We start from the raw sequence: 288,358 nt of genomic DNA, 5'->3' as shown, positions 1-288,358 counted from the left end.
ACAATCTCCTAATTTTAAAGAGTGATCCAGATTCACATGCAAAAATGCAATGCCTTTCTCCTTCACACTGGTTTCACCTTTCTATTAAATTCCATGAAATTCAGCTTGGCAGTTTTTGTATAATCTTGATAAACATACAAATGACACAGAGATTATCTGCACCTGGTGAAGGGAGCAGATAATCTCTACAGACAGGTACACATAAAAGTGATTAATCTCAGTTAGTTCAACAATCTAGATGTTTTTTTTTCCTCGTATTTTTTTTTATGTTGGAGGATTTGATCCCTCTGTGTTCAGGAGACACACTCATCCAGTGTGTTATAGCATGTTCCAGGTTGGTACAGAGGTTGAAGATCGGAGGAGGCAGTGTTTCCTTGTATTTCCAAAGTTGTTCTAGTTTTATCTAGTTTTAGTCTTCACAGCTAACTCGTTACATCACAGCATCTTATTTTATCTCCCCTTGTCTTAACTACAGATTACATGTGTTCTTTTTCATTAATCTTTCAGTTACAAATGTAATCTGATATGATCAATATGTAACGCAAAACTAATTACAAATTTGAATGAACATTTCTACCATTATTTTACGCATTTAAAAAATCTAACTTCTTATCTTATTTAGTAACATTTGATGAAGGATTTTATTAATTTTCTTTGATTAATTCAACCTGATGTCAGTGCTGTGAAATATGAGATAAATAAGCCCATTCAACTACAGACACGTACATTTTCAATAACACTAATCCTTGCTTTGGCAAAACTTTATTGTTCAGTCTGAATGAATTGAAATGCTTTTTTTCTGAAACTTGATGCATGACAAATGACGTGAAAACAAATTTCTGTCTCTGTAAAACAGGACCTTCCAAATTAGAAAAACATATTATTGTAGTTTACATGATGCTTTGTCAAGTTGCGTGATAATATGGTGCATCGGCTGTAGCTCAGGAGGAAGAGCAGTCGCCCACCAATCGGAAGGTCGGTGGTTCGACTCTGGCTTCCCCAGGATACATGTCGAAGCGTCCTTGGGCAAGACACTGAACCCCACTTTGCTCCCCCAGTGTATCATTGGGGCTATGAATGTGTGTAGTTATATCCTAAGACGTGCTGTATGAATGTGTGTGAGTGGGTGGGGTGAATGCGGCGTGTAGTGAAGCGCTTTGAGTGGTCAGCTAGACTAGAAAAGCGCTATACAAGTACAAGACCATTTACCATTGTTTTTTGTGTGTCACTATACAATATGCTGTCACATGATAACAGCCTGCCTTGTTCTTTTGCCCTAATCCTAACCATTCTGTTTTGTGTACTACTTGAAATGACATGCAAAAAGCCTATATATTTAAAACATCTAACACGTGACTGAGCTGGTCATGAGATCATACAGACTTTTAGAACCCTGTACAATAGTTTGAATGGTGAAAAGCCTGTAGATGCTTGTGGCACCTCCCGATAGGCGAACAACAGGTAAGGCAGTCACTGGTCCCAGATGTAAAAGGCTGTCTGCTACTTGTCTAGCTTTGACCGACCGGAGAGGGAATGCTTTAGGATATCGAGTTGTGTAGTCGCAAACAACTAGCATGTAACGGTGACCTGAGGAACTTCTTTCTAATGGTCCTACTATGTCCATGCCTATTCTCTCTGAGTATACATTCCTGGCCAGACAAACTGATGTCCAATTCTTTGCAGAGTCTTTTGGAGTGCCATATGCCCTGCCCATGGAACTGAATGGTCCAATTCCATTTCCCTATATCGTAACTGTTATGGAAGTGCTAACGCCTCCATTTACCCTTTCTGCTGATACAGAAGATCCTTCTTTCACCAGATAGGTGGCATCATCTAGGCAGCTTGGGCTCTTCTGCTTAACCCCTTTAACCTCTGTCACCTTTGCAAACAATGGTTTTAATGTTACATCCTGCTTTTGCAGTGTCCCTAAATCTGGGGGAAACTCAAGGTCTAATGACTCTGGTAATGGGCAAGAGTCTTCCATGTTTCCATTCCATTCTCTGAACCCTTGACTTGCAAGATTTTACTGGCCCTGCCTCCCAGTCAACCTCAAAGAAAGGCAGTCCCCTGAGGACTTCCTGTGCTCTCGTTGTAATAATACATGTGTTACTAGCAACGTGAGTGAATGTAACTCGACTGGCTTTAGTGGCTCCTTGCAATCAGCCTATGACCTGACACCACTGCTCGTATCCCCCTCACCCCCTGCCTGTCGCATAAGGTGATACAGCATGGGGACATCATTTCCTAGAATGATTGCATTTGTAAAGTTGGAGCTAACGCTACAGACAAAAAAAATGTCTGGCCTCGTACTGTTAAATAGACCTCAGCTGATGCTCATCCCCCACTTTTCTCTAGGGACTAAACTGGACCGCACTACTGTTTGAAAACATGCCGAATCCAGCAAAGCTACCTCTCACTGACCATTGATTAAAAGTGGGACTGTATGGCCTGTTTCGCTAACTATGCCTTCTCTGATTAGCCTTGGAGATGAACACAAAAGAGATTGCACGGCATGATTGAGGGTTGGGTAGTATTGCTTGGTGTGGCCTAAACCATTACAGTGACAGCCCTTAACCTCCTGTCTGGGAACTCTAGGTACAGGCTTTATTGTGTGCTTTGGTGCTTGGGGAGTAAACTGCCTACTGCTACCAGAATCTCTATTCTGAAGCTGACCACACCCTACCTCACCCCCAGTGGTATTAGCTGAATGGATTTGGTGGTTCTCCCAGCTGAAGTTGGCATTCCAGCTCCCTTTCCTGGATGATGTGAAGACCTCTGCTAGACATCTTGCTTCCTTGGCTGTCTTAGGATCATGCTCTCTGATCCAGATCTGCAGCTCTTGGTGAACCATTCTGAGGAACTGTTCCAGAATTAAAATTTTTTTCGGCTTGACCCATTTAGAGAACAGGTCCTTCAGCCAAACATAGGGCTCTTGTGGCATCTCACCAGCCTCAATCTTCAGGGACCGGTGGGTTCTTTGGTATGTTTCAGGTGTAATTTCATATTTTGCCAAAATCGCTTTGACTTAATCATAATTTTCTGAGTCTTTCACGTCCATCATTTTGTATGCACTACGGGCCTTACCTGTGAAAGGGGGATAAGGCGCACAGCCCAACCATCCTTCGGCCAGTGACATACCTGTGCCATCCTCTCAAACGTTGTCAGGAAATGTTCAATGTCGTCCTCTGGAGCTAATGGCAACAACTTGGGTTCACTGTAGGCAAGGGACTCCCTCTGAGGTCTGAATCCCTGGCTGGTCATCTCCCCACGATCATTTTTTCATCATCATCATCGTCATTCTGCTGGGGCTAGCCTTCCTTGTGACTATCACCTTCTGCTCTGCAACCATCTCTAATCATGTTTACTTGCTGTTGTATTTGTAAAAATTGATGCTGCATCTGTCTCCATCGCTGCTCTTGCCGAGAGGCCTCTTTCTCCATTTGCTGGTCTCTAACTGCCTGAGATCGAATTAAGCATTTCACCAGGGCTGTTAGCTCTTCCAGCTTTTCTTCTGCTTTAGCCTCTGTCCCTGTACCTGGATCTGCAGATGAGCAAGCTCCCTCATCTGGTTGCTTCTGCCCATTCTTCTTCCCCTGTCTCGTCATCATTTTGCTGCAGCATGAATCCCACTTTTGCTTTACATTTCTGTTGTAACCACAACAAACAACTGCTGTCAAATACTCAATAAAAAGCAATAAATAAACTAATAGATATTACTATTGATATGTGCAAATGTATAATTTATTTAGTTCTGTGCAAACATTGCTAATAAAGTGCAAGGTGCTATTATTCATGTGCGTTGTCATTTCTTAAAGTGCAATTAAGTAAAGTGCAAATCATGCCCACAACCAGTGGAAAAATCAGTATATACAGGAAAAGCACCCTTAATTGTCACAGCCTTGCATTCCCCACAACCCACTCTTTCCACCTTTCACTGTCTTCTCCTGCCTGTCACCTTATCAGGACTTTGGCAGACACTCTGATCATGTCTAGTCTATGCAGTCCATGTGCTTGTTTGCTCCTTATCCCACCTTGTGGTGTGGCATGCAGCATAGAGTGCCTGAAGCCCCTGAACAGACCCTGCATGGAGGACTGAGATAAAACAAAATAAAAAAAAAGACATTTTTAAGAAATGCCATGATGACTGCACACAGAGAAGAGGCTGTCATCACTAGAAAAATGTCCTTCCCTTTAGAGAAGAGAGGAGGGTAATTGTCTCTTTTAAGGATAAAATTGGCTCAATTTTACTCACTTCCTTTATGTAGATAGTATCCAATGCCTGTATATTTTTGTGTATGTGCATGGACATACAAACCTGTGGGAACAGAATGCAAAACTGTCAGCATATTTTTTAATCTGTGCACTGTTTGTAAACCAAAAGTGCAGCTTTCCAACATGGATTTTTTTTTTTTGTCAGCTCCTTAGTCACAGAGCCAGTTCAGAGCCAGTTATAGGTTTCCACAGTCAACATGAACAGTCACAGCTTAGCTTTGGCCATTTAACTGAACCACCATCCTTGTCCTAGTATTTGTCAATGGGTGCAAAACAGCCAAATTCACTGCAAAGATGTTGTCGTTAATGTACTTGAATGATCTAGTTTTCCAGATAACACTGAGGTTATAAAATCGGGATTTATTAGTGCAGAGGTACAGTCTGGAAATGCTTTAAGCAACCATATGTCTTAATGTGCAGATTTATGGTCACAATTTCTTAGTTTAGCCATCTTGACAAAATTACGAGAAAAATATGTGAATGAGAGCAGCTCTGTTGGGAATTTGGCTTTATTAATACATTCCTGGGCTTGACTGTTTTCATAAAATGCAGCAAAGAGTAGGAACTGCAGTATGTGTGGAGCACTTGGGCCAGTTGAGGAGTGGTTTGATTCCCAGCTGCATTTCATGGGTGTGTTAGTCCATCTTTGAGAAGTTTATTTTCTATAATTTTGGCTGAACTAAAGCATTCTAAATGTCTGGTTTGGTTGATCTAACACAATATATACATATTGTGTATATATTATGTACATATATAATATGTATGTATATATATATTCACATTTGATATTTGTTTAAATACAGATATACATTGCAAATGAAAGCTGTTTTTACAGTTCGCTGTTTCAAGCTGCTTCCCTTTGACAACCAACTAATGCTATCTACAATGGAGATAAATTACTTTTAGCAGTAGAAAATGGAACAGATAAAAGTACCTGATACGAAAATAAAGTAGAGCTGATTTGAGATGAGCCACACCTTGCTTTGGAAAACATCTAGTAGACATCTAAGCTGTCACAAACAAATTTAACTCAAGTCTGCAACTGATGCTGTTGTTATAGGTCTGCCAGTTCATTCCCTGGACGCTTTAAGTGGTTGACTGGCTGCCAAAAACAATGCATCAAAACTAGTATCTTTTGACAGTATAACATTTTGCACAATGATTTCCTTGTGATTGCTCTTTATTGACTTATCTTACTTTTTATTATTTCTTATTACTGTAATACTTTTTCAGAAGGCTTTATGGTTTAAATGACCATTCTAAAACTGTGCTTCAGGAAGCATTACTGACAAAATAATCTTTTGATTATTTAATTTCACAAGGCTTTATAGTTTAAATGACCATTTTAAAACTGTTCTTCAGGAAGCATTACTGACAAAATAATCTTTTGATTACTTAATTGGTTTAGTTTTGAGTGTGAAGTTATCCAAAATTACTCAGCTAAACACCTTTTTTCAGATTTCTATTTGTCCAACGTCTTCAGAAAATGTTGCTACTCGAGTTTCAGCAAAATATTGATTTTCTTCTTTAAAACTTATTTCTATGCCTTTTACGGTTTTTAGATGAAGTTAGACCTGGGTAAGAGAGGATGGTGTCATGAAGAAAGAGGCCTGTTAGGTTAGAATTGGACCTTGGTGACTAGGTTAAAGACTCAGGTTGCTAATGTGCAAACACTCTACCAGGTGAGCTACCAGGGTGCCCCTGCAAAGATCTCTCTTGAGCAAAAACAGAAGTCTTCTTGCAAGGTTCAGATTAATCAACAGAATTGCTTGAGACAATCTGACTTTATTGCAGTGAAGTGTGTCTTTGTATTAACTGCTTCGTGCGTACTTTACTGTCAGAGGCTAAATCAAGACTTTTTACCAACTACTCCATTCAGACTTGCTTGGCAACTCTGCCCGCAGTAGCAGTCCTGCTTTCGATCAAAAGCTCCTCCTCACTTGAATTTTGTTGTTTGTTTTTTACTTTTTAACACCATGTCAACACAACACAGTTAGAAAAGAAGGCCATTTGTAGTGAAGTAACAGACTCGGTTCTTCGTGTGTATGACAGGATGAGTTCAGGCAGAGCGCAGAGTGAGAATCACTTGCATTTTACACAGAGTCCAACACAAATCACTTTGGCTACTTGTGTAAAATTTCATAAGTAAATGCGTCGAGTTTCTTTTACTCAGTTAAAGTGGGTGTGAAATATGAGACATCATACAACAAAGCCAGCCTGATCAATTACGTATATCTGTCCAATATGTAATACGTATGATTGAAAATGACCATTTCCTGTTGAGAGCAGTCTGTTATAGCCATGTAAATCCACTCTCTGTAGTTCATACCTCTTGGCAGGCTAATACATGTCCAGAACTTTATGTCATAGTGAAGGTCAGAAGCAGAGACAGGACAAAAAGGTATACAGCAAAGAGACAACCATTAAAAGAGGGCAAGATAGGCACAGCCAAACAGAGAAACAGAAAGACGAAGAGATGAGAGACAGCAATGTGCCCTGTGGAGGGAGAGGAGGAGGCAGTGAGTAAATAGTCAGCGCCTCTAATAGGAATATCAAGCTAGTGAAAGGTAAACAGGCTTCTCCAGGCAGATACAAAGGGAATGTGGCGGCTTTGAGAGCGCTGGAGTGCCGGCATGCCACTGTGGCACAGCGATAACGGCCCCAGGCCTGCCTGCATCCTAGAGATAAGGCCAAGCACTGGCATGTGTCGCCCCTGATCCCAATTTCACAGTCAATATTCATCCAGCCTGACAAACAAGCAACATTTAAGATAAAAAATAAATATAGAGTCCTTCTGCTATTACCTCCTGTTTATTAATCTGCACACACCACCCACTGCCTTTTAAATAGTGGTAAACACCCAGCCTTCGCCACCGCATCCCTTCCTTCCCTCCCTTCCCTCCCTCCTTCCCTCCCTCCATCAGACTCCCCCCTCCCCTTCTTCCAGGCACTCCACTTCCACTCCCAATCCTCTCTTCCTCATTCCCCCCCCTGTCTTCTTGCACATCTGGGGATTTGCAAGGCTTCACTTATTCTTTTGAGATTGCCGCAGGGATGAGTTTCTGTGTGTCTTTGCATTTGTGTGTCAGTCTTGTTAGCTGAGCACACCTGTGCACGCATGTGCACATTGTTTATAGATATCTGTCAGATTTGAACATGCCAACACGTGCGTGTGCAACTATTTGCTTTGATTGCTGAAGTAGTGAGGTAAGTTGGTGTATGATTGTGTGTTAAAGCACTTTTGCATGCAGTGATTTTGTACTTGGGTGTTAACATATGGAGTCAGGCCCCAGCTGTAGGTTTGATTCTCTCAGTGTTTTCATCTTAACATGCTCCTTCCCACAGCTGGCCCTAAACCAAAAGAAAAAGTCAGTCTAACAAGTCTTTAGCGCTGAAATGCAGCCAGACATTCTCCTTAAGGAGGTGAGGAGTTTTATAGCAAAAAAATCACTTTTTTTTCAACTTGGACAGAAAATTAAAAGGTACAAAATTCATAAAAACAAAGCAAAATCCAGATGAATAAAATTACCTTATACACCTGGAACTTTTCCAGCCATAAATAAGGTCAAATACTAGATTAAATTACTTGCTAAGATTGATATTATTCTCATTTCGGCAGTCATCTCACCATCTGGGTTCTGCTTACCATCTGTAATAATCACAGAAAGGAGCAAACCAAGAGCAAAGCAATGCAACTTGGCTTACAGCTTGTTTTATTTCTTTTGCTGGACTAAGCAGAGAGACCTTTCCTCAATTAACTTAATTAATGTTATGACACTTAGCTGTAAGGAAAGGCAACAGTGCAGAGAAATATAGCCTTACATCACCCAGTATTGACACAGATACATGTCAGTCACATTACTGCATCTGGCCCTGTAGTTTTCATTGTTTAAGCTATAGACATTACATTGAACCAGTTCCATTATTTGCTGGCAGCTGGACCATAATCATTCTTACCAGAGGTCTTTATTGCTCCCTGACCACCGATCCTCAGCTCCCCTATCATTCTCGCCATTACACCTGACCTGCTTCATCACAGCCCATTCACTCATCCTCTCCTCCCTTCCAACATGGCCTTCTCCTGCCCTTCCCTTCTCTCTGTGGTACAGACCTGTCCATGCCTGGCCAGCTGGCAATATCCCTTTAAATCTGGCCTGAGCTGAGCTGCTGTCTCCTGGAGATTACTGCACACTCTCCTAGGCTCCACAGATGGGATAGACAGGCTGCCAGCTGGCACAGGGACACCCACTATCCCCACTGGAAATTGGCCAACAGTCTTGCCTCTGTGCTCCACACTCTGTCCATTCACAGTCTTCGTAGCCAGGACTCAGACTCCCTGCTCTGGATTTCTCCATGTGATTTACTCTCTCTTTTTTTGCCACATTCTCTTGTCCTTTTTCTCGACCAGGGCTGCAAGTTGGCTTATTTATCACCATAGTAATAGTAAGGCGCTGTATGCATCTTACAAAAGAGGCTGTTCTGTTTCAGATATTTATGATTTGTTAGTGACTTTCATATCAAACTTCAAGAATAGATTCATTAATAAAGTCCTCAAAAGGTGGGACTATCTTGCAATAAATGACCATCAAAAAAGTTTAATGCATGTCAGGTTCATTGGCGATTCCAATTGTCCAATAGAGTGAATGTGCAAGTTAGTTTGTCTTGTTTGTGTCTGTGTGGGTCTGTGACCAAATACATCACGTTTAATTCAAGTAAAGTTGAATTAAGTATTTTGGAGTGTTTTACAGTGGCACTGGGGTTTTACTTGAAAAAGGATATAAAAACATCTTCCTGTAAACAAGCCAGCAGGCTACTTAGTATCTAAGCCACTTGATGTGGAGGAACACCCACAAGAGATTTTATTGAGCAGGAAAAATGTGTGAGCAAATATCTCCAAAGTACACTTGAGTTATACTGAAAAGACTGGGATTCATATCTAATGAGGGACCAAAATTGCTACACTTTCACTTTAATCTATGTTTTTAATTGTTTGTGTTTAAATATACCCTTTGACAATGTTAACCACAAATCAAAAGTTACACTTCTTTCTTTTCTAACAAGCTTTTCCTCAAAAGCAATGAGCTCCATCACAGATACAACAACAGAGAACATCAGCAGATGGTTCAAAAACTGAGATGAAGTGGAATAGACTGAGTTAAAACAGCAAAAATGCTGCACAAGCCAGAACATTTTTGTATGGTCTCAGAGCATCAAGCATTGAAGGATTTCAAAGCATTGAAGTCTACTGAAGACTACTCTACATGTTGAAAACTTATATTGGAGATGTACTCTGTGCAAAGAAATCCAATGCTGACATATTCTGAAAAAAGGGTTTATTGTATGTAATGGACTGGGAGTGGGAATGGGTTGCATGAGCACTTCTCTATTTTTACTAATACGATAAGGTATGTGATTAAATGTTGTTTTCTTTAATTTACTATATTCTTCTAAATGACCGTTGGTCTTGGATTCAGGTAGCTAGAGAAAAATTTAGTGAAAAGCACAACAGAGAAAAAGCTTAAGTTGTATGACCTCATGTAGACATGAGAAATAGGCAGAACCTGCAATTATTTTGTGGGCAAATCCAGTTTAAATGGCTTTATTGCTGTTACATTTTCTTACTCTGATTAAGACATGGTGTGTCATGATGTCAGCTACTTCATCCAAGCAAATAATGAAACTGTAACTGTGTGCTTCATACTGCATTTAGCCATTGTTTAGTTGGCTGATATGTAGATTCCCTTATCAAGAGGAACATTTCTTTATGGAGTAGAATGTCCCGGAGAATGGAAATATTCAAGTAGGCACTTAGATTCTCGTTTTTGTCCTCTAACTGCTACACACACACATGCACAGCAAATTTACTCTTTATCTCTCTGGTCCCTATTTTGGAGAGTAGTGAAAGGAGGGAACTGATGCTTATTGAAAGGTGTCACATGTGCAAATGCGATAAGGGTGCCAGGTAGAGATAACCAAGAAACTTCATCACTATGTAACAACACAGAGACTAGGTTAAAACAGAACACACACACACAGTCACATGTATTTAATGTTCCAGGATAGGACAAGTTCATTATCCCTGTGTGTGGTGGCTTGATAAGGCCTAGATCTCCTGAAATAGCTATAATATTGAGCTAAAGTCTTCCACTGCTGAATAAAAAAAAGAAAATATATATATATCACTATCCTCTCTGTTCCATCACAGGATAAAAAGGTTGCTTCATCCCAGAAGCAACCGCTATCAGGGTATATATCTTATAATGTCATGAGAACACACTGGTACTTGGTGGTGTTGATGTCGCTGTCTCCGCTTACATGCACATTGTGCTGATTTTTCTTGGCCGGCTGAAATTTCCTTGTGCAACTTATAAGGAATGTCTCAACTCCCCACAAATTTGAATTAAGTTGGCTTTCTACTTTAAGTAGTTGCACATGGCATGGTGACAGTACATGTTTAATTTAACTGTTCATACAGTTCTACTAAGCAAAAAGACCTTAGCTAACAAAAAACAAGCTAAAACTTTTCTCCCCAACCTTCTGCTGCACCACCTGCTGAGCACTGAGATGATTACAGTGTGAGATTGCTGTGCCAGATTACTGCGACCCCAAGGACCCCTCCAGATGGACACACACACACACACAGACTCTACACACACAAAAACACCTGGCATCTCATTTTAGAGGACTCTTGCAAACATAGCTGAGTGTGTTGACTACACAAGCATTGCATACAGTACATGCCCACAAATGCTCATGACCCATCACCCTGTGTATGAACAGAGGGCAGTATCTTGGCACGAAGCAACCTTACAAGAACTAATGCCTTTGGGTCCACAAAGTAAAAGGATGAATTAAGGAAAGATGTGTGTGACTCTGTGGTGTCTGGTGGTAGTCGGGTAGATCAAGTTTGAGGTAAGTTGGTTTGTACTGCACAGAAGTTTGGCTGACATGTTCTCTTTTAAAAAGAATGTCACACCAATCTGTTACTCTTTCATCACATTTTTGGTCAGTTTGACCTGAATACTTTTTGTAACCCAATTTAGAATTAACTTTGAAAGTGCAAGACAGTCAGTTACAACTCAGTTGAAGACCCTCAGCAGGCAACAGCCAATTAGTCTCTACTAGTGATGTCATTGTCCTGGAACATGTCACCAAGGAAACCCAGAAAGTGGAGAATGAGCTTGTTGCAAGACTGCCAAGTGTGCCTTTTAGCGTGGTTAATATTGTTAGAGAATCAGGTGAAATTACCATGACCTGTTTCATGCTGAATTACATAGTGGTAGCACATAATGCGTTTAAACACTTTGCTGGTACCACAGAAACAAAGCTGATGAAATCAATGAGCATCTTGGTCATGGTTAACAAACAACTGGCCTTGTTTTGCCAGAAACAGGGAATCCCTGTGGAGCAATTAAAAAAAGCAACAAAAAAAAAAAAAGCAATTAAAAAAGTATGGAACCAAAAAAGTCCATATTTGAGAATAGTAGACAGAAGCAGACTGGCAAATATATTATACTTAAACATGAGACCCTTGTTTCATTCTTGAATGGAACCCATTGAAGTAATCTTTATTTTTCTTAGTTACTTTTGCTTTCAGTCACTATTTGGTGAGGTTTAGGCAAAAAAAATGTTTAGGTTTAATCATCAAACTTCCTTGTTTAGATTAAGAAATATATACGGTATGCACAGCCAGATGTTACCTGGAAAATGACAACAAAACTCAAATTCTGTACTCCAAGAATTAAATTAATCAATCAACTTAAAACTAACCAAATGATGTCTGAAAAGGAGCAAATGTAAAGCCCAAGTGAGACATTTATTTTCCTACATGGTCTTAAAAATCCAGTCATGGGACATGAATTCGAGTCTCCTGTCTGATTTTTTTTTTTTAATCCTCTAACAGCAGCCTTTGTTCGTCAGCAAGACGAACATGTAAACCACAGCCCTACAAGTTGTAAAATAACACTAAAAAGATTTCCAGTATGTTTGAAATTGAGAGCTAAGGTCAGAAGGTGGTAAGTTAGGAGTGAGAATATGTTCTTTACTATCCTTTCCCTTTTTCACTTTCTGAAAGTCATGGAAGTAACATTTCCAGTGTTACATACCAGTAACGGTAACAATGACTCATTCTTGTTAAACACACACTGTGCAGTAGCAGCGATTGTTATTGCCATTTACACCTGGGCCTTTCCAACTGTGCAACTGCAACTGTGACATATCAATAGACAATGTGTGAGTGCAATGTTGCGTTCAATGATCAAGGCATGAGCAAAACTAAAAACCTTCTAAAAACAACGGTCAGTGGCTTGGAGAGTTCCTTTTTTTCTTTATATAGAATAAGCCAATCAGCACAGATATTAGACTGTTGTAATCAGCCTGATCTCTTGACATAACGTGAAATATCTACATTGATCAGCAATACAAAACATTGCAGTCTAACTACAGAGGCTAAAAACAACTAATACAAAATTTTCCACACTCTGTATCAGACACAAACACAGTTTAAGATTCGATGAATCAACACATCGACTTCTCTCATCTAAACATGGGATTCTTTCTGATGATGTCTTCTTTCCATGTCTTGCTAGTGATTACTTTGCCACTAATGGTTACAAGGAGTGGATGGCTGAAAGGCAATAATCTGTGGACCTTCATGACCCTCTTTTTTTCACAGTCATTGCACATTTCTACTCTCCTCCCTGTCATATTTCCTTACTCTTTTACTGTGCGCAAACTTCCATTTAATCAGAGTTCGGGTGAAAAGTACATGGTCTGGGTTAGAATTATTATGTCTCTACATGTTACAAAATACATAAGATTAGACAGTTAGAATTGTGTTGCAGCTGGTCGAGGCGGATGGCCGCACTCCCTGAGTCTAGTTCTGGTTTCTTCATGTTAAAAGGGAGTCGTGTCTCTCCACAGTCTCCTCATGCATGCTCAGGACGGGGGGATTGGACTGAAGAGAAATTTCGGTGAAAATGTTTTTGAATTGACTCTGTATGTATGAATTGGACTCATTCTGAATTTAACAGATTGGATTTGCTTGGATTATGATTATGATTACAATGAATTGGACTCTAATTGGTTTGAATTGGACAGTATCATTGAAGTTCCTCAAGATGACATTTGTTGTGATTTGACACTATATACATAAACTGAACTGAATTGAATAATAAAAAGATGGGAGCACCAACAGTGTTAGCAAACTCTATTACAAAACAAAAGCAAATCTCCAACAGAGTCAACACCAAAGTAAGATGGAACTGATAAGAGGGAGAGGTCTGTGTTAACTGACGTGACGGTGCGTCACTTTGCATCACATGTGATGGACTGTCATTATGCTTCACATTCAACTGCACATCTCTCTTTACCATACTGTGGACGTCATATGATATCAATGAAATGGAGAAGTTAACTTGAGGCACTATGCCTGCGCCTCCTCTCTCTCTCTATATATGCTTCTTCTCCACCCCTCTCTTTTATTTCAGCCTCACCTCCCCTTCTTTCCTGCCATGTTTGCAAGAGCGAGGGCTTTGGAGGGTGGCACTCTGATGGCGTGAAGCCAGATGGCAGCCACAAGGCAGGCGACGTGGCGCAGAGCGACGAGGGGTGCACACGCACTCACACACACACATACACAATCACTCACTCACTCACACTTTCTCTCCTTAATGAACTGCCATGAATTATTCATCACACACACACGCGTCTCTCGCAGGGCACATACACAGCTCCTGTCAGCAACAGAAGGCTCTGCGACTTCTCTCTATTTTATTATCATTTCTCTAGGCATTTTCCTTGGTTGTAAAGGAATACCAGGTGGTGCTCGACCCCTCAAACTATCAACTCCTCCTCTTTCCTCCCTCCCATTTCCTCCTCATTGCACCTTGTCCCTCTCTCTGTCTTCATCCTCTATTAGTCTGTTTTTCAGCTTTTCTCTGCACAAACTCTTAAACTGGCTTCCCCTCTCTTCAGCTCCCTATGGATGGAGTATATTACAGGTCCACACACAGAGGGAAAAGAACACACAAACCAGGAAGACAACTTGGAGGACAATATTACAAGATGTCTAAGAATGATTGATATGGTAAAATATCTGCCAAAAATTGCCTAACTTTCAATTGGACCAACTCCCGTGAGCACCAAGTGATGTTCCCTGTCCTAAGGGACAGGGAGAGAGGGATAGAAATGTAAGGTCAGAGCCTGACAGATTTTAGAAAGTATTACTTCACAGGATACATGATATCTCTGTGTGGGCATAATATTGTTAACTGCACATGTTCCATTTGTCTAATTTTATTTATCCCTTCTTTACTAGAGATATGCGAATAGACAGAAAGCCATTTACATGGATTTCTGAAGATGACAAACCTGCAATGACATTTAACTACTACCAAAGAGGCAAAACCATGAACCTGAAACTAAATCGTCTTAACTTCTTTGCTTTAGAGCATTTAATACCTTGTGAATTTTTGAAAACGTTTTTCATCAATGCTGAAACAAAGTCACATGTAAAGAAATCCTATCATTCAGAATTATTCAGAAACATGGTAAGATATATAGAGGCTACTCTAATCTTTGGGTATCTTCAACTGAAATGACCTTTTAAACAAAAAAGAAATTGCTTTGTCCCTCTTTTTTTTGCAACATTTATACATAGCTCTTATAGAACCTCCTTGAATTAGGTTGAATAGTAGCTTGAACATACTGCATTTTATCAGAGCTGGATTTTGTTATGTTGTTGTAATGACTCACTTTTATATAAAAAGCTTTATTCCCTCCTAAAATAATTAGTGCACATGTTAAACTGACTAACTAGACATGTTTGCTCAACATAAATATATTGAGTTTAGGGATTGTTAAACACAATAAATGTATGTTAACAAACCTTCACCTCAGTACATTTATGTTGAGCAAACATATTTCTATTTAGCCAATCTGACGTTCTCCTGCAACCCCGGATTTCACCGACATACACAGATATCAGCTGTGCTGATGGGGGTGCTATGAAATGGAAGGCGATGAGACACTTTGAAGGATCCAACAAAAATGCAAATTCCGTAAAGCGTCTCAAAACAGAATGTCTATGGTGACTTGTTTGATGGCCTGATATTTAGTCATTCAGCTTCACCTTTTCATAAAAAAGAGAAAGCAGGGGGAAGTGGGTGTAAAGTGACAGTGACAGATATGGCAGATTGATGGAAGAAAAGTTGCCCTTGCTTGTCAGGTGGTTCAAGGTATGAAAGAGAAATGTGAAGTGGAGGGGGTATATTTTTCGTGGAACAGAGGGAGGAGCAGAGATCTCAGGGGAGAGAGGAGGATGAGGAGGCCTGATAAGGTGCACAGTACGTGGATGAGAGTGAGAAGAGAGGGAAAGCTGTAGAGTGACAGAAGGAAAGGGACAGGCTGTGCTGCAGTGGTAAAGGTCATCAGCTTCCCCTGTGAGGTTGAGTGGTATTTGAACCTGACTTCTGTGGTTACAATGTATATTCACAGCTGTGTGTGTATGTGTGTGTGTAGGTTTGTGCAACAGTGCTTGTTTGTCTGGCAGGGGACTCAGACAGCACTGGGTTTAATTGTCTGTAACAAAGACCTGACTCTTTTTGGATCCATGGCTATACTGAGCGTCATTTGGGAGACCACAAAAGAACACACCACACACATTTCACACAGTACAACACAAGGTGCTTGGAGACCTGGGAGCTTAGTGAGTAAGTGAGAAAGGCTGGGGATTACACAGACAAAGTGACAGAGAGGTATAGGACTGAAAAGGGCAAAAGATTCAGTTGAAAAAAATCTCAGCAGAATACATTGCTACCTTTCTTTCAAAAATCCATCCATCCATCCATCCATCCATCATCTACCGCTTATCCAGGGGTCGGGTCACGGGGGCAGCAGCTTTAACAGAGAAACCCAAACATCCCTGTCCCCGGCCACTTCCTCCAACTCTTCCGGGGGGACCCGAAGCGTTCCCAGGCCAGCCGAGAGACATAGTCTCTCCAACATGTCCTGGGTCTTCCCCGGGGTCTCCTCCCAGTGGGACGTGCTCAGAACACCTCACCAGGGAGGCGTCCAGGGGGCATCCTAACCAGATGCCCGAGCCACCTCATCTGAGAATATCCCAATTCTGAACTCAAAACTGGCTGTAGTTGGTAATCGGGGCCTGGGTCATAGTGAAACCAATTAAACGTGATATCGTTAGCACACTTTCCCATGTCACATGTTCCATCCTTTACTCTGCAATCTTAAAAATGTACGCTACAGGGCACACTTGTTTTGTATTTGGTTTGAACATGACTCTCTGTTCAGATGACCCTGCTTTATACCCCAATGGTGATGCCAAACACAATGAATGAAACTAATGATTCTAAGAAATAACCAGTTGGTGTACTGAATGTCACAAATCTATAACCAACAGCTATGTCACACTTGTGTATTATTTATCCCATAATATTTGGTGGACAGCATACAAGTAGATCAGTCATTTCATCATCTCACTGTGTGAGCTCTATTTCAGACACATTTGTTACATTTGTGACACTAGTCAATAAATCAGTCTAATAGATAATATGGAAGATCTTTAACTTGCATGATTGTTAATTCATAATCTAAGTCAAAGACAAAAAAGAGGGCAAAATATTTGCCCCCTTCTGTGAGGATTGTCATCTTTTGGGTCTTTGGGACTTGGTTTGCTAGTTGGACAAAACAAAAGCTTTTTGAAGATAGCCCATTGGGCTTTGATAAAGTCAGTAGTTGCCTGTTTTTTAGAGACTGAATTATCAACAAATTAACACAAGTAATACATTTTTATTTGTTAGAAATCATAATTGGTGGCATTTAATGTATAATGTTTTATGTATTTTAACCCAAAATGAGTTCCCCATAGCATTTCTATTCAAAAACTTTACTGATGAATTGTTTTTTCCCCCTGTATCCTCTTGCTTTAATAACATCATGCTGTGACCTTCATTAATATATAAGCACGTTTCATATTCTTTTAACAGAAAAGGGGGAGTACAAAGAGACAGCTCAAGTTCTGTTGATTTACTTGTGGCTTTTTTATAAGCAGACTGATCTAGCAAACAGATGACAGATACAAGTAAAGGCTTTACTACAAAAAAAGAAGAAATGAACAGCGACCAAAATGTCAGTTAATATTAATAAAGTCTCTGTCTGTGGGTTATTGTTTAATATCAATGTGTTTTTCATCTGAAAATCTGAAAAATGATATCAACCAGCAAAGTTTGCAAGTCTGTTAAATCCCTCCTGGATCCTTTAAGAGACAGGAAAAGTCTTTGTTATTCTGGGCTTTGGTTTTTAATTTGTACCTTTATTTTAATTCCTGACTTTCTGATTGAGATCATGATGTGAAAACACAACAACCTTGTTATAGAGGAAGACAGCACCATTGTTCTTGATGCTTTATTTCTGTGAAAATAAGTGTGGCTAATTTTGAGAGACGTGAATAGGGTGGCTTGTGCATGTGCATGAGTGCCTGTGTGTTTATTTTAGACAGAGAGACAGAGTGTGAAAGCAGCAGGAGGCCTGGAGAAGATGTTTAAGGACAATGGGATCGAGATGAAGCAAGGCAAGGAAAGAGGGCAGAAAAGGCTACAATCTTTGTCGTGGGGCTTATGGATTCCTTCTGCATACAACTCAACACCTCATTTTCTTACCCCGCTAATCAATACATCCCTGGTCTGATTGGTCATGATTGAGTCCTCAAGAGGAGGAGGCAGCTTTGAATATACTGATGACCTCCTTGATTCATCTATAGACCTCACAGCAAAATGTCCCCACCCCCACCTTTGTACTCATATGAATATGCATGTCGAGAACAAATACAGGCTGATGTTTATGTGCAAGAAAATATTTTTCTCGGTTTTAAGAGTGCCAGTTAAGTAAGTAAGGAAGTAAGTAACAATCATAAAGTGCTTCACTTGCTATATGAATAGCAAAACATGAAAAAACAAAAAAAAACAACGAAAGACAATAAAATGTAGTAAAGTGAAAACAAGTCAAATCAATAAAACCCCACATTTTAGATCGGATCTGGGGAACAGCCAATGATCTATGATTACATGACCTGAGAGTTGTAGTAGTAGAGTACAGTTTCAAGAAATCAGGAATATATTGAGGAGCTTGAACATGCATAGCCCTAAAAGTTATTACCACAATTTTAAATGAAACCACTGAAAAATACAAATCTGTAAAACTTCTTAAAAGACACCTCAAACTGCAAGCATGCCAATAATCTCTCCTTCCCTCAGGAATTCCATGTCAATAACAATTAATATACACTGTTGCTTAAATGTTTCCAGGATCTAAGCTGTTTTATTGAAGCACATTATAACCATCAGAAGATATCAGTACTAAATAAATCACTAAAAAGCAGAAAAAGAGGTGGGGATTTTTACAATCTACATCATATAAGTGAAGATATTCACAATATAAGCCCCTCTTGTTGTCATTTGAACAGAGAGACGCAGTGGTTCCTGGACAAAATGACACAGACAACATAGATTGTTTTCTGACTGAGTCTCATCAGTCGCTATGTGTCCTTCCCTGTTTCGTCATGCCCCTTGTGACATGTCTATCACAACTTGGCAACCCCTTTCAGGCAAGTTTGAAGAATATTTCTGAAATGGCACTAAATCACCTGTAGATACTTGCATGTTTTGTATTTTACAAAAGAAAATGTTTTCGTCTTGCTGTGTCTTTTCCTCTAACAAGTGTACTGCAGGCAGTGTGGTTTAAGCTGATGGCTGTAAAGCTGAAGGCACTGGTTTAAGAGATTTAAGGGGTTGGGGGCCTCCCTCCCTCCATGTCTGTCCTAAATGGCTATGTAATTGTAGGGCTGCTGGTCGTGAGTTCCCTGCTGTGTGGAGACTGCTTCAATCCTGACCCCTTGATCCCGCCTCTCTTTCAGTCTTTTTCACTCTTTCTCTCCTGCTTTTTCTGTCTATTGCCTCATAATTTGTGGCCCTTTCACTCTGCCTTTCTCCTTGTGTCTCTCATACAAACACAGTGAAACATAGCCCGCTGACCGCACAGATACATTTCTGTCTATGGTAAATAATCAAATGTTCAGCCCAGTAGGGGGACGGACCCATGCAGGGCTGCGGCTGGTCGATCAGGTTTGTTAGCTCACTGGAGTTTGGGGGCATAGCAGGTGCCACCTTTAAAGCCTTAACAGTGGCATGAGATAAAGAGAGAGGCAAACATAAACAGCAGACCAAAATCATTGTTACTACATGGTGAGCCTCTATCAGCAAATGCAGAGCATGACTTATTGTGAACAGTTCAATGGCTTTATCCAAAAAAAAAAATAATAATAATGATCGGTTTTACATGACAACTAGATCATTAGAATTTACTCATCTGTCTTTCTATCTGGGCTAGTGTGATCTTTTAGTTCAGTTAAGGACATAAATTTTGTCTAGATTTTTATTTGTCAACATGCAGAACCAATGCTGTCGGTTTATGACATTGAAGCGCAAGATACTTTGTTTATTTTTCCCTGTTTAACAAAAAAATATCCTTGTAAGCTTGCAACAGAAATATCGTTTTTCTCTGCAAAGTTCAGAGGGATTTAAAAGAAAACGCCATTAAAATTCATGTGTGCAGCTTGGCTTCACAGCAGCTGTTGACATAATTACGGAGAGAAAAAAAGTGTGAAATTAATTTCAAATTTAATGTAAATTATAGTGATTGGCAGAGCTGCGCTAATCGCCATTCATGTACAAAGAAAATATGCATGCCTCGAGGTTATGCGACAACACAGGGAGCAGCTTAGATAAATAGGCCATTGCAAAATGGACAGATACAGACATGCACGAAGACGAATGTAAAATGCACAAACATAACTCCTTCAGTAATGCTGCATCAAAGTGGCCATGATATTTTTAACAACAGAATATGTTACCACATTATAAATAAGTTATATGCAAATATTGATTTAATTATTAACAGCGCATATTTTTCAAATTATGCACTGACCCAGACAGACAGCAACTCAGAACAGCTGTCATTAAAAATACAAACACGATATATACTCAAGTGAATGTACACAAGATAAGTTTATACTGTTCATCAACATATCATGAAGAGGAAGTACAAAAACATCATACTATTGAACTGCCACATGCAATGCAGGTAAAAACACATAATGCAATATATCAGAACATTTGCATCCGAGTATGTCTGCCTCCAATACTTTAGAATTTGACCGAATGAATTTAGTTAGAGTGGCTTTGTGAGATTGGATTGGTTTTGCAGCTGATTACAAGCAGACAGAGACAAATGCATTTTTCTATGTATCAGTTGAGGCTTTAGAGATTAATAGAAAAGTTCATTCTTGGGAGCAAAAACAATGACCTCTTGTACTCTTCAGAGGGATGTAGAGTATTAATTGGTGATTCTAAGATTGGCTGCAGAAGTGAGCATAATATGGTTGTTTGTCTGGTTTGTCTCTGTGGTGGCCCTGTGGTAGACTGACAACCTGTCTTGGGTGCACCCTGCCCTTGCAGCTAGGGCAGGATTCAAGGTTTTGAGTAAAAGATATTGAGTAAAAGTGTATACATTTTTTAGAGATAATAAATGGGAGGAATTGAAATGAGCAAAAGTGGAGTAAAAGTAGAAAAGCAGAAATAAATATGTGTTCTGTGTTAAAAGAGAAACATGTTATTAACCACTCATCCAAGAATGAATGAATAACTAAAACAAGTATAGAAAATGAAGTGTGCAGTGTTCTGCCTCTGGTCTGAGAGGCTGGGCTTGTGTCTGATGAGTATGCCAGCTGACAAATCCAAACTAAGAGTATAAAGTGGAGTTCGAATCAAACTGCTCAGTTTGCAAATTAACAAGGGCACTGTAAAGATACTGAATATTTCAGTAATTTTCCAGCTGAAGACTAAGCTATCAATGTTGTTAAAGTGTGTAAATTACATTCAACATGGCAAGCATAACCTGCCGATGTAGCTGATATGTCGGCTGAAGTGAATTCTGTAGCTCAGTCCTGAGTATAGTAGCTGGCGAGGGGAGTGTAAATCCAGCTATGGCAAACTGTGGCAGCGGTGCATCTATAAATCCAAGCTGTCTTTGGGGAAAGCTTCCTGCTGAAAAATGAGGCATTAAAAAGGATCAACTCTACAAAGAATCAATTCACCAAGTGTCCTCTTACTCCTGTAGACCTCTAACTTTAGTGGTACACTGTTGGATCTTCACGAAATCAATCCATGTAATGTTGTCATTCAGTCCTGTGAAAGCATTGAGCAGTTTCAGGTACGCTGGGATTATAATAAATCAGAAAAGTTTTCATCATACCACATGAGCTGTTTTTTTTAATCATTTATCAAATACAGAAAGTGCGGGAATCCCTCAAGTTGTGTGCGCTGTACAGTAACACTTCCCCTCCACCTGTGGTTGGTGTCAGCAGTCAGTTGCTCATGACAGCTGAAGGAGATGAACACCCCAGAATTTTCCCCGTTGAAAGAGACAAGGTTTGTTCTTTATTAATTTTTTCAAGTATAGAAAAACACAGACTGCTATGGATTCAGGGAGGAAAGTGATTGCTAATGGCTGCAAGAAGAAACAATGCTTGAAATATAATTTCACATCAGTAGGCGCGCCACTTGTTACTATTTGTCGAATTCGACATTATTTTCAAAGGAACATTTGCAATCGTCTATGAAAATGAGCATTTTTAGCATTTGTGAAATAATTAGCATGCGTTCTCCTGTGGAAGATAGCATGACTAATTAACTAGCTAACATAAACCATTATTTATCGTCCTAACAGTACTGCACAGAACAAAGAATCAAATGACAAATATCTTTTCAGTGTAAAAAAGCTTAGTAATGATCAGGAAAACTTTGAAGGATTATTTATCAATTAATTGATCATTAAAAAATTATTTGAGAATTATAAAGAAGACAGGTATCACATTTCTGTGAAATAAGTACTTTTACTTTAGAACTATAGTTTTCCACACATTTAAGTCTTCAACCATTGTGTACATCTGTTCTAAATCACATTTGAAAAAAAACAAACAGCTGGCTCTGGTGTTTTTTTTGTTTTGTTTTTTTATGCCAGTGTGTTGTACACAAGTGTGTGTGCATCTGTTTATGTGTGTAAAATAAGAACACAAATTAACACACTCACAGTCTTTCTCTCTTCTTACATCTATGTGTTCGTCAACAGTGAAAATACAGAATCACTATCATAACATAACCTTAATTGCATTAGGCTTGTATAGGAAATGGATGGATATTAAAACTTTTTTGGATTATCATTCTCAGGAGTAGTAGCAGTAGTCATCATTGTGGCAGCAGTGTTTACATATATATATATTTAGATTTAGATAATCATTCAGATCATAATATATTCTTTAAAGGTACATGTAATTCAGGGCTATAAAAACTGTGAATGTTCAAAAAATCATTTTATGTTAATAAAAGAATCTATTGTGTTTAATTAATGCAAGCTGTTTTTCATTCTAATAATATAAAAAACACATTTTGGGGCAGTGTTCACAATAGATTACTGTTTCACAGTATGAAGAACTGTTTCAGTTCAGAAGAACACTGATCTCAATTATTTGAGAGGGTTTTAGAAACTATTGTCTTGTACAAATGACATGTTTTCTTGAAATTCTCAAAATTTTCTTGACTCTGCCTTTGAACTGTTACCCTTGGAAACTTTTTACAATGTTATTATTTTGTAGCCCTATTGTAGTTCTTTCTGTCAAATATTCTGTATTCTCTGATGCACATATCGTAGCAGCAGAAAAACTGTTTTGTAGGTCTATAGTAGAGAAGTGGACCATTTTGCCCTTTTTTCCAGTCTTTATATGTACTTGATTTAATTGACAGTAAAAATGTTAATAAAGATGTAATGAACAAATGTCTTTGGAATATTTTCAAAACATCTGCAGACACATTTTGTGCGGACATCTGTTACAATTGCAGATAAAGCCAACATATTCTGCCTTCTTGAGCAGGTCCGACTCATTGCACACATCAAACAGCATCATCCTGTTTAGATGGTGATATTAAAAAGCAGTTCACACAACTGTTGTGACAACTGTTGATTAAGTTCCTGCTGGAAAACATTTGCAGAGCGCTTTTGAACGAACACTGAAATGAAAACATGATCTACACCAGTTTTTAGTAAAAGGAGCAGCAGTTAGATACATACTTAATGCTCAATGCTAATGTCATTAAAGCATCCTCCACATTAACACGAATATTTTGCAAAACAAACTTTTTCTTCTGTGTTTGCTACTCACTGACAAGCAAATGGCATTTTTGATCAGAAAAGTGGATGATTTTTGAATTTGTTCTCGGTGCATGCATGTGCACATGAGAAACAGAGGTTTTAGGCATGCCAGCATGTTGCCTATTATTGCTATATACTAGTATGTGGTATGGTCCAAGTCTAAATCGAAAGGAGTTGGATCATTTAGGTATATGATCAAATGTTGGATATCTATGCATAAACCCTGGAAATATTAAGATTTAATGTATGGATACCATCACCTGGATCCCCCATGTCCTGTAGCCACATCAAGAGTCCATGCTGCTTGTTGTTTTTCACAGTTCCATGTGTGTGGTCCATAAACACTTGGGATGAGTATAATTAGTACCTGTGAATGACGGTCAGGTCAGAGGGTAAGTAGCTAAAGCTGCTATGTGTGTGTGGTCCAGGTTTTACTTGCTTTGGGGGTCTATATCTGTTTACACTGTCAGATTACAGGGAAGTGCAACAACATTTGACAAAACAATAGAATTTGTCAAAACAGATTTAAGATTTCAGAGATTAAATTTGAGAAGGTATAGCATTGCTTTATTTGTTTATATTTTTCATTTAAAATACTGTTGTGTCATCTATTTTGTTATCTGAAATATATTAGACATACCTTCTGTACACAATCAGTCAAGTGCTTTTCAGGTAAAGACAGTTGCTAGGAAAGGTTAAGGATTAGGTTAGGGTATGGGTTAGCATTAGGCAAGCAGTAGTTATGGTTGAGGTTTGACCGAGTCAACAGGAAATCAATGTCATGTCCTCCAAATTCACAAATACACGACTGGAATGTAGAGGCCTTTGACAGTTTGCCAAGAAAGGAATTATTATTTACTGATAATACTATACAATACTGATGGTACTATATTATTCTCTACTTCATAAATTAGCTGGTTTGTAAACTTTTAGCTTGTCAGTTCCTTGGGAATACTTATCATGGAAAAAGTCATGAATCTGCAGTCATTGTTATCAAGTGATACGGAAACCTACACCAGCAAAGCTAAGCCTTTATGGAGAGCAGTGATGCTTGCAAAAAAGTGGTGACAACACCTGATGGTAAAAAATCTGGTGCGTGCAAGCAGATCTAATCTTATGCACTTATGCAGGGTTGGGAAATATCTTTGCCAGAAAAGGTTGCAGAAAAAAAAACAAAAAACATGATTAGTTGGTGCCTCAGTAGACGTTGCATAGCTCAACTGGTACCCCATTTACAGAGTTGTACAAAGTTGGTACCCCATGTACAGAGGCTGTAGTTCCTTTCAAATAGGGGTTTATGTTGTTGTTGTTTTTTTTTCATATTTTTAAAGAAAAAAATAGGTCTGTTGACAAGACGTTTAAAATAGAAAAAAAAAGTAAGCTAACAGACTCCTTTAGCCCACTCCACATCTCTGCTCAGGTTTGGGGCTACATTAGACTTTACCAACGTCAATACACCCAAATCGCTCTCCGAAGTGCTTCACGTAAAGTTGCATTGTTGGTCATTTTAGTGATAGAAAGGCAGAGAGTGTAGAGAAAAAAAAAGAGTTTTTTCGTGCTGTATAAATTCTGATCATTTTTTAAACTTTCCACGAGTCCAACACTATGGCTGTGATACTAAATCACCAAAGTGCTTCTTAAATTCTGCTTCCCAATAAATTATGACTCAATTAAGCTCAACCCACGCAAATGCAGGCTATACACAGCAGAATATTTACAGAAACATTCTTTAACATGAAATCATGTTCACACTGCAAGAATGTATCACATCAATATTTTTCACTGAGACATCTCAAGAGTTGAAAGAAAAAAACACACACACACAGACATTTTTTTGTTAAGATATGAACACAGAGATGTATGCTGCTCAGGAATGCTGGAAGCCTGTCACTCAGCACGTCATCCCGGCATCTGGAGTATATCCACCTCCATCCAAATTAAAAAAAGACATTTTCCAATTCGGCAGATGTGAGTCATTTCATCTTGTGATTCAAATGAGTTTAGTGTTTTGTGAGAACAGATGTCCATACCCCGCCTCCTTTATCAACATTAGCTGATTGGGTTTTAGCATGCAGCTTGCCGTGCCTCTGCCTCACAGGTACTAACACACTAATCTGTCTCTGCACAGCTGTGCAGCGCAGTGGAGGAGGGAGGAGAGGTGGAAAAAAAGGAGAGCAAGGGCAGAATGGAGAGCTGGAGAAGGGCTGGGAGGGATGAGGAAAGAGATAAAGAGGAGAGATAGAAGGAAGGATGGTGAGAGGGAGAGCCAGAGGGCAGCTAGAAAAGAGGATGTTAGTGAGACAAAAACAGTAGATTGGAGAAAAACAGATGCTCGTCTAAAAAAGAATGAATGAGAAAGTGGGAAACAAAGAAGAGGAGGAGAGAAGAATTTAAACAAAAAGAATAATTAAGATAGCTTTGAAGTACCATGATCTTTCATGCAGGAATACTGAAGGAACAAAGTTTGCGTGTGTAGAGTGAGGGCAGCAGCTCTCAGATAATCCCTCAGCAGTTTCTTGGCCTTTAGCAGTTCACACAGAGAGCACCTGCAGGACGGCAAGGGTCACACTGTGGCGACACTTTTCACTCTGTATTTGCAGGTGTGTGTTGCTTCATCATCATAATGCTGCTTTGTGTGTTCCCCCTCCCAACTATCTTAAACTCAACTCTGCTCTTCTACTCCTGTGAACTGAGATGTTAGAAATCTGGGAGTGTGTATGTGATCCTGTGAATCTGTGTGTGCCTGGAAGTGTGTAACCATACAATGTGGCATGGACCTCTGGTGCGTTTGTTTACCCAGCCGCCATGCCACAACAACGGGACTCTTTCTGTCTGTGCACCTGTTCAGCAGCCCTGACATCAGCAGCACTCAGAGCACAAAGACCACCTCTGCACCTCAGAGGGGAGCATCAGGAGGGGAAACTGGAGGGAAGGAAAGTGCATCCACTGAGTGTGGTAAGAATGAATGAGAGACGGTGACGAGATGTTAAAAGCCTGGATGAGAGTCAAAGGGAAGCAGGATGAGAAAGGGGTAGGGGAAGCTTGGCTGCTTTTGTCTGAAGAGGAAGATACACAGTATGTTTTCAACATATGTTGATGGTACAGTCGAGAGGGGAAAGGTAGGTGGTGACCATGAGGTACGGTGACTTGTTCCTGTGTCCCTTGCGTCATTCACTTCTATCCTGGGAGTTAATCGGGTGCACTCAGCTTGTGAGCTCATTAAAAAAGCCCCCATTATCCCGACATTTGCACACATTGCATGCAAAACTAATTTACTTGTAAGAAATTAAAAGTTCATTTTAATTGAGCTCACGCTGCAGTATGCAAATTAGGAATACATAATGTACATTGATGCGGAGCAGACAACACACTGAAAATGGACTTAACCCTTTCGCAACAATATAAGGATTCCTTGGGTCATGAATATGAACAAAGGAAACTCCAAACTAACCTAACACTGTTCAACAGAGATAATCTGTATTTCTTTAGAGACTTACATGTTTCCATGTGTTTATGTTGATAACGTAGCAGAAATATTTGATTTGGATCATTTCAAAAAGCTTTTTTTGTTCTCAAGTCAAAGCCACTGTTTAACACTTATCTCTAAAATATGTACGCTAGATTCAGGTGTGAATGTACACTGCCGAATGTACAGGTTTGTCTGTACTTGTGAAAGAGTTTGAGAGGAGTTTCTACAGCTAAATAAGTCAGTGAAGCTGTGAGGATCTATATGCTTATTCCCATGCTGTAGGTCAGAGGTGAGAGCTAAAGATCATGGTCAAGCAGTAGATGAGATGGAATGGTACCTTTATTTTTTCTGTGTTTTTTTTCTCACAAAGTGCCAACTTAACCTGAACCCTGTGCTCTGACCTTCGTGCTCCAGCCCCCACTCTGTTGATAACCAATAAAGTGTCAATGATATGGCAAAGACACATGGAGAGTTCTATGAGAAAAGGGGGGCTGAAGTAAATCATTTTTGAATGACATGTAGGATGGTGTTTTGGTGTTGTGCCTGCACTTATGCTTCTTTTTCACACCAAAACAATAAGCTTTTTGAAAACCTCTTTCACAACGCCATGGTTCAGCGTGAACAGTAAAGGTTCTACACCAAGTCAAATTCCTTGTAAGTGCAAACCTACTTGGCAATAAACTTGTTTCTGATTCTGATTCTGATTGTGTGTCTGACAAAAATGGCATGAGTGGCAATTATGTGATCACTTCAAGCTCTCTCTCCTCCAAAGGTAATTTATGTTAGCACTAAAGCATTCACATGGTTTGTAAATTGTTAACTCAAATATGACAAAGAGATTCACACTCCTTCCCGTTCTTTGAGCGTTTCAGTGTGGAGTGAAAACTTTCTAAATATAGCACGAAACCATGCAAGTAAAGTCTCACCACATTTTCTGTCATGAATAACCCTTTAAACAGCTTTGAGCATACACTTGAGTGTACACAAGAGGACAAGAATGTGAAGTAAAGTGGACAAGAGAGATGGGCTGATTGGGAAAGTTGTTTGATGGGTTGAGTTTTGGGTGGGACTGCCTATGGTAAACTTCTGTAATACGTAAAGGAGCTACAGATAATATTTGTACAGAGCAGGAATGGTAAGCTTTTGTGAATTATGCATGGATGTTTGTTGGACAATAATTAAAAGGGAATTATTTGGGAATATATGGGAAACATAGAAAGATGGTAGCAGGATGCATCATTATACTACAGTGTTCCTAAAAACTGGAATTCAAGCAGCAGACTTCACAAACTTGCTCTTTTTTGAGTCCCCAGCAATAAACTGGCCAGATTTGAAATAAATCAGCTGAATTGTTGTTAAGACAGGTGAAGCGCATGTAGACATGCAGATAGTAACAAACTGATTAATCTCTTTCATGTATTTGACAGTAGAATGTTGTGATTAATAATCCAAAGCTTGCATTCGATAATACGGTAGGCAGTTTGTGATTGGACTTTTCCATTCTCAATTATTTGCTACACAGAGCACAAAAAAAGTGAAGCAAAATTCTATATTCTAAAATATGCTGAATCAGCACTGACTCTGCAGTGTCTCCCCAGGCTGCTGTGCTAACCCAGTGACGACAGGTGAGTCTGGCAGTCACAGGACATGGCTGCTTGGCACAGAGGGTCGGTTACAGAGCTGCGTGGAAGGCGGGCGCGTTGTTAGCTGGCGTGTGCAGGCCCTTAATGAGCAAAGTGTTGATTTGGCGCTGATCCTAATAGGATCAAAGCTGTCATTTGGCTCCCCTGATGGCTGACAGGAGGCCAGGCCTGGCACACAACCAAGAAGGAAGAGAGACGTCGTCACTTTCACAGCTTACATAAACAGAGTAAAACTCATCGTCTCGCCTATTTACTTTGTCGCTTTTGATCTCCATCCTTTTCTGTGTCTCCCCTCTCTCATCTCTTTTATAGACACATATACTCACTCCACATATACATATGCAAACATACAAAAGAGCTAATGGAGCTCCAGTTCATTATGTGAATGTAATGCAGGAATATGATATACTCTGATGCATGTTCATTTTTGTTTGAATGTGGACTACTCCTACTGGAAAAGCCTCAAGGCCATTATTTCTTACAAACTGAGAATCACCCACAGTGAGGACAATAGGAGCAATATTTATTGAATGTAGCTAGATTATATTGTAATGCACTAAGGGGTGTCTCAGCTGGCTTCAGCTCATTGAGAGGAATGATTTATTGTGCAGCAGTAAGTGGGGTTTATTTTGGCTTGGGAGTGCTGCATGCCCTAAGGGCTGGTGATGGATTCACTTGCACACATGCATGCATTGTCATCTGGAAATAGTCAGAGAGGACCAGGAACAGCATAAAGGCAGCTGTAGTCACATCAGAATACAGTGAATCCGTATACAAAATAAAATAAGTTATTGTATCGCAAATCCAGATATCATGAAGAGAGCGAGGGCAAAAGAAAGGCGACAAAGACAAAGAAAAAATCATGATATGAAAAATTTCCCTCCCTCTCATTCCAAATTAAAATGCAAATGTTTTTTTCTTTTTTTTTGTTATCATTACTTGCCTTATCCTCTTCATCCCACATGCCATCCCCCACCCTTTCGCCCTCAAACCCCACCCCCATCCTCTCGTCTCCTCCATCCTTTTGTCTCAAAATTAGTGAAGCAGAGTGCTCGGGCGGCTAATTATGTATTCAAATGAAAGAGGCTCGTTAATGTTGCACTGGGGAGAGGCAAGATGATTGGGAAAGGGTGATGGAATTGAAATGAGTGGTGGGGTGTCGTTTCCTTGCTCACTCGCTCGGGTGGCGGCGGCTGCGGCGGTGGTGGAAGAGGCGGTGGTGCATCTGGAACCAGCCGAGCGCATCCCGGCAGATGTCACCTCCCGGGGGGTGATTGGAAGGCAGAGAGGGAGAGAGAGAGAGGGTGTTTGCTTGGGGAGCAAGGGGGTTGGGGTATAAAGTAGGAGGGCGATGGTTGAGAGGGCTGTAGAGGGAGAAGTGGTGTGGGGGGTAAGGAGAGGGGGAGTACGGTCAGACAGGAGACGCACACTTTACAATGACAGGATGGGAGTTGGGAGGGGAAACGAGGCTTGGAGGGAGGAAGGGGTGTGTAGGGAGGGGGGCATGGCTTTGTTTCTGCAGAGGACACACAAAGAAGAGAAATGGGATGGTTAATTTAGCTCAGCAGAGAAAGAGAGAAAAAAACTGAAATGAGCTAATGAGCACGTTGTTGTTCTTGTCGTCACTCTATATGGCGACTCTACTGTCTGACCTGCTGCAGCACATGTCTGTGAGGAGGAGGAGGATAACTATGAAATTGATTCTACCAAACAGAATTCTGAAATTATGCTTGCTCTCAAAGATACAAAACTTTTCATCCAAGCACACATATGTGCACATATGAAAGGGCGTGAAATTTGAAGCGAAAACATTGTGCACAGTGTAGAACAGCCTCTGTGTGTGTTAACTCTAGGTTTAAAGAGCTGCGGGATGTTAAAGTAAGTAAGAGGTGAGATACGTTCAGTGATTCTTATAAGAAAAACTCCAGGCTGACTGATGCACAGAGGCAGCGAGAAGAGGTGAGGTGTTCACACAGCTCAAACCAGCCATCTGCTCTCTGTGTCCTTCATCTGACATACCTCTCAACCATATTTGCCCACACAAAAACACATAGACACATTTGACCTGTACATTACACTGACTCACACACACACACACATACAAACCCAGGCGCACACAGTTGGCTCAACTCTTATGCTGTATTCATGAGGGCTGTTCTGCCTGCTCGGTACCCTGAGGCCCCTGGCCCTGTGGCCTGCAGCTATCATTAGAGAGAGCCTGTACTCTCATTATTGATCCCCTGCCTAATAATCAAATGCATTCTCCATCCCTAGGGGGCACCACTGGGACCAGTGGCCCCCCCATGCCTTGCACCTCTGTTATAAAGGTGTTCCATCAAACAGCACATCAGTAAACATATTCATACGCACACATATATATATATATATATATATATATATATATATATATATATATATATATATATATATATAGAGAGAGAGAGAGAGAGAGAGAGAGAGAGAGAGAGACTTTACAACTATCTATCTATCTATCTATCTATCTATCTATCTATCTATCTATCTATCTATCTATCTATCTTATGTCTATGTTTCACTCTCTTTCTGTCTTTTTCTCTTTCCTCCCATCCCCTCCCTAATTTTTTTTCTTGTGAATCTCTGACGGTGATGCATGGTGTTTCTAATTTGGCATGCAGACATTAATTCCAGCACAGCTGCTGCCTCCTCCTCCTCCCTCCATCCTCTCCCCACCTCCCTCCGCCACCCTCAACCCCACATCTCCTCCTCCCTCACTCTCTCCCTGAAGGCTTCTCTCTAATGTGCAGCTTCAGAGAGGCGCGGCAAATTAACACCATTTGTTCTGTGGAGCATGCCTTCTTCTCAACACTACAAGCATATCTTATGAGGTTTGTCTAAATGTAAGAGCGAACAGGAAAGAGGAATCCACATAAATGTTACATTGTTGTTTCTTTCTCTCTTTTCAAATCCACACCAGAAACAAGCACAAAACAAATCTCAAAGTATGTTTTTTTCTCTTTTTTACAGAAGAGACTGCAAACCTTGTTACTTCTTTTTTATCTCAGCACAGTTGTGCCTTCAATCATTTGCCTCTACTCACCACCACTGACAGAGATCAAAATGTATAAACTGTCTCTGGTACAACAGCAAACATCTGTGCTGCCAACTACAATTGGGAACCTTAGTCAAAATACTGCACTATTATCACATTCCATGATACATGAAAACAAAGGTCTTACTCAAACTCAAACCCTTCCATTAGGAACAAATACCAATTTTGTCAAAAAAAATAGCAGGTGAAATGGTGGACCATATGTGTGAGAAGAGCAAAGGGAGCAAAGGAGGAGAGGTAGAGGGGTAGGAGGGTGTGGAGAGGCAGGAGCATCTGGATACTCCCAGACAGGTTGTTTTGGTATTCTAAGTCTGAGCTGACAGGAATATTGAATATGGCAGACCTACCTTTGCATTTGCACACAAAGGAATACAGCCACATGCACAGATACACTCAGACAAACACAGCCCTCCAGACTTCCACCTGCCCCCTGCATAGACCCAGCAGGACTTTCTCTCTGTGGGCACAGCTCCTTTTGAACCACGAGCTAATTCCCTCCTGCCCCCACTCCTTGTCCTCCCTCCCTCTAAACCTCTCTTCTTCCTCCTCTTTTATTTACTTTCATTTTATCTTTGCACTCTTAAGCCTCTCTGTCTTACTCCACATCTTCACTCTCCTTGCTTCCCTCTCTTTTCCCCCTCCTTCTCCACCTTGCCTCTGAGATAACAGCATTATTAACTGCCCTAGTTGACCTATACTCCTGATAAACTCATCCTGCTGAGGGTCCCTGCTTTTCTCTCCCTGCTGCTGCGTGGGGATTACTATCTTCTGGACCAGAGGAAACCGTAAACACTGAGTGATCAGAAGAAAGCCAGCATGGGAAGAGATGGTGGGTATAGATACGTACAGTCACATAAACAGAGAGAAAATCAAAAGTGAGGGATAGAAAGGACATTCAGCATACTATTCATAGCCAAATATTTAAAATGAAATGTTTTTAGAAGCTAATAATTGTAAAATTCCATTAGCTTCTCATTAGCTGATTATTTTAAAGCAGTTTGATTAGCTAGAGTGGAAATCATGCAGGATGTGGGCCAGAGAGTAGTCAGCTGTGCCTCAGCTGGGAGAGAGCTGAATAACCTCTTTACTACAGGTGCATGCTGGGATGCTGCAAAGGAATCGGTCTGAAAATGGTTGGCATGAACAGAGTTTATTTCATAACCAAACATTTCTTGTTTCAATTTTCACTGGATATGGAAGTTGAAGGGACAGTATAAAGATAAATAGTGTGATATTAAAGCAGAAAAACTGCTGAGAGCAGACAGAAGAGTGAGACATTCAGAAAGAGATGGAGCAGAGAAAAATAAAAAGAGTGAGAAGAAGAAGATGGGGATAGAAAAAGAGGGAGGAGGGATGAAGTGTTGCTGCACTTGGAAAGCTGCCTCCACATCTGCTCGTCCATGATGTCTGCGCCATAGCCGTCAGCTGTCATTTTGGACCGCAGTCAAGTGGAGCAGAGGTACTGCCTGGCATCTTGCCTCCTATTCCACTCAGAAAGCTGGTTTGTATTTCCGCTACTTCAAAATCTGGCTCTTTTCCCTTCTTTTAGCCCTCCTCTCACTTTATGCTCTTGACCTTGACTTTCTCAATAAGAAATTTGTTTGTGTTTTCATGGGGAGAAATTAAACATCTCCAAGCATTCTTTGGGTTTCTCGCACTTCAATTTGGGGTTACAACAATGATGCAGATTGTAGATGATTCTAGGGATTACATTGCTAAATAATGGCCCCCAAGTTTTAGTCCAAACAACAATCATTGAAAACATACCACTAACAGCCTAACAGGATACATTACTGTAGAGCATTTAGCCCAATTATCATCACCAAACAAAGAATTTAAGTGTCCTAATGCATTAGCCAGGGTTGTAAATAATGGCATTGTTTTTAAGCACCACCATTAGGATTCATAGACAAACATCAGTTATTCACACTCTCTTCATTCCCCACCCATCTGCCAAATAAAAGTGATGAAGAGAGAGGAAGGGTGCAAGAGCAGGAGAGAAAAGGGGTAAGAAACGGGTCCATCTAAGCACCAACAGATATGGAGAAACATGTGTTTATGTATCCAGGGGAATCATAGGAATAAAAAGATAGACTATAAAGGGCAAATTATGTGGTAAGGCAAGAAGATACTCATATATGGCAAACTGTTGTGCATTAGACAGCCAGGCTGCAGGGTGAGGAAATAAATAAATAAATGAATGGTCTCTTGTCTGTGTGGTGCTTTGCTGTGCTGTGGTGCCTGGTTGCCCATGAATATTCCATGAGGCAGAGAGTGGGGAAGTGTGCTGCCTGGAACATCTGGTCTAGTCCACAGGGACCCTCGTGGCGAGAAAGCTGCAACTTCAGGAGGAAAGAAGGGAAGGAGGGCTAAAATGCCAATAAATTGTAGGAGGGGGGAAAATAGCAGCAATCATCAAGCCTGCGCATCAAATGGTTGATTTGTTTTGCTAATTTGATTTTAAGATCAGCAGTCCCACATAGTACAAAACAAACTGAATGAATGATTTCAGTACACAAAATAAACAACATCATCAAGGTCATCGTCTTTCAGCTTCAGCTTTGTGCATGATCAAATATGTATTCCATGCTGCACGTTATATGAAGGACATGTTTGCATACTGATGATTTATCATTAAAATTCTCATGGCCCAAGATAGTTAGGCGTTATTAGCCAGTCAGAGTTGTAAAATTTTGCCCTTCATTCACTTAGAAAGCACTATGATTGTGTTGCATGTGAGATTGTATTAGTTCTCATGTGACATAAAGCGTAGCAAAGTGGCACAATGACTGTGGCCTTGTGGCTACAACATTAGATTATGCATGGCAAAGTGTTCCCTTTGCTAAAAACTTTAAAATATTATCTTTGAGAATCCATTTTGTACATCTGATGCTGTATTTGGAAAAAAAAAGTTTGAAGTCTGAAGTTTGATACTCAGATTTGCTGTGCGCTTATCAAGCGTTCATACAAACATGAGATGATATTGAACTTTATTGTCCCCGAAAGGAAATTCGGCTTGGACAGCAGTGCCAAAAAAAAACATCTCTGTTTTATGCTATTATGTTATTATGACAGAAATGATCTTTTCCATTGTCAGAGGTCCCAAAATTCCAATTGTGTAATACACTTTTTGTAAAAAAATTTATTTCTTCAATAAATTCCCATAGATTGCTGTTGCATTATTTCCAGTGAGCTGGCAGCCATAACTAATCTTTCACACATTGTCCATTATGACTCCAGTTTTCACAAGAACAGTATTACATGTGATTGATGTAGAAATATAGCCAATATCCTTAGCTTTAGATTATCATCTTATTTTAGACTATAGGAGCTTCCCTGATGTGTCCACGGGCTTCAATAGCCAACGAGAGTCTGTGTTTCAAGAAAGTGCACATTGAGCCAGCTGTAGTGAGCTTGACTTGAGAACTTGCACATCATATAGCTACTAAAATTTTGAAAAGGAGAATATACCACTTACACGGGTAACTTAAAATGTCCAACCAGGAAAGCCCTACGTATAACAAAATGGCTGCAGCGAGATACACTTGTGTATCTTGTGTCCACTCAGCTGCCTGAGAAGCGTAAAAAGGATTTTGGAGTTTGTGAGGTTAAATTATGGCACCACTGACAGCAAAACTAAATCTACATTTGAAGACATAGTGGACACGGGCTCACTGTGACAGTGACAAATCTAGGCAGAAAATATCAGCTGAAGAGAGCAACATTTCTGTAGACCATGTGAAGCCTGGTTTGAAGAACACCTGGACGTACCTTTAGAAAAAAGTCTGTTTTTTGGTGCTATTGTTATTCAATTTGATCTTGGACTTGATAGAGCATCAGGCTGATTGTGTTTACCAGCTGCTGACAAAAAAAAATAGTATGCTGAATGTCCTTTCTATCCCTCACTTTTGATTTTCTCTCTGTTCCTCTGCCACAGGAACATGTGAATTTGACATGCTTTTAGTGCAAACAGTCACAAAATGTGGGCTGCATAAGGATGTCTGTGGAGGAGTCTGTGCAGACCCTCAGACACTTTGACAGAAGACATAAATTACATTATACAGATCCTTGTGGACATGTGGACACAACACCCCTGATAAGTGTTAATGAAGGAATGCATAATCTCAATGTTTCCACAGCAAACATGCAAGTGGATGTGTTTAATCAACCATATAACCAACAAATGGTCGTGTAAGTCATTTGTTCATTTCCCCTACAGCTCTTAATGGTATCAAGACTTTCATCTAAGAATCCACAAAGTCCTCATAAGTTTGAAGGAAGAGCAGGGCTGGAGAAGCTAAGCACTGCACTTTCAACCATGGGCCTTGTGTGTGAAATGAGATGGAGATCAACAAATTTTCTGTCGATAAATCAGCAACACTTTACTAAAACACATTCATAACTTGCTGGTTGGATTTAGATAAAATCATTACTTAGTTTGGGTTCATAATCACAACCATCACCCTCATGGAGGAAATTCTGCTGGTTGCCGTATTGACATGTAAACACATGTTACAACAAAACTTTATAATTTTCTTGTTGCATTTAGAAAATAATGTTACTTGGTTAGTGATAGAAATCAAAACTACTTTCTGGGGTTAGGAAAAAAATCATGGTTAGGGAAAATAAACAGCAAGCCAGCATAAGAGAATGCAGCTGCATGGTAGGAGCCTGTTCTGCTATGCCGACTTTCCCTTAGACACATACAGAACATTTAGCCTCTGCGATTACTTTCCTTGCTGGCTCAGAAGTACATAAGCAGTGAAATAACTTTGACCTCCCTTTGCCACCTCTGTATTTTCACACGTGAAAACACATTTAAAAAGATTGCACAGATTCATACAGTGTGTGCATATGCTGTGAATGTTCTTAAAAGTTCCTCTTCACCACAGTACTGTAATTGCAGTCATTTTTTTTTTCTTTTCAAAGAGAATACAGTGAATCGTGAATAATTCCTAACTTTCTGATTGGAAGAGAATGCTCTGATTGGTATAATGAAGTTCTTTGACACTGAAACACCTCAAGGTTTTCTACTTTAGAAATCATCTGACATTTCCATTTCAGAACAAGACTATCAAACCTTTATCCAATACAGTAGTTGCAAGGTGAGTTTTGAAACCTTGCAAAGAATGTTTGTGCATTGAAAATGACTTTCCAAGAAGATAGCAAGGTTGAAATTAATTAATTCGTCATTGTTATTCCACCTGGGGCTTTAAATGAAAGTGAAAAATGGTTGTTTTCATGTTTTGTAAATCTGTCCCTTTATTTTGTGAATGCTTTCATGTTTTGCTTTCTAAGTCACTCTTTAGTTTACCGTTCAGACAGCAAGGCACCTGGAGCCAATGCAGCAATCCCATACACATTTAACCTTTTGCTCTGAGTGCTGCATGTCAGTTATTGCATATTTGTTGTTGTCTGCATTTTGATCATAATTCCTCACTCATCCTGTACTGCATATGGGATGTAGACTATTCATTAAGTGCGCCACATGCACTGTTGCTAGTTTTGATAAAGCAAACACGATGTGATGTTTTAGTGAGAGCATGACTGTAAGCTTTTTACATTTCAAAACATTTTTTTCTACTCCTGAATGCCAGGTAACAGACAGTAAACAGATTGGTATTTTATTTTGTCTAGAATGAATGGTTATGACACATTGACAGGAAAAAAAAAAATCACTTGAATGCCTAGACTAATTTTTTCTGACATACAAACTTTTACAAAATGGTAATAAACTTTTTGATTAATTTCAATAAGGTGCCATACAGCCAACTACCATGCATTTAACAAACACTACCTTAAATCACCATCAAACTCTACAGCATATTTTGCCCTTAAGAGATAATTTGGGGTACAGTAAGGTCAACAACTTGAGTATATGTCCTTAATTTTCATTCTGTAGAGGCAAGGCATAACCACAGCTGATGCCCAAAGCTTGAAAGACTGCAAAATCAGGGTCAGGGTATCCTGTCCTGGATACTGGATCATGGAGATCCTCTCATTAGGCAGAGCCAAGTCTGTGATGATTGGCCTGCAACACCCAGCACCTGAGCACAGCTCCCCGACTCTCCTCTAACAATAATGCTGCTGGTTCTATTCTGTCTCTCAGAAGACTTCATTACCACCGGCAGCTGTTCAGCATTTACAAGTTTGTTTGATGCAGGTAGGCTGTATAAAAATGAATGAAGGAAAAAAATAAACAGTATTGTTTAACAATTATGACTCCAAATATCCTCAAAAAAGTTTATGATTTCTAAAAATTAAATATAGAAAGTGTGGGATTTGATTTAGAATCCAAAGCCAAACAAATAAAGGAAAAATATAATGCGCTTTAAATTTTATTAATTTCCTTGTCTAATCTTATATTCTTGAGATATAGTTACATACATATACATGGAAACATGTAGACACAACAAAATATTTCACTGGTGCACTTTAAATGTATTAGGAGACTGGAGCAGCTCTTTTAATGAGCATCATTCAACTATTTTTTGTTTTGGCCCTGAGACTCCAAACTTATTAGGACAACGATAACTGAGGCAACTGATCAAGTAAAAAGTTATATTATTATCTGAAATCATTTTAAATGGACTGATTTTTTTTAACCACAGTAGTCACCATTGGATATAAATTGCATTTAAACTTCATAATTGAATTTTGAATTTATGTCCATCTTTCATATAATCTATGTGTTCATATTGTCAGCAGTAGGACGCCGTACACCTACCCTCAATTGTTAACCTTTTAGGGATAATAGAAGAAAAGGGAGCCTCAACCAATCAGGTAGGTTAAGGACAAGAGGTTGTTTTTGTGAATGATGGCTAGCTAGGTAACAGTGGCATATTTGTATTAGGCATTGCTACATATGTTGTGTTGTTTGGCGTTCATTTGGGTTCAAATTTTCCCTTAATCGTAGCAGCCTGTTAGACGTCTCTTGTAAATGCTTGCTAAACAATGAGGGTAAATGTTGCAGCTGTCATTCCTGTTTGGTGCACAACTTGCTGTGTTTAATTTGAGACGGCTCTACCCTGTCACAGCTCACACACTATGCTTGTTGAGAGTTTACAGTGTGCTACATGTAAGTATAACAACAGAAGTATCTGAAATAGGACACAACATATATGCCTTGTTATTACTTCAATTTCAAATTTGCAGCAGAAATTGCATCATGTGCAATTTGACTTTTTTTGGATGGTAATGAAAAATGCTTCTTTACTTTTACCTGAAACTGCTTTGACTTTTACTCTTTTAATTTTATTGTGAACCAAGATTTTCTGAGATGACGAGGAATATTGAACAGGAATATTGTATTGTATTGTTTGGCAGAGCATATTGCTCAGTGCTGGCTAATTAAAATATTTGCTAAATGTAGATTTGAATCTTGCCATAAATTATATTATAAGAACTTCACCTGGCATTTGCATTCTATGTATGTTGTAGAAATGAAAGGTTTTTAAAATGCAGTTTTTAGGAGTGCATGTACAGCGCATGCACGTCGTCTTTGCTGTGCTTAGGACTGATAGGAGTAGAGGAATCCACTGATGGATTGTCTGTTTGACCATAATATCTTTGGTGAGAAACCACATGAGCACCCCTCATCCATCACACACGCACTCACACACACATACAAATTCAACTTACCATCACTTCAACCCACATATTTCGTTTTCCACCTGAGACCATCACATCGATAAAAAAACACATTCACACGCACACATTTGTCCCTGACCCCTCCTCCACAGCAGACATGACCTTTCCATCTTTACCTCTCCCCTTTTTACTCCCACACACAGCAGGGTAGGGAGAATGGTGCCGCACCCAGACCCCTCTGCCTTTCTTTATCAGTATTTCATAAAAGTGGGACGCAAGTGCAGTTTCAAAAATGTAACCTAAAGATATTTACATCTGCTCTAATTGTTAAAACCTGTAAAAGATAAGTTTGTGAATTTGAGTTAAAAGCCATTAAAGCCACATTGATTGGGCATTTTCTAAAAATCCCTCCACTGCTGTAACCTTTGACACTACTGTTCATACTTCACAGCATCTGAAATTAGAGATACCCAACATTAGCTTATCAGTCCATTTACGACTTCGAGCCAAGTATGTGTGTATGAATAGTCTTTCAGATGCAGTTAAATATCTGCTCTCAATTTACTCCCAAAAATTGTTGTCGTGAATTTGGTATTTGGCAAGTTCTCAAAAAAAGGATGACATTCATTACCAAAATGTAATTTTGCTAAAATTATGTTTAAATAAAGTTTTACTGTACCATTTAGGCCTATATCAAATTTGATTAATAAAATATGCTCTGTTGTAAAAGGGCAGCTGATTAAGTCCAAGTGGAAACCGCTGAGGGAGCAAAATAATGTCAACTCCAGAGTACTAAAAGGTACAGTTCCTTGAATGGCCTCTTGAGGCTGTGTCTAAAAGTGAGTCCATTTCCAAAGATCTCATAGTTGGCAGTGGCAAATGCCTTGGCTCCGGAAAAGGAAAGCCACAAACTAATCACTGATGTCACAGTGGCTTTTTCCACTTCTTGTACACAGTCTGTGTTTAAGACACACAACAAATTATTCTTTGTTTGAGAGGGGAATAAAAACTAAAGAATAACAAAAGAAAATAAGTCATTATTTTCTTCTTCCAATTCAACTTACTGTTATTTTCAGTGCATTAAAGGGTTAATATACAACTTTACAACTTAGGTGTTGTGCTTAAGTGGCAGCAACTCAGGCCGAAACAGAGCCAAAACCAACAGTAAAACTAAGAGTGTATCAGTTACTATACCATTTCAGACTGTCAGTACTGTATCAATTGAACAGTCGAGTCACCATATCAACAGAGTATCAGCGAACCCACAGCAGGCCACATGCCCCTTGCAGATCTACAGATGAAAGTTCCTTTTACAGATAAAAACAAGTACAATGTGTCTGGTGACTGATTAACTGACATTGCTGAACATGTAGCTAAGTCGCCGTAAAGTATTGAGCTCTACGCTCTAAGTGTTGCTGTGTCCCACATCATGTCCACTTGCAACATTTTATAAAATCTACGTATTTTAAACTGAACCTTCGCTGAAGGAGGAGGTAATCAATGTCCCTTTCACTCATGGTTTGTCACTTTTCTACTTCATTCTCATGTATGAGTGGTTAGGGTTAGGAGTTCAGAATACATGCTTATGGTTAGAAAAATATATATGGTTACAGCAAACAATTTCATCTTATCTTTTATGTTACATGAATGTTGCCCCACAGAAAACAAAGGCTTGATACATTTTCATCTCATAATTTTTTACCAAGGATTGTTCAATCAGTAATGTGGAAATAGCTGTTACACATTTTCTGGGGTGTGTGCATAGATTTATATATACATACACATTATATTGCCAAAAGTATTCGCTTGGCACAATGCAGTCAGACAAGTACCATTCTCCTGGCAACTGCCAAACTCAGACTCGTCCATCAGATTGCATATATAGATATAGATATACATTATATCTATATCTGTATATATAGATATACAGTATATGCATATCTATATCTATCTAATAGATAGATAGATAGATAGATAGATAGATAGATAGATAGATAGATAGATAGATAGATAGATAGATAGATAGATAGATAGATAGATAGATATGTAAATAAGCAAATACGCAAATATAATATGATACATTTGCTTATTTGTGTGTATCTAAAAAAAAAGCTACAGAGTTGCATCCAACAGTATATACACATTGGTTTGTAGACAAAGGGCACTACGTAAGTCATCTTTGCGTTAAAATCAGAAATCTATCTTTTACTGCATGTATAACATGTATTACACACATTATGTGCACAGTGCAGTACAGTGTACACTCCCTCCATCAAATCAGTAATTTAGATAGGATGTTGGTCTGCTTTCACAGCAGACGCAAGGAGTAAATTAAAAGCAGTGGCTGACAGCGAACCATATGGTACCACTCTCTGCAAGAGAAAAAACACACCAAAGATTAATTGATAATAGCTGGCACTTCCACCACCTCCATCAGGGGATATTAGTGTGCGCGTGTGTGTGTGTTTATGTGAGTGTACGTGAAGACGCTGTGTAAATGCATGCAGTACATGTGTGTATGCATCTGATTGCAAACAGCATGCTTATACTGAAAGGCCCAGGAGGGGGGACCTGTCAGACAAGATGGTTTGTATTGTTTGTAGCATCAACATGCCTACATTTTTAAATCTGCTATCTTGTAAGAGATGCCAAAGACTTAAACAAGCAACACATTACTCATGGATGAGAGCTTTCAGGGCGATGCCAGATTAATTTTTTTTATTTTGACTGCACTGTTAGTCTGTGACTGTGTGTTAGTTACAGTCTATTCATTGTAAAAACTGCTGCTTTCTCAATCAGTTCCTTTTGCAGGAGTGAAAAGATTACATTAAGAAAACTACCAAGCATGATGAAAGGGAGTCTATATTTATCTGCATTTCCCATTTTGTAGTCTAATGGTCAGTGACCCCTCCAACTTGACTGGAATTAAATCTGAATGTCAGACGGGTGAGGCGCCCTGCAGAGTTGGAAAGGGTTTGAGGGAGAAGTAAAGGAAGGTAGAGAAGGGAGGTTTTCTTTGATTGGATGGGCTGATCAAGAGAAATGTTGAGAAAGAAAAAAGAGCAAGAGAAAGAGGGAGAAAGACCACTCAGGGGAAATCAGCTCTCTCCACTCATAAACAAATTCATCATCAGCACTGACAAACCACAAGCCGCATAACGATGAGCTTAAGTGCACAGAGCCAGAGGAAGGGAGGATGAGAGACAGGAAAAGACAAGGGACAGATAGCAGGAAAAACAGGAGGAGTATGTACACTGAACAGTGGCAATCACTGTACTTTATCCTTAATTTTCCATAATTCCTGCTTGAAAAAAAAATTCAAACCTTTTGGATCTGATGAACTGATTTTCAGAGCATGTATCCTCCTTCAGATAATTGAAACTAAAATTCTGATGATAATATATGACTTTACACATTGGTACATGTGGTATAAAGTGACTACATATATGGTGATAGATACACATTTGACTGAACTTTGTGACTATAGAAATTACATCATGTCATCATTGCATTTAATTCTTATTCTTGTTTTTAAATTGGAGTCAGTGAGAAATATTTTGGATTGATCTGGCACACTAAAAAGCATGTCGACACAGATATCACAGAAATATGTGAAAAGTGATAGCATTAAGTGATGGCAGTCTGGGTGTGGTGCAGCGGAGGGAAGGACATGGACTCATGAGATGGGTGAGCAGAGGGGGTGCCAGGGAGTGGACTGACAGCCCATAATTACGGCTCATTTTCAGTCATTAAGCCATGGAGTGTGAGCAGTGCTAACACTAAGGAAAGGGTCCTGATTAATCATGAAGCCCCCCACCCCTTCCCTCCCTCTGACTCACACAGTCACAAATATGCAGTTCATCCCACAATTATTTATACTCACAACAAATTTTGTTTTATTTGTGGCTTCCTATCTAGTCGATAGGTTTCTTTTTGCTGGTAATTACATAAATAAGTGAAAAATGACTGTAACACATTTTGGACCACTCCTTTTCTGCAACAATACACCCAATACATCTCAAAGGGTTTCATATTCAAACCAGTTCTTGACCAGTGCTGTTCCAATGCTGCTCAAGGCCAAGTTGGCTGACCACTCCCACCCAAAGGCAGGCTTTATGTTTCCTGTCTTGCCTTCTTCGCAGGGGTGTCTGCCTTAAGATGTTGATACAACAGTTGCACATGATTCTTGGAAAAAGCTACATGTTGAAAAACCTTGGCAAAATGGGACCATCCAACAAGAAAGTGATCCAAAAAAGCAAAATGAACATTTTGGAGCATCCCAGACTCTAACCCTGGATTTCATCTAGAATCTGAGGAGAGAACCAGAGACAAAGCGATGGCAAGAAAAGCCATTCAGCATCAGGCTTCTAGAGACTGTCTCTGAAGAGGAGTGGACCACAATCCAAAATGAGAAATATAAATGTTTTAAAGATCATTTAAAAAGTTTGAACACTGCGCTTGCAAATAAATGCCAAGCACTGATTACTGAGAAAGTTCATGAATGATTCTGGACATGGAATCTTTTCTAGCAAAAATGTAAGAAAAAAAACAAAAAAAACCCAGAAAAAGATGAAAGATTGCATTAAGTTTACATTGGCTTCTCTAACAACATGTCTCACCATTGTTTGTTACTTGTTTATGTAATTTCCAACTAGAAGAAGCCTTTCTGTCAAATAAAAGATTTTTGGCATGAATTTGAATATTTTTTGTCTTAACTGAACATGAACAGAAATTTCAAGACAGGTCTGCACGTGTATTCATTAAATTATGTTAATAAATCTTTACTGTTATAATGATTGATTATTGGTGTTTTGCTTTCATTCTACCAACAATGAAATAGTTATATATGTGTGGAAATAAATCAAAGTTGATTTGAAATCTTTTGAAAAAAACTCCACAAATTGTTGTTTTCCACTGTTCTGAAGACTAAAGGAGCTGTCCAGGAAATTGGCGGTACTGAATCTAAACTGAGCAGTGCCTCCCTCTCTTACTCCCCCTTCACTTTTTTTCTCTTCCTGTTTCCTACTCCTGTCTTACCCCAGTTTCTCCCTCTCCACCCCCTCCTCCTCCACTCTACTCTGGCTTGCTGTCAGAGGACCCACCACCTCCTTTGAACTCCTACACCAGCACCCTGCTACGTTCAAACTTTGAGCTGATCCCTGCCATGAAATATTTACCACACAGAAGGGAAATATTCAGTCAGTGTTGGCTAAGAGCCTTGAACAAAGGTGTAACATGAAAGATATAGAGAATATGAAAGAAGGTGAGAGGCAGTTTGAAGCTGAAACCTTGAAAATGAAAAGTAACATGATTACTCTGTTAGCATTTAATGTTTTAATATTTTGGCAAAGGATAAATAATACATATTTTATCCACAAAAGGAAGGAATATAGGAGGGATACACATATATATAATAAGAAAAAGTTCTCACTCTCATCCAAACAAGGTTCAGTCTTTCACTTTGTAACTTTGAATTAGAATCTACTTCACACTTTTTAAGACTACAGTATTTGCTTGGTCCTACAGTGCAGAGATGGTGCTTTGAGCCTTTGTTATAAAAAATGTACGTAAACATAAGTTCTAAATCTTGATACTGCAACTGCTGCCTTGTATCGTGAAAAGTGTCAACTCAAACATATAGTCAGAGAACAAAAACATGACAAATTCACATGCTGTTGCAGAACAACCATAGGCAGTGTGAGTACCCAACGCTGCCACCTCATCACTGTTATTTGCAGGTGTCACTATCTCCACCACACATGTACAGTTGACACACAACCCCACCCACACCAGCAGCACCAGCACAGAGAAGGATGGGACAGAGCTGGCTGGTCCCAGCTGGTCCTTGCTAACACATTCCACTGCACCCTAATGACAGCGGGCCCCCCAGCCTCTGTGACCCTGGCCCTAACACCCCTTCATGGGCCCCCAGGGATCCAGTAGGGCCAGGAGGGGTGAGGAAGAGGAAGGATGGGGGAGGAGGAGGGGGAGGAGTGACACAGATGAGGGAGGACACTCCAGGTGGTGGGACAGCTCTGAGGGAATTGGAAGTCATGAATATATTAACTGACAGGAGGGGGAGTAATGAATTCAAATTAAATTATATGTGCTGAGCACCGTACGAACACGGGCGAACACGCCAGGGATATTTCAAGGGGGCCGACATAATTACACCTTTCAGAAGATTTGATAAAAAGGAAATATGTGTAAGACAATCAGAGATGCAAAACACAGCTGCCAAGCTAGTGCTACACTTTTAGAAAGTTAGATATTATTGAAATAAGTTTTGTGGAGTATTGATAGTATAGTTTTTTTCTGATTGTATAATATCTTTACCTTAATAATCTTTTCATTGTTTATTTTCTACCCATTTAGACTTAATTGTTATTGTCTTTGCAGTCAATAATATCCTAATTTTTCTTTATCAGCTAATGATCTTACTGGACTGCTGTCCCATGCGCTTTTCTGAACATACATGGCTCTGTGGTTGTAGAATGACAAAATGTTGGTCCGATGTTGGTCATGTTCTAAGACAAGGATTTTGTCCTTGTGGCAGTAGTAACAGGGCTGACCCCTCCCCACAAGCCAGGAGGTGAGAGGGACTCCAGCTGTCTCCAAAGGCTGGAACTGACTGCGATGGCCTTGTAACCCCCAACCCATCCCCAGCCTGGCCCCCTCCAGTTTGTCCCTCAGACTGTCTTTGCTTTGCCAGGGGCAAAACTGTCAACCCAAAATCCCCTCTGTTGTGGTGTGGAGCCAGGTGACCAGGGGGCAAGTAGTGCTGGAGGAGGATTGGTCCACAACAACAATCAGAACAAGCAGGCGCTGAAATTGTCCCTCACTACAGTGGAGAAGGGGACAGAGTTGGGAGGGGGGGTGCCAAAGGACAAGAATAGAGGGTAAAAGGAGGGAGAGGTCAAGATGGAGAGAAGTGTTGGTTTGAAGAAGTGTATGGAGAGAAGTGGGGAGAGCAGTCCTCTACAGTGCCTGAGGCAAAATAGAGTTAGAGAGAGAAGAGAGCTCCCTTGCTTATTGTTCAGCTGATCCTTTAAACAATATCCCAATCCTTGTGATCTGTTGAGTATTAACCAGTCCATACAGGCCCTACTGTTTAATGGCAAGACAAATGGGCCAAAAGTAAACCAGTTATACTTTTAAAACCCCTCCTGATTTAACCTTAATAGAGTTCACGGATATTCACCTTACATTTTGTTGTTTCTACTTATATGAAACAGATTCTAGGCTGGTCATGTCATCAGACAAGTGGCCAAGTAAACCAAGTTTGTATCTAGAATAGATACAACTTTCAGAAATTTCCTCAGTGTGAAAATGTGAGATTAGTCTGCAAATAACAATAGGGAGTTTCTTGTCTGCACGTGAAAGAAACTGTGTTAATTATGGATTCAGAAGACCAATTAAAACTCACAATCACACAGGGCTTTGTTTCAAGGTTTCTATTATTCGTAAGACAGCAAGATGGGGAAGATACAGCGAGAGGCAGACAGAGATAAACAGTAAGTGAGATGACGCAGGGATAGCCGGTTATCTCAGCTTTCACATGCCTTCAGCTTTGTCCTTCCTTTACCCTCGTTCCTGCTCTCACTATCTTTGCTTTTTTATCGCTTTTGGATCTCTCACAAGTAATCCGGTTTTCTTCAAACCTTTGTCCGTTTGTCTTGATTCAGTATAACATGCTTATTGGTATGTTGCATCTAATACCCATATCTCACTTTATCATCATGCCTCCTGTCTATGCAGGGTATGTATAATGTAGTTTTTCATTCCTTATCCTCTCTTGTGTTCCTCAATGCCTTCCTCATCTCCCATTTTATTCTTGCTGAGCTCTTTCTGTGCCTCACCTGGAAGAAAATCATCCACACGAATTAATAAAAATGAAGACAGATCTTATGCTATGCACATTCAAATCATAATTAAGGATTTAAAGAAACATATTGCTGGAGTAAATATTATGTAGGACAGAACGATGACACCAGCATTTATCTTGAGTGTGTGTGTGTGTGCCTGTGTGTGTGTTCACTATGTTGCAGATTAGGAGGTGCGAGACAGCAGATGGGTATGTCTAAAAAAGCCCCAAGCTCCCAACACCAATCAGGGTTTGCAGGTTTGGATTGATGTTTATGTGGCAAATGATTTCATTAGTGCAGATAAAAGCCTATTACAATATATCTAAATCATAACACAGATGAGTAAAATATTTTTTTCATTAAAGATTTCTTTAACCTTTTTTGAAGAATTATTGTCTTGTTTGGAACAAAATAGTTCATAAACAGGCTGAAGCCTTTGTTCGCCATTGTTCAGAGCATTTATATACTTTAATAAGACAACTGCTCATTCAACCTCATCTTTCCCTCATAAATAAGTGTATGATCATATCTCGCTATGTCAGTCCCACATCCGTGTGTGTTTGTGTGTGACAGATGAACATGGACTAGTGTATGTGCACAGTGGCTGATGACAATGACAGGACTTGATGAGCAGAGATAGCCCGCTGCTGATGCCCTGACCATATGGATGGGTATTGTTGTGCCTCCCCCTCAACACCACAGATGGTGCCCACAGCAACACAACAGAAAAAAAAAATAAGCCATTGTTTTACCAGTAGCAGTCCTAATGAGGAGAAGAAGGGAGAAAGACGGGAAAAATAATTACTTCTGCAGCCAGGAAAAATCTGTCCTTCTTCAGAACTGGTGTCCAGAAGGGCAGATTCCTGAGAGAAAGCAGCCAGAGTGGTTGTTGGTAATTGACTGATATGGTAATGAATGCCTAATTATACCCGGTACACGAGCGCAGAGGGCCGCCTCCACAGTGACTGCACCGTGACCCGCTTTCTGACAAACTGTCACTTCATCTTGCCACATCACTCAAGGGCTTATCAAATATGACCCCAAAATAGACAAGCGATAATATACACATATGCACATACACACACACACACACACACACACACACACACACACACACTGACATGCACGCACAAATGTGTACAGTGCACTTGCAGGCTTGGTACACTCCCAGACATATGCTTGCGCACTCTAACATTTAAGTGACACATGGACGGCTTCAGAAGCAGTCAGGGGGCGCAGTCAGGAACCTCAAAGTCAGGACAAACTCAACAGAGCTCTGAGACAAACACCTTTTTTGTGTTGTATGTAAACCAAAGTATACAAAATCATTTTTAGCTGTGTAACATCAGGCCTGTTTGCAAATCAGAATCTTTAGTTGTATTAAAGCTGTGACACTTTGTACCTTCTGACAGCTGCATAATCTGACTTTCTGTGCTGGACTACAGAGATGCAAACTGATAGAACTGCACTTGCCATCTCTGCTGTAATAAATCAAAATATGTATGCCACATAATTACAAATCTATCACATATTAAAGCACTCTTTACATGTGCACAGTGGTTGCGCCACTTCTCTTTGAAACCTTAATAAAACGTTAGGTGGAAAAGAAACGATTAGCCATGGCAATTTTCTACATCAATTCAAACACATTCTATTGTTCACAAGCTATTCGTGTAGCTTTACATCTGGTTTTACTTTTGACAGTGATATGAATGGTGTTTAAACTTACACAGCAGGGACTCCCAGTCATAATCCCTCTTGACCAAAATAATTTTTTTACCAAACTGAACCTCAACAAAATTAGCAATGTGAGCTGAATTGATAAATTAGCGATTTTAGTTCATTCTTTCAGGATGTAAATAGAAAAACTGAACATAAGGAGTAACAAAAAAATTAAATTGTCATTAAGGATAAAACTGAATATGAAAACTAAATATGCATATTATCTGCAATATACTATTTGTCTATTCAGATTTAGGCTCATACATATTCAGACTGAAGCATCTTTAGGGTTTTTACATCACAAGAAATGCAGATAATATGGAGATAAAAATGGTCCTTGTAACCTTATAATAAAGCAGAAGCAACTGCTTTGCACTCTGCCAGCTTTTAGTAAATTAACAGTCTGACCTATCAGAGTACAATGAGCATTAGTGCAGCATCCTCTGTCTGAAGTACTCTTGAAAGCCCTTCCCTTCAGAGCCAGAACAGGGGCTAAAACTGTTTCAGAATATAAGGTCTACACTACTGTTCAGTGAAATTTGTGAAATGTAAATTTAAAGCCAAGTGCTGTAAATACAAATAATATGTTCACAACTATGACAATAACATGTAGACAAGTACAAGTGAGGCAGCACCAGTCTTACACTTTAAAGTCCCTGCACTCCACCTACCAAAACATCTCTATAAAGCACACGGTACAAAAAAGTTTACAACTGCACCAGCAGCTGCTGTCTGATTACTTCAGCATTTATCAATGTATCCATTGATACAGCAACAGTCCCAACCATTCATGTTGTTGCCCTGCCTCTTTGTACTTCTCACTAAGTGTTCAGTGCTGTGATTGTGTAAAACTAACCTTTGGTAGATGGGAGTTACAGATGTCGCTTTTTTTTAACAGTTGTTGCAATAAATAACTATTTCTGGCTTCACGTTTGCCACCACTTGAATTAAATATGTAGCCACTGCAGCTAATAATCGTAAAGAAACTTTGTAGTAGTAGGTGAGTCATTATAACACAATTATTTATCCGTTAACAACTCATGCCTAACTGGTAAGTAATTGCAGCAAGCAAACGTTACAAGAATAGTATATGAAGTATATTATCGTACATTCAGTCAATTACAGGCAGAAGCAGCAAATTCAGCTGACCACACAGCAGCTGACGTAGTCATGAAAAGGTCAGCATGGGCTATGTGTCTGATGTTTCCCCTTTAACTTTATGTCTGAATGATCATTTTACATTTTGTGACACCATGCTGCAGTCAACAAGAAAAGCAGAGGCTTGGACTTGGATTGAAAGTGACAGATGGTTAACATGAAATTTCTTTTCACCGCTTTTCATTTTTAGCTTGCAGAAATTGCTGAAATCTTTTTTCTTTTCTTTTTTGCAGTTAAGGTGTCACAATCGCTGAGGATTCAGTACACAAAAGGAGTCAGAAGGACAAAAGTCAAAGTGGAGAAAGGAAAACACATAAATGTGCAGACAGAGATAGAGACGGAGAAAAGAACGAGTACTGGACGTTCAGCACGTTTCCTGTCATGTGGTGTGATCACGTATCATTGGTCAGCATGCTGGGTCAGACCTTTGCAGTATCAGTCCAGAGAGAGACGGCCCATCCTCCAGATGGCCTCAGTCCAACAGGTGGTCCCAAAGTGGGGGTGGGGCTGAGAGGTCTGACATCTGCCATTCTCACTTAACCGCTCACATGATAAGCACACATGCAGACACACACGAACACACACACAGAGTAGCACTGGGTAGTTTGTAGCAACACATTTTCCACACCACTCTGCATATCTGCTGTGGTGAGATCTCGGAGCCCTGGGGCTCAGACTCCTACTGTCTGTCTGTTTCTTCTATCAGATTTCACACTCATCTCACACATTTCGGCTCAGTGTGAGCTCTGCTGCACGGTTCGGCTTCAAACAGCTCATTAGCATGTATCGTACAATACTGGATTGGCATGAAAAAAAGAATATGGTTTCTGTGTGCAGGGTTTTAGTTTTATTTTGTTCATAATCTTTGCTGTGGCTGTGCTCTCCTAGACCTATATTGTGTAAAGCCTTTTACTCGATGCTACACAGAAGACATGACTGACTTTTTGATTGACCAGCACTTAAGGAACGGCAACGTGAAGGGGATTTAGGGAGCCTGTACATAAAATGTGGAGAAAACAAACGATAAAAGAGAGTTTGCTTTCTCTCAGGGTACTCAAACCTGTGAGCCATATAGGATATAGTAGTACTTGTTTTGTTGGCCCCATTAACATTAAATGCAAATTTAGTGCAAAATTTCTCTCTGTCATCGGGGAACTGATTTGTTGTTGTCTGCCTGACACTGAGAATGCAAAGCTAAGAGTAAGTGAAACATTTCAGTCCAGTAGATTTGTTTGGTAGCTTTTAAATATGTACTTTGCTTTCAATGCATTTTTGTGCAAAGGTCAGTGTATCATTACAACTTATAGCAGAGATCATTTTAATGATCCACTGTGGAATGCTGTAGGGTTCTGGTTGACCAAGTTAATAAAATCAATAACATGTTTGTATAAATATATTCCCTAAATATGCACCAATGCTGATATAGAGTTTGTACTTCTGCTGAACAAAATCAAAGCCTTTATTTTCAGCCCTACTTGTATCATTTAACATGTGAACTTTAATCTCTGAAACTTCACAGGTCAAAATGCCAAACATTTTTGAATGTGTGGAATGAGAGTTTCTGAATGCTTTATAGGCTTATAACTAACTCCTGTCGAGTTGCATCGAAATGTTTGTGAAAATTGTACTTGTGTAAAAATGTTGATTAGTTAGAGCACAATATGGTCATTTCAATTCAGAAGTGTGTTTCCAAATATGTCTCAATCAACATGTGACTTTTAAAAAAGAATGTTGCAGGAAGAGGAAAATGCATATTCTTTATGACACCAAGTCTGCAGAAAGAATGTGCTATGCTGTATAATCAGAAGAAGAAAAAATAGTCCAAGAATAGAGTGACGTCAAAAAGATGTCAGATGCAGTGAGCTCACTGTTAAAGTTCAGGTGAACTTGCGGCAAAAGTTGAATTATTCATCAGACATTGTCATTCTTTTCTACTGTCAACTGAGGTGCGTCTAAAAGTCCATATGGCATGTGTGCCTTGATACACACACAGAAACACAACCAGGAAAAACTAGGTGCTTGGCGCTGAGAACAGATGATTGGTACAATATCATGGGTGTATGTGTACGTGTCTGTGGGTACACAGGATAGAGATCTAGCACCACAAGTGTATGGCAAAATTAGTGTATTTTTCTTATTGGACAGTAATGCGAATAACATACACTTAATTGGTAACACTTTATTTGCATATTTGAAATATCGATTTGGGTAAATTGGCAATTAGAAAAGAAAATTTAATGCAAGTGTTCAGCTAAGGGGGTTTCATGGGGATTGTCTATTTGAAAGTAAATTGTTGTTACTAATGAATAGTTTTGAAGTGATTTTACAACCAATAGTTTTCTCAAAATGAGTTCTGTCCCAAAGTCTGAGCCAGAGCACATAATTTCAGTCGCAGTTACGCTCACCAGACTTAAATGTTTTGTTTTAATCTGTTTTCTGATCATTTTTACAGAGGTGTTTACAGATAAATACATCACCTTTGTCAAAAATGCAAAGCCTAATAGTTCCGCAATACTAATTAGATTACATTCTCTGGAAATGATTAATTGGAATTTTTGGCAACATTTCAGAAACCTTTTAATACAAAACTATTTGTTTTGATGCAAATAATCATCTGGGAAGACTTATGGCAAAACATTTAGCCATTTTGAAATTACTAAACAAGTGTTAAACAGTGTGAAGATTTTTTAGGAGGATATTAACTATACTATCAATATAACTTTTTCTTTGGGAGAAATTAAAAAAAAAATTCTCATAATGTATGTATGCTCTCTAAAGTAACAATGGTTGCTCGGTAATTGGTAAATAGCACATTTTGACTTTTTCAAGATTCTACAAAGTACTTTACTATGCGTTTCTCACTCATCCATTCCCACAAACACTCATCCAGCATTTACTTGTATACGAGCATGCTATCTACATATGCAGTGCTTTTTTTCTTTAAAATTAAACACCCATGAGCAGCATGTTCAATGTTGGGCTGAGTGTGTTTCCCAAGGACACTCGTGTGTGGAGGGTCAGGAGATTAAACTAACAGTCTTCAAACTGGAAGACAACCTAACAAACACAACCACTAACAACTGTTCCCTGAATTTTCATGTAAAAACGAATTAGATAAACTGCTGCATTTTACAGTTTCTCTTTACAAAACAATGCATTTTTAGTCACAGTTTCAGTAATTCTTACATCTATCTGTCCTCTGGCTTCAGACCACTGCTGCTTCTGACCTAAACTGCGCCCTCTCTCCATTTTTCCTTGAACCATAAATTGCTGTATCTTTTTGTTAATGTCTTTAACGTCTCTTCTCCCTGTCTACTCATTAACTAAAATGTTATGCCCTGCCATGTTTCCCTCCCTCTTCCACATGTTTTGCAATACTCTTAACAAAGAGGAGCAGGGCAGAGCAAATGGACTAGAATGAAAATGGACAATGGACCACAGAAGTAAAAGGCTAAAAGGTCACTTTGGTCATGACCCTTGTAGTCAGTTGGCATTATTGTGCATGGTGCTGCTGCCACCTAAGCAGCCTGTTATATCTGGTCAACTCTGTCTATCCTCTCACAGCAGGCTTACAAATGGTCAAATTTTATAGTTAAGACATGTTAAAACTTGTCTGAATGCCAGAATAATAATTACTTTTCTTGTATCTTGTTATTCTATACTACTTTTCTTTTTTGCTGCCTTCGTTATCGCTCCACTTTTGCTAATTGACATGTTGCGACCTCCCTCCAGCATGCAAGCTGCCTCCCAGAGCTTTCAGAGACCTTCACAATATCGCTTTTGAGCAAGGTCCAATAAACAAACAATTACAAGACAGGAAGATGTATTGGGCTGATTTGCCTCACGACAGCAAAGCGTTTAATTTCTGATTTCACAGTCCTTTGGAAGACGGGGACGGGGGGGCAAACTAAACAGCAGTCATTTTCCCAGAGACACACACAATACCTCTTTTTCTCTCTCTCTCTCTCCCACACACAAACAAAGTTATTTACATGCCCTGTTGTTTTTGAAAAGCCCATGGTTATGGCTAAATGTCATGGCTCCCATTTTCAATTTAATGTATGGATGTAATGCATTGTGGCCTGAGGAAAACATTCATCCCTATCTGTTTTTTTTATGTCCACTTCATAACTGAATTGCAGTTTGAATAATTCAATTTGTATCCATATGTAATCATTGCACATTGTGGAGAGTGACCACAGTTTCAATATTCACTTAATGGATTGATTCAGTTATAAGAGTGGGTTGGTGTAAGTAGTTTTCCTAAAGGCTTGTCTAACCACAATGTAGTCATAAAGACCAACATTAAGCTTCACACAGATCAATATGTAACACTGAAAGGCGAGTATCCGAGGTAAGACCTTGATTAAGCCCTTCCTCAGTGAAAGTTAAATGTTCTCCCCATAAAAAGAATCTTTTAACTCCTTTTCCTTTTGTTTTAGTTAGATTCATGTTACTAACTACAGCAGCAGTCAGGTTCCCAAAGAAGTAAAAATCCATTTTTTTCTTTCTTTAAGAATTGTTGTAATTAAAATCTGAGGAAGAAAAGTCACTTTTTGATTGCTTACAAGTTCCGATTACTTCATTGTGTGCTTTAGCAGCAACTAAATGGTGGAATAGGCCGCCATCTCTCCTCTACATGATAAAAAGTCGCAGCACCGCAATGTTTAAATAAATAATCCATGAAAAACTCCTGCATTCAAACTCTATTTGAGAGAAAGTAAAGATGCATTAGCCGCAGATTTTTAGTAATGTGCTCGAATGACTTATTCGAATAACTGGATCCTCCTAAGTTGTTAAATATTAATGTTTTAATAAGTGAATAGCATTGTGATGGTGTACCTCGTCCAGCTGCTGCTTCTTCTGTTGAATAGATGTCATTTTGTAGGAAGCCTTAAAAGTAACAGGTAAACAAAACCTCTTTAAACGGTGGTACAAATGAATATACATTCTTATGTTCTTACTTTTTTTTCTTTACTTTATCCCAGCACTGCCCTATTACTGTTACTTTTTTTCTGAATTTTTACAACTGTTACAGCATACTGAACTGGTTAAAAACCCGGGCATGATGTAACTAAATGTAATTAAAGGCAGTTAGTGATACCAAAATATGAAAATATGGTTTCTAATTAAGAAAATTCAGACATTTGGAGTTAAAGTTAATACTAATTACTGCATACTACAGAAGCAGTAAAACAAACTTAAAATACAACAGTACGTGCTGACGCAGTCATTTTTACTGATTTATGAATACTCGCACTCTCCCTCTATATATATATATATATATTTCCCCCCTTTCTGCACACATGTGCATATGTACATAGTATTTGCCTGTTTCTGTTGCTCCCATAGATCTCAGTAGCTTTGTGTGTATCAACCACTTCCTGTACATCTGCCAGCCCTGATCTATTGTCCAGCAGCGTGCCACGCAACCAGGCATCAATTAGGCAAGCTGTCCCTTTCTGTAGCAACATGAGTGTTTTGGCCTGGTCTCCACAGCAGCACCTGTCTTAGTCATGCTGGAGTCCTTTGATAGGCCGTAACTTAACCCCTGTTCAAATTAAACCGGGGTGAAAATGGCATGTGTCACACAGGTCATGTTCAGCTAATGAGTAGTTCAGTTAAGATCTCTTGACTGTACAAATTATTACTGACATAGTGTGCATGTTCCACTTTTCACTCAGGTTGCTGTCATACACCTCTATTTACACAGACATTGCTACTGTTTTCAGGTGCTTTTTAGTAAAAGGCCAACTCCTGTTGAACTGGCTTGACTTGATAAAGACTGGTAATAGCTATCACACCACAATTTAATAATACAGGAAGACCATTCTCTCGTAGCAGGCTAATATTATCCCAGACTTAAATAAAATAAAAAACTATCATTCATTTGCTAATTCATCTAAGCACAGAAGATATATGGAGTAAGTAAAAGGAGAATAAAAGAGGAAAGAAAATTATTTTTATCTAATAATTTAATCCATTACTTCAGTGCAGCTACTATGATAAAAAAAAGACCATGTTCTTTGTGTGTGTGATTTTATCTACAAGACAATGTTCATAGTATGTAATCAAATAGAAAAGAAGAAATTTTACTCATGCCCACCTATTGGAAATAATATAGTAATCTAATAATATAGTTTAGATTCAGTATCTCTGCTTTTTACAAATGTTTAGATGACATTTTCTTTTATCAGGACTTTATGAATATTTGAAGCATTTACTGAGAAGCCTCCAGTGGTGAGATGACAGTAAATTAGGAGGTGTGTGGGAGGGATACTCAGAGCAGGATATTGCAATTCATGGTCAGCGCCTTCAACCCTCAGGGGGCAGTACATTTCTCTGCAGAATTTAACGGGGCTATTGTTTACTTTTGTTGCTTGTAATTAAGTAAAATCTCAGTGAAGTGACAACTCTTTCACTTGAGTAGTAGTCCAAGCTTTTTCTTTATTTGTTTTTTCAACATTCAGTGCAACTTGGAAATTCTTATATTTCATTTGTTACTCCCATGCTTGCATCATGTTTGTGCCTTCTGCACATGAGCAGGACTCATCACCTCGCAAACAAGATTTCTAACATTGTGGGAGGGTTCATTTTTCATCTGTTTTTCTAAATCTGTGTTTAAGTGTTTAAACCAAATGAAACAGTCAGAGGAACCAGATATGAAATTTGAAGTGTGAGCGTGTGTACAAGCATTGACTCAGACGGAAGATGAACTCAGTTCTTCTGGATGACTATCAAGTGTGTGGCGGTTCGATTCCCACTCTCACCACTCAAATGATGAAACTTACAGTTGGAGGGGTGTCAGTCCACCTCCTTGCCAAAAAGATGTCCGAGGTGCCCTTGAGCAAGGCACCGTACCCCCATGTTCCCCGGGCGCTGTGATTGGCTGCCCACTGCTCCAGTGTATGGCATCTGTCTCTATGAGTGTGTTAGCCTGTGCATGTGTGTGTTCAACAGGTTCCAACTTGGATGGGTTAAAAGAGGAGGACAAATTTTAGGTATTTCCTGTAAATGACAAATAAATCTGATCTTAATCTTAATCTTCACACCCTCCAGCTTTCAAATATGAACTAATTTTCTTGTTGTAACTGTAAACTGCACAGAAACTGCATACTTTAGGAATTTTTTTTTGTGTTCATACAGACAAAAACAGAGAAAATTGTACCCAAGGACATAAATCAATAGAAACATAATTCGGAACAATTTGGCAGACTGCAATGAGCCTGTGTTGTGAGATGTGGATTTTACACGAGTGAGCTGTCTTCAACACTCACTGCAGTCCTGCAGTCATAACCAGACAGAGTTGTATGGCAGTTCACAGACGTCTGACTCATTCCAGACTGGACATCATCCAGAATTTTTCCCCAGTGTAAAGTGCAAGTAATGTTCAATGGGGTCTATGAAACAGTTGTCATCCGAGTGTGTGTTTAAAACCCACTGTGTACCTGGCCATTTGTTGGGACCAGTAGTTGTGCAAGCACAGCTTACTGTACCTCTTCTTGGAGATACTGCTCAACAGGAATGTGGTCATAAATGTGGAAACTATATTAGGATCCTAGCATAACTGGCCTGTTTCACTGACAATCTCTTTTTGTTTAATATGCGCAAGAAAGTTCAAATGCAGACAATGTCCAGGTCTAATTCCTAGAACATTATATGGAGTTCATGTGTGTAAATGACTGTGCTGTCAGCAGTCAGTTTTATTCACCGCAGTCTGAAAAATATTAATGCTAACATTTTGTTTTGTTGACAAATATCAGCTATAAAGATCTGAATATTGGCACAAATTTTTGAGCAGAAGACAATTATCAAACTATTACAAGTAAACCTACAGAAACTGTAGAGCTGTGATTAAACTATGAAAGCAAGAGCAGGCTGCTGCAAGGAGCAAGTACTCCTGGAGAGAATTGAGACAGCACACACCGTATGTACCTCTCATATGTACACATTAAACAGTTTCAATTACAATACACTTAATTAATGCTATTTTTCATTAATACTTAAAGTCACAGTGCTCATAACAAGGTTTCAAGGAGGATGATTATTATTACATTAGGGTAACATCCCCTCAGCTTTCTTTTAAACTCCTCTGATCAGAGGTCAATACCGAAACCATCAATGCATCTTGTGAATAAAGAATATTATTGAGGTGTTGAATATTATTCAAATTAATTCATAAGTACATGAGTCTACTTATGCCAAATCCTTATTTTCATAGGGAATTAATGATAATAAAAGTAACATAATAAACTAACTGTGAATACATGAATTCATCTTTCAATCAATTCCAGATTCAAATTGAATGCAAATCCATACTGAGTTATGGAAACATGAAACGTATTCATTCACAGCAGCATAGCAGAAGTTAGTGTTATAGTGAAACAGAAGCAAATACACATTTGACTGACAGCATTATTAACCAAAGTGTGTCTGTACATGTGCTTTAAAGAAGTACCAGTACAAAATTAAATAAGCATTTTTAAGCAGCTTCTTCCAGTATGCATTTCAAACATATCAAAAGTAAATATCATCTTGTATACAAAAAGATACTGTTAATCTGTTCTCAAACTTCACGGTTTAAAAGAACCACAGCTAATTAACCGCACACCAAAACAGGAATACATTTTCATATTGATCCCCTAACATCCCTGGTGCATTGTCTGTGTGCGTATGTGTGTGTGTGTGAGTGTGAGTGCAGGCAAGAGTATGATTATGAATATTTTAAGAGCGCATTTAACATGGTGAAGCCAGAGCAGCCTCAGTGAGGGATTTGCGCCTACTCTTCAGCTAATGACCCCAGGCAATTCCAGCAAAGCTTCTTCATATTTTAAAGAAAGTCGATAGAGCTGCAGCCCAGTCAGCAGCATTAAGATTCATACAGACGCCACAGGGACCCTGAAAAAATTAATAACACGCGTGTCTAACAATCCTTCCTGCGATTTAGTGGAGCACCCAAGCTCTCTGCCTAAAATGCAAAGTAGTAATGAACACACAGATAAGATACATTCTAAACACGCGCCCTCTACCCCTCAAGTCATTGCAAAAACACACTCTTACACCCACTTTTCCCCTTTTAAACAAATACGCCTATCACCAGCCTGCTCTCTGGTCCCAATGTATCCAAACTCTGCACTCCAAGACTTGAATGTTTCTCCTGTCAGTCTCATTTCTATTCTGAAAGAGAAGAAAGCACAAATCGAGTGGCTTCAGAAGACCCAACATGGCACGACTGAACAAAGACTTTTTCAGAACTGTCAAGACTTCTCAAGTGCAGACATGCAGAGGCATTGGCAAGGCCTTTCAATGTAAGGTTAGTTATTGTCTAGAAATCCATTTTAGTGACTTTTTACCTGTTTGCCTGAAGAGTTGATATTGCACAGCTTGCGGCACTTTCTATTGTCAATGAAAACAGGGCTACCGGGAGCCATGTGAATAGATTTTTTGTGTTTGCTTCTTTCTTAAAAAAGAAAATAAAAAACGTAAGGGGCACTGGATTCTGGTGATTTGTTTTAAATGATGTTAACTCAAGTACTGTGTACACGAAATTCTGCTGTTTTGGGAAAGCCTCTGGGGTCTCTGAGATATGCACAAGTTAACCTTTGGCTTTCGTGGCCTGAAGCATCGGTAACAAACAATACTTGATGCTGTATGAAAATGCTTTTATATTGTTCTAGATTATTTTAGCTCTGAAAAAATAAAATGGTTCTCGAAATGGATACGGAGGAGATGAGGCAAAAGGGAAAGGTCCTTGATTCATGAGTTTTGGAACGGTGTGGGACAGTTATTTTTCCCATTGTTTGGTATCATCACTCACATTTAGCCTTTAGCTTCATTCAGTGTTTTACTTCTGTTTTATTGGGTTTGACAACTAAAAGTACTTGGTTATGTTTAGGGAAAGGTGGTTGTTAGGGTTACGATACATCACTTCACATTGATAACTTGGCAAGTTAGGTAATGACTTGTTAATACACCCTTTGACTGGTGCAGGAAACTAATGCTGAAGGTCTTCTTCTGCATTGATTTGAGATGTCAAAAAGTCCTAACCAAACTCTTTTTTTTTTTATCAGTGAAAAGTTTTGGTGACATCATTGGACATTTATAAATTTAAAATCAGTTACTTACACAAATTGCAGATGAATGCAATAGGTTAAGTTTCAGGACTAACTGTAGGTGAGGTGTTTTACTGCTGTGGGTATCCCTGAGAGTCAGGACAACACTACAGCAGCAGGCTCTGTCCTCCTTGTGAAGCTAGACAGCATATGGCACCGTCTCCCAGAGAACAACACACCACCCAAGCAGCCTGGCAGCATCAGAGCGAGTGTGTGTGTGTTTTGTGTGTGTCTATGTATGTGTGTAGGCTAAGGGTAAGGGAGTGTGTGTGTGTGTGTGTGTGCGGCTGACTGTGCTGCATGTTCAAGTTTGTAGAAGATGGACTAAAACAGATGGCAGGCAAGCCAAAAATAAATTGAGAAAAATCTTTAAAGAAAAGATTATTGGGAAATGGAAATTTATTTTCTTGCTCAGTCTTTTAACTTAAACATTTGCATTTATCTCCTGAAATAAATTGTATCTATTTCCAATTCAACATCACCATGGACGTAATTTAAACAAATATGAAAGCTGTACTTCTATTCAAATCTGAATGTAATGATACAATCATAGAAAATGTTCTCATGTTTGTGTCAATGCTTGAATGAGATGCATTCATGCTCAATATTCAGAGACAGCATTTTGTTGAGGAGGCAAAACAGAGTCACTTAGATGACTTTGAAAGGGGGGGTGGAAGTTCCGAATGTCTATCTAGCAGAGTAATTTCCACTCCTGTGTGTGGAAATTATAAGGGAAAGAGAAGAATCGATAAGTCCTTAGTGGAAAAGCATTAAAAAAAAAGTCTTGAGTGATCTACGTTCCTCACAGCTAATACGTCAGAAGGTTGGATGTAATAGATTGAGTTACCATGTGAGGACAGTTGAATAAACTTTATTTAACCCCAGTTATTCAGAGAACCAGTTAATTTCAATAAGTAGCTGGTATTCTCATAACCTTATTTTAAACATTGCATCTCCACAATAGATTAACACATCTTGTAAAACTGTATAGGGAGAACATCTACATAGCTGCTCTCTGGGCAACATTAATTGAAGATCTGGTGCCAGTCCAGACAATGCAGATCAACAGCCCCTTCAAATCCTCTGGTAAAGACATCTCTCTCTTCGACTATGATGAGAGGCTCATATAAGCAGCTCATCAGCAGCCTGTTTGCCCATATGTGCCTCACACCCCTGGGTCCCAAGTGAGTCCCAGCTCTGTGCAATGAAACCATCTCATCTGCCAACATGGACCACTTGGAAAATACCCCAATTTTCCTCTAACGGGCCAACTCTGCCCTTACTGGCTTGTGTTATGATCTTCATAGACAGTGAGGCCAGTTTGTCCATCAAGTCAGATACCAAAAGCAGGGCTGGCTAGTAGAAACAGAGGAACTACGGGTGCATATTTGTGAGGAAAGATTAAGCAATGTTTGAGATGCAGACTCATGATGACAGCTAAATTCAGCAAGGAGGAAGTAAGGGTGAGCTTATAAAAAAATTATAAAATTATAAAACACATAATTCAATTCATAATTCAAAACACATAATTCAATCTTTACAATTCAGTTATCTTCAATCGGATCTCATTTTCAACGCTTGACATGCTCTAATTAATAAACAAGGAGAAACGGTAGAAGAAGTAATGACATATGATGTGGGAAGCAAACAGACAGGAAGGCAGGGTCCAGTGTCATATCTGTAGTGTGTGTCTGCAGGTCCCGCACGGCGATGGTTCACTTATCCCCCTGCCACCCCACATATGTTTGGGACATGGAACAGTTGGACGTGGCCGAGGGCTAAAATGGGTCAGACTGACACAGATGGAGAAAAAACTCCCACTGGGTCACTGTCAGATGACTAACACCCACAGAAAAAAGGTGAGAATGTGCGTGTGTGTGTGTGTGTGTGTGTGTGTGTGTGTGTGTATGCATATGTGGTCAAGTGAGAGATGTATTCAGATTTTGACAGATTTCAACAGCTTGCCTTTCTCTAGAAACAGGCTGAAAAAAAACACAAACAAGTTTTGAGTTCAAACTGGGTCAGACAGTTCTTAAGGAACCGACATTTACAGACAGCAAGACTATCTCAAGAATATAGAATATTTCCTTTGACTTCTCTTGTTCTTGTATCAACAAATTACTAGAGTCAGGGTCCATACTCAACAGTTCTGCTATCAATCTTGGACAGTATAAGAGTTAACATCTGGAAGGGTTTGTGCCTTGAGAATGTTCCATGTAAGGGTAGCTGCACGGGAAAAACTAAGAGTGCAACGAGAAGAGTGTGTAAAAGCCTGGACAGGCCGAGAGAAGTTGGCATTTAATGCATCCCAGAGATTTATCTGAATCATCCGAACCAGAACAAAGCATCATCACATGATACTGTCTGTCATCTTAGACTTTCAAAGCAAGATGTAACAAATTAAATCCATGAGAGAAATCCTCACGAAAATGCCAAAAGCAATTTTCCTTTCAAAGTGGAGGTAATCTTCAAACAGACCTGTTCACCATTCCATTGTGTCACAGCTGAGATGTATTCAAAATGCTTCAGACAAATGCCCCTGGTTGTCAGAAACTCCATTAGAAATGGAATGTCAGGGGATAATTGAACAGTTAAAAGGTTGCATATACATTTGTTCATTATAAAAATGAGAGGGAGATTCCTTCCAGTATAATATTGGTTTTTGAGCTGACTGTCAGTGCAGTTTGTCAGCCTTCTCAACTGTATGCTTTTGTTGATTTGAGACTTTAGAATCACTATTTTAAGCAATAAACATCTAGTTGTTCATGGATAATTTCTCTGCAGCCCACTTTCAAAACATGAGAAGTCATCATAGGGCAGATCTTTCACCTCAAACGAATCATTCCATCACATGAGGTTAAGGTCCCTCTGCGGAGAACTCTAGCCGTGTTATCATCCGTGCATTAGTATGTGGGTGGCATGTGTTCTGTGAGGCACTCATATGTTTATAGTGAATCTCTTGGATGAAAGTCAAGTTTGCAGCTGCAGCCTCGGAATAATTCATCGCTCGCCTTTTTACCCAGGAGGAGCCACAGGTAGTTGATGAAGTGGCAGTGCCAAGACTCCCAACTGGCGAAGACGAAGCGCAGCTGCCAGGAGTCAGCGTGGCCAGATGCCGCTGCTGATGTACCATGTGTTCCAAGCAGGGCAACAGTGTGTTTGTGTGTGAGCTGAGGTGGGAGGGGAGAGAACGGAGCGCTTGCCAAGACTTTCTCACATCGATGCCAACCTGACACATGCTTGGGTACTCCCCATGGTTTGCGTTACCCTATCAGCCGCTCTCACAGATCTGTGGGGGGTCCGCTTTTTCTCTTTTTCTCAAATGTAGTCCGATGCCAAGATGGGAGTTGGCGCCTGCTTGCGGCCATCCTGCCCATCAGTGGCGACACTGTTTCGGGTAGTATTTTCCGAGCACTGCGCTGGCAACACGCCATTGCAGCAGAATGTCGGTTTCTGCTTACTTTCTCTTGTTACCATCTTTTTGCTATGATAGTAACTGTAGTTCCTGATGAGAGCTCTCCCTTCTCCTCTCATGACATACAAACATGTATGTGATGCTCTTATTGTTTTGATCCTCTACTCTTCATCCATCCCTGCATGAGTGTAAATAAGTCTCCCACTGGCTCAGATTCCAGTCCGAACACAAAACATGTAATAAAAAAAAACATGGCCAACTTCCAGGAAACAAAAATCCATAAACATGAGATGTCTGTGCCTCTTTTGTCACATCCGAGATGACATTCGGTCACTCTTTGGTTGAATCCGCAGAAAACATGGCAGATCTATCTGCATCAAAAAGGGCCAAAAACAATGTAAATGCCCCACAAATAAAAGAGTTTGTAAAAATTATATAGCTGCAAGGGCAGCAATAGCATTCCCTCAAATAGCGTTTTTCCTACGAATAGGAACGAATGGTCTTTGACGATACTATTCCTGTGAGTGGAGGGGAGTCCTCTGAAACAAAGGCTCAAATTTCGTTAGGAACATGCCATCCTCATCTGTAGTGTAGGGGGTTTGGGGAGGGAAGTGAAAACTTTTTGAACGTGTGCCATGTCTGTACCATTCTCTTATCTAAGGCCCGCGACTGCCAGCTGGCGGTTGAATGTGCCCACTTCCACTGTGATGATGGAGCCAGCGGAGCTAGTTGGCACACTGAATGGAGGGACTGGCACATAATCTGAAGCCAAACACAGCACTGTGTGTGGTAGCTGCATATATGCTGCATTGCCACCCCACCCCCCACCCCACCCACTCCCATCCGCATTTCTCCTGAGCAGTATCTCCACGGGATCTCCAGGTATTCAAAAATCATCAGATGCACAAGATGACAGACCACAGCACAACTCAAGCTAGCAAATCTGTAATGAATTAAACAATAAACTGCGCCAAGCTGTCTTAGGTCCTGTAATGAAACTCACAGAGATTTGAAATTGCTTTTTTTTTCCAGAAGTTTTTTTGGGAAAATAAAAAAATGTATATTTTTTACAATAACACATTATATACAACTTTCAAACCCTTCCACCTTAAACATTATCTGTTACAAAACTAGGTCATCACTGCTACAAAAAAAATTAACGCACCTTTTTTTTTTAGCTTTAAGAATTCCTCTTTTATTGTTGAACATATAATTTACTCTGTAGTTTACCATTTAGATTCTTTCTTTGTTCTTTTTTTTTTTGCTGTAATTTTTCAAACATCTCTCTAACCTGGTCAAAAAGAGACTTGTTTGACCCAAATGTGTGTCCATAATGCGAAAAAAATGTTAATTTTGATCATACAGCTATGCAACTCTAGAAGAATAAAATTAAGATTAAGACTATATTATCATGTAGATACAGGAAATACATGAAATTACTCCTCTGCATTTAACCCATCCAGGTTGGGTCACACACTCATGGAGACAGATGCCATATACACTGGAGCGGTGGGCAGCCATTCACAGCACAGGTTATGGTACCTTGCTCAAGGGCACGTGGCAGGGAGGTGAACTGGGAGGTGAACTGCCACCTCTCCTGTTGTCAGTTCACCTCATCTTTGAGCAGTGAGAGTGGGAATCAAACTGCCAACACTCAGGTTATTGGACGATCCACTTTAACCAAAAGAGAAAGAGATCAAATTACTTTAGACTTAAAGCTATACAGATCATAATTTCAACTTCTATATAGTTTTTAGAATAACGATATCAAAATGACTAAAGGAACTGTACATCTAAAGTCTCCTTCCCGCAGAAGAATTAATTCCGTGCACTTAAAAGGTAGGAACCTTTTATCCAGCTCGTGTTTCCTATCGGTTGATTAATGCCGCTGCACTGTCCTTCACCAAAACCGGCACTTGTTATAGGTAAGGTGAATGTAAAGTACTGAAGGATACAAGGAGAAGTTTAAGAAGATTTTTGTTCAGCTAAACACGAGTGTTACTAAAGAATATTCTTTTTTTTTGTGCGTGTTATGGAAGGAGGTTTTTATTTTTAGGTTTTAACTGTGGTCCGGTCAGTTGTGTTAATGGCGTCAGTTACAGAAATAAAGTCAAATGTTCAATGTGTTGGTTCACATCATCTGCACCGATCTCAGCAGATTTATTGGCAATAAAAAGAGCAGCGATCCTCATCCACAGTCCTGCATCTAATTACAAGCTGTCGGACGTTGTCTGATACCGCTATAAGACGACTTAATAACACAAGGGCTGTGATTGGTTTACAATTATATTCAGCGCTGACGCGACTGTGAAAAAGTACGTCAAAATGTGGTTTTGGAGGTAATTTATTTTTTAAAAGGTCGTTCTCTTTTGTTGAAATGCAAAACTACCTCAAGTGTGGAGTTGAGACTTCAATATGGGATGTTTTATAGATCAAAGTATGAACAACAGATCGATAAAACGAGTGATTAGCTGTGTGAAAGCAGTTGTAAATGTTTTCACACATGTTTTCTATGTTGGAGTGTCTAAACCACATTAGAGGCAGTTTACAGATGCCCCAGAGCCCTGGAATTTCGTAGTTACCTGTATAAAAGGACCTGTATATGAGAACACACAACAGAATCAGTTAAATATATAGTATTTTATATATAAGTTGCATCCCTTTTTCTTAAGAAATGCGAGCAGAGAATTCTTTTGTCCATGTTTGTGTAAGCACACATGGCCAATAAAACTGATTCTGGGCCTGAGTCCCATAATATAATTGTTGATAGCTTGTATTGAGCTACTGTTTTGTTGAATTATGTTAAATTATATTTATCAAAGTATTAAACAAACAATACAATTAAGCCACATATAGTTAGTAGGGGATTAAGGGAGTGTATAGAATGGAGTAACGGTTGGTCAAACTGAGGCTTACATAAGTCAGGAGGCTTTCAGGTTTTTCATTTTGATGACCATCTTTGAATTCTGCTTTATAAAACTAAGCTCAGCTTTGTTTTGCTTTATCTCAACACAGAGATACTATTTGGCATGAGCAGATGGAGGAGACTGAGGTTGGAGCCATCTCGGGATTCTAACACTGGAGGATAATGACCAGCTAAGTGTCAAACATGCTGTCAGGACTTGTTGCCTCTGCCAGCCACTCTCCTAAGTGGACTTTTCCACACTGGAAAGTCATTCTTAACAGAGCATTTTGCCCATCACATGCTGGGCAGTGGCTACTGGCAGCTATGGTTCAAAGAAGAGCTCACAGATGGACTATAACACCATCCTCGAGGATAAACCAGAACCCTGTGTTTACTAGAGCTCCAGAATTTGGAGAAAAACTTGCAATCATAGACTGCAGTGGCAGACACAGCTACAAGCAGCTGTACTGCAGCAGCTTAGGTCTTGCCAGTAGAATCAGTGCAGCTCTTAACTCTGACTTTGGGGGTCTGGATGGAAAACGAGTCTCCTTCCTGTGTGCAAACGATGCTTCCTACACAGTGGCACAATGGGCAGCTTGGATGAGTGGAGGGACCGCAGTACCACTCTATGGAAAACACCCCACTTCTGAACTGGAGTACATTATCTCAGATTCCCAGAGTTCACTGCTGGTAGCATCACATCCCTATGCTGAGACACTGGAGCCACTGGCACAGAAATTGGGACTGCCATGCCTGACCCTGCCCCCTACTTCTAACCTGGAGGCTTTAGATGGGATAGAGAAGAACACTACTATCGCAGACTGGGCTGATCGACCAGCTATGATTATCTACACCAGTGGTACCACGGGGCGACCCAAAGGGGTTCTGCATACCCACGGCAGCATCCAGGCCATGGTAAGTGATCACTTTTAAACTACTGTATAGTTAGATTTGAGATGAGAGAAATTATATTTCTATTTGCTTTTGTCATAGGCTCACAGACCTTTTGTCTGACAGCATTAGATGTTTATAGTGAAAAAAGGTTTCATCTTTGATATACAGTTCTGGCCTTGGATCATTAGTAAAGATATAAAAACAGCTTCATGAATAAATGCAAATCAACCCATTTTCTCAAATCCAAATATTTTGATGAAATGTATAATAAAGTTAATCAACGATAACAACAAGGCTTTTTTATGGTGAAATAAAAGATACAGAAAAGTGCAGAATGCAGCCGGTACACCATCTTCGGTGCAGCTCCAGCAAAATATACAAAATATAAGATTCCCTTGTAATGGCTAAGATGAACTACTGGGTAATAGTTTTATTGCATTAAAAAGGATTTTTATTTCACAATTTTTCACAGTGCCGAAGATAAGAGAACAATCTGAAAGCATCGCTGATGCCATCGTTAAAAAATAACCAAACACTTCCAGGAGTTACAAGGCGATCGTGAAATAAGAGTTTTTTGTCATTTCATAAAGTTAGTTATAAAACTGTGACTCTTCTGAGACGAGCCACTTAAGGAAAAAAAAATAAAAAACACACACAATGAAAGATCTCAAGGTTGAACAATCTTGAGTCGTGAAGCCAACGAGTGCTGTACATTCCACATTGAATCAAGCAGAGATTCTCTGGGTGCAGACCAAGAGAGATACTGCTATTCAAAGAGATGTGTGGGAAAAAAAACCAAACCTGAATAGAAAGCCACAGTGTTGCTGCGATGATATTTTGTGAACGGGGGAAAAAAGTCAGAATCTGTTTAGCAAGGCAAAATTTATCGAGCGAAGTGTGTTAGTTTCAGAAAAGAAGAACTTAAGCAAATGAGATAAGGTTGAAAAATAAAGTCGTTGTCATTGCATTAATAAAGTTGCAAAGGAAACTTTTGGACACGCACTACAAAGGAAACTCAAAAGAGCTTCAATATGTAACTCTGGAAAAATATCAGGAACTACTTGCATAGTTATGAACTGGAAACTTTCCGATTACAAGAAACGTTTAGATTGTCATCCTTTCCAAAGGTTCTGCAGCCAGATATCAGATTTTGTGTCTGCATTTTCATTGCATGAAAGTCTTTTTGTTGCAGCTTACGGATGCAGCAGCTGGTTGTCTCGTTTCTGGTTCTATCTCCTTTATTTTCCCCTCACTGTCCCTCTTTCGTTCGTTCCCCCTTTTAATTAAAATTCAAATGGAAAAAGAAAAAAGATTTTTTTTTTAAATTTGCGATGTGCCTCAGTGCTGCTCAGTCTTTCTGCTGGATGTGTTCAGTGAGGGCCGTTATTGTGTATTGTCTGTCCAAATATAGACAGAATATGTGCATGCCTCTGAATTAAATGCATGTTACCGTGCCTGCACATTTTTGACACCCTTATCAGCATCATTAATTTCTATTTACCATCGCAGACCCGCTTGAAGATTTTTCTGAATATTTTCAAGTGAAATTGACCTACATGTCCAACAGCGTGGAAAATGAAATCACTTTGAAATGAAGCACAGCTTTAATTTTCTCTAAATGGACCAGAGAACTGAGTGATTTTAGGCATCTATGATTTAGTGAGTGAAAAAAAAAAATGAGCATCAGATTGTCAGAGCTCTTGTAAACTGCTGCTGTCAAGTCGATTTAAATGAAGATGTATCAGTTTTAGTGTTGGTATTGTGGGTGTCAGGATCCCTGATGGCAATGCTGTAACGTTTCCAAGTGGACAGCAAAAACATGCATACCGATTACCCAACTTCTTTACTGAGACGCTGTGGCCACGTTATTGTGCATGGTGTTGCTTAGATATGGAAACATCATCAAAATGGCAACTGAGGCAGTGAAAGTAATGCCTGACCACTCCACCCTGACTGGGATACAAGTAGTTCATGCTGTGATTTCAAATACAGACTCTCAGAAACAAAAGCATGAGTTCTGATCTCTGCGTGCTTCTGTGTTGCCACACTTCGATGTGTGTTAGATTTTTGTTCTGTATCTTTGCGCAAATGGAGGGCAAGAACACACCCACCATGTAATTCAATACAACTCTAATGTACAAATCTCATAGCTTTTCTCACACAGCCCTGAATTGAACGCGATCGATAATCCTCTATATTCCTACATAATGTCACATTCACAGCTATAACTAGAAGTTTTGGCAGCTCAGTTCCTCAGTTTCCCGGCAAATGTATCAGCAGTGGCAAACGCGAGGGTCCGGCGCTTTCCAGGCACCCGGTCATCAACGAATCAAATGTTGTCAACTAGATTAAGCTTAACTGAGAAATTAGAAAAATGTTGGGCGTTTTAACTCTTCTGAAACTTGTGATTTTTAGCCATACAAATAAAACTGACTTTACTTGCCTCGCCTAGAATAAATTAACTTTCAAGTTCCCTATTCCTGAAATTGAGGTATTGATTTTCATATGAAACACACCCCTAATCCACCATGTACAATTCAGGACTTGAACAGCACGAGCCCACTTGTAATTTGGTATTGATTAATAACTGTTGTTATCAAGCCATAGAGCAGCAACACTCCAGTGAAGCCCTTGAAAACACACTGCTGTCAAACTGTTTTTGATGATGTAACTTGTTTTAGAGCGCCTTCTATTTCGCTTTCTTCTGTTACGATTGAAATTTGATGTTGAAGTGCACAGATTTAAGACCTCTTTTAAGGCATCGACAATTTATTTTTTAAAACGCAATGGAGGAATTTTTCAAATTTAGCATTCTGTGAACACTAGATTACACAGTGAATAATAGGCGGAGCAGTCCAGACTCTGCAGAAAATGTTTGATATGTATGTTTGTCAGCTTGTGTAATACATAGCAGCGCCACAATCCATGGTTATAAATGAGATAACATGTCCCGAGACTGTTGTTTTATGTTGGGCATCGTTTGTGTGATGTTCACAGAGCATGAGTTTATATATGTGTATATGTGTGTGTGAACCATAACCATGTTTTGTAAGTGCTAAGCTATGTGTTTTGTAATACGTTGATTTTAACTATGTACATTAATTCCAACCCCACGGTAGAAAAGTCAAAGAGTTGAAAGTAGAAAGGTACAATGACTGATGAAGACATTTAGCAAAACGATCTCTTGCACAAAACCTTGTGGAGTTGCCTCTCCTTCCATCCCCTCCTTATTCAGTACAAGTTCTTCTGTTTAAGTGTTTTTGTCAAATATTAGCAAGACATGGAAAGTGGGCGTCATCCCACAGGAGCATGTTAGGAGACGTAGGATGATGATACGCTGACAATGAATGTCAACACAGTGACAAATCGAAAGTTAAGTTACATCTGTGTTGGAAACAGTTATGAAAACGTTGTAATTTGAGCTTTCATTGAGAAATGCAAAGTCTTGTGCTGTGGGCCGATGTGGCTGTGTTCCCTCTCTCATGGGAGCGGGTTGAGAGCAAATGTGTGCAGACGTGGGTAGAAGTGATTAGTTCAAATACATTATTACACGCTGACCTGTTCCTTCCCCCTGTTCTATCCGTCCTTTCCTTTTAGGTCCAGTGTTTGGTTTCAGAGTGGGCGTGGTCCAAGGATGATGTCATTCTCCATACCTTGCCGCTCCACCATGTGCATGGCATCGTTAACAAGCTGCTGTGCCCGCTCTCGGTGGGCGCCACCTGCGTCATGCTTCCTGAATTCCAGCCTCATAAGGTCTGAAATTCAGTCTGCCTCCTTCTTTTGCTTTTTCTCTCAGTCCACTCTTTTATTAACATCCCTAAACCAAAGAGGCTCTTTGCAGCAGGATGGCTCCAAAGGCAGCTAAGCTGACAAAGAGAATAAGAAGTATTTCAGACTCGGAGGTCTTGTATAGACAAGGTGCTGCTGGGTTGAAAAAGACCCTCAGCTGTTTGCACATCAATCCCTTTTTCTCTGTAACTCTCAGCTTTTCCTCCAGCTCTTTTCCTCTTCCTCTCTTCTACTCACTTCATCTCCTCTTTCTCTCGTCCTCTATCAGCCTCTCCTTCCCCCTTCAAGACTGTCAAACTAAGTGTTTGGGGCTCAGTGATGAATTGCCCTGTGTGGCTTTGTATCTGACCAGTGCCGACTCACGGCAGGGGCTTAAGCAGCAGATCAATCGATGAGCTGACATTGAAGGATGATAGTGGTTGTTTGGCCCTGGAAAAGGGCGGGAGTGGGGGCCATGGGGCTCTAGTTATGTGTAGGTGTGGCTTCAAAAGAGTGTAGATGCCCCTTTTGCAGTGTATGTGTTTTTCTTTAGAAGTCAGGAGCTCAGTGAAGGTAGACACAAAAGCAGAGGTCCTTAAAGGACAGATGAGTCTGCCAACATGGGTATTGTTACACAATTATAGATATCTGTTTTCTACTGCTATCCCTAACCTTGTGTACCAAACAACTAAGCCCATTCTCTCAAATAAAAAAAGCCTTTATTCTCCTTCTGAAGTTACAGTACATTGATGAAGTGATCGATAGTCTGTCTTTTCTATCCCATAAGATCTCTGAAGGGTAGTCTATGCAGCAGAGGCCGCCATTGATTTTTGCCTGATTTTGCCTGGAGATAGTAACAAAAATTTTCACTATAGGAGTTGTTATCCAGTAAATCACAGAACAGTCTATCAGTGTACTGCTGTACACTGACGGTATACGATTCTCTACAAATGTTTAGAAAAAGCTGGTCAGACTTAATCAACTTGAATCTCGACTGACTAGTTAATCACAGCAACTGCTCAAATTTGATACAACATTCTTCGCTGATATATTTCTTAACAGGCAGAGATGAGATGTCAGTTTAATGTATTCTGGGAAGCAAAGGCATTTGATTAAAGTTGCAGGGTGTAACAACAGTAAAGATCGATGAGAAAAACATGCTTCTTGAGTATATAATCATTTTGCAAATTCAGTTGTTTTTCTTACCCTAAAATTAACATTGGATATGTGTTTGTGCTTTGAGTCCTTCCAGATGGGAAATACCTATATAAAAGGCACGTAAAAGAAAAGCATTGTTCAGAAGGTGAGAAAAAATGTAGAAGATAGAGGGATGAGTTAATGTAGATGGAGTTTGTAACTAGATGGATTGTGGATGGCATTTGAGATGGTTGCTGTGTCCACTTTGACAGCACGATGTTTGGAATTGTTACACACTGTTAGTCCAAGCAGCCTCGATAAAGGATTGATGTTGACTCTGCTTGGAAGCACTCAACTGCCTGTTTATATTTCACAAATATTTCATAGACCAGTTCTTGAAGTTGAATTGTTGATGGAACATTTGGGTATGTGACGTAATGACAGTATTTTCAGTAAGTTTGGTTTTTTTCTGCTGATGCGCATTGCGTGCAAATCTTTTAGCAGCTACTCAGGGAATTTTAGCAGAGAATTGGTCATCTCCTTACTTAGCCTCTTGTGTCTACTACCTCCTTAGGCAAGACCCCCTTACGCTACCTGCCTACCTGGCATAAGTGTAAGTCGCCTTTGATAAAAGCGTCTGCTCAATGCATAAAAATAAACATAAGTCTAACTTTTTTTAAAACCATTTGCTTTGGTGTTGGATTTAATTTCTACCCAACCCACTGTGCAATAACTTTTTAAACTGAATCAAATCAGAGCATGTGAAGGATTATTGCAGCTTTCCAAGGAATGAGGAAAAGGAACTTCAAGTGAACTTTTCAGTTTTCACTTGGAGTCCCATGGTGATTGCAGGGCTGAGCACTTCATGAAGTTGTTTAGGATGCAGGCTATTGCTCTGGGCTCTCACCACATCTTGTCCCCTAGGTGGAGAACAGCTCTTTGACAGACATAAATTGCCTTCCTCTCCCCTCCAGAGTGAACTTGGTGGAAGCGCTCCACTGCACTTGATAGACACCACCCAGAGTGGTCAGGGCACAGTTAGTTAATAATGCTTCTGTCTTATTTTGTATTCTTACAGGTGATCTCGAGATGCCAGACAGTTTTGAGATATGTCATGGTGGGATCCGAGTAGACTGTTAGCACATCTTCATCATCTTACTTTTATTGTTCTATTTATTTCAGTTTTGTTTGTTTACGAGAGGCAGAGGAAGTTCGAGGAAGACAGTTTAGTTGATAATAAATTAGGTTATTCAAGGATGAGGCCAAGCGAAGGAGAAATGGAAGGATGAGTTTAGAAATTGCAGTTACATTGAGAAAGGATGCTTTCTTTCTAAAGGTGGGAGTGATGATGGGAGAAACAGCATTTTTCTGTGTGCGAGTATGTACCAGGGTGTGTGTGTGTGTGTGTGTGCAGGCGAGAGACTGCAGAGGCAGCGAAGCAAGAAATTGCAAAATGGAGAGAGAAGGTAAGTGAATGTGAGATGGGGAGAGATGAAAGGGAGGGGAAAGATGAAGGACAGATACGGGGTCAGAGATGAGAGTAGAAAACGCAAGAGAAGGTGTTTGGGGGAAAAAGGTAGACTGAACAAAGTAGACGGGAAGATAAGTCGACTGAAAGGGGAGACGACAGAGGAGAAGGATTTTGTCATCGCTGGAGGGGGACAGGTCTTAGAGAAGCAGTCATTCACCTTCACTTAATTCACGCTGTCCTGCCATCATCTACTGCTGTGCACCCAGACCATGTGTGTCCCTGTGTCTGTTTGAGAAATGATGTGCAGTGGGTGGGGCGGGTTGTGCCAAATGGTTTTGTCCTTGAACAAGTGAGTTTATGTGATATTCAAAAGGCATTTTATATGTGCGTGTACTTCACAAGCATGTTTACTTTCCTTGCTCAGTGTGATAATCTGAGTTTTGTGGCTATCTCTAAAATAACTGATGTCAGGCGTGGAAACGAATATAGATAGAAAATCCAAAGGGTGTGTGCCCTCTGTGGGAAAGTGATTAATTTATTTCATTTGATCATGTCGCAGTGTGGCACGCAAACCTCATACAAAGAACAAACAGCGCAGTTCTTGGTTTGAAACAATGATACCAATCCATTGTTTTGAAACTGCACTTAAGTGGCAGACAAATGTACAGTACTGTGAAAAGTCTGGAGTCCATCCCTCTTTCCTTTATTTATTTATTTATTTATTTATTTATTTATTTATTTATTTATATATATATATATATTCCTAGGAACATAGGAGCAGCAATTTATTGAAATGCGCAAACATAAACAGAAATAAAGTACATAAAGCAAAATAAAATTGTACAATTCTAACCAGCTGGAAAGTCAATGTTTGTTATGACCTTCTTCATTCTTCAACTCAGTCTGAACCCGATAAGACAAGCTTTTTTGTAATTTCTTTAAGTAGTCTTCAGGGGTAGCTCTCCAGGCTGCTTCAAGGACATTTCAAAGCTCTACTTTGGATGTCGGCTGCCTTTTGTTCGGTTCTCTGTTAAGATGATCCCACACTGCTTCAATAATGTTGAGGTCCGGGCTCTGGGAGGATTCATCCCTCCATAAGACCTGTTGCCACTGATTTTCAGTCCAGTTCTTGTGCCATTTGGCACACCTCAGCCTTTTCTCCCTCAATGGCTTCTTGACAGTCATCCTTCAACGGAGACCATTTCTGATGAGGCTTCAGTGAACAGGAGCCGGATCAGCTGAAGGTCCAGATGCATCTCTCAGGTCCTTGTGTCAAGTCTTTGCTGGATTTGAACTATTTCTTAAGAGCATCACATTCGGGCACTGTTTATTTGCTGTGGGTAGTCGTTTTAGGCATGATATATCTTAATTTCTTTTAAGTAAATACTGCACACCATGTCAACCTGCTGTGTGATAAGCTTACATGCTTTTCAAGAAATAAAAATTCTCAAGATGTCAGTTAATTAAAAAAAAAAGTGAAACTCAATTTAAATTGGTCGTTTAATCCAAAGAACTTTTTTCAATTAAACCATAGAGTACACAACAATGATCTGTCAGGTCTACTAAATTCACATAGTTAATCATAATACAGCACCGTGTTACATGTTTCAATTCAATCACCCAATGTGTGGCAGGACTTTAACAATAACCTAAAAAAAACCCACCCACCCCAGGTTTGAAATACATCATAAAGATAATGATGGTTGATGTACGCTGTGACCAAATGGCTTTGCTTTTAATAGGCATATTTTACAGTTATCGACTGGGCCCGACGTCATTCTGCAGCCATTCATGTAAAATAATATGCTGCATAGTTTTTTTCCATCCCTTTGGCCTATTTATCTTGTTGACATAAATAATCCTCATTGCATTAAAATACATTTGTGATAATAGCCATGTTTGATGCACTAAATTTGAGGAAATTAGCAGCTCCTTCTGTGACACCGTTACAGTTCTGCCCTACAGCAGTCGGCTGTTTTTCTCCTCCTGACCTTTACGAATCTTTATTTTTTTTGGTGTTGTGTTGACAGATTTAATATGAGGCTTTGCATGTCACTTTGCCATTTACATCAAATAAAAGAAGAAAATGTAATTTTCTGTTGCACTAATGGAGTGAATCTGGATGTTGTCATTTAGTTTTCAGTGCTCCTCTGTTAAGGAAGGCTGCTTCTGGCTTTAACCCTTCCTTATCTCATCCCTCCTGCAGTTATGTGTTGTGCTTATCTCTTCTTGTGTTTCCTAGGTGTGGGAGATGCTGTTGAGCTCCAAGGCTCCAATGGTTAATGTGTTCATGGCCGTGCCAACTATTTACTCCAAGCTGATCCAGTACTATGATCAGCACTTCACACAGCCGCATGTGAAGGACTTTGTCAAAGCTGTCTGCAAAGAGAGAATCAGGTACTGGTACTTTTCAAGTGTTAAAAATTTGATGTCAACAATGGTCCAAAGAAGACAGCTGCCTTTCTGAATCACGTTTATTTTATGTGGGGTTTTTTCTCTCTCTTTTGATACAACAGTGTCTTAACCTTTGTGGATGCAGTGAATAACTGTTTTTTTTTTTTTTTTAGAATTGTTTCCAAGCCCATGCAATGATTTCCTCTACAGAATGATTAGTGTCCTTTGTACAGTGCCTCGTGAGGGGTATGGAGATCATGTACAGTCAATATTAGGTTCAGCCCTGTGTGTTGCAGGCAGACATTTCTCTGACCCGTTAAATCCATGATTGATATTTTATACTTTCTGTAATGAAATCCTTTGCAATTTCATTTTGAAAACCTCGTTCTGAAATTACTATCTGAAAGTATTTGTTCTTGCAGTCTCAGAGTGTTGAGTGCCTCCCTATATTTGCCTCTGAAAGCCTCTCTTAAAGGATCTTTTTACTGGTTACTGACCTGTGACCAATGTAGAGGTTAATTAAAAATTCCAATTTTTCCCAACGTTTTTGAAACGTGTTTCTGATATTAAAGCATATTCTTTTCAATTTTCAACTCAGTATGTTTGTTTTCTAAGATATTCAGCTGAATATAGGATTTTTAAGTCATCGCCCCTGTCTTTTATTTACATTCTACACGGTGTTGTGGCGTTTTATGCGGCGCGGTGCAAAGGTCTTGAGCAACCGTGCAGTTCTTAATATGTTGCAAAAAAAAGGGAAAATATGTTGAACGATTTCATGAAACTTGCAAATCTGAATACAAAATAAAGTATATAAGGCTCCGTAAAACCCACTGATTTTCCGTCCAAATCTTGTGTATTTTGGCATACGTCAGCCTTTTTTTTTTCTTTATCCTTTTCCCTTCCTTAAGAATCTTAAGAAGACTCTTTTTGACAGCCACCCTTTTTCTGGAGACCATTTTTGATAGGGCGTGATGTCAGGGCTTGAAACGTATTACAAACTGCACACCGTGCTGAGATATGGCAATTGAACTATAAACTAAAGAGGGTGGCTCAAGACTTTCCCACAGTGACGTGGATACATTTGAGTACCTGCTGACTGGTAGGAAAGTTACTGCAAAATTGTTAATAAATATTTAAAGACATTTTTTACGACGTTTTCATGCAGAACTCAAGTCCCAGGGTTAGATTTAGTATATGGTACTTGATCTGAGGTTTCTTTAGAGCTTAATCAAAACGCAACATAGGAAGAGTTTATGTTAATGCAGTTTGTAATATTTACACCTGTTTGCACCAGGACTGAAGCACTTTCAAGTAGATTGTGCTTTTTCTTTCATTTCTAATCACAGAGCACATATTTTACTCCTCACAGTTTTCAGTTTTTGTTTACTGTTTCATGAATGGTGGTGCTTTCTGCAGGTTTCTTATTATACCGGCTTCTTTGTTTGCAGTGTTTTATTCCATTTTTTTTTTTTTTGCATGAAAAAAAAACAATGGTATTAGAGAGCGCTACAAATGCAGTCTTACTTATTGATTCTCACAAAGCGCCAGTATCGCATATGAACGCATTTGTGTCAGAGGATGCAAGGAAATAACATTCCTAATATTCAGGCAGCTTTGATGTGTTTCATGTAAGATTTATTGACATGATTAAGAAAAAAAGACTTGACGGGTTTTCATTGGAGTGTTTTACTGACGTCTTTCCATTTCTTCTCAGGCTGATGGTTTCAGGCTCAGCAGCTCTCCCTATTCCCACTCTGCAGAGATGGAAAGAGATTACAGGACACACACTGCTGGAACGCTACGGAATGACTGAGATCGGCATGGCTCTGTCCAACCCTCTCAAGGGCTCACGAATCCCAGGTCATACTCACAACAGTAATGTTTCGGTGTTGTTTCTTTTAAGCCTTTCACCCTGATGGATAACTATAGATTATGCAGCCTCTGATGTCACAAACCCCTCTATGAGAGAATAAGACTCTCTATCTGCTTCTATGCAAATTGTGGTGAAGAAACAAGCTGGCTGCAGATCAACATCAGGAAATTAAGCCTTGAGAAAAGAGCAAAAAAGACAGCTTTAAAATTTGATTATCAGCAGTTGCTAAAGTTTGAAAACCCATTTTCAGCCAATCAAAACAAGGGTAACATTTTCTCATCTGCTTTTATGGACACCACACAAGCTAATTGTGTGCTGTGAGTCCTTTGGTACCAGATTACCAAAAATATGTCTGTTTTCTTGGGAAATGCTTTCAGATTATAAAAGACACAGCTGTCATTAGTGTATTGATGAGTCCCAGTTCCACCAGTGATGAAACTTTGGGTAATTTGTAAACCCATCTGGAGGTATAAAGCACTCAAGGTAACTTAATTAAATGTGGAAGTTTACTGTCAAAATACTGTTGTGAAAGCCCGCAGCAGAAAAAAAAATGACATCAACATGTCCTCCTTTTTTCTGTTGCAGTTGTGCAGTAATTAAGCCTTACATGTAGTTGGCAGGAAACGTGTGCAGAAAGTATGGAAGGCTTCAGTTGAGATGGCTGAAACTGAAAGTATCTCAGTGGAGCAGATGCTTGGGTTTTTGCTCTCTGTTATTTTCCAAAGATGCAGTGTCTTGTAGAGCAGCTGATGATAGCGCAGCCCATTAAGGTGGTCCTGCTGATTTAGGGAAATCAGCTTGCGGTTTTATCAAACTGGGCCAGATTTGACGAGAAGCTCTTCATCTGGACAGAATAATCATTATCTCAACATAAAGCAGTTTTGTTCGCTGTACCTTTGTCTTTAGCACAATTGAATGTATCTAGGACATACTTCTCAGCAGTGCTACAGAAGTGCTAAAAAAACCAGTCAATTTTGGCTTACATTAAAACCCAAGTTTACAGCAAGGAGCATACCACTGATTTGATAACCTTTAGGCCCATACAGCTTACGTGGCTGGAGTGAAAATGGATGGAACCACCCATGGGGCCACACATTTAGTTATTTAGTCCACACAATCACAAGTTTTAGCCTCTTGAAACATCTTTCTTGGCGATATTGATACCCAAATCTATCTATCAGTTTTGTCAACATTGTTCTCTTCTCCGTTGTGTTTCTACTATTTAAGAGGAAATGCATGTTTCTTGTTACTCAAGTTCTCAAAGTTTTGATGACTGAGTGGAAATTTAACGGCCGTGTTTGACTGAGGACACATCAGACAGTCCTCGTGCTACTGAGTTGATCAGGTTCAACCTTACGCGTGTCCTCTTGTCGTAGGATTTATTAGTCTCATAATGGTCTTTAATTTCTTTTCTTTTAATTTCAACATAGAGTCCACCTGATTGGAGATGAAGTAGATCACCTTTTCTGCCCCATTAAGACTAACAATGAGTCAGAGAAGTGTTAAGGTGGCTGTTTCGTGTTCGTCTTGTGTCTGTTGAAGAAATGGTGGCCTATAGGAGTCATTTTGTGCTGATATGTACTTTAACCATTACTAATGAGGCAGTTGCACCCCTTGATGCCGCCTGTATATCAATTATTTCAAGAATGTTTCCTGCAGCTGTGACAACAACGTCGATCCTCTGGAGAACATTAAATGGCCACATTAAATGTTATCAGCTCTGAAATTTTAATGATCGTACCACCCTCACCGGTTTGATTGAGGGCTTCTGCTTTGTGTGTTGTGTTTATTGTAAACAGTTTTCTCTGTTGTCATGTCAGGTAAAACCCCACAATCCCATGATCACCTCCCTCACACACACAGAAACAAAGGCAAGGTCTGGAAATGAGGTCAGACCTCTGGTGCTTACTTTCTTCTCCTGTCTTCTTCTGTCATCCATGCCTCTGTCTCCTCACTGCCTCCATCCCCAGTCAACACTTCCTTGTACAGGTGAATCTAATTAGCCTGCAAGTGGATTGGATAATCCTCAGTCTGCTGCCTTGTCGAGGTATTGTTTTGTTTTGTTTGTTTGTCAGGGAGTGTTTGGCAAAAACTGAGCAGGCTGTGTTTGATTCCTCTCAGGTGATTATTAGGATTGGCTTCAAGAGGTCTTTGGTTTTATTGATGTTTCCTGTGCAGCACTCGTAGAAGATGTGTGCATATACATGTGTGTGTGTCTAGACACGAGCTTGTGCCTGTTTGAGTCGGTGTGTTTCTGTCTTTAAGTAGGTTAAAATAGATCAATAACAACCGCAGGAAGCACTCTCAGAAGAGGAGTGTGGTGGAGTTGTCCTCCACCTACTTCTCACTCCCATCCACCGTTTAAATAGAAGGCAGCTACACTGTATTGACAATGACTTTATTAATGAATTTCAATCTATTTAGAGCATCTAGCTGGCCTAATTTTTTGCATATTAACAGCAGTGGTAGCTTTCTAGGTCATATAGCTCTTGCTGAAATGTAAACGTGGGATTAGACCATGCTGGTTCTACTCATCTTCCATAACATCTCAATCTGCTGCGCCTTTCTTTTTCTTTTTTACCTTTTTTTTTATTATTATTATTATTCTTTGCCCTACTTACACATTTCAGCCCCCCTTTTTTTTTGTCTTTTCAGAGGACAGATACAGTGTTGCAATATTCCCTCTTTAACTTGTTTTAAAAAAGGGAATTGTTTGAGATTCCTTTTGGACCTCTGCACTCCCCACAGATTCTCCCATACAGCATTTGCCCGCTATAACCTGCCTGAATTCATCAAAGCGGCACTTGATCTTCCTGAATCATAGACAACAGAATTGTCGAGAAATCAAAATATCTCAAGCCACTGATGTGGTGAAAGGGAAAAGATTACCGAGGCTGGCCAAGAGAGATAGAGGTTCCAGGAGAAGTGAAAAAGCATTTGAGGGACATTAATGGAGAGGAGACTGTTTCACAAAATAACAAAAGCAAAGTTTTTTGCTCAGTGGGGTGAAAAAAAAAATCAAGGAGAACTCTGTCTGTGCCTCTTCACTAAAATCAAAGGTGAATATAGAAAAGAGGCCAAAAGATGGAGCTTTTTTATTGGTTTCTGTAATCTCTAATGTAGCAGGTTTGTTCTCAAGAAAAATTCAGCTTTTCTAGACCTTGAATGTTGTTATTTTGTTAATATCATTCATTGTTGTTTATTACATAATGTTCCAGTTGCACATACAGGAATGTGGCGTTACTCTTAGCTCCTTTACACCTTGTCTGATTGTCTGACCATCTGCTTTTGTTGTCCATTAGGCGTTGCAGTGTCACAATATTCCAAGTTTTCATCATTCAATTCCTTAACCAGCATCGTTTCCATTTTGCAATTTTGGAGAAAGCAATCAACATCCGCACCTGCTCTAACTCTCAGTTTTGGGTAATTCAGCTGACTAGTTCATGCATGATTTTGATGAACGGATGAACAAACAGCAATTATCTCATATGTGAGGACACAACTGGAGTGATTAAAGTGCTTAATTGTGACCATTTTTACAGTCTTGGCTGTCTTTATCTGAAGGAGACTCCAGTCATGTGACCCATATTTAAGAGGATCACGCTAGAAAGGAACTCGTTTGAATAATGTTTCCATGAGCTGTAGTTAAAAAAGAAAATAAAAATAACAACCAGAGCCACCTAACCGTTTGGTACCATGTTAACCTTCCTCATTGCTGCAGTGCAGGATGTACCGTAGTTATCGCTAAAACCCAACAAAATTCAGCCTTTTGACCTTTATGACTCAAACTTGTTCGTGACCACCGTATATAGCGGTCCATTGTGAAGTAGTGTAGTTATTTACATGGTCAGTCGGTTCTCATATTGATCTGTTCAACTCCAGCGCCCCAATCATATTGATTAGATCAATATGAAGTGAGACTCTCGTTCTTCCATCAGGACTTGACCTGCTCTTCATTTGGAAAGCATTAGTCTGTGAAATGACATAGTACCCTTAAGGCAGGGACACACACAGCAGCCTGCACACATGCACAGAGAAGACCACTGAGACCTTTTTTGTGCATCCCTTGTGCACTCTTGCAATAATTATTCAACCTAGGAGGTCATGCTTGCACACACACAAAGATGGTGACTGCAGGTGAAGGCAGAGCATGTGGGGAATTTTCAACTTGAGACGGACTTTTAACACGTTTCTTATTAATAGCTTTATTTAAACATTGCTGTGACTCACAGTTGTGAGCACTCCATTTTTGACACGAGTTCTTATTGAAATTGGTAACTTGTCAACTCAGAACATTATTATGCAGCTTTACTAAAAGCCTGTCGAGCACTCAGCAGTAGTAAAAGCTGAAAGATCTAAATGTGCTTTACAGTCAGTCACTTCCTTTTTAAGAGGTTCCATGAAACAAGTGCAGACCAGGTCAAATGCCCATACGTAAAGTTCAGTTGTATAAAGTTTACTTTATGTTGGTGGAAAAATATAAAAAAAGAGGCTGCATCAGGTGTTGTCCAGAAATCCCTGCCAATTCCCAAGTTAGCTGGCCTGTATTGACTGAGACAAATTGCTTTCCGTTTAGTGTTTTACATGCTCAGCAAACCATTAAGTGACCAGTTATGCCCTGCAGATAGAGGTTAATGCCATCTTAGAGCAGGGAACTTCCAATTCTAGGAGAAATGCTTAAATCGCATTAATTGTTCATTATGATTCCTGTTCTGAGAGGATCAAAAACCCAAAACTCAATAAAGTCCCACTTTCTTTTTGCTCTAACAAATATTTTTCTTCTTTCTTTTTTTGTGTTTAATGTTGACAGGGGCTGTAGGGTTGCCTCTTCCAGGTGTGGAGGTTCGAATTGTCATGAATAACACAACCAACACCATAATTGTGGAGGGCACTCACAAAGAAACACAGGTAATCAATGAATGAGCTGCAAAGGGTGGCTGCACTGAATGTTCTTTTGTGCAAGTTGGCATGATTGCTTTAGCTTTTGTCGCTGCTTATCTAGTGCTTGCTTCGTATCAGACATAGTTTTCACTGTCGTTACACACAGTTTCCAGCTTCAGTTTATCATTGCCTTTACTTGTCATTCCCTTTCCAATAGCAGACTGACACAGAGCCTGTCAATTCCACCGCGGCCCCATCACTGCTCGTTGCCTGACATGCACAATACTCACAAATGTAACTACACATCGCGCCACTACCGGCCACAAATACTTTGACTAGTTTACTTGTCTAGGCCAGATAGCATAGTGCTTTGCTCAAAGAAAATGTTAAAATGAATTTTTGAAAAGTTCTCCTCTTTTATGCATGGTCTCCTTTTAACATCTTCCCTCTTTTCTGTGTTAAGTGACAGTTGTTAAAAAGTAATTAGAACCTTTGTTTTCAGTTGCCATTTTTGTATAAGCAGCTTTCAGACACAATGCTGCCAACAAGGGCTTTGTGGGTCTAAACTGCAGACTGTAAGCAGTGCCTGTTTAAGATATGCTGGCACACAGCTTGACAGCACGCAAAAACTAGCTTGACAACAGTGTTAGCCCCACCCATGACACTGATTAGCTAAGATCTCCCATGGTGCTCATTGGGCTGATTTGTGTTTTCAGTTTAACCATTGTTCAGTACCAGACAAATCAGTCAGCTCATTCTCAGCCAGTTGACTTTATCTTGGGTAATTTTTATTGTGCTCACGTCCTTTCCATTCAGGTCTGATCCATCCAGTCTCTTCTCTCTTTGAATATGCTGCAGGTACGTCCGGGTCTTGAGGGAAAAGAAGGGGAGCTTATGGTTCGAGGCCGATCAGTCTTTAAAGAATACTGGAACAAACCTCAGGAGACCGGAGAGTCTTTCACTGATGATGGCTGGTTCAAAACGGGTACCAAACCTTCCTCTTCTTCTCCTCTCTGTTTTATAACTCACTGCTCAGCACCGAACATGCACACACATTCGCACACTTCCTGGAACGGGAGTGAACACTGCTAATAATTCCAGCTACATGATTGGGGCTGTGAGAGCCATTTTGCAGGAGGAGAGAAGATGTCGTGGAATTCTTCACCTTTGTTGCAGACTGCACTTTTGAGACAGGACTTTTTTAACACTTAAAACCCCCAGAGTGCAGTCCAGGTCATCACCACTCCCCCGAACACATACACATGTTGAGTACTGAATTGTGTGCACACATTTTGGTGGACTGATAAATGGACTGTGTGTTTTTTTTGGTGCTGCAGGGCATTTTTTACTCCTAAGTGGTTGTGACTGCTCTGGGTCCTCTGGAACCAAGTAGTGCTTTCTCCCTCTGCCTCCCTCTTTTTTGTTGGAATGTGTGTGTGTGTGTGTGTGTGTGTGGTAGCACAGAGGGAAGCTGTCATCAGAGGCTTTCACTCCCTGCAGCCCAGCACTTCTCTCTTTGACCCCTCAAAGGAACCATGCTTTATTGTGAAGCCACTTGGAGACAGGCATTAAGTTGGCGTGGGGGAGGCTGAGGTGTGCAGGAGGGAGGGCAGACATGATGAAATAAGAGCCAGAAGCAAAAGAGTGAGGCCGTTTTGAGCTTTGAGATGTGGTGCTGGAGGGGTTAGAAAGAGACAGCTACAAAAGTAGAGGATGGAGTCAGACAAGGTAGGGATGGAAAGCTTGTGCAAGTGCTGGAGTGGTGGGCCCAGCGAGGCAGGTTCGAGTGATGGAGAGCAAAGCAGTGGGAGGCAGGGCAGTGTGTGTTTAATTGGCTTTGCAGGCTGGAAGGATAGAGATCCAGAGCACAGCACGTTGCTGTCACACTCCATTACAGCCACTGGCCACATAATGAGAGCCCATGCAATCAGCTCCCTACAGACCGGTCCCTCAAGCCACACACACATACATGGACACATGGACCCCTCTGTAGGAAGTTATCAAACGTCTTCCTTGCCCACCCAGCTGCCAGGGCTCCCTCATGCCAGTTTTAACACAACCGTACACAGTTGTAAAGTGGGAGGAGTTTTTAGTTATTCAAGGTCTAGAAGTAACAGATAAAGGCAAATGGCTGTTGAAGCATTTTTGCCTACATTTACTGTAGGCACCATTTCAGGACAAGAATTAAGAAAGTGTAAAATAATGAATGTGATATCTCTGGTTCTGTTGCGTTGACAAAGACCGATACTGTTCACAAATCTGAACTGAAGAAAAAGAAACGTGAAGAAGGTCCAAAGATCATGTACCTGAAAGAGAACAGAAGCAGAAGATTTTTGCTTTGACAGTTGGTTAAAAAATATTTAGCACTTTAAAGGTTTGTTTGAGACTTAAAAGGAATCTTCCCATTGTTGTGGAGTTGGTAAAGAACCAACAGAGATGTCTGGATGTTGCTGTCTAAAGTGAAACAGACCACATAACTCTCCATTCAAAAAGCACAACTTGTACTTTTTAATCTTCTGGTTTTCATATAAATTAAACAAATTAGACGCAACATTTAATTCCCGAGCTATTTGCTATGTTTCTCTTTTTATTGAGGGAGCCATTTTACTTTTATTTTTAACCACCATATGTTGGGAAAAGGTGAGTAAGTGCACTTGCAAAAATTCTGAGACTACTACCTTTAAGTCAGTTTAATGTCATAAATGTATTGGTTCGTATTGGATTAAAATGCTAAACATTACCTTTAATGTCGAAACATTCATTTATTTGACTGGCTTCTTTTTCTTTTGCATCTGAGACTCGCGATTATGAAACTATTTGGAGCCATCTGCCACACACCAAAGCAGCCACCTAGAAAATTAAATGTAATTATTTACAGCGATGACTGCAACATTAACATCTAGCGCAGTTACATTGTCATTTGTGCTTTTGTTTAGGTACATTGAGAATATCATTAAATTAAAAAAAGACACTTTGAAATGTTATTTCACGGTGGGAAAAAAAGAGATTAATTCACTTGCTGTGATGTGTTGTGCCACACTCTAGAACTGCCTTTTCCACACAAACTCTCTCGGTGTGGAAATCTGAGGGGTGATACGTCTTTGACGGACTTTGGATCGTCTTTTTAGCCTCCTAACTCCCTTTTGCCCTCACACCTCCTCCTTGTTTCACACTGCACCTTTCTGGCTAACACCCTGTCTTATTGACACACTGTCTGTTCGACTTGCCAACTCCTGCTTGATCTCTTTTCACCTTTATGTGGAGCTTTATCGTTTTTCATACACCCTCTGCCATTTTACCATCAGGTCAGTAAGGAAGGATGAATACTGCTTTTCAGGTTTCTGACTTAGTTGCACTTTCTTTAACTGTCACAATTGAAACGTTAAAGAGGACATGAGATGCTTTTTTCTTTAAAGGTCTCCTTTGGTATGTTAAAGATATACGTTCTCTGTAAAGTAATTGGCAAAGTTACAATGCCACACCAAACAGATCATTCCTCCCCCCAGAAGTCACTGCTTTTGAACTGCCTGAAACACCTTTTTATTTTCTAGCCTTTTTTTTTTCGTTACTTAACAAATGACAATGGAAACCATTCTATCTAAACTGGTATGCCTCAAACAAAGAAATGGTCTCTTCCATTTTTGGACCAACAGCGCCACATAAACACAGTGTAAGGAGGTATATACAAGTGAACAATCTGTACATTTTGAACTACGACTGTCTGTACATGTTTATTTATCACACTGCATTCGTACATATCTCATTTTTCTCTCATTTTTATATTGTACTTTTGCTCATTAATGTTTTAAGGTGTGTGTACTTTGAATGGTGTCTCAAAGGGCAAAGTAAGTATTTGAATACTTGTTTTTTCTTTGAAGTCATACACAGGAAACACTGGGGGGGAGGGGACGGACAAATCTCTATGGGCTGAAACCTGTTAATAAAGGTTAAAGGTGTGGGTTATACATAGCACGGCTTTTATAGATACACTTTGTAAATATTCTCTTTTTGCTGAGAATTCTCACACTAGTCCATTTTTAAACAAATTTAGCACAAAGGTTATCAAATTTCCCCCAAATCAGCCAAAGAATGTGCATTTTGATAGGTGTTATCATCCACTGCTGTTATGCTGCTATCAGGAGTTGTTCAGCTATGGATCCACTGTTGGTGGTGTGTGCGATGAGTAATTAACAGTGTGCCAGTCAAATCCCAAATCATTTTTTTTTTCTGGTTGATTTAAGGAAATCTGTATTCTTCAATTTTTGTGTGGCTCCAAACAGGTCATGACAATCCTCATTTTTTGTGTTAACTCTCCAATTAATTTCTTTTAATTAATTTCAGATATTGTTTATATCTGTAAACTAACTTCTTACTACAGTATTTATCTGTATCTCTTTCCTTTTCACTCACATATTTGTGCACAAATCAAAGATGTGCTATACACAAATGGATTAAATGCCTTTATTGCTTCAGAAATCTTCCTCCTCGATCAGATGAATATATTAATGACCTAAAACTAGAAGATGAAATCTGACAAGAAAATACAGCTAATGGGAAGGCTGACAGGTGAACAAGAAGAGGAGGCAGATGAGACAGCCAAAGAAAAGTGTGGAAGGAGTGTGAGAGTTTAAATCAATAAGTTCTCAGCTGGTCAGAGGTGTCTTCTCTAGAGTCAGCAAGTGCCGTGTAGCATGATTGGCAGCTCTATGGGGAAGCTGTCACCTGAGAGCTCTCATTCCACTCATCTTCACAAACGTCTCTGAGACCATTGATCCCTTCTTGCTTTTTTTAACTCACCTTTTGTGCTCTGCAGTAGTCTGTCCACTGTCCAGGGCTAAAATGAGTGTTCAATTGGTGTCGATGAGACGGTGGAAGCTTTTTTTTTGTAGGATTTGATGTACACATGTTAATACAACAAGGCAAGAGCAACAGAGGTGGAACAATCCAGAAGTGCTGCTTGCATTCTGTTGATGTCTACCAACCATGAGAGATCAGTATTCCTTTCAGGAATGATTCTGATCTTGCAAGATTCCTTTAGTAAGGATTTGTGAGAAGAGAGAGAATTTTAGACATGAGCAATTTCCAAAATTTGCATTTTAGTGATGAATAAGGAACATTGGTTGAAGGAGACAGCTTGGGGGCTGACTATTAGCCAGACCTTATCTGTGGTCTCATTTAATTAACTAGGAGAGACTCCAGCTCATGGGTAGAAATGTTAACAAGAGGTTTAATCTTTGACACTTTACCTCAGTTTCACACTCGTAATGGCTTATCCCCACAGAACCTATTAATCTGAGCCATCTCAATCCTTAAAGGGCTAGAATTAAAAAGAAATTGGACAAAATATATCTTGTTTTGCTATGATTGTGAGCATATTGTCTGATGATGCAGAGGTTTCTATTTTCTTAAAGGTTAGGTTGATTTTGACACTGCATGAGCGTAAACTAATTAAATTTAGAGTGCATGCGAGTAAATGCGTCTCTTTGTCTGCTTCAGTGTCACACAGAGAGACGTAACCCTAGTTATAAAGGTGAGTGTCGGGTCTGCAGGGTACATGCTCTGCAGACAGACTGGCAGAAGTGTGGCTTTTGTCCTGCAGAGCCATCACTAGTCATTTGTGCATTGTACTTTTTGCTCCCAGCTGTGCTCTTCCCTTCCCGCCTTCATCCTTCTCTATTCTCCCAATGTCATATTTCACCTCAAGTCACATTGTGTCTTCCTAACTCCAATGTCAGAGCTCCCAGTGGGATTCTTTCAACATCCAACACCCCCCCCCCCCCCCTTCCCCCCAAGGACTTTGCTCAAATCAGCCCTCCCTATAACATTTACTGCCGAGATGTCAGCACACGTTGGTCCTTGTTTTATCACCACCACTTGCAGGTAAATCTGGTTAAATGCTGCTTTGTGTGAGCCACATAGAAACTCTGTACTCTGTTGCTTTTTTTTTTGGCCAGTTTTCTTTGCTGAATGCATTTTTGACGCACTTCTCCTGTCTTTTATTCATCTGTTCTGGTCCAAAGCAAAGGGACAAAAATGTCCTGTGATTTAAAAGAAAAAGAGAAGTAAGTTTTCAAATCTAACTTCTCAGTACTCCGACGTCATCTCTTGATTGAGATCAGATTTATGTTATTGAGTGCAGAGTCCGTGCTTGCAAATGGTAGTTGAAAAGTTTCCTCGACGAACATGGCAGATCTGAGACAGACATCAATCCTCGAGTTCAGTCTGTTATCTGCTGTCGGAACGGCAACCCAGCAACGAGTATAATCAGAAACATTAACATAAAGCAATTCAAGCTCCTTTAATTGCATTATATTAAACAAATTAGATCAGTCATCCAAGTGCAAAGTGCCTTCTTGTACGATATTAATTACTAAAAAAAGAGCTGTGACAAAAGTTAAGGATGATAAATAGTGTCAGTGCTGAGATTTCACTGCTTGGCTGTCTGTTATTTATCCTCATTAACACTTTCATCTAGGCATCGAGGCTTTAATGTGGAACATTAATATTCATATATGCTAAGTGTTTACAGTCACTCTGAAAAGAGGCATGATTCACATTTAGACCTCCTCTCATCTTTGCTCAGATAAGGCTGGCGTTGCCACAGTGATGGAGAGCGCTCAAATTTGAACCCGCAGTGTGAGAGGTTAGGTTGTGCTGAATCTGATGAGAGACTGCGACCCCACTTGTACCTTCATGCAGAGAGTAGCATCTCCTGAACAAGCTCACAATCAACACTTGAGCGATGCTAGTGTAGAGGCATGTATAAACACTGCAGATCTGTCAGATAGCACCTCTGTGATATATAATCTTTCGTTGTTTTTTTTTTAAAAGGTTTATATTGACCTACTGAAGTTTATACATGCGCACACCTCTGTGTACAAGGTGATATACAGGAGACAACAGCTTTTGGACACCAATTTAAAAGTTAACAGATTTATGTACAGCAAGTTGAATTTCCCTCGGATCGCAATCACATGATTTTTAATTGGTATACTTGGATCACCTAAAAGAATTAGATTAGATCCTGGTTTTACAGCAGTTATATTATAGGAGCCTAAATGTAATTACATCTTAGCTCGTATATGTTCTGAGAGATTGAGCCTGGTTAAAAAAAAATGATTGCATACCTGAACCTGTAAAACCCTGTGTGTAATATTCTGCTCTAAAGACAATATTGACCCGGCTTCTAAATTGTCAGGTGTATCCATGGCAACACCTTGACACTGAAGTGGCTGAAAAGAATTTTCAGTCAGGTTGGTAAACCTTCAAATACTCTTGAAAGAAAACAGGATTTCATGAGGATTTCACATTGTATAACAGAATTCATCATGAAAGAAACTGCAAAGGGTCCTCAGTATTTGTAAAAATTAATCATGTGTTTGTTTTCTTTGGATGTTAATAAATTAAGATGGCTTAAAACTGATAGATCTTTTTCACGTAGTTTTTCACTAGTTAAAGTGAGAGTTTCGGAGGCACATGTGTCCACATGCATTTATATACTTTATTGTATTGCATATGTTGTATTGGCGCATGTTTTGTTTAATCTAAAATATTGATACGTCTGCCTGAGCTTGCATTAAAGCTTTAATGTGTAGAAAGTGGTGAAGTTGAAGTGGTTGCTTTTGTTTCTGTTTAATAACCTTGAGATCCTGAAGACTCCAAATCATTACGTACACTGGATTGTGTCTCAGTACTGACTCAAAGGATACAACCAGCTTAATAAGCTTTTGTCTGTATTGTTTCAGAGCAGAAGGACAGATATGCAGTCCTCCAAAAAGCCACAGCTCTTAGGCTTCAGAGGTGAAGAGAAACCTTTTTTTACCTATTTTTTTGGTTGTAGAATTTTAGTTTAATGTCTCCTCTCTCAACCCCTCTTCCAGTGACGCTAGCAGCAGCAGCAGGCTGGAATATTTTGGTTATGTTGCCCTTTGCCACATGCCACACTTTGCTCTTATCTTTAACAAGTTGTTTGACAAAAGCAACATGTCCAGACTGTCTGTCTGCCTGTGTGTTGTTTTAGGCAGGTGGGATGTACGGATGGTTTTTATGACAGCACTTAATAATTTATGAAAAGCTTTAAAAAAAATAGCCTATATCTTGTTTTGAATCTTGTGAAATCATCCATCACATTTTCAGAGGTAACAAAAATGGTACCATCAGTGTGGAGCCCCTGCTCTGCTTCCCTGCCAGCTCTGAGTGTCTGTTGAGTGGGTACTCAGGGAGAGAGGCAAACAGTTTATTTGATGGGAAAGAGCTGACAGCTTGGTGCCACCAGGAGGATCTTACCTGTCTGAAGCTCTAACCAGAGTGCTTTGCATTTAGAATTGTGACTAAATATTTAAAAGATTTTGTATGTTCCAACATCTGTTGAACTTTTTTTTGTTTTGGTGTTTAGCCGAAGTTGAGCATTGTTGTTCAAAGCTACATTCTAGTTACCATAAGGAATGAGTCAATTCAAGTCGCCTGTATTTATTCCCAGTCATGTGAAAAAGAATGTCTTTTTTTTTTTAATCTATTTTACAAAAACTAAACAAAAGTGGAGAAATATTGTGTAAAAAAAAACAACTTAGTAGGCGTTACTCTTTCCATGGAAGTAAAGAGGGTAAGTAGCAGCCAAATGCTGTTAATCAAATGTTCTTGATTAATCGATCATCAACTAGCGTGAACAACTCTGTAAAAAGCTGAAGTTTATCAGTTCGCTGGTCTGGAGCATTCAGGTGTGTGTTAACGCAGTGCCAAGGAGGTATTGCATCAGCAGGGATCTTAGAGAAGCGATTGTTGCTGCCCATCTGTCTGGGAAGGGTTTTTAGGCCATTTCCACACAATTTGGAGTCATTCTGCGGTGAGAAAGATTATTCACAATTAGAAATCAGTCAGACACTTGCCAATCTTCTCATGACTGGATGTCCCCACAACTTCACCCCAAGGTCAGAAGCTGCAAAAAAAAAACATGAGCTACATGTGATACTTTACAGGCCTCAGTGAGCATCCTAAGCGGAAAGAACATGGCAGCACAGCTTAGGTTAGCAAAGTTGCATCTGAACAAAACCACAAGACCTCTCGTCAATGTCTGTTGGACAGATGAGACCAAAGTGAAGGTTTTTTGCCAGTATGCACAGCACCACGTTTCCACCACTGTAAACCACAGTGGTGGAAGGGGGATGATTTAGGAAATGACTCAAAGCAAGAAAGCAGCAGATCTACAACACAAAAAGAAAAGAACCAAGGTGTTGCAATGACCCAGTCAAAGTCCAGACTTCAACCTGATTGAAATTCTGATTGAAATTACCTTAAGAGCAATTTGCATAAATTAATTCCTGCAAACCACAATGAGCTGAAGCAACCTTGTAAAGAAGAGTGAGCCAAAAATGATGTGAGACTGATAGCATCATAGAGAAAATTATTACTTAAAGGTAATGCTGCTAAGGCTGTGGCTATACAAGTTATTGAATTATGGGGTGTACTTAGATTTTCACACACTGCTTCTGCATTTTAGCTTAATTTAAAAAAAATGATAATAAACCAATATACCATATACCAAACGTTAAGACCTGGTAAGGACCAGGGGATTTTAAAAATGATTTCCTCTTACGTAAAGCCTTAAAATTGAAATGAGGTTTGTTTCTTATTAAAGTAACTCAGTAAAAGTTCTTCAGAAGTCAGAAGTACTTCAAAGAAACTCTCCATACATGGCAATAAAAGACAATATTATGGTTTCTCAGCCTCTGTCTGAGCAGAGAATTCATATTTCTTCTATTTTGTCCTTCGGTTTAGTCAATATATTTTGGCTGCTTAAGCACAGAACATTTCAAGAATGCCACTAACACAGTCAACTTTGATTTTTCACAAAATACGAATGTAGGCACGAAGGTCATTCATTTTGTTAAAAAGTCAATCCTTGCAACTGCTGATAACACACACACTTACACAGTATTGTTATACCTGGTTATGGAATGATGATTTACAGCTCAAAAAGATTTTGTATAGATCTGCTGCTGTTTCAGTATAACTGGAAACCGAGGATGTGCTCTGCAGAGCCAACTGTCATTTTTCTGTTTTCTGAAAGACGTCACAAAGTTTTATCTGACCCTCCACCCTCAGTTAAATTCTTGACCTGTTTTTATTTCTTTATTTTCTCCACACTGTGTGCCTTCACTTTCGTTAATGCCTCAGAATGAGATGAAAGCCCAGTGCAATTAGGCTTCTTATCGTTTTAATTAGGAAAGCCATTCGGCCATATCTGCCTCAGCCGCCATAACACATAATGGCAGAGTCTCTGATGCCTGAAGTACTGATTGTGTGTGAGTACATACAGTACATGTGCGAGTGTGTGTACAAACTTGTGTGCGTCCTAGTAACACAGTTCCCAACAATCTCTCTCCCGCCCTTCTTTCCTCTTTTATCAGCCCATGTTCTCCAATCGCTATTCCCACTTGTGCATCTCTCCAAACATACTGTTCCATCCCTCGTTATATCCTTCTCCTCAAAGAGAGAAGGTCAAAGAGTCCTGTACAAATACTTCAAACTCTGTTCAACTATGTTGTCTAAGTGCTTTTTTTTTTTTTTCTATCCTTTTGTCAAAGATTGCTCTATTAATGTCGTTTCCTCCCTTTATGCTAAAATGTTTGTAGCCAGATGGGGGGATTTTATGTTGTTTTTTTTCTTCCTTTTTTTCAGCTCACGTGTACGCACACAGGACATACAAACAGCCTATCAATGTGCATGTAAACTGCTCATTTCTCCATATCCATTTGCATAATATGAGAGAGCTACATGGCTGTAACCAATTTATTTCTGTAATTTTTTTCTCTTACCCCTCGTCCAAATAAGGAGGCAACTGTAACCTCCCTGATAGTAGTATTAACACCCTACTGGCTCCCCTGCTCTCTCCCCCTCTCCCTCCATCCTCCCTCTCCCCTGTTACCCTGGCCTATCAGTGCAGAGCAGTGGTCTGTGAAGAAATTCCCAATATCTAAATTTACACACTGTATCAATCTTGTTTAATAGACTGGAAAGCTTATAGCCGCCGTGGCAAGCCGGCAGAGAGGGCAGCGGTGATAAATTGTCGGTGTGCAGGCGACAGCCGCCCGTGATGTATAATGAAATATTTATGATTTATCCCAGCTAATAAACTGAAATGAAGTGCATGATGTATGGGAACAGATGGGCCCTCTATTGATGCTGGGGAAGAGCGGCAAGAGGGGGAAGAGGAGACAGGAAGATGGGTGGAGAGAAGGAAACAGGAGATGTGATGAGAGATGTTTGAGGGGTAGAGAGGAAAAATGAAGGGTAAGGATGAGAGTAAGAGAATAAGAAAAACTGTTTTTTGCGTTAGGTTGACGCTGGTGCAGGAAATACTGAAAATGCGAAGGAATGAGTAAGATGGATGGAGGAATATGGGGTTAGAGAACAAATGGGCTTAAATGATGGAATGAAGGACAAATGTAAGATGGCACTTAAAACAGACTACCATTAAAATACAATCCCTCTCCTGTTTGCTTCATCGTGTTGATTCTAGGTAAGGCAGGTGCAGTTACTTTCTTTTATCGACCCCATATTTCAGCACTACTTTTTACAAATATGTACATCTAAACCTTCCAAAGGGAGCTGTACCTGGTATTTTAAGACTGGAGAGATGACTAGTGCCCCCGACACCCACCCCCCACCCCCTCGTGCAATAACCTCTCCTTAGATATAAAGAGTAGTCCAATATCATCTAAATTATAGATATTACCTCTCTTGTTAAGAGCAGGATGAAATATTCAATATCAGTGAGAACACTTTGGCAGAAAGTATATTTGCTGTTTCTTACCTTTTGTAGGGTTTTGGTGGCTACCTTGTGCATCTTGCTTTTGTTTGGCATTGTTTGTGCACATCCTCTGTAATTAATGCTATGCATACATGAGATGCAATATGGAGGTGACCAGTTGAGGCAGTCTTGAGGCAAATGTAAGTAGATGTCTGATGTCCTTGAATACATTTTCTCGAATGTCAGCTACAATCTCGCTGCTGTTGCTTTTCGTGGAGTGAACACCAACTAAGTAAGCAACCTCCTCTATTGCTACTCTGGTCATGTTCGCGCTTTCCCAATCCTCCCAGTTATACAATATTGGTTCCCTGAATTATCATTTGGTTTCTGCTAAACCAGTATAACTGTAAGGTGTATTGGTGCATTCAATTTGAACTTGGAAGTTGGAGTTTACATTTTCAATGTCCCTCAAAGTTGTATTTCCGTCTTGGAAAGTCAGAGTACCCTCACTAGCCCCTACGTCAAAATCCAACATAACGTCCCTGCACATAAAAAGTGTTCATTGCTGCAATCATAAACAGTTTATTAGATTTTCTGTCAGTTTGTGTCTCATTAAATCAGTTACAGATCTAGTACTAAACAACCTCTATCAGTAAACTTGGATCTGCTGTGTCTGTATGTGCAACGCACAGCGTAATTTGTTGTTCTTAGCTTGTATTGCTAATAATATCTAACCTGCTCAGTGAGGAAATCCTGCTTTTTTCCAAATTGCAAATAGAACGCAACACAGCAGTAATGTATAAGTCAGTAGTATGTGTAATCTGAGTGTAAGGATAGTTATTTTTAGTGTTACCACAGAGACAGAGGGGAATAGGTTGGGAAGGGGGAAACAGTCGAGTTGTCTTTTATGCACTTTGTACACTGCTCAGACCCGAGGTTCATGCAAATAAACCTCTAAACATCACTTTCCAGTAACATGCATGGAAGAAAAATACCATACCAAGATATATAGGTACACACAGAATGGAGGAATATCACAATGAATGTGTAAGAAGTAGTAGATTTATACAAATTAGCCTGATTTCTAACATCACAAATAGCTGTTACAATTAAGAGCATACTGTGTCAATTTGTCTGAACAACTCTTCACTTCATTAAACCCACAACATTTCCTGGCACATTGCAGATTAATTGCTTTTCTTTCCCTCTACCTCTGTATTACTGGAGCTGCAGCCTTGACCCATGTTGCCTCAGTCCAGCCTTCAAACCCCAGCTATGACACCCTGCTTAACTTCATCACAGTGTTTCGCACATATCCATCCTGCTGGTACCAGCTGGGGTGAACGCACCACCTGTAATAATCCAAAAGGACATCTTCCTGTTCTTTCTGTTTTTTTTCTTCTCCTCCTCTGTCCATTTTTCTCTCCACTCATCCATACTGACCTATTTCCTCCGTTCGTCATCCCCAGGCCCAGCTGCGCCCCTCATCCCGCATACTGTACTCATCCTCCCCCCACACCTGTCCCCCTGACACCTATGTGTGTGTGCTTGGAGTGGGGGGGTGTGTGTGGAGGATGTTGGGGGATCTTAAACACTCATCCATCCACTGAACTCACGCCTTTACCTGCTCTACATTTCTTGTATTTAACCAAAAAAAGTGGATGTTATTTATATGTGCTTTGTTTCATTTAATTGAGTTTCATCAAGATTTGTTTCCCCCAAATCCCAAATGCACGTGTGTTTTATGTGCAAGAAGGAAATGATGGCTGGTCACAATAATGCAGTCGTCTTGATGTAAGCACAGCTCAGAATGTGCTTCGTGTAAGAGGGCGAAGTCCATAAATGTGGAGCAAATGCAAACTGGCTGCTGATTTTGCGCCATGAGTGTACTTTAGTTTATTTTAAACAAAAACACAGGCATGTCCACAACTTGGACGTCATCATCCATCTCCTGCTGTCCTATAAACAGAAATGATGGGCCATAAAAATTTGTTTTGACAGCCTCCCCTTCTTTCTCCTTGTACGAACATGATCTCTCTTAGGAGACACAGCAGTCTATAAAGATGGTGTGTATTGGATCATGGGCCGCAGCAGTGTCGACATCATTAAGAGCGGTGGCTACAAGATCAGTGCACTCGAAGTGGAGCGTCACCTGCTTGCTCATCCAGACATCATTGGTGAGAATACTACTGAATGGTCATTTGGACAGAGGTTTTTGTTTGTTTGAGTATGTAGCACTTACTGTGTTTGAATTGTGAAATGACTTTGAGGTTAAATTAACATTTCTTTTATGACGACACTGTAATGTTGTATGCAGTTACGTTTTTTGTTTTTTTTACACTGTGTCCCTTAGTTCAGAGATGTTAAGGTGGGACAATTATCCCATATGTATAGACCTTGTAAAAAATGTTTTTATGTTCATATAAACACCATCTAATTTAAGAACAGGCAGTACTTAAACCACAAGGTCTCTGTTTATTTCCAAAACCAGTGGGCTGAAGAACAGAGCCCACATGAAACTAAATATTTCACTGCTAAATTAAAAGATCTAGTTAGTTGAATTTTGACATGGGTGAGTCATCCTATGCTAACACCCCTAACCCTACCAGTTAATGTCCTTTTGTTAAAAAAAACAAAACAAACTCTGCTATGTTCATGGGATATTGTTAAATCTTAAAGCTCTACTCCAAATCCTTTTCTTTTTTCCTGTCATAAAATTTAGTTTGACCCTTAGAGTGAACTTTTAACCTTTTTCAAAATTCTCTCCAAGCCTAATTGTTGGACTGGACAGAGTTTAAATGTGTTCTGAACGTGAACAAAACCCCGAGGATCATTTGCAGTCAACTGTTAACATGAACTGCAGTTCATGTTCGGCAAGAGGAATGACGAATAATACCCGAACAAAAAATAATATCAGACAATTAGTATTAAGCTTTTAGATTCTGACAACTAGATTCTATTTATGTGTGGTATGAATATAGTTCTGTCATGTCTGGAAATTATTTGGTCCTGGATAAAAGAAAACTCTCTCCATCATTTATCGATTTTATTTGATTTGACTTCTACTTTTCCTTGTTTAGATGTGGCAGTGATTGGGGCCCCAGATGCCACATGGGGTCAGAAAGTGACTGCAGTGGTGCAGCTGAGGAAGGGGCAGAGTATGACCCTGCCGAAACTGAAGACCTGGGCAAGGTACTGTGACTTCAGGCTAGATGTGCTGTTAGACTCCAGTTTTTTTTTTTGCTTGTAAACTCTACACAAGAAAAGGTGCTTTCAAACTTTTGGGTGAAAAGATCTGTGTATGTCAGGATAAATAAAAAAATATATACAAAAGTGCAAAGAAATGAAAGGTTTTTTTAATTTGGGAATTTAATTTGGGAATTTTTGTTTAACAAAGTCAAATCATACTGACAAATTGCCCTTTAAATGTAAAGACCTCAAGGCTGGAATGATGCTCCCTTGCAGGCATGCAGACGGGGAGCTGCGGACGCCACCAATGCATGATTCAGCTGTTTTTTTCTCAGAGCAGTTTGTTTTCATGGTTGTCTCAGCCACAATAAATCAACACCACATAGACATACTCAAAGAGCCTCTCACGCTCTATCCAGTGATTAAATTATATAATTCGGACCCCAGCGTACTCATGCAATAGAAATGCTGGTGTAAGGTGTTGTTGACATATACACCGGAAGAATAAAACATATACCCTGTCGTTATAGTAATAAGATAGTTTGTGTTGCTGGTAAAAGCAGAATTATTACAGTATTGAGGCTTACTTCAGTATAAATATTTGAATTTTGTTATTAACTTTTTAAGAGAGATGAGGGTTATAAATGTCTTTATCGACAAAAAAAAATGGCTGTGCAATTTTTTTTTTGTCTTATAATAAGGTATAAATCTCATGGATATTTTACTCTTAACTGGTGTTTTTTTTCTTTAATATTATTCAATCACCTTATTAGCACGTTGTCAGTTTTAAAGACATTTTTGTGTCATTTTTGTGCTGAACAACCAGAGAGGGAAAGAGGACTAACCTCTGGATCACTTGCCACCTTAAAAAGTGCTTTGTGGCCGCAGGTGGACTCCAAATCTGTACCGCCGGAGGAGACTGTCACCTGAATAACTTAAACCAATCCATCATTCGGAGGTGACAAAAAGGAGCATTATTCCCCATTTTTGCAGAAGACCGTTTGACCTGCCTTGGTTAAATTTCATCATGCTGATTCAAGACGACAAAGTTTTTTTGACCTGTTGTAAACACATGGATCCAACTAATTCGCAGCCTGTGGTGCACTGAGCTGTGCAGCTCACATATCCCCTGTGACCCGCATTTAAGTCCTCAGATCAATTGGAAAGGATTTGAGAGGAAGAGGGTCTAGAGATGGACTAATGAGAGGAACGGAAGGAAAGACAGGAGATTGAAAAAGGAAGATGTGGAGGAAGGCAGACAAATAATTGCTATAGAGAGCTTTGTCCTACCAGTTAACATTTTTTCCCTTCTTTTTTCAAAATGTCAGTGGAGTTTCCTCAGTCTGCAACACACGATACCTGGTGACATGCAACCCTCCACACTGCAATGACACAAACATCAGCCTTTTTTAGCCTTTTTTGGGGAATTTACTCTCACTTATTTTGCCACCCTTTTCCTCACCATCTGTTTTTGTCCTGCACACCCTCCTCACTACAACCCACCAGTGTCACATCTCTGAATTCTGTACAAGAGCCGTTTGTGTGTGCAAGTTTGTGTGCACATCAAGGATGACACCTCCATATGGAGTGTGGATGTTAGATCCTGCTGCTCTGTCCTGCTGGTCCAGCATGGTAGATTACTACCGCTGCATGTGACCCAGGTTAACACACAAATGCACACACAAACGCATAGTGTTAGCAGCCAGGAGTCCTGCCAGCGGACAGGCTGCGCCAACACACGGCGCACTGCTGAGGCCAGAGTGAAGGGGAGACAGAGGGAGATAAAATGAGACATAAGCAAGGAGATGAATGCTCACTCTTCAGTGCCCCGGCTTCAGCTGTCAGTCTGAATCTCTATCAGACCCTCTGCGCGCCACGCTGCCATGAACACACACTCACACATATACAAGCATGCTGCCCCAGAGAAATTGGTGACACGAGCAAACCCTGTTACAGAGACATGTATGTATGCACATATACTCATGCTGTACTCACTGAGTCAGAGAGGCAAAGACATCTGCTGAAAGGAGTGTTTGATGGCAACCGTATGAGTCATTATCCTCACTCGCACAACAGGAATACACACAGGAACACACACACTAACGCACAAACAAACAAACTAGGTTAGAAAATAATCAAAAAAGCTCCAGGCTTCAAGACTTGATGCCACTGAAAACTGAAAAAAATAAAACACTTTTAATTATCGCAGCCTTCTGTTTCGCTTTATTATTTGATTTATTTATTTATTTTCATCTCGCAGTGATTAGGCCTATATTGTTTTGCATGAAGGGAATTGTCTGTGTCTGGAAGCGAATTGGGGATATTAGGGAGGAGAGCTGCAAAGTGTATGAAGGACATTTCTTTCCTTATCTCAACGACTCTGCTACAGGGCGTGCCTTTGTATTGCAATTGTTTTTTGTTTTCTTTTGTGTGAGCGTGCATGTGTGTGAGCGTGCATGTGTGAGTGCGCATGTGTGTGCTCCCGTCCATGTTGGTGCATTTGTCACTATTATGCATGTCCTTGTACATGTTTATCTCTGTTTGCTCCTTGTCTATCTCCTTTCTAAACAGTCTGCGGTGTATAAATATTAGTGTTTATTGCAGGGAGCACATGGCGCCCTACACCATACCTACAGGCCTGGTGCTGGTGGATGAGATGCCGAGGAATCAGATGGGCAAAGTCAACAAGAAGGACCTCCTGCGACACTTCTTTCCATGACTGGACAACTGCGATTCATGTGACAACACAGGGTCAGAAAACTGCAAATTTGCATCAGTTCCTGGATGTGGCAGTTTGGTCCTTCAAGATCAAGAAAACATTACACTCAGTTAAAGAGAGAAAGCAAAATAACGGATGAATACCTCGTGAAGTATGACCTCAAGAATGTGAGGTAGCCTAATCACACCTGCAATTCTAAGCACCAATTATCCCCAGATTAGTCTCATTGATTACTGTGTAAAAGACTTCAGCAAATCATCACTTTTGTGTTTGAATCAGTACAAAACAGTTCGGTTTCATCGAGAGGACAGAAACCGTGTCCCCAACTGAACTGCAAGAGAAATTATTTAAAGAAAGTCCAAATCAGCTGTAAGACATGAAGGCACTCAGCAGAATGTAGGATCCACTGATCAGATGAAACAATGAATTTTAGCTCTGGATAAAAACATGGAAAAGCCACGACATTAAAAGTACTGACGGGTGAAGTGATCTGTCAGTGCAGTGTTGTGCTGTGAAAGCATCCTGGCATTCATGTGGATGTTCACATGCCACCTAAACATTGGCTATGTCCGCATACAACACAATATCCCGATTATATCCGAATAAGACACTGGCATGTAAACGGTATTTTCTGATCACATTAACCCAAACAAGCTCATATGTGGAGTAAGCAAAAACCACACTGAACTATCTGGAGTGTGCCAGTCTTACTCACATTATGTAGACATGTACACACCGTTGTTGCAATATTTGTGTCACTGGAATTTTTTTAATCATCTGGTGACATACCGCTGTTTTACAATGCGAGGCAGAGTTGCCAGGTTAATTTATTATAAGTGACTTTAGGTTTGTTTTGTTGTTGTTTTGTCTCCTTTTTTTTTTTTTTTTGGTTGGGCTGCTTGCTTTTCACGAGAATTAGACACACCGGCGTCAGTGGGGTTTAGAGCAGAGCCCAAAAGCTGCAGGAAGAAAAACAACGCATTTTTAGTGTGAGGTAGAAACCGGAGTGGGATAATGGTTGATGTTTTGAAAGATATGGATCAAATAAAAGCTTTGTATGGGTGCAAACATTCAGTTGCATGAGGGAGGGTAATGTGGGCGTGAATCATTAACTGGAGTATGCTCTGTAACATGTTGATAGAATCATATGAGCAGAATATCTTAAGTGCAACTCATGTAAACCCGATAATTGGAATATTGTCTTATTTAGATAAAGCTCAATAGATGAAAAATTGCTGTGCGTGTGTACATAGCCATTGTTTCAGACTGAGCACATGGCAAAAGTTCTCTGTACACAAGACAAGACGTTGACCGGGCCTGTGATCTCAACGTGTCCAAACCTCTGACAGTTGCAGCTGGATCAAGTCAGATTCATTGATGCCACGACCTGCAGGACGTGAAAGATCTTCTATCAGCTCTATTATTGGTTAAAGTCTAGTTTAGATATTGAAATTGGAACGCTGATGTTTTATTGATAAAATAGGTGTGATCAGAGAATACATGACTGTTTTAGTAGTATTGTAGTGTTATCACAATCAAAGATAATGTACAGCTGCACCTAAAAGAAATAAAAGATAATGTCATAGTAAAGAAGAAGAATGATTCAGTTAAATGAAATGTGACAGCACTGTTGACGTGTATCGGGCCCTAAGCTGTGAATGCACATTGATGCTCTTCAAAAAACGGTGTTATCTAAAAATTAAAATTCAGGGGAAAACAACAAAGTTTGTCCGAGTTATTTTTTGTTCTCCACTTTTCCATAAACCATAGTGCTGATACACTTGTTTCCTCTGTGACTATGTGTGTGTGTTTGTGTGTGTGCAGCTGTGGTTGCACAGGTGTGAAGAAGGCGGATTCTCCAACAAGGCACAACACCACAGCTGGATGCCCCGCACTTCATCTGAGTAACCCTCTCACCCGCTCGCTCTTCTCACCTCTCATTCTTTCTCATCTCAATTTCTCCAGTACTTCACCTTCCATATCTTCATTTCGAGTCACAACAGATTGCAGCGACAGCCAGACCAACTCGACTGCCAGATTCCTTTTAAATGAGCCCTGGCAAGCTGCCATAATAGACAGAGTGCGTGAGGAGAGGAAAGAAAAGGAGAAAAAAATATAAAGCAGGACTGTCAGAGAGAGCCTTTACGAGAGCTGCCTCGAGAAAGTGGATGGAAGAGAAGGGGATGAAAGACGTGAAGATGCATAGGGTTTTGAGTAAGTGATGTACTCTGATTGTGGTGATAAAGAGGAACACAAAGACATAGCGCACTAAAATCTGGTTGAGATAAACAATCATGATGAACAGCTAGAGAACTGAGGATGGAAAGACATACAAGAGCAAAGCCCAGGCGATACCACTTTCTGTCCACACACACACACACACACACACACACACACACACACACACTCACACTCACACTCACACTCACACTCACACTCACACTCACACTCACACTCATCCGCCCACAGTCACCAGAGACCTGATTAAGAGAGCAGTGCTATCGATCTGTGGGCTGGCAGGCTACGATGGATGAGCAGGCAGGGCTAGAGGAGCACCAGAGGACAGCTTCAGTGCCCCCAAATCCCATCACCGCCCCACCCAAACACCCACACCGGGGCTGGGAGCTGGCCAGGGCCACTGGCAAGAAGGCCGGGGCTGCCACACCGAGGCTGCAGACAGCAGCAGAGGGTCCAAATGAAAGCTGAAGAGTATGGAGCTGGTGTGTGGTAATAGGTTCACTTGACTAAAGGTGTGTATGTTTAGGGGTGGTGTTCAGCAGGGCTCGCACGGGGGAGGGTAAACTGGTGGATATTCCCTGAACTCAAAGTGATGGAGTACTCGTGCCCTTGAACCGTCTCCACCTCCCCTTTTTGTCTCTGTCTCGAACACACACGTTCAAACGCCCTCCGCCCATGTTTGCTGGAGCGTGGTGGAGGAGGTTGTCTACAGATGGCTGCTTATTGGGCCCCAAGGTCCTGGAGGGTGGGTCTTGGGGGAAACCAATGAGGTTGTTTGGGATAGAGAGAGTTTCACTGGAGTGGCAAAACATTTTAAAAGCAGGTGATGTGACAGAGATGTAAGGAGAGTATATGTTGTTAGGGGTCACAGTTTTACTTTTAATGTCAACCAGCCTGCGAGGTGATATTTATTTTTGTAGTTGAATTCAGCTTCCCGTTTAGATGACAGACATATTAAGTGTAAACAGGAACCAGGTGGCATCACAGGCTCACAAAGAATTGAATAAGTACGGCACTCAAAGAGTTTTCTTTTATCACATCAGACACTGATCAGATCCCACTTCATTCAATCACTGATTCATTTTTCTTGAACTGCTTTACAGAATCAAAAGTACACCTGGCTGAAGGCAAGCAGACTGCAGCTACGTTTCTGGGTGGAGAGATCAATGAGCAGCCAGGAAAGTTTTAACAAATAGAACAAAGTGCACAAGAGTGACAACACTCTCCTGAATAAAACCACTCAAGTGGTCCAATCTCTCATTATGCAGAAGTGATGTAGAAGACATGAAACACATGAAGTCATATGAAGTTATTTTTCAAGAAAACCGGACAAGCCAGAATGCAGCTCAGGCAGAACGCCACCATTTAAAGCTGATTTAGAATTATTTTGACATTCTTGTGACGAATTTGATGAGGAGGTTGGTACTGCTCCCCATGTCTGTGCATACATGAGGCCTTCAGTTTGTGCCCCCAAAGAGTTCCACTTCACAGTCACAAGTTGACGTTTTTAAACTTTTGTGCTGACAAGGCAGCATAATACAGCATGCCAGAGATGTTGGCAGGCAGGGATTTGCTGTCATCAGTTTTCTTGTCTACCATTTAAAAAAAAAAATACGTTGAGTATGTTTCCAATAAAATAGAAATGAATAACATTTAAGAAAGAAAAGGCATTATAAACAAATTTTCTAATGTTTGCTTTTCATATCAGTTAAATTGGATGCTCAGTATACACTATCAAAGTTTTTTTACTTGTGAATTTCAGCAAATATACAACTCAACTTTATCAACATATTGGTAAATCTTGACATTTTTATTTCTGGGCCCTCTTTTTCCATATTTTCGGGTCGAAGTAAATGATGGGGCAAAAATGTATCATTCAAATAGTGACTGTAATTCAAGGAGCAATTGCTAGTGGTGAAAAAATATTTTTTGTCATTATCACTCAGTTTTCAATACACTCTGTGTCTGTTTAGCATAACATTTTGACATTTGGAAACCGATCTACTGCTTCATCTTCTCAGGTGTGCCGTGATAGCCGATGCCCTGGCTGCGCCCGTATTAAACATTGATGGCAAACCCTGCAAATGTCATTCTATATTGCTCACTTAGTAGTAACAAAGTCCTCATAAGGAAGTCAGAGAGGGGATGGAGGAGAAATAAATGACCTTCAAACTTGAGACTAGTAATCAAGGTGCAAAAACAAACACTTTGCCAGTGAGATACACAGTAATGTTAAGCACTTTTATGACAATACTTTCCCGTTTCACCATTTGAACCCTTAAATGTGGGAAAATATGGTCTAAAATGCTGGGGTTAACCCTTTTTAAAGTTAGGATGTGGATCCAAATCTAATAAATACTTGCTTGTCAGTTGAGAATTGTATGGTCATTTTAAAATGCTCCCAAGGGCTTCAGCATGTATAATGCCTGATTCACAATGCAGCCAATGCAGCCGATGCAGAGAGGTCGACACTGTAGTAATATGCTCTCTGAGGATTTGGACGTGTGCATAGTTTGTTATTTTGACACCCATCCTCTCACTGTGACTCCACAGAGGTCTCAAGCTGTCACTCTTCTCTGAACATGAAAGCCATCCATCATGAATGATTCTGGAGGAGAAAGAAGTTCCTCCCTCCTCTCTTTGAGCTGCATATTAAACAGGTCAGACTGAAGTAGTGAGACAAACAAACACTTCTAAATTCATGGCAAAGCATTTATACGCTGCTGCTCTGTTGTATATTCCAGACACAAACAGAAAATGGGGCTATAATTATACAGTCAAACATTTACATGCACACTTTTGACTATCACAAAAGGCTCAGAGCCTACAGCTACTTGATCAATATGACAGGCTTTATGAATGTAAGTGGGCAGAGAGACGAGTGATGGGAGGATGACAGGCAAGGCTCTTCGGCCCCAGGGACACCCAAATGTACAGTGAACACACATACAAACACACTGGATTCAGAATGCCAACAGGCCTGTTTGGGTGCGTAACTGATGCTTGTAGTGGCAGGTTGTTGTTTACATGGAGCTCATGTTTATTCTAAAGCTACACCTCACTGACTTGGCCCCGGGCTTCGTTCCTGTAAAACTCCTGCTGACTCGCTCTCTATTTTCTTTTCTTTCTTTTTGCCTAAGTTGACATTTTTCCCTTTTTCCTTGTTCTATTACTGTCTCGTGTTTGTTTTCCTCTCTGCCCCTCTATTACTGTCATTGTAATGTTCTGCAACATGTTTTCAGCCATGCTGGCAGCATTGCTCGATGGCATTGTACTTCTATTTAGACTAAATTTGATGAATTGTCAGAAAATTTCATACACACCTTTGTGGTCATGAACGATTAAATTATATTGACATTAGGGAATTCCTGACCTCACAATCATTTCCAGATAGTGACTCCTACAGGCATTATCATAAACTTGAAATTTGCTGGTTATTTTATTTTCGGGCTGTCGTGTCCACTGACCCTTTGTCGTGTTCTCTGTTTGGCTGTAGCTTTTTACTGACAACCCAGCCACAACCTCTTCCCCTCTTACTCCTTGAAAATATCCATCCAAATTGATGACGATGATGATCAAACTGCCAATTTTTGCTTCAGATCTTTTGGCTTTTGTCCGTGACGTCCAGCAGTTATCTGTGACATGAAAAGGGCCTAAAAAGTTGTCCCTCAGGGTGATTTTCAAATAATTGTGATTTCACACTAGAATATAGAAATAGTTTTATGGCCAAATGGACTGTACTTGTATAGCACTTTTCTAGTCTAGCTGACCATTCAAAGCACTTCTAACACTACATACCACATTCACCCATACTCACACAGCATGTCTTAAGTCTATACATAACTATGTGCTTTCTAACCATTCCTACACACATTCATACACTGGTAGGCAACATGGGGTCTTGCCCAAGAACACTTTGACATGTAGCCCAGGGAAGCAAGAGTTAAACCACCAACCTTCCAATTAGTGGACAACTGCTCTTCCTCCTGAGCTACAGCCGCCCAGTGGAAAATACTAGCAGATAAGTTACATTTGCACAGTACTTTGAGTTTGTTTTAGTTCTTCTCAAAAACAACACTCAGAAAGCAGTCCGACGCAAAGACCAAGCCCTAAATGAGCTTCGAGTTTCCTTAGAATTGAGTTACATATAGTGGTGAAACTGTATGTGACGCCCAACTTAAAACAGCTAGCTTCTCTCTTTCCATCTGATTGGGTTAAACAACAATGTCTGCTTAAAATGACTTAACATTAGCACATAAGCATGAGGTTGTTAGCAGTTCAAGATATTGTGCATGTCTTTAGACAATTTGTTCCACCACTGTTGTGTTTATACAATTGAATACAACTTTAAAAGTTTCTGGGGAAAAAAAACTGAATCAATAGTGAATTATCATGTTCTAGCCCTCATAACTCGGCCTACTCAACAATGGAGAGAGACAAGGTCATGAGAGAATAAATAGCAGGCAGACTAGCTAATGATCTATCATTCTGGACAAGCGGCTGCACCCAAGAGCGGGCTGGCTGACAAGATCATTAATAAAAGCTGCTGGGAGAGTGATCGATCGGCTTGATGGATGATCAGAGCCACAAATACTATAAAACACCTGGATGTCAAGCCTCATCTCTTTTGAGAGGAGGGAGCCTTAAAAATCCACACCCCAACAGGGAGTCATCAGAGGGGCTCAAACCTTGACACACAACTTCTCTACTGCGCCGGAAAATTAATTCATAGTTGCAGCCGTATGTGTGATTTCATGCATGTATCAGTGCAGCATTGTGTATCTGTTATGTGTCTGCAGTTGCTGCAGTCAGTGTGTGCGTCGTGGTGCAGAGACGCTCAGTGTGAAAGCATCAGTATAAGTTCAGGTAGATCAGGGAGTCAGCAGGTGTTGTGCTGTACAGACTGCTGCAGCAGTCCATCGTGCTGTAATAGGAGGTATTTATTATTGACGTGCTCTCTTCACACTATTACAGAGCTCTGTGGTGGTAATCTGTGTCTCCTCTATGTAGCTCCACTCCCTTCTTCCCTCCATTCTCTCTATCTACAGTATCAGCCAGCATGCTACGGTGTCTCTTTTGTCATCTACACGCACACTCACACACCTTACTCAGCAGCTCATCTCGATTCCTAATCTTTTCAGAGAGAGGGAGAATGAGTTCAGAAGGAGCAAACTCTCCTCGCATGGCTGCGTGTATCAATATCTGTATATTGATCTGGCCTTGCCTCTACCGTCCTATTCATCCAGATATAGATTGGTTTTCCCAGCAGGTATCTGTGCCTATAATCTGACTGATGGGCAGAGTGTGTAAGGGAGGGTATATTGAACCGGGGTGTCCCACATGCCACTAGAATGTGTTAGACTGCTGAGCAAAAAGAACTAGGAGAAGACACTTGTTCCCAGTGTCAGACACTGTGTAGAGATACTCTTATCAGTTTGTGAATCATTGCGGCGGCAAAGGTTAAGGGTTGTAGGTCTCATCTTTATCATCAATTAAACTAGTTTCTAGATGTACTGATTTTACTGATGAGAAATGAACAGCAAACAAACTTAAATAAGTTACAGTAGTCAAATTTCACAACATATGCACATGCCTAAACTTTTTAATAGGAAAAAAGACACATTATCCACAGTGTTTTTAAAGGGATAGCTTGAGTTCCTGTTAGTGGGGTTTTAGAATGTACTTACCTATGGTGAGTTTTTTTTTTCTTTTTACCTACAATAGATGGATGCTAGCACCACCCCAGCCTGGAGAAGCACATACAGTGCCAAAGTAGAGGCTAAACAATGCTGTGACTCGAGAGAGTGGCAAAACATAGCATTCTAAAAAAGCCTGCATAAAAGACATCAGTTAACACATTATTTTGAATATCTTCAGTGCTTTGTCTCACCATCACACCCTCAGAAAGGTGAGAAATGATAACTCTCTGCAGAGTAACCACACCTCTTTGATCAAAACACGAGTTTGACCTCAGGCTAGATAATATTACTAGTCTGTTGCTGTAGAACTCAGAGTATATTTATTGTTGTGTGGCTTTGATGTTTAATCACGTGCGTTCAAACTACTATGTTAAAACTCTGAAGGCAGAGCAGTACTAGAAAAAAAATATTCCTTAATGCATTTTGTCCCGGGAAAATCATCTGTAGATTTACTGTTCTCGTAATTTTGTTTCGTGTCAATGCCTGAAAACATAAACTTAACCAATTCTATTTAGTAAATAAAAAGGAATCTAATATGAGTTAGGTTTGGATTGTGTGAGTGTGGAAGGGATGTGAACGTATTTTGCCTGCATCTATTTGTGCTGTTGCCATCAGTGCCTGACCATAAATCAGAGGCCCTCAGGCCGCGGGGTTGCCCAGCTCGTGGCTCCATGTGTAATTACAAAGCTGACATTTAAACAGCAGCTACCATATTTCACTCTGCGCTGGACGCAGAGTGGTCTACGGATGGAGTAAAACTTTTCAAACCGAAAAAATAATCATAGGAGGAAAGGACAGGAAAAAATCAATAAGAGATAGAATGCATTCTAATGTCATGTTAATGGACCCACATATTAATTATTCAACAGTGGCCATTTTGTCTGCTCATTAAAGTGGCAGCTAAGAGGAGAAATGTGCAGCATTACTCTTACCCTGCTCTGCTCTGGCAGCATTATTACCACTTTGTCTTCTTCTCACAACGCTGGATACACAACACGTATCTTTGTGTGTTTGGGTTGCACATTCTTTTGTAACACTTGTTTTTGTTGGTTTCCATATCAGTAAGGTTTCCATTTATGCGGTATACTGTTTCTATTAGAAATGTTATTCCCCACATGCACAAAGGTAGAAATTTTAGAAGATGACTGAATGCATTTTATAATGTCATCTGCTCTGTAACTGTTTATTTCACCTCAGGTATGGCCATGCTTTTTTTCTTTTAATTCTTATTATGTATTCTAAATTGTGATAATATTTTTGCCACCCACATCTGTTGCAACTATGATTTTGTCTTGGATGCATTTTGCAGTTATATTTCTCATGCATTCCATTCTGAAAAAGGCAAGTTTACACATTTTTATGGTATCAGATGCTATTTTACTGCATTACTATGCTTTCACTGAATGATATCAAGGTTGATGAGGCCGCTTAAGGAAAGTGAGAACATCAGGGCTGTAATTGCTCATATCACTCCATCACCAGATTACACGCTTTCTTTACCATGTCTCAATCCAGTCTCCAAGTTTTACATTTTCTTTTCAAGTAGACATAGTTGTATTTCTTTTTAGAAGCAAGATAATCTGCATATACAGTGGGAATCTTATCTTAGTATCAAGTAACCTTTTTAACATTTTTCTGAACAAGCATACTGAACACTGTCCCAGAACCCAAATTTGAAATACATTATGAAAGAAGAAAAGGAGACTTCAAGCAACTTAAAAGTAAGCTATATAAAAACACCATAAAGATAACAAAAAAAGATAAATTAACAAAGTATTCTGCAAAATGTAAATGGAAAAATGTCCCAAATGAGACCCAGTGGTCTAAACATGTAGGCAAAGAGATCAAAATGAGAGATACAACAACTATGAAGATATTCAAAATGATTCATAATATAAAGCGACCTAACTGAGACAAATACTAAAATTAGATGCAGACTCAACCATATAAGAGCCAAAAACTATCAAAATGTCACAAAAAAAGAGAGAATAAAAATGTGATGCACACTGGCAATGAGCAAAAAGACACAACCAGAATGTGACTCGGAATGAACTAAATTAGACTGAATAAGACGCAGAATAACAACAAATAACAAACATAAATCATATCTTTGTGGGGGGGGTGGTTAATTATGTATATACCTATCTTATTGTGTCTCTTTCAGTCTGGCTTTCATAGTCGTCCATAAAACGAGTGGGGGGGCCTTTTACATGTCCGTGTCCAGGGGCCTTTTGTTTCATAATATGTCCATGCATGAAATGGATTACATGATGTAATCTGTCAATATTTTACAATCATTGATCCAGAATCTGTGTGTGAAATACGTCTGGTGGGATTTTTGAGTGAAATATATTTCAAGTGGGTTTACTGCAGGAAAGGCTCCTGGTTGTAGATGAGTTTCAAGGCCACTATTGGCAGCCACTAGTTAGGAAATGTTTGCGAGGTGGGAATTGTGAGACAGGGGGTAAAATTAAAATTCCTCTTTGGCCTGCTGTCAACCTGCGCCTGCTGACTGCTGAGACGAGCTGCTGCGTGACGAGATTCCTAATGACACTGCAGCAGACATTGCCACGAATTGCTTTGACTTGATTTATTTCTCCTTTTACAGCCCCCCTTTCACCACGCTCACCACCCACCCACTGCTGCTCCTTCTCCTTCCCCCCTATATTGCCATTCAAGCATTCGGTTTCTCCTTCTGTCTTCCTCTCTCTCTGTCCTCAAAGACACATATACTGTGTGCAAATGGGATCCAAGCTCTTCTTCAGCACCATGCCAGTGGCAGGGAACATCTGTCTCTAGGTCCCCCTGACACACAGTGTTAGAGTCAGGCGAGGTCGCTCACTCCACTGGCCAGTCTGGAAAGGCCTGTGGGCAGAGTAGTGCAGAACTGGCAGAGATGTGAGGGCGACCAGCCGGAAACTTGTCCCCAGGTCTATCCTGCTTTGCCTGCCTCGTGTCATTTGTATGTTTGCATGCAACATTTTGCAGGCGTAGACAGGGATTTTGTAGGTCAGAGTGCACCAAGGCATCAAAAAAACATCTAAGGGCTGCTTCTGTGTGCCCTCTCTGTTCTTTTTCATACTGTTTATGATGCCCATGTCTATTTGTTTGACTTTCAGCAATATATCCCATTCCCAACCTTACATGTACGGTGCCCATTCTTGCAGGACTGCGTTACCAGCTTGGACCAATCCCTGTGCTCAGTCACTGTTTGACCAGTTTTAATCTCCTTACATTTATGCTGTTTAAATTGTCTCAGTTCAGTTAAGTTTCTATTTACCTAACCAAAGTGGAATACTATCAGAGGCAGCAGGCAGCAGTCTGCCACTCACACAGCAGATAGCTCCCTCATGCAGCGACAGCTCAGATAAGGGGGAAAAGTACTGTTTAATCAAACAGTGGAGGGAATGGGGAATGAGCACGGGGAACCTGGAATGGATTGCTGCAGCTATCCATGAATCCATCACTGTGTTTGTGCTTACACTAAATGCCTTCTTAATTTATTTCTGGCAAGATCAAATTCATTGATTTACTTCACTGGTTTCCACCTTTAACACCCTAAAAAATTTATGAAATATAGATGAAAATACAGTATATAAAAGAATATATGTCAAACCTAGCAGAATGCATAAAGTTTGGAGTGAAAGAGCTAATATCAGATTACGCAAATGTATCAGCGGTATTCTGACTGACATATTTTGTTATTTTCCCAGTTTACTAGCATTTGAAATAATGTTTTTATCAAATGTCAGGCCACTTATGTCAACCAAATGTCATACTGCTTAAATATGTAGAAGGTTAGGTCAGAGCACTCTGAAGTGTAGTCAGTAAAATACAAATTGCTTGCCAGTTTTTTTCTCATTTTATAACTTTCTTCTAACTTGATTTACTCTTAGGAGAAATCCACATCAAACTTTGTAAATATTTCACCCTAAACCAAAAGAAAAGAAAAAGAAAAAACTTATAAATTATAGAATTATAACAAGACCAAATGCATTTCAGCATTTACAGTTGTTCAAGTCAAATGGCCTTCAAAACAGACAATGGCAAAAACTACCTAAGCACATAAGTGTAACAAGAATTAGTTTTTCTTCCATTGGCAATGTATGTTAAGAAGGAATAAAATTATATTCTCCAAAGATCATCATTAAAAATAAGGTTTTTAGTTTAGTGGGAAATAAAAAAGAGAGCTTTTTTCATATACGCAGGAACATATTAATCATTTAGAATTATCCTTTCAAAAAGTACATCATAAATGTTCTCAGCTGTGTTTATGTTGAGTTTTTGTACCATCTTCTGAAATTTTGAGAAAAAATAACCAAATAATAACTAAAAATAATCATTAAAAATGAGCTAATGTAATAGCCCTTCAACCTAATCTGGATAGTTACAGTTACTTAATGCATAATCTGATGACAGGACATGCAGTATGTTACTACCCAGTGCTGTTTAGGTAACAGTGTAGTGTCTTCAGGACCAGTTTGGTGTGGTCTCCGCTGAGTAAACATTTATTGATTACTTTCTCTGGTTGGACTGTATGAAGAGCAGGTGCAGCTATCTCCTGGTGTGGGTATCTTGGTTCTGTTTTCTTTGCTCATTTTCTCCTCTTCAGTTTCCTTCATCCTCAATTTTTCTCATTTTTCTTCTTTAACTCTATTACTTTTCCTCCCTCAGTCACTCCATTTTGATATCTGTAACTGTCTCTCTCTTTCCGTATCCATCCATCTTTTTCCCTGGCCTTTTCAGGGGGTGCTGTATTTATCATCTTTACACCTGGAGGTTTGAGGGGCGTGCATTGGCCTGATAGATGGGCCAGCCACTGATGTGCAACCACCTCAGGAGACACAAACCAGACAGCTATTTAGTAGCTGAACAAGACACATTGCTTTTCTTGTATTGTTTTCAAACTGCAAGGATGTGTGTGTGTGTATGAGGGTGGAGAGGGGGAGGTTTAAGAGGAGGAGGAGGAAGGAAAGAGACAAAGCAAAACACAACAGATGCTCCTTGGCTGTCCAGAAAAATGCAGCGATTTTGCACAAGATGGGCCATTATCCCTCTACAGTGTATCACTGTGTTGTTGACAAATCAATGGCTATGTCGCTGATGGCTCTGTGTTACAGCAAGCATAAAGCACACAGACTCCCCGCCTGCTATGGAGACTGCAGCAAGGGAGCGCTCAGGGCAAGGGTACTCATAGCCGGGAGGCATGTGCGTGTGTGTGTGTGTGTGCGTGTGTGTGTGAGCGCTTACATATGTTTGTATTAGTGTTGGCAGAAAGAGTTCTTGTGTAGCCTGTTTATGTTTTCTATGCTCGCATGCAAGTGTGGATGTGTAAATTTGATGTATTTGATGCACAGGAGTTCCTCATGAAAACTTCATGCCATTGATCAATTTGAATGAATCTTGTATATAACTGCGAAGGCAAAAATATTTCATTAATTGGAAATATCTCTCAGGATGAGCCAGACTTTTTCCTGGTTTCTTGAAGCACTGAGGGAAGCATATGACTCGCATTTAGATTTTAAATCCTTCTTTTTTTACTAGGAGAGACTTTAATGTGAGATTTCACCTACTCCTGGTTAAAGCTGCTCCACATTATTATCCTACAGAGGAGACATCTATGGACTAAGGTTGTAGTCCACACATGTCTAAGGTTGTAACACAGCTTAACAAGGAACTGCGGATGATCTTAACTTTGCAAATAATCTAGTTTTTGGAGGAATCAAAATGTTTTTTTCATCAAACAAATTGGAAGAAGCATTGTCCAAGCTTTTCAGTTCCACATGACCAAAGATAAGACACGACTGTTTGTGATACAGTATAATTCTCGGTGGACAAAGGCCATATCTTAGTAGGTGAGTTATTTTGTGAACAGAAGACAATATGGCGAAGAATAAAGGAGACACAACACACGATCTCAAGTTAGAACTTTCTCAATCAAATCAAGGAAATTAAGAATAAAAACAGGATGCAATGACAAGCCATGTATCCTGGCAATCACTTGCACAACTAATCATGTAATTACATGTGGTCAAGTAAGTTTGTGGACAGAACTGTGAATCAGACCATGGACTGCGATTCTTCCCCAAAAAGTCTGGCAGATTTTTGGCAGATTTTGACCTAGAACGGCTTCCCTATCTGAATGTGTAATAGTCAATAAGCCATTCAGATATACAGTACAGGGAGTTGTGGTTAACATGCAACATGCACGTTGTGACAGTGATACACTCCAGTGGGTATATATAGAGATATTATCTTTTGTGGAAACTGGGTGTCTGAATGTAATGAGTTAGCCAAGACTTGCATCATGAGTCCTAAGACAGAGTGTTCCAGGATGGGGGGGGGGGGGGGGGGGGGGGTTGGTGGCTAGGTTTGATTGACAGGCTGTCTCAAAGCCCCCTGTGGCAAGTGCCAGGGGCAGGTCAGTGGGGCGAGCGCGCTGTTACCCATACAGATATAAACGCCTGACTGCTGTTTTCTTATGGCCTCTCACTGCTCCAGAGCTAAATGTATTTCTCATCGGGATAACAAAGAGAGAATTCCAGAGTGGACTGATGGGGCTTTAACTTTTTTTTCAGATACAAAAAGTGTTCAGGTGATAATGGGTTTATTTGAAACTCAGCTTATAATAGGAAGCAGGAAACAAAGAAGAACACAGCAGTAAAAGGTGTGCAGAGTTCTAAGAAAGAACTAATTCGTTAAAATTCCCAGGAAGAATCATGTTGTTGTTTTGTCAAAGCCTGTGGTATCTCATCTGTGTGCAAAACATGTTTTGCTGTGGTGCAGAGCTGTGATGTCAGTGTGGGGTATTGAATTTCAAACAAGCAACATTTTTTAGCGAGTAGGTTAGGGGAGTGGTGGAGTACAAATCTGCAGGACTTTGGATTTTTCTCACTTTGTTTTGTTCTGTTTGCTGTCCTTTTCACTTGCTGTTTACTTTCATGCAGTCTCGCACCAGAACATGTGATAGTTGTTCCGCAGCGCACAAAAAGGACAAAAAAATTGTAAAATTGACAACTCTTTCTGGCTCACAAATAGTTCCATGCCTACATACGCTTTCAGAAATGGCAATATGCTTACTTTTTGTGTTCAACGAAACCGTCACACAGGAACCAAATTCACGTCCCATCCGACTCAGCTGTCAGTCGTGGTTGGTTATGATCAGGGATAAATAATACATAGTTGGGTAAATATCAATGAAGACAAGGTGACAGGTCTGCAAATGTTGCCTATACAAAACAAAAGGCAAACAAAAACATTAGATTTGTAAACAAATGTAAACAAAGCACTGAAAACCAAAGGCAAAGATGGAAACATTTGGATTTTCCCAACACAGAGGATTGTTTAATGCTACTTCCACAGAACAATATCTCTGCAGGACATAAATCCCCATAATGGATATACCACCCTGCTGCCCAAATGTATTGTGTTGTCAACTTGGCAGAAAGCAGCAGGGAGATGTAAAAGTCCTGGGACTGTAATTTTTGATTCATTCAGTGTTATCAAAGCTCAGACTGAAAGTGGTGAGCAGCAGAGAGGGAGGACGTAGGGAGCTGAAGGGGTTAAAAGGGAACAACGTCAAGAAGAGAAGTGTCAAGAGCGACAGGAAAAAGACGGAGGCTGCCCGTGTGCCTATGTCTCCTCCCCCTCAACCCCCTACACTCTCCCCACCCTTCCCCCAGACAAGCATATGTAGGCTGACAACATGACATTGCCTGTGAAGAGAGGGAGGAAGAGGGAGGACCTCGGGTAGGCCTGACATCCAGAACGCTGACAGCTGATAGAAGCTCACGGATGCACGCACGCGCGCACACACACACACACACACACACACACACACTTCTACCCTCACCTCATGCAGAAACCTTCCTCAACTCCTTCCCATCCATTCTCTGCTTCTTCTCCTCTCACCATATCTGCTCTTCCTCTCCTGAGCTCCTAAACTTTCCTCCATTTACTCTTTTCGAGCATGCAAGAGTACACGAAGAGAAGCACTCACTCTAACACTTATTTCAGTTGAGAAAATAAGTGAGAATTACAGATTTAGAACTGGGGAGGGGGGAGGGGGGGTCATATGGTTCACAGAACTTTGATGCTTTAAATTGATGTTTTTGCTTAGCCAGCTATGGCCCAGCTGTATTAATGTCCAAGCTCTAAGAGCCAAACCAAGAAGTCAGAAGCAGGTATGTTCAGTCCTGACAACTGAGAGCAAATTCTCAGAGGTTGTCTGCCTAATACTGTGCACAACATATAAGCATAAGGGTAATACTTTTGATACCATGACTCGGGTGCCCTCACACAGCACAAATGCTCCCAATGAGGTTTGCAAGACGTTTGAACACAACTAGCATTAATGCAACTTTGATGTGCATTGAGGTCTTTTGAAGAAGAGTCTTAAATCATCATGGATAAAAGAGTCTTCATTTGTTTTTATTGGTTGGAATACATTGCTCTTTCTCAAAAAATATTGAAAAAGAATAGTGAGAAAAAGAAGAGTAACATTGATAATAAACTGTTATAAACTGAACGTTGCCATGTTACTCTCTGACATATAAGAAAAGGGAAAGAGAAGAAAGTGTGCATATGTGTGTTGCTTGTATGTGTACAGTGGGGCACACATCCACCCTGGGATAGTATGTCATCGATTGAGCTGCAGCAAGAGGCCTATTATCTCCAGCCATGGTTCAAGCGGGGGAGTCAAGTGTGTCATATGTGTTGGCTCTAATTGGCATCCCATCCTGGTGGAGGCTGACTGGAGGTGAAGGCAGAGCCACAGTAACCCATCCACCCCCTGCTCTCACACACTCACCTCCTTAAGAAGTGTTTGGTTATGTAGTTTGAGGGTTTCGGATCATTATTTTTACCTGGCATGGCACGGAAGTTGCAGATGTGTAAATAAATGTAGTGCAGAGATTTTCAGAGCATCTCCACAAACGAGGTGACTATCTGACTTCGGTGCAGGGATCATGTTAGAGTGCTGATGTGTGGTAACACTTTTTATTAAGCTTTTTTGTCTGATTGTGGTATTATCATTAGGAGTCTGTACTTTTCTGTCAAATGAATGCATTATGAGCCTACTGTTTTCTTTTTTGGGGGGGATTTTTTTTGTTTTGTTTTTTTGCCCATTAATTATCTTGATGACCCACCGTCTGGGTCATTATTTGTTCTGCTCTTCAAATGGAAATGAAGTCATTAAAGTTCCTCTCTGTCGCTGCTTCAGTTTAGTGCTAATGTGGTCTACTACTGCCCTCTGCAGGAGCACCAATTCCAAACATTTAGTGCACAAAGTGTACAAAGAGAAAAAAATAGCCGTCAAAATAAAACAAAAAATGCTTTTGGCTTATCAATACTATCTGTAGGTGTTTATTCTAAGGTACAACCAGCATAAAAAGTCTTATTCAGCCAAACATGGTCCATGCAGAAGTATATATGATTTAATTTTCATATTTCACTGAATTTCAAATTTGTACTTAACATCTGCAAAAGTGTAAAGACAGTCTACAGCTATAGAGATGTTGCCAAAGGTTTTATGATAAACCCATTGATACAACAAATCATTTTCCCCCAGAATGAACAACTATACATACATAGATATCCTATGTAGACTCTATGAAAATATAATGTCACAATCATTAAAACAATGTGGGTTTTTTTCAGGTTACTTTGAGTTTCAGTTAGCCTTGTCTCAGTTCAGTTTTGTCCTTGTTCCAACCTTCCTCCAGTAGATTTCCTCAGTTTCCCTGTTCTGGTCATTAGCTCCACTGCCACACCTGTGTTCGATGTTCCCAGCTGCACTCATTCACCCATAACTTTCCCCGCAGTATTTAGTCTCCCTGGATTTTCACAGACTTTGTCACATCCATGTTCTGGTCAGTTTTCTCTCTTCTTGTTTTGTCAGTATTTTGGTTTGTGTGTATTTTTCAGCCCTGCCCCGTTTTCTGTTAGAGTTTTGAAAATAAATCAAGTTTTATTTCCCCTACTACCTCCGGTCATCAGTTGGTCTGCATTTGGGTCCCACATCATCACATTCTCTCTCAAACCGTAACAGGTTTTTAATTTTTTTTGTTCTCAAAGAAAATCAATGACATGAACAAAGATAGTTACATGAGTCTTTGGGCGGTGCATGGGCTTTATTGTCCTAATTGTTTTAATTGGTTTTACCTTTAAAAAGGGGGCTTGAATTCAAAGTTAAATGCTTTTTTCTGTTTTATACTGTTTTATACACGACTTATACAAGATTTCAACTTCAATTACTTTTTAAGTTGAATAAAACCTTCATTTTTATTAACTCTGTGCTCAGTTCTTTGAGTTTTTGGATCAATGACACGCATTGAAAATTGTGTGTCTACTGCTACATTATACATGCAGGAATTTATTATTGCTTTGCAATGCACTTTAATATTTGTAAGGGTTTTGGCCTAATTGACTGCTTACTAAGAGGCTGTTATACTTAGTTGCTTTTGGAATTGACTTCCTGTCGAGATGGAAAGCAAGCCAAAATGAGCCCTGCTATGACCTTAACCTCAAGAAGTCTGGTGTTATAGCTATCTTGTAAAAAGCGTTTATGTTTCAACTAAACAAAATGTGCAACGTACCATTCAATTATGGATTAACAAAGCAAAGACGAAGATCAAGAGGCACAAGCTATAGCAGCTTCAAAGTGGAGTAAAACAGGGTTGAGTGTCTATGTTGTAAAAATAGAAGTAAACCTTAAATAAAAAATTATATTAGCTTTTGTTATTTGATTAACCTATGACACGACTACCACAAAATAATGCAAACAACTTTAAAGGTATCCTCCCAGATGTTTCAGCGCTGTACCTGTCGCAGACTACTGTGATGTAGAGTGAAAACCAGGTACAGGTTTTCTCTGCCTCCTTCCACCATTTGTCATTAATAGTGTTACAGCCTGCCTGGTGAGCCAGACAGCTACCAGGTTGGATTCTTATTTCCCAGTCAGTGGGGCTTCCATGCAGCCACCTGTGTTCAGAGGAGTTTTGTATCATGACCTGACTTCAGCTTTCACAGCGCTGCAGGTCTTTTACTCTATTATCCCCTCTGAGCGACTGTGCACGAACAAGCCTTTGAAACTCGTAATGTCATCTAATTGTTTTTCTGCTCAGACTGATATTATTCAGTATTACAAAATCGATAAACATCTGCTGTCCATGAATGATGTATTTACCTGTCTACTGCATGTTTCTGAAGATCACATGCTGCTTGTTATGTCTATAGATATATAATAACATTATAAATGTCCAAACCTGGTGAGAAAAACATATTTCTGATATTGAGGTAGCTTTCCATAACTGTGAACCAACATAATGCTCAAGTCTGGCACTAATTTAATTTGCTTATCAACTTAAACTGTAGCGTAGGACTCTGAGTATATACTATACAAGTATAGTGAGATGAGGGGACTGCAGCAATCCAGGTCAAATTTAAAATCAAATGTGTCTGCAGACTCATCAAAGAGTGAAGTTTAAAGAAAAGTGTGACACACTCACGGAGAAAATCAATACCTAACCCCACAGTTCTACTCAGCATCTTTCACAGTATATTAAGAAAAAAATCTGGGGGCTGCTGGGTAGCTCAACTAGTTACACAGGTGCACTATTCCTTTTTGGAGAAAAAGGAAAGGGAAGAAATGAATGTAGATGGAAACAAAATAAGCAAACTGAACTTATAATGAAATGAGCATCGTTGGTTTATTCCACAGTAAGTAGGAATATGATAGCAGCCTGTTCTAATAAGTTCATTTATCAAAAGAAAATAACAAAGTAGGCGTAGAAAAGTTAGAAATAACTGTACATTTCTCAAAGCTGTTTGAATTAAATACTAGAATATTTAAGAGTAAAAAAAGAAAATATTTCACACATAATCCCACAGCGCCATGATGAAGAAACGACTGAATTTAGGAGGATTCACTACAAGATGCAAACTCCAAAAAGGACCTCATCTCTCAATCAGCTTTGACATGTGTGGCAGCAAAACAAATTGGCCAAATGTCTTTGTTTTGATGATTTCACTGAACACAGAAGCAACGGCATAAATGCAAAGACATCCAGGAGCATTATCCGTGTTCAGATTCAGCCTGAGGGAAGAACACTTTAGCCAATCAGTAAAATCGAAAACAATCTCACTGCAGTTGGTGAATCTGTCGTGATTTTCTCTGTTTTCTCTTTTCTCTTTTCTTTTGATGGATATAAACATGAGACTGGATTTTATGAAACAGTCACAAAAATATTTTGCTAATTTTTTCATTTCTCCATCCCTTTATTGTTTAAACCTCGCCTTTGCTTTTACTCCCTATTTGTTGCAGTTAAGACTTGAAAAACAGTTTCTTTTTTTAGGAAACCGTCATGGCTTGCCTTGCAGTAGACAGAACATCTACTGCACATTTGACATCTCCTGTTTCTTAACTTAATAGGTGACAGGCTTTAAATCTCCATTTCATGATTTCTGAAAGTAGTTTTCATCAAAGATGCACCCTTTTTAAATTGTGCAAAGGAACCATTCAAGTTAACTTGCTTCCATCTCTTTACTTGTCACATCATTGTTTTCATACAGCTAATGTGAATGTGACTTTAGTGTGGGCAGTTATTTCTGCCAACAGTGGGCAGCAGAGTGCTGTCTCCTAGACTTCAAAAGTTTCGAGCAAACTTTAACTTTAGCACCAAGTCTGGGTTTGTTTTAACATGAGTAACTCACTTTAACCATCTAGACTTTAAGTTCTACATGAAATGAATGTATGCGCTCTCATGAGCGCCTGTTTTAAATCTGTGCGGGGGATGAAGGAAGTGAAAAATCAGGGTGGCTGCTGCCAACTGCCTCTCACTCAAATGACAGAGACAGGTGCTGTAAAATCAGTCCTTTGTACTAGAACTCACACACACACACACACATTTATACACGCTGACACATGAAAGCATTCAGACACCCACTCATTACCCACAGTCACCCTGCCAACATGCCGGGGTTCTTTTTTACTGCTCGTTTTTGCTGCACTGGAGTTGTGGAGCTGCAATCAGCAGCAATACTGTCTGTTACTGTAACTCTAAATTTGAAACAAAATATGAAGATTTTTTTTACCGTGAGTAGGTGCCCAGTAAGAGTCTTCAGATGACTTAAAATGATTTGTTTACTTTCTAAAGGTCTGCAAAGAGCTTTGACCTGCAAGTAGACTTGAAAATAAAGTGTTGTGAGAGTAAAAGATGACATAAAGAGATTGGGACTACATTTTCTCCGTCTATTCATCCCATAACACACAACAGAGTCTTTTCACCCCCATCTAGCTTGGACAATAACAACCACTTCCTGCAGAAGATGTGGTTTCACAGCACACTTGGGCTACATCGATCACGGTAGTCTTTCAGTCAAATTTCAAGCATCACTGAAATGGCAGTCTATGCTTTGACATCCCCTGTAGAGCACCATAGATCTTCATCTTCTGTTTTGACAGAGTGTTCAAAATAGCATGAGATGAAAGAGTTCTGGCTGAATGTCATGAATGTGTGAGGGCATGACACACACACGCGGTAGATGGAGAGGTTACATATGCAGCGTGAAGCCCAAGCTGGACCACCTTTAAAGAGGCGTGTGCTAAAATTGTTTTACCTGTTCCTGCTGGTGTCAAAGTAACAAAGAAATTGAAATGAAGTTTGGGGAACGTGTGGAGGATTTGATGGTTTTGCTATGTCATTTACATTTGCACGTCTTCATCTTTTTGCAGATATTTAGACGAGAACATAGATCCCAAATTCTCGTCCGCCTGTTCATCGTAAGGATACAGTCCATTTGGAAAAAAAACTCTTTACACAGACAGAGGAACAGTCTTTGTGGACCAGACTGAATAACGTGTTATTGCTTTCACATAAAATATGGTCAATAAGCACATTTTCTGAAACCATTTAACTTTTTATTCATTCCGATCTCACCATCTGCATGGCACTGTATTTTCAAACCATTTTTCAAGTACTAAAATATTTATTTCATAACTCTAAGAACACCTAATAAGAAAATTGATGTAATTTATATGCAGTTCCAAAATATCTTACTAATACCATTACTCTATTTACAAAATCTTAGCCAATTACTTACAGGGTATCAAAAGAAACAACGATAACCATTCAAAGGTGATTACAATGAAAATGAAAGTGTCATGTCCTAAGTTTTGTTACCATACAGAAAATGGGGCTCCTCAACGATTTTAGGAAAAGAAGGAATGAAGAAAGATGGGAAGGTTTGGAAAGAAGACTGGCATGAGGAAGGGGAAGATATAAGATGTGATGTCCATTACAGCTTGTGGCCCATTGCAGGGCGGAAGCAGAACTAGACCCTTAACAGTACTGTACTATGTAAAAGATTAGTTTTTTTTCTAATATCCTAATTCAAAATTCTATACTCAAGGAAATGTAGTATCAAGCCAGGATGTGTAAGAGCTACTTAGGTCCACAGTACAAAATGTAGAAGTTTCACCATTATAGCCTCAAAATCTGTCAAATGACACACTTATTACACTTTCTAGATTCAAAAGCATTAAATGTTAACATTTTCTTTTTCAAATTGTAACATGCGTACGTTTAGCAATATGTAAAACTGTCTCAAATTCAGAAATTGCACAAGTACGACAAACGTACCGTTCAAATGCACCTATAAGGATGGAGGAGGCGCTGGATAGTGGTGTTACACAGTGGACCATCACACAAGAGAACTACTTAAGTTTGAGTTCCATCTGAGCCAATACTGTTGGAAAACTTTTCACTTTTCTGCTTTGCTGTCAGTAGCTGATATTTGGATTCAGGCAAAAAACAACAACATATGATTAGGGTTAGAAATTATAAATACATTTATATATGTTTTCAGCATCAATTCGCCTGAATGCTGCTCTAAACAATATAACACTTAACAAGAAATTTTGTCATCTCGCAACTTTTGCATCTGTATTGTGACACCATCACATTTTGAAATGTGGACAAACATATGTGTTGCATATTTTCTTGGCGACTAGTCTGTTCAAAGATGTTTGAATAAGAATAGTGCAGCAAAATGGCAAAAAGGGTTCAGCATTAATGGTGCCCCCAGAGATGTGATAGGCGCCTGTGCCATGTGCCTCAATGCACACCCATATCATCACAGATGCTGATTTTTGAACTGTGTGCTGATTAGTCAAATGGATCCTCGCATTTTTAACCAGGAGGATGTAGATTTCTAAAAATAAGAATCTCAAATTATGTTTTTCATCTCACTTCAGTAAATCTTAATGAGTTCTGGTCCACAGACAGAGGCTGCATTTCTTGATCTTGTTTGTGTATAAGTTGTTTGGTTTTGTTTGCGTAGTAGAGTTTTAACTTACATTTGTGGGTGAAGCAGTGAACATTCATGGAGTGATTTCCACCAGAGCATTATGGTGTTTATTACACAGTGCTGCCTGATGGCTTCATTATTATGATTAATGAGCTGAGATTTCTTTGGACTGTCAAAATTTTCTCACAGTTTTTGGAACAAATGTTGAGACACTGAGAATTGCCATTGTCTATTTTCAAGGATCTGGGTTAATCTGCCTTGTATAAAAGGGATGTAACATCTCATAAAAAATGGCCTATGCATTTAAGTAGTTGAACTGATACAACATGATGTTTTGTGAGCTTTAGAGTTGTTGCATATTTAAGACTTTGGGGCATTTCCAGACTTTCTGTTTTCTTGTTTTAACTTTTTTAAAAACTGAAACTGCTTATAGACTACAGAAATACATCAACCACATAGCTTTATTATAAGCTATGTATTGATCTCCACATCTAAGTCTAGTTGAGAAACTGAATTAGCTTTTTTCCTCAAATCCTGAACTACTTTTACATCTTTTGATGTATTTGTAAGTAGGAGAATAGACTTGTGATTTCAAAAAGTTTCTGTCCTCGTTACTGTTTCTGTCCACCAGCAGCTGTGCTGCTTCTCTCTTTATCTCTCTCCCTCTTCCATTGGACTTGTGAGTGACAGCACATGTGCTGGGGTTCATAGGAGGCCTGTTGCTGAAATTCTAACCCCTTTTACCCCACGACTGTGAGACATACCCCAGCTATGGACAAGGCGGAGCTGTGAGAGACAGATGCTGGGAGAGGAAAGGAGGGAGAGACACGAACAGGGAGAGACTGCAGAAGGATAGAGAGAAGGAGACAGGAAAAGGTTTGCAAGTTGGAGCGTTTGGGCTTTTTGCATAAAAAAGCCACTGAGGAGCCTCAGATCTTCCAGTGGTCAGAGATCTGTCCAGACTGAGTTTAAGAGTGCAGATAACGAGGATGGGGGTGCGGATGTTGCTGGTGTGTGCGCTGTGTACTCTGTTTTGTCAGGTAAGAAAAATCATTGTCCCTTCATAGCTGCTGTTGACTAAAAAACTACAGTAATTTATTCAAGCTATCAATGTTTGTTTTTATATGTTATAGCCAGTGTATGCCATCTTTTACACTCAAAAAAGTTCATATAACCAAGTTGTGTCTACAATTCTGTCTATAACTTAGAGTATAGGTGTCTGAACCAATGAAAGAGGCATATCCTGCAGCACTTTGAAATGTCAGCAACAAATAGAGAACATACGCAGTAAACTGGCTGCTGTAAAGATACTCCACTTGCACTTGAGCTGGACCATGTGATACTTCTGCCCTCCCCTCCTTTAAATTTCAGCCTTGCTGCTTCCTGCAGAGTGTGATCTTGTTTAGAAAAGGACCTTTAGCTGCCCCCACTTCAAATATACAATTTATATTCTTTACCTGAGTGATAACCTTAATCAAACCTCTACTAACTTTCATCAGTGGAGGTCAGAGCTTGTGGTTGATCCAAACATTTCATCCCTGTTGGAGAGAGGATGATGAAGTATTATAAGGAGGACAAGGCTCCAGATGTGCTCAGGGTATCATTAGTAGCCTATGACAGCAGACGCCATCATGAGATCTACAATGGATGACAATATAAACTGAGTTATTACTAACAGTACTTCCAAATATCATCAGTCTTTCTCTCTCTGTTTAGAGTGGTAATGCAGCCCAGGTTGGGCAGATGACTGACTTTGCCCGATGATGTTGTAAAGAACTACCTTGTAACTAACACTACATGTCAGATGTGGTCTATAGCTTTGGAAACTAATAATTGTTCATCTCTTCAGTTGGTGAAGTTCCTCTTTCCTCTAATTGTTAAATGTTTCAGAAATGTAAGTGTCTGTGTGGTTGAAAGTCTTTTCAGTGAACCATGATGATTTTGTGGTTTTCTTTCATTATTAAATGGTTCACAGATTGTGGGAAAAAGTCACACTTTAACTGACACAAACACAGGAAAAATTTGTTTGGTGTGGTGGGGCCTCAACCCCTGTGATATTTCTTCCAAACCCTCATAAATATGGCCTTTAATGTAAACATAAATAAATAATCCTCTCAATGATTTGAAAACCTGGTAAACTTGGAATCGTGACCTTTAAGGTGCAGGATCCAGGTCCCCAGGACTCATGCAGATATAGGACAACTTAAGCTCTGTGTGGCGAGGCTGAAATGAGGTTACATTCTTCCTTCAAATGCCGGAGGCGTTACAAGTTAAAGTCTGTCTCACTTTGCCTAGCGTGTAGTGATTTTGAAGAAAACGTACACATTTAAAGAAATTTTCCACCAAAGTCAACATTCATTTGCACGTACATAAGTATGTCCAACAAATTGTTCAAATTGTTGTTACCATCCGATATGAACCAAACTACAGTTACTGAAACAAGTTATTAGACACTTTCCTGTTTGGAAACAAGTGGAACTTCTCAATAAGTAAAAATAACTCACAGGACTTTTACCCAGGAGTCAAGTGTTCAAGTCTCATGTTCTCGTGATATAAATTCTTACCTTATGTCTGCAAGCGAACCATAGAAATATTTTCATCTGCAATGTTGAACAACTGCACTGCTTCCTTTCAAATGTATGTCTCCAAAATAAAACAAATAGATTTTTTGGGGATATCTAGTAATGAAATTATAATGATGAAATTCATTTAGCCATTAACAGCTGACAGTCCAGCCAAAGCTTTCATCAGTGTCACCCGATAGCTTTCAGTTGTGCTCCTTTGATTTTCTATGTTTAAACTGAAGTGTTCAGGCCAGTTGGGTGTATGTTGTGGTGATGAGTGGGCAGCAGCCACAGCTGTTCCCAGATGCATACGTGATGCCATTTGTCCTGCTCTGTAATCCCCCTTTGCAGAAAGAGGAGTGGGTCCTGGACCGTGAAATCAAGTACAAATCAAGAGTGTGTTGCAGCGGCCAGCTGGCGCTGAGGTCTCACTCATCGGAAACAATCAGTCAGAGGAGTTAAAGTCTGAATAACAGCTCCTGCTTGGTGTGGGTACCTGCAGGCTGTTTTAAACTGACTTGAGTTTCAGAGAGAGCGAAGGGTAGAAAGGCAACTTCCAGGTCATAAAAAAGTCAGGTGAACAGTGAAGTCAATTTCCCCTCCTCCCTGTTGCCTCATTATTTTTTATAGACTGAGACCATTTATAGATGGAGGACCATCCGGTGACAGTTGTTGATTTAGAGATCCTACTTAAGGGTTGAGGTCCTACTTAAGAGTAAACCAGCATCACTATGATGAAGTGTTTGGCATTTGTGCCACTGTTTTATACATGTAATGAAAGCAGATTTTAGAAAATGTGTTTTCATTTCAACTGTCTCCCATGTTTTCTCTCATCTCTCATGTTTTCCTCTTGGAAATGTCCTAATAGTTTCCATAAAGCTATTATAACCCCACTGTGTGAAATATTCAAACAATACTTGAGAGCTTTCCACAAATAAACAGATGAAATCTCAGTTTCATGTTGTTGATGTTTCCCAAAATGTTGAAATCAGAAATTTTACTGAGCAGGGTTTAGAAAATGTTTCCTTGACAGTTTAAATTTGCAGAGATGCCTAGAGTGAGTCTTTGTTAAGGGTTTAAAGAGGCTGTAAAAATGCCTTGTAGCACCTGTTAATATAATACTGTTTGTCTGACATTTCTTTCTTTCACATTGAGAAGATTGCTCTGGCAGCGGTATTAGATGAAAAATATTTGGTTATTGATTGTCAAACTAATCTGCGTCAAAGTTGTCTGGCTACACTGTGTTTTCTTTTTTTTCTTTTTTTTTCTGGAAATCCATATTTATGTCGCTATTAAGTCTTTCTTTAAGCTCAAAGCCATATCCTGCCTCAACATTCCAAAAACTCAGACATCCGCTCAAAGGAGGAGACATGCTTGTTGTTTCACCATAAATAGTGTCCATCCCAATGCCAGGCAGTCATGACTTAGCAAAGAGCCAGGGGCATGGGACCATTACTGCAGATGACTAACTGGTAGAATGTCCGTGCCTGAGGAACAGTAACAGAAGTGACCACGGAGGCACCTGTGCGACCTCTGCCCTGTGGCTGAAGGGACTGTCTGGCATGCTACACTGGTTACTTGCTGCTCCGTTTTTTTGTTGAACTATTTGTATGACTGTTGCACTGACACACACTGAGTGAAAATAGCAAACCAAGGTAAATAGGTCACAGCAAACCTTACAAACCAAGAGAGCTTCTTTTTTTTTCAATCTTACATTACTTTATTTTAGATTTTTCCTCTTTTGTAGTACGAAGGAAACCTTACCCACATCTAAAGCCATTTCTTGGGTTTCCAAACAACACAGAAAATATCAAATGACATTTTTGCAACGGACAATTGCATTTCCTTATTAAAAATAGGGTAGTTTATAGGCAGGCAGGGAAGAACTGTCAAGGTTCATGAACGTGTGTCAAAGAAATAATGCATTTGTGCCAGTGGCCATACAAGGAAGATGAACGCTCTGACGACTTTGCAAAGGAATGTCTAAAACTGAATGCATTAGCAACAGTGGCAAACCATGGAGAGCAATTTCATAGTTACAATATTACACATGTTTGAGCATAGCTGATATTTAAACCCTACACATCTCATCTCTTATTAACTTTGAAACGTATCAGGCAGGTTATTGCCACCACAAATTACTGTGTTTCCTATCATGGTACGTAATGTGCTGTTCTCAAATATGTTAGCTTTAGTTTGTTGTTGGCAACTAGTATTTGCATCTATTTCTTAAACCTATTTCACTCAATTTAACACAGTTATTGCTTTGAGGACTTTTCATCCTCAAACAAGCTGTGGACATTTCTGTGAGTGTGTGAGGTGAAAGGCCAAGCTGTAAAAGTATCTGGGAAAAACCTCTAAAACAGTTCATCTATGTGTGGTGTCATCGCCCAGCCTGCCAGAGAAGGCCCTCACTGGTCTAATTGGTAATGTGACACTTTGGTGTTACTGCATCTTGGTCTGGTAAAAACATTATAACAGTGTGCAGATACTCAGTGGAGCCACTGTCCATAACACAGTGTCATGTTAGGTGATGTAAAGTCTGCGAAAAGGAAGTGTGCAAATTTACAAACTGTCTGTTTTGTACAGTCTGGTGCTCGTAAGCTTTGTTAAACTGCCTCTCTATGAGTCATATGCCGGAAAAGCTGTAGCTGTCGTGAATAACAGAGAAGTTACTTTGTTGCATAAAACTTGGATCAACTTAGAAAGCCTTATTCTTAAACATTTTCAGCGTTCATGCACTCATTGGAGTGTTGTCTGAGCTTGTTTGCAACACTGTGGGGTTGCTTTTTACAATGTGTATAGTTCACTTATCATTTGTGTCATCTTTAGAGCTATTTGGACTTACTCAAAATAGCATTAATTTAATCTAACTATGATACATAGTTTTTACATACACCTCATAGCCAGAATATTCAAGGTTCAAACCTACTTGTCAGCAGCCTTTCTGTGTTGAGTTTTCATGTTCTTCCTGTGACCATGTAGGTTTTCTCCTCTTTCACAGTTCATTTAAGTAAAGTGGCTCTATGGCTGACAACACTGGTCTGTATGTTGTTGCTTTTGACTTTGATGACTTTTGGCGGGCTTAAGATTAAATTTGGCGCAAACATTCATAAACCCCAGGGGATAAACTGCAGCCTTCCCTTCAGTGTCTTTTGGGATTTGTATTTAGTTTAGAATTAAATGTCTCAACTAAAAACTGTTTTCACACATGTACCGTAGCTCGGAAAATTTCAAGACATTACCCAGGGGGCCTGCATGTGAGAAAGCAAGTGTCAAAGTCAGTCAGATCACGCATAGTTCAGAGTTTACCCTGCCATCTCCCTGGTATAGAATTCAGGTGATGTATGAATGAGCCCGTGTGTGAATAAAGCAGGTAATTGTTTAGAGAATCCACTGTGAGCAAGTGATGTCGCTTGCTGCTTCACACTCTTTTCTGTTTGCTTGTATTACTTTGCGCTCGTTCGTCAATTTCACAGATACGTACATATTTCTGCATAATGTTTTGCCTTCAGACACAAACGATCTCTATTCTTTAGTCCATGTCCTAAAAGGCAGTTGTGGACAATGTCCAGTATTTGCAGATGAAAACAACTTCCAGAATTTAATCCACGCATTTTGTCAGTTGTTTTCTTCACCTTAGAACTAAATTGGATGATCCTTTAACCTGTCTAGCACCATTATCAGGTTTCATAGTGTAGTATCTTAGTTTATGATAAAATAGATGCAAAACTGAAATGCTAACAGCCTGAACTAGTTGTTAAGGTGCTAGCATGGAGCAAATTCTGAATGCTTCAGCCTCTTTTTCGCCAAATGATCTGTTCCAAAAGAAAAAAAAAGACTCAAGTCTCTTTCATCTTTTTTACATTTATGTATCTATTAACTACAAAACCAGCCTGTGGCTCCTCTTAACCAAATTCACTGTTGTTTGTTTGGTGAACGGTGCCATGAAGAAGAGTGACACATCTCTTTTTTTAAGTCTGGTTAACTTACTCTGACACTCCCTGCTCCGCAACTTGCTGTGTGTGCATTCTCAAAGTGGGACAAATGTGCTCATACAAGCTTGAATGTGCACAATTCAGGCAAACTTACAAGGTGCTACATTTAGAAATAGGACTGTGACACAGCTGTTATTGACCTTAAGGCCAAGTAGCAATCCAGAATATGTGCCATGCCAGCGCAGGTTTGAGAGCTCATAAATGTAAAAGTGTTAGATAAGAAGTAGAGAAATATTAGGAAGAATCTATGAAGGTGATATCAACTGTTCGAATGTGAGTGTAAACATCCGTGTGGATAGTGATGGTGACAAAAGTTAAATAGGTGGTCGTCAAGAATATACAACAGTCTAAGATTAGCATGCCCTCTGACTTGGCCTACAGATTCCAGCAATGGTTGCCATTCCTCCCTTTACTGTCCAGCAGCATGCCAGAGGGTCAGTACAGCAGATTCTCCACTGCAGAAACAGGGCTGGATCAGGGATCACAGGCCATTCACAACATATATAAATCAGATATACAGTACTGTGAAGAAGTCTTGAGCCTTGAGCTATTTTTTGCTTTCGAAGGAGCCAGACTTTCTTTTAAAATCTTTTAAAATGGTCTTGATCAGTAGCTTGTTCCCCAGTCTTTCTGAAGGCCTTTCAAAGTTTTTCTTTAGACACAGGCTGCTGTTTTGTTTTGTATTGTTAAACTACTTAACGCTGACCTATGTACAATCCAAGCATTAAAAAAAAGCACCTAATTCAAGTGATGAACCAGTGTTGTGTCAAGCAAAGAACCAATTTAAATTGTATTTTGAGGCACTTTGTTACTGGCAGTCTGTTGCCAAGACAAATGATTTGTTATAATTTCTTTACTTTCATCTATGAAAATGCCAACGATAACACAGTTTGACAGACAAAAAAAATCATATTTTTGCACCAATAAGTTGGTTCACAAAGAGCTTCTAGTCAAAAACTAGGCATATCAGCATGATGGGGAGTGCATCCTAATAGATCCGAGGAAACTGAATAAGTGGTGGGCTAAAGAAGAAGCGGCAGGTCTAAAAAACATCTAGAGCAGATTAACTGTAATTGAAAGCGATGTCTTTAAAAAATAACAATAAAGCCAAGCAAAGCCCTAACACAGGACCTGAGAGATGCATCTTCAGTTAATCCATTAACTGTTCACTGAAACCTCATCGGAAATGGTCCCCATGGAAGGGTGGCTGTCAAGAAGCCATACTTAAGGAGGGGAAACAGGGAGAAAGGGCTGAGGTATGCCAAATGACACAAGAACTGGAGTGAAAATCAGTGAGAACAGGTTTTATGGAGTGATGTATCCTCCCCAGAGCCCTGGCCTCAACATTACTGAAGCAGTGTGGGATCATCTTGAGCAAAAGGAAGCCAACATCCAAAGAAGAGCTTTGGGATGTTCTTCAAGAAGCCTGGAGAACTATTCCTGAAATTACACAAAAGTTTGTCGAAGAGGCTTGAGTTGAGATTGTGGTGATGCATAAAGGGGCTCATGCCAAATATTGACTTTCAAGCTTGTTACAATTGTACAATCCCTATTTTTGGCTTAAATTAACTGATTTTCTCTGCATATTTGCTTTTTCTGGAAACATACAAATAAATTAAGGGTGGCTCAAAACTTTTGCACATTTAATGAGATGGGTTAATCATCGAAATTCAATAACATGTGAGTGAAAACACATAGACGAATAAATCATTCTGGCTCTGTGGATTATGCTATTGAGCTGTTAAACATATGAAAAGTAATGCAGACTCCAGTGAAATCCCATAGAAGAGCAGGAAGCAACCAAAGGAAATGTGTATGTAAGCCTATGCGTGGGTGTGTGTTTTGCGATTCACATGCATATATGAGAGCCTGTGTTTAGTGTGTGAGAAAATGTGCGTGTGAATGTGTTTACGGAATTTCTACAGCAGTGCAGATCCGTAAGGTGACCCCAAACTCCCAGTCAGGTGCAGAGCTGAGCATAAAGGGGAATTTGTGAGTGTGAGAGGGAACGCGGGGTGGGAAAGCACAGGATCTAAATCCATAGTCGACAGCTGTTGTGTGAGTGTGTTTCTCACATGTGATCTCACATGTGTGGAAGTGTATTTGTGTGAACGCATTCAAGACAGCTAAGTGATGACAGAGGCCTTGTGAAATCAGCATGAGTGTTTGCGTTTCCTCATCCTGAGATGAATTTGCACTTTGATCAAAGGCAGCTGACAAAGACACTTATTAGTGAGTGAAACCTGAAGCTGCCAATTCTGCCCTGAACAGCTCCATAGACTCCACATTAGTTAGCCTCAGTTAGTTAGCCTCAGTGCTACAGTTAGTGCATAGCCGTTCCAGCAGGCCCAAAGGGAATGTTAAAGCACTGAGGGACACCAGACAGCTGCAAATACATGTAATGGTATAATGTTTGTCTTCCACGAGGGTGACTTACTGGAGTTTAAAAATGCATTTCATGGGATCTGAAGGACTGCCAAACATTTTTCCCCCAGGCATGGAGCTCTGCAGAACCTCACGTCACTGAGGTAGAGTTGCACCCTCTGTTCCTGTACCCCTGGAGAAATCAAGGCAAAGGGGTGGTCAGAGTGAAGAGAGACTGGATCATCCCTCCAATCAGAGTGTTGGAGAATAGCAAGCAGGTTCCTGAAGACCTTGTCCAGGTAAAAATGTCCAATCATAGCATTTCAACAGCAAAAGTTTTAATCAGTTCAGTTATAAACTGATGACTATTGCAGATATATGTTCGCATAGCTTCACATTTTTTTCTAGTCTGACATTAAACAGTGTCCTGCAGTGCACTGGAACAGACTTGTCTTGCTGTAACCATTCCTCTTGTTCCAAGTTAAATTTCATCATGTAAGAAGATGCATTTGTTGAACAAAGGTAGAATGATTAGCAAACCTGATGTTAGATGTACACCTTGATGGTATTGTTAGCTAGTAGCAAATAAACACAAGATTTTACATATATTTGTGTTTGTGGGATGGGGGTTATGTGCATCATAGAGCCATAGAGCCTAGATTTCCAGCCCACAATGAAAACACCTTAACACAAAGTTAAATTAAAAACTCTTTGATGGTCTAAGTTCACAATTCAGCACATAATAGCCTAGTTTTATCAAATTTCACATTTTCAGGTGAATTTTTTCTCAAACTTGTACCCGTTTTTATATCGAGTTTTAAATATAAAGATATCTGAATGTTTCAGAAATTAAACGTCCTGTCCATACCATTGGTCCCAAAGGCTCATTGGTTTTGTAGCAGCCAGATTCGTCTGCCCTGCCAAACTGACAGACAAAGCATGACATCTACCACTTAGACTGATGGAGGAGTTACATTATGCGAAAGAGTGCTGTGCTTCTGTACTGACTGACACTAAGCATTTTATGTAAAAATTAAAAAAGAATATGTAACAGAATCAGCACACCCTTCCACCTCACAACTGTATTTAGAAGCAAAAGGAAATCTTATGTAATAAACATTTTGCCAAATCAATAAAATGCAAAATAATTGAAATGATAATGATGGTTATCTGTCAGCGGGCTGAGTTTAACATTTGACTGCTTTTTGAGAAGGCTCAGATATTTCTGAAGACTGAGTCCTCATAATGTAAAGGCTTTAATGAGGTGATGTCTGACATGTATTTTATACTTTACTCTTGGACAGACCGCAGTGTTTAAAGGACATGTGAAATATAAATATTATGTTGAAGTTGTTAAAGCCTCCCAGTAAGTGTGAAAATCCATTTGTGCGAGAAAAACCACTGAACTACTTTCTGTAAAGTGATGTTCATGTTAAACAAGCAATATGTCAAAGAAAGTGGGAATAAAATACTGAAAACACTCGCTATTATTAGTTCAGATTCTCAGAGGCCTCTCTGAGTTTAAACTTTCAGGACTCGAGGACCCTATATTCACATCTGGTGTTAAAACATATGTTTTACAAGCATTCCCCCATCGTTCCTCAAGGTTTATAACTTCTTCTCGTCTGTCTTCTCAGATCAAATCAGATAAAATCTTCTTGGGTGAGGTGATCTACAAGCTAGAGGGGCCGGGGGTTGACCAAGAGCCTAAAAACCTGTTTGAAATTGATGATAAAACAGGAGTAATCAGGAGCAAGCGGCCACTGGACAGAGAGAAACACAGCAGCTTCACGGTAAGACGTCATTAAAGAACAATCAAGCAGAGGTACTCACCACAAGCAACAGTGCATGCAGTAAGAGCTTGCACATGTTTCAAAGCAAAGCTCCGTGTTTCTGTCTTAAATCATATATCACGGTGTCACACACTAGAACAATCGGCCAGAGGTCAATGTTCCAGAGCCTTTATGGGCGACTTGGGAGAGACGTCAAAGAGCTTCATGGATGAACATAAGGCTCTTTTCTTTCTGCCAGCATATGTTGTGTACATATATATCATGTATAGCTGGAGCTAATCAGAGTGGATTGTTGGACCTATCTCTAAGGAAAGCTTTGGAAATAACTCTGAAAATTTCTTGCTGTATTTGCGTGTGTGTGTGCAGCTTAAAGCCTTTGCGCTGTCCTCCAGTGGAGAGAGGCTAGAGAACCCCACCACCATCGAGATAGTGGTGCTGGATCAGAACGACAACAGACCTGCCTTCACTCAGAAACAGTTCGTTGGCACTGTTGCTGAGTTTTCTGTCCCAGGTAGAGCCATGTATTACATGCTGATATGCTTGTCTTTTTCATCTACAACATTATGTTCAAAGAGCCATCTTCATTTCCCTTTCTGAAGTAGTTTCATATCTGTACAGAGTGGACTGAAGTGTTACACATTCACAGTATGATATATGTGTCTCTGAGAGTTGGTAGTTTTACATAAATAATGGGTCAAATATCTATGTGTGTTTTTTACTTATTCAGCTCATTTGTGTCACTGTCTTGTTACGGTTTCCACATGCAGCTGTTTGTAGCAAATGACCCCCTGTGTACTCTGCTCAAATGATAACAAGAAGAACTGATTTAAACATACAAAACCATATACTCCCCTTGCGAGACGGGAAATCAGATCTGAACTAAAAGAGATTTAATGACTTTACATTCATCAAGAGGGCAGAAACTAGACTCCAGCAAGCTGATGTTTCAGTAAAATGTTCGTATCCAAGGCATTTATCATTAGCTGTACATTTTTTTAGCACTGTTGCTGGCCATGTCATTAACAAAAAATCTAAAATCAGTGGCTAGAATTCAACCAGAGTTTTCTAGTTTAAAGACACCCTTCAAATTCAGTCGCAGTGTTATTGTTTAACAAGCTACTGCAAACCTTAAACAGATACTTTTGACTTTAAACCTTTAACAAGTTAAGATATTAGCTAAACCTAACCAGGAAGTGATAAAAGCGATTGTTGTATTATCGTGAACAAAACTCAGAAGTGAAAGACAGTTGTCAGACGTTGTTCTTGAACGCGCATGCAGCAAATGTGAATGACTGAAAGTGCTGCACACAATTCACACAATCCAACCTCCTCATCAGAACTTTGATGCTTGATAAAAGAGAGACTTGATAGTAACATCTGCTGCAATGGGGAAACGCTCACATGACTCCTACTTCCCTCATTCTGCTTGGAAGGTTATTTCAGCGGAGTGGGACTTGAAAGCAAACTGATTTATATGACAACCAAGTAACACACTGTTTTTCCAAGCTGGACATTTTACCTTTGGGCTTTAAAATCCCATGTAAGAGATTCACACTGACTGTCTGAAACTCTCAATTATCACTGACAGGCACATCGGTGATGTCAGTGTCAGCCACAGATGTAGATGACCCGATGACAGATAACGCTGCTCTGAGCTACTCTATCATTGACCAGGAGAGTATTCCTGCCAACGCTGTAACAAAGACTATGTTTGGCATCAACAACCAGACAGGCGCCATCTACACAAGAGATGTAGGCCTGGACCGAGAGGTAAGTAAGATGCAGATTTTTACAGATCCTCATGATTTGGTTCTTTTCATTGAAATGCATTGTGTTCTGTCCCAGGTGGTGAAGGCTTTTAGGTTAAAGCTGCAGGTTGCTGATATGGGGGGCATGGGATTAACTAGTCACGGTGAGGCTGTCATCCATGTATCTGATATCAACAACCACGCGCCACAGTTCAATCCTGCCTCGGTGAGTCTCAGACAACAATACATGAGGGGTGTTTTGAGTCATCCTGCATAAGTTGAGTATCACACTGGTCTAAATCCTCTAATCTGCACTTTATGCGTGTGGTGCCTGCAGTACAGCATGACAGCAGTGGAGAATGAGCTCAACTATGAGATCGGTCGAGTGAATGTGACAGACAAAGACGATCGTGAAACAGGAAACTGGGAGGCCAAATATTCCATCTCCAACGACCCTAAAAGCAACTTTGCCATCAGAACAGATCCTGCAACCAACCAGGGAGTTCTGACTGTGCTGAAGGTACAGTTTGGTGAAGGAAGGAGTGTGAGGGCATCACTGTGATGATTAAATGTTTCCAAAACATCCAAAGCCACACTGGCACATTTAAGTGCATGAAGAGCAATGTATTGCTTTTTCATTTCCTACTGTATTTGGTCATTTTCTTTTCATTTTATACAAATAAAATTAGAAACATGCTAAACTGAGTTAAAAGATCTGCAAAAATCAAGAAGACTTTACCTCAATTATAAAAGTTTTGAAATCATACATTTTCAAAATTTGATTTCAAGACTTCCTTCTCTATCAAAACTGATAGATCATCGGTTAATCTACCAAACCAATTTTCATAAATGAACAACATGTCTGCCTGTTCACACATCTGATATTTATGAAATGTGTAACTCGCCTACTCTGGAATTTAATTTCAAGTAATCATAAAGTATACATGTTTTGTTAACATTGTTAGATGGAAAAATTGAGACATTAGAATTTAATTCACATACACAGCTCTACAATCTTATTATTTTTGTGTAATAGGCTTTAAAGAAGATTAAGATGGGATCTTTTGTTCACTTAGAGTAGAATTTTATTGTTTGTTCCATGAGTAGTTTTCTTTTCTGTAAATATCCTTGAAAAAGAAAAAGTAATTTTCTGGCACTGACAGGCCAGTTCTGAAGCAGAGTGAAGCGCTTTGAGTGGTCAGTTTGACTAGAAAAGTGCTATACAAGTACAAGTCCATTTACCATTTACCATTTACCAGAGGAGGCTGTAATTTCCCCTTTTTGAGTGCACATTGAGGCCGTCAGTCCGACATCAATACTACCATCTAGTGGTTTAGTTTTTAACTACAAATTCAAGCAAAAAAAGGCTTGTTTGGCTTTTTCTGTATTTTCTAAACAGATCATTAGAAATCAGTAAAAGAATCAGTAAATTAGACTTGAAATCAATGGTAAATTAAATAATATGTGTCTTTCTTTACATTTGTGATTTATTCATGTAATATATATTCCTATTACCCAATTGCAGCACAGTTCTGTCTTTTCTGGTCTGTATTGCAGCCCCTTGATTATGAAACACAGAAAGAGCACATCCTTAGTTTGACTGTGGAAAATGTCAATCCTCTGAGCAGCAAGGCTGCCAACCTGCCCCCGAGCACGGCCACAGTGGTGGTCACCGTTGTGAACAAGCATGAAGCGCCATATTTCAAAGAGGATCCCATATTGATTGAGGTCCCCGAGTCTGTGCTTCCTTCGACACTTCTTGTTCAGATATCTGCCTTGGACCCTGACAAATCTAAGCTGAGGTATGACGCTGCACAAAGATGTAAAGGGTGTTTTCCCCTCTTCAAAATGATGGGGGATGAAAAAAATCTGATGATTTTCTCTTTTGTGTGTGTGGTAGATATGAAATTACCAAAGATCCCGAGAGCTGGCTGGAGATTAACGAAGATACTGGACACATGAAATCACGAAGACGCTTCAACATGAGATCTCCACATGTTATAAAAAGTGTCTACTGGGCTGTTGTCAAAGCTACAGGTCAGTCCATCTTTTTATTACTTTTTATGGTTTTAATAACCCGCTGATCAACTCGTTGATTTCTTTCTGAGAATTACCTTATAAAGAGAAAAAAGAAAAACTTAATGTAAACAGACAAAGACTGCCTTAAAAACGTGTGTGTGTGGGTGTGTGTGTGTCTGTTATGTTAATGCAGAACAGTAAAGGAAATAGCCTTCTACCAGTATCTCAGATTCATCAGTTTTTCAGATGATCCTCACGCTTTTTCAACCATTCTTTGGTAGAACTAATTATGCAAGTTGTTATATTGCCTCTTGATCTAGTTTCCCTTCAGATACACTTTACACAATAATGTCCTGACGTTTTCCTTTAGAATTTGCCAGTTTCGTTCAGAAATCATCGTTCCATCGTTTGTTGCAAGTCATCTCGGCTGAAATGCTGCAAATCAGGCCCAAACCATGATACTGCCACTACTCTGGTTAACAGATATGAATGCAGTGTCTTGTGAAGACAGGCCAACTTCGGTCTCTTCTACAAACAAAACGTTTTTTTGGGCAGCTTTCTGGTTTGTCCACATGTTTGTTAGCAAACCTCAGATGGGGAGCAGTTGCTTCCTTGTTGCAGCCCTGCCATCCACACCAGTGATGTTCTGAGGGCTGACTCATGAACAGCAGCATCAGCCAGTGTGAGCGAAACCTTTTCCTCCTTAAAGGTTGCACCTGGTTTCTGTGTGACTTTGCAGACTAAATCTTCAGTATAAAGTATCTTTTTTCCAACACTAACAATGGTCTTCAGTTTAATCTACCGTATTTGCATTCAAATAGTCTGTCTGTGGATTTATAATGTCCAAATTCTTCAGTTATGGTTTGGTGACATTTTCAGCCTGATAAACAGTCACAGCTTTTTTTCTGACCTCCTATGAAATATTCTTTGTTAGTGTCACGCCACACTTCCAAAAATGAAGACCAGATGGAGCCCCCTCTGATTAAATGAAACACAACACAGACTCATGAATTATCATAACACCACTGACTGAAAACACCTTCCTCTGATGTCATATTCAAATGAACTGTTAGAGGTTCGCCTTTTCCGTAAGCAAATTTCTGACATTGCCTCATTTATTTCAGTTAATAAAGTGACCAAGTAGAACATTTGTTTAACTCACTTCTCTTTAACAACTTTTAGGTGAAATAAAGAAAAACCTAATCTTCAAATCAGTCATTGTAATGGTATAGTTTTGCAGACACTGAAAGTGAATAAGCTGTTGTGACATTTTGTGTTTGTGCTCGTACTTGTAGATGCTGATGGTCTGTCAAAAACTGCCAACGTGGCCATCAAACTGAAGGAGACAAACGACTTCCCCCCTCAACTTATCCCTCTGAGTGGCTCCATATGCAGAGATATCACCAGCGCAGGGTCTGGTCTTTTTCTGACTGCTGTGGATGAAGACCGCCCCCCACATGCTGCACCTTTCTTCTTTGAAATAGATGATGATTTGTGGATGAACTGGACTGTCATTCGAGTCAATGGTAAGGAAAAAGAGCGTAAGTTACATAAAAGACGTTCTTGGGGTTCTTCAGACAGCGCAGCATCTCATGCCCTCTGTATTTTTTTCTTCTTCAGATACTCATGCTGTGCTGCGGCCCCATAAAGAGCTGGAGCCTGGACAGTATGTAGTCACAGTGTTGGTGAAGGACTCCGGCAGCCCACCTCTGGACTCTTACGCTCAAGTCAATGTCACTGTGTGTCTCTGTGACTCGCACGGAGACTGTAAGTCCGAGACGGGGGCGCTCTTAGGCACCAGCATGGGTATCAGCTTCATCGCTCTCATAATCATCATGGCCTGTGTTGCACTCTTACTGTGTAAGTGGAAAAAAGGAGATCCCACTGTTATTTTACAATATAGTAAAGCAAAAATTACCTTAGATTTAAAGCAGTTGCAGATATTTTGACAGAAAATTAAAATGTTCAAATCAAACTCAAAATTCAAAATGAGCGAACCCTGTTGTGGTATATAGCTGCCTTCGTGAAATGGATTCTCACAGCAGATGACGGTACATTTTTCACTTTTAGTTTTCAGTTTGAATAGACGAACCATGATAATTCAAATCTATGACCATATGACACTAAGGAACTATTTATGCACAACATAAAGCTGCAATCACCAGTAATAATTGGCAACAGATTTTGTTAATGCTTAACCAGGCAAAACCCCCAAAAGTTGTTTCTGTGGCTTTTATACTCTGACATTTTAGAGTAAATCACAAAACACAAGAGGTTAGCTGTTAATGAATTCTGGAATATTTGCAGTGCTGATCCTCCTGGCCGTGGCTTTGACCACCTGTGGAAGACGCCACCATTTAAAGAAAGGAACGGGTCTGCTTGTTGGCGAATCAGAGGATGACATTCGTGACAATGTCCTCAACTACGACGAGCAAGGAGGGGGTGAGGAGGATGAGGTAAGACTCACATTATGTCAAAAACTAAAGGGATATATAAGGATGAGACTAAATTTCCTGCCAAGTCCAAACTAGAGATCACTCCAGACTCTGACATGTTCATTTCTGTTGTGTTTACTCTGTCTGTGTATTGTCACTGTAATATCAAAGAACTTGCCAACACTCCTCCCCCCCCTGTGCAGAACGCCTTTAACATTGACCTGCTGTGGAACCCCCATGAGCCACCCTCCAGCCCTCGGTCCTTCTACCCAGGATCTGGTGTTCCTCGAGGAAAGCAGCCCCTGAGGAAGGATGCCCCACATAACCTGCCCTCCCCCATCTACCCTCGAAGGCCTCCTGCAGATCCTACAGACATCGAGGACTACATTAATGATGTGAGAGGCTCGTACCATAGCAGTGTTTTCTACAGCCATAAGCCAAAGTTGAACGCCAGGAAATATGAACCTCTGAATTTTCAAGAACAACGCAGCAGTTTATTATCACCAGTAAAGTTATTGAGAGACCTTTCAAATGGACAGAAAACACTGGACAGTTCAGTCATTTACATACCTCATAACTTACCAAAACAGGAGAAAAATAGCATAAAAGAGAAATGGAGCCTCACCCCTATCAACATCATTTATTGGCATCAAGTCAGAGTCATGTATTTTACAGATCACAGTGGCTGCTTGGGAGATGAGGGAGATGACTCACCCGCAATGTCACCATCTTGGATCTTTATACAAGAGCCAATCATCATCTGGCTGCCAGTCTGTACACCAATCACCAGCCAGCACCTGCACACTGCAGTTTACATATGATTACACAACCAACTTCAGGACCCAGTTATAGCAAACACTAAATATACAGAAATCCAGATATTTTGGTACTTCTTTTTCTTTTTATCTTATTCAAACTTTTCTGTCATAAACACATGTAAGAGAGATCCATTTTAGACATTAGGATTTACTTTCAGATCTTGGACTGAAAAGGCTGAAAAGAAAGTTTTTGTTTTTTGTTTCTACAACATAGGGGTGATAAATATGACTGCGCGCCGACTTATGGGGACTTCCTGTAAACATAGGGACAGCAGCTTTGTCGAATTCTGTACAAAGTGATTTCTGAGGGTTAAAACTTGGATTAAATGTAAGAGGTTCAGGCAGGGAGCTAGTGAAAGCATTGTGTAAACTGAGTCTCCAAGGAAATATAAACCAGACACTTAATGTCTTCACTGAGAAAAGAGCAATGGAAAAATATGTCTTTGCATCTTTCAAACCCATTTTCAACATTTTCCTAGAAGCAGTTTAACCTATAATAACTGTTAACCTTTTGAATGGGATGGCGTGATATCATTTATTTGTGATGTAGATTATTTTCTTGAACTGAGTGACAAAATAATTTGATATCAATCCAATATGTTCAGAGTATTGTCATAAACGTACCAAAAAGTTTATTTGGTACAAGAGTAAACTCTGCCCTTTCAGAATTGAAACAACCGCCCCAGTACATTTGCTTCTCGGCTTAAAGAGGATTCATTTTTCAATCTTTCAGGGCCTGGAGGCTGCAGACAACGACCCAAATGTGCCTCCATACGACACAGCTCTGATCTACGATTTTGAGGGAGATGGCTCCGTGGCAGGCAGCCTCAGCTCTATTGCTTCCGGCAGCTCGGATGGAGATCAGGACTACGACTACCTCAACGACTGGGGACCACGCTTCCAGAAACTGGCCAACATGTATGACCCACGTTAAAGTGGACACGACACCAACAGAAACTAAACTTGTGAGGTTCAACAGCTGTTTAGGACGCAGATAAGGCCTCTGTTATTTTTTCTGGACACATTTGAAAATACTTTAGTCAAGCGAAAGATTGGAAGTGTTCTGAGGAAAGATAAATGCAACTAAAAGCCACGGGCCTTAAAATTGAACGTGTCTTAGGTTTTATTGAGGATTATTTGGACACAACTTACGAAGTAGCTTCACGTAGTTTGTGGTTAGCGCAGGAAGTGTAAGCATGAAAATCGTTTGATGACGCGATCAGCTTTGTGGCAAGGAGGCAGAGTGTGTGTTGAAATGTGTGTGCAGGTCTGTTGGTTCTCCACAGACTTGGACAGCTCAGGAATGATGCACACAACAAGCATAAGATATGAAAAAATGTTCTAATGTATTTCTTTTTTTTACACAAGTGATTATTTTATAAGATGAATTTCCTTTGTTGTTAGATTTATTTTTGTTTTTTAATTACATATCCTCCATTCCGGTGTCCATTCATCGTTGCTGAAGCCATCTCAACACTAAACACACTGTAATACAATAACCTGTAATTACATATTTGGAGGTGAAGACTTTTAATGTTCTTTTTTTTTTACATATGTTTATTAAATTCAGATTTCACTGGGCTCTACAAAATATATGAGTGTTTATTTCTCATTCTACCAAGAGTCCGCTGGTTGCATTTACTCATAATCCAAGCTCACACATGTACTGTATATCTGTGAAAACAAGGCTCAAATAAAGGGGATACCGTTTTAAAATAAAACTTTATTTAAATATTAGGCAACGCCATCCTTTCAGACAAATCTACAGTCCCTCACGACTTTTCTGAAAGAAAACCCCACCGCAACCCACGACATTTATCTTTATTATGCAATCAAACACAACCGGTTTGCTATGAATACAACAAATAATGATTATGAAAAAAAAGCTACAGACTCTGGACTTAAACAATGCATTATTTAAGGGAGAATAAATGTGTGATTAAAACGTAAATCCAGATGTTTCGTTTGCAAGCTGAGAGCTTTTATTTGTTGGTGAACTGAATCACACGGACAGAACATAACCTGAATGATGACACGTCTCCATTGGCCGGTTCTGAACGGAGCGACGGCCTGGCAGCGTCCACTGAAGGATGCCAAAAAGAGGGAGTTCACACAGCAGAACCAGAACAGACCGAAAAACAAGGCCAATACCAATTCCTCCCCTTGGCCCTACCCCTCCATTTTACAGGGATATGGGTCCCTAGGGTTCATCTATTTCTTAAACTGAGGTGCCAGAGTTTATTTGGATGGGTTTGGCCCTTCCAGTGGCCTGTAGAGATGTGTCCTACATGTTTCTGCTGTCCCTAAATTTCAGTTCAACAGCAAACAAATCTTCTGGTTTAAAATCTAAATTGCACATTTAATGTACTTGCAAAACTTAAGAAAACTTATTTAATTATTCAACCAAAGTTTCCATCGCTCTACTATCAAATGTATTCTGTTCAAATTGCAAACCAACCGTTTGATTACAAAATAAAGACAAAAAAATGAAGTTCACAGGCACCGCAGCATGTAAATGTGGAGTAACATCTGATCTGCTGCTCGCTCAACACAATGACACATTTTTATATGGTATCCCTGAATGAGAAGTTGATGATGTAAAATGTGGTCTTCGCAGTGATGAAGAGCAGCTCAAGTCTTCCTCGCAGCCTCTTCACTTACTTCCACGCTGTTCAAGCATCCACAGCAATCTACAGCACTGTTCTAGTTTCATGTGCAGCTTGTTGCACAGAATGCAGACGGTAATGTGTTGGTGTACATGTGGGTCACGAAGACAAACGCTAATCAACTTTGGTTCGTGTTAGTTTAAGAGTGATTTAAGTTATAAATGGACTCGCAGTTCCTTTGCAGATGTTGTTGAATATCGGCTCCCCAAAAAAATGCTTGAAGCCTGAATATGCTACTGTACATTTGTATGAAAACGATGAACACATGTCACATAAGTGTTGACTGCATATACAGTAAATGCTGACAGGAGAGCCTTCTGCATTTTAGAGACATTTTGATTAAATATGTTTGCTTTTAGTGCTGCCATGGCATAATAATATGAGTTGGCAGTGAGAATGTGAGGGAAATTATAGCTTTCCTCCCACAGTACTCATCCTCTCAGGTACAGATCATCATACAGGTGAGACAAATGGGTCAGCTGAGTGGAATTGAAGCATATTAGAATTTGGTCTGCAATGGGAGTTCCAGGTTTTCGACCGTTTCCACCAGTTCTTAATGAACCAGCGAAACACAGGAGCTGAACAAGAGTTTAGAGCCGTCATAAAATCAGGCCAGCTGAGGATTCATGTCCTCCTCTCCTTGTTTGCGGGAAGGTGGCCGAGGTTCGTCTTCTCCTGTGTCTTGCTTGTCCCTTTCAGCCTCAACCCAGCTCTGTGGGGGGATCATCTTCTTAGGGCCGTGGGGCGGGGGACCCAGCAAGACCTCAATGTCATCATAGTTCACCACCTCACGCTCTAACAGAGAGTTGGCCAACTGGAAAGACAGACCCAACTACTTATGAAACACAATGCACGAGGACTGTGTTCAATAAGCAAAAACTCGCAATCAAAATGTACGCTCAAAGACGTAAACAACTGACCAGAGTTAGCTTGTCTCTGTTGTCCAGCAGCAGCTTCTCTGTGTGTCTGTATGCGCGGGCGATCAACATCTTAGCCTCCTGGAAGAGCAGACAAATGCAGTCAATTGTGTACGCAAATAGCAGCAAAAGTAAAAACAAAGAATACTTGGTTTACCACCAAAGCTCATTAAAACTACATTCACAGCGAGCTATTCTGAGAGCAGAGAACTAATCCAATTTTAGAACCCACATGATCCATCTGTTGCTGCAGGCCTTGGCTGAAAGGACGCCGTCCAACGGCACTCTGCCCCTCAGTATCTGGGAATGAGACCTGGCCGACACTGTCACACATGCCATACTGCTTCACCATAGAGTAGGCCACACGTGTCACCTTGCGCAAGTCATCTTGAGCTCCTGGAAAGACAGAAGGAAGAGGCCTCAACCTGTGTTTTTAAATGAACTCACACTTGGATGTTCAGCTAGGTGTGTGAAAATGATCTGAAAGCAATCAGCAAGAGAAGATCTAAGGTCATAAGCGCGTCAGCAGGCTGTAATTACAGTAAAAACATACAGACAGACAGAGGGTACCTGTGGTAACCTTGTTAAAGGTGATCGCCTCAGAAACTCTTCCCCCCAGAGCCATACACATGCGCTCAAACAGCTGCTCCTTTGTGAACAGGTACTGGTCACGGGGTAAGATCTGAGCAAACCCCAAAGCTGCATTTGTCCTTGGGGCAATGGACACCTGAAAAAGATTTATTTGTTTGGATTATCCTCAAATGTCAACAGAATAACTCCAATTATCCTTATAAATGATTCAATCTTAATACTTTCTATTTTCTAAGAAATGTAATGAGACTAGTGGCCTATTGGCACATTGTTTCACTATATCAGCATTACTTTAGCCTCCAGTACCACTGAGTATCCTTGGAGTTATTCTGAGCAGGATTTGTTCTTCTCCAACCACTTCTTTCTCCTGTGTAACGTTATCAGAGTCGGGAACATCCCATCTCAGATGTCGCTGAAAACTAGGCCATGCGTTTGTCACTGCTGCTTTATGTTAGTTATTCCTTAACTCTCTGAAAAATCCTCCAGCTGATGACAAATGCTACGTCTAGAGTTCTGATCAGAACAAGCGAGAGTGATTATGCTTCTCTAATTTGAGCTTCTCGTTACTTGGCCCTCCACCTAACACATAATATGTAAGGGGAGACGACCCTGAGCCATGCTGAGATATGCTGCCTCAGGCTCAGGCTGCTCAGGGGGATCTCCCATGATGCACTGAGCTCCTCTCTTCTACTCCTCTCTACATGCATCTATACTGCTACAGTATGCCACAAATCTCTTGTGTCTCTCTCAGCATTTGTGTCACTTCCCTCCCTGAACTTGTCTGCAGATATCTGGCCCTGGAGCTACACGTTTCTGATCTGATCTACAATGTTTAACCTGAACGAGCTACCCAGTGTTTGCTGAAATATCGTCTTCTTTCGATAGCTTATACACATTAAACTGACTAGATGAAATGATGAGATGTCTGACTTGGTTCCAACAGAAATTTACAGATAATCGTTCCTAATTTAATCTAATTGGGGCATACAATTATATCTCACAGTAGATAGACATTTTGAACCCGCTGTGAGCAAGTGTGTCACCTTCATCACTGCCTCTGTGTGCTCAAGTAGCCATCCCACTAAGGCGTGTCCAGACTCATGGAAGGCAACCACCCTCTGCTCTTCTTTAGACAGGATCTTACTCTTCTTCACACTCCCTGCAGACAAACGCATGCAGGCGGATGTGTCAGATTTTGCCAGAATGGCACATCAGAAAAGTAAAATGTTTTGGTTTCCCCACAACCACTGCATCGCTGTACCTGCTATGACTCTCTCCACTGCATACTCAAAGTTAAAAGTGTCGATGGACTTGAAACCCTCTCTGGCAGCATGCAGAGCAGCTTCATTACAAATGTTAGCGATGTCTGCACCTGTGGAAACAAAGTGAGGCTCTATGTTTACTGTGTGGAAATGGCATTTAAGGAAGTGTGGACTGCTTGAACTGGTGATTAAAAGCGGTTGAAAAACTTTACAATGTTCCACTAATAGGACTTATGTGGCAATCCGATGTTTTAGGTCATATTAATGCTGAAAAACATACAATTCTCAAGGGTTCACAAAATTTGGGGCACCACAATATCGTTTTCTCATGGAAGCACAGTGTCATTGTCTTACAGCGGCAGATGTTTACAAATTCACAGAAGGACAAATCAATAAATTTGCACGAACCACTAAAGCCTGGGGTGAGCTCAGCCAGCCGCAGAGAATAGAAATTAGCTGGTTGGGTCAACTTCAGGATCTTCAGATGCTGCTCAAAGATCTCCTTCCTCTCCTGAACGACATCAATGCAAAACAGTTAAACTAGATTTAACTGACCGAGCCCTTCAAAAGTTACGAGAACAATAAAGTTATAGGAACAAAAAAAAAAAAACTTGGTTCAGTATTGGTAATGCTTTGGAAAGAATAAATCACTCTAAATATAATGTTTTGAGACCAATCACAAATCATTAATCAAATTAAAGTACAATAAATGCACGAGAGTTAATGAAGACTACCTGCAAAGTGGGCAGATCTATGAAAATGTGCCGGTCCAACCGGCCTGGTCTCATTAGAGCATTGTCCAATATATCTGCTCTGTTAGTAGAAGCAAGGACGATCACATGGTCTGTTGTTCCCATTCCTGCCAAAGAAGAGGATTACAAAGCTTCATCACTTTGTCCGACAGGTCAAAAAACTGCTCTGAAAACCTCGTGTTTTACTCACCATCCATCTCCACCAGCAGCTGGTTGAGAGTCTGCTCCTCCTCAGTGTTGGAGAAGCCTGACGTGTTGTTGGAGCGCTTCTTTCCTACAGCATCAATCTCATCAATGTAGACCATGCAAGGTGCTCGAGCACGTGCCTCCTTGAACAGACTTCTGACCCTTGCAGCACCAAGACCTACACATAAGTACAAACAGAATCTGCATCACACCCGAGGCGGAGCATACAGTATCTAAAGTGTCAACAGAAATTAAAAAGCGACACATCGTGCACATTTCTTTATCCATTTTCTTCTCCATTGGTGATGCTTTCCATAAGTTACAGGCAACGAAATATTATCAAAGATCTTATTCTGACCATTTTTGCACCCTTAATTTTATCCTTCATCTGAAACACCCCGTCTCTTTAAGGCCCTCATCCCTAAAAGCACCCTCTCATCTGATTGGTCAACCTTCGGAAGCCTAGATTTGCATAAATTCACCACATAGTTTTAAAATTTGGCTGCGTTTATCATGAATATGTGACACTGTGTCAGGGGGAAGAGCAAGATTTAGGAATATGTGTGTGAATTGGTAACTGTTGTTAAAATAGTGGAAATTATATCTCTCCCAACTGAATTTGAGAAACAAAGCATCAGATCATTGAGCATCAGGACACTTTGACAGTATAACCATGTACTAGATTAAAATATCAGGATTACCAACACAAACAACACATCAGGTATCGTATTGATATTGTCTTTTTGTATTTTGACTCATTGAGTATGATATTATTTACATGTATGGTTTGTACTCACCTCCAATGACCTCCACAAACTCAGAACCAGCCATTGCTAGAAATGGCACCTGAGCCTCTGTGGCTACAGCCTTAGCAAGCAGGGTCTTGCCACAACCTGGGGGCCCAAGCAGCAGTGCACCCTTAGGAACTTTTGCACCCAGTTGGAGGTATCGTTCTGGACTCTGTCAAGGAACACCAGCATGGTCCACGAAATTAAACTTTTACTTTTGAAATTTACATGGTAGATACAAAAGAATTTGGATGATTGATACTTTTAGCAAAACCAAACAAAACCATCAGTCGAATTCACCCCATTCTTAGATTTCTTGATTTGTATCACATGTTCTGTGGTGACTTTACATGTTTAAGGGTTAATAACAGATCAAGAAACACTCATTTGAATGTGTTTTTTTTACCTTGAGGTAGTCAACAAATTCCTTTACTTCCGTCTTAGCCTCATGCATGCCAGCCACATCTTTGAAACTCACGCCCTTGCCTGATTTACCGTCCACAATGGTGAACTTGGCCATCTTCAGCTGATTCTGTTGAGTTTGTCGTAATATGCAATTAGCATGCCTGTCGAGTCAGTGGAACACAATAAACACCCACAGCAGCTGCTTTCTGCGCATTACTCACAAAAGCACTGAAGCCGCCTTCTCTGCCACCCATGCCTACGAGTCGAAAGACATACCAAAGAATAGCCACGCCGATAGCAGCCATCCCCAGAGCATATACTGCACTGCAAAGAGGAAAAAGAAATGGGCCTTAAAACAGTTTGTTTTAACTTAGCAGTTAGAAAAAAGATGGAACCTCTCAGTCCTTTAAGTGCTTAATTAAGAGAGGAACAATGCGACACAATGACAAATTTGTTGATTAACTTTTCTGTGGACGACCCATCCTTACCCCCCACTTGGATGTAATGTCATGATGTAACAAACTGCTAGTGCTCATGAATTGATTTCTTTTAACACCCGCTGTCAGAACAAAAATCGTATTCTTACTTTCCAAAGAAGCCAGTGCGCTTGTACGACACTGGTATTCTGTCCTTCGTGTCAATATTCAGCTCCTCCTCGGCTGCTCTCAGCTTCTCCTCAAATTTGTCAATGTTGGCGACCTGCATCCTGTACATGAGCGCCAGCCTCTGCGAAGCAAGAAACATTAATGTAAATGCGAAGGCAGCGTGGACACCTCCACCGCCCCTTAAGTTCAGACGCTAATCGTGTGTTTGGAGAACACCCCACACTACATACAGGCCTTCCAAAGATAACTGCTCCGGGGTGAAGGTAGATTTCAACAATGTCACTCTCAGGGGCGACCTGCACGCGTGACACCTCTCCCTTGGCCAACATCTCGTTGACAAAGTCATTCCAAGAGATGTTACCACCGCTGGTATTAATGCTGTTCAGCAGGCTCATGACCAGCGCAATGATGAAGAGGGTCCGCAGGCGATCGCGGTATAACTGATCGTCCTGCTCGCGGCGTTTCTTCTCCTCTGTGAGGCGAGCCATAGAACAAACGGGAACAGAGAAAGAAATCATGGCAACGACCAGATGTGGTGCAGTTTGTTTTGTTTTTTTAACAGTGAGGTGCCGCTAAAGCGGTTTATCATATACCTTCATCTTCCTGTGGAGTTTTTCCCTTTTGTCCATTGCTTTTATTTTTCTGTTGTTTAGACTGGGCTGTGCTGAAAAAGTTTGTTGACCCTGAAATTAAAGATTTTCCACACATTGTAAACAGCTACCAATAAGTCAAATGTATTGGGACAGAATTATACTAAAGTAAGCCGAGTGCTTACCTAATAGATTTGCCAGACCAACAGGGTTCCTCAGCAGGTTGTTTCTGATTAACTCTTTGCTAAGTCCCACCATGACAGGACCCAAAGGTCTGTGGAGAAGACTCTGAAATGATGACAAAGATCAGAGCAAGTTAAAACTAAGGTGGGCACGTTGAATCTTAATAATAGCTCAGTCCTATTACAACTGAGACGAGAAAGCAAAAATCCCCTTCAAAACAATCAAAAAATCTTGGGAAAACACGTTGGTCATCATTAAAGGCATGATAAAGCCTTCCACTGAGAGTCATACTGGTATAATATCATATAACATAATCATACCTTTTATTTATTTTTTTTACATTTTATACACACTGATTAGCCAGAACACCGACAGTTTTCTCTACTAAACGCTAGAAAATAAACAAGATGGGGGAGACAGTTAACACAACTGCCCTGTTAGGTCAGTCTTTGGCCTACCTGGATGAGTTTCTTCGGTGGCTGACCAGTGAGTGTCCGCTCTGATCTCGAAAGAAGCGTCCTGCTAACATCTGCACTCCTGGACAGCACATTTTTGCCATTGTGGCTGGATGTGAGTTTCCTCGCTAAAACATGAGAGCTTCGCTTTGACAGCGCCCACAACATACATATGTTGTATTTTCTACATATGTCGGCACCGTGCTGCAACAGCAAAACCGACATGGTGTCAATAACAAGTCAAACTCAACATTAACTGAACCGCTGTAATGCCATCACAATCGCTCCTCCCGTAAACTCCAACTAAGCGTTATGAGACATTTGTTTACCCCAACCTCCGTTTATAGCTAGCATCATGGTATGTTATTCAACTGATGTCATTCTTCTTCTTTGTTTTTACAGAAGAAGAGCGGCTCGTTCGCTCATTACCGCCACCTACTGGTATGTACATTGCCAGTTGGATATCAGCATTTTACGGTATAATGACTGTTATGAATGACCGCAATTTTCTTATTAATACAATACACAAATAGTAAAACATTTAGTATTTGTGTACACATCGTACAAATGCAAAGGTACCTGTCTAGATTCACCCCTTTCTATTAATCATAAAACTTTTTTATCGTATTTAATTCTTTACTTTTCAATGATTCCATCCGTGTCTGTAACACCTGCATTAAGAAACGTCAGCTAATCTAGTGGCTTGGCTCAATGAAAGCCAGCATCAACCCATGCCGTAGTTCAAACGTTGAACTTCAACCCTTTTCTTATTGAGCTTCAGGGACCTGCAAATTGCGCAAGCTTTTGCGCAGGATTTTTTAAAATTTTTTTACAGTCGAGTTTAAGGGCTACAAACTTCAGTTTCACATCCCATTTCGGCCTGCTGGGCTAAACCAAGGAGAGGCACCTCTTGAAACCCCAACCTCAAACCAAGAAATGAATGTGCTATCTGTTCATTGCCACTAGATTCTTACAACGTTTTGTAATTGACACTGAATATGTATACACATCACACAAATGTGCTGTGTGCTATGTGCTGTAAAATGTGCTGTAAAGTACTTTGTGACTTGATGAGATGATGTTGTTCAAGTTTAGTGTTATGAATATTAGAAACGCGTAAAACACTGTAGAATTAATATCCCAGAGATAAATTAGATTAGATTCCATCTAACAAAAATTTGATGATTGAAAAAAAAACCTTAAATACAGTTATTCTCCTGGGTAGGGAGCTATTTGAATTCAACGTTAAGATTAAAGAAATATTATCACTAATAAAACAATAACATGTAGACAAAAACAGTCACATCAATTTTTTTAATTCGTTATTGCGCTTTGTTCTATACCAACATTAAATTGATATTTTATATTTTTTTCTTTGCAACGTCAAGTAAAGAACACTTAACGTTAAAACTAAGTGCTTCATATTTCTTCTTCCGCGTCTTTTAGTGTTTTGTTGCTCCAGCAGAGAGCGCCATTGCTTAAAATGACAGAACGGCGCTCTTAATACATTTGGTTCAGTCGGAGGTATTAGTTACGTTTTGTTGTTACCTCGTGAGATTAATCTTTTAGATTGATCTCGAGGACTATAGTCTTTTCCTTTAGCTCACGCAAAATCCGCACCACATAAAAAGTAATTTAATGATGACTCCCTCTTCATTCCTGCTTGAAGCAGCGCCAGTCGGTTAATTTAGCTCTTAGTGATTTCAGCAATCATATTATTCTTTAAAAAAAAAAAAAAAAAAAAAACATGCAGACTGCCGGGTGTCATTTCCCCGTTGTAAACAATCACAGCAATACTGTAGTCAAATGCGACGTGTACAGGTCAGTTTGATTGGCATATGAGATAAGCCAATAAGAGCAGGGATATTTTCCTTCAGCCAATAATAGCCTTCGTACTATCCCCTCACGGTTTATTTTGACCACGGGTGCGTTAACTATAAACACCAGCACACTCCGCTTCTTGCCAACTCTGTCTCCTCTCTGATTTAGAAATAATAATAAACCGTTTATCTTCCTTTCCGACCAATGCATTCAGCACGAACTTCCAAACCCATTAAGAGCCAAATTACCCTTAATTCATACTTATACTTTTAATGACACATAAAAAGTGCTAGACAAAAAAGCATTAGTCGTTTTCATAAATGCCTTATTCAACAGCTTTCCAAGTGCTTAAGAATATACATTATTTCTCTTTTTGTGCACCGAAATGTTCACAAAATCAATATTTATTATATATAAGAATATATATATATATATATATATATATATATATATGTATAGGTTTGTAGACATGTAGAAAACGAATGCACCTAATGCCTGTACTCCATTTCCTTTTCTTGGTCCTCCAACTATATAATGGAGTGTGCTCTCCTGCGTTTGAAACTGTGGAGTGTATTCAGCCACGTTGGAGCCCTGCACACGTTCAGTCTGGTCATAGGTTTGCATCTGTTGTGGATCCAAAATGGCGTCCATTTCCACACGCACTGGGGAGGTATCCGCCCACATTGCTCTAGCCAATCAGAACAGTCGTTGCATCCCGGATGCGTTTCCGTCCCAAGCGTCTACTCACTGAAGTCAAAGGCCGCTCGAAAACCGCTCGAATGGGCTGGCGGAGAGGATTAAAGCGAAACAAAAATATGGTCTTTTGATGGTTTACTTTCACCTAGGCAAGCCTACCGTTATACAGATGGACCCCTAAAGGTTCTTAGGTTGTGGTGAAGATGAAATAGCTACGCTGTAAACGATCTCTCGTGGATATTTTAGTGTTTTTTTCTTTGGACGTCTGTTTGTTGCTCTACACGGTTTTGACAAGCTAGCGTTAGCCTCGATTCTGGTGAGCTGGTTTTTAGCTGCGATGGTCGCCGCGACTTCATGCGGATGTCTCCGGACTTTATGTTGAACCGACGGCAACAAATGGGACCATCCAGCATCGGCCGAAAACATTGCGGCATTGACTAAACAGTAACGATTCATACAACTAATTGAAATCGTGGGAATTCAGATAGAGGTAAGTCTCATGTTACTGGTCCTGCATGGCCAACATGTTAACAACAACAAACTGACTCCTGCTCTCGTGGTTTACTCGGGTCGTTGTTGTGTTGCGACAGAGGTCAGCTTGCAGTGTCTTTAGCTTTAGTAAGCATTACATATGTGAAAATGCGAGTATGCTGCTTCATGGTTATATAATGGTGTGATTTACTCATTTCCATTAGAATCGCGCAGCCCTGCTTCTCAAACGCATCTTTTCTGCGGTTAATCTGAGCAGGGTTTGTGGAAAGTGCTGATAATTTGATCAAAGAAGGGATCCAGTTTTGTGGTACACACTGATATAAGATGCAGTGTTTTTTAAGCTGGCTTTGTAGGTTTGTCGTAGCTCTGGTGAATGATTAGTTGTGCCCGATGAGACTGGCGTGTTGACGCTTTACAATTCGATTCACTCGGTTTTAGCAAGCATTTGGTGCTGCCTGCGTTGGGGATACAATGGTTGGTGCTGTGCATGTGTTCAGGGAGGCTTGTTTTGAATGCAGAAATGCACTAGATTCTCCCTCCTTGTCTAGATCAAACTTTGAGGTTATACTCTGGTTATATTGCATTTCCTAAATCCACTATGATTAACACTAGATTTCTCAGGAGAGTGCATTTAACCATATCCAAATGTTGACCTAATTTGGCAGTTGATCTAACGAACTGCTAGTCTACCTGCTTTTCCTGTTGGGTGTGCAGTGTCATAAATCCCTACTACAAAGCACTAAGTCTTGTCCATTTGCTTCGCTTGTTTCAGAACCAAAGTGAAATGGGTGTGCTAAAGGTCAGTCTTTAAGGTGGTCGGCGAATTGGATCGTCAGGACTAAAAACTAATTAAGAAGAGCAGTGGGCTTCGTAGAGCCAGTTAAAGAATGCTTTGAAATGCTGCCATGCTACCTGGAATGATCTGTCCCTGTTTGTACACAGTTAGCAGCCTCACAGCGGAGTGTATTGATGAACAAATGGCCGAGTATGCTCACCGGAGCGCGTGTCTTCTCTGTTGAATAACACGCAAAAGAGGGTCTGAAGTGAGCTGGAGAAGAAATGAATGCGAAGGAGAAGCTTAGCACTGTGGTGCAGTATCGGTGATGAGGAAAACACTGCAGTGCCGCTGGTGGTGTTTTCCACCAAGATACTGAGTGTGTTGTGGCTTGTCGAGGTGTTGGTGTTGACTACACTGCAGAGGCACTGATGCATATCTCTGTCTCCCCTGAGCTTGCGTGGGTCTTATTTGTCTGTGCTATAGTTAAAGCCTCGAATGCAACTGGTATCACATGCTCTGTTCATGGAGTTTGTGATGTGTGTGTGTGTGTGTGTGTGTGTGTGTGTGTGTAAAAGTCAACACTGTTTTTGTAGAATTGTAAATGGTTGTGATCTCTGCTGTGTTTCCTTCCATCGGGCACGTTAGTTTTTTGGAGAACCGACATATTTTGAGTTGCAGTGTAGCCACCATGTTACTGGCAGTTCATGCGTTTGGTCTGAATAGATCTTTTTTGCAGGAGCTGATAAAATGCTATGCTACTCGACGCCCTTAGATTTGATGTTCCATCCGGTTCCCATTAGTGCTGGTGAGATTTTGCTCCTGTTCCCTATAAGTGGTACCAGAGAATCAAGGCAATACCTTCTGTCGGCAACAGGAAATGGAGTTCTGCAGAGGTTAGAGAGGTCATGGGCCGAGAAAGAAAGAACAGGAAGCGTCCCTGTGATTCTGCTCTTCCACTGACCAGCTGTGGACTCTGTGCCTCACATCTCTTAAACTCCCTTAATTGACTTTTATTCCACATCTGGGAAGTTTACCAACCGGTGTCCATCACAGCTAGTCCAGCTATGAACATTTCTCCTCTTCCTCTGCTGCATCTCAAAGCATTGAGAACGACTTCTGTTGTTTTGTTTGTTTGTTTTTTTTTTAGCTTTTTTAGATGGGCTCTTTGGATCACACGTTTTCAGCTGATTAGGAGGCTGGCATAACACCTAATGCAAGGCGATGCATCGTGGCAGAAATATGCCACATGTGGAAGCGTGAGAACAAGCCTGTCATGCTTGCTGTATTTGAGGTGGCTTGATGGTATTTGTTGTTTTGCGGAACTAGATCATTAGTGTGACCAAGTCCACTGTTATGCTGTCAGATTTTGTCTGAATGACTCATGTGCGAGTATTGATTAATTAGAGCATTGAACTGAAATGACTCGATGCCATTAAAAAAAAACAAAAAAAAACAAGGAAAGTATATCTGATTCCTAAAGGGGGAGTTTTTTTTTATTTTTAGGAGTTATGCAGTCGTTGCACAGCAGACTTGCACCAGAATGTGACTATTAAGTATTAAGTGGCCTGTTTTTCTACTTCGAAATGAATTACGAGCCTGATCAAGCTACAGAAAAGGCTGGCAGGTCACTATTGTTCTACCTGTTTACTAAATGATCTTGCAAATCATTTGATTTGGTAATTGTCTTTTGAACGGAGCTGCGTGCTTCTTGTGAAATCAATTGTACGTGTGCCTGGCTAATTTCCATTGGGTTCTTTGAGGCATTTGTCAATCGGTCTTGCCTTAATGATTTAGGGAAAATTTGGTATAGTGCTGTTAGAAGAGATTACAGTAATCACTCTGATATTCATCACAACTGCAGCTTCGTGGCTCATTGCTGGTAGGCGTGTTGGCAGCTTCTGGGTCGTTTCAGGCTGATTTTTCCATGATTCATCACACCAGTTACTTTGTTTATGGAGTGTCAGGTCTTTTACTCGAACTTGTTTACCTCGAAAACAAGGATGGCAACAAAGACATGAAATATTGTCTGTTTTTATGTCCGAGTTGTATTCAATTCCAATGTTAAGTGTTGATATTTCAACGTTTGCAGGAGGTTTGATTCGCATGTTTATACATTTGGTTGCAGTGACTTGATAATACAAGTTCGAAGTTAAATTGTCTTGATGACAGTTTCCCCACAATATTAAAGTACTTTTCACAGCAGAAATCATTGTTTTTGTTCAATATCATTATTTCAGATCAACATATCAACTATTGGTTTACAGAGCAAAATATTGAATTATGTTTCTCTAATTAACAAAATGCCGTTTTTTGGGAAATACCAGAGGAGGTCATGTTTTCTAACACGATATGCAGTTCAAATCACTTCTATTTGCTCCACAAGCACCAAGTCTGGCTTCTCCGCATTACTCAACAGCATAACTGTAGGTCTCTTTCGATATCAGGAGGAAGCTTTGGGCCGTTACTTTCCCTATGCCCTCTTTAACTGTGTATTATGTAATGATAAATACGTGGGTGGTGGCACAGTATGCACTGCACTTTGCAATTTCACCTTTAAATATTGCTGCAGAACTGTCCTCTTGAGGTTCAGACAGGGGAATAAAATGGGTTGTTGTGCTGCTAGTTGTAAGAGGGAAAAGCCTTCTGGCTCCAGCAGCCACTCTGCCCCCCCCCCCCCCCCCCCCCTTACTTGGAGTGTGGTCCTTTAGGTAAACAAGCATGGCTACTCCTATTTCTTGCCTCTCTCCGTCTGCCTGTGCCTTTATGTGTCTAGGTTTCTCTCGTCCTCCATGTTCGAATTGTGTAAATCTTTTATAGCTGCTGTTCCAGCAGCAGAATCTCAGCGGATACTCAAATGGCATCTGAAGCCTTTTGAAATTCAGCCTAGTCCTTTGCCCCCTCCTCTATCCTTGAAGAGAAATGGAACAAAATGGCGGGGGCCAGTCCTGCTGTTTCCCTCGGGGACTGTGGAGCCTCATTCTGGGGTTTTGGAGGTCCTATTGGTTGATGACGTCTTTAGCTCATGTTAGTTTCTGCAAGCCTTCCACTGCACATTTCTGGCGAATATTTTCTCTTCTCCCAGTTTCTTGTACATCAAAAGAAAAGAAAACTGCCTCTTACAGATTTAGCTTTTGATCTTTTTGATTGAAGCTTGGACAAGGAATATATTGCATTCTTACTTAAATTAAGGGAAACTTACTGAAATGCTTGATTGTAATTGCTTTTCATTAAACAGGCTCCCAGGATTAATTTATTTCCCCATTCTGGCACGAATACATTAGAACACAGACTGACCTGCGACTGATCAGTCTCCCCCTCTTACTGACACAACCGTGTGGCGCTGTTTGATTGCACTTTTGGTTTCATTCTGAAAGAACTCTATAGAGGCTCGGTTGCTGAAAGTCTCTCAGGTTTCGTGCGTCCTGAACCTAAAATCTAGAATTTGGCTTGTTTGTTTTCTTTTTCTTCACTTGTTTGCTTCCACATCTTCTCAGTAGTTGTGTTAGTTACTCAAGGTTTTTGTTCATGAATGCAGATAAATGTCTGCAGATAAGTGTGTGCATATTAAAAGGACTTCACTAGCTGGTGTGACTGGACAAATGGCTGCTTCTCTCAGTCTGGGCAGGCATGAATCAGGGCTGTTGCAGATCTGATGACAACAGTTGGTGTTTGATTGGATGTGCAGCTGAACAGGAGGCTTTGTGGGATGATGTATTATCCATACATGGGATTGGAAATGTCCTGAGGTTAGTTGGCCAGGTCTTGGACCTGACGATGCAGACAGTCTGTGTCTGTGTGTTCGGTCCCTCTGGGCAACGCTGCCCTGGTCTGTTCAGCTTATATGCAGTAAAAAAAAAACAAGACAGGCTTTCTAACTTCCTGATACTTTCAGCTTTTATGTATCTCTTTGATATGTTTATTTAAAGATAAGATGGCCCACAGTGTAAGTGTAAGCCACAATTATCACATTAGACCTGCTATTCACGGATATATGGCGTGTTGAGGTTCCACTTTGCCAGCTTTTGCTGCTTTAAAAACTAAATCTTTTTGTGCTTGCCTTGTTTCTTAATGCCAACGGAATGGATGACCAAATGGATGGTTTACAACCGATGAGAAAGCAGAACAGAACAGCTTGGGATGTGTAGTCCGTCGTCATCCTTTGCCATAACTCAAAGATGTGACTTTGCCACTTTTTGCCTTCTTGCTTAGCGCATTTGTCCACTAAGGCAAAGTCCTGTATGGGTTTTGTTAAATCCCTGGTGTGCCGCGTCATCCACTTCATGTTGGAAATCAGCTAAGCTGAGACGGGTGTTAGGACGGTGTTGGGTGGGGGAGGGTAGACGTGGTGTGGCCTGGCTGAATCTCAATCACCAAGGCCCTTCAGCAAGGCTGGCCTTTTGATGGGCCAGCTGCAGCCATTCATCTACCCATTTACATTGAAATGCAACAACAGGAAGGGGGGAGGGGACCACTGTGGGGAGATGGGCCTGTGAGCTTGTGCGTGTGAATGAAAAGCAAAAGCATACCTAAATACCAAAGAGAGGAGGTCTGCCAGTTGGGGCCCAGGCCCCCTGCTCACCAATACGTGCAGCCATACTTTGCCCCCCCCCCTCTGCATGCTGTGGGGCAGTATACTTCACACAAAGGATCTAAGCACCCTTTTGACCAGTACATGCATTTTCACCACTCAGCTATTTTCTGTCTTTACAGCCAGGCTGGTGGCTGTAAAGAGGCTGTGATTCCTCCCACTGTCTGTTTAAACTGTATTCTGCTGTTGATGCTACACCTATTGTTAATACTGTTTCGTGTGCTTTTCCTACTTCATGTTTTGTGGCTACTTGGCCTCTCATAGATTATTTACTTGCGTGGCATCTTTTTTCCCAAGGCTAATAAGGCTCACGATGCCGTGTGAAGGTTAAACGTCTCGCTTTTTTGTCTGCTGTCATGTCATATTTTGTCGGGGACTCGAGGGTCATTGTTCTGAATTCATCAAACTTTCTGGGATAACTTCAGACCTCAATAGTGTTTATGTGACAGTGATGAAGAGACATTTTGCTAAAGCTTTGTTTATATCATCAACTGCTCTTTGTGATATACCACAACCTTCTCATGTGAGATCACTGTTGATGTTTTCTGAACAACTCGAACCAGATGCTGATGCTGGACGGCTGCTAGAGTTGGTTCAACTTTGGGCCATGTCATTGTGTGACTGTTTGAAAAAAGAAGAAGAAGTTTTATTTGTTTGTTTGTTTCACCACAGATCAAAGTGTTTTTTTTGCCTCATTTTCTCTGTCTAAATATTCTCAGTCTGCTTTTATGAAGGATGAAATGTAGACGGCGGTTTGTGAATGGGGGGGACTGGCTTTTATGAACTCTGATGCACACTGTATTTATGAACTGTGGATATCGAAACATTGAAGAGCATTTAAAAATGTTGTTTAAAAAACCGGCTATTGTGAACTACACCACAAAACAATAAGGGCGGCGTTTGCAAACTCTGACGGGCTGAATCTGAATTTTGAATTGCAACTAAATGCGAGGAACAGCGAGCTCCGTGAGAATCCTGGTTTTGCTGTTCTTTGGCAGACTGGACGCAACACAAGGTCTGCTTTTTGTTTATCTCTGTTATTCTGCCCCCAGTACCTGATGAAAGCATTTCTTCACTCTCAACCAGCAACAGGTTGGTGCTATTCCAGGGCCAGTTCTCATGGCTAAGTGTGTGTGTGTGTGTGTGTGTGAAGGACGTCAAAAAGAAAGGAACTAGTTCAAAATTAAGTTTTGGCTCTGAATTAGCACTGGAGCTGCCTCAGTCAAGAACGGCTGTGTTTGGATGCCAAATATGCTGCAGCAAAAACGAAAACCTCTTTAATCTGGTATGAGTTTTGCCACAACACAAATCATTGTCTGTGTGGCTGCAGCGAATGATGCCTGAAAACTACCGTATTAATTTTAGACGGCAGCCACAAATTGTTTTACTGCTCTGTTACGTGTTCTAAAAACATCCTTTTTTTTTTCTCTTTCCTTCTTTTCTTATTAAGGTGGCTCGAGTTGCACTTTGTTTAAGTGCTCGTGCTGCAAATCATCTGGTGTAAAGACCGCATTGTCACCTGAAGAATGATCTTTCTAGCACGTTGAGTGAAAAAAGCATTCCCTTTCCAGGCCCGTTCATCAATCCATCCATCAATCACATCGGGAGGTCACCCGTAGTAACATTTAGTTCATTTTCAAAACAACGCATGTCTGAGATGCGGTCAGGTCAATACACGCAAGGCAGGCAGACACTAAAGATCAAATTGATAGCACAATCTTTTCACCTCCCATCCACGGCCAGTATTTTTTACTCCTACACAGCCTGCTAGAATTGATTCTTTTTAGGCATGACGCACTGTAGTATGAGCACTGGGCCTCAGTTGATGTACAGTCTAGTCTCACCAAAATGGACAATATTGCTGCTGTTGCATTAATGTTATCAAGCCAATTTCTTATGGGCCTTATTGGATGCTAGTATCGGCTGCCCGGTTATCGTCGTGGTTTCACATCTGTGATGTTGTTGCATCTGTGTTGCCTTCAACGAGGCGCTGGCGGAGTGAAATGGAGGAAGTTTAGGATATTTTAAGGCTGTCGTGAGTGAAGATTTTTCCCTTTCAAAGTACCTCTGGAAATATTTGTCACACTGGATTCAAAGTGTAATTTTTAAGCAGAAGGGAGGTAATCATCCTTATTAATAATAACAATGATAGTGCATTTTATCTGCATTTTCGGGTGACTTTTGGCTGTTTGAGTACAATAGGTGAGAACTTCTTTGAGGAAATCGCATAATTGGGGCTCAGATCTATAGCTGATTCTGTTCTGCTTCTATCTATACCCACACAGTGCTTTTCATCGAAGCTATGAAGGAAGACGCGGCTAACGATCTGTACTGCCTCTAAGGCCAAAGTGCGCAGTGGAGGGGGCGACCTTGAAGTTGTGTCAGAAGTTTCGCGGACACTTAAAACACGATAACCCTGCTGAACGTGACCTACTTTAAGAAAAGCAGCTAACACCGAAGCGAGCACGATTACAAAGCCAGCCACAAGCCAGCAGCCTCTGCGGTCTCATGTTAAAGTGCTGTCGTGATACTCTGTGTGAATGTGGAAATAAGCTGCTAACGAGCTGTAGTCACAGTATCCTCAGTCTCCTGTGGGTGACGGGGAGTTTGATCCCATTTAAAAACATTTTCTGAACAACCTAAATGAAATTATGTCACGCAGGGGGAAAAAAAACTTAGTTCTCCTGTGCCATATGCAACTCTGTCTGACTCGGCCTCAAACAGCATGACTCATTTTGTTCAAGAGAGCGTTGGCAATTAAGACTCGGTGTGCACCAACTCGTCCTTTATGTCTTTTGACACAATGTCTGGAGATGATGAACTGTTACCTTCGTATGATGTTTGAACTGCCTTATATTTCAACATGGATTTTCAGTTTGATTCAGCTGTGCAAGAATGCTCCAAGTGGAGCACTCCAACATCCAAATTCTTGGTGGCCAACACTTAGAAAAAAGACGCAATTTGAGCAAAAAAAAAAAATGCACCGCGTTGAATCAAAAGGCTGCTATATTGTGAGATCTGTCATCGAAGCACGCTGAACACAGTCGAAGCTCAAAGATTTATCAACAAGAACATCTGCAGTCGGTACGTATCGCATCATCCACTTCAGACCTCCCCACGATAAGGCTTTCAGTCTTGGTTATATAGTTGTGCGTTGACATGCTTGCAGCTGTCTTTTCGGACGTTGATTCCAGAAAATGCCACGCCCTCCCCCCCCCCACCCCTCTGAAGCAACGTTAAGAGTAACAATGCACACTGTAGTTATGAATATACAGCAGTAATAATGTAATTCCAGCGCAGTATTAATCCATCCAGAGAAGCAGAAAGTCTGAATGTTTTCTGTGAGTGAGTGTCTGGGAGCCTGTGTTGCTGTTGAGCAGCAGAGCAGCAGAGCAGCAGCAGGGAATGGAAAGTCACATCATCTCCTGTCAGCCTGCACAGGGACTTTCCCTCCTGAATATGTGGCAACTCGGAACAGTTCATACAGTCGCATGATGGTATGTGTTCTGCACTCATACCGGGCTTTTTGTATTCCTGTATGACACGTTTTAAAGACACTCGCTCGAGCTGTTTTTGCCCTCGCAGGAAACGGTGTTAAAAATGAAGTGGAAAGCAGGAGAGCTGGAGATGAAGAGGGCATTTTTAATTTGGCTTGGAGCGGCCATTAATCTTTCCAGCGTTGACTGTGTTTGTCTTTCAAGGCTTGGAATAGTCACAGATCTGTGATTGGGCGACTACAGTAACCACGCACAGATCTTAAAAGTTCCTTTGATGCTAGAACCTTCTTTCCTATAAATACCCACTGTCTTGTTGTCGTGCCCATCTGCGTATTTGTGTTGGGGTGTGTGTGTGCGCGCGGCTGTGTGTGTATGCTTGTGTCAGTCATACTCCCTGCAATGAAGCTTTTTATAGAAACAGCAGCCAGCAGTGTAATCTCTGGTGTGGATGTAGGACAGCCTTTTATTCCTGCTCATTACTTATGCAAAGCCAGTTCTTGCTCACAATCACCGCACAGTCATTTTTCTTTAAAGGAGGTGAGCAGTCAAAGGATCATACCTATATGTTTACAGTGTGAGCACATGCAAATTAAACTGTTATGCCCTCCTATTCCTTAAGGGATAACTGTATTTTTTTTCATTGTAGTCTATTATCTCTCTGCTTTAAATGTCCCTTCAATGCAATTTCAAATGAACTCGTAGAGTCTTGGAAATGTCTTTACGGTGTTGTTTTGAGGTAACTTTTTTTCATGATTTTTGGTAAGCTTTAAGGGTTTCAGGGCCTTGCCATTAAAGTCTGCGTAGTGAAAAAGCACAAATCTTGTAAGGCTTAAATGTACATCCTTCATAGTAAAGCTTTCATGCTATATTTGTCTGAAGAAATCGATTCCTCGTGATGTCTTTTGGTCTTTCTATTTAAAATTCCAGCTGATTTATTTTTGTAGTTTCCCTCATTAAAAAGCTGGCTACATTTCAAGTGGCTAAGTGAACTAATTGGTTGGTCATTGCAATAAGAAGTAAGGCAAATCTCCCTTGGTGTTGTCTTTCCAGCCCTACACTCTTCTTTCGTGTCTTTTGATGTCAGTGGTTGTAGTTTACGGCAGCAGGATAAAAAAAAAAAAAAAACATATTATTATTTTCGTCTGTTTTTGTGACGTTAAAAAGAATTACAGGAATTGACGCAAGATTACTCGAATAGGTTTTTGTTTTTTTTGAGAGCGAGAAAGAGAGATATGAAGAAAAGAATCAATCTGGATTGACTTGAGTGATGCGGCAACACAGAAATAAACCATTAAATAAACAGGAAAATGGACCTATTTTTTTCTCCAACCTTTAATGCTTCACAATTGGACACACTCTTTGCCTCTGATGTACCGCCACTGCTGCCCCGTTCCTCAGGAGTGAATCAGTTTGTTGGGGAGCAGAGCACAGAACACTAATGAAATGTGGAGCCTCAAATGGAGAAAAATCCAAATTATTGTATCATTCAGACCAAAACTGGACTTTCGAAATGCATAAAAATGTGTTAGAACGACTGAAATTGTGCAAACTCATGGATAATGGGGTTGGTGATCAAACCACTCAGCATTTATATGCTTTTATACAGACTCAAATGGGCGCTCAATAACTCTTCTCCCTTCCCATACATGTACTCTGGGACAAGAACAATGCTCCAGCTAAATGGTCAAGTTGGTCTCTAACCGTAGCTCAACTTAATCGTGCACGTAACCGTACTCATTGTGTGCATTCGGAGCCGACGTATCATTCGTCGGCATCAAAGAAAAGCTCATTTTCTTCTATCGGACTTGTCACGTTGATCTTGAAAGGAATGAAAAGGAGTTCGAACATGAAGCGTTTGGTCCAATTTGCCTCAAACTTGACATCAAGCATCCTGCGATGTAAATATTGTTCACGTGCGCATTGCTGCTGCTGCTGCTGATGACGTAGTAGATGGTGCTGCCCGGGTGCTTTTATGATAAAACACCAGCTCGTTGTGCCCATGTGCAATATGCCTAATTTCATCATGTCACCCTCTGTGTTTCTTGGATAGATGATACTGTCTGCTGAACTCAGCCCTGTGGTGCGCTGTTATGCTGCTCTCTCACACACTTGGCTCCACTCCCCCTCTGTCCTCTCGGCTTCCACACTCCAACTCTCTGTTCTCCCTCCTCCTCTGCTCCCACTTTTTTCACGACACCATTTCCTTTTCATCTTGGCGTTTCAGAGATTTACTTGCATGCTGCATCCTCGCAGCCTCTTCTCAGCTCGCACTCTTTGACAGTCTCCTCCCCCATCTCCTCCTCTATGCAGTAGCCTTGGCTCCTCAGGAAGCACCGTGTACAGGAAGCTAAGGGCGTTGGACCTAACTATATTTGCCTGGTTTCCTCCTTAAACAAGAATCGTCGTAAATTATGCGCACTCGACTGACGGCATTTGTGTTTTTATGCTTTTAGTCAGATCATTTCATTCAGTGATGAAGGGTTTTCCTGTCGGGCCTTTGCTAGATTCCCAAGCCTTGGCCGGCATCGATGGTCTACATGGAGCTTCTGTTCTGCTTAAAATGATGAAGAATTTGTAGACTACACTGTGTGCAACTGTTTGAAATAATTGCTCAGAGCAGAGAATAACAATAGGTCTGTTTCCTTACCCCTGAAAAAAAAAGAAACATTTCATCTGTCACATGAATAGATAACTGTTCAGTGTTTGTTTCTCTGTCTTTCTCCCTTTGTTTTACATTTTTTCTTTTCGCAAGATACATTTCTCCAGATTCAACAAGGAAACTGCTATAAAGGAATGGAAGGTTTGCAAGATTAGAAGCTGAGATTCCAAAACAAACACCAACTCTGACCAAACGTGCACACATAAATTAGCTGAGTCATTATGCTGCTTGGCCTTGTAATCACTGCAATGGTGGTGCCACTTTGTTTTTGTTTTTTTGTCTTTAGAGAAGAAAGGCACATTAGCTGTGCGTAGTGAATGGCCGGCGCCCGGCGTATTATTTTCCCTGCTGTAGTATGTGGCCGAGGATAAGAGTGCAGAGAGTCGTCACTGGTTTTCGGCTGCGTGAACAAAGCCTGCTGCAGCACGACCGATTTGTCTTCCCCTGCTTCCTCAGGAGTGAGGGTGGAAAAAATGAATGAACAGGTCGGTGTGTATATGTTGATGTTCTTTATTGGCGATCACTTGGCAGGAGAGGCTGAGCTATACTCTTGTCTATTTATTGTCTTGAAGCACGCTTATTTTCAGTGACAAATCATCCATAGTCACAGAGGGCTGCAGCTTTTTCCTCTACTCGCTGTGCTTTCTAGTACTTTCACATGTCTTAAACGCACACCCACATTCCTTTGCTGTTTGGACAGCTTTCTTTCTCTCTGAGAGAAGCTCAGTGTTCTATACTGTCGAATAATCTTTCTGATTGTATTAGCAGAATATGTTGGACGGGCCTATCCTCTTTTGAAGATAAACTGTTTAACAGAAAGTGGAGTTTGACACAGCGTAGAACTGTAAGGCTGGCTTCCTTGTTGGATACATGATTTAGTATATGTGTGTAGACATAGTGGGTCAGCTTAAGGTTTTTATTAAATGCCCACTTTTTAACTGGCTGGAAATTGTGTGTATAAGGGGATGGCTGCAGGCGTTCACAACCAACACTGTCAGCTCGCTCTGTGGTGTTGGCGCATGTGCGGGTGTTTATGTACCATGTGCTGCTACTCCTCCATTTCCAGTATTCAGAGAGAGCTCCGTCTTTTCACTGCAACCATAGCAACGTAAAAAAAAAAGACAAATGGCAGAACTGTGGAAACAACAACAACAAACTTAACTGATGTGATTCTATCCCTTTTCTATTAGTTTGTAATGAGAAGATTGGGTGAGAAATGGAAATTAAATTCCTGGCTTCTTCTGGGTGTGTTCTTACAGCATGTTTGAAATATTCAATAGTTATTGACCAACGCTAAGACGAGTGGTTCTTTGACAAGATCGATCCTTTGGGCGTATGTGGGGGGAAATGAGAATGCTCTTCAACCCCAGTGGATTCTGTTCAATATCATCCGACAAGGGAGGGAATCGGCATGCCGTAGCTGAGATGTGCCGATGTGGAGAGCGAGCCTGAAAAGCACTGCTGCCACCAACCAGTGTCTCTGCTGTAATGTAGGACAGTGGGACAGGCCAGCCGTGCAAACCTGTACCCTTTCAACACTGATGCGCACTGTTGAAAACAGTAGGAAAGGTTGTGTTGACAGAAAGAGTGTCCTGGAATCCAGCAACGTGCAGGGTCAGGGTGAGAAAATAGAAATATGCGACATTAATAACCAGCGTGAAGAACCGGTGGCAAAAAAACCTCCAAAAAACGGCCTCCTGCCGTGTCTGCTCACATCACCGGTGTCTGGGCAAATATTTAGCACTCGAACACACTGCAAAAGGCCATGTCCAAATGCCAGCTGAGCTGTTCACCAGCTCAACAGTATATAACTCTGCAGCACAGAAGGAGATGATGGTACATACACGGCTCAACTTATATTATGAGATCAGATAGAATAAAGACAAACCCAAGTAAAGCTGTTTGTTCTGTGTTCTACACAGAGCTGGCCTGTCTGCATTGCCATGTTCTTAGGAAAAGTGTTGTAACAGTGACATATGAGAAAAGTACATGTCCTCCTTGTGCACTCATTTGCTACTGAACAGCCAATCAGTAATCTCTCTCTGATCGACCCAAGGCCGATTCATCATGTGGAATCTGCTGGGAAAAAACAAAAACTAAAAAGTTAACTGGTATTAGGCACCGACAAGCCAAGGGCAGCAGACGTGCACGCAGCTCCTGGTGCAGCTGATTGTCTGCTCAGCACATAGTAATAGGGAATGTGTGCTAACGAGGCTTTTTACTGTCAGTGGTAGGAGTTAAAAAAAAAAATCAGTGTCTGCTTTCTCAAGTTTGTATCCCAACAAATCCTCAAGTTAGACACTGAACCCCACTATTTCCTCGCTGTGCTCATTGTTCTGCGAATATGTGTGTGTGTGTGTGTGATAGAGAAATGTGTTCAGTCTGTGGGATGGAAATGGCTTTCTTTAGAAATGCATGTCGATGGGTGTTACCTGTACTCGGAGTTGATTTGAGTTGTTCAGAGTGTTTAAAAAGGCGCTATGTGAATGCGGGCCATTTACCTCGTACCTTTCGACTGGCTGGCAGTGGGAGCACTTGGATAGAATCACCACGGGGAGCCGCAATGGTCAGCTGAGCCCATTCAGTGCCGTTTTGTTGGCGTTTACGTATATTTCTAGATATTTCACATTTCTGCTAACAGTATCTGAGCAGATATTGTATTGTATACAACGTATATTAAGCTCAGGGTGATATTAGCTGAATCAAATGATGGGGTCATTTCCTTTAACCAAGTGTAGCAACTTTAATAAGACGCCACTTAACTCCTGACCATGCTCTGCTTTTGCTCTCTTGGTGATAAAATGATCTCAAGCACTGTTTTCAGCACCATTTGAAAAAATAAATATGCGACCGACTTTCAGGTTTGGCTGAGCTGCTGTGGTCATGTAATTGGTTTAACCATCTTTTTAAAATCATAGTTATTGTGATAAACATGTTCACTGTTTGATCAGTCTGCCTGAAAATGTAGTATTCCTTTTGGAGATTGAATGCTGTGCAGCACAAGTGTGTTAGATCTTTGAAAAAAGTTTGAATATACGATCTTTGAAGAACCCCTGAGTATTGCACTAGAGCATCATTACCTCAATGCAAAATGGACCCAAAGCCAAAACCGAAAAACCCATCCAGGAGCCCTTCGTAGCTCTGGATAGTCCTTACTGTCTCAGACGCCAGAGCGAAAGGGACCCTGGTGTTATCCTTATGTGTGTGGGAGGCTTTAAAGCCAAAGAATATTGTCTATTCAGTGGAGGAAAAAACTGGAGTTCACTCACTCCGCACTGGCCCGTAGAGACTCGACGAACTACTGTACACACACACACACACACACACACACACACACACGCACACACGCACAGACCTGCCACACGAGCTTCAATTATAAAGAGTGACCGCGCATGCCTGTAAGTTCATCATTACACCTCGACATCTTCTCTTGATGAATAATTCTTGGCGAGTTACTGAACCTATAGATTTTATTTTTTATTTTTTCACTGAACACAACAGCCCTCTTGCTGCTTCTCTCCTGTCATAAGATGCATTTGGACAAAAAATGGTCATACCTTGTACGCTTGGCTCTTTGTACCTTTGCTTAAGTGTGCTTGTGGTAAGCTAAAACTGCACATAGCAGGCAGGACATGTTATGGCTTTTCTCATGTTAATCAGTGTTGTTAAAGAAACTCTGAACTGTGATTGTTCCAGCCTCTGCGCTGTGACTTCGGTCCCTCATTTCATTTTAGCCTCGTCAGAGAAGAGGCGCGCAGGTTCATGTTCTGAAAATGATAACATTCAGGGGAAAAGGAAAGCGTTGGTTTCCAAAGACCCAGCTTCGGATACGCAGGCTCTGTACTTGGAGCACATGCGAGGTTCAGGTTGACGCCAGCATTTGAAAAGACATCTTTTGAATGTGAGATATATTTTTCTTTCCCCTCAGTCCAGAGAGCTTGTTACCTTGACAACAGCTGAAGATCCTTAGCACGGGGAGCTGAGCGTGTGAGCAGAGCCTGGCGCGGCATGGCTGTGCCGAACAAACAAGCGCTGCAGCTAACTGTGTCACGAGTACTGCTGCTGCCCTCTTATTGCAGCCCCATGCCTTCTCCCCTCTCCTCCTTTCTTCTCTCCCCTGCTTTCGTTTGATTTCAGGCTTTTATTTGGCAGATGTGTAGATGGGTTGATATCCTTCCCTGCTCCCTCTTACACCCTCTCAACTTTACCATTCGTTTCCTTATTCGGTGCTAAGGCGTTATCTCACACCAGCGTATTTCGTGTTTCGATAAATGTATGTAGATGGATCTGCAAGTGTCCCGCCTGTGTTGTCTGCTCAGGCTGGAGAAGAATGATGTGCTCTGGTCCTTCCTTGCAGAAACCAAGCTTAATCAATAATGTAGATGTTTTTGATGAGGAGAGGTCTGGTGTGCATCTCCCCCCCAGCTGTCTCCCCACACCCTCAAGTGTAAGGTTTCCCCATCGCTATATAGAGGAGCAGATGACTGAATCTAATTAGTGGAGATATTACAATAAAGACTGAAACCTGATGCTTTGACATACTGGAGGCTGAAACCAGGCTGCTGTTATTGAGCTTCTGTAGCTTCCTATTGTTTATATAGCTTTGTGCTCAGACTTTATGTGGGGCGGGGTTTGCCGTCGTTGGGATTGCATCTAAACGTTTTCAACAATTTTCACAAATCGTGGATTTGGTTTATGACAGGCATCATTTTGTTGCTGTCACGCTCCTTTTTGGAATGTTTTTTTTTCTTTTCCTTTTTGTTTTTGGGTTAAATCGTCGACATTTAAACAATGATCTAAAGCTAAAACATCCCAAATCAAAGTCTGTTTTAAGCATTGCATTGAATCAATTTATTTCATTTTACCAGCTTGAATTGATTCCCTAGCTTCGCTGTGTGGGACGGCGTTGCTGCTGGTACTGGTGAGGTGACCATGTGACGCGATCCATGACGCTGCGCAGACTTCTGCCTGATAACCAGACTGTTTTTTTGTTTGTTTTTTGCGCTGCAGCATTTATTTTTTTCATTTCTTGTGTTACGGTTGGAAAAAGAGTGTTTGATCAGGATAGTTCTGATCTGCAGCGGAGGAGCGATTAGCTTTTCTGTTGTGCCAGTTCTCCGTACTGTAACTTATGTCATGTGCTTTAATAAAGCAACACGAGAGAAGCTTCGGTCCTACAGCTTATGGCGAAGAACTTACTGCTGAAGTGAAACAAGTGGTATCATGGGATTTTTATTTGGTTCTTAATAAACCCAAATAGAAACCAAATAAGAATCAATGGGAAAATCTATAATCCTAGATTATGTGCCACTCCTCCCTCTATATAGCCAGCTGTCTACCCAGTTGAGAAACGTATCTAGCTGATCGGGCTGCACAGATTTTAGTTTAGAAGTGTCTCTTTTTTTTACGGGTATCAGTGCTGCTCCTGAATAAAAAGATGTCAAGATTGCACAGTTTGAATGATTTGTTTTTGAAAAGCGATTCATTATTCCTCCTTATTAAAGTCTTTTGCTCTGTCTCTGTACTTATGTTACAGACATGGTTAGCTGTACTGCTCGAGCATACAACTCTGTCTAAATGCTTAAACTTACTCCTGCTGCTTCCGATCACTGTGTCCTCAGTTGTTCTTACTGCGCTATTTGAAAACCTCCCAATGCTCCGCTGGTCATCTCCTGTTGGAGCTTCGGTTAAGACTTTGTTAAGAATACATATGTGCGAGGTAGTAATCCCACAGACAAACAGACTTTGGATCAGTGGACCAAAATAGAGTACAACGCATGACATCATAGTCTCCTGCAGTTGAAGAAAATAAAAGCATGAGCAATACAAAATCCTTTTTCTTTTTGTGGTTGCACATAGCTCAAACTACCTAGCACTCAACAATTTACCAGCAATTTATCAGCGGTTGGCCCTGAAGTGTACTTTAACCAACTTAACTTTGTGCTGCAGATCTTTCAGAATAAAGCTGGTGACAGATTTGTGTCATTCTGCTATGCACTGACAAAGCCTTGGCTGCAGACTCTCGGACTTAGTTTGTAGGATTATTTATGTACATGGATTAAAAGTACTTAAACCAACGCTAGCTGTATCATGAGTCATAAACCGCAGACATACTTGTTTTTTTTCTTCTTCTTCTTCTAAGAGCCGCAAATGTTCTGTAGCATGATGGGGTCAGAATGGCGAAGTGTGTCTTATCAGCACCTGAGTCAGGATGCTGCTTTTCAGAAGCCGCAGCTTTACCAAATCGGTCTTCAGAGTTATAGAATGTTGTATTTGTCTCACAAATGACAACCTTTTATGAATTTAGCTAAATGTACATAATATTTGGTGAAGTGACATGAGTCAGAGAGTTTTGTCAAGACTGGACAACACGGAACGCACGACACGGTCTCGAGTCATGTAATCGCCTCATGTTGTCCTCTTTGTCACTGTTAGCAGTTAGAATGAACATCGCATAATTACTGACGGTGCCACCATTGTGTCTCATTTGTTACCAATCAGTCAGAAACTACTGATTCCTGTTACTGATTTCGTGCTGGTTTTTGATACCCATCCCTTTATTATCACTGTAAGTATGGAAAAGGAGTTTATCATGCATAATGTGCAAGATTACTGAGGGAGGTGAGCTTCTGGGTAATGATCAGCCTGTTTAATTTTGGTCAAAGCATGGGACGTATGTACGTGAGTGTATTTACATATGTGTGTGTGTGTGTGTGTGTACATGATTCAGATTTTCCGCCCTCTCACTTAGATGAATGAGGATATTTTGACACAAAATTCTGTCTATATGAGTTTCCAAAATGGATGCTTTGTGGACACACTTTTTACAGAACGCCATATAGCAACAGGCCCGTCTCGGTTTCAACCAAACGTTTCAGTCACTCTGGCACGATGTTATTCTCTGTGCTCCAGTGAAGAGATTTATCTTTATCTGCAGTCATAGGCTGTCAGCATCAAAGACAACCTCTGATTCTTGTTGAAGGTCACTGTTTAAAGCAGGGTTGGTCTCATCAGCTCGCTCGCTTACAGCAGTGTTTGGAAGCGCTTGTAAGGACAGCTGACTGGATTACACACATGGTCGCCGCACCATGGCTCACAAACTGTTCTGTTCCTCATCTGTGTATGGCAGTACCTGCAGTGATGTGACTGGGTTCATTCAGCTGTTCATGTTCATATTTCAGCTGTTAGCTAACAGGGACAGTGAGCGTGCAAAAAAAAAAAAAAAAAAAAAATTGAATATGCAGACATGTTGTCATGGTAACGAGGAACTTATTGTAATTGTGCATGATAATAGCGAATGTTTAGTCTCGGTACAGTGAGTCTAAACTGAGTGGCTGGATGAATTCTAGTTGGTTTATACACACTTTTTTGTATTTTCAGATTGAGGATACAGCTAAAGCATGTTTACATGACACTAGAACAAATATCTGTTTTGAGGTGCCAGCTGACATTAATAGTGCTGAATTCCCGATGAAGCTCTGCTCTTTCACACATTTTCCCATTTCACCTAAACGCATCTGAAATTGTGACAGAAAATCAGCCAATTGCGACGACACGTCAACTAACACAGCTGGAACATCTGTGCAGCGATTTGAGCCACACTTGCATGAACGCTGACCTCACAGAGAGAACGTTGGAGGCAACAGAATATCTCAAACTTTTTCTCGCACAGTCGACAGCGTCGCCTCGTCAGACATTCCCCTCCCATGCACGCATACTGGGACACGAACTTTGGTCCATTTAACTGGCCAAGCTGTGCGTTTCGTCTAAATGTGGAGTGGACAGTCGGCAGATTTGTGCATGTGCTGCACACATATTTCACTCTCTCCCTGTGTAGCTTAGTTAGTGCACTCGTCCAGGACGTCCGTACGATCTTAGAACCGAGATTTTTAATCTCGGTAAGACTTCCCAGGCAAAGGTTAGGATAAATATGAAGATATGAGATCGAGAAGGGGTTGGGTTTAAAAAATAAACAACAAAAAAAGATTTTTTTTAAATGCCACACGTGTTTATAGAAGAATTTTAAATGGAAATGCAGCATGGGGATGGTGGCAAGCATTTTCGTATAGTCTGTTGTATAGGCTGTTGTTGTTTTTCACAACATACAAAAGAAAGAAATTCGGGGGAATTGTTCACCTCTTTCAAGTTTGGCATTAAGCAAATGTCAGATTGCCAATTTGTACAGCTATTATATGGTGAGATAAAGCCCCTGTGACCCATTTACACACATATCTGAACTAATTGTAGTAATGCAAAGAGCTGGAGCAACTGGTTCCAAATGATTATTTTTGGATTTGGGATGTCAGCTATGTTATCCATCCATCTCTGTTCCTGTGGGCAAAAGAATATGTCCTGTATGTTGTGTTCCTGTTTATGTGAAAGGACCGCTTTCTGAAGTGTGTGCTTCTGCTTGTGTTCCTGTTAGGTTTTGAGAAGTAGATTTAAGTGTGGGGGTGGGGGGGCATTGAGTGGGTGTTATAGCTGTGTCCAGGAGGGTAGGATTGTACTTTCTGGCTGGATTATTTCAATCCGTCAGGCCCAGGCTTCCAACTGGGAAAACCCCACAGGTTCTACTACTGTACAAAAACAAATGCGCACTTAACTATCATCCTCATTACTACTCTAGGCCGTCCTCAGGAGGTCTGGCCTTAATCCCGTTGCGTTCCCACCTGCCACCCTTCCTGTGCTAAAGCTGGCAACTAGACGGTACTTACGAGTGGCCCTCTATCCCTTTGTGATGCCTTAAAACCAGAATGATGAACCAAACGTGGGTTCAGTTCGTGGTGGAGGGGGTGTGTCCAGTAATCACTGGAATGTCACCCCAACACTGGGCCTCTGTTAAATACCCTCGCACGTCCTGCTGCCTAAACCCCGATTAAACCCTTGTCCTCATTGTGTGGTTGCATGGGTGCTGGGGGGAGGGGGAAGGGACTGGCCACTATCATTCACTGACTTCAGGATTTTTTTTTCTGTATTTTATCATGATTTTACGGTATAAACAACGGATTATCACGAGATTATTGTCGTCTCGTGTGAGATTGATGACCGTAACAGCATCATTTCACTAACTTTCACTCAGTTGAGCTGTCTGTCTTTCTTTCTGCAGTACAATGAAATCAGAGCTGTCATTACCTGGGATCTTGTGATTGAAATGCCTCTTGTATTGCTTTCCTTGCTGGCGTGTCTCTGGCGTGTCATCATGGCTTTCTAATGAGAGCTGCAAGATACTGGGGGGGGGGCATTGCAACATTATTTATTTTTGTGAGAAAATGTTTCATTTAAAAAAAAAAAAAAAAAAGCAAGACGTGTTGAGTAAAATAGTATGAAAAGCATCCATTAGATGTGGAAAGACCAGAAGCATTTTGTCGGCACGTGCACATGCCGTTGCTTCTTATTTGAACTGTGAGACTGTGCAGTGACTTTCAGTCACAAGGGCTGTTAGCTCTGCTGTGCTCACAGTCAGGTGAACACATCATGTCCTTGTAGAGCAATGAGTCCGATCTAACTAAAGGCTCCCTTGTCGCTTACATGGAAGACGTGCTTCTCCAGTTTATCGTTTCTCTTTGAAAACAAATATTCCTTTTCCAGATTTTTCTCCCCGTACCCGCCTTTGTTGCTGTTTATACAGAGGCTACATGCCACTCACCAGCAGAAACTTTGTTTTGCAAATAATACGGTTTAAAACATCTCATCATATCCCAGAGCGTAGTCGTGGTTAAATGAGATCAGTTTGTATCGTGCAGTAAAAGTAATGAACTTTGACATTGCATAGCATTGATGCAACGACTGCATATGCTCAAATGGTGCTACTGATGCTGAAAGGATGTATTTTCATCTAAACTCCAGTTACGGGATTAGTTCTTTATTCTCTCGTTCTGATGCTTGGCTCAAAACTGTTGTGAAGCGTGGTTGCAAATGGCAAAAGTTATTGATGATACTCCTCCTTTATCTGGATTTGGCAGGTTTAAGTTTCCATCCACTGTATCGAGTGGTGCGGTGAACTTTACAAGAGAAGCGCGCCGCTTTGGTTGAAAATCTTCAATTATTCCATGTAATGTTGAAGGTCTTAATCCTGGGGCCTGTTCTGTTCAATTCTTATATATGTACAATGCTTAAACTTTAACTGAGTGTAACATTGACCTGCAGCAATCGATTATTTTTGTTCATTTAAGTCGTCTATCGAAGAACTTTTTGTCACAGGGCTGCACGGTGTTGGTGGAGTGTTGGTGGAGTGTTGGTGGAGTGTTGGTGGGGTGCTGTGAGTGCGCACGGTTGTTTTTTCTCTGCGTGGCCCTGTGATGGACTGGCGACAAGTCCAGGGTGGTGCTCTCCTGATTTACAAGTTGCACTCAATCTTAAACCGGTTCTGTATGCAGATCAAACAGAGTTGACGTGACTGATCGCTCACGAAATGAACCCCAAATTGTTCCTCTTTTGTAAGAAAAATGTGATGAATCTGCACTGGACGGCACCCACTGAGACAGCTTTCCTGTCATGGATTATGGTGTTTTATAGGTCGTACGTATTGCATTCCTTCAGCTGCATCTCTCAAGCCTGTTGATGCTGTTCATAAACAGAAATAAGACACTGGTGATTATCAGAATATCTATCATTGTGAACTGTAGGCAAAGGTTGGCTCTTCTCTGTAAGGCATTGTGACAGTAGGGTTCCTTTATTACCAAGGCCCTCTATGCCTTTGAGTGCAGGGCCTCATCCAAAATGCTCAAATGATTGGATTATGTAACAGGCGCTGCCTGCCTCTCTGAGCTTGAAAAAAAATCCACTTTTATTCCTTGCACCTGCAACCAGGATTAACATGTAGAACAATGTAGAGCTTAGCTCATTTTCATCCCAGCGTAAATATACACCTTTAATAACCTTCTCTGTTGATTCAGTTATTCGAAAATGTCCTTTTTCTTCTTCTTCTTTTTTTTTTTTTTTCAATGCCAGTTATATTCCTGCCCGTCTCTCGGTGCTTATATCTTTTGCTTGTCATTTGCTCATCTACGGTCAAACTAAGATGGTGCAAATTTGGTGAGATCGTTTCTAATGTGTCGCTTGGTCAAATGGTCAAAAACTGACCATTGTCATGGTGCTGCACAAGTTCCATCTTTAATGGTGAGAGATGTCGAGGTAAATTGGACACATAGGTTAGCTTTTGTACACGTGCGGTTTGGGTTCTTCTGATGCTAAAAGCTTGTTGGGACATGAGTCCTTCCATAACTTGTGCCACGAGCTGACATTCAGAAGTGTTAAAGTTTGATTTTCAAAATGTGTTGCAGACTGTGTTACACCACTTGGAATACATTAAAAGGAGATTATATGTTTTGTTCCCAGTGGCTACGTTTTACAATTGCTAAAGTTGCCAATATGTGATGGAATTCTGCATATTTCCTGTCTTGAGAGATTTATTCTGAAGTTGCATCAATGGAGCCTTTTGGGAAAAAGTCACTCAAACTTTTACATAACTGGTTACAACACGACCTGCAGCAGGTAAATTTTAAGTCGACAACAGGCAAAATAAATGCTGCTGAACTTGATAAGTTAATACCTAATTTACTGGGTGGGGGTGTGGGCTCAGTGTTTATGGTTTAGGACATGGCATGGTTAAGGTTTGTGATGAAGATTAACATATGAGCTTGGATGGTTTGGATTAAGGGCTTTACAGGGCTGCCTCTTTGGTTGAAGTAACAAACGGGACTAAAAGCTGTGCGTGTTTGTGTCTCTTTACTCCTCCATTGGTCTTTTCCGGGGTGCCAGAGAACTGTGGGAGAACTGTTCCTGGGAGGAGGAACATGACCCGCTGCATCCACACACGAAAAAAACAACCATTGCAAGGAATGTGGAAATATTTGTTTTGTTCCTGTAATTAATTCCCTTTTTCTCATCACGTGTGTTTCTTTGTTTGTTTTTTAGGATTCTGTGGACAGCGGCAGGTGTTTTTCTCGTTGGATTTTAGCCCACTGACTTTCTCCCACAGCCATGGAATCGGTAGGTCCACAAAGACTTTTTAAGATCTAACCTGTCAGCTGATCTTCGCTCGTTCTGAGGCTCCTTTCATTGACAGGCTTGGGTTTTAGTTCTGAAGATTGCAGTGCATTATTTTGAGCGTGAGTGTGTGTGGACGCAGCAGCTTGGATGTACGAAAGGACGGCAGCGAAATGCCATGAATGCACTTAGTCATTTGACACCCTAAGACGTGTATTTTGAGTCACATATGTCCATTTTCTAAATAACATCAGTTTGATATTGGATTGTGAGGTGGATGAATTACTATAAAAACCAACAGTCAGACTCGACCCTTTACTGTTAGACATGCAGGAGACTGAGTGCAGGAGATGCTTGTACCAACAGGCATGTTTAAAGTGCAGCAGTATTGAGCTCTATCCACTGGAATGCATGTATTAAGAATGGGGCTTAGTGCATGCCTAACCTCCGCTTTCCTGTCCCATTGTCAGGGGCTGTGTGTGTGCTTGTCTGTTTCAGAGGCTATAAAAAGTAGGTCACAGCCTCTGTAGTGCAGAACTAGCTTGTGTCCATCAAAAGCCCTCCATTACCCCCCGTCTGTCTCACTCACACATGCATTGCACATACACGAACGCATCTTCCTGTGGATTAATGCGATTGTAGCTGAAATTCTAAGAGTAGAAGGCTAGCTTATGAGCACGACACCACATTTATTATACATCTGGATCTACGAGTTCACTGCAGCACGAGCAAAGCTCTGCACAGATCAGACGGCTGTCATTTGCCACAGCTTCAAGTACGAAGTTGCTAAAAGTCTCTGTCAACACACACGCTGCGTGAGGGAATGAAATGAACTTTGTTGTTAAAATGCTCTTCCCAGATGAGACGGACACCAGTGAAATGTGGATGGTGCTCTCTGCAGAGACACATTTGTCCTAAAAGGATGAAAAAGAGCATTTACCGCAAATTTAAGTTGTGATTTTGTCAATTGTTGTCAAAAAAAAGAGGCATAATCGCAAGGAGAGAGAGAAATGTTCAAATGAGAAAAGTGAAACGGGAAACCACTGAGTTTGTGTTTTTAAAATAGTTGCTGTCTGGCTTGCCACTGCCGATGACACCAACAGCTGCAGCGCTGGCTTGTCCCCGTCTTCCTCTCCACAAATTAATCTCTCTTCCCCTGGGTTTGACTCTCTTATTCTTCCTCCAGCCGTCTTACTCGCGTCTGCGTGGCTGTGCAGCAGCAAGAGCAGTAGCTGTTTACCTCTCCGAGCTGTCTAGATCTGCTTACTGTCAGTGGAAACCAAGGAAACTGATCACAAAGCTTATTACGGTGCCAGGAGAGGGATGCATGCTGTGTGCGTGCATGCGTCTTTGGGAGCTGGACACACTCTCCGTCACACACACACGAACCCTCTGCCACTCTCTCCCCCTCCCTCCCCTCCCTCATGTGATGGCAGTCACATGTTTTCCAGGCAAGCAGCTCAGTAAATCAGAATCAGACTTTTATTTTTAAACTCTTTTAAATCCTCCACCTGGTCTCTATGGTTAGCAGAACTGACTGAGGTTCCAGGTGATTAGTTGTTTCCTTCGCTCTGTGTTGTTTACCTCAGTGATTTTATTGACACCACTTCCTCTCTGCTGCATTTAAAAACTACTGCCATGTCCGTCGGCACACTCTCTGCATTAGTTTTATGGGGTTTGACAGGATCCTGCGTTGATACCCCCCCCACACACACACACACACACCTTTTCATTCTTTTATTACTGTTATCACAAAAAAGTCTGTAATCAATAAAAACGTGCCAACACTACCTTCATTACGCGACTTTATTAGGTATTCTAAAACGAAGATATTTGATCTAGCGCCAGCAGTGCTAACACTCGGCCAGCGCCGTGTTCGTGACAGGCTTACGAGTTCCAACTACACAAACATCTGGGTGCACGATGTTGAATAACTGCAGTGATGACCCAAAGAGTAAAGCACCCGATTACACAAATCTACAATCTACCTTCAAAACTCCTTTAATGTCCCATTTGGGACACATTTTCAGAATCTCATCACAAAATAATTCATATTTTGTAACTTTTGCTTTGGTGGCAGTATTGGTTGTTCTAAACACAGCAGCGTTATACAGCAGATATGTCACACATGCAGCTGGAATTACATGTGTGAATATTAGCTGATATGTTCCGATAACTACGGTTGTGTCTTCCTGTGAACTAAGACTACCTTTTTGTTTATCAGTCGTCTGAATGTTTGAGAAGCCAGTGTTTGGTAATGTCATCGGCATGCCGTTTTTGCAGAAGTGGCGTCTCCTCTCTATTGCTTTAGCGAGCCATTAGCGGCGCTGATATCCTTCTGACTATGATCTTTCAGCAGAGAGGCTGAGAGGGGAGATGTCAGTGAGTTCGATTTGCTGCCGATGAAAGGCTAAAAATCTTGTAATCACACCTCCTCCAGTGGTTCTCTCACAGCTCCCTTTCTATCTCCTTCTCCTCCTTCAAAGCAGGGCTTGTTCCTCAGTGGGGATTAGTGTGAGCAGCAGCTCTGAACAGGGAAGTGGGTCCTGCCAGTCACATTACATAACTCGCCCCCGCTACTGCGGCTCAGCCTGGCCCGGCTGGAGAGACGACCATAGAGGCTTTGTTTTCCCAACCTTCCCTTTTTCCTCCCCCGTGCTGCTCCTCCCCCTCCCCCCCAAAAGCAGACTGCATACTGATGCTGTATAGAAGGAGTCTGTTTGCAGGGAACAGGCGAGGCACTGTGGCTTGGAGGAATACGCTATTAGCAAGCTGAAAAGCAGGGAGCTCACATCTTAGGCAGAGGAATTTAAAGTCTACTGTAGGTCATGCAATTTCAGGCAGAAGGGGAGCACGAGAATGTTTTACTACGCTTTATTGCTTGCTCACAGTTTCCACAAGTTCACTCTGTGTCAAATTTCTCAGTGTTGACAGGCTGTAAGACAGAAAGGTCTAAGAAATGTCCCAGTTTGGAGTTTTTTTTGGTGCCATTAACCTCACTCTCATGCACACTCTCCTCCCCACTTTGCAGAATGACACTGCTAGCAGGGTGGGAGGCCAGTAGAGGTTTGAATCACTGGCCAGAGGACTCCATTATGACTCTCGTGTTAACAATTTGATGCACTTTAATGTTTTGCAACCTCTTAACTATTTAACTGCACACAGCTACTGAGTTTCTAAGCTTCAGTAGCTATGTAGCCAAATAAAAACTGTAGCTACTGAATGTTCAGTCAGATTGAGCTGAGCTCTTAGTTTATTTAGTGCTTTCAGAATCATTTATTACTAGTTACTAGTGTCCACCTCAGCACCTACAGTCTGTCTCTATAGAAATCCCCAAATCAGATGCAACAGCTACTTGATCAGCTTTACTCACGGAGTCTTTTATCCGCTTGCAGCTGTCGTCATTTCTGTGACATGAAATCGTTTTGATGGGAGCAGATTGTACTGGAACTCCAAGGCCTTCCAACAGCTAGCAAAGCTCAGGAATCTATGCCTGAATAAGGCTGTAGATGCTTCACCGTGAAAGTTGCCACAAAATGGCTTATTCTCTTCCTGCTTTCCAAGGCCGTGACGCGCCGAGCCCACGGTCCGCTGTCGGGAATGTCAGAAGGGTTGGTGAATGTCTGCAGCCTGTTTTTTTTTTCTGTTGGTCCTGCATCTCAAACTGCCAAACATCACACCGACCGTCAGGTTCGTCAGAGAGAGATCAGTGACTTGTCTGCTCTGTGTAGTGATTTAACAGGCTGTTTAAGATCAACACAACATTAACCGTTTCTGTTATTTTTCGTCGCATTAGGCTTGAATACAACAAGCCAAACAAAAAAATCTACATTTTAACGCACTCCTGACTGAGCTGCCGTCATGTTGGACAGTACAAACAGATTTAGTATCGACCTGACGAGGTCTGCTGGTTTCTTCTTCTTCTGCTGTGCTGCAGCGTGGTCATGTTGCGCTGGTATGGATTCTGTATCCGCTGTTTGATGTTTGATGTCATCTTTGCGGTGTGTTCCAGTGCTACTATTTGCCCAGACGCTGATGCTCTGAAGCAATGCTGCAAGGGCCATTTTTCATCGCTACTGGCTCTTGATGTCGGCTTTGTTTGTCCAGGCTTTTCGAGTTGGAGATCCAATTTATAACAGCATCTCTTCGATTCTTGGCTGACAAGTTCAAGTCAAGTCATTGGAGCTGCGTCCAGCGTGCAGGAAAAAACAACTGGGACTCAGCCAAGCTGCATGTGATTTATTGATATTGCATTTGAAGTCGGCTTCACCAAAACTTTCCAAGCTTTGGCACTTCCACCCTTGCCGGTGAAGCATTTTAGAGGCGATTCTGCTGTTTCTCCTCAAAGCAGCCGGCCACATTGTTCCGTCCTCTGCTGCTCTACTCTGTCCGGTGTGTTTTTCACTTTATGAACCGAGGTTTGATCCAGGCACAGGTGTAGCTGAAAGCTTTTGGGCCGCTCGGTCTTGGTTGTAGAGGCATCCAAACTGGTGCAGATGATATAATGTTGCATGCAATCTGCGCACAAAACAGGAGCCACGAATTTGCTTCAGAGTTTTGAACAGGTTGCATATCAAGGTCCAGCTGAAAAGGACCAGCGTGGTTTCTCACGTTATCTCACAGTAATGGTATTATTGGAATATTTGTGTGGATGGGTCCAGAAAGTGCTGGATAACTTTACCTTTTCTAGTTTTTACAGCAGAGAAATGTAGCCTGGCAGCATAACTGTGCAGCTTTATTGTTCCACGACGGATATTCTGACAATGCTGTAATAATTATTAGAAATAGAATCTATATATTATTGCATAGATATCATTTAAAAAAACAGTCAAATTGTACAGATTCCCAGTTATCTGTCAGCTTAGTACAGCAACGTATCAAGTAGTTAAGCTTGTATTAACACATTGTTAAGGTGGTCTTGTCTGGCTTCTCTTTAAGGATTTTCTAAATGAATTTGTGTTAGCGTTGCATAAAAAAGCATCTTAAGCATCGTCTATTATTTCAAATAGTGAGAGTAATCATTTCTAAAGGAAAAAGAATCAGCAACTATTTTATTTATGCGTCGGCCCCACCTATTTCTGTTCAAACTCAAAGCATACATGTGTTTAAGCAGACTGAGCTGAGAATGGCAGCATTTCTGCACGTCCGTGAGCACAGGATTTTGCTCTGCTTTCATCAAGGTTTTTCTTGCTGGGAGGTCATGATCACTTCTCAGACGCTGTTTTCAAGAGGCTTAAGTACAAGTTAATACATGCTCACACAAACTGCATGTGTACCCGATGGTTAGGCTGATTTAGGCTCACTGCTGCTGGAAATGTTGGTGGTCTTTAAATCCCACGCCTTCTGCCATCTACTCACTACTTCATCAGCTAAAACCTAATATTGTATGATATAGGCTGATGTGTACTGTAGTAACCGTCTTCAGCCATGATTTACCCCTCTTCCTCTTTTTGTGTAGATTACCCTCAAATTAACTGTAAAATGTGACTCGGCACTACTTTTTTCTTCATGCATATGTCATAATATGGAAACAGCCTGCAAATGATGGGAAATGGAATGACAACTTTTGATAAGCGCTTCATCTAAATGCCCCCAGTTTAAATACTAAAGTCGAGAGAGAAAGGCTCTGCCTCTAACTTGCATTTGTATACTGTCTTGGCCTGATCTCTGCATTTGGGGATGGACCTGGGTGTTCTTTCAGTGTGTCAGCATTGAGCCAAGTTCCCATCAAAGAGGAGCTGCTTACACCAAAGACTGTAGTTTAGATGTGATGGCTAATTTTAGAGCTGCTAGGCTCTGCTAGGCCCTTGTCCAAGGTGGTGGAGGATAAGATAACATTGAAGTAGCCCTCCCTCCTTGCACAGTTTGGTTTTGTTTGTCCACCCAATATCCTCCATTCAATCCCTGTGGACGTCCTGCACGAATGGAAATGTTTGTCTGTTTACTAGCAAATCTGATGCACGTTCTCCAGCTCTAAATGAGTTTGACATACTGAAAGCCTTTCTTCTGGGACACACTCTGAGCCGCTGGTTGTTTTGCGATAAGATATCGTTATGAGATACTGACCTGATGCGTTATACTTTACTTGATGCGCATATTGAAAATATACTTCAAGTACCACGGCTGTCGCTGTCTCTCAGTGTTGTGGGGCGTATTCCAATGAATCTCTCAGGAGCTTGAACATAACATGGACGGGTTGCCCGTCCATCACAGGGCCGCACAGAGACCAGAGAGACACACAGCTATGCAGGCTCACACTACAGAATCACCAGTTAACCTAACATGCATGTTTTTGGACAGTGGGAGGAGGCGGAGTACCCGGAGAGAACCAAAGCAGACACGGGGAGAACATGCAAACTGCACACAGAATCGAACCTGGAACCCTCTTTTCTGCTCTACCGCTGTGTTGTGTCAAAAGTCTAGTGTTAGTCAGTAGATCTCCTTTTCCGCGAAAGCGGTTAAAACCAAACAAAGGGTTGTTAAATGTTGAATGAGTTCAAAGAGCAGCAAAGAATTTGAATTTTGTAGCTTTAATGAGAGCAATAATAGGCTCTTCTTCCCATTTGTTTAGGTTGAAAAAGAAATCTGGTTTCAGGAAATTTAGCCCTGCAAATTTGTGTATACCTTATTTGTTTCCACATTTATTTATTTAGTCCTCGTGATCTGAATTCCATCGGTTGGAAGGCACGTAAGCAAACATACACTAACAAACCCACAAAAATACCTGCTTAGAAACTCATTAAGCCTGCACAACACATGTGGCAGAGCTGTCCCTGTCTGGCCCCACTCTCCTGTTCCTCTCACAGCCACAGAGCACTGACCTTGGTTTCAAGTAGCTGTACTCTGTTAGAAAGCCAACACCTCTCTGGGGATGGGCTGACCTTGTTGTCTGACACACTGTAAGTCTGCACGCCCCTCTCTGTCTCTTTCTCTGTCTGTCTCTTATTCACTCACAGGCGCTGCAACATCAGCGGCCGAAACAAATCCCTCCGCGTTAACTTTAGTGTTGCAAATGTGGTAAACTCAGCTGCATGGGAGCGGATCTCTTTGTTGTGTGGCGTAAAATACAAAGGCAGAAGAACTGTGGGTGCTGGAGCAGGGGTTGGGCCTTTCCCTAACCAGGTGTTCCTTCATAAGACGACCTACCCTCTCAGTCACAGCATAGCCTTTTTATGAGGGTGTGTGCAGCAGTGCACGCTGGTGTCTCCTCCCTTTATGCCCTTGCCTTTGATTTCCTGCAGCTGTCCCTCTGTGCACAGCGCATGGATGGGTCCAAGCATGCATATCCATTTCATCGACAGCCCACAAATAAAATGGTTTTCATAGAAGAGATTTTTGTTTTTCCCCTCCATCCATCAATCATTCTTCTCTTATGACAACGTTGCCGCTTTATTTTGGATGTTAACAACACAGCGGCATCGTTATCTTTTCCTGCGATGTTGTAGGAATAGAAATATAAAAGTATAGCATTTAGTGTTTACACACATAGTTACTGATATATGAACACATCCTGTGTTGATGTTGATGTTAATGTAATTGCAGAATTGGTGAAAGGCTCCTTTAGCAATTATGCCTGCCCTACAAGCGCTGCAATCAGGGTGCTGTAATGCAAGGTCATTATCATAGTTGGTTTATCTGAACTGAGCGAGCGCTAATGCGCAATCATTGAATTTACCAATGCATATTTTCATTGCCGACAGGAAAGTGTTTGGTCTGTTATTTCTAACCTCGTAACTTTTAGAGAATGTTGCGAAACGTCTTCGGAGATCTTTCAGTAAATACTCCTTTAGCTTCGAGGCCTTTGGGTGGCCAGACCAATGTAGAAGACAGCTGACACGCACTGAGCAAACAAACCGGCCCCCGGTAGCTTCAAGTTGCCAACGAGGACGGAGATTAAAGGAGGCCCACACAATTTCATGCCTTCGATTAACTTTTCGATTTGCACAGGCGTTGCTCAGCTGTTCAAAAATGCTACAGCTGACTAGCCAATTAGCAGTGTTTCCCGCAAGATGATGATGCAGATTAGACTTTCCCCGGGGGATGTTTGTTTGCTGGCTTGCTCAGCAAGCCAATAAGAAACACAAGCTGTATGCGTTTGTGCTTGTAAATAAGGAGACATGAGCTAGAACAACTGAATTCTTTTGTTTAGTGTTTGTCCAAGTTGCAGGCTGCTCTCTCAGTCATTTTTTCCCCTCCTTTAAATCTCATGCATTTCAAAAACTGAAAGCAGGTTGAAATGCAGCTATACTATGAACTCCTTTCTCTTGAAAGCATTTCCAAGAAGGGAACATGCGTCCTTTTGGTTATAGTTTGTTCTGCGTGAATGCAGTGACGATCTCATACTTTCACTTGAATTTATGGACCAGGTTTTTGGCCCCGGCCGTGAGTATCTTGTTGAGGCCCATCTGGAAAGCCTCTCTGTCTTGGCATAAGAAAATGCTGTGCAAAAGTACTCCAACCTGTCAGCAGGTCCCTTCCTTTTTAGTTTTGATGTGTGCAGTCCAGTTGTGCTTTAATGCTTTGCGCCAGGCTGCAGTCTGTAAAAGCCGGGCTCGGCCCAGCAGTCGGACAGGAGGACAGACGAGGAAGCAGATGGATCTGTTTGGACTTAACCATTTCCACGCCACTTTATCCCACTAGCCTCTTTCAACCTGCATGCCTGGCTGCAGAGCCCAAGAAAGTGAGCAGAATAGCTGTATGTGTGCTTGTACTACCAAGCAGAGAAGATGGGCATGAACCAAGGACGATGAGAGCCCTGCCGAAGCAGAATTTAGCTCACAGACTTGTCCTCAGCTGTGCTAATGCTCCTGCCTCAGTGCTGGAGCTCATGCTCTTCCCAGGTCCCCTGCTCTCTCTGCAGCTCTATCCCCCTCAGGTGCTCTCTGCTTGTCTGCTCTTTCAGCCAAACCAGCACTTTGATTGTTTTTCTGGGAATGTTTGACCTTTTCTGGGATATGGAGTCATTACGACTTGTGAGATCCGCCGGCTCTCTGCCAAATGTTTTAACTACTCCGACTTTCTTACCTTGCCTGAAAGCCAGAAGGTTGTTCTGCTAAAAACCTCTTTGCCTTTCGTCAAGTATTAGTTTTTTAACACGAGCCGTCCGAGCGGGTTTGATTGTGACCATGCAGCATTTGCATAGCCTGGATAATTAGCGATGGAGGGTTTGGAATTTGAAGAAGTCGTTTTCTGACTGGAGATGCATAACATTATGAGAGTGGTGCCTTCATTGTGTGAAAGTGACGTCATTCAGATATTCATCACTGCAGAGACGCAACTGGGGCTGAAACTCCTTCACAAAAATTCCTCCATGCTTATTTGTTTTGACGCTTCCTTTAATCTACGCCGTTGCGTACTGCTCAGTGGTCACTTTGAAGACATTTTCATGTTTTCTCTGTAGATTTGAGTCTTAATTACAGCAGCAACCGTTTGAATTCATTTGCAAATCGTCCGTGTCGGGGCGTGGACAACGTGACGATATTTGCTGTGCGTCTGTTCGAGGTTTGGGAGGTTTATCGCAGATTTGTTAAATACAGCATCCTGGCTATATGGCGAATCAGTGGATGGGGGAGTAAAAGTTTCTGGAATACACTCTCCTTGCTCGACTGACCAGTGGACTGTAAATAGAAAACCCCAAAGGAAGATCAATACTAAGTCTGCCTGTTTGTTGGGGGAGAAGATGTCTGTGTGAAGGGGATCCATTTTTAACTGAGCAGGTTGGATTTGTCCTGCCTTTTCTTTAGTTTTAACAGTTATCTTTCACATACATGCATACATTTCCATCTTTGTTTCTCCATTCTGGCTTTTCTTCTCCAGTGAGCAGATGTGGGCCAGTGAAATAATATATATCTGTTCCTATATGACAACAATAGCTTCAGTTCCACTTTCTGCCCCCTTCCACCATCTCTCCTTCACCAGCACTTCTTTTTTTTTTTTTTTTTTTTTCCCCTCTTGTCGACCAACAGAAGTGAGAACTGAATGCAAACATGGGGCGGGTGGAAGGACAGAGACATCTGTGGTCCCGTCCAGCCCCTCTGTGGGCTTCGCTGCCTCGGCCTTATTGTTCTCAGAGATGTAGATAACCATAACAGAAGGAGAACAGGAGAGTCGCAGTCAAACAGAGGAGGAGGGTTTAAGGACAGCTTTTGTATTTAGAAAAAAAAAAACCATCAAGTCTGTCGTGTGGATGTTTTATGAACTGGTGAGTGGGGGTGGGGGTGGGGGAAATCAGGCTGTGAAAGCTGACTTCTTGCTTTGTTGTGCATGCCGATCATCAGAATTGTAATGCTACCACTACTGATGCCCCCCCCCCAAATTTAGATGGATCAGCATGTTTTCATTTACCACAAAAAAAACTCACTCGTGACTGAAAGGTCAACATTTATTTTGTTTCTGCTCTTGTTGGTTACAAAATAAGGTTGGATGTATTTGCCATAAAGTTATGTGCCCAGATTTGTATGTTCAGTCCAGTCCAGTCCAGTTCAGTTCAGTTCAGTCCAGTTCAGTACAGTCCAGTTCAGTCCAGTTCAGTCCAGTTCAGTACAGTCCAGTTTAGTCCAGTTCAGTCCAGTTCAGTCCAGTTCAGTACCATCTCGTGGTTTGAAAACGGTTCTCCTCAGCATTTTATCTCTGACATACAGTTGATTTCATTTACTTTTGTGGCCTCTGTCTTCCACCTTACTACCAACTGGGATTTAATAGCTGTACTTAAGCTGTATAAAGACAAATCGATGAGTTTATTTAATGTTGGTGGCATATTTAATGTTCCCATGTATTTGGCTGCGAGTCCTGCAGGAAGCAAAAGCCGATTGCTTTTTCAAAAATTGGTCGGTTTAATTTTCCCGGCAGTGTCTTCCTTTTCCACCTCATTATTCAACATTTGCTCCAGTTGTGAGGGTTATATTTAGAAGTGTTGTTGGGGAAACCAACCCTCGGCGTGTACCAAAGGTTTTCAGTGGCTCCTTCCTCTGATCTGAATGATTTTCAGCTCAGGAAGCCTACAAAATAGTAATGGGGCAAGCTTTGGTCCTGCCCCTGTTTAAGGCCATTCCCTCATTGATCCTCATCTGTTGTCTCCACTCTCCCTAAAACAACTCATTTATTAGCTTAAGCAGAACAAAAATATCACTTGCCTAAAGAAAAATCCTCAGTCCTGGTGCACGTTTGCTAACATCTGCCTGACACATAACATATTGTAGGAACATAAAGCCAAAACAAACACTATCATCTACTTATTTATGTATTTATTATTTAACAAAGCATTTATTTATTTCTTTATTTTAAGTCCTAAGGAGTCGAAGCCTTGGCTACATCGGCCTAAATTTAATGAATAAATAAATATCTCCGAGCCATAAGTAATATTATTGTACGCTGTAATTATATTCTGCGATTGTTCGTTACTTGTTTTGCAAAAAAATTTGTCTTAGTACAGAAATTCAAATTGCCACATATTTAAAGCACAGATTACTGTTATCATATTTTTATTTTTATTTTTTTTCGCCTCTCCCTTCTCCCGTGGCCAGAAGGGAGAGTGAGTCACTCTCATCCGCCCTCGCATTTAGAGTTTATGTGAGGAGCTTGTGGCTTGTTTGTGTGACAGTAATGTGTTCAGATAAGACATCAGAGGAGCGGTGACTGTCTATTTCTGCCCTATGTCCTATTCTGCTCCTCTTAGCCACATCACAAGGCTTCAGACTCACTTGCAGTTCACGTAGGGATGTATGGCATCCCTTGTGTTTTGTTAGCCGGCGACAACGCGAGGGACGCTCTCCAAAAAACGGCGTCGGAACAATTAAGTCAGCAGCTTGAACCGTCACTGAGCTCGTAGGTCTTCTAGCAGAAGGTCTTTGTTCCACAGGTGCTTTGCAGTTCTCTGACTCGCATGATGAATATGAATATTCCAAAACACATCATCCCAAAAGAAAAGGTGCTGCGTTGCCAGATAAAGCTGTTTTTTTTTACTGTATTTTGAAAAATCCATATGATTGAAATGTCTAATTTGACTCAGTCATTGCTAATGAATGTGCGCTGCATTCGATCATACTTCCTTTTTGCATTTCAGTATATGGCAGTTAGATTAGCTAGATATTTGTAAATCAAGAGGTTTTGTGTGTGCGTGTTATTGTGAGAAATTTGAATTAACGTGTGACGGTCCTGGTTTTTCATATGTCCACTTATCCGTGTCAACCTACCCAACCTGACTGTGTTCCAGTGGTTTCTATTGTCGTTTGAAGTGCTGACTAAGCTGTGCGTCGCTGCTCGGCGGTCTAGACAATGCCTGTAACATTTCACCCGACTGTCCTGAGCGTCTGCCATATGCTGTGCTCACATGATGTCAGCGTAAAAAACTACATCGTGCCCCTGCCTTCCTGCACCTTTCCATATGGGACTGTTGGAACGAGTAAGGAACGATATTTTTGAAGCAGCCAGGAGCAGCTTTGTTGTTGTAGGAAGTTCTTGCAACACAAACTCACTCCGATTAGTTTTCGATGTTGTTGAACCCACCAGATGCATCTTAACACATTAGTAGTATAGGTGGTATTTTATGAAAAGCAGCAGCATCATTTGATCCATCCGGAAACTGGACTTCAGACTTTAGCAGAGACATTTATATGATAACTTCTATTACACAAGTCTTTTAAAATGTCTAAATATCACAGTTCTGAACAACAGACTCATTTGGGAGTGTGTTTCTGAGTAGCCTCCTGAGGTAACTCGGATATGCTGAGCTTGTTCGATCTCACGGAGCTTGTTTAAAGGTTCCACGACTCTGCAGTCCTCTGACCAGAAGCCAAAGCATTTTGTCAAATGGGGCTTTTTTACATTGTATGGGGAGTGAAGCGTTCTTTGTCGTCTCTCAGGTTTTGTGCGTTTATTTCCTGGTTTCAGCTTGAGCCACTTTTCTTTTTCAGTCAGTGTTTTTATGTTTGGCGCTCCTCATTGGAACGGTTCCGTGACGAGGCCCAGGTCCACGAAACCATGAGAGGCAGGCGGCAGCAGGACTTCTCCTTTATTCATCACAAGTGAAAATGAACTTGCAGTCAGCCCTCTTGTTTTTTTGTTTTTTTTGTTATATCATCAAATTTTGAAAATTTGTTGGCAGCCACAGCACCAGCGCAGGACTCTCCAGATGAATCCTATTACAGACGGTTCTTTTCTTTGCATCTCCACAGTTGTTTGAAGTTTTTAAGAAGTTCGTGTCTGCTAATTAGGCTGAAAATCCTCTTGAATAAGAACAGCATTCTGTTTTGTGAATATTACAACACACACCACTAATTCAAGCTTTTTAAGTTTCACCTTGTAAACTGAGAAACGTATTTTCGAAGTGGCTCCGAAGGTCATTTTAAAAGAGGATTGTCTCTGCTTTTTCTCGCCTTTATTGGTAAAGAATCTGCCATTCTTTGCTTGTTATTTCATTGCAGCATGTTTCTGTTATGTAGTAAAGGTTAGGTTCATTGTTTACAGCAGAGTTGTTCTTTCATTCGTTTATTTATTTATTAGTTACTTCAGCAAGAGTAACATTTCCACATAGTAAATGTGGGAGATATCTGACGTTAGTCACAGCCCTGATTGTGCCAGAACCAGCAAACGCAACTAGATGCATCTGCATCTGTTGCATCTTTCCTGCAACTTCCTGCCCAGGTGGTTTGTATTCTTGTCATTTTTTTTCTTAAAGAAATCGTTTGGATTTCTTGATATCTTCTAATTGCGTCAAAGATATCCGTTGTTGTTGTTGTTTTGTCTAAATCAGGATGCATGGATGCTGAAACTGATGCCGAAACTGTTCTCTGGTGTGGCTAAAAGCTAGAATTGAGACGGTAAATATTCTCGCCTTACCTGTCACACGCTGACAAGGAATTTTATGCCCTCGCATATATAAACAAGTGATGTGACACACGTGGAAATGGATGGTTTTATGCTCCATTTCAGAGAAGCGATAAAGATACTTCGTTTTTCTTCGACTTGCACTTTGTAATTTGAAATACTCCCTCATATCGGCGCCTTGCTGCCGCTGGTGTGGTTGGAGTTGTTTTCCCAAGTACTCTTCCTTGTATCCTTATACCTCACCTTGAGTTCTACAGGCTCCTGTCCAGCTCGTATCAGGATGGCATGTGAAATGCTGGCCTCAGCATCCATGTGGTCACCACACTGCCGTGAATCATCACCACAGAAGGAGGGTATTTTTCTGTGCGTATGTGCGAATCTCCGCCCATACGTTTCAGTACACGGGGTTCAGCGAAGGTGTGGGTATCGTCCAGTTACACCAGCTCTTTTTCAGACCAGTTACGTTCTCATTTTCTCATTGAGCTGGACATCTTCTTTCCTGCTGAAATGTTGATGACCTCATGCTAAGTTCACCTGTGGCCCCAGCTGGCGTTGTGTTCTTCATCTCTCTGTCTCTCATTGGTCTCTCTGGCGTGCTGTGCCTCATGCAGCTAAGCTTTGAGGCTGCAGGAAAAATGAAATATTGTGAATAGCAGAGGGAGAGGGGGAAAAGGAGAAAAAAAAAGCCCAAAAACCTGTCACAGACACCTGAGAGGGAGCGACAGGTTAATACCATAGCAATGCTTTCTCTGTCTGCTGCCTCACAGTCTGTCATCCATGACTTCAACCCAGGGGGACTGCACAATTTTCATGTTTTTTTAATTGTTAATCTTACACGTATTTCCAGTTCACACACTTTTGCAACTGTGCTGATGTTCGTCCGTGGGTGTTAGCGTTTAAAACCCATCCAACACGTACAATAAGAGCAATCCATGAGGGACGGCGGTGATCTATTATTGCTACCCGATTCTGCCTTTTGACACTAATGACAGAAACGCTTGGATACAAGTTTTATCTTCGCCTTGGTCAGATCCAACTAAAGTTCCTCTAAATGAGACGGGCAGAAAACCCCAAACTAATTGTAGTAGGCAAGGCTGACTTTTATAGCCAGACATTTTAGTGCCCTTAATTTATTTACCGAGTGATTGTCCTAATTGCTGTTCACATGGGAAGTTGTACGGCGCGTCCGTGCATGTTTGTGCGATATTGACTGCTGACTGGCTGTGTACGTCTGTTCAACTAACAGGAAGATTTAAGAGCCGGGACTCCGTACATGTACACATATAGTCGCTTTAAAGTTGACTTGAAGAAAGGATTAGAAAGGATTGGGTGTGGAGAAAACAGGCAGTCGCGTCAAATAACAATGGCGGCGTTGACCTCCTGGCAGTTTATTCATATTTTGGTTCTCTTTTGTCAGAAACCACTACCAATTTCAGACTCTTTACTCACTTCTTCTGTCTCATATTTTTTGTGCTTTCTTTGAACATTCCCCATTACTAAAGCCCCTCTGGCCTGGTCATACAGTTATGCTGTGTATTCATTGGTAGTTCAAACTCCAAAATCACCGTGCTTCCTGTAATTCTCAGAGATTTAGAGTTGGGTTTGTGCTCTATAACTGTAAATGCAGAAAAGGTTTGACCACAACTGCTTCCTTTTCGTAGGTTTTTCTAATTAACTCGGCTGATCAAAGGTGAACTCCTGCATGAAAACATATATTAGGAAGTTTGAAGTCACTACTCAGAGACTTTTGGGCCTCACATATTTGAAAATGTGACTATTAGTGAATTTGTATCTATATAATAAATATTATATAAAAGGGTTCTCCGCTCCTTTTCTGTTTATCTCCGCTTAGCGTCAGCTGCTTTTATTGTACCTTGGACAAACAAACTCTTGCTTGTTTTTACGTTGCCGTTGACATCGACTCTCAATAATGGTTATATTGTTCAAATAACTAAAGAAATCACTGAGTTAATGATGCTCTACCCGTGCTTCGTATAATGTTCTGTGTCCTGACGAGTAAATCTGACTTCTGATTTGCGTTCTACAATTTCTTTTCCCAATACGACGTGAAAGATTCTGATTCGTCTGTTGCCGTTCAGCGCACCACCAGCGCAGCGCTGGTACCTGCCGTCACAAAAAGAAACATTGGCTAGCTAGCGGCCAACTGAGCAATATAATGTTAGGTGCAGAAAAAACTGAAACCAAACGCAGAGGAACGGAGCGACTGTGAAGTCCAGAGTTTATGAGGCTGATGTGTGACAAAGAAATAACAATATGAGTTCTCAGTGGTGTTATTAACCCATCAGAGACTGATATATTCTGCGATGTGTGTTTTCATAACTTGGGTCAGTTCGGCGCATTACTCATGACAAGACCAACTGCAGACGAGGGAAATCTAAGTATTTGAGAGTAAAATTGACAGTCGGTTTGGCGTATGGCCTCAGCTCGCAGGCTGTTTACTTTATACTCTGAGATGTTGTAATAACATGCACCAAAGATTGAGTACTTTAGATCTCAGAAGAGGCAGACCCTGAGGGAAGAGTGGGGCGGAGTGGTGTTGAGTGGGTCACTCCGTGCCCTGACGCGATCAGCTTGAATGGAGACGTAAATTAATGGAAGAAAAAAAAAGAGCTGCTGTAGTTTCTCTGTCTGCTATTTTGACCCGAGCGTGTCACAGACATTTCATTGCAGCCTTGGGAAATCATATCGGCTTGTGAAAAATTGGCTCGATATGTTCAGTTTAAGGGAAATTTAAAAGAAACGGACCTCAATTTCAGGGCGAAACACTTGATTTAATCAGACATTTCAGGTATTAATCCTTGATAAATTTGCCAAGTATTATATGCCGCATTTTATCCAAATTTGAAACTGGGAAGTGGAGCATAATGCAGGTGGAAAGTGACTACGGTCGGGTGTAGAACGTCGTTCGAAATGTATGCCTCTACTTTTCATCCAGATCCAATCTTGGCTGCCAGTTGGCTGTCAGAAGCCTTGGTGCACGGCTGTCGCCCTTTTCTATCAGCACTGTTGGGCCTTGTTGACTGTTTTTGGTCTGTGATCATTCTGATTGGCTTTTCAGCAGAGTGAAGTCGCTCTATGCATTAATGTGACAATAACTGTGTTATTTTTTCTCCACGCATTAGGCTTAAAAGCGTGTAATTATACAAAACGCTCCATATTATTTTGGGTAGGAGCCCTAAATAACAAAACATTGCACTGGCACACATAAAGTGGATAGCAGCTGCCTTGTCTTGGGCCCAGGGTCACAGTTTGAGAAGAGCGAGGCAGCTTATGTGCATTTATTTGGGGGCATTTTGGCTCATTACTCTCAGACATAACTTCAAGAGGCTGTTTTATAGGTTAGGACTGACGTTTTAAGGCTCAGGATCAAATTGAGGTACAGTTAGACATTTAGTTGCGATGGTAAAGGTTAGCACAAGGACCTTGGGAATGCAGTAAGTCAGTGAGTGTCCTCACAAAGACGGCACACACTTACTTGTGTTTGGAAGGGAATGAGTAGGTGGATGGAAGAGCTGGGTGGGTGGCACGTCCTAATGGAGCCGGATCCGTACGTGATCAGGAATGAGATGAGACAGATCTGCTCTTCACCTGTCCTGGAGAGAGGGGTAACACATGCACACAAACATTCACACACGTACGCGCAGCGTATCAAGCCTGCCCTGAGTGCTGGTGGGATAATCTGATGAATCTTCCCAGCAGCATGTGTGCCCACCTGTTACTACAGCCCCTAGTTCCCACTTCAATCACTACCACATTACAGAGGAGGGGAATAGTGTGTGGATTTGTGTGGATCTGCGTGCTAGTGTGGCTTAAGAAATGTAAAGCCATTTAACTGATGAAAATAATTCCAGTTAGTGTGGGGGGTGCTCATAGGGTCGCCACGGTAAAGGGATGCATGCATATTTTGAATCAAAGCTCATATTTGGAGATTCGTGGCTGCATTTCTTCCTTTTTCCCAAGCTCACGTCTCGCTCTGTGTTGGGGTGGGGATAAAGAGAGCTGTGTGATTGGGTAGCTGCAGCTCTGCGTGTGGCTGAGATAATCAAGGAGGCTGAGAGTTTTATAACCAGGAACCTTCCAGAGCTCGCTTTACTGTGCAGCATTGTTTTGCATGACAGTAGCTACACAAGCCAATCCTCTGAGCTGTACTACACTTCCTGACACTTAACCAGCTCCTGATTTTACTACCAGAAAGAATTCTCCTTCCAGCAAGTAACTCCTGTTGTTATGGTTTTTAACACTCCCAGCAGTTGTATAAATTAATCATCCTGGTAGCCGGTAAGGATGGCGGACAGCTGTCGTGTGTAGAATGTGTTTGCTGACCAGCTGCTTTCCCTCCATCTCAGTCAGAATGTCAGTGTTTTCAGCTCAGGACAGCTCTCTGACTTGGCTGGGAGAGGAATGGGTGAAATATTTCACACCGCTTGTCATGTTGAAATCAGTCGCAGCTTCGAACAAGTCCCAATTATGAATTTGCAGGTGGTTTTCTCCTTTTATCGTGTGAGCTGTGAGTGATTGGTACCGTCGTTTTCTGGTAAAATAGTGTAAAACTCGTGTTTTAAATCGATTCCAAGACTATTTGAAATCTGGCATTGTGAGGGGAAAAAGGGTTAGTCATCAAAACAGTAACTTACTGTGCTAACTTTGGTCTGCTAATCAGTTGATTAACATTAGCATGAGGGGATACTGCTTTGGAATCGTTGTCTGGGATGACGGCAGAGAGGCTGTAAAGCCGTGCCTCAACAACAGCAGCGTGGGGGGGGGGGGGGTGCACGGTGGAGTGGGCTGTGATGTGGACAATCAAAAAAAAACAAAAAAGAGAGCGTAAAGCAGTAAAATGAGGAAATGCTGAAGCCATTAAGCGAGGTGGTGAATGTTGAAGAGCAATTTAGATGAAGCGGTGTGTCCTTTTCTTTCTTTGTAGTTGCTGTCTCATTGGTCTCCTGCACTTCCCCTCCGCAGCTCAGTGGCTTTCACACTCTGCAGATACATGAGCCTGAATAAATTGTCACACGCTCACAGATTATCTTCCCAGGATGTTATTTTGTGCAGGGAGGATGTTTGAAATGCCAGTCACAGACACACTGCCCCCCCCCCCAATCATCATCTCTCCCACACACACTGTCTTTTACAATATCCAGTTCAGCAGCAGCTGGAGTGTGTATCGCAGTTGAGTTCTTCAGGGCTTAGTTGTTAATCAGTGCATTTTTATTTATTTTAACGTTCATTTATTTTTTAATGTGCAAGCATGCCGGAGGGCTTCTTTTTTTCTTTTTTTTTCTTTCTCTTGTTTATAGCGTGGCGTAACAAAGCAACACGTGAGTGCTCTTCACACAGGGAGACTTTATGGAGAGGCTGATTTACAGCACAGCTATTTACACCATCCTGCTTGTTCCTCTGAACCATTCCCTCTGTCTTTCTCAATGAGCATCCTCCTCTTTATCTCCTTTCAGGCCCTTTCTAGTCTCCTGCTCTGTGCCTTTCCCTCATTTCCTTTTTTAAAAAGCGTCCGTCCTTCCCACCTCCCGAGCTAACAGGGAGAGATGAGCCATTGGAGGCATAGAGGGAGGAGGATTGAGCTCGGCCGAGGCATTGACAGAGTAGTGAGGCACAGCAGGGGTGTGAGAAGCTAAATATAGAGCGGCTCTTTCGAGCTGTGATGATGTCACAGGCCGTGGAAGCGAGGAGAAAAAAACAGGGGGAAAAGAGCTGCAAGGCTTAGAGGCTGCAGTCACTTGTACAGGTTTATAGTCGGTCTTGGCTTAGCTCTGACATAGTTCATCTAGAACCGTGTGCAAAGAGCAGCTCTTAATTTATTACTCAAGAAACTTACAATGTGGTGATTGTTTGACGGTTAAGTTAACCAAAATATGATAGATCTTTTTTTTAAACGCCTTTAGATTTGTGTTTTATTAGCTGTGTGATTTACGGTAATCTGACATTTTGGACTATTTAATTTGCAGAAACAGAATATTTTGAGGTTGGACAGTCTTAGTTGGTCGACTTCGGGCTCTTATACACCAAACCAACACCAAGAATGTGGCGGCAGCAGACCCTCTTGTTGTGTCTCCTCTAATTGGCAGTGTTGAATAAAACAATTGCTCTTGAACACACCACAGACAACCTTCACCTACTCACTGTTGCTCCATTCTGTACAGGAGAGTTGTGTCTCCTGTACAGAATGGAGCAACAGTCTGTTATTTATTCACAAATGTAAACCAAACTAAATTTGCATAACATCATGGGATTATTTGTCAATCCGAACTAAGACATCATGTGGATGTTTTGTACATGTGGGCTTTTATTAAGCATTTAAGTTTAATGTACCAACAGTTCAATGGTTAAAGTCTAGTTGTCTTACTACAGAGTTCATTCACTTCACTGAACTGCCATTCGAAGTGTTCCCTCTAGATGCCCGACCTGATGGCGATTAAACGCGTCAAGTTGTCTGTAAAAGGCGAGGTTTGACAAAGCCGATGATGCGTTACACGCTGAAAAGACGAGAGGCAGACGGTCACAGACGCTCCACATGTTCCCGGCGACTGATTGTCGGCTTGGTGTACAAGAGCCCCTTCGCAGTAGAAGGAGGTCACATTTAATACATACACGGTCTCGGTCGATGGCTTTGACACATCCACCCATTCATTTTTAATAGGAAGGTATGACTTCCACACTTTCCACATTTTCATGAGGTAGACTAAGAGTTTTCCACAGCTCTAATATGCAATCCTCTCAGGCCTCAAGCAAGAGTTATCTGTGGACATGTGAAGGCCTCTGCCTCGGGTTGCAATAAGAGCAATTGTATTCAACAGCTTGATGTGCTGCGGTGACATCTGCGTGGACACACACATCCACACAAGTGTTTTCCTCTACAGGGACTCTGCTGTAACAAAGCTGTATCTGTCGAAGATGGCTGCTTCTGAGACGTTTATGATGCAGTGAGCCGCAGGTGACAGTCATTTACACGTGTGAAGTGATGGAAGCAGTGGAGGGCAGGGTTTCTTGGTAATCTCGCATAGTTTTTAAAAAAAATCTGTGTTAGCTTTTGCCAGGTCAGGCCCAGTGAGGCTTTTATTGCAATGCGGCAGCTGCATCACAAAGCTGGGGGCCTGTACGTATCGATCGCTAAGCTTGATGGATTCTTAAGTACATAAGGTTGGCTAGCCCGGTTGGAGCATGCTTCATCTGCATTGACCTAACCTGCTCGTTGTGAAAATCTTGACTCCGTCATGTAATATCTAACAGAAGCATCTAATGAAGACATCCAGACAACTGAGAGGTTATTTTTGAAGATGAGCCGTACTGATGAGATTGTGAGGATCTCACAGTAAATGACGTGGTTGAGCTGAGCGCCGCTGATCTGAACTCTGCACTGAACCTTTTGTGTCGGGACACATGACAGCTGTAAAAGTGTAAAGCTGCCCCTCTTTACGACCCATCTTCAAACTAAGGAGTGTCCGCCTTCCAGTGCCTTCCTCTTTGTCGCTCACACCTCTCTGTCTCTGTTGGTTTCACCTAGCAACAGCGTTCGAGGCTGAATAGCATTTGTTTTCAAAGAACTTGCTTGGAACAGCTTGGCCTTGAGACGAGCAAAAGTACATTTTGTCAATGTTCACATCTGTTAAAAATGAGTGTTTGTATTGCCGTTGACCTAGATTGAATGGGTCGCTCCTTCCCTGTTATTAAAACAGAAGATACTGAGATCATGTGATGTGTTTCTATTTTTCTGTCATTTCATATTTGGCTCCAGTGAAGCATAAACCCTATATTGTTGTGTACGTGGGTGTTTATGGTCTTGCACATGTCCCTCGTGTGATCTAATGTATTTTGGCTTTCTTGTCTCGGTTGCTAGGCAACATGCAGCAGAATTCTCTGTCATAATCTTTGATTTTAGCTCAGAGAGACTGAGAAGACTGAGCGGAGGAGGAAGCAAGAATGAGCGAGTGTTTTCAGAGTGCATAGCTTCGCCCTCCAAAAAACACATGGTTCCTTACCAAGCTTCAGTCCCTCCTGTGCAAAAGTCATGAAAATATGTGATTTCTTTTTTTTTTAAGGATGTGAAATATCCAGAGGGGAATAACAGTGTTGAAATTGGCTAGCAAGCTGTTGCTTACTTAAAATTCAAAAAAGGGTTATTTTACTTTGAAAGTGGCATTTTTGAAAAGTTTTTAAACATGGATACACTGGCTAAAGCAAGCCAGCTGAAGTCTGTTGCTATTGCATGTAGTTGCAGGTTTATCACCAGTGTTCTGTGGGCTAAAACCTTACCAGTCCTAGAGGGCAGGCCCAGAAAACACGAGGGGATGGCCTCGCTCTCTATACAGCAGACTGTTTTTTAGTTTTTTTCCCATATATATTCAAAACTCAGAAATAATTGGACTTGTTTACAACTTTTGACCGGACCACAGACATCTGCACCGCACAGGGCGACGGAGAACAAGCTTCCAGCTGTCTTACTTGCAGGTAGAAAGAATAATTAAAGAGAATCGATAGATCTCCGTTTCTGTGAAGTTGATGCGAGCTGTGGCCACGTTTTGCCCAGACCTCGGGTTCGCACCGTTGCTCATCCGGCTCGGATGGAGCCGATTACAAGGCGACCACAGAGTCATTCGACACAGGTCCGAATTTCAATTGAACACCTTCCTGCTGCACTCACTTCCAGACGTAAGCAGGTTTTACTGCATTTGTTTTGGACCAGTGTAAAAGGAAAAGGACTTTCAGATGAAAATAGAATGTTGCTCCCTACTTCTGTGTGGAAAAATGGGGGAGATCCCCAAATGGAGATGCAAACTAATAGATAAAGCATGCTCCTGCTTGACTTTACACTGACTTTGTTGTTGTGTAGCTCAATAGACAGGATGTAGTGGCTGTTTCATTCTGACTTTGGTCGTGTTTGCTGCAAACGAATGCGTTTGTCCAGAACAGTAACAACCTCTTCCTCCATCGCATTTTAAGTTGGTCTCAGTTGCACATTTTCATTAGCTGAGAAATTCTGTTAAATATCTATTCTGAGTCCTTATCATTGTGATAATATTCTGGTTCGTTTGCACAATGTTCATTAGTCTCTTGACATTCGGAATGCTGAAAGCATTGCGGTCCACTTTCCCAGAGTTGAACTATATTATCTGTCATAGTTACTATGTTACTATTATTCTGATAGTCATTACAATCTCAATTTTCCACAGCTGAATGGCGTTTTCACATGCTTATCTAAATTTCTAGAAGGCAAACTTTAAAAAAAAAAAACAAGGGGGGAGGGCGGTTTTAAGTCTCAGAGACAGGCTTGTAGGTCAGAGAAGAGTGGTGTGCAGTAGAAGGGGGAAGTCTGAGAGAATAAGGTTGGAGAAAAGCAGCTGTGTGATGGCACAGAAGTACTGTGTGTAGGTTGATGAGCTAGCTAGCACCCTAGCTGGAATGAAAGGCCTTTATGTGCTTAATAAGAGTGCTGGCAGCACTCCAGCAGCTCTGGCTAGTGTAGGATTAGGCTTGGACAATCAGGACTGCGGGATCAAAACAAGGGGCAGGAACACCAGGGTCATTCTGCTTGCTAGGATACCATCTGCCCTGCTTGCCTGCCTGCCTGCCTGCCTGCCGCAGTCAGGGGGAGGGGAAGGAGAGAGCAGAGAGACAGGGGAATGGGGGAAGGGCAGACCGGAGCTCTACAAGCAACAACAACACTGAAGCAGAGCTCGGCAGCTCTGCATGCAGTTCAGCTTTGCTCTCCCAACTCAAGCATGTCCTGCTCTGCTCTGCTGGCAGACTTATATTCTTAACCTCAACATATGTTTGTGCACCTTTTATTATCTGCAAATGTTATAGATAGTTTAGACCATCTGTCTCAATTGAACCCTCACAAACATCACACTTATCAGGTCCAGCAGCTGAATTTCAAATCAAAATACATTAAGTAACAATTCCAGTAATGTCACTTAAGCTGAGATTATTAAGACATTTGGCCAAGTGTGAGATTGATAATACCCCAAAATACCCTTTCCTGTGTGAAAAGTGACTGCCACAGTCAGTTTTTTTTTTGTTACTACCTCAATTACTTTGCGTAAACACACTTCAGTTTACTGTGCTTTTATACTAACTGTATAAGCAGATCTCACAAGACTTTTTTATCGGCGAATACTTGGTTTTGCCGTAATTGATGAAAGAGGTTTACATTATGGTGTCAACAGTCGCAAATGTTTCAACCTCCTACCTTCCCGGCTGAGAAAGACTGACTGTGCTGATCACTAAGGACCTTGTGGGATCTGGTTTAATATTCTGACCACGTTCCTTCGGGGGGGGGGGGGAAACTGCTTCCTTTATTAATTCAAACGGAGCCGACTAAGAAATTACTTCCAAATTACATTTCCTGCTCTTTTTCCCTCACTTCTTTGTGTGGCTTCAGTGTGGTGCTTTTCCCATCTCCCCCGTCTCAGACACAACATTTCCTGTAAGCCCCGTGACACACACACACACACACACACACACACACACACACGCCTTCTTTCCTCACACACTCACACCTACACACAGAGCTGGCTGTAGGGGTGACACGCTGAATGGTTCAGTCCCCCATTTCTGTGTGTGAGGAATGGATTTGTCCGGCAGCATTGTGCTGTGCTCGGCCGGCGCACAGTTGTTGGCGGTGGGGGGCGGGGGCTCTGCAAGGCTCCCAGCCTCTACATGACCTCAGGTCTTGTGGTTAGCCTGCTCCAACAGAAGCACCTTCGCCATTAGCAGTAGCATTTATTTTTTATTTTTAGATCCCTAAAGGGCTTCTTTCCTTTTTTTTTTTCTTGTTTGTTTTGGGATTTGCAGTTTCCATAATGGCACTGAGGGAAGGGAGCTAATAGAAGTTTCTTACAGTTCATCGGTTTGCAGTCCCAGACTGTGTGAGGGGTGCTCGGGGGGTGGATGTAAGGGAGATGGTGTGACAGAGAACAGGATGGAGTCTGAGGTAAAGGGACAAGACTACAGGCGGACTAAATTGAGGATTAAGTTGTAGGTGGTAGCTAGAAGAGGAAGAGTGGATGGGAGGTGGCACAGCTGACGTAATGTGTAACAATATCCATGGTCCGTGTAAATGCTTGTGTCCACCGTCTGTGTGTGTGTGTGTGTGTGTGTGTGTGTACGCACATATTAGGACTAAGGGCCAGCCTTCTGGCTCTCATCAATAATTCACAAATCCTTTTAGTACGTCTCCCCTCCTCCCTACATCCCCTCCCCCGTCTACCTCATCTGTCTTCCCTCTTTCCCTTTACCTCATCTCCCCTTTGCCCATTTCCGAAACACCTCCCAAAGACACACTCACCCCGGGCTTGTCTTCACTCCTTGTACTTCATGCCATTCTCTATCCCCAAGCAGTACAGCTCGCTTGTCCATGTCTGTACACGCTGGCATTTTTGTAGTTCGTGTCTTTAGGTTATTGGTTCAGGATTTGTAATAGGGACGTATCCCAAGACAGGCTCCTGTTGTGTTTGTGTAAGAGAGCTAGTGGACGGAGAGGGATTCAGAGGGATGACGTAGTTGGTTGTTTTGGTTGCAGCCATCCTCTTGTGGATGGCAGACTTACAGCTCTTTGGCAGAGCTCCCGTGGCCGCATTTAATGGTGATGCAGCACTAAAGAGAAAGAGAAAGGGAATGGGGGGAGAAGACACCCACCTCTCTCTTCATGCAGAAATTTAATTTCCAGTCATTGTGCTCTTGGATTTTTTAGGGGTTTTCATGTTTATATATATATTTATATTGTTTTAATCATTTATTTTGTAGCCCAAACAACACATTTATAGCCAAAGGATCTGTAAATTCTTGAATGAACCTTAATCCATTCAAAATATGATACTTCTAGGTTTGATGTTATGTTGTGAATATTTTCAATTTCATAAATGCCGAGTAACCTGGCCAGAAAACACAATTCAAACGCATGCACCCCGAGCTAAAGACGAGCCACAGAGTTTGAAAGCTTTGCTTTGAATGTACCACTTCCACAATGATGGCTTTCGCCCCTTTGTTACCACTTTTCCTTGTTCTCCTTTGCTTTCCCTCTGTGCCTCTCAGTGAAGCGACTACTCCCCCTCTCTGCTCCCAAACAGGCTGACCCAGCTCAGGCCCACATGCAGTGTGAAAACTGCTCCATTGTATTGGAAAATCTGTGGGAGGGACAAAAGAGGGGGAGGAACAGGGTGCAGGGGTTGAGGTGATTAGGAAACCAGATCCATGGCTCGCCTTCAGAAGGAACTGGATCTCTCCGCAGTGCTTATTGATCGGCCAGGAATGTTGCCGGTCTCCCTGGTACTGGAGTGAATTCTAGCTGGGATATTATGGAGACGGCACTTCCTGCACACAAAATGAAATCACAGTGCTGATCAATTTCTTAAGGCTATGCCTAAACCTTAGCATGCAAAAGCACACACACACACACACACACACACACACACACACTGGTGCTCAGACTAAAGTGATGTAGAACTGTTTCCCAGCATGAACTTGGTGTGACACTCTTGGTCCTAATTTCTGTAGGTTTTTTTGTATTTACCCTAAAATGTTTTTGGTTTTTTTGTCATTTCCTTGCTGGTCGGTCTCTCTGTGTGCCACAAAGTGCAGAGGTGTATGGGACAGAACAGTGACAGCCGTTCTTTTATTTAATTTCCCCCCTTCCCGTCCTGTAATTTTCTTTTCCATCTTTGCGTTATCTTGGCGTTTCTTTTTCCCCTCGCCTCCCTCCCAGAGAGAGGGTGCATGCAGAGCCAAGTAAACACTTTGATATGCGGAAGGAATCTCTCCCACCTCCCCTCCCCCTTCCCCTCTCTCTCTCTCTCTCTCTCTCCTTACGGCCTATGTAGGTCATCATGACTCACTCCTTTATGCTTCAAAAGCTGGATCCCTGCTCGGTAGCTCTATCTTGAGCTCTCTCACGTTCATCGTTGTGTAAGAGGAGTGTTTGACAGTATGTGGGCTACTACAGATGACCATTGTGTGTTTGAAATATACAATCTCTGTCTTTTCCTTTTAAGATTGTCGTGGATGTTAATTCTTTTCTTCCAGTGTGTGTTTTGTTGCTCTGTCAGTGCTCTTCGCTTTCACCTGTGTGCTGTTTTTCTCTGTGGAAAAGCGGTACAAACGTGTATATCGTAACATACATGGCTGCTCGCCTCTCTTCTGGTTGGTACACAGCGTTTGCTCTGACCTAGATGCAGAATCCATCAGCTGTGGCAAGCAGATTTAGTATTGCGTCAGGAACAAAATGCTTAGACCTGTATCCAGATTCGCGGGGAAGATTTTAGTTAGCCGCCACTTGAATAGTCTTTTCTCGACCTGCTTTGTTACGCTTCATGTTTGACTTCGATCATTTTTGCAGCTTTTAGACGCGCCAAATTAATATTGCATATATTCAATTTTTCAGTCCCTCCCAGAACCCCTGCATGATCTCGACAACACTCCAGGAGGCAGGTCAAATCCAGGCCACTGCACATTTGTTGGTGGTGCTTGTTTTTACGTGTCCCCTCCCCAACCTGCTACCTGCATCATTAGCTCGTTGTTTCTGTGGGTTTCTGATTCTTTCTGAGGGATGTGTTGGTGCGAAGGGAAGCCCTGTCTTCTCTGCTCCTTGCACGCACGGCAGAGGATCTGCATATGAATGCTGCTTTCTGCTTTTCAGCTCTGACTAAATAACCCTTCATGTTCAGCGCAGAGGCCTCTTGTGTTTGTTTGTTTTGTCAAAGAGGAGAAATTTCTAGTTTTTTAGATTTATTTATTTGTTGTTTTTTTTTCTAAATCTGAAGTTGACGCTTTAGATTTAATCGTACATCCTGTATCAGCATCATCGGCCTGTGAGTGTGTGTGAATTTGGCTGCCATAGCCAAACGGCCAGAGGCTGCAGCCTGTCAGAGGCTTTAAGTTGTGAGAGCAAGGCTTGGAGGACGAGCTCACGCTCCTGACCCAGATCCCAAAAGGCCCGAGAGTGTCACACGTATGTCCTTTTGTCGTCCTATCTCCAGGGCTGCTTTCATATTGGCCGAACCTTGGACGGGGAGAAAAGAGTCCGCGGAGGCTTTTTGATGAGTCACTCAACCGAACAAAAAAGGAGGCGGGGTGAGGGGGAAAATACAATGCTATGCAACCCAGCACCCCCCCACCCCCCCCAGGGCGCTCCATAAAAACACTACAATATTACATCACATACGCAAAGTACTCGTGGTTAAGGTTGTATTTAGTTGTTCTAATTGTAGAAAACACTTTCGTGCCAGTTTGTGCCTTACCATAAAAGGACATTCTGAGAGCAGAATGAGAATGCCAGGGAAGCACAATGGGGCAAAAGCTGAGGAGGGACGTGCATCTGTTTGCAAGATGAGGAGGGGGGGAGGGGGGGAGGGGGGAGGGGTGCACCACGGTAAAATGGAGGCTTTGTGGTGGAAACCTAAGTTGGCTGGGTTTTGAGACTGCATGTTCACACGCCTGTATCATCTCTCCCCTTTTCTCAGCCCTAATGCACCTATTTTTCCATGAACTGCTTTAGCACAGTGGACCTCCTCACAGCAGCCTTTTTTCCCCTCACAGGGAGCAGTCGTGCAAACTGTTAATAGTTTGGTCTCTGAATTGTATGTGGAGACATTTCGATAAGCCGAGTGACGGTCCAAGTACTCGTTTAATGTCAAACACTGCTGTCATTTTAAAATTCCTCACTTGTGTTGATGAGGCTGCTAGCGTCAGGGTTTACGTTTGATGATGTGTAAACCGTGTCTACGTTATGTGCTTTCAATCGTGACTGACAATGTAAAACATTCAAGTGTGCACTCGGTTTCCTAGATTTAATGAAAGCGCAGTGTAAAACGTGTTGTGTGTGCAAAGACGAGTGCGTGCTGAAGGAGTTAAGATCAGTCACGGCATTAAAAACCTATATATGACATTCTGTAAAGGTTTTAAGCCATTCTAATTTATGCACCAAATAATCCCACAGATGTTGTCAGTCACTGTAGCAGCTACTGTTTCCAGCCTTTCGAAAGCAACATCGGACACCCAAGCTCGACTAATTTATCTCCAGGTGAGGGACGGTGACTCATGAAACAACAGCCGAATCTAAATGGGGTCTCGCAAAGTTTGTTGTGAAAGAATATAGCTTCTCACTCCGGTTGAATTGAGTTGGTGAAGGTAGCATTTGTAGCAAATTGATATATGATATATTGTTTAGTGCTTGGTACCTAATTTGATCTTGAGATGAGCTGTTATGACACAGACCACCGGTTTTCAATTGCTCGCGGTTACATGCTTGGAGTGTGATGTACATTGCACAATATGCTGCTATAAGAAGGTCAGCACAGTTGCAAAATACGGGCTACAGCCGAAGCCGATGAGCTGTTTCAGTTTCACAAAGATTTTCACATCTTGGTTGCAGTAACCAGTTTTTACACGATACTGGGGAAAACATTGTTCTGTTTGCCAGACTTTGAAAACAGTAAAGAGTAAGTGTACATCGATTCAGCTGAATTCCCAATAAAGTGGCTCTCATTCACATGTTTTTCGATTCTCTTGTCAGACGGCTGAACTCGCCAGAAACGGTGACTGAGAATCAGCCCGTTGAAGAATGCGCGTCAACTCGACGTCACTTAAAGCACTTTGAGACTGTCGCTCTGCTCTAATAAAATCCGGATTTCTAGACCTGCGGTGTTCTCTGACTGCTGACTTAAAGACAGCATTTGTGCAGTGAATTGGGCCACGCCAGCGTGCACGATGCTCTCCCACAGAGAAGGTTGGAAGCAGCAGAATATCTTGAACGGCGTTTCACCGCTGGGACAAGGATAGTGGTTAATTTAACTGAGCAACTGTGAGCGTAATCGTACTGAATTATGGAACGCGGTGAGGACGAGAGGGTTTGTTTCATGTATCTAAATAGGTTTCAGAGTAAACATGGATTCAACTGCTTGAATAGGGTTGCTCATTCTGTTTTTGTCCTTATGTAATAGTGAAAGTTTCAAGATCTTCCCATGTGTTTTGTGTGGGGAGTAGTATCGATAAGAGTGTATCTGTCCTACTATTAAGGCCAGAATTCAGAACATCACATTTGACAAGTTGCAGCCTAGTTTTGCCTCTGAATTATTCTTGTCACTACTTTCATCCCCCTCTCTCAGCCTGGTCCACAGCCTCTGCTCTTCTTTGGTTATGCTTGTGCTTCTCATTTACACTTTTAACAGTAGTGTGTCCCCGTCGTGGCTAAACAACCGACTTTTCACCATCATGGCGTACATTTCCGTTCTGGAGTTTCTTTTTTTCCGTAGCTCATGCTCATCTTCAAAGTAAGTTTTCCTTAGGAGAGTGGGCGTTTGCACTGGGCCATCAACAGGAAATTCCAGCTTGGAGTGTGGGGGTAGGGGATGGCTGAGAGCGGAGTGAGGAAGATCATACGCTTGTTTGCCAGCTTTATGAGAGCACCCAAAGGTCTCTGACTGTTTTGGTCTACGTGAGAGCTCCCTCTGGACAGTTGATCGGGCAACAAATAAAAATATCCTGAGTACTATTTTTGCGTGTGTTTGTTTCTCTTTTTTTGGCCATAATAATCCCTGCATAATACTTGATGTCCTTGCCTCGCTTCCTTTTTGTTTTTGCACGCTTGTGTTGATTGTGGTCAAATTCCTTGACAAAGCTCCTTTACCCGCCACTGCACTTTGGTTTCTAAATACTTCTTTTCATGTTGTCGTAATCAGCCTGGATTATGAACTCATATACACAGAGTAACACTCTCAAAATATCTGCTCTCACTTTGCAGCATTCAAAAGATGGAGATTTGTACTTTGTTTGAGGCTGATGGCCTTTTCTATGGAGGTGAATCACCGTGCAGAGCAGACAGTATTTAGTCTAACACGTTATTGTGGCATTGAAAAGGGCTATAGCCAAAAGCGTGTGTGTATCATCAAGAAATAGGGATGAAACGGTCTCTTGACTACCCTCTTCACTCTTAGTGAATTTATCTCGCCTCATATCTACACGATTAAGAGATGAACCGAGCACCTGAATTGTAAGCCGCAGCTACGTCATTTGGTGAAAGCAGCCAGGTTTCAGGGATACTACTCTAACAACATCCAGGGGATTTTATGACATTTGATGTTGCTTTTCAGGGTTTTCAGCATGTCTCACGATGTCTGACTTGTGTAAGGCATTTCATGTCCCTGAAGATTAGCCTCAGTCTCTGCAGCAGCACAGCGAAGATGCGTGTTGTGCTGCTGCACTGCTTTCTTGGCTGCACTGGGAGTTGCTTCAAGACATGAGAGCTGGATGGACAGTATTAGCACAGCTAGCTAACTCGGAGAGCTGACAGAGGGTTTACGTTAGAGATCCAATTCATTTATGTGCGGCACTCAGCTACACGTTGCCAGGCCTCAAACACATCGCTCACAGTCCTGTTTCCAAAAAAGAAAAAAACAAATAGGACTCTAAATTAAATGAAAACAGAATGCAGCGATTTTGCAAATGATTGAAACTGATACTCTACTCGGTTGTAACAGAGATCAGTTATCTCTTTTAAAAAAATATATAAAAAAGTGGACTCTGAAGTGAAGATTTGGAAGCACTCGGTACTCTGAAAGACACTGTTGGCAAACGAATAGCATTTCCAATTAGTTGATTTTCATCAATCCGGCTCGTGGATCATATTTTGAATTGCGAATACGCGGAGGACAAGACCAAAGACCGTCAGCTGTATGCTTTAAAGCTCGTGTACAGTGGCGTTTTCTAACGAGCAAAGAGCTGCTTCTGACCTCGCACAACATTACCTTTTCAGGATTGCGATGGCACTCAAGATTCAATCAAAGGTATGCATCAGGTGGTTGGGCGTTGTGAAATGGGAAATTAAAATGGTTCTAGGAGGCAGAGCCACTGCTGTTTTCCAATATTGTGTGAGTCAGCCTCTGTCTTCTCTTATTGTAAGCGGTCCTTTTTTAATACATACGTCTTCTCTCGTCTCACATGTAAACGGTTTGTCACCTCTGCGGTAGGGCTACACCAGGTTATGGGTTCAAGCTTTAATTGGCTAAATTGCAGACACATGTTGATGGATGTTGTTTGTGTGTGTATTTGTGCACATCTGTGTGCCAGCTCTGATGCTTAGAAGTGATGCCTGGCGAACTCCGGAAGAGCAATTTCCTCAGGGATGGGTCCTCTCAGTTGCTGCTGTTTCCATTTTGGACAAAGATGGAGATCTAATACGTGCACACAAACATACATGTGCAAACACACACGCAGATATGCGCACACTTGGACACTTAGGCCAAAAGATAAACAGATGCTGATTCAAAACTGGACGTGTACTGCTGCTTCGCTTATTAGTTAGATCAGCTTCTTTTGTGGGGGATGTACGGGACTGGTAATTGTGTGTTGATCAAGTTTCTTACTTGGGGCCAAAAGAGGTTTTTTTAGTATAATTATTATTATTTCAGTATTATTTCATATCCCAGTTTGGTAGACTTTGCTCTACCCGACAGATTAGACTTACCTTCATGGTCATCTTTGATAATTTCATTTGTTTCGGTTCTTGGACAAAGGTAGTTCGTATTTCATATCCTCTCGCAGGCAGATTTAGCTTTAGGGAAGCACCAAACCCCAGAAATTAGAAATCTGACCTCGTTACCAACAGACACTGGCCCGTAGAAACCTCTGACCCTTCACATTTGTCCCTGTTTGACCAAAGCGGTTCCAGTGGTCACTCGGTGCTGGTGCTACAGCAGGTTCTAAGTTGTAACCGCTGCATCCGACGCTTTGCTTTGCACTTGGTGATGGATGGCTTGGATGCAGCTGCTCGGCCATGGAAACCCATTCCACGAAGCTCTCTACGCCCTGTTCTTGAGCTAATCTGAAGGCCACATGAAGTTTGGAGGTCTGAAGTGATTGACTCAGCAGAAATTTGCCGACCTCTGCACACTACTCACCTCAGCCTCCGCTGACCCCACTCTGTCATTTAACGTGACCTCCCACTTCCTGTCTGAGTTGCTGTTGTTCCCAATCGCTTCCACTTTGTTATAAAACCACTGACAGTTGACTGTGGAATATTTAGTAGGGAGGAAATTTCTCGACTGGACTTGTTGCACAGGTGGCATCCTATCACAGAACCACGCTGGAATTCACTGAGCTCCTGAGAGCAACCCGTTCTTTCACAACTGTCTGTAGAAGCAGTCTGCATGCCTAGGTGCTTGAATTCATACACCTGTGGCCACGGAAGTGATTGGAACACCTGAATTGAATTATTTGAATGGGTGAGTGAATACTTTTGTCAATATGGTGTAGTTGATGATACTAAATTCTCTTTGCAATGCTCACTGGTGTTTCCAAAGGCTAACTGGACGTAAAAACTCTGTTTAGAGTGGGATCTGTAAACGCCAGCTGACTTTATAAAAACACCTGAAGCGGCTACTGTTTAAAAATTCAGCTGCAAACGGTGATGGTAAAGGCCGCTCTGTGGCTGCGTTGGGCAGTGTTCATAAAATGCTGCTGATGATGCGTAACATTAGAAAGCAGGAAAAGAGACGAGCACTGAGCTCATGTTCACCCGTTGCTGTGTTAACGTCACATCCACAATGCAACTCACTTTTTTTTTTTATTGATCTCTCTTGAATTAAGAAGACTAATCGCACCACAGGCTCTGGATTATTAAACATGGTGGTCACAACATTTCAGCCAGTGTGGCTGGTCTTCATAGCCCAGCTAAGAATCGGTGCTAGCCTAGCTCCGGTATTACGGTTCTGGAGCCAGTGCTTTAGTGGCTCTTCTGGAGTTCTGCTTCCGCTTTGTTGGGGGAAGAAAAAAACCCTACAGAAAGATCCGGTTTATTGTTGGAGAATACAGGGGGACTGGATGATGGTGACAGAATTTATGTGACTGTTCTGTAGTATTGCTGGCGGCCACAAGCAAAGTGTAGCACTTGATCACGCCACTAATTAGAACCTCTCTGTACAGTTTGATGTGTTTATTGATTGTTTCATGATGAGAGAGTGCAGCCCACCACAAGACCTTCCACAGTTTGTGCCTGCTTACATGTTTGGTGCTTTTCTTCTGCATCACTTTTCAGTCCGTTGTTGTTTGCACGACTAAAGTTTAGGCTTCTAATTTTGTGTACAAGGGTGCCTGACAACTCGAGCCATTGGGTAGCTACACAAGCTGTTGCAGTATTCATATCTCAGCATTTGCTGTTTAAACAAAGGCGTTCACTTATAAATGTACCTCAGTAGTTATTTACTGAGATGACATACGACAGCGCCGAGGCTGTCGCTCTCAAGGAATTTATCTTGCAGGGATTTTGGCTGGCTCAGCGGCGCAGTATGCTGTGTCACCGGTGGTGGGGGTTGTGATGGGATGGGATTGAGGGTGAAGGTCATTTTACTGTGTAAAAGTTGCTTTACTGATGCCTGGAAAGGTACACAGTGCTAAAGCTCTCCCCGGTTTTCAGCTCTCTCCGAACCCCTCATGTTTAAGAAGGAAGAAGTTAAGGTTAAGGCTCTGAGGGGGGAGCTGAGACTGGGACCCACAGGACGGAGACCCTGCACCCAGCCTCCATGTGCAAAGTGCCTGAAAAGGATAGCGCGTGTGTTGTATCATTGCATCATTTTAGCTTTGAACACAACTAAAAGGATTAGTTATTCCAGGAGTTACAGATTAGTTTGATGTGAGTAAACGGTCTACAGTAGCACTGTAGTGTAGAAGAAAGCTCAGCTTTGCTTAGCAAAGCAGGAGCCACATAAATGTGAGTGGGATGGAGAATCATTTTAAACTTTGCGTCAGATTTATGAGTGGCATCCACACACTTCTGTTTCTTTATTTGTATGCAAATATACACACACACACTTGACAAATAGAATACATGTGCATATCCTCATTAGGAAGCTGTGTTTGTTGTGGTACTCTTAAAAAAGGCCGTGCACCGTTGCTTCAGTGTGGCATCCTTTCCCTGCCCTCTCTTTAAGCAGGCACCGCCCCACCCCTCAGCTGGCTGTGCTTTGCAGCATCAAGCCTTTCATCCCTCCATCCTCCCATCCCTCCATCCGGCCCTGCCCAGTGATTTATAATTCATCTGGGATCCTGCCTCCTCCACCCCTCTGCACCAGGACAGCATTAACATTCTGTTTGGTCCCCAGCTATGCTTCACCCACGTGTGTTTAGTGTCTGAAGAGCGATTCCTGGGCCTAGCCAGTGGGGCTCTGTTTGGAATGGCTATTACACTATCTGTGTGTGCTTGTTCGGGTTTGGCTCTCTCATCGTGGGATCAGTTTGCTTGTCTGGCTGTTTGTCTCCTTCTGGTTCTTGCTTTTAGCTCTCGTTTTCTTCTCACTTCATAAATGCCAAGTCAGCTGCCGGGCCCCCTTTCAGGTCCCTGTGTAATAACAGAGAGATGAAGCAGAATGTTTGGTAGAACAGCAGCTATGTGTTTGCCATTGGAGGGCTTTTTCACCGGTTCACCCTGTAGATTAAAGAAAACTCAATCAAACAGGAATTTCAGAGGTTTATTACACATGACGAAGGTTCCTCGTGTATAAAAGACTGCAGAGCACTGCTGAAAGAAGGCGTAGTCGTAAAATCTGAGAAGTACGCACGCCGAGAAATATCCACATGTACAAGATCGTGCACATGCCTGATCCCGCATTGCTTTCCTTTATAAATCTCAATGAAAATTAAATTGAGCGCACATGCACATGCCACCAGATACCCCGCCTTAGCCCCCCCCCCCCCCCCCCCCCCATTCAAAGTATAAAAACTATCTCAAAGATAGTCCAATCAACGATGGCAAATCCTGCTGCAAAGAACTTTAAAGACTCCGTTGCAGTTAATGTTGCTGACTCAGAAATATGCAGCTGCCAAAATTAGTGTGTGTGTGTGTTGGATGGGGGGGGGTTGGTCTGACAGAATGGACATGAAGAAGAGGGTGATTATGCAGAGTGTGGTTGTCAGGTGGAGGTGCAGAAAGCTGGAGCACATGAAGGTGGCTGTTGTTTTACAATTCAGGCACTGTAAGCGCTAAGATACAGTAATGTGGATGAAGTAGAAACTGGAGAGTCCGATCCCAGCGAGATGCCACCACGAGTCCATTTGGGTCAAGCAGGCTCTGAGAAAAGACGAGAGGGGGACTGTCAGAGTGTACCCCACGTCTCTGCTTCAGCTGCTGCTGTGGGGTCCTGCAGCATCGCAGATCCCAGGACGCAGACCCCGGGACTCAGACCCCGGCACTCAGACCCCGGCACTCAGACCCCGGCACTCAGACCCCGGGACTCAGACCCCGGGACGCAGACCCCGGGACGCAGACCCCGGGACTCAGACCCCGGGACTCAGACCCCGGGACGCAGACCCCGGGACGCAGACCCCGGGACTCAGACCCCGGGACTCAGACCCCGGGACTCAGACCCCGGGACTCAGATCCCGGGACGCAGACCCCGGGATGCAGGCCCCGACGCAGAATTGTTCGTGGAAGTAACTGATAAGGCCTTGGTTTTTTTTTTTCCTTTTTCTTTCTTTTCTAAAACTCTTTGTATCGCACCCTAATGACACCAGCAGCTGCGTTTGTCAGGGGGTTTTCCACTCTGTAGAGATGGATTTATACTGAAGCACCATATTAAACATTTCCCTGGGCTAAAGTCTTACAGGCTGAAGTATCGATAGCTTCTGTTGTTCACTGCTCTGTATTTGAAACTGGAACATTTATGAAACACTTTGAGGATCCAGGCCTTTTTCTTGATGATTGAGCTGTATTGGGGGTCACTGAGTACGTCTTAGCGGCGTTGTCTGTTTGAAATCAGTCGTGTTGTAATATGGCTGCTCTTAAGCGTTGAGGCAGGAGCGTGCTAACATGTCGGCTGTGTGGAAATGCTTCAATGTGGGAAACGAGAGCAGTCCAGCGGTTACTTGGTCAGAGGCAGTAGTGACTGAGCTTCATTCGTTACCACCTGTTTGATTAGACACCTTAAGTTTAAACACCTGAATGGATACGTAAATGGATTCCATGTGACAACAATAATGCAAAAGAATTACAGAGAGGGTGATTGATTAACCAGATCAGTGCATTTAAAGATGGCAACTGTGTGCAGTAAGAAGATGTCAGTATTGGATTGAGACCTGGTATGGGCAGATGTTTTATGTTAAATGACTCCCGATTGATGTTGGAAGCAAGAAATCTTGACCAGTAGTGTTGGGGTGCTTTGTACTTCTCTGGCAAAAGAGTTTGTGTACAGTAGGACATCTTTGTGTCTCTGTTTCTTGGTTTACTTCACTTTTTGTAACTTATCTTTTGCTGCAGCCTCGTGGACCAGTAACGGTAGCTGTAGCCCTCCCTCCCTTTGGTATTCCTCTGTACTTCTTTATGAAAACTTTAACAAGACTCTGGTGCTTTTTTAGGGGGTCATTCGGTGAGCGCTTTTGGATTATTTATTTTACCTGAACATGCATTTCAGAAAATGTTTCTACATGTTCTGGATTATAGTCCTTAGACAGAAGTTTAGGATCAGACAAATTACAATTCCAGAATATTTTCTGAAATGTAAAATTCAAGAAGAAAAAGCACCTTCTGATTGGACTAAAAGGCAGGTTATTATAAATCAGGGTCAAGCTTTTCACAAGAGACTTGGTGAAGATGTCCAAAGTGGTCCAAAAACACAGGTACTTGTGCATAAAACAAAGATCTTTGCGCCTTATCACTGCCCATTAAACCGATCTTCTTTCACCAGGATGTACAACAATGAATAGCGTCTGTTGCGGGAGATGAAGAATGTGTGATTAGGCTGTAGTAGCCACCTGCAGTCCTGCAATAGACTAATTAAATAGCCTCCAAAAAATCAGTAAATCTGTGGTGCGATTCCTGACCGGAATGTCAATCAGCATTACATTACAGCATACAGTGGGCTCAAATATCGGGGTACTTATTACGTATGTTTGGCGGTTTTACGTCTGAGGGTGGAGGTTTCTGAGACTTAATGATACTCATCTGTGGAAAGGTCATCTCCACCCTATGTGGCTCTCCTCTCTTGTCTTTCTCTCGCTCTGTTCATTATCTATCCAGACTCGCTCCCTCTGCTCTGCATTTATTTTTACCTCCTCACGTAATCCTTAATTAATGTAGATCCAGTCACAGTGCCTCACTTTCTACCACCGTGCACACTTACGTGTACATACACACTCTTTCGGTCTTTCAGTCCCCGGCACGGCACACACAAATTCAATCGTTGGTATTCTCATCTCTGAGCATAATGGTCAGGATCACACAGGAGCGCAGCATGCCGGCGAGATGGGCAGAATTCAGTGTCCTCGTCAGGCTTTGTGGGCCACATAACCATCATGTAAACGGTTTAAATCTGTCCAAAGAAGGCATGACGTGACATTATCCAAAAATAAAGCATGGTGATGATGATAATAGTAGAAATAAAACAATAGAAAATATGCTTCTTGTGTTACCCATGCTGTACTAAAAGTAGAGCTCAATAAGTATCAGATGAAGCTGCACTGTTTGTGTGTGAGCCAGGAAGTGTGTTTCAGCCTGTGGGTTTAACTCCTCATGCTTAAAACTAGACTCACTACGCTTAATCTCTTTGTCTGATGCTGTCTGTTCTCACAGTATATGTCAGTTTTTGTTTCCTTAACTCTGTGAAGCGCCTTTTGTCACATTTGTCTTGTGTTGACCATTTACCTGCCGATGAGACTTAATCAGCTACTTTGAAAGCTGGTCATTGTTTTTTTTTCATTTTCTTTCATTGAGTCTTGCTTATTATACATCTGAGTAAATGAAACCTAACCTGGCGATGCATGTTGAGGAATGAGGCGATTTGAGCTTTATTCAGAAGATATGTACGGACGAGGAGGCTTTGTCACTTTCTTTTGAAGATTTTGGAAGTCGGGACGTAAAAAATTTTCATTTTCAGTAGGCGCAGGTTTTCCTTACGGTGGCTTGTTTATTTATCAGTGGTATTGTTTCATTATAGGGTCATTTGGTGCAATTGCTTCCCTTTTTGAACTTCAAAGATAATAAAAAGATCACATTGTATAAACTATGGTAAATTGAGCGGGCCGACATGATATAATATAGCACTGGTTAAAAAAAAACACATATCAACAGTACAGTTATTTCCTCTTAGATGTAAAGTCAAGCTGTAGGCAGGGCACTCAACTGCTGTGTATCTGCACACACACACACACACACACACTTAAGATTCAAGCCAAAGAGTTCCTACCCTGGAAAGATAACATTTGAGATGGTGCATTTTGTGCTAGACGTTGTTGTCATTGTGATCCTCATAATCGGTTTGTGCTCTGTGGGGGTGGGTGGGCACGTGAAAATAAGGCTAAGCTTTCCAGAGAACTGGAGCAGATAATGCAGCTTGTGTTTTAAGTGCCGTCTTTGTTTTGTTTGCCATAGCCGTGGTGTGGCTGCAGATGTGTGTCGACTGTCTTCCTGGATAATATTTTAGCTGTCAAGCTGCACAGCCTCTTCTGATCTCGTGGTTAAGGCTTTGCACAGCGCAGGCGTCCGTTGAACGGAGCAGCTTTCTGTACACCTTTTAGCCATGTTAAAGGAGCTCTCTGTTTATGCATATTGGGCTGAATGAGTGATATCGCTCTTTTTGGTCAGATGGTCAACTAAAGGTCATAAAGTGATTGAATCCTCATTGCTGGTGGTTGATATGCAGAGGCACTCTTCTATCAATAGGCTCTCCCTCCGTACGTAACTCTCACTAGCTTCTCTGATAGGCCTGCATCTGTCTCATCCTTTAGTTGCTAGGCAACAGGCTTTATGTGTATGTGTGTGTCTGTGTGTGTGTGTGCTCGCGTGTTGCTGTGGTAATGTCAGGCTTTGGCCTGTAAGAGAGGAGAGAGATGTTGAAAATAGAGGGAAAGGCAGATGAGAACGAACTACTCAGAGAGGCGAGAGGGAAGAAATGAGAATGAGTCAGAGCACTGATGAAGCTGAGGTCTTGGAGAGGAAAGCGCCGAAAAGTGCTAGATTGTCTCTGGCCTTTCCTGCAGCCTCGCTGCATATATATACAGGCCTGCCACTATCTCAGTGAGGTCACTGGCAAAGACGACATGATTTACCAGACTGGCAGGCAGGCAGGCAGCAAGCCCTGAGCTGGTATTGGATGGAACAGAGAGGTGTAAGGAAAAGTGGACGTGCTTAGAATAGAAAATCAGAACAAGTGATTGAATTCCTTCCCACATCTCAGTCCTGTTTTGCTCTCAACTCCATGAGTCGCATGGATAATGGGACCACTCCCACTCACTCACATTTCAGATGTATTTTGTCATTTCCAGATGCGCTCGTGTAGCAACTGCATATATGATATCAGCGTTTAAGCGTCAGAACCTTTTGTTATGTAGGAAAAGACTAGTTCTAGAAGCATAGTGTTTTATATATCTAAGCCACGATGATATAAAAAAACAACATGAAAGAAACTGGGCATCCATACTCCGAATTTCATTTTGTGAACCTTCTTTTAAGAAAACCCTTTGCACAAAGTAATTCTTTCCCTTTCTTGGTGCCTTTGCTAAGCTTTTTTTTCTCTCTCTCTTCAAGCATAATGCATCTCTCCTCTCAGGGCTTGTGCATTAGCACATGTTTGTATGTGATGTGTCAGTCTCTTCTCTACGCAGGTTTATAATGAAGTGAATGGACCCAGGTCAGGGACTGAGCCGCCTAGCTGGGCTTCGGTTGCCAGGATACAGCAGCTGAGCCAGGCTGGCTTTATTTGCACACCAAACAGGCTAGCTAGCTGCTGCTGCTGCTGTTTTTCTATAGGCCGTCCTCCTGCGTGGCACGTAAATAGACTGCAGGGCAAATGTGTACAAACCGGAGCGAGACGATACTGTATCATTTTCATATCACTGTTACCAGGGGATCACATGTTTAATTTATATGCACTTGTTTGGATTGCACAGTAAAAGACAGCCAGACTAAACATTTCCAGCTGTCTTGTCTCATACCGTCACTTATTATAACACAATTATAACAAATGGTGCCGCGAACGTGGGCATAAAATGCAGTTTTCACCATTTATGACACAATTCACTAAGCTATTGAAAATCTGTTAGCCGGCTCAAAGATATGAGTCGTCGGGCTGCCAGGGAGTGCTCTGCTGATTCCTGTATGATTGTGCAATACGCAGCACGGTTGATTGGTACTAACGCAAACACGAGCACAGACAGAGAGACATGCCCATCCCTGCGTGCAGCTGCTGTGTTGTTCAGCTGTCGCTGTGGAAAATTTGAGGTGTGTTCTTGTGTGTACAATGAGAGTCATGAGTTAGGAGTGGCTTGGGTTTGGAGCAAACAACTGCTTTTCATCTCTGCACCTGTACCGTCCCTTTTCAGCTGTGTTTGTACGTGTCCCCGCGTCTTTGTTTTCCCGCTGTTTTGTTTAACTCGTAATTAAGCAGTCGCGTGTCATGGCGCCGAATTTCTCGCGAAAATGGTGATTTCTATAGAAAAAGGAATGCAGTCCGTTGAATATGGCTGCTGTTCCGGCGGATCATTCACTGCTTCTTCTTCTGCTATTAGTTAGGTCGAAAAATGATGGTTCATGCCCACTGCGTGACTCTTGCAATAAATGTGGTACTAATGGCAATGGGCAAGAGAATTGGTGTAGGTTGTTGCTGGTGATTTTGAAATCGCTTCACATGATCAGTATTAAAGTCAGCAGAAGTGAGCTTGTGGTGTGTGTCGGTGCATCTGTGAGAGAACACACAATATGCTGCAATATGCTGAAGTGCTGGCCTCTGTCTGACCGCAGAGGGAGTGGCTCAGAGGATGGAGAGGATGTAGAGAGAAAGTAACTGGGGACATAAAAAGAAAGTAAGTGTTTATTCAAGGGGAGAAGAGAGAATAAAAGTAGTTCTGGCAGGTCCTGCCCTTCTTTGGGAGAGTTTCCCTCTCCAGCTCAACTCTCATCACTCCTCTCTGCCGTTCCTAACCTGGCTGATGTGATCCGTGAAACCGTACAAGTCAGAGAAGCTTCTCTGTTGTCAGGGAATGAGTTGAAAGAAGTGCGGCGGTCAGCACAGAACAGCTCATATCTTAACTTTTATTGCTTTGTTTAGATATGCATCTGAAGCTGATATTTGTTTTATTGCTTTCACTTCAGCCTACCCTCCTTTCATGTTTGATTTAACCCTTTACGTTGAATGCTGGTGTTGGGAGTCTCGTACCTCAGACAGGTTGCGATCGCTAAGTTTAAAAAAAGAAATAAAAACTTTCTTGTTAGTAGAATTGAGCCACTGAGAAAGTGTCCTTTGAGTTAGCTCAGTTTTTGGTACACATAAACTTTTAAAGGCTGAGATTGAATTCAGTGGACTGATGTTTATTGAACATTCATTTCTGTTGCAGTTTGTTCTTTGTAAGAATAAATTAAAGTTTGACAACAGAAGGAACCTTTTTAAATGGAATAAAACATGTTGACCATGCTTTTTTAATTGAAAGGTTGCTCTAAGCGCCGGCATTGCTGTAACAAATGAAAATGTGGCAGGTCTGTTAGCTGCGATGGCAATGAAGCATGATACTCTCGCTGTTTTGTATCTCTAGCAACTCCGCTTGACTGCATCCCAAAATAAGTCAGGAAGCAAGGACACGTTACCCCCTTTTTTTTGGGTGTTATTTTGGCGAAATGTTTCAAAGGTCTCCCAGACTCACACGAATGCACATATGGAGAAAATCAGCCTCGGTGAAATGCGCTCGCAGACACGCAGTGTCAGCAGATATTTCGTATCACTTGACTGAGATGGAATTACAGAGGAAATGATGCCTGTGGTTTTGAACAGGGTTTCCTCGCAGTGTGTGTGCGTTTTTGTGTGACTGCAAGCTTGCAAACATAATTTTTCCTGTATTTCGCATATCAGCGAAATGCTCTGTTGCTATAACCGTCCATCATAGTAGTCCCGAAATAGCGCCGAGATTATTGTTCTAGAAGGCCGGCTGACCTAGTTTGAGGTGTGTGTCTGCGTTGCTGTGCGATTGGTTTACTTCTGACGGTAGTCGACCTTCCTGTCACTTTGTTTGGTGTGGTGAGAGGTGGGAGTCAAGAGGAGGCGGATTTGAGTGCCCACCAGTAATAGTGGGAACGAGAATGAACCACAAGAGATGGGAAGGGGCCAGTGGTCTGCTTTGCCACCCCCCCCCCCTTCTTTTTTCTTCTTTTCTATTTACATAGAACAGTACAGGATAGCAAATAAGTGGCCCGCTGTAGTTGTTGGCTGATCTGGTCGGCGTGCTGACTGTCTTGAACTGACTGACTTGACTGGAAGGATATAAATAGCGGCCTTTCAATAGGATAACTGCAGAGTGCAGGGAATTAGGATGATTGGGGGTGGGGGGGGGACTGGGGATATGGAAGTGGCGCCAGGAAAGATACGAGTGCCGGTGTCTCAGAGTAGAGAAAGAAAAATGCGCCCGTGGTCTCGTGTGTTCACTCACTCCGTCCGTCACAGGGATGATCATACGTGGACTGAGGAGAAAGTGCATTATGGAGAAGAGAATTGTGGGATGGAATGTATGATTAATTCATGGCCCTATGAAGCAGAAGGTCATGAAAGAAGGCAGGGGATAGTAGTGCATATTTTGTTTTGAACTTGCACAGTGGACAAAGCGGACTCTGAGAACAGAGGGAAATGAATCTGTAAAGAAATGCTACTTATGTCACAAACCCTACAGAACATGCACTCCTACCATGGATAGTTGTTGCCTGAGACAAGGAATGTATTGTGCATCTTAGTTAGCGACAACGGTGGGGAAGTGCTAGAATGGCACAGCCCACAATTACAGGGGCTGGCTGTAAGTAGCTGTTCTGCCGTGTGTTTTTTCTAGATGTGCCAGTTGTTTCTGAGGAAATTCCTCAGCTGTTTTGAGCCTGCTTGTTTTCCCACATGGGTTTACACATAATCTTACATGGTCTGCCTTGTTGTCATATTGGAATCCAGCTTTTTAATGCTTTAGTTGTACTGTAATATGAATAGTGTGCCTCTTTCTCCCTCGTGTTACCGTTGTGAATCCAGAGTCTTTATTGGTCACATGCAGCTGTACACGTACACCGGCAGTGAAATGCATAGTGCAACAAGCCGCCATCCCCCTAATGTAACACAGGGACAAAATAAGAATAAAGTAGAGTGAAATAACGATTACTTTCTGTGCTACAGAACTTTTCCAAGCATGTTTGTCAGTACTTAAACTAAACCTGCTTGGTCTTTGGGTCGTGCTTTGAGAACTTAAAAGCATTTTGCCCTCCATAGCTGCAACTCTGCTCTCTCTCTTAATTACTTTATCTCCCGAGCTCGGGTGTAATGGCTGAAAATAGAGTGCTTGATGTGCTGCTAATGGCTGCATTGTCTGGCAGTGTTTAAACGTGTTTTCAATGAAACATAGTTTCCAGGTGATAACCTCCCCCACCCTTTCCTTTTGTTTTTCACTTTGTTCCAGACGGTTGATGACGATGCAATGGCAGCGTGAATGAAGCTTGGCGTGGGGAGAGCTGAACGATGCCCAAAGGTGGGGGTTCTAAAACCCCCCAGCTGGACCACTTCCCACTCAACACCGATATGGTGGAAAAGCAGGGGGGGAAAAAGGTAAGATGGAAAAACAAAATGCACAAATTACAACCTGTACATTATCATCGTAACATTTTTTGAAGGCCTCACGGACATTTAGGAAACATCAGTAAAAGTAAATAAGATAAGTAACCAGCTTGTTTTGGATTGGTATCACTTTCATTCTGCAGATCCTTACGGTGTGTCACATGTGTACCTGCAAATGACTTGAATTGGATCCAATAATCACCACAATAAAGTTGAATTTTAGTTTGACCACACACACCAAACATGCCCACCCCAAATCCATATGAATGACCATGCCACTGGGTTTATTCCCATTACCATACATATGTCAGGTCACCAGAGCCAGGATAGCATGGGTTTCATGTCCAATATCCAACTAGGAAGTGGCTGTGGTGAATGGTTGCTTGATGCCAGAGGACCCAATCAGATAGAACCGGCATACAAGTTAAATCTGCTTCACTGAGTGATTCTTGATATGATAATCCTGTTTGTTGTGATGATAGCCACTCGCTTCAGTGATAATGTCTTGTTGCTCTTGCTGCTCTCTAGTTCCCCGCTGATGTCATACATGTCGTAGCCTAGCTCAGTTCTTTATTTTTTGATCACCAGAGCACTCTAGCCCCAGAAAACTGGTGCTACGGAACAAAAAGAAAAAAAAAACCTGAGCTATAACGTGGATGTGAAGTTAAAGCAACAGCGGAACAGCATGAGCTCAGTGTTCCTTTCATTTTCCAGCTGTGTAATGTTTCATGTCGCCGCTCGCATTTGTGAACGCTGGTGAAAGGGCCGCACGGAGCACCACTCGCAGTCACTGTTTGCAGCTGAATTTTTAAGCAGCTACGTTGAGTGTTTGTATGGTAGATCCCAAATTGAAACGGCGCGTACAAATCCACTTTTTATCACCGTCCAAAAGTATTGGTTAGCGTCTGGAAACACGGTTGGCATTGCAGGAATTATGAATTAGACTATAATTAGCTATATTAAGCCTGGAGGCTGGAGTCTGTCCGAGCTGCCAACACAGAGACAAACAGGACAAACCACCGTGCACAACAACACTCTCTTTGGAATCACCAGTTGGCCTGACGTGCGTGGTTTTGGGAGGCGGTGAGAGAACCCGTGCGTGCACTGGTTTGACATTCAAAGCAAGCTGGGATTCAGACTGTGTCTTGCTGTGAGGCGACAGTGCTAAACGCCGCACCCCCATGCAGCCCCGTTCATTCGTTTTTCTTCATCTTATCAAAAACACTCGCACACACTCACCAAGCCAACACCCGCACCTCGATCCCAGGTCAGGGTTGAATTCGGTTGGTGTTAGAAAGCTGTGTGAATGCTGGCCACAGAATTAGCATACTCAGATTTGACTGAACTCGCTCTGATTGGCTTTACTGGAAGTGAAAGCTGACTATTCAGGATTAGACCGAGTTTGTAATAAGTTGTGACTGAACTCTTGAAATCAAATTTCAGTAAATTAATTGAAGGTTTTTTCATATTGTACAACCCTACCGCAACCACTTCAGTACCCGGTTACGCAATTTCTATTGCATAATGAAATGTTTTCAACAGTGTGTGTCCTTGACATTCAGGCAGGAGAATGTGTTCTCATATTTCAAAAGTACTTTTTGAAAGGTATAACCGCTAATTAGTCATCAAAGACTAATTCACTCCTAGATGAGAGCTATGAAGCCATTATCCCCCTAATGTAACCCAGGGACAGCTATATACTGTAGTTTACAGTGGAACAAAATCTTGGGCGCAGCTTGATGATGTCATATTGTACCAACTGTTAACCCACCAGCAGCAGCACAGACTGCCAAAGAGAGGAGAGGCACAGCTTATGCAGGCATGGATTTACAGTCCTCTGCAAAGGATTGCATCAGACTCTGGCATAGAGGGAGGGAGGGAGGGAGGGAGGGAGGGAATAAGGCGCACAGGGATAGGTAAAAAAAAAAAAAAAGGAGCGAGATCGAAAGAGCAGTCATTGCTAGGAGACAACCAGACAGGGTGTAATGTAAAGGCAGATCTAAGTTACGGAAGCTTTCTTAGCATTTCCTTCAGCTAAAACAACTCGGTGTAACTTTAGAGATGCACTTTGATGATTTAACCATTTTCTCACAGTGCAGTTTAGCTCTGGACTTAATGTTTTTTCCTCTTTAAGAAACGAAGGCCTAGCATGCTAGTTTTCCCTCTTAGATGAGCTGAGAGGAGCTCATATGTCGGCATCATGCTTTTGCTTTAATTGTGTGTTCCTGTTGTAAAAAGCCTTTACGAGGCTGAGTGCAGACAGACAGAGAGAGAGAGAGAGATCATCTCCCTGTAGCTCACACTGTTTGTCTCTACTGTACCATGACATCATAGTCTTATGACTGGGGCAGGGCAGGGCAGGGGGAGGAGTTCAGAGAGTTGACAGAAAACCTACCCTGAGGATAGAGATGGATGAGAAAATGGCAGAAGGTATGACAGAGAAATTGAGGCAAATACACTGATTATGTGTGCATTACATCTGACCTGCTCTTGCATCTCTGTTGTCACCTCAGAGTCTTTATACTTAGTAATATTCACTAAAAATATCTTGGCCATACACAAGGAAATCCACAGACATTCGTATATTTTGCTTGACCATTTCCCTCAGACATTGAGCACAAACCCATAATGGACTAAATGCATCACAAGTGGAAATTCCCCTTTAAGCCAAGCGCTTAATCCTATAATGTTTATTTCCTGAAGGGTTTAGCACAGACTACGTCAAATGAATTGTCCGAAACGCAGTGATTTCCTGAAATATTCCGATGACGACAAAACGCCTTCCTGAAAGATGCATTTATTTAGCATGAGATGGACCGGAAGCTCACATGACACATAATGTCATTACAAAGGTCATGCACCTTCTCATGATGACACATTCTCATATAAACACAAACTTAGCAGCAAAGAGTACATCAGAGGAGTCCACTTCCTGCAGTGCATAGAAACATACAAAAGCTACTCTGTTTTCTTTAATTAAGACCTTTTAAGGTTCCAGTTAAACTCTAAGCCAGAGTGCTAATAGCTTCTCCACATTTCCATGGTTTTTTTGGGGGGGGGGTTTTATGAAAAAGAAAGCTTAGAGGTTGTGATTGGTCAGCGTCACTGGCCTGAGCCGGGATCAGCAGCCATTAGGCATCAGTGTTGCTGAGTAAAAGGCGTTTTTGATGGAAGTGAAATAAGGAATGGTCCCTGGGTGCCAGAGAAGTCTTATAACAAACTCGTGAAATGCCATTAAGACAGCCCGTCTTATCGGGGTTTGTCAGGGTACTGACTTCCTGGTAACATACGGTGCTAAACCTCAATTGGAAGAAAGGCAAAGAAAGAGCGTAAGAACCTTAACAATCACCTCTGCCTTCACCCTGCTCAGCTGCTCTTGTTTTTATTCTTAATGAAGTTTGAATCAATCTGCCTTAATAATGAATCATTTTTAGCTACAGCTTTTCTCTTTCAGTACAAATGTGTGTTGGATTGTTTTAGGGTTTCTTTGGTCTTTGGTTTAAAAACATAAAAGGACAATGATTGATTACAGGAACATAATTAGTATCAATTACAACCCTACAACAAACGATTATATGCATATCTAGTCATCTTCCAACTGTTGTGAAGCTCCAAGTCAGGCTGACTAAGTTACTTTCACTATCGGATCCTATTACAACAAAGAAGCGAGCTGGACAAACACATAACTATGTACATCTGTTGATAGCAGATATGCTTGCTCTTGTGATTGTTTCCAGCAGCTGTAGACCGCAGAGCTGAGCAGGCGTCAGCTTGGCCTCCTGTCACTGAGCCAAGCTCTTTTACTGTGGCAAGGGAGTCAGGATCTAGGAAGAACCTTGTGGAAAAGTTCCTCTGAAAAGTCCATAATAGCTGAAAGAGTCGGGGCAGCGAATGGCTGTAAATGCACAAGGAGACATGTGTGTTCCCGTTTGAAATGAGCACATACGAGCTCCACGAATAGCTCATGCACGTCTGTAGTCAGGCATTTAACGAGCATTGCTGTTGATTCATTACATTGTTGAATTCTAAACAGTGATGCATTTTGTGGTCTTCATACTCTCTCATTTGTCTCGTTCACAGGATAAAGTGTTGTCAAATAAGACTCCTAAATTGGATCGGAGCGATGGCGTCAAAGAGATGAAAGAAAAGGCCTCTAAAAGGAAGCTGCCCTTCACTGCTGGAGCAAATGGAGACCAGAAAGATTCAGACTCAGGTAAGGAGATATTGGAATGTATCTGAGCATCTGATCTCCACCTCTGTGTTGACTTTGAAGTGGAAATCAAAGAGGACTGGGTGGTTATTGCATCACATCCTGAGGAGAAGTAGTTGTGCCCTGTAAAAGGGGGGTTGGGCTTTGTGAAGTGAAAGTGCTCCTAGTTTTTCCTTCATGTTGGCTGTGTGTCTGGCTAAACCAAGGAGTTTGCATCTACCTTTGTAGTCTAAAAGGAGACTTGACCACACAAATGATGAACCTTTTAACTGGGAAACTGTAACACATACAGACCTGCTGAGAGCTCGGTTTGGTAAGACTTTCGCTTAGTGTTTTCTTTAATTAGGGAGAGAGGGACTGCTCATTTTGTGCTGGTTTGATTTTGGGCCTAAAGAGCTCAGGATTTAGTTTGTTGACAGTGGTCACAATCAGAGGTTTTGCTAACAGATTTCATCAGCAGCGCTGGCTGAGTTGCTACATTGCTTCCTGCTCAGCTATTATACTGAAAAAAGCTTTCCAATCCAGGCAGGGAAGGCAAAACAAATTATATTGCAGCATATGATTGTTATGGCTTGGGGTTATGTTTAGTAAAATTGGACATGTGCTTTGTAAACATGTTGGGTTGTGTGTAAGTACTGTGTACCTCAAAATAATTCTGAATAAGTGGAATGTTTGATTGAGAAGTGTATCCTTGGTTCTCCTTTGAACTGAGCTCTTGGGTCCCTCTTGTTTGTACACGTCTTTTCGTGCATCTATTCATGTTGTAAAATTATTTACAGTTTGGTTTCTTTGCAATTGCTATAAACTCGTATATAATTGTTCTACTTTCATGAGCTGAATTCATGTTATTTACCAGCTAGCTTCCCCAAGAAAGCGGTCAACCCTACCCCCATAAGTAAGGGGCGTGTGAGCTCTTCTATCAGGAACAATAGCTGGTCAGGCTATTAGTATGCTAATAGCTTGATGTTTTTGGGGCTATGCTGGCTTTTAGACCCAGGTTAACCTCATGTCTGCGCAGCAAATTCTTTCCTGAACTGTTAGCTTATTGGTTTCTTGTTAACTCATTGAATAACACACTTGGGTATCAACGTGCTGTCACCTGAGATCTTTGAAATTCTCCTCCTTTGTCAGGAGGTGTCGTATCATCGAGCAGCTCCGTGTCAGTAGATTTTAGCTTAATAGTTTAATCATGATCAGATAAGTGAATTTCCCGCGTGTCATGTGTATGGACTTATTGTCTGTTTACCATTCTTAAGTAAATGAAGATATTTTTAACAAATTTTTATCGTCTGGCTTCGTGGCCTTTCTGACCCTTTCTTACGCTTCAGGCCCATCACAGCCAACAACCTCTACTCTGCCCTATCCTGCTATAGGTGCTGTGTTCCTCTTTGGTTTAAGCACAGTGGGATTAACTGTGCATCCCCTCAAACATGCATTTTACATCAATCTGATGGCAGCATAGCATTTCTTCTTAGTGTCCGATCACTTCTGGCTGCTTTTATGTTTTGTTCAACTTTTACAGAATTGAAGCTGTTGAATGTTTTTTTTTTTTTTTAAAACAGCACTGCACCAAAGTTAAAAAAGAAATAAAAAAGCTTACTGAAGCCTTTCCTATTGCCAGTCGTAACAGCGTGTTTATCTTTGATGTGCTGAGAGCTCCAACGTGTTCAAAGCCAGTCCAATAACCATCGCAGCCTCCCAGAAGAGCTATAACTACAACACAAAAGGGATGGGTTGGCTGTATCCTTCCTGTCGTGTTGAACCACAGTTTTCTTAGAACAACTTTCTGAGATTATTTGGCTTGTTTTATTTATTTTTGTCTGAATTCCAAACCTTAGCCACACGGTGGGACAGAGAGTAATATTCTTATCTGTCTCATTGACCGGTAAAATCGATCCATCTTCTTTCTTTTTTTTGTGCACAAGATGATCAGTTTTTATAGTTTAGTTTTACAGCTTCCCTGTGAGATGGAAGTCAGTAATTGTGTGTTTCATTGGGGGTGGCAGTGAACTGTGCCCACTCTCGTAGCCCCGAGTGCAGCACCCTCATTGATAAATTGCCGTGTGTGCCCAGGTATTGTGTTCCCAATATTGTTTGTGTGCACATCAAGCACTCTATTTTCAGCAGGTACTTTGTGTGTCAGTACTGTGTATACTGCAGACTAATGTGACGCGAGACTGACTGCCAATTATGGGGGCACGGCAGACACATCAGAAAAGTGTTGGTCGAGCTGAAAAATGTAAGGCATTGAGAAACCTCAGGACTCAGAAACTCCATTAGTTCGAGTAGTGACAGAACTGGAGGTAGGCTGGAGATAGAATTGGTTTCAACATAAACAAATACATAAAATATGGTGTAATTTGACCTTTTTCTGTAGTTGAATTAAATTAGTAAAATACCTGAACCACTTGACCGACCCTCTTTATACACTGCACATTGAAGGCAGCACTGTTGCACCTCTTTTGCACCTTGCCATCACGTTTGTAAGGTACACAGATGGAAAGAGAATTGAAAGTTGTGGTCGTCTCTAAGCTTGCAGTTCTAGACATTGACACTATTGTCTCTGCTCTTATTCTAAGTTGCCAGCATTTTATTTGAAAGTACATACTGATATGACTCTATGGTTCCTCAGTTATGCTAAGGCTTAAAAAAAAGGTTAAAAGGTTAAAAAAAAAAAGGCTACAGCAGCATGCATGTAAACAAAGATGCATATCCTAATATTTATGATATGATTTGCATGTGGAAACATGTTTCTTTGTGCATTGCTATAGCAACAGATGCATTGTTTGATATACATTGCTGTCATCTCAGCCTATAATCAGCATGCAAATTCTTTCCATTTTTATATGAAAAGAGACTCAAGGTGACCTAGTGAAGGGCTGGAAAATAAGTTAAAATAAATTGGCGTTCCCTTTTCAAAAAACAATTTTTTTTTGCTCCAAGAAACTTTGTCGGCTCAGTCCAAGTTATTTGATATTGTGTTAATAAATCTCCCAATCTTAAATTTGCATCTTTCCCCATAATCTCCAAGCCGTTCGTGCCTGACAGCAGCATTCCTCCTCCCTGAGGTCATCTTCCCTCCACTTTTCTCTTTCTTCTTTCTTTTCGTTACCACTGTTCACAGTGGTAGAATTCAGACTTCAAGGATAGATAGTAGGTCAGTCTTGTCAGATTTGGGCGACGCACACAATAAGAAGTATAATTCTGAAATGAAACAGAAACTGCATTCTCAGTGAGCAAAACAAGAAAAACAAGTGCATATCTGCTTCTATCTTTTCCTCTTTTAGAGCCTGAACATGACTCACGTTTCTCACTTTGTTCATGCTTCAAAAAGCGCAGGTTTACACGTTACAGTGATTTCCCGCCACTTGGGGGCAGTCTAAAGCTGTTTTTAGCCGAATAGTGGAGTCCTGAAATGCTCTCGAGATTTTCAAGAGCAGCTTCATGTGATAAATATCTGTATAATTTAATCTGGACTTCTTCTGGAGATTGTCCACCCTGCTCCTCAGTAAATCTAAAGAACGCCAGGGGGCGACACGACGTAGCAGCAAATATTCCAGATCATTTGCTGCATGTGTGTGGGTAGCATCATTTGTGTGTATGTTGCTTTCCATTTCTTGCTATTGTGGCTGCATTCAGATACATGCAGCCCTGATATCAACACAAAAGGAGTTTCATTTGCTTGTATCAAAGTGTTGTGATTTCATCACAGCAATTTTTACAGCTTTATTTTTACCTCCTATTTCCAGAAAGCCTCTCGTTGTGCAACTGTTCAGGATTTTCTCCAGAAAATGTTCAGTGTTCATGTGCGAAAACGGCTCCAGGAATATTTGGAATAATCTGAGCTGTGAGCCGCCCTTGGTTGTGTTGGTGCTGTTGTTGGTGCTGTTTAACTTTTCCCCGATGTGGAAAACATAGAAGATGAAATGGGCCAAGATCTGCTTTGTGGTGGAGTTTGGTTCAGTGCAGCCTGTCTGTGATTCTCCGCTTTCAACCTTTACTTAGAGTCATTCTTTAGGGTTACACGCTGTTAGGTTTGTGGAAGACTGCACTTTAGTCTGAATTTGTTAGGTAAATAGCCAAACTCCTGTCACTCTGCATGTGGTGGAATCTTTCTGTTGCACGTCCTCTCTGTGCTCATTATGCTGTGAATGACTGCCCAAATGTGCCTTTTAAACAAGTAAATATTTGCTGTTGCCTTGAGATCACCAACTAAAGTTATTTTACAAGCACAACCATATCCAACAGAGTACATTTAGACTGTTTATCATTGGATTAACTATACTGACTCAGAATTAATTATCTTAACAGCAATCTTCTACAGAATTGGTACTGTGTGTGAAAATGGCCATTTTGAATGTAACAAAAGCTATAACTCATCGCAATTTTGATTGTTTTGTTGTTAGCATGGTCTTGTTTTTTTAAACTTATCTGGAAGGAAAGAATTCTTTGTCCCTTTCTTTAAAATGATTAGTCACCGCTGCCATGTCTTTTGCCATTCAGGCACTTTTGCAGTACTGTTGTGGTTGTGGGCTGCAAAAGAAAGACATGGGTTTGGACAGATCTTCCGTCCACTCGTCTCCCCTGAGAGGTTACAAAACAGAGATTGTCTCACTGTTTCTCAGACTCTGAATAAAAGTAATACAGAAAAGATAAAGTGCAACTGATTAAAAACAAAATGCAGCAAATGTGCCAGCTGGACATAGAAGAAAGAATACCTTACATGTCACCAAGCACTGTACTGTTTTAGTCTCTCTTGCTCAGAATGAAGCATTGAGAAAACATCCTGTTGGCCACTTCCTGCCTCTTCTCCCTTAACTTCCTGTTTATGCAACTTTTATGACTCCCCAAACAGAAAATGTTTCAGTCTTACATGATAGGGTCAAACGTACCTGGTCGGGCTGGTTAGAGTAGTTATTCCTGTCATAGTGTCTGTTGGCAAACTGAAGCAGACGCTCGCTTTGTTTTGGCATGAGCTTGCACTGTTGTGTTGTCCGCCTGCCATCTGAACGTCTGCCTCCCGTATCACCTGACATTTATGTTTGATGTGCTCCCTTCCCTCTGGCTCAGGTAGGCGTTGTATTCACGGGGTGGCAGCCCCTAGCTAGCTTGCTTTCCTTATCTATTCTCATTTTCTCTTGTCCTGTTAATCAACTTTCAAGTAGGAAGGGAGAGTAAGGTTTCAACCCCGTCTTGAAACTGAATAATATCATGATACTGAAACTTATAAAAGCAGTGCTCCCTAAATAGACATCCGACAGAGACGCACAGCTAAAGCGTGCAGACTGTGCTGTGTAATGCTTTAATTCACATGTGACGTGCCGTTTTGGTCACATGGTTGTTGGTAGTTGTTGGCTTACTTTAACACTTTCACAGGCTTTCTTTCTCCTTTTTATCCATTTCTTTTCTTAAATTCTCACGTTGGTTAGCCAAACAAACCTAATGAAAGTAAAATCGCATCCTCCTCGTCATATGTCTCATCCACCCTACAGTATCCTGCCAAATAAAAATCACACACAGCAGCAGCAGCGAATATGACACACTAATTATACCTGCTCTGATCGTTCTACATGGTAATAATAGTTAAATTGTTCAAAATATCCACTTAGATGTGTACTGCCTGGAGTTTGATCTCAGCAGAGATAAGCAGGCCAGTTTTCTGCTACTGATGATGAATCTTGTGTTAGAGGCTTTGACTTGTAGGTTGTTGAGCAGCATTCCTCTATATGGCTGCACCAGGGTAATGACTGCCTTCCTGCTTCCCAGTCTTGTAAACATAGCATGGAAAAGCTAGCTTAGCACTTTCTCCTGTCTGCTGCTGAAAAAAAAACATGTTTGGACTGCTTCTGCGGTTCCCGCTGTCTTAACAGAAGGAATGTCTGTAAATGTCGAATGCTCCGGAGAACGTGAGAGTGTATCAAAGAGGGGAGGGGAGGGGGGGGGGCACATTAGCTGAAAGTGTTCACAGATGTTAGTGAAAGTTCATCAGCTCTGTGCTCGTGAGTGGAAAAATATTTTCCTGAAAAGCCCCTGGTAGACACCGGAAGCATGAGGTCCAGTGCTTCCTTCTGCCTTATTTACTTGTGCGTTTGTGGCCTTGAGCATTGGAGCCGGTGTTCGAATGAGAGAAGCCCCCCACAGAAATCAAGCTCAGACACATGCGCTGCCTTAACGGTGCCTCTGCGCCACACACACACGTTTGAATACGCTTTTTGTATGTCTCTCTTTATATTAGGAATTTGCTGTTGGCTGTGGGAGTTGTTCCCCCTCGGTGATGAAGTCCTACTGTCATGTGTAGCTTTCCCCTCTGTACGGGTCATCAGATGGTATTTTGCTGCTGAAAATAATTGCTGGGTGTGTCTTCGCGGAGCAGCTGCTTTTGTCCAGTAGCACCGTGTCTACAGTAATCCTGGCAGGCAGTGGTGACCTTGGCAAGGCCATGTTGAATTGAAATACACACCAGCTATTTTGTAATAACTACAGTTCTGCCAAGTCATACCCTCTTTCCTCTCTTCACGGTTCTGGCTGATTGGCTTGAAGACCGACATAAACAGTGCCTGCCAGCCCCTCCTTTCCTCAGGGGCAGCTGGGTAATGACAGAAAAGTCACCCACTGCTACCTACAACTCTGTTGTGCGCTAAGCTGCGCTCAGTGTTTGTGAGCAAGTGTGCCGTTTGTTTGAGAGATTTGTCTTGTCTTGGGCATGGAAAGAGAACATTCTGGAAAAAGGGCAAAATATGTGTTTTGGTGGAAACATTCTGAATCATAGCATTATAGAGTAAGTACTTGCATTCTGCCTTCTCTGAGCCATTATCAGCCCATACATCTGTTTGCTTCTCTGCTGCTCTCAGAGGTCCTGCATTCTATGTTTTGATACAGCTGAATAAAGCCACTGTCTCGGCCATGTTTGTCTCTTTCTGTTATCAGACATCAGATTCTGAAAAAGTGACTGAGCTGCAGCCTGTGAAGACTTTACACTGACTGCAGTTCTAACTGATTCTATAAGCGCAGTATCGTCTGACATAACCATTATGTGCCTTTACAGGCACAGTTAAGTTATAGCTTGTCGACTACCCACTTTGTCCCAGTATATAAGCGCGTCGTGGATTGGATTTATTAACTGAAGTACTATGATTCCTGGTTATATTCCCCCTTTCAGCTTGTTACTGTCGGGCTACTTCCTGTAGGTCAAAGAGCTAACAAACAATTAGACAAAATAGCACCCTGACCTGTGAATTTGGACATTTTTACAGCTCTGTACATTTCATACACGCTGTGTGGTTATTTTAAAAATGCGATGCAGGCTGTCCCCCGTTGTTCTCAGTTACAAACAGCCTCTTCTTCTTCATCTGTGTGCCAGCTTTTTCTGTTGCTTCAGATCAAAGCCTGTGACGGGAACTGTGGATCAAGCACAGAGCATCTTAGACAGTTTCAGTCCCATGCAGGAGAAACTTTGACTTCCAGCAGCATTTTCAGGGCCAACTTTGAATGTTTCAGTTGGACCAACACGTTTTAATTGATTGAAATATTAAAGTTAACGTAAGCGTGCTGTTTACAGAGACTGTGCTTTAACTTCCGCTGTACTCGCACGTAAAATGATCTCTCAAAGAGAATGTTAGTCTACATGTGCTGTTCTGGCAATTCTCAGAGAGAAAGAAGCTATTGTTTGTCTATAATCACACGAAAGCTTATGCACTTTTTTTAATAGAGAGTCATAGTTGCTAAGTTGGCTACAACTAGGAGACGTTTTGAGTCTGCAGATGTGGAGGTAAACCAGGGGCCAGGCAGAGGTGGGAGGACAAACACAATTTGGCACCACTTTACAAAGTAAACTGGTTATCTAAGGCAGTATAAGACCAAAATAAATTCTAATATGTTACTTTATTTATCAGTTGAAAACATATTGATAAGATAAATAAAGACAAATAAAAAAGTCAACATTCTGTCATTCTGACGCTTTTCCACTAAGGTTCCTCGTGGCTTCCTTCAGATACACTTAACAACTACTCTTGCTACAACTGTGAAGTTTTATTTGATGATTAAATGTCACAGAAATAGCTGTGAATGCAAACGTATCTCTCTTTGTTCGGTTTCATGCGGTTTTTAAAACCCGAGCTGAGGAGCGACCCGGTGCTCATTCGGACCTTTCTGTTGCGGACGGTTTCCATCCGGCAGATGGGAGACGGTTTGTCTTGGCTGACGGACTGATCAAGAAATAATACTGAGAGATCGATGAGTGTAGGAGGTTACGGGTGAAGGTGTTCAGGTGATCAGCGTTTAATTTAGTTTCTATGGAGATTGTATGGAATAATGGAACAAAAAGAAGAATGTTTTGGGTTTTTCTTTTATAATTGTAACGAGATGATAAATTCACACATACATTTTATTGTTGTAGCGGCACTAATGTCGCTAACTATTATTCACTCCTCCCACAGGGTTGAACTGAATTAAACTTGTGTGATTGAGCAGGTAGTGGAGTAGTGAATATGTGTCGCTATTGCAACCCAGTGAAATTAACCTCTGCTCACACTCATGTTACAGAGAAACCAGGTCCAGAGAGGAAGCGCATTAAGAAGGAGCCCACTAACACCCGGAAAGCGGGCTTGCCGTTTGGAATGGGGATGCCAGGGATCCGGGCCGGGTACCCCCTCTCTGAGCGGCAGCAGGTGGCCTTGCTCATGCAAATGACAGCTGAAGAGTCCATCAACAGTCCAGGTGCGTGCTTATCATTTAGACCACGTCTTCTGGGGACTGGTGGCGGACAAGGGAAAGGGGATGGGAGTGGAGAGAGCCTATTATGTAGACTGTGTGTGTGGGAGAGCTGTATAGGTGGGCTAAAAGTGAGGCAGATGGGAGATGACTCATAGGGTTGTTTGTTTTGGTTTGTTTTGAGGATCTTGAGCATGTCGCCTGCTGGTTTTTGCCACATCTCAGCCACAGCCTGCTTGTGGAAAGAATCATTTCTGGGCCTTTGGTACCAGCTAATCAACATTAATTCTCATTACAACAACGATTTAAACATATGCTGTCATCTGTTTTCTTTTTCTGTCGAGCAGTGACAGCTAAGAATGTGTTTTTCTCAAATGTGGCATGTACGGAAATGAAAGTAATTTTCCCATCGGTATTGCATTATTGTGGAACCGATGGTGCAGTCTCAGCATTTGAGCCAAAAGACAGCAGACGGCTGAATGCAAGATGCCTTCGAGGACTGTTCTTGTTTACTTGTTATCAAATATCCTTTTTTTTTTGCTTTGAGATGATTATTCATTGAAATTTCTTATGTTCACTCTGAGATTTGGTAGACAAAGTAATTTTCTGGAAATTTATTAGATGTCTAGATTGCCACTATGGCTGCAACCTTGTAATGTCTCTTTTTTTTTTTTTTCTTGGGTCTGACATTTTAGATGGAATAAAATTAGCGAGGCCCTGTGCAGACACTTTTATTTATATGTTAATTCTTTTCTTGTATGCCTGGAGGCATGGACATAGATTAAGTGAGTGTGTTTCAAATATCATTTGGAACAATAGCTGTACAAACTCAATAATGTAAATGTGATAAAGGCTCAAGTTTAATCTTGCAGATGTGATAAAATAGGCTCAAGTAAAGAAGGTCCAGTCTCTGCTGCTGGTTGTTGGTGTGTGATTGCCCCCTTCTGGCTGTAAGCGGCTGAGACGCACGTTCCTTTCTAGCAGCAGCAGAAGTTAACAAAAGACCTAATCGGAGCATGAGATTGTTGTGTTAAAGTGAAACATCCATCTTTCTACTTACAGACACAACACCAAAGCATCAGTCACAGTCCAGTCTGGGTCAGAAGGGAACGCCAAACTCTGCATCTAAAACCAAAGACAAAGTGAATAAACGGAATGAGAGAGGAGAGACCCGACTGCACAGAGCAGCAATCCGCGGAGAGGTACGCCGCATCAAGGAGCTCATCAGTGAGGGAGCTGATGTGAATGTAAAAGACTTTGCAGGTGAGAAGGCCTGTTGTTTATGCTGTGCTGTAGCTGGATGCATCCATTCATACACAGTAGACACTTCTAACACAGCAAGCTTTCTTGTGCCTAGGCTGGACTGCACTGCACGAGGCATGCAACAGGGGGTATTATGATGTGGCCAAGCAGCTGCTGGCAGCGGGAGCAGAGGTCAACACCAAGGGTCTGGATGATGACACCCCTCTACACGATGCTTCCAACAATGGACATTTCAAGGTAAAAGAAAAACCAAGCATAGCCAGCTCGTGTTTAGATGCTCTCAACACCGCTAACGAGGCACTGACGAGTCAAAGAACATTTCGAGGAGGCAAAAATTCCTACAAACGCTGAAGTAATCCAGCCGGGCCAGTTGGTGCCACCTGTGTTTACATTAATGGCTCTGGTCCAAAATCATTGTTCGCGGTGGACTTTGAACATCAGACGATATCGGGCCAACAGATGTCTGAGGGTTGCTGTAAAGTGGGACAGCGCTGCCAAATGTAGTTGTTAATGTACACTGAGCCAAAGCAAAGCTGATCGGATTTAGGGAAACTGGCATATAGCCGCCATTGTTGTTAAGGTTTCGAATGAATGCACAAAGAAATAGCGGGCATGCATAAAATAGGCTAAAATAGATGTCATCAGTCTCCCATAACCACTCCTTGCTGTGCACACATGGATACAGTGAAAATAAAGCATTTAAGAAATCTCAGCTTTTCTGTCTTAAAACACCACTTTCATGTAGCTGAGAGCTGCAAAGGCTGGAGAAAAAGTTTGTTTTGTAAAACATCCCTGTTAATATGGACAGTGCCTTAAAGTTTTCTTTCGTTTCAGGTTGTTAAGCTACTTTTACGATATGGAGGGGACCCACGTCAAAGCAACAGGAGGGGTGAAACACCACTGAAGGTTGCCAACTCCCAAACAATGTTGAATCTGTTGCTTGGGAAAGGCACGTACACCTCGAGTGAAGAAAGTTCATCAGGTTTGTTATGCTAAATCTCCCTGTTCATGTGACTGCTGTGTGAAAGTGTATTTGGCTTTTAAATTGTGTGTTGCTTTCGCTTGTGTTTATGTTCCGCAGAATCTTCAGAGGAGGAAGATGCGCCCTCGTTTGCGCCGTCCAGCTCTGTCGATGGCAATAACACGGACTCTGAGTTTGAGAAGGGCCTGAAGTTAAAAGGGAAAACTGCAGACCCTCCTAAATCTGCCGTCACGCCCGTCAAAGATGAATACGAATTCGATGAGGATGATGAGGAGGAGCGCGTCCCTCCTGTAGACGATAAACATCTCTTGAAAAAAGACTTCAGAAAGGACTCCATAATTAAGACCAACAGCTTCATCTCTATACCCAAGATGGAGGTTAAAACATATTCCAAAAGCAACTCGCTCACACCAAAGAAAACTGTCAGGAGGATCATCTCTGACAGTAACAGTTCAGACGAGGATGATAGGACGTGTTTCACACCAGCGCCCACGCCACGGCAACAAGCCCAGCAAACAAATACCAAGACTAGAGACTCTGGCAGCCTGAGCTCGAAACAACAAAAAGACAAGAATAAAGTCAAAAAGAAACGAAAGAAGGAGAGTAAAAATAACGTCAGTAAAGAAGTCAGATTTGGTAAAGTCAATGACAAATTCTGCACATCTGACTCTGATTGTGGCGATATGGAGAGCGAGGACGACAAAGGCTCAAATAGTATAAAGGACTCCTCTACGATGAACCTTAAAGAATCCCCTGGCTTTAACGCATCCTCCTCGTCTTCCCACGGAAACTTGAACTCTCAGAAACAAGCGCCGTCGTTGGCGGAACAGCATCCGAAACAGTGGAGGACAGATGGCTGGAAGACAGTGTCCTCTCCTACGTGGTCAGATGTCAGTTCTCTCTCCGATTCAGTCAGAACACGGCTTTCCAGCGAGTCCGACTACTCCTCTGCTGACTCCAGTGTGGAGTCAATAAAACAAGTGAAGAGGAAAGCGCAGGAGAACAAAAAGAAAAACAACAACGTGCACAGTAACACTGTAGACAAGAAAAACTCTGACCTTTATAAAAACTCCATTGCAGAGAGCGCCGCCTCCAAAACTGACGTAGATGGTAAAGTCCTGAAAAAGCATAAAGCGAAGCACAAGCATAAAAATAAGGAGAAGGACAAGGCTCCTAGTTTAGTGCTGAATCAAGATATGAATGAGAAATTTGTCAAGAGCTTCTCTTTTGACTTCGATGATTCAAGGCAGAAGTCCTTAATCGTTGAGTCTGAATCGACGCCTGAGAGCAAAGTCAAATTATCCAAACACGAGAAGGACCATTCAAAAAAGGAGGACAGGCTTATGAAAACCAAGTCTGAGGATAAGGACTGGTCTTCTGGAAAAGACTCGCAAAGAACAGCGAAAGAGGAGAAAAACAAGAAAACAAAGGACTTCACCAAGGACAAGACGAATAAGGAGGAGAGGGAGAAGCCTGTGAAATCTGACAAGGAGAGAAATTTCAAGGAGAAGGAGAAACCCAAGGAGGAGAAACAGAAGGCTCACAAAGAGGAGAAGAAGAAAAAGTCCAAGGAGAAGTCCTCCTCAAAGGCTGACAGGAAAAGTGAGCAGAAAGAGGAAAAACATCTTAAGGTGGACAAGGAGAAAAACATCAAGGAGGAGAAGGAGAAATGTAAAAAAGACAAAACTCTGAAGGAGGAGTCGGAGAACGATGGCTACGACATTAACAACCGGTTCCTCAGCCTGGAGGACACTAAGCTCAGTGCATCAGATGACCATCATGACAACTGGGGCTCTGAGATGTCCTCTGACTCTTCCCTCTATGGAGATGACAGCTGGGACGCTCCCGTCAAAGAGGTCAAAGAAGTCAAGGAATATAAATCCAACAACACCGTTAAGCTCATAGTTGAGACTGTTAAGGAGGAGACGAGGAGGAAAGAAAACAAAGTCAAGGACAAGAAATCGGATCACAGCGATAAAAGATCTGAGAAAGAAGCTACTTCTAAGAAGAAGGACAAAGACTCCTCAGAAAAGACAAATGAAAAGAAAAAAGACTGGTCGGAAAAACAAAAGCTAAACTCCAGCCACTCTGTTGACAAAGAAAAGAAGCGGAAAGAGTCGGCAGACATAGTCAAAGACAAAAAAGACAAGGATTCCCTGGACAACAGCAGAGATCGTAAAGACCCGTATGAGCCGTTTATCAAGGACAGAAAAGACCTAAAAATCAAGCAGGAATCTGTAGGAGATGAATATGGCAGTGATACCTTCTTCAAAGACGTTGATGGTGTTGGTAAATCTTGTGATATCAGAGAGCGAAACCACTCTGGAAAGGAGAAAGAGAAGAAGAGTGAGGGAGTGGAGAAGCGAGAAAAGACAAAAGCTGACAAGCACAAAGAGAAGACAAAAGACAGGGGAGCTGATCAGGAGAAAGACAAGAGTGAGCGAAGCTCCACTGAAAAAACTGTCAAGGGAAAAGATGCAGACCGGGGCACCAAAGACAAGAAGGAGGGAGCCAAAGACAAACACAAAGACTCTCACGGCAAAGACAAAGATCGAAAGATGTCTTCAGAACAGACAAAGGACAAGAAAGACAAGGCCTCTCTAGACAAACATGCGGATAGAGAGAGGGATTTCTTGGAAGTTAAGAAAGAGGAGAGAAAGACAGAGAAAATCCGGGAGAAACCTTTTTACGAGATAGACGATATATTCACTGACGAAAGTGATGATGAAGGGGATGGCTACAACAGAGGGGTTGTTCTTGGGTCAGACTCCATCAGAAAAGAGTCGACACCTGATCGGGATGAGCTGGATCATTTCCCCTCGGAAAAAATGAGAAAACCCTCTGCAGAGGCGAAACATAACACAGAAAAGGCAAAGGAACACAAGGAGAAGAAGAAAGATAAGGCCATATTTGACACGGGTAAAGAGAGGAAAGGCTCCCTGGAGAAACACAACAAAGACAAAAAGGATTCAGTCGATGTAAAACATAAGGAAAGGAAAGATAGGATGTCGCTGGACTCCAATCAAGAAAAGAAAAACAAGCAGAAGCTGATGGACAAAAGGGACACGAGTGAAGAGAAGACCAAGAGCAAATATAAAGACAAGCAGGACCACTCGAAGGAAAGGAAGCCCTCAAAAGGCAGTGGTGAGAATGAGAAGTCCCTCTTAGAAAAGCTAGAAGAGGAAGCTATGAATGACTACAAGGATGACTCCAACGATAAGAACAGTGAAATATCCTCAGATAGTTTCACTGATAGAGGTCACGAGCCAGTCCTCACTAGCTACTATGAGCCCATCAGCCTGACTGATATCTCTGAGGGCAGGAGAGACTCGCTGTCCATATCTACTCCACAGGATAAGTTCAGAGAAAAAGAGAGGCATCGACATTCCTCATCCTCCTCATCCAAAAAGAGCCATGACAAGGAGAAAGAAAAAGTAAAAAAGGACAAAGGAGACAAACGGGACAAAACTGGGGAGATCAGAGAGTCCTACAGCCGTAGAGAGAGCCTGCCGTTCGAGAAGGAGCCCATGCCTCTAGAGGCAGACCCTTACACGTTCCCATTCGGGGGTAAGGGAGACGGCGAGGACGACTTCGACAAAACATTGGAATTTGAAAAAGAGATGTCCAAAAAGGACAAAGAGAAAGCAACTGGCATCATCAGTGACCGGATGAAGGACAAAAAGAAGAAGGAGAAACACAAGGAAAAATTGAAGGAGGAGAAGAATAAATACATGGATGGCTTTGGGGCATTTAAACACTCCAAAGAGGATGTGAAGTCGGGCTTGAAAGATAGTCCCCAGGTCACTGTTCTGAAAGACCGCTCAAAAGAACAAAGCCCTAAATTTGATTTGAAAAAAGACAGAAATCGCGACACGCTGGACAAAGACAACAGAGTAGATCACAGTAAATCCAAGGCCAAGGACGAAAATGAAAAGCTCACGCAGGCCAAAGACACGGTGCGGAAAGACAACCGGCCACGTGAAAAACTGCTGGTGGATGATGAAAATCAAATGACAAGTTTTGGTCAGATGTTGAGTCTGAGAGATCAGGAGATCGGAGCACGTCTCAAGAAACAAAAAGAAAAAATGAAGCAGATGGAGAAACTGAGACCCAAGTCAGGGGACCTTAAGCTCAAAGACAAAGCCAAGTCCACAGAGGAAGTACGGAAAAACCGCAGTGAGCTGTCATCAAAGAAATCCAACAGCATGGAGGCTGGTCTAAAAGAGAAGAAACTGAAGGATGTGGGTCTCCCAGCTCAAATGATGTCTCCAGGGAGGAAGTTCCAGCCTACTGACAGTCAGAATTCAAAGGACTGGCTGGCTGGCCACCAAATGAAGGAGAATCTCCCCGCTTCTCCCAGGCCAGATCAAAACAGGCCAACTGGTGTCCCCACACCAACATCCGTGATCTCCTGCCCCAGCTTTGAGGAAGTTATGCAGACTCCACGCACGCCATCCTGCAGTCCAGAGGATTACCACGACATTATGCTGGATGGACTGGACTGCCAAAACTCCTCAGCCATGACTATGTCCATGAATGCCTGCTCCCCATCCTTCTTTGAAAGGTAAGGTATTCAGACTTGCAAGCATACTGCAAGGGTTACTGTTGTGGTCGTTTTGAGCATCTTGTAATCTGCTTTTCTAATGTTTTGTCTCTCTGTAACTCCCAGCAGGTACTCCAACTCCCAGAGTTTCCAGGAAGGCACCTGTCCTACACCTGCAAAGAACCTCCAGCTGCCGCTCGTCAGCCGTTCGGCATCATCTGACGTCCGCAGACCTCTGGAGGACGAGTTCAAAGCTGAGGCTGACAAGTTTCTTCGACAGCAGAGTGATTCGGCTGAATTTGACCCGTCCTCTTCCTCTCAACCCCTGGAAGACAAATCGGCGACAGTGGATGGGTTGGAGTGCTTGTCACCACCCTATTTCTCCCCAATGAGAATGTTGTCTCCCCGCCGGGAGCCGGCACATCCAGCGCCAGATGTGGCAGCAACATCTCTCGATGTGGCCGAGGGGAACGAACACCTTCCTGAGAGTGTGTTCAACAGTTTCTTGCCAAAACCTTCGACACCAGTTCACAGACCAGATCCCCAGGAACCGTGCTTTGACATCGCAGCACCACCAACGCCAGCTCCTGCTGCTTTGCCACCCCTGGATATCGATGACATCTCTGAGCCTCACCACAGTGAGCCAAATCTGGTCCTCTCAGATCTCCCTTCTGTCACAGAAGAACAGGAGCAGGAAGAGGAGGAGGAGGAGGAAGAAGAAGAGGAGGAGGACGATGAGGAAGAAGGCGATATAGATGAGAGAACTGATGGAGACCACTGTGATGTGGAAGAGCCAGAACAAGCAAGAGATCTGTGTCCTTTCTCCCCTCAAGTTGAGGACCCTCTGAGGAAGAGCTGGCCTGCAGAGTCCCCAGACCGGCAGGAGCCAGAGGTCCATCAGCTGTCCCCATCACATTCTGCACCGAACCATGAAGAGAACTGTTTCAATCACAACATGGTGTGGAATCCCGATGTGGACCTTAAGTCCCCCGGCGGGGAGATTGAGGCTGCCGTGTCTAAAATAACCAGCCCTTACTCCCATTCTGACAACGACATGCAACCCCTGCCTGTAGATCCCTCCGTCACCTCCCCATATGCTACCTGGAATAGGTGGCCAAAAGAGGCTGCGGTTGACTTTGATGAGCAGAAGGAGGCTGTGGCTGACATCCCCTCTCCAGAGAGGCCCGACACAGTTATGGATGGGGAACCCAATTATTTAAACACCTCACCGTCCTCCAACAGGCTGGAGTCTTTCTTCCAGGACTGCAGCAAGCCTATCATAGAGGATGGGCACCAGATGGATGCAGAGTCCTCCTGTGCTGAACCAGACAGCAGACCAAGCACACACAGCTTCAGTGATACCCCTGATAGTCACATAGTCCCAGCTGTGGGCCCTGAGCCTGTGGTGCCTTGGGCAGATCCGTTCCCGGCTGATACGGACGAACTGGACGACCTTGGACCGTTCTCTTTGCCTGACCTACCGCTGCCTGACAAGTCGGAGGAAGCCGAGCCTCGAGACTCTGAGCTAGCTGACCACAACAAGATTGTGCCGTCCCACATTAGACACACCATCACAGACAGCGATGACCCGGACATAATGGAGGTAGACCTACCGAGCCTGTCTAAGACTCCATGCCCTGCTAATGACCTCAGTTTAGGGGAATCAGCTGTACCGTCGCCACATAAGACCTTCCAGCAAGAGTTGGAGCCTGAGCCTCAGAGTGTGCCCCCCAACAGCTCTCTCTCTCTTAACCAACAACAGCACAGCATTTTAGAAAGACAACTAGCGTACGGAGGACCCCATGAGTCCGATCCCAATATGCTGTATTCACCTGTAAAACCAGATGCTTGCCAGCAACATCACATCCAGATCCATTCTCTCACTGAGTCGTTGCAGTTACCCCTGGATTCAGTGTCTGCTGTGAAGCCAGAGGTGAGGCAGGGAGAGATGCCGGAGACTGTAGCAGAATCTGCGTCATGCAGTCCTCATCCTCAGCTCACTGTGCCAGTCACCCTCTCCAGCACAGTGGAACCACCAGACACTCAGGAGCCCACATCCAAGCTAATGCCGGTTCCGCCGGCCACTGTGCCCACCACTGTAGATGTCCACAAGAAGGTGGAGGACATCCCTCAAAGAATAACCCGCAATCGCGCCAAGAACAATCCCTCTGCTGTCCCTCCTACCTCCAGCATCATAACCTCATCTGCCGCTGCCACGCCTGTGACGACCAGCCCGGTGGTGAGCATTAATCCAATCCCTACAAGAACCCCAACACCCACCTCAGTCTCTTCCTTCTCAGCCTCGAAGAAAGATAAAGATTCCGGGCTGAGCGTTTCCTCCGCTGCATCCAATTCATCCCCAACAGCGTCTGTAACTTCTTCTGTGACACCTGCAGCTGTTGTTCCCAGCAAAACGCCTAAAGGTCGCCCCCTCCCGGTGGACGAAGAGGACTCTCAGACGCAGCACCCCCGGAAGAGGAAATTTCCGCGTTCTGCCGGGCAGCAAGTCCAGGTGCAGATAGTAAACACAGCCATGCAGCAGACCAGAGAAATGATTCAACAGACTTTAGCCGTTGTAGTCAATGCCATCAAGCTGGATGACATTGAGCCCTACCACAGCGACCGCTCCAACCCTTACTTTGAGTACCTGCAGATCAGGAAGAAGATTGAGGAGAAGAGGAAGATTCTGTGCTACATCACCCCTCAGGCCCCTCAGTGCTACGCTGAGTATGTTACCTACACTGGTTCTTACCTGCTGGATGGCAAGCCCCTCAGCAAGCTTCACATCCCTGTGGTGAGTTATGCTGCCTTTACAAGTTCTCTTTTAGAACCAGCTAAAGTTCGTGAGCAGGTTTCAAACTGTTAGGAGTCAAAGTGAAGTTTGACAGCAGAAAAGCAGAAGACGTGTATATGGAAAGTGTTTATTTTTAAAGCTAATAACCATATCTCACAGTCGAAATGCCTAAGTAGCTATATAATGGTATGTTGTGGTTTTTTGCTCGTCAGATTGCCCCGCCTCCATCGCTGTCAGAACCTTTGAAAGAGCTCTTCCGACAACAGGAGGCTGTAAGAGGGAAGCTCAGGCTGCAGCACAGCATAGAGCGGGTAAGAGATATATACACTGTGGCCATTTGCATGTTTTAAAACGCCTCATTTATTCTCCAGGATCCTGAATTCAGTCGTTGCTCACGCACTCAGCCACGCACATGCTCAGTGAACGCTATGAGCCTCTCTTTGATGACAGATCAAAGCCCTTTTTTTAAAAAAAAAAACACAAATGCAAGTGAAATCTGCATAGTCTCCACTCTTAGGTCGAGCCAGAGTGAATTGCAGACCCGAATCTGTTTCATCTCTGTTTCTAATTTAATAACAATCCTTTCTGTGGCACACGCATGGCAGCTTTGTTGATGAAGAGCCTCATCTACTCGCCTCAAAAACCAGCCAGTCATCCCGATGCTCGGCCTCCTGACTAATGGTTTGTTTTCTCTCTGCTGTGCTTACTGTTCACAGGAGAAACTCATTGTTTCATGCGAGCAGGAGGTCTTAAGGGTCCATTGCAGAGCAGCAAGAACAATAGCCAATCAGGCTGTGCCATTCAGTGCCTGCACCATGCTGTTGGACTCTGAGGTGTACAACATGCCATCTGAGAGCCAGGTAGGGAATATAGCAATGTATACTGGAGCCTGTAGTCTGCAGCCACTTATAACCTGATCCTTTACGTAGTCTGTACTGAACAGTTTGTCCTTTCTTCTCAGGGTGATGAGAACAAATCTGTGAGAGATCGCTTCAACGCACGCCAGTTCATTTCCTGGATACAGGACGTGGACGATAAATACGACCGCATGAAGGTAAATTTTGTCACTTCGTAATGATTCCTTTTTCTGCGCGAAGACAAAGTGTTCCAAGAGGATTTATGGTCTGCTTTTCTTCCTTCAGACATGCTTGTTGATGCGGCAGCAGCACGAAGCAGCCGCCCTCAATGCAGTGCAGAGGATGGAGTGGCAGTTGAAGGTGCAGGAGCTGGACCCGGCAGGGCACAAGTCCCTCTGCGTCAACGAAGTGCCGTCCTTCTACGTGCCCATGGTCGACGTCAACGACGACTTTGTCCTGCTGCCTGCATGACACACCAGTGCTCGCAGATCGAGATTAAACTCCGTCTGAGTCACTTCTTCAAAGAGACTTCGTTGAACAGAACGAATGGAAAGGGCTAGCAAGTTGGAAAGGGGACTTTCTACAGGAAAAAAATTATATTCTCTTGAAAAGGAGTAAAGATGAAAAACTTGCTCTTGATTCCCTTCCGTGAAGAAGGAAAACATGTTTTTACTGGAGGAAAAGAAAATACACAACTTGCACTTTCATCCTCGAAGTTTTTACGCTTTTGTTTGATCAGAGTGTGAGAAGCAGAAACAGTTTTTGCTTTGAGGCTCTGGCGTCGGGACACGACTCCTCAGTGCTCAGTTATGGTGAGACGGGGGACAGAGATTTATTTTCTGCGTTTGTTTTCGGCCCCTTGCCTCAAAACCCACCGCCACTGGGAGGATGTATCAGAGAAGAGCTCTCCCAACAGCAGCGTGGTGCCTGTCCGGAGGGAGCCCTTTAGAAGCAGGGCGGCTCTCGGTCGGCCAGGAGATCTGGACTGAGTCCAGCGAAGACCCGGCGGTAATGAAAGGAGCCACGGTGCATCGTGTGGGTCTTCAATGGCTTCAGGAAGCCTGAAGCCGGCACTGATGTTTTTTTTGGGGGGCTGCAACACCATTTACCCAGAGGGACACCCTCTCTGTTCTTACTGCACAGGGCAGTAGTGAGACAAAGCCTGCAGCAGGTGGGAACACAGCGGAGAGGATGCCCAGCGTCTGAGAGGAAGAGACTGACCCTGCAGCCTCTCGGCCTGGCTTCACAGAGGAGGACGAGCACAGCTCTCTGAGGACAGACCGGAGTGTTCCTCAGCGACTCTGCTCGCTCCGCCACAAACACATCGGAGCGCCATGGACTGCAAAAAACACCACAGGACAACCAGAACAAACAAACAAACCTAACGAATGTTGATATTCAAAGAGACTATTGAGAAAAAACGAGTGGTTTGGCAGGAGGAGAGAAATATTGTTTTTGTCTATTTCTTTACTTGGGCATTTCATTGTTTCTGAGGAAGTGACTTGAAACACTACAGAGCCAATATTAGTTTAATGGAAAAAAAAACAAAAGAAAACAGAAAAAAAAAAGTTGTATTCCGTAAATTATGTACAGTTTTTATATTCGTTAACCAATGTATTCTTGCTGCCTTCTAGATAATTTATTTTGCCACACATTACTGCACAGTTGTAAATAACCTATGTACTGTAATATCACTCAGTTAAGTGTAAAGAAGAAGAAAAAAAAAACCCGAAAAGAAATAAAAAATTATCTTTTTATGTACAGTTCACTTTTGGGCAGCACTTTCCCCTCCCCTTTCATATCCAATGGGCCAAAACGTGTGCACGATTCTGTCAGTATTTGAAAGACTCCAGTGCACAATCGTAAGATCCCATCTCTAGATACAGTCAGCTCACCCTGACGTGAGTCGCCACAACACAAACGGGAAAAACTCTTCTGGATTAAACCGACACACAGCCCCTCAGATGTAGCAGAATAGTTGTTGAGGATTTATTTAAAGTATAAACAGAGGAATATTATTCATTGCTTTACTACACAATTATATCCGAAAAAAAATTTTGAACCAAGAAAATGCCTTTTTCAATGGAAAAAAAAAACAAACAAAAAAAAGGAGAAAAAAAATCGTACTCATCGTTGGGCAAAGTCACATGAGACATATATGGGTGGGCTGAACGTCGGGAGGGGGCGTTAACACGCCAAACCGTCGCAAGTGTCGAATGTTTTCAGATTTCTTTTCTTGCTCGTCTATGATTTACAAAAAAAAAAAAAATTGTAGGTGATTTCCAACTATAACGAAACGTCAAAGCACGGGTCTTTCACGGCTCGTCCCGGCTTTACGCTGAACAGAGGACTCCCGACACGTCATTCTGTCTGCGCCCCTGAGCGAAGAGGTTTGAAGCGCAGCCCGTTCTCTTGGTGCAGTTCCAAATTTCCCCACTGGGAGGCACCAGCGCGTCAGAAAACTCGACCTCGTTTGGCTCGAGTCCTGAGGCCTTTCCCCTCAAATGAGTGTGAGTTTTTTTTTTTAATGTATTTGAATTTTATTACAGCCCAGAGGACGGTCAATGTGCCTCGTGGGGTTCCAGTACGTCACCTGGATCGGTGAATATCTCGCTCCGGTCCCGTCGTAATCCTAATTTTTAATCCGTGTTTAATCTATAAAAGGGGCTCGGCTCGTGCTGTCAGGGATTTTTAATTGTTATTTTCCTTCCCTCCTTATTATCCGGTTGCGTGGTGGCATTTGTCTTAAACGTGTTGTGTCAGGGCCGAGCGGACGGTGATGAGACTTAAATCTTGAATGAACCAAAAAAAAAAAAAAAAAAAAAACATTAACACAAACTGTGGAGGGGTGAACGAAACAGCGTAAAGTTTTTTTTTAATAGTTCAAAAAGAAAAAAAACCCATGGAAATATTGATTTGTGAAGGACTTTTATCGGATCTCTATTTAAGTGTTTTATGTTCTTTGTTTTTTTTTTTGTTTTTAAAAAAAAAAAAAAAAAAAAAGCTTTCCCGACCCAGCACATGGGCTCGCCTTGTCTGTGTGTGAGAGCTGCTCCTGTATCCTGATGGCAATATTATCTGAAACCATGAAGTTATTTCCACCCCCGTCACATTCAGCATAGCTCTGTACGGTATGTCTAGTCTAGTGCAATGGTTGTTGCTAATACACTGTGCAGACAAGGTGGCTAGATGTATAGTCCTGCTTATCTTGGAGGGATACATACATCCTGCTTACATACAAACATATTTAAATACAAATAGCCAGAAATTAGTTGGGTTTTTTTTTGTTCGTTTGTTTTAATTTGGTTGCTTTCTTACAGTTTTTGGGAAGAAGTTCACAGAGTTCTGGTGTGTGTGTGCGTGTGTGTGTTTTCTTTTTAGCTCCGTGTTCGTAGTTTTGAACGTTGTGCTCATCTCTGGCTTTTTTTTTTTTCTTTTTTTTTTTTTTAAATTCCCAGCATGTCAATCACGTTTCTTATCGAGCAGAATGTATCCGGCTAACTATGCCCTGACCCCTGACAACCTCACCCCCTCCGCCGTTGTTTACAAGACGTCATTTCCGTTTCACGTGTCACCCTGTTTTGTAGCGTGTGAAGCTTCACCCGTGCTTCTGTGATCGGTCATTTCTTTGAACTGCAAAGGCTTGAAGTGGCGACATGACTGACAGGCGAACTCTCCCCACCCCCCGACGGGCTGCTGCACAGAAGCAATAGACTAAAACGCGTCCATACACGTCGATCCAACTAGCTAAAAGGCGAACTGAAGGCGGTGGTCAGATGCACAGTAGAGCACTTGGCCGCGGTGGTGCAGATGCGAGCCTGACACCACCTCAGTCAGCAACATATTACCTCTACTCTCCTCACATTCACTCACAATGTTTATTTTAAGAATCGTTTTGGTTGTTTTTCTTTCTTTCTTTCTTTCTTTCTTTCTTCTTACTGGATATAAATACACATACTTGCTATTTTTTCTTTATTTGTATAGAATCACGGTTTGAAGCCTTTCTCTTTTTTTTCTAGTTTTCTTTTGTTTGTTTTTTTTTAATTAAAAAAAACCCAGGCTGTAGCTGTTTCTTTGTTCCTTATTTTTTTTCTAAGAATGGAAAAATGACTAATAAAAAAGCAATGGAGAACTACTCTTTGAATGATGAGAAATAACCTATTTATTATCTTTGTTTTGTTTTTTTTTCCTGACACCTGTGGTATGTTTTGAGTTGAACTTGGTCTCCGCTGTGTAAATTTCCCTCCGTGTAATGCGTGAAAGAGACATACTGTACATAGCTCTGTACATAAGACCTCCCAGGACGTTTTGCACCCTCCTCTTTGTACTAGTCTGAAAAATTGCGTAGAATGTGGGGTTCTAACGGCGACGAGCTGTGTGCGCTCGCTGCAGGTTGATTATGATGTAACAATGTAACATTTTTTTTTTTATTTGTACAATGTAGTTTATTTGTGTACATATTGTTGGAGCAGCTAAAGGGGGTGGGTGGGGGGTGGGGGTTGTTGATGCTATCGTCAGTGCTGTAACAGAACTTTCAGTACTTTCACCTCTAGCTGTTGTTGATTTCCTGCGAGAAAAAGAAAAAAAAAGCAAAGGCAAAAAAAAAAAAAAATCAATGAATAAAAATGGAAATGAGAGAAACTGAAAATGAGTGTAGGATGTGGGGGTGGGGGACTAAAACTGAAAAAGTAAAAATTCTAAATTGTTATTTTCTACCGTTGCATGTACAGAGAGCGCGAGAACTGCTGTTGTTCCTCAGAGATTATGTTCGTTAATAAAACTTTGAAATATTACCAGCTGCTCTCTGGCCTCTTGTTTTCCGCCTCAGCTTTTTCCACGATCAGCCGCTTCGTGGAGTCAGAGTTTAGCCTGTAAGATTTTGAAGATACACCTTAAAAACTAATAATAATAATCCGATTTATTTCTCTCTGCGGATCCGTTAGAGAGATGCATCTGTTCCTGTGGTCGGTGAGAAAGCTTTTTCCTGTCAGCGGGAGATGTGTCACGATCTGAAGGTTTGAGATGACTCATCTGACGTTGCTCCCAAATGTGGCACGTGAACACTCCGCCTGTCATGCCAAAGTCACAACCATTGACTTACAAACAAAAAAAAAGACATTGACATAATTTCACTGGAATATCTCTCTTTAGTCACTGGTCATTTCTTTGTGCTGTATATTGCCAGGAAACAGTTTGCATAATTCTAACTAGCTGGAAAGTCAATATTTGGCACCTTTACTCCTCATCACATCTTTCATTCATCTCTCAGGTCCATCATCTGTCAGGGTTTTCCAGGACCCCCCCCCCCCCCCCCCCCCCCCCTCTATTTCTTAAAGGCGTCACTTTCAGACTCTGTTTATCAGATGTACACAGGTTTTTTTTGTTTGTTTTTGTCTCTCCACTTCATTTGTCCTCCACTTGGCCGGTATCCCCCCCCCCCCCAGCACACCCACACACCATGCTGACATATGTCAAGTTATCGTGTAAAATAGATCCTTGATAATCCTGTTGTTACGTTTTATGCCCGATAAACCGTTAACTTTGGCGTGTTTTGCAGATGCAACTCATGAAATTGGAACAAATAGTATATTTTTGCAACAGGCTCCTAGGAACAAATTTTCCTGTCATGTCGAGTCATGTGCCTTTTTTTCCATCCTCGAATCACTCAAACAGGGAAGCTGCTCTGTCACAGGGTAGCAAAACCTGTTGGAATCAGCTGCTTTAGTTGATGTCATTTCATACAGTTCCACAGCTGTTCCTTGTAACATGGTGACTTGTTGAGTTTTCCTGTTTGTTTGTCATAATAAATACATTTAAAAAAAGCTTTTCTAAAGCCAGAGTCCACCATCTCCACACAGCCGCATCAATCAGATGGAAATAATGGATATCAAACATGTTCCACCCTGCCGTCCTGGAGTGTTGGAAGTCATTGTGATTTTGTGTCCAGGAGAAATAAGATGTCATTCAGGTGTAAAGTTGAGAAATTAAATGTGCTGTTGAACTGCGTCGTCGAAAATTAAGTGTTTCGTGTTTGCATGCTCACTCCATGCTCTAAAAGTCGACGTGTCTCCGGTTTAAAGGTTAATTATTGAAACTGAAGCCCCCAAACCTTTATGGGTGTGCAGCAGGAAAAGTGGGGGGGGATTTCCACAAATGAGTCAACCGGGCAGGTGTCGTATAGGATGACCCTCAGACCTCGTGCCGTGTGACCCGTGTGACCCGCAGGCCCCGCCCCCCTCTGCCTACCTGCTGCTGTGCGGCGCAGCTGCCTGGAACCCTCAGTCTCTGCGTCATGGCCACAGGGACGTGCGCCGCGTCCAGCTCCCGTCCTCTGATGGAGTATGAGACGAAGATATCCCCCCTCGCCGGCGGCTACGGCCGCTACAACCGAGTCGTGGTGTTGTTCAGCTGGTTCCCCACCTTCGCGGTCATGCTGAACCTCTTCAGCGACGTCTTCTTCACCATGATCCCGGAGTCGTACCACTGCAAACCAGACCCGACGCTCCTGCCTTCCACTTTCCTCCTGAGCAACTTCTCCAAGCAGGGGTACCTCAACTTCACCATCCCATGGGTGAACGGCTCCGGCCTCAGCCACTGTGAGCTTTTCAAGTACCCCTCCAACACCTCCGAGTTGTCGGCTAAAGTGCCGCGGGAGATGGTGCCCTGCACGCGGGGGTGGGAGTACTCCAACGTGGCGGGGCTCCAGAGCAACTTTGTCACTGAGGTAGGAGGCTGATCCGTGCTGGGGTTGTCATTTAGTCTGAGAAGTGGGGGATTCACTGATACTGGCCAAAAAAGAGCGTTGCATTAAGAAGCATGTTTAAGTCCAGTTGTGTATTTTAATTGCATTTCCTTTCCTATTAAGTCTCACTTTTGTAGGTTTTAAATAGCTGTTCTTTGTTCAACTTTTTTGGGTTGTGTAACTTCGCTAATTGAGTTGTCTAGACTTGCTCCAAGATGGTTGCTGCAGGGCTCCACTTTGCTCTCATTCTGCCTCGTGTGTCATGAAGACGTCTGCTCGCGGTTTTCAGTCAATATTGACTCAGTTTGTACTGCTGTAACTCCGTCGTTTGCCTGCTCGCGCTCGTTTATCTGTCACGTGACACTCTGCTCCCAGAGCCACAGTTTGCAGTCCGATCAGGCATAAATTGAAAGAAATTGTGAATCTGAATGAGTTTGAAAGTCAGTGTTTTGTTATGGGCACCTTTCTCCAGGCTTCTTGAAGGATATACCAAAGGTTTTTCTTTAGATGTCGGCTGCCAGTAGATGGATCAATACACAGGTCATGTGTCAGGCCCCTGTCAGCACTTGACATATTTGATCTTTCCTTGTATCTTCTTAAGATTTCCTAATAAGCTTTTTTTCCCTTTGAAAACCCTGCAGCACATTTTCTCTGCTGCTTCGGCTGCTGTTCCGCTGGGACGATATCTGCTTGTAATTTTTTCACATCTCTTATGAGGCATAGCCTTGGTAAAGTTGTCTGTATGCGCTGGCAGATGATTGAGCTGCCCAAAGCCCAATTAATGCCAGGAATGAGACTCCAAATCTATATAAGTTAAAGGGGAGACGTCTAGGATGCAGAGCAGGAGCAAAATGGAGACAAAGGAGAAAGAAGTTTAGACCGTTTCTTCCCCTGGGAAAAGTGAGATCACTGGCAGACAAAATGGATGAGCTTGGAGCTCTGGCAAGGATGCAGCAGGAATATCAGAAAAGCAGCTTTATTTGTCTCACTGAGACATTGCTACAACAACAACCTCTCAGCTAATATTTAAGACGATGTGGGCAGACAAAGACTGATGAGGGCGGGATCACAGAGTTCGCAGAGCATCTCTGCACTCCAGATATTCAGCTGTTGGCTGTAGGTTTCTGTCCATGTTATTTAATGAGTGTTCACCTGTGTTACCTGCTGACTCGGTGTGTGACATCATCAGCTAAGTTGTTGAGATGCTACAAAAACAACGTACCAATCCATTCATGGCGATCTCTGAAGATGTCAACCCCACCGCTCTCTGCTATACTTCAATTTACTAAATGTTTGTCTGGTTTTTAGTTGTTTTTTTGGAATAATTTTCTTTATTTTGTTATCCACCTACAGCAAAAGCCTGTCTTTAATAATGATTCATACTGCAGCAGTGATTTATTTAAGTTATTTAATTGGATTCCATTAAATTAGATGGATTTTTAGCCCTGCCACATTTTCTTTTGTCCTCCACTTGTTCAGTTTCCAAAAGCTTTGAAGCACTCACTGCATACCGTGCCAAGATATAAGTTTTCAGCCATACCGCTCTCTGGGAATCATCTTAGTCATGCAAAAATAGCCTTTTAGGTCTGTTTAAACGTGTTATCTGTGCGTTTATAGTAGATGGAACTTAGGGAATTGAAACCCATTTTTGCGAAAGTTGTGCACTGTTATGTGCTGACATGACACTGCCTCATTCTTTGATTTACAGATAAATGACTTAACAAACGAAACAAAAAACATTTTCTGAGAATGATCAGAACGACTGGACTGATAACGAGAGGAAAAAAGCAGCCCATGTCCAAAGAAAAACTTTGAAACACCTTCGGAGCTATTGCTTAACACCGCTTTAAAAGATTACAGGAAATATTCAGAACGGAGGGTCTGGTTCGGGATATCTGCAGACTTCTCTGAAGTCTGTATCGATCCCCTCTGTTGATTCTGAGGATTGGCTTGTGAGAGGAGGAAGGGTCGTGGGGTCTGCATTCAGATCCGATCAGAGGTCTCTCGCTTCCTCTCAGCCTGTTGTTGTGCAACATGTGTAAACAAGCGGCCGTCTTTATCTTCTTTTCAGTTGAGCTCCTCGATGATCCATCCCAGTCTGCAAATATTGACATGGGGCTCTGAGAAAAAGCATTTTCCAGCGTGACCTCTCGCACCTCATCCACCTGTGTGCGTTACTTCGCAACTAAGCTCAAAACACTTGTGACCCTCAGTTGTATGTGTGAGCAGCTGCGGAGGACAGCGAGGCCTGACGAGCCGCACACACTCATTATCTGTAATTGACCCTCAGATCATTGTCTGTTCCTCCCTCTGTGATAAACTGTGGCGCTGGGAAGTCTGAAGCCTCAGTGTTCCTTCCTGAGACCCTGAACACCTCCAGCTCCAACAACAGCTTCCTCTGCCCATGATGTCATTCGCTAAGACAAAGGAAAGCTCGAACAACGGAAAAACCGAACAGAGCACAATGGTGTTGAAACAAGCATCGAGCAAAATAACAGCCACTCTTCGAGTGTAGTTGTCCTGCGCTGCTCACTTGTCCAGATCACAGTGTTGTTTGGTTAGTTTTCGTCTCCAGAGAGCTGATGTCGGTAGAAATCCGCTCGCGACCGCTCCTTCTCCTGCTCGGCTTTACTTTCATGTTTAGTGTTGTTTTGTCTTTTTGCCCCCCCCCCCCCCCCCCCCCCCACATTTGCACAACTGCATGACCTGTTTTTATGTCTCTAATCAGTGCTGAATTCCAGTTGTGAAAAAAACAAACCTGCCCCGAGGCTCCAGACTTCCAAAAGTCCCTTGAAAAGGTTGAGGTTCACCGCGTGTTGATTGATATTTATTTCTAACTTTGTCTGACGTTCATTAACTGAAGCAGAGTATTGTCTTTGAAGTGGATTCGGTTTAACAATTTTCCACATATAGATTCGGTGATCTATATGTGGAAAATTCACTATAATCTAATCAACATTCTTGCTGAACAGCCTGAGACTGGCAGTCACTGGGTAATTGTAACTTTCTTAAGATGTTTTTTTTCTTGATCGTAGTTTCTGAAACTTTGCCCCTGGGTGTCTCTAAATCCAACACACTGCTGCTTTTAAACCTGTTTTGATCAAGCCGTGCACTTTTTCCAAGTAAAAAACTGCTCTGTGCTAAAGTCCTGAGCCAGACTTTCTTACAATCCTTTAAAGTGGTCTTGACCAGTGGTGTTTCTTTTCACATTTTCCCTCATTTTCAGTCCAGTCCTTTAACCGGACCATTTTCCACTTTACCATGAGGCATTTAGCTTAAGGTATGAACCCGTGTTTTACATTATATCTTTGGGATTCTGTCACCACCTGTTGCAAAGACACATCATTTGTTTCCATCTCTTCAGTTGCAGTTTGACACGACAAAGTACTCCAGTAGTGACAATAAGCGAATAGCTGAAAACTTGCGTCTCGGCATGCTTTCAGGAATAAAATGGATAATGAAGGAAACGTTCTCAAAATGACCAGCAGTACACTGATCAGAAGGAGTGGTTTTTGTTTTCGGATTTAATCCAAAGTAGTCTCTGTAAAACACTGACTGATTCAGTACTTCACACGGCAAACAAGAGGATGTGAAGAGAAAGTGGGGAAGAATTGTCTAGCATGCTGGTACCAACCCAGCGTAGAACTGCTGGAAACTACTTTGTTCTAATGTAATAAAGATGTCAGCAGGCATCTTAACTCAATAAAGAAGGACATGATCTGCATTCTTGCTTCCTCACAGAGATCTCTGTCACAGTTCGCCCACTATTTTCTGCATGTTACACAGTCACTTTCAGATGAAGGCAGCGTGTTTGTGACTGTGTTCACATGCTCTTGAAGAGTTTGAGCACACACACACTAACTATACAGCATCTTTTAAGATGTATTCCCTTCACTTGAAGGTCGTCTGCTATGTGTATTTGGTTGCTGCTTTTTCTGAAGTTTTTATTGTGATTTCCATCATTCCGGTTAGCTGCTGGCTTTCACTCACAGAGGCTGATTTTCTAAGACGGGACAAATTGTTGAGGTGGATCCTCGAGTCCTGAATGTGATGAATGTGTAAAGAAATAAACAGCTTTGAGATGCTGTGGCATAAGATGTTGAGGAGCAGCTGCTGTGGAGCTGGACACTTGCTGTTAATGTTGCGAGTGATTCAAATCCGTAAGACTAATAAGAAGCCATGTTCCTCCATTACAGGAACACCAGCACTAAATATGTGTTCATCCGCTGCTGAAAATGGTCATCAACTGTTCCAGTTTGTCTGGTTTGTCTCCGGCCGACCATATTAGGCAAGACTTTTTAGAATACTTGTGTTTTCAGAAGGAGTCATTGGGCTCGGGACTAAATGTTCCTACGTACATGAGTATTGACGAGAGACAAACGCATAATTAGGTTTGGTCCTTGAATGCAGTTGACTCAGGAAAATGAAATACAAAGCCAGCCTTATTGTAGTTTTTCTCTATTTCTTTCATTGAACCTTTATCTAAACAGGACAACTCTCAGTTGAATCATTTTGTATGTCGTGAAGACTTCCTGCTTAAAAAACCCTGGTCCGATCATTTAGCCGTGTGGTGAGGTGAAACCGAGCAAAGATAAACCCCCAAAGATTTTCATCTGCTCGGTGTGGTGGGAGGAATAGTGGCTTGAGCACAGAGGAGGATGTGGGACATGACAGAAATCACAGTGTCTTACTTGCAGCATGTGGCTGGGTATGATCAGAGAGGGAGGGTCCTGAAAGTGAAGGTGGTTGACGAGCAAAAAATCCCAATAATATTCCTCAGCGCAAACTTTGAACATTCCATCAGCTACAGTACATGATACTCCCAAAAGATTCAGAGAAGCTGGAGACGTCTCTGTGTACAAGGAACACGGCAGCTGAAAATAGCATGAAGTCTTCACTTTTACCCCAACGGCAGCTCATAGCAAACGCTCTGGAAGTCTAACTGCTACGTTCAGACTTCATTTGACTCGGCGTTCTCTCTGGAGCTGGGGGGAAACGGTAGCTCGACTGCAGGTTATTTGATAAACAACTGGAGGAAAACTGGAGCAGGCAGCTCTGTCGCTGCTGTGAAACTCACCTGTAGATACTCACCTGTTGTGTTGACTTTCAACTTTAAAATGAAGTTTAACTGATGCAGAAATGATGGTGGTACATAAGTGTTCATTTAAAATCTTCAGTCACGTTCTATAACGACCTTCCCTGCACTGAAAAACCACCATCGCTCGACCTTTTTGTGAGAGCTGAGTTTTGTGTCAGATCGCAGGTGTGTCAGTGCACTTCTTTTCTTCTTCTTCTGCAGTGGAACCTGGTTTGCAGTGACTACTGGAAGATCCCAGTGCAGCATATCTGCTTCATGACGGGATGGATTTTGGGATATGTCTTTCTTGGTGCATTATGTGACTGGTGAGTGATAATCCCCAAAGTGTTCCTTGTTTAATGAAAACAAAAAGTCTTAAAGACATGAATTAATATTGTAACATTTTGGGACCTCCTCATTTCCCTTGTGTGTGTTTTCAGGTTGGGTCGACGACGAGGCTTCCTCCTCTCCATCAATTTGTCCAGTCTCTTTGGGGTGGCCGTGTGTCTGTCCAGCAGTTCCGTGGTGTTTCTGCTGCTGCGTCTCTGTCAAGGCGCCATGCTCGCCGGGGTGTTCGTGTCCTCGTACATTTCCAGTACGTATCTTCCTGCACCTGTATTCTGCGTTTTGTTTAAAGTCATTTATGTGTACTTTTCTTATTGATTTGTTCCAGATATTTTTTCAATGAATGTAAAAAAAATGCAGAAAGAGGCAACTCAAATCTGATGTTGAAGAAAAAAAAAATGCAGAAAGAGGCAACTCAAATCTGATGTTGAAGAAAAAAAATGACCAAGACGAGAGAGCAGATAGTGAATAATAAGTGACACGTGATCTTTACTGTGTGCTGTGTAATCCGGGGGCTTCAGTATATCTGTCTCATTGACTTGCTGATCATTGGTTCCTTTCGACTTATCTTTTATTCTGCAGCTGTTGCGTTTTCCATACAAAGACTGACAATGTCTATCATGAGTAAATCAAATGGTATGTAAGGGTTGCATGAAGTTAATGAGATAAATCACAGCCTTGTGATTCCCAGCATGGAATCCAATGTTTTATGTTTGCTTTTAATGCTTTCCACAGGGAATGTAAAGAAAAAGAACTTTCAGGTTGTGAGATAAATGGTGGAAAATATGCCCAACACACGCGTCTGTGCACCGTGTTAACTTGTTCGATCTTATCTATAACAGATAAGATTACATCCTGTCGGGTCCTTATAGAAACAAATTAGAAATCCAGCGTATCTGTGTTATCTCATCTTCACTTCAGGAGACCAAAAAAAACTGAATTTAGACTTGATTCTTTTTGTGCTGGTGTCTTAAAGTCACAAAAAAGAACTGGAGCCAATTTAAGTCTGGTTTAAAGTATCGTCTTCAATGACTTACATGTGACAAATGTATAGTTTTACCTCCTAAAGGTAGCTCTACCAAACTTTATATTAAATGTATTCCACTATAAACGTTGGTTGATTCATCTGTGCCAATGTTGTTCAGCCTAGAGGCTTCAGAAATTAAACCACACAATATCTGGAAATGATCTGTAATTAACCAGTAATCTCTTGACCTCTTCACAAAGATGTTATCCGCGAGGCTTGCATCATTCAGTCACTTACAGCATAAAGAATAATCCAATTACTTTTATCAGATTATATCCATCCATCAGACTAACGAACGGTTAAATACATTAAGACTCCAAGATCATGCAGTTGATGTACGGAACATACATTTTTGGGTGATCTCCTCATACCTGATGTTCAGCTGTACAGCACTTGACAAACAGCTGTACAGTTTGACAAAAATCAAACAAGCTGAAGACGGAACAAACTGTTTCTACTGCAAGTGTTCATACCTGCAAAGCCGGCTCTTGCTTAGATAGAACATTTAGTGTCAACAGCGCTAGCAAAATGGTGACTCAGCCATAGTCTGAGAGTCAGACTATGATCACCTCCTAATGAATTTTTTTTATCACTTTAATATTTTTACTGTTTAAAAAACAAAGGGCAAAAGCTCAGGAGCAAAAGTGTCGTAACCTTGCATGGTTAATAATTAAGATATCAAAAGTTTTTGGAAGTCTTCGGGTTCCTGTGAAACAAACCAGTTCTGTGTCTCCACAGTTCTTTTTCAGTTCGGTGTGTTTCAACATGTTCAGACTCAAAAACCTGTTTATACACATCTCATGGATTGTTCTGTACATGTATGTATTATCAAGCATGTGAGCTTCATGCATTGATAACAGATAACAGTTAGCAGCACATTAACACACTGCTGAGAGCACTCACTGCTCTGAACAGCAAATCAGACCCCCCCCACCCTGGTGACCTGGTGAACAGAGTTTTAAAAGAATAAAAATAAAGCTTGGTGTGATTTGAGCTTTCCCACATTCTAAGATTTTCTGGCTGTCTTGCATGCTGTGTGTGCTGGTCCTTTAGGGTCTGTCTCTCAGACATCTCGTGACAGTGAAGGCAACGACATCTTAATTCCATCGTGTTCAGGATCATTATCTTGTTTCAGAAGTCATCTGCCTTTTTTTTTTTTTTAAATCTTTTGCTTTTGTTCAGATGATGTGATCTTTGCCTCCAGAGTTTGCTGGTATTTATCTGAATCTGTTCTTCCTTCTAGGGGTGAAATATTCCTTGAATTACTGCTTGCTACACAAGCCCAGAGCATAATCAATCCTCCTAAGTGTTAATCCTCCAAGCATAGCTTTGCTCACTGAGTCCAAAAAGTATTATTATGAAGTACTATTTCAACTATCCACACGACTTCTTTGCAGAATTAATTAGCAGGTTCTCTTCTTTCTTTTTTTTAAATGCACAGTTTCAAACTCTGCATTCTTCTGTTCAAATCCTAACTAATATAAAAGATAATGTTTTATCCTGGAAGATAACACTATCAATTAATGTAAAATGGGATTAGGACTCGTTAGAGGGCTTTTTAAAGCACTTTAGAAACTAGCCACATAAACTGGATAACAATACTTTGCTTCAGCTGCTCTGCTGACATAAAAGATACAGACTCGTACCAAAGCTCGTACCTCTCGACTCCAGTGATGCATATTCTACGATGATAAATATAGCGTGTTTAAAACAAGTGGGGCTGCATGGGAATGAAATAGCATTAGAGTCCAAGTAAATTCCTGAGTTGGAGGAGGTGTTCCAGGCAGTGAAATGTTGGAGTGGTACCATCTAAAATGCTGCGTTTAACATGCTCCCACATTCCTGCGAGGTGAGGGTCTGATTGAGTCCAGATGAGGTTTTAAAATTTTTGGCCAGGGTGGGATGGAGGCCTGAGGGAAAAGCCTCTTGCCAGCGCTGCTTCTCCACAAAGGGCAGAAAACAATTGCAGGACAGGACTGAACACTGGGATGTGAGCAGGAAGTGAGCTCCTCATTACCGCCCCCCAATCCCAACCACACCCCACCCCGACAGGAAGGAGAATTAAAGCTGGGAGGGCATGAGAGTAAAGTTCAGTGGCAACACAGACTTTCTTTAGGTTCAGAGCTCTGTAGCAGCTTCATTTAGCCCATTTAACTTGATATTTGCATGTTTTCAGATGTGTAGAATTGTCTCCAAAGCTAGTGAATAAAATGAAAAGACAATGAAAGAAAAAAGAAACTCACGGTGGAACCTGCAGAACTCACTTCCACAGTCTCCAGGTCTGTGAGCAGCACAGAAGGAGCCCTACGCTAAGACTTAAAAGCTAAGAAGCTGCTATTTTCATGGTTGATTTAAGTAGGAGGACAAATGAAGCTGAACTTGTTTTTAATGTTCTTCATGTTTACTCTGAGCAGACAAGGACAAAAAGACAACAACCAGCAGCAGCCTAACACTGATAATTTGAATGAGGGATGCACACACACACATATGACATCAGAGAAAGACAAGACAGTTAAAATGGAAATTTTAGCTGCAGATGTATTTTGAGTAAAAAAGGGTGCAGTCAGAAGGGGGTATGAAATTAAATTTCCAGCAAAGCAAGCATCACACTGCGAAAAAATAAAGATGATAAGTGGACAGCATTAGCAGTTGAGTAATGATCACAAACGCACCAGGAAATGCTCAATGGACTACCGAGAGGGGAAGAGACTGAAGAGACTTAAACTTTATAGTTTAAGTCAAATTTATACCAGTGCATAGACGGCTTGATAATCTCTGTAGAGTTTGCTAATGTGTGCAAATATACGATTCACAAATTTGACTTTTATAGAGGCTCGACAAGACTCTTTTTAAATGTTCTATGTGTGAAACAAGTGCCTTAATTAGTGTTTGCAACCAAACAAATGAGCTGTGGTGACATGAAGTCAGAACGACACGGTCAGAACTACAGCCAGTGATCTTATGTGTGAAGAAACGAGTGTCGTGGCAGGAAATGGATTGGCTCCGCACAAACGGATTTGTTCTGCGCCAGTTCTGGTTTGATGTACTCTGTGTGTCCTCCCTCTGCTCCCATCGCTTTCTCAGGGTTGGAGCTGTGTGACCCTCCCCATCGTCTCATGGCTGCCATGGTCGGCGGCTTCTTCGCTGTGTCCGCGGAGCTGCTGTTGCCAGGCATCGCTGTCGTGTGCCGCAATTGGCCCGTTCTCCAGGCTGTGGCCACGTTGCCCCTGTTGCTGCTGCTTTCCTATTGGTGGTGAGTCAGGTGGCACTGTGTGAAACCAAATGTGCTGTTGGTATTTTCCAGTGGTGTTCTGCATACCGGTCTCACCCACAGCTCGAGGTGTCTGTCGGTAGTTTGGAGTTACAGGTTTCTAACTAACCCCACATGTAACTGCATGAACAAATCCTACCTGGAAAATACCAGTGAACTTCTCTCAAACTTGTTTATTAATCCTGGAAGCCTCATTAAGACCAATGCTGCTTTGACCCGACAGACCTGAGCCACACAAAGCAGTAACTCTCTCTCAAACATTCATATGTCGAACGCTCAGAGAATCAGAAGACTGGGAACTTGCACGACTTCTTCTCTGGTGTTACCATTATCAGTTCTGAGCCACGGACACTTTTTTTCCTTTATCTTCCCAAGACTCTTCCCCAGCTTTTTCATTAAAACAAATTTGCAGGACAAAAAAAAAAACATTTTCTGCATTTACTTACTGTTGCTGTTAGACACATCTTATCTACCTGAGATATGACAGCAGAGTTGTTTCCACAGCTGTGCATCAGTGTTTCCTGAGTCTCCTCGCTGGCTGCTCGCCACAGATCAGATTCCTCAGGCGAAGAGGAGCCTTCAGGAATTTGCCACCAGAAACGGTGTTTGCCTGCAAGATGAGATCTACCCCGGTGAAACTCTGCTCTCAGGTGCGCACACAGAAGCTTGTGTTTTAACACACAAACCGTAGCTATCAAATGATTATGTTCATCTTTCACGCTACAACTTTTTGAACCATCTCAATGACCCGTTTGACCTGCAGCAGAGAAGCAAGTCTTATGTTGGAGCGTGTAGCGTTTGAAGAGGATATTTAGTTTTGTCTCGTTTTATTTCACATGTCAAACATTTAAATGTTTATTTAGAATTGAAAATATTGCAGTAAAATTAGCATTATCTGCATATGCAGAACACGGATTTGATGCTTTTCTTCATGTCAGCGATATTCCCCAACTGTTTTCAGACCAGACTTCAGACTCTTCCTAAACTCGTTCACACGATGCAAGAAAAAAATCAAAAAATCATAATTTCTTAGACCAGATTTTTAAAATGTACATAAACATGTTGGTTTGACCTAAATTGTGAAGAAAATTTTTTTTTTTTATCGCACGCATCTCAGATAATGAGATTAAGGCTGCATGTGTGTGCTCAACTGGACTCAAATGGACCCAAGTGCTCTGCACGCGCTCCAGAGCTCCATCTTTTTGTCATTATGGTTAAGCAGAAATATATATTCAACACCCACATTCCCAATTAAGGTTCTGTAATGGTCATATTTTTCTTCTTTTGTCAGAAGTTGTTACTGAAAATTCGTTCATTAGGACTACGTGACAACTTGCGGGAGCATGAAGCATTTCTGTTGCCCTGTTCTAATATAATCCAGATTTTCTAACCCCAGCGTCATCAAACAAAATCACCGTTCGTGAATCTTCAAAGACATCTGTGCAATGAAATCGGCTGTACTGTACTGTACTGTACTGTACGATGATCTCCCACAGAGAAAGTTGGAGGCGGCAGAACGTCAGACATGCGATGCATGTGCACTGGGACGAGGATGGAGATTAATTTAAATGTCCAAGTCGAGCTGTAATGATGGCTTAACTCAGCTGCACATGTAACTGTGTAATGATCAGTGGCTTGATGAGTTCGAGTTTTGAATTCAAATCATTTGAAATAGTTTCCATCTTGCTTTGAACACGTCGGTTTGTGATGATAAATAATTCGATCCAAATACTGACATCTTTTCTGTGCTAGTCCCCATAAACATGTTTAAAATCAGTTTTATTTTCCTGATAAGTTATTGGTCTGTAGGATGTCTGACCACAGTGAAATATACCTTCATTATATGCTCTTTTATTCTTGATGCTTTTTGTAACTTGTATGTTAAAAACCATTCATTCAACCCGTTTTTTTGTTTTTGTAGAGATAGATTCAGCACACGGGGGGGGCTGTCAGCCGAGGTACTATTCAGTTCTGGAGCTGCGTCGGACTCGTGTCATCTGGAAGAACTGTCTCATTCTCAGCTTCACTCTGTGAGTTTGTGTCTCTATTAACTCATCTGCCATGAAATCCCCAGGACAAAGTCTCCTTCCTCCTTTCTCTACAAAGTTTTACCGTTAGCAGTGAGTTACAGACGGAGTTTCAGTAGCTTGTGGTTGTGTGTAGAGTGCGGACCGTACAGCAGCTTTTTCTTTCAACTTGTATGTAAAACCTTCTCTCATTTGCCCTCCAGGTTCATAGGGACAGGCATCCAGTACTGCTTCACCAGAAACCTGCATATTTACTCCACTAAATTCTACTTCAGCTACTTCCTGCGAGTGATAACGGGAGCACTGGCCTGCATCTTCATCTGTTTGTCCGTCAACCACTTTGGTCGGCGCGGGATGCTTCTGCTCTCCGCCATCATCACTGGACTGTCGTCGCTGCTGCTGCTGGCCCTCACACAGTGTACGGTAACATCTTGCTCACTTCTCTGTTTTCACCCTCAGGTGATAACAACTGTCTCCTAAGGTAAAAGCTGACGTGAGGGAAGAGACGACCAATAATTTTCACAATGAACTCGACACATTTCTTGACATTTTTTGAAGTCGTGCATATTTCACATGATCTTCTAAGAAATGCTGATATGACCAGTCGGCAATCCCCTCTTTATTCATATTTACATTTCTATATATTTCTATTGAAATCATGATGTAGCGCAGATCTTCGTGACGGACTTGTGAATTAGTTTCTCATCACCAGGGTCACAGCTGAATGTGTTGTTACTCCACCTGTTTTATCTTTCCCTGGAAAGTCTGTGGTATGCTGGTTTTCAGAGGACATTTATTGTTCTAGGCCACAGCCAGAAATAGTTCAGTCTCTGTTGTTGATTTATTTAGTTTTTTTTTTTTTGTGGTTGCACAGAAAATGATTGTCCTTTCTGTGTGTCAGACCTCCAAGGTGGCCTGGTGTTGGTGCTCTCTGTGGTGGGTTTGTTGTTCTCTCAGGCTCTCGCCATGCTCAGTGCTTTTTTCGCCTGTGAGGTGATGCCAACTGTGGTTCGGTGAGTGTTCCTGACTGATGTGATGAGCCTCTCAGTTGATATTTGACGTTGTTGACAACTGGTGTTGTTTGAATGCTGCAGTTTGATAACTTGAGTTTTCCATCTCTCCGTCAGAGGTGGCTGCTTCGGCCTGGTGATGGCAGCAGGATGTGTTGGCATGGCCGCCTCCTCCCTCATGGAGCTCCAGAATAACGGCGGCTACTTCCTGCACCACGTCATCTTCGCCTCCTTTGCTGTCCTCTCAGTTCTCTGCATAATGCTCCTACCTGAAAGCAAACGCAAGTCGCTTCCAGACTCCTTGAAGGAGGGCGAGAGCCAGCGACGGCCGCCTCTCTTTCTGTCCCGGCCCGACAGGGACAACCTGCCTTTGCTGTGCACGCGGCCCCCTTTGTCAGACTACAACCCTGATAACTACGCCCGCCTGGTTTCTGCCACCAGGAAGATGTTAACAAAAGACAGTTTACCTTACAGGATCGCTGCACCAGCTCATCCCCCGCTGCTGTCAGACAGTGACTCACAGGAGCGAGAGGCTGAGTCACCCAGAGAAGTCATATTGTAACTTTAACACCACTCTCCTCTAAACAGACTTGAATGATGCCTTATCCTCTAAAAAGTACCTCAGTCTGCCATCAGTCTTCATTAAAAAGAAAAACCAGCTGTTCGTTTCTCAGCTGAAGAACTGACCTCAGCTCGGACACAGTGCACTTTAGAGCAATGGCTCCACCTGACAATGTTCTGCAACAAATCTGTCTCCTCTCGTTACATTCTGATTTTCTCACACGAATTCAGGTATTGTGCCGCAAGCTGGAGTCTTGTCCAAATTTTAGTGAATGCTAAGCTTTGCCGTTGAACTGTAAACTCCTTTGTCCGGTCTGTTTAAACACCCTAAAATGATCTCACCGAGAATTTTGGGGAGGTATTCAAACCAAAGTGACAGACACAAGTTTGGTTAAATAAAGTCTCAGTCGTGTCAGGCTGCTGCTGGTTATGTGAGAACCAGCCCTCTGTCCGTTTAATGGTGACACGTTCGGTTTCATTGAGTCTGCCTGTTTACCTCTCCAGCAGTCTCAGTGCCGAGGGGAACCCAAGGGGAAGCCCGAGTGTCACCAGGAATCACAAGAGCGTCACAGAATATCATGAGCTAAAAGATGTTTCTCTTGTATTGTGAATGTTTTGTTGTGCCACTACCAAGCCTTGTTAATGCATTTATTTAACTACATGCTGGGATGTTATCTGTGTAGAAATATGTCACTGGTTGATAAGTTTACCCCTCTCTAAATCACTAAGGTTACACGATCTATTTTAAACTTTGTTGTTTTCTTCCCAAATGTTGAAAGAAGCTGATGAATTAAGAGTTATTTTAACCACTGTGTGGCGGCCGGGCAAAGGAGCGAGTCTTACCACCGACATATGACAACACTGACGCTGTAATTCTTCAGATGACCATTTGTAACTGAAGTGAGTTTAATATTTATGAATTTGAGAATATAATAGGTCTCTGATATTTAATGCTGAGCAATGAGGAAGCTTTCACATCTTCCAACATTGTTACTGGAACAGTTTTTCTTTAGAGGTTCGGCCTTTGTGTGTGAAGTTATGAGAAAACATGCTTTCAGACCCTTGAAGAATTGCTGCATAACAGTGACGTGTTTGTGCTGCAGCAGTCAGAGTTCATGACTTGATCTTCACTGCACAATCAAAGGTGCTTATGTACAGAAGGTCGCACAGCTGCTCCAGCTGTGTCTGGCTCTTACAGCACTAAATCAGGTCCATTTTTTCTTATTTATGAACTTGATCCCAAAATGTAAGTTTTAGAAGCACAGTCTTGTTGTGCCTTGCTGAGAACACTGGGTGGTGCTGTGCTTTCAAAAATATGTCTATACCAAAACTCAGGAGCGCTGTTTTACTTATGTGGCTTTATTATTTCCATTATCTAACAAGGTAAAGTCCAACAACCTCTATTTTACAATACTAACACAAATGTACACATTAAGCACAGACGGCTCTTTTGTGGATGGAGAAGTTAGTCGAAAGTTTGACTGGTCTGAATTAACAGACGTAACTATTGTCCACCGGTGCACGCCACTGTTTTCTGGTCACTTCACTGAAGGCAATATAAACAATTCACTTAAACTGACAGAAAAAACAACAAGATGTTTAAAATATTGCTAAAGTTTTCAGATTATATTAGCAGTTTGTTTAAACATTGACATAGTCGGATGTATTGATAAGCAGCCTAATAAACTGTTGATGAGATACAGGCCTGGAGAGCCAGTGCGAGCAGAAGAACCATTGTACTGAGCAAATGAACGGCTCCGGCGTCGGCGTAACCAAAGCTAGTCCTGCACGGGTTATTCACCTCATCGTAGGGAATTGGAACATCATCTGGCATCCCAGTCATAGTGCCACTGACCTGAAATACAAGGACAGCTCTGTGACAAACATGTTCTTTCACAAATTCTTTCACCACCAGAGTTAAAAGATTAATTCGGACCATTGAAGCGGAGTTAAAGCTCCAGTAAAACAAACGAAAAAAATATATTTAGATCTTTTGAGTACTGAGGTCCACCTCTGAAGGTGAAATCTTTACTGTTTTGACTGATTTCCTTTCATATTTATCTCTTCTTGTCTTTACACAGCTTTTGAAATGTGAGGGGTTTAAGTATATAAGAACTATGCTGGGACATTTGCCATTGTTTCCCAGTTACAAACTTACTATGAATGTACAAAATCTGAACACTGGGTTACTATTTATGCTGTAAAGAGACAAATAGATCATGTATTAGTGTTAGAATAAAAGCATATCTGTATGTTTGTGACTTTTTCCACCTCTAAAGAGAAATAAGCTCAGTTACTGACTCCGAGTGTTTCTCGCGTCATGGCTCGATAGTATTTTTTTGCATTTCAGAGTTTTAGCTTGTGCTAGTTTCCAAGTAACTTCTATAACAGGCGAGGAGATTTGTTAGAGAGCACCATCTGATTTTTGATCTCAAAGAGCAGGCCACTGTCCCGGGAAATGTGCTGCCTTGCAAACAGTTGGATAAGAAAGTTTTTACCACTTTAATATTCAAATATGGTAACTATGAAGCTGGAACCCCAACATGGGCAGCCTGGCTTGATGGAAAGCCTTGAAACGGTGAAACTGCTGGCCTGGCTCTTTCCAAAGGAAATCAAATCTGTCTGCCAACATTTCTAAAGGTCACCTGCACAATGCTTTTAAATTGAATGATTGGTACAAAGATGTAGAGGAGCCATTTTTTTGTTACCTTTGAACAGAGCCAGACTAGCTGTTGACTTTTACTTCATATATTGATCGTCTCATGTAACTTTTGCTTGTGACTTTAAAAATATGTAGTTATATGATTTGTCTGCCAAATTCTGTTTCCCAAAGTATGTCAGCCAAAGTTTACAGGCTACACTGCTATAATCGAGGTACAGTATTTTTAATCTTCACATAGTCCTCAGTAAGTTTCCTTTATTTTCTTTCCATTCTTTATGATACATCTCATATGACACTGGTTCTCTCTTTTTTTTCCTCACCCTCTCGACCTCTTCCATAACACGGAGCAAGTTATTTCCAAGTGCAGCTTTCACTTCCTCGTCAGTCCATCCTCTCCTCAGTAGTTCAGCCACCAGATTGGGCACCTTTGACACATCCTCCAAACCCACAGGTAGCCTAAGAGGATGACATGCGCTCAAAGGGATTTTGCTTCCAAGCATTTCCAAGTATTTTTTTGTCTTTCGTTCCAGCTCTTCTGTGTTGTAACTTTCCAAGCCATGTAAACCTTCATTTCACAACAAACTTCTGTCAGATAAGGTTAAAGATTAATGGCCAAAGGAGAAACAACAAAATTTACTATCTTTACTATTTCTACTATCTTTGCTATCTTTTGAGACTTTAACACACATTTAACATGCTTCATCACGTTTGTATGAGGCCGTCATACGACTTAATTACTGCTATTACATGTTATTTAGATACTGTGTTTTCGTGGGATCACATTGTTTTTAACAAGAAGCTTATTTCCGTAAGTTGATAATGGAAACTTACCTGGTAACTCCATCATAATCTCCACCAAAGCCAATGATACCTGCCCCGCCCACTTTCTTTATGTGGTCAAAGTGATCTGCAAAGAAAGCAGTAAACTTGAGAATAAAGCAATGCCACACAGAGGATTTTAAGAGAATGATACATGTTAATCTTCAACATCTTTACAGCAGCAGTTACGGTCACAGCAGTTATTTACCAGCAACATCAGAAAGAGTGGCTGTCTTGCTGCAGGTTACATAATCATTGTAGAAGTTCACCATCACAATTCCTTTGGTTTGATTCTGGAGAGACAGACAGATGTTTCATGACAGAGGTACACTTAGTGATGTAGAATCTATGATTTGGATGGAAGGAAGTTGTCCTTTCTGCTTTGTTGGGCAGGAAACTCTACAGTGAGTGAAAGTGCAGAAGAGTACTGGGAAAGATGTGATCCAGGAAATGCATTCACAAAGGATGTTGAACTCTACTAGCTTGTCTGTTAGAGAACACACCATCTGGTTTATATAATGCAGTGCTTCACATTATGACTCTTGTCATTTTATTGACTTTAATCTGGTAATTACCATTACACATTCAACAGTTCTGCATGATACCACTTAGATGGTAGATAAATAGATATTTTATTGATCCTGAATGAACTTGTGGAGTCATAAAAAGTGGTGCCATAAAAAGCATTTATGGGTTTGTTATTTGAGGTAACAAGCAGGTGGTTGTACTTTTAAAGCACTTTACAGCTTCAGGAAACTGGCTGTTCTACTCGGTCAGGCTATATATTGATATATATTGCTTTTACATGAACTTTCATTTAAACTTTATTGAAATTCAAACTTCAACCCCATTATAATTTTGACATTCTTAAAGATTTCAGGTTGAAATTTGACATGTAGTAAAATACAATAAATTTTTCTAGATTAAACCGCTTAAGACAAACTGTGGGGCAAAGGTTCGGCCAAAGAACATGTTTTATCGGTTTTCCCAAGCAGAAAGGATTATCCCCTTTTTTTTTTTTTTTTTAAGAAAGTAAAGAAAAATACAGATTTGTGCCATTGAATTTGTTTCATTTTTTTTCACCGCCTTTTAACCTTTTCACAACATATCAGATTAATGTTGTTTCCCCTAAGATCTGGTTCCAAGATTGGGTCATTCATACAACACCAACTGAAGCCATGTAAACTCATTGACAAGTAGTATTAACTTGATCAGCTGCAGCAGTGAAATACAAATTAGAAAGCAGTAATATGATACTGTCATAAAATATAATGTGCAGGAGTCAGTTTTTCTGCAACATGAGCACTTCTGTGACTTATGTTGAGAATATATGTGCACTTTAACTTTAACTTTAATTTGCATCTGTTATTTAAAACTGCACATTTAGAAGTTTTCTCCCTTTTGCTCATCTTTTGGGATTTAGTGAAAATCAACTTTTACAGATTTTTCAGAACTTTTACACATTGCTGACCAAGTCTTTGACAGTATGGCACGAATCACATGCTACTATAGAAAACCTGCACGTGCTGCTAGTACGTAGGTGATTTTTAAAGCAGTAATTGTTCCTGACTATCGCTGATTCTGATGAATCCAACTTCAAGTTGACCTGAGTGGTTCCTTTGGATTGGACGTGTAAAATCCTGACTGACTGAATCTGTGTTTTTGAAACTGCTGTTGAAGGCTGCAGTTAATACAAGTGTAAATGTTCATTGATGAAGTCAACTGCTTCTCTTACTTATGATCTATGCGTCTTTGAGAAAGTAAAACACTAATTGGATGCCAAAAAAATTGCAAAAAACTATTTTCACAGCAGATATTCTTTAAGAAAACCATCTAAGTACAGTTTGTAGTGTTCAGTGTGGTAATCACAGCTTCCTCTTCCACTCCTGACTCACCACTCTGATGAGAACATCATCTGGAACGTTCCTCTTGTGTGGACAGACACTGTATGCGGATGAGTGGCTGAAGATAACCGGAGCCTTAGACATGTCCAGCACCTGGTTCATCACTTTTTCAGTGACATGAGCCAGGTCGATCAGCATCCCCAGACGGTTCATTTCAACAATCAGTTGCTGTTTTAGAAAAGAACTGTCATGATTATTGTGGCAATCATCAATTAAAATAGTTTTCAGAGCCAATAAGGTGTCTCTAAACTTTTTGCTGTGACAGCATCCATATTATCTTATTATCTTAATATTCTTTCATGTCAATTTTAATAGCTGACACACTTCATGTATTACAGAGTTTTTTTCTGCTCATCATCATCAAGAAAGACATTAAATCTATGGTAAAGAAGATGTGATTGCATAAGCCGATGGGGCTCAGCGTCATGCACTTCCCTGCTTATCAAACGCTAATTGCTGTTCAACTCCATTCACCCCAGTCCAGAATTGTGTCTGCTCACAGCCGATCTCACATCCGATCTTGCTAAACTTGTGTTTATGTCCATGTTATTCCATAATATAGGCGTTTGAGAAATTAAGTCTCTGTAGCTGACCTTCTTCCAGCATAAATATCTAGCAATATGCAATATAATTGTTTCCAGTCTGCTTTCCAAAGCAGTAAAACCAAACAATCCAATCAACAAAAAGAAAATAGTAACTCAATACTTTTTATGGGAACTGTTATCTCACAGAATGAACAAAGTACAAACACAAATACATTCTTTCACTATAACAACAGCCAAGAAATATTTACAGAAGCAATGAAATGTTGAATACCTGCATGCATTCTTTTTCAAACTACTCTGTAACATATTACTCTCTGAAAGCTTGATTTGCCTACTCCTGTTAGCACCACTGACCTTGCCAAAAGGAGACAGACCATCGTGCTGAGATGGTTCTGATCCAGTGTCCACAAGCCAGTTGTCCGCCCTGGCAAGAAACAAAATGTTTCAACTTAAAAAAGCTGGTTAGAATAACCAGAGGGCATGTTTCTATGCAACAAACTCAGTTTAAGTGTTCTTGAAAACTTTAGTCACAAATACATTTGGTGACTCAAACATCATACGTTCAACTTTGCAAAGTGATCCTACAAATCCATTAAAGGTGCACACACTATATTTTCATATTATGAACTCACACAGAAAGCCAGATGAGACATGTGAAACCATTATAATTCGGACTGGTAGAAATAACATTTATATATGCACAATTAAGTTGCCTCCAATCATTATCTAGTCAGCAATACAATGTATCTCCACAAATACCTTGAAATAATTATTTAGTTACATAGGAGCACTTTTTAAGGCAGGCTGGATGGAACTGATAAGGTCTCTATATATAGTAAATTTGATCAGACTGAACATGTTAGAGCCAACTTAACTACTCAGAGAATCTGATATGTCGGCACATTAGGAATGCTGGAATCCCCCGTACTCTCCACACAACTACCTTTTATTTTTCTACAATGTGTGATAATGAGATGAATTAATTTCCTGTCTATGGAAAACATTTCTTCACGTACTGCATTTGTATTTTGTTCATGCACTTTTACTGGAGACATTTTCCAGTGATAAAGCGCTATGCTAATAAAGTATTTGTAGAATTTGTTTTCACTTGAGGACAAATCTGAGGTACTTCAACTTGAGAATCTTCATTTCACTCGACTCTGTGCTTTTTATCCCACTACGTATAGCTGGCGATAATTAAAACAGAATCTCAAGTAATAAAATAAACTACTCCGGAGTGCTTATAATTTGAGCAGCAAAGATTATGTTATGTACATACAAATTAAACTGTTTTAATAACTGGTGAACTGTGCCGAGCAACTTTTCAGCCAAACATAGAAAACATTTCTCCATCCCTCAAAAGTAAGGATTCGTGACTTTACCTTTTAATAACAAGGAGTAAACTTATATGTATTTTTGTGTTTAAAACTTAAATCTACGTTTTTCTTGTGGCTCTTACCAAGGTGTGTTGCAGGAGTGTGTGACTGTGAGGTAGCGCACACCCAGGTGGTACATGGTGCGCAGGGTACCCAGGCTGCTGTCGAGGGAGTGACCACCCTCCACCCCTATTAGACTGGCTGTCTTATTCATGCTGAATGCATGCCTGATTTCTGTGCAAGTACAACAGGTACATTTGTGACACAGCAGGCAAACAGAAGCAGGTATGAACACAGATGTTTGAATGGATTCAATTATTCCTCGGGAGGAAAGTCTCACCTTGGCTACTGGTGGCAAACATGAAGGTTTCTGGGTATTTATGACACATCCTGTGAACCACATCTATCTGCTCCAGTGTTTGTCTAACAGCATCTTTGTACTGGGTTTCACAGGGTACATAAGCTGACCAGAACTGAGAGAAAAGCACAAGATAATGAGGGAAAATCATGGCAAAATCGCAGATTTTCAGACTATTCTGTCAATCTCACTGCTTGTTTTCTTACAGCGATATTCAATGATATTTGAGCTCTTATATGGAAAGAGGTACACCTTTTTCATTTACAGTAGATACTGGTGGACTTTAGTCAAGTTGTGAAAGCATCCTAAGGAACGCAATCAGAGGCTCAGTAAAACAAGCCCTCCAAAAAACACTTTATATGTAGGGCACTACATAGATACAAAACTTTCTCAGCATACCAATAATTTGGATATTCCACAGAGTCACAGCACTGAATCTAATACATGTAATTATTAGTTAAGGCTGGTCTCACACCAAGGATTATCAAGGTGGCACTACAGACTGAACTTCACAGCAGGGGGGCAGATACCAAGCTGTAAATGTCATCAAATTTTGTCAGTAGAAATACAAAGTAATTGTAAGTTAGATAGAAAATTATATATATAAAAAAAATGTAAACATTAAGAAGCAGATTTTCAAACAATTCTATAAGCATTAATTATTACAACGTTCAGTCTTAGTATTATGTAGTTAACCCATGTTTTGTATGTGAAGTGTTAATCTATGATGGAATCAAGGGTAGTCAGATGTTATGTGGTGACAATAATACGTCCTTTTATTTACAAGTTTAATGTTCTCAACACTTTGCAATAACAGCTTGCTTAAATGATCGGCTTCCTCCTGTTTTGTATTTAAAGAGCAAAAATAAAGAAAAAACATTTTGGCAGTTATGCCTCACACCTCGATGAGGTTGCAACAAAATGCATTACTCTTAACATTGTCTTTAGAATATTTATGAATGACTTCTGCAGCAGCAATATATGGTATTTGCAATAAACAGATTAAATTACTAATCCAAGCACAAATCCATAGAAAGGGATCGGAAGTGGTTTACTGCTATGCCAGCATCAGCAGATTGACATAGAAGTCTGAAGGAATCTGCAAGTAATGAATTATCCCAGCACTTTGTGAAGCAGCATCTGTGCAACTCCTTAAAGATATGAGGGACCAGCTAATAAAGATCACACTGGCCTTGATAGAGTGGCTCCCTTTGATTTTTTTCAGTACTTTCTGTTCTGCATGTACCTGTGCGCCAAGCCGCCCCTGCTTGATCTTTGGGATGTTGGTGTGTGTTGTTGCCAGAGTGTTAAGATCCACTTTGTTGAGCTCGTTGTTGAACTGTTTTCGAAGCTGCCACGGCAAGTCATTATGGCTGAGGGGAAGGGAAGAAAAATAAAAAGCTTTTTCTTAAAACTTGCATCATCTACTGTGATTTGACTGCAGAGAGTCAAGCTGATTGTTTTGCTGGATAATTGCTAGATATTCCTTAAACTGGGGGACTTTCCTGCTGACCAGAACATGTTTACTGCTGTTATTGTTCACACGACAAACAGCAGATATCAAGTAAAAACGATTAAAGGCATTTTCACTTACCCATCAATGAGCGGCGTCTCAGACATTAGCTGCAGAGCTCTGGTCATGTTTGGGTCCTGAGCCAAAGCAATGGCACAGGAACTGATCCACAGTGCCAAACATGAAGCCGGGATAACCTTGGTTAGCATTTCTGTAACTTCAGATAAATACAGACTAACTCAAATCCTAATAACTGCTGATAAACAGGAGTCTCTTTCTCAGTTGACTGTCTTTAATTTTTATAAAATGACTCTCATCCAGTTTTCTAGCCTTTCAGTACAATGATACTTTTCAAGATCAGCTTATTGCTCCTCCTCTATCCTGACTCTGTTTTATGTTAAACCCTCAGTTGTCATAACTGTAGCACAGTAGCTCAAACATTGTCATGTTGGTTAATGTATAATCTGCCTGTTGAAAGTCCATGACTGAAATTGCCATGCACAACCCTGGAAATGATTTAAACCATAAACCAGCACAGTAATCTACTATAATTACTCTATCCAATTAACGGTTTGGGGGTGGAACTCAGCAGCAACAGTGCAAAACAGAGGACTATGAGAGGAAACCAAAATACTCAAGAGAGAACCCACACTAGCATGAGGAGAGCATACAAACTGCACACAAACAAAGGCCCCAGCCAACAATCAAACTGGGAATCTTCTTGTGCAAAACACAACACAGTGCAGCCCCAACACTGCAATTTGATAACTTTAACTATTTACAAAGTCAACAAAAAGAAGTTATGCAAAGTTACAGTTTTATACAGTAAAAAGACTTCCTCATCCAGTCTCAAACATTTGAATTTATTTGAGAATTTGCTGAGCATTATTAAATCGAAAGACCTCAAACAAAAAGGATGTAGGTTTATGAATGTCCCTTTTAATATCGTCAACAAATTTCAGGGGTGGACATTCTATCAGACAACATTACGAGTGCAGCCTGAGCCTGTTAGAAGTATTAATAGTGTTGTTACAAACAACCATTTGTTGTTACCATTTTCTACAGCTTGTGCAGAAAGGCTCTGTGAACAAAGTAAGCAGTCAACAGCACAGCTGAGCATGGCATCCAGCATGATAATGTTGCCTTCACTGCGACGAGTGTACAAAGCAGAAACTGTGAACACATTTCACATGACAACGTGAAGTTACATGTCACTGTTACCATTTTTGCCTGTTAAGTTTAAAGTGGAGAATAATTCTGCAAATTTATAATCATCCTTGGTTACTGTATTTAAACACGTCTATGTCTGACAGCACCTAGTCCAACACCATTACTGCTGATACCCTCTATCGAATAACAAAAAACTGGATATGTGATGAGAAAAATCCACGACCTCGTGTCCTATTCAAACATTAATTCCAGTCCCTCAGAGATTTACAAACACTTGAAATACTTCTTTGGCTAACAGACACACACAAAGTTAACGAAGATTGTACGCATCTTCTACACTCTTCACTGCTAAAACTTCTAATCTTTTGATTTATTAATATTTGTAATCACATTTTTAGCAAGTCTAACAGTTAATGCCGTGAAACATGCATTACTTCTTCTACCATTAAAGATACTTATTTTGTTTGTATTACATTATAAGGCTGAGATATATATATATACAGGTTGCTTAACAGTATCTGTCATAACAAAAATGTCAGTTCAGTTGTACAAAAAGTAGCCTAAACTTACCAATGTCATCAGTGAAGAAAGAAATGGCAGCTGTATTTATTTGAATCATGGCTATTCAAATTTAGCTTTCTAAATTTGAGGTGTACATAAATGCACCATCAGGTTTCAGTCTTAAATGTTGAAAGGGAATTAGATTTCAGAATTAACGAGTTGTGCCTAAACACGCCATGACGTTCCTCTTTTTTCCAGTCACATTTACAGTTTGTGCATTTCAAAGCGATGGAGATTCTCAAATGGTCCTTCAGATTTTATGATTTTATGTGGCAGTAATGTAAACGTATCTTTTGATGATTTTTGTCTGTATTTTCATGCAAAATGAGAACTTTAGTAGACATACGCAGCTCCCAGTCACGGTCAAGCTGCAGCTTCTCTGTAGAGGTAACGAAGAAAACTGAGTCCATAATGCTTGCAGCGGTTAGTCCGACAAGTTGCTTATTTAGCACGTGTCACTTTCTGGACAAAGTGTACAGCGCAAGTCACCTTGTGCTCACAAACGTGCTGGCACAGCTTCACAAGGGGGGACATGATGATATATTGTGATAGCTTATATATCATATCATATACAATTATATTATTTCAGGGCTGCAGCCTCCCGTAAGTCAACAAAAAGAACAATTAAATGTTTAATGAAAATGACTATAACTGTCTGTAAACTTGTTTTCAGCCCTATAGTTTCTTTTATTGTGGATATAATGTGTGCAGGGGAAAAAAAAAAGCATTTTACATTGTGTTGATAGACTTAATTTTTCCCTTTCTTTCCATAGTAATATCAGGCAGTTATAGATATAAAGCTTTTAAAAAGAAGATAAATGAGCGAAAGATTAAAAGTGTGGACACATGCTAAAATTTGAGATTTATTAACTTTGGGACAAATTTATGAGATGCACTGAAGCTGAAAACAACTATCCAAAATATGCTAAAGAACGATCTTTGTTTACGGTTCACGCAGAGACAAAGTCTTGATATGACGCACACTTGCCATCACACCACATGGCAGAATGAAGTCACTGGGAGATAGTTCTGAGGTGGAGACCTTCTGTTATAGGAAAAACGTTTAGATTTCAATGATCTACTTATTGTACACTTAAAGGTTAAATTTATGGACATACATACATAACAGCTGATATGATGCCCATGACGTCTCTCTTGTTTTTACTACACCAATCAGATCCACCTCTTTATCTCCAAGGCTGCTATTAAAACTTTCCAGCACATTACACCGAGTTTACTGTCAGAGTGAGTTACATAAGAATTGTGTTACCATGAATGTGTTTCATGCAAACGTAACAACACATTCAAAAAATATGGTTGATTGTTACACGTTTTTGGCACAGCACACAGCTAAATCAGTGATATCTGTGGAAAAGGTTGATTTATGTAATGATTGAAGACAGATATATAGAAGTGTTTTTTACTACTTCTGGACTGCCATATATATTCAGCCTTTCCTGACTAATCTGCTTGTCTCTGTTGGAGAAAACTATCCCCACAGTAAATAACTGTACAGATGTCATTAGAGTGATCCCCGTTACGAAATGTGACCAAGCCTATCATGGTATAAAGGTTGTACATGTTTCTCAACTAAGGAGTCAGATCTAGAAATTTTATTCGCACTTAAAACTTCTCCCATTTGAGAATGGAGGCCACTTCGAATGGGTACGTCGACAGAAATGTTCTTGTATCAGAATTGTTCTTTTTATCCTTCCCTCAGATCTGTGCCGTGACATAATCCAGTCTTGCAGGCCTACAGACAGTTTCCTACAACTCATGGTTTAGTAAAATGCACCATCAACTGTGAGAAATAAGCATGCGTGAGAGAGAAAATAGGATACCTTCGATCAAACTCATTTTGACAAACGCAGCAGCTACAGCTTGCATATAGGTTGTAATAATGTTGAGGGACAAATGTTAGTTAAACTAATGAGTCAAGAGCCAGTGGGTCTGGTAGCTAAAGGATCCGCGTTCCATCCTCCTCTTGCAAACTAAAGTCCTCAATCAGACAGAGCTGGCAGCACAGAGGGTGGTGCTACACAATAAAAAACAATTGTGTCATGTAATAGTTTGTATTTTACATCCTCGTAAGAACATAAACTGCAGATATTTAAGACGTTTATGGAGCTTTTTATTAATGATTTTTATTACTTTTTCAAAACACACAACCACCCTAGAAACTGAGTATAAAGTGTAAATGGATAATGCGGAACGTCTGCTGCGTATAATTCAGGATGTGAAGAAGTGAAGCGTTTTCCATCTATTTTTAAGAGGGCAGGTTGGTATGTTGTAGAGAGATTTTGAATTAGTGTGGGAGCTCAGGGATCCATCACATGACATACTCTGCTGGTTTTACAAGCTTCTCGCAGGGATGTCAGGCCACAAGTTAATCTCTTGGCGTGTATCGCTGCTGTCGGACAGAAGCCACATATCTGCAGAAAGGACCTTTTACAAGAAGGAAGCAAGGAATGCTTTTCCTACAGGTTTCATGGGCCCAGAGGTCATGAAACTCACTCAACACATAACTGACTTTGTAAAACTTCAGCTTGAGTAAGGGCAAAAAAAATTGATGTGGTGAAGAGAGGGTTTCCCTTTGTGACTGATATAGAGTTTGCTTTTTAGCTTGTTACTTGCTGTTCTGGATCAGGACATGTACACTCTCGGTATCTTACACAGACTCACCCTTCAAGGGAGAAACAGCAGGCATTTTGAGATCATTGATACACCAAGTTGTTGTACTTTCTGCATACACAATGTAAACTTTGTCATGTTAGGAGAAGCACTACAACTTTGTTAGATTTAGACTTTCATCCAAGACACTACTAGTTTTCAGTAGCTGTATGTTTATGGGATTTTTTTCGTCCACTTATTCATGATGAACATAGGTTCCCTTGTGTGATGTGGCTGGCTTTTCTATTTGTTAGAGACTAGAACTGGTGATACGGGTCTGAGCCGTCCAGGCAGTGAAGAAAAGGGACAGCCTGACCATATCTATGAGACTGATAAGATGAACATGCTTCTGTACAGTTCATATTTAGAAAAACACAATTAATGTCACGATGAACCTGGGAGGGGGACACATCTTGTTGTGCTATTGCACATGGATGAAACATGTCCTCCTAGACTCTAATGTAGTTTCAAAGAATTGCATCTGTGATGTCCACAGCTGTTCTTATACAGTAGCCTATGTCCCCACAGTGGACTGCAACTGAGTTACTTAACCAAAGTACTTACCAAAGACATGTACTTACATGCTGAGCTACAGCAACAAGTCTTGTTTACTTACATCCACACCTTAACAGGTGCAGCCAATTAGATTAATAACATGCTGAAGCCACTGCACCACTCTTCAACTGCGACTGCAAATCCAGAGAAGCTAAATAATCTAAAAATGCAGTCAGAGATAATTCATCTTCAGCTTAGACTACTCTTATCTCGCTGGTTTTTACCTTTATCATAGAGGAAATAGTCCTTTTCTCGAATAGGTGTTGTTGACGTTACTTGCAGGGCTTGCTGGTGAGCTAAACTATCAGGCACAATTCCCCAATAATAACTTGGTTAAGACCTTAATACTACATCCTCAATCAGAATATTACATCCTACCAGAGTTTTCTTGTATCTTGTGATACCGCTTTACAACTCATGCTCTGGGAAACAGGTTTGCAAGTCCACTTGTTTTTAAAGAACAGCCTTGCTTGTTACGCCCAAGCACCAAAGGTGGTACAAAGGTTAACTGGATTTTTGAGTTTGTTTTCAATATTTTGGGTTGTTTGTTTCTGTTACTTTACCTGGCAGCAGTGGCTCAAGTGGAGTTCAGTGCTGAATGATAAAGCTGCAGTACTCTGTAATCTGCTCATTACTCCCCTTTGGCATATTTGTCTTGAGATTAGACATTATCTATGGCACAATATGAAAGAAATATGTGATGTGAGCATACATATTACTTCTTAAAACTCATGTTGCATGGTCGAAGTATGTAATGAATTAAAATTACGGGCTGGAACCATGGAAACTGACAAGCATATCGTCCATTGCTTTAAGCCTGATAAAAAGGTTATTTCACTTCTTTCTGTTTAGCCTCAGATGACAGTGTGGGTTTATTAATCAAGAAAGTTTCCCAAGTATGATTAGGTTACTCAAACCACACATTTTCCTATTGTGGTAACAGAGGCTATCTAGTGCATAAATTCTAAAAATATACATATTTTACTTAAATCTGATGAAACAGTGATTGAAAGCAGTGTTAAAATTAAAATAAAAGGCTTTAAAATAAGTAATATGTAATAAGTAATATGTAATAAGTTTGAGCTTCTGCATAGCTCAAACTTTTCATTAGTAATTCGAGTCATATCTACATAATATATGACTTCTATCGCTAAAAAGGAAAAAAAAGTAGACATTTACATAAAAAAGATAACCTTGATAAAAGGGACTGAGCACTAATGAAAAATAGGGAAAGTAGTCTGGACTGTGGATGTGGACAAAGAAAGAAACAACACTAACACTGACACAGCTGATAAATGTGCTCCAAATAAGATCAGTACCACTAAGAGAACATACCTTGCGCTACAACTGTTGCATTTTTCTCCATCAATATGGCTCCATTAACAACTGATCTTTACAGACTTTCATTTGGAAATGAGCTCTTATTTCTTATCAAAATATAAATATGAATATGTCCTTTTAGGGAGGAAGTGCAAGAAACAGCAATTGGCTGACGCCCACTTGTGGAGCGCCATCTGCATTTCCTCATTCTGATTCTTGCACATTCTTTGTGGCCATCATTTGGCTTTTCTCGCAGATAAAGACTCTCAGACAGGCAAAGCAGAGATACAGAGAGGAGCTGAAAGAGCTTCTGGGAAAACGACCACAATCTGCAAAGACAGATAACTGCGGTTGGATATGGCCAGGTTGGATGTCACAGAGATGTTTCATGGCATTTCATTTCCCGGACATCTGCACACACAGGATTCCTTACAACTTGCTCTCAAATGTCAGTTTCAAGACACGGACATCCTGATTGTGTCGTATCCTAAATCAGGTAAGAAGAGATGGCACAGGAGGTCAGGGTACACTGCACCTGGCCTGCTACATCTTGAAGTTTAATGGAACAAACCACATGAGCGTACAGACTGACGTGCATGTTAAAATTAATTTAAGTGCGCATTATTGTATTTACATGATGACACATTCACCTTTAAACAAGATTTTGTTTTCTCCAACTTTGGTGAAACACAGAAATGTTACATTGGGGTATTCAGTCTCTGAGAGACGGTGCAACAGGTGCTCTACAGTTTATATGTGTGCGGAAATGTTTGCTTTCTTCATGACAGGAAGATTTTAAACAGAAACAGCACATGTTTTTTTTTCAGGAAAGCATCTGATTGATTGATTAAGGTATGGGCTTTTTAAACATTTGTCTGGCGATTCGATAGGGAAAATCAAGGGTCGCCTCTCACTGAAATAAATCTGAGTTGAAGGGAAAGCTGGAAACAAAGTGTAATATTACAGAGAATTAATGAATATCTAACTTTATTTTTCTTATTTATGGCTTGCTCAGTTCAAGGGAAACACTATAATTATCACAGTTATGCAGACGATACACAACTTTATGTGTCTCTGTCATCAGACTACTGCAGCCCAGCAGACGTTCTGTGTCAGTGTCTGGAGGAAATAAACTCCTGGATGAGAGAGCATTTTCTACAATTAAATGAAGACAAAACTGAGATCATTCAGTATTGGGTCAGTATTGGTAAATACCTTGAGACTCGGGCCCTTACAATCACTGACCAAGTTCATAACCTTGGAGTGTTGATAGGCTCAGATCTGACTTTCAGCAGCCACATCAACGCTGTCACCAAAGCAGTTTTTTACCAGCTCAGAAACATCAAGAAAATTAAAGGTTTTCTCGTCCAGAAAGACCAGGAGAAACTCATCCATGCATTCATCTCCAGTAGACTTGATTACTGTAATGGTCTGTTAACTGGACTTCCCAAAAAGAGCATTAAACATCTGCAGCTCATCCAGAATGCTGCTGTTAGAGTTTTAACCAGGACTAAGAGATCTGAACACGTCACACCAGTTTTAAAATCTTTACACTGGCTTCCAGTCAGTCACAGAATAGATTTTAAAAGCCTACTGATGGTTTACAAATCCCAGAACGATTTAGGCCCAAAATACATCTGTGATATGTTCAGAGAATATAAACCCAGCAGAGCTCTTAGATCCAAGGACTCAGGTCAGCTGGTCCAGTCCAGAGTCCAGACTAAACACAGAGAAGCAGCATTTAGCTGTTATGCTGCAAACAAGTGGAACAAACTGCCAGTGGAGATTAAACTGTCCCCAATTGTAGACGTTTTTAAATCCAGGTTAAAACATTTATTTTCTATGTGTCTATGCATGAAATCTGCAAAGTATCTTTTAACTTATCTAGACTGTTGCTTGTTTTTATTAATTTGAATTATTTTATTTCTTTCTATTTATATTCTTTTACATATTTTAATGCTTTTTCTGATCCCTGCTGCAATGCTTTTATTTTATGTAAAGCACTTTGAATTGTTCTTTACATGAAATGTGCTATACAAATAAATTTGACTTTGACTTATAATTACTAGTGTTGAGTCTGGGTCTGGGTACTACAGGGTACTACTGTAGTCTGGGTTTTCAAACTAAGTATTATTGTACTGCTGTTATAGATGGGACAGTTAAGAATCAGGTCAAACACCTCTTTCATTTCTCTCAACAGGCACTACGTGGATGCAGGAAATTGTGACTCTGGTAACCAATAGAGGGGACCCACATGTGTCCCAGACTGTCCCAAACTGGACCCGAGCACCCTGGTTGGAGCAGTATTATTGTACTGCCACGCTGAAAGCCTCATCCACCACACCCAGACTCCTCACCACACACCTGCCTCATCACCTGCTGGGACCTGCCCTCCAGGGCTCCAAGGCCAGGGTCCGATTTAGATTCATTTACACATTTATCTCACCATTGTTGTTCTATAAGTACTCGGCTGTGCTTTCTGGTGGGAAAGAAAATGGAAAAAAAGGAAAATGACTTCATTTGACATTGTGTTATTGCACACTTCCAACTAAGTGTGATGTGAACACATGCCTGTTCTCTGTGGCTTTCTGTTTCACTGCGTCTGTTCTCCACATGCGTGTGCGGTCAAGAAAAACATCAACAAACATTCTTAACTAACAGCCACTCAAACTGCGGCATGTGCATGCGTATTCACTTGCTAACCTACAACTAGGGCCAAGAAGAATTAAGGGGAAGACACATAATAAGACACACCACACGCAAAAGTCGCTGCCTTTGTACGCATAACATTTTAGAGAGTCTGTAATACAAGACGTCTTCGTCTAAAGGATTAACTGGAGAGGTTTTGCAACAAGTCGTTGTTGTTTTATTCTCTCAAGTGAATATTGATTTTACAATACTGAATTGTGAAGCCCATTTTTTTTATCTAAAAAGGATTTTTTTCCCCGCTCATACTCTGAGTCAGAGGTCTCAGATTTGACGTTGCTGTTTTATTCCTAGCAACCCTCTATAAGGCATTTAGCACAGAAGCTTCGCTAACTCATGATAACAACTAGCTTTTTTTCCTGTTCTTACTGTATTTTCTGATTCATGGAATAAATCGGGATATGATTAATGGGATTAATCAGAAAATGTTTTTAGAATTCTTGAAGCTTGCTTTATCCAATGTAGAGTTTTGAATGTTTTTATACATGATACGAAAAAATCTGAAACTTGTACTTATACAAAAAAACATGACAAAGCTTGTGGAGAAAGAAACCTGTTTCAGCCGTCAAAGTTGTAAAAAACAGACACGAAATGCGACACAAACAGTGCACATGAGGCAAATTAAGAAAAAAAAAGATAGAAAAGAAGAAACAAACACAGCAGAACAAGGACTGTTCTGACTGGAGGATAACAAATCTTAAAAATGAGACGATTACAGGCTAGCTTTGGTCAGGATTAGGCAATAACATTACATGGTTCTTGTTCGGAAACAGTTGTGGTTATAAATCAAATTATGCTCTTTTCACAAGGCAACCGTCAACTTCAAGGATGCACTTTTTCTGGTTTCCTTGATCACACGTAAACACGGCACTTTATGAAAAACCGTGTTGGCTTTACAAAGTTATATCACTTTGTTAGAATTAGGAATCAAAATGACTTGGGTTGGTTTAAAATGGATGAACAAAGGCCACATGGACAGTCTCAACAATCACACGACTATGAGGGATATGTTCGCTTCTTAGAGTTTTAAGATATTTACAAATCATTAAATCAAGTTTTAATCAACATATTAATTACATGGAAGTGGTTGTACTGTGTATATCATATCAAAATAGCATTTTAGCAGGTTTTAAAATGTCCAAATTTCATTATAAGCCTTAAAAATGTATGGAGTCATTGTCAGTGCTGTCAGTGGTACTGTAGTACTGTTCAAACGTGCTGATAGTTCTGCTCTCTGCCTTCCCACAGATCATCTATGTGAGCAGAAACCCAAAAGATGTTGTGGTATCCTTTTACCACTTCCATAAAATGGCTAACTTCCTTCCTGAAACCGGTTCATTTCCAGAGTTTTTAAATCGATTCCTGGATGGCACACGTAAGTTGACGCATGTTTTTTTTCTCTTTTGCTTATTGTGTTACCAAAAGACAAAATCTGACTGAATGCAAAATGTTTTTCACCCTTATTGTTCTCAGTGCACTACGGCTCTTGGTTTGACCATATAAAAGGCTGGACCAGTCAGGCAGCAGCTCTCAACCTGCTTCACATTACCTACGAAGAGATGTCAATGGTAAAGGAGAACTTGTTAAACACAGGCCCATGGGAGTGTGTGTGTGTGTGTGTGGGGGGGGTCTTATGCCCAAAACAGTTCCCAGTGGGAGACACAAAACAGCTAAAATGAGACGCAAAAGAGATGTGACTGAATAACAGTATGATGTCCGCAGAGATAAGATTTAATCGAACAGATGCTAAATAACCTAAGCAAGATGAGACGTTAGCCCTTCAGAAGTGCAGAGTGACCTTAAAGAAATGGTGGCTTCAAAGACAGGCAAAATGGCCATGAGAAAATGCACAAATTGTCATGAATTTGAAATGAAAGAGCTGTGTGAAAAACAATCTGAATAAAATACAAAATATTCTATGACCACAAAGAGATGCAGCAGTTTGCTCACAAAGAGCTGCAAATTGATCAAAATTAAAAGTAAAGTAAAAATCACTGCAGAGATAACAAAATCGGACATAAAATTATTACAGAAACATACATTTTGAACCCCAAATGACCACCAAGACACACTCAAACTATGTAAAACATGTCAGAAGTTAAACAGAAAGTGATTTTAATATAACTTTTCTTTTCTTTCTACACTGTACTGTCAGGACCTAAATGGCACCATAAAGAAGGTGAGTTCTTTGCTGCAGTGTCCACTGCTGGAAGATGAGGTCAGCAGCTGTGTGAAACACAGCAGTTTCAACAGCATGAAAAACAACAAGATGATCAACTACTCTCTCATCCCCGATGAGATAATGGATTATAGCAAGGGCTCCTTCATGAGGAAAGGTGGGTTCTTTTCAGTCCACTTACCTTTATGCACAAAACTGGCTAATTATCATCAGGTTTATCACTTTTAAGTGTTTCCAAAGCTGGGTTCAGGTCATCCTGTGGAGTCCAAAGATTCCTCTGAGAAGGGTCAAAATACAAAACAAAATAAAGAAATGTAGTCACAAAGGTTTTCCTCCCTACTTTTACTCTTTGCTCTGTTAAGTTCAGCCGATGTTGTGCCTTCTCTAGAAATCCTTCAGTTTTTTTATGCAAAACTGATCTTGTCATTTGACGCACACAGAATAAGCACTGTTAACATGCTTTTTGTTGTTGTTGTTCCTCAGTTTTGCATCCTTTTTAGATAATCCCCCTGTCTGACCTTTCATTTATGATATCATCATTTTGTCTTCGCACCCTGTGGTTTTGTTTGCAGGTCAGATTGGGGACTGGAAAAACATTTTCTCAAAGGAGCAGAACGAGTATTTTGAAAGCGTCTACAGGTCCAAGATGCAGGACTACTCTTTAGAGTTTATGTGGGAGAGGCAGAAGTTTGAGGACCAGCCCATTTAACAAGGCCGACAGAGGACAACAGAACTCTGAAAATTCAATAGGAAATCATGATGCATCCTTTCAGAGTTTGATGACAATATAGCATTTTTTCAAATGAATCTTTTCCTTATTGTTTTTTTTTTTCAGTCCTACTAATATTCAGTCATTTCAGGGCTGCAGTCTTTTTCAAAAGATCATGGTAAATTGTAATCATTATAATACCTTTTCACTGTATACTGTTGTCTGGTTTTGTCAAATTTATGAAACACGCAACGATGCGTTCAGCGTTTTGATGAATAAATCTCAGCTCAGTTGATTCCTCCTGAATACAGTTCATTGTCATTTGCTACTTTTGTTGAGCACATGGGGAACTTAACGTCTCTGTAATGTGAATTACAAGCAAAGGAACTGTCAGTTATGTCAACACTACAACAATGAGAAGAAGGGGAAGGACAGGTTAAAGGTTTTTCATGAAAAGCTTTATATCCAGAGGCCTGAGACGTTCTTGTATGTCTCATCACTTCACACATCCAAAGGAACATGTTGGCTACCATATAGTCCCATTAAGTGCCTATATGGCAGTGTACATAATACAATGTGTTATCTGAATAAAATAAACTCTGATAACTGGCTGAAAGACGCAGCTCTGGTCAAAGGGGATACGAGCAAACAAGTTATAGCTGCAGACTAAGCAGTTGGAGCTTGCTGCTATCTAAAGTATGAAATATCATTTCCAAGCAAGACAAATGTGTTGTTGTCAACAGATTAAATGAGTCTTATAAACACAACAAAATAAGGGAAAAAAGATGAAACTGTTTGACCAACTGTGAATTTTTCAAGCAGACAGAAATGAAATAGAGACAGCTGAACCAAAACCCCGGAGTTAAGATGAATGCCACAAAGAAAATGAAAAGATTTGTCTGAGTAATAGTGTTTTGTAAAGGGTGAAGGAGCACAAACTAGCCCTAAAATCACACAAAAGGGTATGAAGCAGTTGTTTTAGGTCAAACAGGCAAATGAAGGACACAAGTTTTGTAACTGTTGCATTGCTATAGTAATATGGTTTAATTTTGCAAACGGATTGGAAACACATCTGTTTCTATGGATACATTCTGTAAAGGTTCATTCAGATAGCAACACTTCTGTCCTCTACCACTTTTGTTTGTTGATTCATACTGAGTTATTGACAATAAATTCAGAAATTATACATATCAAAATTGATTTTCACATCAAGGACAAATTGTTGTCTTGGTTATGAAGCTTTTAAAAAGTCAAGATTTAAGGTTGATTAAAAATCTGGAGAGAAACAGACAGGTTTTAACACAAAGCAACTTCTCCAATTAGTTTGATTGCTCTTGAATTTGTCTTTATTAATCAAGCTGACAAAGTCTCCCTCCAACATCTTGTTGTATCGCCTTCTTATAAACACATGTATACTCATTATTAAAGCTTCCGAGCTTTTTGCTGTGTATGCGCACTCACAAGTTTTAGTCATGTGAGAAGTGTCTTCACACTTCTCAGGCCTCTCAGAGTCAGCTTAAGGGGAAGGGAGTTGAAGGGCAAAGCTGGCATCTGTTAATTATCTTGTATCACAAAGGTTAAAACAAAACCACGGATTGTCCAAGAATAGTTCCTTTTGTTTCTTTTTTCACATTATTATCTCAGTTTTAAAAAATATCAAAAAAATTATCTTTAAACAGTAATAATATGGTTACAGTTTTGATCAGAATGGTTGCAAACCCAGAATTACAGTATTTCACAGTTAATGATATCTTTAGTAGTGATTTTCAAATAAACAAATTTTGTATAATTTGAATATTCAATAAAAAGTCCAAAGTTCTTAAGCAAAAAAACTACAAGCAGTCAATGTAACACAAGATGAACACTGCCTCCTTCACTAATATTCGGCAGCAAGATCGCAAACGTTAAACAGCTTTCAAATATTGTAACCTTGTAACCATCAGAATCTTTTTTCATCTGCTGTGTTCAAGTTGTTTTAATTAAAGAAGATGTAAG

At 41.3% G+C, this 288,358-nt stretch overlaps 7 protein-coding genes across 8 annotated transcripts; 5 read left to right on the top strand and 2 right to left on the bottom strand.

The window, feature by feature from the left end:
• Positions 1-65,496: 65,496 nt before the first annotated feature.
• On the top strand, positions 65,497-102,298 carry acsf3 (acyl-CoA synthetase family member 3). Its single transcript, XM_072380724.1, has 10 exons — positions 65,497-65,537; positions 66,628-67,432; positions 71,009-71,164; positions 76,030-76,184; positions 77,896-78,041; positions 82,865-82,962; positions 83,794-83,920; positions 96,727-96,861; positions 97,765-97,876; positions 100,478-102,298. Exons 2-10 carry the CDS (start codon positions 66,722-66,724, stop codon positions 100,590-100,592), a joined length of 1,755 nt encoding a protein of 584 aa, XP_072236825.1. The 5' UTR covers positions 65,497-65,537; positions 66,628-66,721; the 3' UTR covers positions 100,593-102,298.
• Positions 102,299-124,620: 22,322 nt separating this feature from the next.
• Positions 124,621-142,806, top strand: cdh15 (cadherin 15, type 1, M-cadherin (myotubule)). The gene is made up of 14 exons (XM_072380729.1): positions 124,621-124,875; positions 132,893-133,060; positions 134,399-134,554; positions 134,921-135,065; positions 136,143-136,324; positions 136,400-136,528; positions 136,640-136,822; positions 137,860-138,104; positions 138,203-138,339; positions 139,617-139,847; positions 139,942-140,181; positions 140,629-140,777; positions 140,960-141,151; positions 142,308-142,806. Exons 1-14 carry the CDS (start codon positions 124,825-124,827, stop codon positions 142,506-142,508), a joined length of 2,409 nt encoding a protein of 802 aa, XP_072236830.1. The 5' UTR covers positions 124,621-124,824; the 3' UTR covers positions 142,509-142,806.
• A 1,984-nt stretch (positions 142,807-144,790) lies between these two features.
• Positions 144,791-151,365, bottom strand: spg7 (SPG7 matrix AAA peptidase subunit, paraplegin). The gene is made up of 17 exons (XM_072380728.1): positions 150,978-151,365; positions 150,522-150,624; positions 150,340-150,429; positions 149,977-150,218; positions 149,728-149,867; positions 149,363-149,465; positions 149,143-149,268; positions 148,746-148,908; positions 147,953-148,126; positions 147,745-147,869; positions 147,419-147,521; positions 147,010-147,120; positions 146,792-146,907; positions 145,728-145,884; positions 145,390-145,553; positions 145,161-145,238; positions 144,791-145,054 (listed from the first exon to the last, which is right to left on the bottom strand). The coding sequence occupies exons 1-17, from the start codon at positions 151,197-151,199 to the stop codon at positions 144,848-144,850; spliced, it is 2,424 nt and encodes an 807-aa protein (XP_072236829.1). The 5' UTR covers positions 151,200-151,365; the 3' UTR covers positions 144,791-144,847.
• Positions 151,366-153,535: 2,170 nt separating this feature from the next.
• Positions 153,536-250,049, top strand: ankrd11 (ankyrin repeat domain 11). 2 transcript variants are annotated; one of them, XM_072380726.1, is made up of 14 exons: positions 153,536-153,981; positions 177,422-177,496; positions 221,744-221,889; positions 225,979-226,111; positions 234,650-234,823; positions 235,880-236,080; positions 236,175-236,317; positions 236,915-237,062; positions 237,162-241,626; positions 241,735-244,399; positions 244,612-244,710; positions 245,116-245,259; positions 245,361-245,453; positions 245,542-250,049. In XM_072380726.1, exons 3-14 carry the CDS (start codon positions 221,803-221,805, stop codon positions 245,725-245,727), a joined length of 8,538 nt encoding a protein of 2,845 aa, XP_072236827.1. In that variant the 5' UTR covers positions 153,536-153,981; positions 177,422-177,496; positions 221,744-221,802; the 3' UTR covers positions 245,728-250,049. The 2 variants fall into 2 exon arrangements, with proteins under 2 accessions (XP_072236827.1, XP_072236826.1); XM_072380725.1 differs by having other exon boundaries at positions 241,732-244,399.
• Positions 250,050-251,500: 1,451 nt separating this feature from the next.
• Positions 251,501-265,977, top strand: slc22a31 (solute carrier family 22 member 31). The gene is made up of 9 exons (XM_072380734.1): positions 251,501-251,980; positions 257,298-257,401; positions 257,516-257,670; positions 261,532-261,700; positions 262,223-262,368; positions 263,640-263,748; positions 263,949-264,163; positions 264,647-264,758; positions 264,873-265,977. The coding sequence occupies exons 1-9, from the start codon at positions 251,549-251,551 to the stop codon at positions 265,315-265,317; spliced, it is 1,887 nt and encodes a 628-aa protein (XP_072236835.1). The 5' UTR covers positions 251,501-251,548; the 3' UTR covers positions 265,318-265,977.
• Positions 265,978-266,964: 987 nt separating this feature from the next.
• On the bottom strand, positions 266,965-274,871 carry dpep1 (dipeptidase 1). The gene is made up of 10 exons (XM_072380735.1): positions 274,575-274,871; positions 274,227-274,353; positions 272,963-273,095; positions 272,706-272,856; positions 271,601-271,670; positions 270,693-270,869; positions 269,006-269,090; positions 268,810-268,885; positions 268,299-268,434; positions 266,965-267,171 (listed from the first exon to the last, which is right to left on the bottom strand). The coding sequence occupies exons 1-10, from the start codon at positions 274,700-274,702 to the stop codon at positions 266,995-266,997; spliced, it is 1,260 nt and encodes a 419-aa protein (XP_072236836.1). The 5' UTR covers positions 274,703-274,871; the 3' UTR covers positions 266,965-266,994.
• A 6,255-nt stretch (positions 274,872-281,126) lies between these two features.
• Positions 281,127-286,497, top strand: sult5a1 (sulfotransferase family 5A, member 1). Its single transcript, XM_072381260.1, has 6 exons — positions 281,127-281,265; positions 282,970-283,181; positions 284,724-284,850; positions 284,949-285,043; positions 285,631-285,811; positions 286,227-286,497. Exons 1-6 carry the CDS (start codon positions 281,127-281,129, stop codon positions 286,361-286,363), a joined length of 891 nt encoding a protein of 296 aa, XP_072237361.1. The 3' UTR covers positions 286,364-286,497.
• Positions 286,498-288,358: the final 1,861 nt, after the last annotated feature.

Source organism: Leuresthes tenuis, unplaced genomic scaffold (assembly GCF_036924035.1).
Source record: "Leuresthes tenuis unplaced genomic scaffold, fLeuTen1.0.hap1 SCAF_2, whole genome shotgun sequence".
Taxonomy (NCBI): Eukaryota; Metazoa; Chordata; class Actinopteri; order Atheriniformes; family Atherinopsidae; genus Leuresthes; species Leuresthes tenuis.
The sequence above is the reverse complement of the archived record's forward strand: the minus strand, read 5'-3'. Positions and strand labels throughout refer to the sequence as shown.

What these genes read in the sequence shown, in the direction of transcription:
- acsf3 (XM_072380724.1), top strand. Translation starts at nt 66,722, where the DNA reads ATGCTGTCAGGACTTGTTGCCTCTGCCAGCCACTCTCCTAAGTGGACT. An exon ending in CTGAATTCCAGCCTCATAAG is followed by an intron (nt 71,165 to 76,029) that starts GTCTGAAATTCA and finishes TGTGTTTCCTAG; the next exon opens with GTGTGGGAGATGCTGTTGAG. An exon ending in AAACTGAAGACCTGGGCAAG is followed by an intron (nt 97,877 to 100,477) that starts GTACTGTGACTT and finishes TGTTTATTGCAG; the next exon opens with GGAGCACATGGCGCCCTACA.
- cdh15 (XM_072380729.1), top strand. Translation starts at nt 124,825, where the DNA reads ATGGGGGTGCGGATGTTGCTGGTGTGTGCGCTGTGTACTCTGTTTTGT. An exon ending in CCTGACAAATCTAAGCTGAG is followed by an intron (nt 138,105 to 138,202) that starts GTATGACGCTGC and finishes TGTGTGTGGTAG; the next exon opens with ATATGAAATTACCAAAGATC. An exon ending in CTGTGTTGCACTCTTACTGT is followed by an intron (nt 140,182 to 140,628) that starts GTAAGTGGAAAA and finishes GAATATTTGCAG; the next exon opens with TGCTGATCCTCCTGGCCGTG.
- spg7 (XM_072380728.1), bottom strand. Translation starts at nt 151,199, where the DNA reads ATGTCGGTTTTGCTGTTGCAGCACGGTGCCGACATATGTAGAAAATAC. An exon ending in AATTTGTTGACTACCTCAAG is followed by an intron (nt 148,909 to 149,142) that starts GTAAAAAAAACA and finishes GTTCCTTGACAG; the next exon opens with AGTCCAGAACGATACCTCCA. An exon ending in ACAGAGACAAGCTAACTCTG is followed by an intron (nt 145,055 to 145,160) that starts GTCAGTTGTTTA and finishes CTGTCTTTCCAG; the next exon opens with TTGGCCAACTCTCTGTTAGA.
- ankrd11 (XM_072380725.1), top strand. Translation starts at nt 221,803, where the DNA reads ATGCCCAAAGGTGGGGGTTCTAAAACCCCCCAGCTGGACCACTTCCCA. An exon ending in GAATGTAAAAGACTTTGCAG is followed by an intron (nt 236,081 to 236,174) that starts GTGAGAAGGCCT and finishes TCTTGTGCCTAG; the next exon opens with GCTGGACTGCACTGCACGAG. An exon ending in TGCAGCACAGCATAGAGCGG is followed by an intron (nt 244,711 to 245,115) that starts GTAAGAGATATA and finishes TACTGTTCACAG; the next exon opens with GAGAAACTCATTGTTTCATG.
- slc22a31 (XM_072380734.1), top strand. Translation starts at nt 251,549, where the DNA reads ATGGCCACAGGGACGTGCGCCGCGTCCAGCTCCCGTCCTCTGATGGAG. An exon ending in CGTGTCCTCGTACATTTCCA is followed by an intron (nt 257,671 to 261,531) that starts GTACGTATCTTC and finishes TCGCTTTCTCAG; the next exon opens with GGTTGGAGCTGTGTGACCCT. An exon ending in CTCATTCTCAGCTTCACTCT is followed by an intron (nt 263,749 to 263,948) that starts GTGAGTTTGTGT and finishes TTTGCCCTCCAG; the next exon opens with GTTCATAGGGACAGGCATCC.
- dpep1 (XM_072380735.1), bottom strand. Translation starts at nt 274,702, where the DNA reads ATGCTAACCAAGGTTATCCCGGCTTCATGTTTGGCACTGTGGATCAGT. An exon ending in CACTCCTGCAACACACCTTG is followed by an intron (nt 271,671 to 272,705) that starts GTAAGAGCCACA and finishes GTTTCTTGCCAG; the next exon opens with GGCGGACAACTGGCTTGTGG. An exon ending in ATGATGTTCTCATCAGAGTG is followed by an intron (nt 269,091 to 270,692) that starts GTGAGTCAGGAG and finishes CTGTCTCTCCAG; the next exon opens with AATCAAACCAAAGGAATTGT.
- sult5a1 (XM_072381260.1), top strand. Translation starts at nt 281,127, where the DNA reads ATGGCCAGGTTGGATGTCACAGAGATGTTTCATGGCATTTCATTTCCC. An exon ending in TGTGTCGTATCCTAAATCAG is followed by an intron (nt 281,266 to 282,969) that starts GTAAGAAGAGAT and finishes TTCTCTCAACAG; the next exon opens with GCACTACGTGGATGCAGGAA. An exon ending in GGGCTCCTTCATGAGGAAAG is followed by an intron (nt 285,812 to 286,226) that starts GTGGGTTCTTTT and finishes TTTTGTTTGCAG; the next exon opens with GTCAGATTGGGGACTGGAAA.